This window comes from Manis javanica, chromosome 4 (assembly GCF_040802235.1).
Source record: "Manis javanica isolate MJ-LG chromosome 4, MJ_LKY, whole genome shotgun sequence".
Lineage (NCBI taxonomy): Eukaryota > Metazoa > Chordata > Mammalia > Pholidota > Manidae > Manis > Manis javanica.
Window position 1 is genome coordinate 105372354 of NC_133159.1, and position 288358 is coordinate 105660711.

The 288358-nt window shown below is 42.2% G+C and overlaps 3 protein-coding genes and 2 long non-coding RNA genes across 11 annotated transcripts; 2 read left to right on the forward strand and 3 right to left on the reverse strand.

The window, feature by feature from the left end:
* Positions 1-41817: 41817 nt before the first annotated feature.
* On the reverse strand, positions 41818-62387 carry LOC108390888 (uncharacterized). Its single transcript, XR_001851628.3, has 3 exons — positions 62144-62387; positions 61114-61250; positions 41818-41907 (listed from the first exon to the last, which is right to left on the reverse strand). It is a non-coding gene; the product is annotated as an uncharacterized lncRNA (long non-coding RNA).
* Positions 62388-62497: 110 nt separating this feature from the next.
* On the forward strand, positions 62498-135449 carry LOC140848960 (uncharacterized). 5 transcript variants are annotated; one of them, XM_073234524.1, is made up of 5 exons: positions 62498-62788; positions 102987-103021; positions 128677-128811; positions 130694-130785; positions 135231-135449. In XM_073234524.1, the coding sequence occupies exon 5, from the start codon at positions 135243-135245 to the stop codon at positions 135447-135449; it is 207 nt and encodes a 68-aa protein (XP_073090625.1). In that variant the 5' UTR covers positions 62498-62788; positions 102987-103021; positions 128677-128811; positions 130694-130785; positions 135231-135242. The 5 variants fall into 5 exon arrangements, with proteins under 5 accessions (XP_073090625.1, XP_073090623.1, XP_073090624.1 ...); XM_073234525.1 differs by lacking the exons at positions 62498-62788; positions 102987-103021 and adding exons at positions 124919-125138; positions 128932-129063; XM_073234522.1 differs by lacking the exon at positions 102987-103021.
* BCL9 (BCL9 transcription coactivator) lies at positions 135353-149498 on the forward strand. Of its 3 annotated transcripts, none has more exons than XM_037021528.2 (7): positions 135353-135543; positions 136552-136868; positions 138012-138201; positions 139230-139329; positions 141919-144160; positions 145545-145805; positions 147129-149498. In XM_037021528.2, exons 1-7 carry the CDS (start codon positions 135491-135493, stop codon positions 148244-148246), a joined length of 4281 nt encoding a protein of 1426 aa, XP_036877423.2. In that variant the 5' UTR covers positions 135353-135490; the 3' UTR covers positions 148247-149498. The 3 variants fall into 3 exon arrangements, with proteins under 3 accessions (XP_036877423.2, XP_036877430.2, XP_036877435.1); XM_037021535.2 differs by having other exon boundaries at positions 147165-149498; XM_037021540.2 differs by having other exon boundaries at positions 136552-136646.
* A 26489-nt stretch (positions 149499-175987) lies between these two features.
* On the reverse strand, positions 175988-210215 carry ACP6 (acid phosphatase 6, lysophosphatidic). The gene is given in 8 exon segments (XM_017645498.2): positions 175988-176131; positions 176787-176907; positions 176909-176950; positions 178427-178534; positions 180691-180791; positions 181798-181930; positions 182753-182922; positions 209997-210215. Coding segments are annotated over 8 exon segments (1038 nt in total).
* A 42511-nt stretch (positions 210216-252726) lies between these two features.
* On the reverse strand, positions 252727-263791 carry LOC140848726 (uncharacterized). The gene is made up of 3 exons (XR_012129837.1): positions 263670-263791; positions 253073-253144; positions 252727-252874 (listed from the first exon to the last, which is right to left on the reverse strand). It is a non-coding gene; the product is annotated as an uncharacterized lncRNA (long non-coding RNA).
* Positions 263792-288358: the final 24567 nt, after the last annotated feature.

The following is a 288358-nucleotide window of genomic DNA, read 5'->3' on the forward strand; positions in this document are numbered from 1 at the left end:
CCATCCTTCTGATGTGCCAACTAAGACCCGGATGTCAGCCTCCTCCCTCTTGGAAGGAAAAAGGTTTCTAGTTGTCTATTATGTCACCTTTAGCCAATCATACCTCTCCACGCCCCCTAAGATATCTTGCCCACTCCTCCCCCTCCTAACCCCTTATAAGCCCCTAACTCCCTGATGGGGTGTGACTTCCCTGGCCTGTTTTCAGACCAAGGAACATCACCTGGGAATTGTGCTCAAATAAACTGCCTGGCCCTTTGTTGCCTCTCGTCACCTGCTTATTTCAGTCGAAATTTATCTTACATTGAAATTTATCTTACAATAGGAAATTACTTCACTCTAATACAGAGACTCATGCACGTTTGAACCAAGTTTACATTAATTCTTAACCTCTGCCAGCCACAGAAGTCCACATGGAAAGTGCCTGGGCTTGAGTTGACAAGGTCTGTCTCATGAAGAGAGGTGATGGTCTCTCTGAAGGCAGCCTCACACACTCCATTCCACAGTCCAGGTTTGGCACAACCTGTGAGTTTCCAAACCCATCTGGGCTGCTCTCTGGGTATTTTCATTAGGGTTTATTTTTCCTCATTGCCTTGTAGCTGTTACACCATTTGCAATGATAAATCAAATTGACACTAGTGAATTCATCCTCCTGGGATTTTCCAACTAGTCAAACTACAGGTCTTACTCTCCCTGGTCTTCTTGGTCATTTACCTGGAAACTCTCCTTCAGAACACACTCACAGTAATAGGCAGCCACCAGGTCAGGCCTGCTCTCAACACCCTAATAGATTATTTCCTCAGCAACTTGAACTTGTTGGACATCTGCTACATATCCAGTACCAACTGAGTCTGCATTGAACATTCTACATACATAAGGCCAATATCTGCTTTTCTTACTCTCATCTTCCAGAGTTGGATATTTACAAATAAAACTCAGACATGCCCTACCTGAGAGGATGTCAAGTTTTAGTACTTCAACCACCTAGCCCCTTTGGATTGCTTTATCCATCCCCATAGTGTTAAAACCCATGTCTACAACTCTCAGATTTATATCTCCAGTCTGTACATCATTGCTCCTGAACTTGACACTCGTAGATTTGACTACCTATTGACATCTCCTTTAAGATGGCTAGCAGGTATCACAAATATACTATGTTTAAAATACAGTTCTTGGTGCCCCTTGCTTTTTGTCTGATCCTCTATTCATCTTTCACCAGCTCCTCGACTCCCAAACTACATCAAATAGTGAAGCTATGACTAAATTCTGTATTTCTGAAAACTACCTCATCTACCTTACCATAAACCTGAGCCTAGCCACTAAAAGACCTTAGTCAGATTCTAGCAATATTCTTTCATTGACTTTTCTAATTCCACTCTGGTGTCACTACAATTCATTTTCTACAAGGCAACCAAAATGATATTTTGAAAATATGAACCAGAAATCACATCACACTTCTGCCTCCTCCTCAGAAATATACCTTCTATCACTTTCTATTTCTCATAGAATAAGACATATACTCCTGGAAGTCCTCTTCCAGTCACACATGAGTAAGGGATATGTAATTATAAATACCAAAAAAAAAACCTTGCAAAAGTATGGGAAATGGAGGATTAAAGACTGCTGCATGAGAGGTGAGACAGAGGCTTCCTCCTAAAACTGCATATAATATGAAAATATAATTAATACAACTAATCCTGAGAGAACAACAGGAAAGAGGACTGTGCCAGACTGCATATACCTGGAGAAAAGAGCAGACATCACAGAACGGGATAACATACCAACCCTGTGGCCCAGCAGGACCCAAGCCCTTCCCCCACTCCAGCTCACTGGAGGGAGGAAGAGAAACTGAGCAGGGAGGGAGTGGAGGCCTGGGACTGCTGAATACCTAATTCCAGAGATCTGCTCTGGGAGAACAAACCTACATTTCATGGTGCTTTTATGATACTCTCGTGATTATGGGGTTGGAAAGCTAATACAGGTAGATTTCCTGGAGAGACTGAGATTCCAGTCGCTTGTGGAAAGCAGGGATCCATATCTGGCTGCTCTGGGACAAAAGCTTATACCTGTGTGATCACTGGTTCAGGCAGTGGAGACAGGGATAGCAGCTGGGAGGCAGGAAACAGCTCTTTCCTCCCCCCAGGCACCGATACCGCTCCCCTGTGACCTCTGACATTGCTCCAAGGACTGAGCAGCTCCAGAGAGTAGAGCTTGTGGACACTAGAAGGCGCCATATACAAATATGAAATGCCAAAGGAATAAAATTAATATAACCCCTGAGAAAGATGACATGGACCTCCTGACTCTTCCTGAAAGGGAGTTCAAAGGAAAAATCATTAACATGCTAATGGAGGTAAGGAAAGATATTCAAGAACACAGGAATGAATTCCAGTCAGAAATCCAATTATTGAAGATCACAATGGAGGGTATTAAAAGCAGAATGGATATGGTAGAGGAGATGATAAATGAAATAGAAACTAGAGAAGAGGAATACAAAGAAACTGAGGAATAGAGAGAAAAAAGGATCTCTAAAAGTGAAAGAATATTGAGAGAACTGTGTGACCAATCCAAACAGAACAACATTTGCATTGTAGGGATATAAAAGGAAGAAGAAGAGAGAAAAAGGGATAGAAAGAGTCTTTGAGGAGGTAATTGCTGAAAACTTCCCCAGTCTAGGGAAGGAGATAGTCCCTCAGGCCATGGAGGTTCACAGATCTCCAACACAAGGAAGACAACACCAAGACATAAATAATTAAAATGGCAAAGATCAAGGATAAGGACAGACCATTAAAAGCAGCCAGAGAGAGAAATAAGATCACATACAAAGGAAAGCCCATCAGGCTAACATCAGACTTCTCAGCAGAAACCTTACAGGCCAGAAGGGAGTGGCATGATGTATTTCATGCATTGAAGCAGAAGGGCCTCAAATCAAGATTATGTTATCCAGCAAGATTGTCACTTAAATTTGAAGGAGGGATTAAACAATTTCCAGATAAGCCAAAACTAAGAGAATTTACCTCCCACAAAAAAAAAAAATACATCTCTACAGTGTATTTTGGAGGGACTGCTATAGATGGAAGTGTTCCTAACATATAATAGCTATCACCAGAGGTAATAAAACTACAATAAAGAAAGTAGAACAGTTAATTACTAAGCAAATGCAAAATTAAATTAACTATCCCCTAAGTCAATCAAGGTATAGACAAAAAGTACAGAATATGATACCTAATATATAAAGAATGGAGGAGGAAGTAAAAAGAGGAGAAAAAGAAGAGAACCTTTAGATTGTGTTTGTGACAGCATGTTATGTGAGTTTAGTTAGACTCTTAGATAGCAAGGAATTTAATTTTGAACCTTTGGTAACTATGAATCTAAAATCTGCAATGGCAATAAGTATATAACTATTGATAATCACCCTAAATGTAAATGGACTGAATGCACCAATCAAAAGACATAGAGTCACTGAATGGATAAAAAAACAAGACCCATCTATATGCTGCCTACAAGAGACTCACTTCAAACCCAAAGACATACACAGACCAAAAGTGAAGAGATGGAAAAAGATATTTCATGCAACTAATAGAGAGAAAAAAGCAGGTGTTGCAGTACTTGTATCAGACAAAATACACTTCAAAACAAAGGAAGTCACAAGAGACAAAGAAGAACATTACATAATGATAAAGGGGTCAATCCAACAAGAGGATATAACCATTATAAATATCTATGCTCCCAACACAGGAGCAGCTACATATGTAAAACAAATACTAACAAAATTAAAAGAGGAAATACAATGCAATGCGTTCATTCTAGGAGACTTCAACACTCCACTCACTCTGAAGGACAAATCAACCAGACAGAAAATAAGTAAGGACACAGAGGCACCGAACAACACATTAGAAGAGATGGACCTAACAGACATCTACAGAACTCTACACTCAAAAGCAGCAGAATACACATTTTTCTCAAGTGCACATGGAACATTTTCAAGAACAGATCATATACTAGGCCACAAGAAGAGCCTCAGTAAATTCAAAAAGATTGAAATTGTACCAACCATTTTCTCAGACCACAAAGGTATGAAACTAGAAATAAACTACGCAAAGAACATGAAAAATACCACAAACACATGGATGCTTCACAACATGCTCCTAAATAATCAATGGATCAATGAACAAATAAAAAGAGAGACAAAGCAATATATGGAGACAAGTTACAACAATAATTCAACACCACAAAATCTGTGGGACACAGCCAAAGCCGTGTTAAGAGGAAAGTATACTATAATATAGGCCTACCTCAGGAAAGAAGAACAATCCCATATAAGCAGTCTAAACTCACAATTAACAAAACTAGAAAAAGAAGAACAAATGAGGCCCAAAGTCAGTAGAAAGAGGAACATAATAAAGATTAGAGCAGAAATAAATAAAATCAAGAAGAATAAAACAATAGAAAGAATAAATGAAAGCAAGAGCTGGTTCTTTGAGAAAATAAACAAAATAGATAAACCCCTAGCCAGACCTATCAAGAAAAAAGAGAGTCTAAACACATAAACAGAATCAGGAATGAGAAAGAAAAAATCACTATGGACACCACAGAAATACATAGAATTATTAGAGAATACTATGAGAAATTATATGGTAACAAACTGTATAAACTAAAAGAAATGGACAACTTTCTAGGAAAATACAACCTTCCAAGGCTGACCAAGGAAGAAACAGAAAATCTGAACAGACCAATTACCAGCAAAGAAATCAAACTGGTAATCAAAAAACAACCTAAGAACAAAACTCCCAGACCAGATGGATTCACCAATGAATTTTATCAAACATTTAGTGAAGACCTAATACCCATCCTCCTTAAAGTTTTCCAAAAAGTAGAAGAGGAGGGAATACTCCCAAACTCATTCTATGAGGCCAGCATCACTCTAATACCAAAACCAGGCAAAGACACCTCAAAAAAAGAAAATTACAGACCAATATCCCTGATGAACATAGATGCAAAAATACTCAACAAAATATTAACAAACTGAATTAAAAAATACATCAAAAATATGATCCATCATGATCAAGTAGGATTTATTCCAGGGATGCAAGGATGGTACAACATTCGAAAATCCATCTGCATCATCCACCACATTAACAAAAAGAAGTACACAAACCACATGATCACCTCCATAGATGCTGAAAAAACATTTGACAAAATTTAACATCCATTCATGATAAAAACTATGAACAAAATGGGTATAGAGGGCAAGTACCTTAACATAATAAAGGCCGTATATGACAAACCCACAGCCAACATCATACTGAACTGCGAGAAGCTGAAAGCTTTTCCTTTAAGATCGGGAACAAGACAAGGATGCCCACTTTCCTTACTTCTATTCAACATAGTACTGGAGGTCCCAGCCATGGCAATCAGACGACGCAAAGAAATAAAAAGCATCCAGATTGGCAAGGAAGAAGTTAAACTGTCCCTGTTTGCAATGATATGATATTGTACATAAAAAACCCTAAAGAATTCACTACAAAACTATTAGATCTAATATCTGAATTCAGCAAAGTTGCAGGATACAAAATTAATACACAGAAATCTGTGGCATTCCTGTAGAGTAACAATGAACTAGCACAGAGAGAAATCAGGAAAACAATTCCATTCACAGTTGCATCAAAAAGAATAAAATACCTAGGAATAAACCTAACCAAGGAAGTGAAAGACCTATACCCTGAAAACTACAAGACACTCTTAACAGAAATTAAAGAAGATATCAATAAATGTAAACTCATCCCATGCTCATGGATAGGAAGAATTAATATTGTCAAAATGGCCATCCTGCCTAAAGCAATCTATAGATTCAATTCAATTCCTATCAAAATACCAACAGCATTCTTCAATGAACTAGAGAAAGTCATTCTAAAATTTATATGGAACCACAAAAGACCTCGAGTAGCCAAAGCAATCCTGAGAAGGAAAAATAAAGCTGGGGCCATTATGCTCCCCAACTTCAAGCTCTACTACAAAGCCACAGTAATCAAGACAATTTGGTACTGGCACAAGAACAGACCCATTGACCAATGGAACAGAGTAGAGAGCCCTGATATAAACCCAACCATATATGGCCAATTAATATACAATAAGGGAGCCATGGATATACAATGGGGAAATGACAGCCTCTTCAACAGCTGGTGTTGGCAAAACTGGACAGCTACATGCAAGAGAATGAAACTGGATTATTGTTTAACCCAATACACAAAAGTAAACTCAAAATGGATTAAAGACCTGAATGTAAGTCATGAAACCATAAAACTCTTAGAAGAAAACATAGGCAAACATCTCCTGAATATAAGCATGAGCAACTTCTTCCTGAACGCATCTCCTTGAGAAAGGGAAACAAAAGCAAAAATGAACACATGGGACTGCATCAAACTAAAAAGTTTCTGTTTGGCAAAGGACACCATCAACAGAACAAAAAGGCATCCTACAGTATGGGAGAATATATTTGTAAATGACATATCTGACAAGGGCTTAACATCCAAAATATATAAAGAACTTACATGCCTCAACACCCAAAAAGCAAATAACCCAATTAACAAATGGGCAGGGGATATGAAGAGACATTTCTCCAAAGAAGAAATTCAGATGGCCAACAGACACATGAAAAGATGTTCTATATCACTAATCATCAGGGAAATGCAAATTAAAACCACAACAAGACATCACCTCACATGAGTAAGGATGGCCAGCATCGAAAAGTCTAAGAACAACAAATGCTGGTGAGGATGTGGAGAAAGGGGAGCTCTCCTACACTGCTGGTGGGAATGTAAGCTAGTTCAACCATTGTGGAAAGCAATATGGAGGTTCCTCAAAAAAACTAAAAATAGAAATACCATTTGGCCCGGAATCCCACTCCTTGGAATTTACCCAAAGAATACAACTTTTCAGATTCAAAAAGACATATGCACCCCTATGTTTATCACAGCACTTTTTACAATAGCCAAGAAATGGAAGCAACCTAAGTGTCCATCAGTAGATGAATGGATAAAGAAGATGTGGTACATATACACAATGGAATACTATTCAGCCATAAGAAAGAAAGAAATCCTACCATTTGCAACAACATGGATAGAGCTGGAGGACATTATGCTCAGTGAATAAAGCCAGGCTGAGAAAGACAAATTCCAAGTGATTTCCCTCATTTGAGGAGTATAACAATGAAGCAAAATTGAAGGAACAAAACAGCAGCAGACTCAGAGACTCCAAGAATGAACTAGTCATTACCAAAGGGAAGGGGTGTGGGAGAGTGGGTGGGGAGGGAGGGAGAAGGGGACTGAGGGGTATTATGTTTAGTACACATGGTATGGGGGACCACGGGGAGAACCGTGTAGCACAGAGAAGGGACATAGTGGATCTGTGGCATCTTACTGCACTGATGGACAGTGACTGCACTGGGGTATGGGTGGGGACTTGATAATATGGTTAAATGTAGTAACCACATTGTTTTTTCATGTGAAACCTTCATAGGAGTGTATATCAATCATACCTTAATAAAAAAAATTTTTAAATATGGGAAACAACCACTTTCAGACGTTGGACAAGAGGTTGTACAGGACTCGATCACTGGAAAAGGGGAACAAACAAAGTAGGACCTACCATTCCAAGGCTTCCTGCCAGGATGTCACTTCCCAACTGCAGGGCAGGAAGGAAGAATCCAGACAAAGCCCAGTTGTCACACTCAATTGAGGAGACATGGGAGTACAGGAAGGTTAAGAAAACTGGAATCTGTGGGACAAGATATTCAAGAGGAGGAAGTTGTGCAGAGAAAGAATCCCAGGAATTTAGATGAGCATCCCCTTGGGTCTTTGGTGCATGCATAGGGTGAAACCCCATGAAGCTAGGCAAGAGTAACTTCAGGGGAAGGTCAATTACCAGGAAGACATATAAAGAACTGTAAGCCAATAATTCCCAGGGCTAGAAATCATCTAATTTCTACCATCTGAAGTGTAGAGTCATCACTGGATACACAGGGAAGTCAGTAGAGATACCAGAATAGCCATATCTTAGAAGTATAGCTAAATTAACCCCAAAGTCTCCTGTAGACTTCTCTTAAGATAACTTAACAAGAGGCCTTGATGGGATCAAACTGAGCTTCAACTAAACTGATGGACAGAAATAAGTAGAACATTCTTTAAAGAAATATAACAAAATGTAGAACTCAAGAATATTAAGTTCATTATTTGCAGCATTTAATTAAAAATTTACTGTATGTAAGAAGTAAGAGAAAAATGCAATTTCAGGGCAAAAAACAATGTAAACAGATCCAAAAATAATACAGATGACATTTTAGCAAATAAAGACATTACAACAGTTATTATAAATATTCTCCATATGTTCAACAATGTAAAAGAAAACATGAAGTGGGTGAGGGGGATGAAGGGGTACAAAAATTCTCAATCATAATGTAAGTTGGTCAGAGGAATTGTAGTACAGCATTGAGAATATAGTCAATGATTTTGTGACATCTTTCTATGTTAACAGTAACTGTACTAGTGGGGGTGAGGATTTAATAATATGGGTAACCACTGTGTTGAACCACTGTGTTGTATATTTGAAACCAATATAAGATTGTATACCAACGATACTTCGATTTTAAAAAATTCTACTTTGCAATAATTGTAAAAACTATTTGCTTTTTCTGACTAATGAAATATTAAAAGCCCATTTAATGCATATGTGTGATCATATACCTTTATTAGAAGCCCACAATGTATAGAGCATTATATGAAGTTATATAATTAAATTATTGGTAATTAAAAAAAATAAAGGCAGACAGACAAAGAACAACTAGGAGGATTTATCATCAGCCAATCTGAATAAGAAACATTAAAGGAAATTCTTCAAGCATAAGAAAAAGGACACCAGGTGATTTATACATGAAGTGAAAATGCTGGAAATGGTGTATATGTGGGTAAATACAAAAGAAATTTCCTTTGCCATCTTTTTATTTCTTTCAAAGAGAATTGACGGTTAACAGAAAAACAGTAACAATGTATTGTGAGTCTATAACATGTATGAAGATAAAACTCATGATAACAATAGCACGAAGAATAGCAGGAAAACATTATTTGTAAAGTAGTATAATAGCACCTTATGGTAGATTATGATATAATAAAAGATGTGTTTTGTAATCCTTGGAGAACCCACTAAAAAGAAAACAAAACAGAAACAAAAACATAGCTAATAAACAAATAGTAGAGATAAAATGGAATTAAATTTCTAGGCAAATGGTAAGTGTATGTTTATCTTTATAAGATTGCCAAACTGTTTTCCAGAATAGTTGGATTATTCTACACTGCCACCAGCAACATATAAGCATTCCACATTGGGTGAATATTGATATCTCATGGTTCCAATTTTCTGTTTTCTAGTGTCTCAAGACACAGAACTTCTTTTCATGTGTTTGCTGGCCATTCATATATTTTCTTTTGTCAAGGGTCTGTTCAAATCATTTGCCCATTTTTATTAAACATTTTGTCTTATTATTGAGTTGTAAGAATTTTTTGATTTTATACATGCTTTGTCAGGTATACATATTGTGAATGTTTTCTCCCAGACTGTGGCTTGCCTTTTTATTTTATTAATGGTATTGCATGAAGAAAAAACATTTTAGAGGTTTTAAATTTTGATGAAGTCCAATTTTATCATTTTAAATGTTATCTGTCTTTTTAGTGTCCTAACTAGGAAAAATTTTTGTCTACTTCTGAGTTGCAAAGGTTATCTATGTATACCTCTAGAAGTTTTATAGCTTTACTATGCTTAGGTCTATAATTAAATTTGAATTAAGTCTTGAGAATGGTGCAAGGTAAGTGTGAGGCTTATTTTTCTCCATATGGATATAAATTGTTCCAGCACTATTTGTTGAAAAGATGATTTCTTTCTAACTGAACTGTACTGACATCTTTTGCTCAGTAAAATAAGCCTATACACAAAAGTACCTTCTGTACGATTGATTCCCTTTATATGAAATTCTAGAACAGGCAAAACCATCTGATGTTAATAGAAATAAGAAAGTGATTGTCTGGGACTGAGGATGGAGGAGATTGATTAGAAAGAGGAAGGAGGGAACATTTTGAGAAATATAAATGTTCTTTAGAAATTTTTATCTTGATTGTGTTATAGTTACTCAAGGTAACTATATTTGACATTGTTAAACTCATTGAACTGTACATGTATATTAATATGAGTGTATTTTATTATAAATACAATATATATTACATCTCTATACCCTAATATATAATGTACCCCAATAATAATAAATTATACACCAATACATAATATATAAATTATAGATAATAAATATACATAACATACATATTATATCTTAATATAATAAATTTATAAGTAAATTATGTAATTTATATACAATTATTATAGTTAATCTATTAATATATTCTATATGTTATACATCTTTATTGATACAATATATATTATACCCCACTAACGTTGATTTTTAAAGTATGCTCCTTACCGTTGGTTGAGCGTCCTGCTTCTGTTTCCAACCCTATCTCACACTACCCTCCATCTAGCTCCTAATTTTCTCTGGGACCTTCTGCTTCAGATACAGGGGGTCTCTCTTCTTCAACAAAGCAAGGCCCTTCCTGCCTAAGGGCCTTTGAGCTTGCAGTTCCTTTAGCATAGAGTACTTACCCCTAACTCTGCTTACATCCCGCTCATTCTCATTCTTAACGTCTTATGTCAAATGTTCCTTTCTCAAAGAGACTGTCCTTACTATTTTAATATAACCATGCCTTATGCCTTACCCCAGACTACACCCCTTTCACCTTGTTTGGCCATCAACAATCTAGCGAAGGTGGACACGTAAACAAGGACCTTCCAAATATGAACAAATGTTTTTGAGATTCTGTGCATCAATAATTTGTTACTTTTTAATATTAATTGATATTCCATTATATATATTAGTGTTTTAATCCATTCATTTTGTTGAATTTGGGTCATTATGGTTGATCTACTACAAATAAAACAGACATAAACATTTGTATAAGAATTTTGTGGACATATTTTTCACTTCTCTTAAAACACTCTCACTCAGAAAAGAAGGATATTTGTAAAGTCTCTCATGTTACAAGACATTCTTAATTATTTTATTCTGAACTATCAAGTACTTTTGGTAGGAAAAGGCAAATTAGCCCTAAATGACACCAAACAAATAATAATATTTGGATATACAGAAATATACTGATGGTGAGAGAGAGAAATTTATAGATTTAGTAATTTTTCCTGAAAGAATGACCTCACAATTTTATCTGTTGTATGCCAGTACAAAAAATTATTTTAAATACCCATTTGAAATGCAACAAAATTCTATATGGATATCTCCAGAAAAATGGATAAAGTATGGTATATTCATATAATGCAGTCTTGAATAGGATGTGAACTAGTGCTATATGCAATAACATGGATAATCTTATAAACATAAAGAAGTTCATCTTGTATTTCAGGCTCATTTTATATTTGGTCGTCAATGGTATATATATGTTCTCTACTTTTCATTAATGGAGTGGCCCATCCATATTGCCTTAACCAAGGAATGGCCCTGGACCATCAAGTTATACCACATCATCCCACCCAGTCTATAGACTTTGGACAACAGTTGTATGTCTGACTTAAGAGCAACCAATTCATAATAAAAATTAGTACATGATATCCATGTTCAATGAAATTAAAACAAACACATGCAATCTGTGCTCAGTGGATTCCATGCTCAGTATGAATGTCAGAGGTAATAAATTCTGTCTTCAGAAGCTTCACAGAGAAGTATATCTAAATGGGGGCCTGAACAAAGAAGGAAAAAAGAAACATATGCAAATATGACTGAGACAAGAAATAAAACTTATTGACTCACATCATTAAACTAGCCAAGGGGAACGAAGCTTACTTCAAAATAAGATATATAACCAGGATTAAAGAAGTATATTTATATATCATGATAGAAGGGCTAACTCTCAATAAGATATAACAAGCCTAATGTGTATGTAATTAACAGAACATCAAAAACTGATAAAAGTGGAGAAAAGAAAAATCCATAATTATAATAGAGGTTATCAACACTCCTCTCAATTATTGACAGAACAATTGATGATGACAATTTTGAAAAGCACTACAGAGTACCAGGGTCTATGAGTACCTCACCCACTACCAGTGATGAAGCTTTCATTCCCAAACAATGGGTTGACAATCTCGTTCCCAAATCCTTTTTTAGATTCTGTTCCCAAGGACCATAATCAGTATTTACTATCTTAGGCAGATTCCCCAGGAAACAGATCTGAGACAGTGTTCCCAGAGAGTGCTCTCCAAAATACCACCTGTTATAGGAATGGGAGTAGTGTTGGGAAGACAGAGAAGTTGGACTGTGATCCAATTTTGACAGAGTCCTCAGGTGATCCCATTTGGAGCTGGGATGACTTTTAAGAATTGTCTCAAATTGAGGCAAGGGACTAGGCCTTCATATCTCCTACGTCAACTAGCCATTGGAAGGCAGATGCCTCCAGTGAGGATGTTACCTTAGGTAAGACAGTTCCTTTCAGCTGAGAGCAATTCTTAGGGACTTTGCCATGAGGTAGCAGGATGAATGCCTGAAGGGGGATGTGGGCAGTGTGGCATATCATTCACTACATAAAATCTGAAGCTTAGTTTTGATATGTTTGAGTTGCCTATTAGACATCCAAGTGGAGATGTTAAGTAGCCAGTTGGGTATAAGAGCTTGGACCTCAAGAGGAACTTCTGGGCTAGAGATATATTTGGAGTCAACTGCTTTAGGTGACATTTTAAAGCCATAAGAGTAGGTGAGATCACTAGAGGAATTAGAAAAAAACCAGTTCAAAACGTGGACCTTGGAGCATTTCAAATTAAGAGTTCTGGAGGAAGTATAGAAACCAGCCCAAGTAACTGAGAAGTAGCCGGTGTGGCAGGAAGAAAGCTGACAGAGTGGTGGCCGGGAAGCCACATGCAGAGAGGGTTCCAGAAGGAAGACATGGTCAGTGCTTCCTGACTGACCATAAGTGTTAACTATTATTATCCTGTAGGATATATTATCGTGTTTGCATATCTCTAGTTTGATCACAAAGAAGTTGAGTCTTAGAACCTCAGGGTTAAGTTTGATCACAAATAAGTTGAGTCTTAGAACCTCAGGGTTAAAAATCATTCAGTCCAACCACTTAATTGATACTTGAATTTCATCACCATTCAACCTTTGTCTGAACTGCTCAGGGACAGGGTCTACACTATGTTCTGAGCAACCACTTCATCTTTGGACAGCTCTGATGGCTGGATGGTCTTTATCTTATAGAAAAATCTGCTCTGTAGTAACTTTCACCAAAATCTACTCACTGGACCACACTGAAGAAATCAGTTGTGTGTGTGTCTACCTCTTCTACTACAAGTGGTCCTCTTGAGGTTTGACTGTAGACCGGACAGCAGCCTGTGCAATCACTCTGGACACTTTCAGTATGCTCCCCACCTTCCTCCTCTGAGGAATCATTAGCATTTTCAAAAGACAATTTTCTGTTTTTTTAGTACTTCTCACACTCTGGAGGCACATCTTGTTAAAGCCTATGACTGGTTATCTTGCTTATCTCCTCAGTGAAAAGCATGTAATCTGCTTTCTTTTAGTCTAGAATAATTTTCCTTCACTGTGTCCTGGAAAACTTTGTAAGATCTTAATGATTATTCTATGAAAAGTGGTTTTATACTGTCACATAATTTTGGAAAACTGTAGGCAAAATCGAACAGTTTCTCATGTAGGAAAATACTAGCAGGTATTATAAATTCTGAAAAGGGAGCTGTAGAGCATTTCCTGAACTTGTTGGTTAACAAATGCATTTTCTTGTTGTTGCTTGTTTCCTGGGACTAGCAGTCCACAGAACAATCTTTTGGAAGTGCTAGTCCACAGAGCGTTTCTCAGACTTAACTAATATATGACATATAAAACAATGACTTAAGTTACTTCTTTTATAACATTAAATAAAAATGTATAATCATAAAACTAGATGTAAACTCCACTCCTTATGCATATAGCTCTTATATAAGCAACTATAAAACCAAATCAACTTACAAATCAAATATAAGCAAAGCCAATAAAATTCAAATTGACCACATTAAGTTAATGTGACATGTAATATTGTTTTGTTTAAGCAAAATTGCCAATGCAGGGTTTATTGTAAAAATATAACACCTTACTATTAACTTGATACTTTTGATTTTATGTACAATGGACTTGCTTCTGAGTCATTATTATAATAGTACTGATAATTTTCTTTTTAAAATAGGAGCTCATTTAATTACAGATTTATTTTTGGATGGGTCAGTTAATTTATGGGTGGACCATCCCAAATAAATACTATAATTTTTAAAAATTCTTTTAAGCAAAAAATTATTTATTGCATATGGTTTTATTTTCTCTTATTGAACTGTTATTTTCTGGTATGAACAAACAATACAAGTGAACACTTAAAATAGTAATACTATACCAATGTTGTACTCATGATATGCACAGATTCTTTCAAATTTTACATGTTTACCCTTCTCTGTCACACAGAGTGATGACAATTCTCTCAGGACGTTTACTTTCATGAGCCAGCACAAAACTTTCATCTATAGATGATTTGGGGATAGTATTTGCCCTTTAGTTCACAGGAATATGATCACAGACATAAATCTGGCACCAAACCTAGGAGGCTGTATTCAGTTTTTCAAATAATTATCTATAACTCAGTAAATGTTTATATGATTTTTTAGAGATCATTATAAAAGTGAAATAGGTCATGGGGAAACAGAGATTAGAAGCTGCTGATATGCCTGTATTGATCTTTGGCAGTCGGTCTGGCAGCCTTCTCTGCACAGGGATGAAAGAAAACAGCTCCGCCGAAGTCTCCAGCTCCCCTTTCTCTTCTGTGGTTCTCCCCTTGACTCAAACAAAATGACAAAGGAGCTATCAGGTATATGTGATATTCCTTCACACCAAAATACTCTATTTGCAGTTTTAAGACTTCTATCTATTATTGTGGAAAGAAAGGCATTCTCATCAAAGGAAATTTAAATTCAGACTCCTTGGACTGAAGAATACTGGGTTTGATGATGGAGAAGAATATATAGGAGTGATTTTCTCCTTAGAATTTAAGTTATACTTAGAGATGAAATCTAACAATCTTAATCTAATCTGCATTCACAATTTAGGCAGTGTGACCTAGAGAAAGCCATTCCTGCATTAACCTGTCTCAGGACTCCCCGAAGTCCCTTCTTCACAGTGTCCTCTGCTGTCCCTTCCCTGTACTGCAGATGGCTCTGTCCCAGGATTCTCTTCCTATCTGTGTTTCCTCTTCTTAAGGTCTATTAATTCTCTCTTTCCCACGCTGCCATCTGTCCACCCTAGGAGGGAGAATTCGCTCTGGGCCTCCTCTGCAGTGGGGCTAGGCGGAGGTGGGCTGAGTGGAAAAGAAATGTAGGGAGCCTCATCCCAAGAGAAGCTGAAGGGCTGAATAATGAGATGGATGGCCTTTGTGTTTCATTACATGGGTGATATTAAAGACACTAGGATGTTGACGATTGTAAAACACAGAGCATGGTCTGCAGGTCCACACTGATGCTCTTCAGCTATCAAAGTGGTGGACAGTGCTGACCAGCTAAGTGGGAATATGCCTGAAGCATTTTCTCTGGATGGCAATCTCACTCATTTAATTGGATTTCCTAATCTGAAAAACTATAACTAACCAAATTTCAACTGAAGTCAGGCACGACAGGATTCTTGCCTTTCCTTGAAGATGGAAAAAGGGAGGAAAGATGAAGGTGACTGTAACCTGGGATGAAGAGCAGACGACTCAGATGTTTCATATAAGGCATGATTCTATTTCTTCCTCTACAGTAATGTTCTTTTTTTTCCTTCTCATTTTTATTTTTTACTTTTTTTCAACAAACATTTACTAAGCCCCTTTTTATATGACAGGTTCTCTGCTAATTATTTTAGGGTTGAAAGATGAAAGACTGACCCCTGCCTCTAGGGGACTTTCAGTCTTAGAGAAAGAAACAAACAGTAAACTGTAAATAGCAAGAAAACAAATATTTGCAACACATGATCATCCCTTAACTTGTTCAGAGCTCATGCAGCCATCTATTCTGCAGTCTCCTCAGAGCAAAGCCCAGCCTGGTCTGCTAAGATTTAGCTGTCCTTGCCTAACATCTTGCAGAAAGAATCATACAGCATGTAAGTAAGGTTGTGATAATGAAAATACAGACCTTTATATAAGGATAAGCCATCCATCGATAGCTTGCAAGCTTTTTGTGCAGGGGCTGTGTCTAATTGTCCATCTTGTAGTGCCGTAAGTGCGAAGAAAGTGTAGCAATATTCCCCTGCTGCCACCTGGTGCCTTATTTGCACTAAGTTAGGCTCAGAATGGTAGATAACGTGACTGAAATCACTTACCATGCTTCACTATAAAATGAAATCCCAGCACCCCCCCAATACACATGCAGCACACACTCGCCACACAGACATACACCCTCTCCCTCACTGCCTCCATCTCTGCTGGCCCAGAGCAAACATTTTTTCATGTTTTGTTTCTTTTTGCCCCACCCAATACTACTATAAGAGCCAGAATTAAATCATACCTACAGGTTATCTGGAGAAGTGTGTGCAATTAAGATTAGAGAATAGGGCAAATGTGCCATGAATGGAAAAACTTTCCTCTGGATAACAAAAGTATGTGCTACAATGATGAACTGTGCAGAGTTAAGAGTTGATGAAACAGGCAATGCCCATCGATTTGTTAGTTAATTCATCATCAAATATTTTGAAGTGCCTATAATGTGACAAGCACAACTCAAGCCTCTGGGGAATCACTGGTGAACAAGAAATACATTCTCTGCCCTGCAGAAAGTTATAGCCTAGTGTGTTAACTCCAGAATAAACAAATAAAATCATATGAGGCACGAGTAAGGATTAGAAAGTACATAAAATATGGGGCTGTGACTGAGGTGCTGCTTCCATTAGGGCGGCCAGGGATGGCTGTTCAGAGGAGGTCACCTTTGAGATGAGGCAACATTGAAAATGAGGAAGAGGTGACCACACCACAATCTAGGGGAAGCCTTTTAAGGCAAAAAAAGGCAGTACAGGCCCTGAGAGGAGAAGGAGTGTGGTATCTTCAGGGGCAGAGGGAAGGTCAGGGTGGCCAGAGCAGTATGAGGTGAGAGGGAGGCACGTGGAGCAAGCCAGGGCTGCAGAGAGGGGCTGGGCCACACCGGTGGGGCATCTGGATTTGATTCTGTGTGCAAAGGCAGACCTGTTAGATGGATTTAAGCAAGGGGGTGACACGATCTGCTCTACTCATCTGAGTGGTCACTGTGGAGGATGGATTATGGGAGGCAGAGAGGAAGTCAAAGGCCAGTTAAGAGGCTGTGGCTGTGACCTCAGTGTAGAGGATGATGTGTTCTAGCAGACAGGGAGATGGAAGAAGTGTCAGCTTTGAGATATATTTTGTAGGCAGAGCCAAAGAGTTTATTGAAGACCTAGATGCAGGGATATGAATGAGTAAAGGAATCAAATGGAGCTCTCAGAGTAAGTGGGTGGGTGGTGGTTCCATCTGCTAAGGGAGGAAGGCTGGGATTGGGGAACATATTTAGGTGTGGGGAATCAATAGCTCTATTTGGCCATTTGGTTTGAAATGCCTGTTAGATTTCAAAGGTAGACAGGTGGGTACTAAGGTCAGGTGGGTACGCTGCCTGGATCTCAGGGAAGAGGCCTAGTTGGAGATGTGAGAGTCCTCAGCGTGTGGATGGTACACAAGGCCATGTTTGTTCACCTTACTCTGCTTCATAGTTTCAGATATCTTTACCTAACACCCTGTATCTCAGCTCTCAGAAAAGCATATTTCCATTGGCAATAATAGTATAGCAAAAGGTTGGAATGGAATGGTAAAAATCTCCCTTTCTAAGAAGCAGCAACTACAGGCACATGCGTAAGATGTCAGAGTCTGCAAAAGCTCTACCACCAACCCCCTCATTTTATTGGTGAAGAATTTCATGTGCAGAGAAGGGAAGTGAGCAGCGATGTCACCTAGCTGGTGCATACACTGCAGAGCCAGAGCTTGGACCTGTGTGTGCTGGCCCCCAGCACAGTGTCCTCTCAGCACTCCCTGCACATGTCCAGATGGCCTAATGAGTCATGGGATGTGATCATGGTCAGGTGTGTGTACATTCCAAAAATGAATTTTATATTAAAATTTTAATCTACATTGGGGGTTTCCATACCTTATCACTCAAGAGTGAGTGAGAGTTCTAGGTAGAGCGCAGAACAAGCAGGACCAAAATTTTTAAAAGTAATAATGCCTTTTGGGAACCTGTCTGTTCATCTGCATATGTAAGGCTCCTCTGAGAACCCTCTGTCTTGGTCGTCAGTGAAAGTCGAAAGGACACCTAGCTCCCAGGTGCCCCGGAGTCTGCATCAGCCCTTTGTGAATACGGCAATCCAAGGTAAAGGACGGCTCCGAGTCCTGCAGAGCGCCACTAGGGGGCTGCAGAGACTAGCAACGAAGGTGCAGGCAGCAAGTGAGACCTACGCGCCACAGCGGTCACCTACTGGCCCAATCTTCCCTTTAGGCCAAGGAAATTGGAGCTTCAGAAAGATTAAGTGGTGCTCTCAAGGCCACCTCTCTGGTTAGTGGCAAAGTCACAATTTCATCACAGGTCCTGATTCCAAATTCGGTGTGATATAATGGCAAGTACATGGCTTTTAGAGCCAAGAATCTCATTTTGCTGTGTCCCATTTTGTGTAGTTAAACTTCCCGATTTGTCTGAACCTCAGTGTCCTGGTCTGCTTTATGTGTGATAGTGCTTCTGCCATGCCACGTACCATGTTATGCCGGTGAGTGAGCCCAGGCCTGGCACTTAGTACACACTCATCAAAGGCCCAGACCTTCCCTTCTTTCTGCGGAGACGTCGGCTCCTCTCTGAGCTAGCTCACCCTCACCAAGTGATTGCCAGTAATGAGCCCAGATGATCTCATCTGGCTACAATACCCTACTGCGTGCGTAAATACATAAAGGGCACATCATATAACTTTTAAAAACATAAACCAAGAAAACCATGGAAGGTGTATGTATCTTTAAGTTAACAAGGAGGTGGGGGAAAGAAAGAGGGTTCCGTATCACGGTCCTAGGGTATGGATCCCCACAATCTTTCATCCGCTCCCCATCAGAGCATGTTGGTTGAATAGCTTAATGGGCAAAAGAGTATGCAGCATAGGAATCTCACCCTCAGCAACAACCACCACTCTGCACCAGGCATCATCATTGTCACCTTATTTATCTTATCTATGTATTCTTCACTTAGCCTTCATTAGCTTGATTTTAGAGATGAGGCAACTGAGGCCCAGAGAAATCAGATAACTTGTTCGAATTCTTCCAGCAAATAGATGGCAGTGCTGGAGTACAAGTTCAGCTCTACCTATGCTTTCATGGTACCATTGCCTCCCTTTCCTTTGAGATGCTTCTAATGTAAAATATTAAGAGGAAGAATGTGGGAAGTGCCATAAAAGGCAGGCAACTGGGTGTTCTGAGGGGAGTGGCTGCTCCTGAAGGGAACTGAAAGGAATTCTGGAGGAAGCTCAAAGTGCCCTGGAGAGGAGGTGGGGAAAAAAAGGAATCCCTGACACATCTATGTGTGGTAAGTCTGAGGTACTGAAATCTGGTGTATTTGGTGTATAACAGAAAGACAGAACACGCATGCACTCACACACTTAGGCCTCTGATTGAATTCTATAGTTTAAAAAAATCTTCCTGGAAGGACCAAAGATGTCTTGCCTGAGGGTTTCAGCCCCAGGCAAATTCACTACGGAGACTGAGAAATGCAACAGAACATTCCTGGGGCAAAAGGACTTATACCTGGCTTTATTCTCACAGCGGTAGGGGTAGGCCATGCACTAGAATCACCTCTGCATCTAGCAGTCTATAGCTTGTCTCTGCCTCCACCCAGAGCACTGGGAAGAGCTCTTTATATAGTGACTCGGTCCATAATAGCTTATTGCCTAGGGTGTGGAAGCAGTAGCTTAGCAGTAGGCCAATTACATCATCAAGTAGTTTAGGGTCAGGTGAGGATCCTGGCCATAAGAACTGCCATTTTCCCCACCTAAGGTCAAAAGCTGAAATGAAAGAATCTAAAGTTGGAGTTGAAACCCCAGCATGCCTTACTACCAGCTGTCTGGCCAATGGGTTTCAGCCCTGGGCAAGCTCACTATGTATTCAATGTGACCACAGAAATAACAGCAGAACATTCTTGGGGTGAAAGGGTTATACCCAATTTTATTTCCATGGTGACAGGTCAATCACTAAAATCTCTTTCATTCAGAGCGAGTCTGCATGCAACAAGCTGGTCTCTGCCTCTGGGCCCCTCTGTCTGCACAGCCGTCCTCTGGGACTCTCTGTCCATACAGCTGTCCTCTGGGCCTCTCTTCTGCCTGCACAATCGTCCTGCACAGCCATCCTCTGGGCCTCTGTCCTGGGTGCTGCCACCACTCCAGCCTCTGCTCTGCTTTCCTGCAGCCTTACAGTCGTGCCACCATGTCCCCCAGAGCACTGGGCAGAGCTCTTTATATAGAGTCAATAGCAATGTATTGCCCACATGTGTGTAATGAGCTAGCCAACCAGGGCCAGGTGAGAATCCTGGCCATAGGAACTTTCATTTTATCCACACCAGCTCACCCAGGAAATTAATTTCATGTTGAATTGTTCTATTAAAAAGCCCTGACTGAAGTGTCTCCACAAGGAAAACAAGGGAAAACCTTCAGGAATGTCCTAAAGCATTTATCACAGCCAAAGGCTGACCTGACCTAATTGGCTGCAGTAGATCGAGGCCAGGGAATCCCTCTCACCTACCCTTAGTATGACCAGCTGCCACTTAAAGATGCTAGCATGGTGGCCATGTGCAGCAGCTGCAAGGCTGCCCCCACCCTGGCCTTCAGAGGTGCTGCCCACCAGCATGTTAGTCATTGTGAGCATCTTCTGAATATGAATGTCCAGATGCTCTTTCAGAGCAGTTCTAGAAATAGCCAGGCACCTGAGTGTAATCTGACACAGGAAACATGCTTCTGTCCAGTACAAAACACTCTTCCAGGGGCAGAGGAAGTCATAATTAGGATCATTCACTCATCTAACAGAACTGAGCCTCCAGCTATGAGCCAAATGTAATGCTCAACCCTGGCCACACATTAGAACCACCTGGGAACTTTTAAAAATACCAATGTCAGGGCTCCACCCAAAACCAATTAAATAAAAAGATCTGGGAGTGGAGCCCAGGCCTTGGTATTCTTTAAAAGCTCTCTGGATGATTCGTATGTGGTTGAGAACCACTGCATCAGATATTATATACAACAAAAAACAGAATCACTGACAGGCCTCCAGGAGCTCACAGTTCCACAGAGCCCTATAAGCCTGCAACGTGCTGTCCCTGCTGGTGACCTTGATTGAGCTTCCTGACCACCTGGGAGGGCGTGGTTAATGGTATTTTGCAGATGTGGCAGCTGAGGCTCAGAGGTAGTACATGGCTGCTCAGTGTAACAGTGTACAAATAGCAGAGTGGGCACAGCAGCCAGGTTTTCTGACTCTAGGACACTCTCTTGTCACAGAGCAACACAGAGGAATGGGACTTGAGAAGCAGCTCTGTGCACATCATAAGCACTATGGCAGGGGTCAAGAGCTGAAGGAGCAAATGGAGGTGAATCCTAAACGGACCTACTCATCATAACGAACATCTACCAACCAGCTGATGTTCATCAACATTCCTAAAATGATGCATATGTTCATCAACTGCTTGTTTAACTGTTTTTATTAAGGACTCTTCTAGGCAACAGAGCCTTGTGGCCAGAATAGTAAGTAGATACTTAAAAGATCACCTTACCAGGCTCAACAATTGGTCTTGGAATATGCTAACAATCCCTAAGAAGAATACAATTTATTGCACAAATTCTTAGGCTGTAAATAGTACAAGCAGGTTGGCTGATTTGCTAGCTATGAATTAATGGCCAGTAAGTGTTTGAGGGGCAGCCTTGGATAATAGAAAGAGAGGAAAGAGACAGATACTGCACGTGGCCGAGCAGTGGGCCAAGCTCAGAGGCTTTGAAATCTAATTCCCTCTCTGGGTGACTGTTTAGCTTTATAAAACCTTTGCCTCTTTAGGTTTCACATAGTTTTGCCTACTCGGGAGTGGGCTGTAACATTCCCAAGGTGGTCCCAGAGATACTGAGTCTAGTTTTCCAAGTGCTACTCCTTTGGGAAGCAGAAATTACACTTCATAACTAGATTTACTAGCCCTGTGCTTCTCCCTTTAGCAAATTTGGCCTGGACTGATCTCAGTTCAACCTTCCAACCTGCTCACCAATAAAATGCAACCCACTCATTTTACAAAAGAGACTGAAGTCCAAAGAGACGTGCTGTGGAAAAAGTGAAGGTTCCTATGGCCATGATTCTCACCTGGCCCTTGTCCATTTGCTCAGTACACATGTGTGGGCAATACATTGTTATTGACTCTATAAAGAGCTCTGCCCAGTGCTCTGGGCTGCTGCAGGGCTGCAGGAGAGCAGAGACTGGAGTGGTGGCAGCAGCGAGGACAAAGACTTAGCTGCAGCTGTGGGGATGGAGAAGTACAGAGGCAGAGACCGGCTTGCTGCACGCAGACTTGCTCTAAATAGACAAGATTCTAGTGATCGACCTGCCACAGTGGGAATAAAGTTGGGTATAAACCCTTTTATCCAAGAAAGTTCCATTGTCATTTTTTTTCAGTCTCATTGAATCCATAGTGAACTTGTCCGGGGTTGAAACCCAGTGGCAAAAGCTAGGAGAAAGTGACAGAGCCAAGACTGGCCAGCTGCCTGGTCCCACCGCAGTGCTCTGTCAGGACAGAAACAACCAGGACTGTAAGGCATTTGCACAAGTAGATCCCACTCCAAAGACTAACTAGAGTGACTCACAGTTACCAGATTCATTTTCTAAAAATACAATATTATATTGTATTATATTGACTCATTTTGTGGCCCTGGGGCATGGATCCAACCTCAGCAAAATGATGATGTAAGCACAGCTGGCCTTATAACTTTCACCACTTTCAGATCAAGAAGAAATAACTTAAATGTGATGAATATGCATTACTAACACCTCACTATATGCAAAACCCATGTCCCTTTTTCTAAAGAGGACCCATGTCTTGCCAATGGGTTTCGGCCCCGGGCAAGTTCACTGTGGATTCAATATGACCAAAGAAATGACAGTAGAACGTTCCTGGGGTGAAAGGGTTATGCCCAACTTTATTCCCACGGTGGCAGGTCAGTCACTAAGATCCCATTCACTCAGAGCGAGTCTGCACGCAGCAAGCCAGTCTCTGCCTCTGGGCCCCTCTGTCTGCACAGCTGTCCTCTGGGACTCCATCTTCGATGCCGCCACCACTCCAGCCTTTGCTCTGCTCTCCTGCAGCCTTGCAGCCGGGCCACCATGTTGCCCAGAGCACTGGGCAGAGTTCTTTATATAGAGTCAATAACAATGCATTGCCCACATGTGTGTAGTGAGCTAGCCAACCAGGGCCAGGTGAGAATCCTGGCCACAGGAACCTGCATTTTATCCACAACCCACCAGGAAATGAACACAAAAAGTATAAATCTGTGACAACAGCACTTTTGGTCAGTGGTATGTGTATTCAGCTGACCTTCTTGGCTCCTCAGTAAGAGTGGTAATAATAACAATCACCCTTCCATTTACTGAGCACCCAGTATGTTTCAGGTGGTATACAACATGCTTTTACATATCACTTCATGCCCAAATGAAGCAGGTCTTATTTTCTCTGTAAACAGATGAGGAACCTCAAACTCAGGGTGGGTAATAATTTGCATAAGTTCACACAATAAGTGCCCGAGTCAAGGTCAAGTGTGCGCCTGCTCTAAAGGCTGGGTATTTGTAGCACATACATAAACCACATGTTCTCCTCCTCCTGGACAGGCCCTGATATGAGCAAACGTCCAGGAACTATGGACATGGCAGGGTCTGCACACAGATCCAAGGATGTGTGGGGAGAGCATTACTGGCCCCTCTGGGCTGAGCATCTTGCAGTTTCCTTCTAACTGGCCCCCACCCTCATCCCACTCCACTGACACTGGACCATTTGTCTCCTCATTAGTCATAAACCCTGAAGGCTGTGAGGGAGACAGTAAGTTTGAGCTCTGCCTGGCCCAACGCTGGAATGAGCCTGATGCCAGTGATATTCATCAACTGGTTAATTTCAGAAAGGCATCCATTTGCACCAGCTGCTTAAAAACCTCTCGGCCCTCAGGAGACATCCAGCTAATCACTGGGTAAAGGCAGGGAGTTTTTCTGGTAACCATATTCAACCAGGTATCAGTCTGCTGCTTATTTGGTTGTATAATTTCAGTGAAGCTTAGGAGAGTCGAGAGTAGAGTTAAAATGAATGACCTTATTTCCTTTAAATTAGTATGTTTATGGCTCACATTTGTCCGTACTTAATGCACATGTGCCCTATTAACCTATGGTGATGATGATGGTGACGATGAAAATGACTGCTTGTTGCTCTTCTTATGGTTAGAAATGCCTGGCCATTTCTGACAGACTCTCTCCAGGTGGCTGTGTCTCATACATGTGTTTGGAAGGAGGGGAGAGGGAAAGTCACCACAGGTCCATGGTCTGTGTCTGGACTCTGTCAATTCAGGTTTAAGCTCAAATGAGAAATGTCTTTTTTGAAATAATTGATAAACCAGGATGCAAACACATTCAGATAAAGGAGAGATCCCTCACCAATCCCAAGAATTAGCTGTTAGTTACCCTCAGGAGACCAAACACTTTGTGACCACAGATTTGGAATAAAGGGCATGGCATGTGTCAAGGGACCATTCCACAGGCAAGGGAAGGAGCAGGGACTGTTGCCTTTGTGGATAAAATGAGAGTTCCTGTGACCAGGATTCTCACCTGGCCGTGGTTGACTATCTCACTGCACACCTGTGGGCAATACATGGTTGTTGACTCTATATGAAGAACTCTGCCCAGTGCTCTGGGCCCAACACAGTGGCAGGGCTGCGTGGCTGCAAGGCTGCAGGAGAGCAGAGTAGAGCAGAGCCTGGAGTGGTGGCAGCGCCGAGGACAGAGGCCTAGAGGACGGCTGTGCAGGATGACTGTGCAGAGAGGCCCAGAGGATGGCTGTGCAGACAGAGGGGCCCAGAGGCCAGCTAGCTGCATGCAGACTCACTCCAAGTAAATGGGATTCTAGTGACTGACCTGCCAACTGTATAAGTTGGGTAAAACCCTTTCACCCCAATGAATGTTTTACTGTCATTTTCTTTGGTCACATTGAATCCATAGTGAACTTGCCCAGGGCTGAAACCCATTGGTAAGACACCTTCTACAGCCAATACTTAGCAAGGCCTCTCTGTGTGCCAGGCACTAGACAGAAATGATCTCTTTTCAGAGCCCCAGCAGAAGGGTTCCAGTTATCATCCCCACTTTACAGGTAGTAAAGCAGAAGCTTAGAGAGGTCAGAGCACTCATTCAAGACCAGGTGCATCCAAGTCCAAAGCTGACCGTACTCAACCACCCATTCTGTCCTGGCTCTCGAGGTTTAGGGCTACTTAAAGAGCTGATGCCTGTCCACACTTAGACCACCTTTCCCCTTCTCTAATACTTCTTATTGATTGGAGTTTGCTTACATGGGCTCTATGCAAGCTACCTACCAGGCTGCATTTAACAGTTTATATTTTTGTTTTAAAGTCAATGGTAAATTAGAAAGAACTAAGTCAGGCCAGAAAAAAAAATACATGTAGTAAAAACAAGCTGGGATGATGGTAGAAGGTGGGCGGGGGAGGAGAAGACACAAATATGCAGATGCTGCCTTCAACCATTCATTCCACAACAAATCTGTGCTGTATTACCTACTGTGTGCTGGCTACTGAGTGCAGAGAGCCGACAATAAAAGGATGAACAAGACTAGGCTCTGACCTCAATCTTCCAATGGTGTAGTAGGGGTAGGAGTGGGAAACAGTAATGAATGATCCAGTATTCAGGGTATTTGCAAGCAAAGGAAAACGAATGAGTTCACCTTGCCAAAGTCTCTGGGTAGGAGAAAGGGGTGGCGAAGACTTCATAGTGTTTTTTAAATTCTATTAGCTCACTGATAGCAGCATAGGATCAATTAAAGAAGTTCACTTTATAAGTCCATGTTTAGTGCAAAAACATCTTACTAACAGGTATTTAGAAATACTGGCTTATGAATGAATAATAAAATCTGCTGAAATGGAATTAAAAATAATAAACTAACCTTTGTTAATTCAGGCACTAATCTAAGCTGTTTTCATATATTAACTCCTTTAGTCCTCACTAGAACTCTAAGTAGATGTTAATACTATTGCCATTTTGCAGACTAAAAGTTGAGTCACAGAGCAATACAGGTGGCCAAGTTAAACTTATCATCTGTGATGCAAGTGGTACTAAGTTCAGAGCAAGGAGTAGAAGGAAAAGAGTGAGTTTTAAATAGAACAAGACCCTGCCACATGTTAGCTCTGTGGACTCGGATCTTCATGGGGTTACGTGAAAGGGTTGATAGACAATTGCTGAGATCCTTTTGATGTCAAACCCTGAAAATCCTCCTTAACTTCATTTCCTGTGGATTAAATGAAGAAAGGGCAAGAGATAAGATAAGCAAGAAAGCAGACTAAGGCTACCACGTCTTTAGAAGATGCCCCTGGAACTCCAACAGGACCTGCGCCCAGTAGTACCAAGAAATGTTTATTGAAAATGAGTGTGTGAAGGGAAAAACCTGTAGAGGAAAACTAGAATGCTCACTCAGAGATGGAAAAAGGCTGATGCAACACAGCACAGCAGAAAAGAAAGTAAAAGCACAGTTCATGCTGGCTTGCCCGTGGGTGCATTGAGGAGGGCGCGGGACATGCTGGCGCCTGTACTGAGGGTTCAGGGTAAGGTTGTCCGCAGTGCCAGCTCTGGCATCAGACCAAGGTCGAAGCCAGGCTCTGCCACTCTCTAGTGTGACCTCAGACAAGTCCCCTAACCTCTGTGTGCCTCGTTTTCCTTGTCTGCAATTTGGGGATGTTTTTAACACTTCCCCGTAGGGGTGGTGAAAGATAAAGTGAGATGATGCACATGTAGCCCGGCCACGTGGTGAAATACCCTATATTGTTATGAATCCTAAATTAGTGTGAGACAGACAAGCAACATTTAAGGTGTCTCATTGTATCCGGCTTGATTATTCCTCCACAGAAGCAGTGCTGACAGGGAGCCTGATGTAAACATTTGGTTCCTAAGACCTCTTAACAAACACTAAAGAACAGAGACAAGCCCTGTGGAGAAGGAAAGGCTGCCACCTGGGTCATTAGCAGTGTATGTGCATAAGGGAACTCCTGAAAAATGCCGACAGATTGGACCTCTCCATCTCATCTGAGGGCAGATCCAGAGGAAATGGGCTTGCTTCACGTAAGAGGGAAGAATTGCCTGATGAGGGATTAGGTGTAGTTCTCAGGGAGAAGGAGTGCCTGCTTCCTACTTTTTGGAGCTTTAAAATGTAAATAGATAAATTCTTATCCTACTTACATGGGGGTTTAGCCAAGGCCCACAGGTGACTACAAGATGATTCACTCCAAGCCTCAGGCCTAAAAACCTAGCATTTTGAAGGGTCCCCACCAGTAAGATGGCAAACTTCCGGCTTCTCTTGGGGGGGGGGGGGGTCCTTAGTTCCCGCCGGCGCCACCTGAAGCCCAATCACCTCTCACCCCCCTCCCAATCCCAGCACCTAGCCAACAGCCACCAGCCCGGTAGAAGTAACACCACAATCACCCTATGCCCCTTCCTATATAACCCAGCACCTTTCCCTAATAAAGCGGAATTCTCCGGTGAATTGCTGCTGTGTGTCACTCCTTTCCTTTCACATTTGACCCATTCTTGTGGTTGCTTTGGTTTCATTTTTTCACATCAACCACTACTTGCTGAATACATACTGTGCGCCAAGCACCCTTCCAGGTCCCACACTCTGGTTATATTCTAGGCCTCCTTCTCTCCCGGCCTTTCTGACGCACCACAGTTGTAAATGTATGCGTGCAATTCCCATTCATCCTCACTTCAGGCATTCTGCGGTATCTTATTTCTGACACGATGGTGCGCTTCCCCCGGGTGCGCGGGCTACGCTGGCTGTCTCAGACGCTGAGAGCCTCCTCAGAGCCTGGGTCTCCACACACCCACCTAGCAACGAGCGCCCAGAAATCATCAGCACCATGCACTGATTTCAGATTTCTCAGGTGCTGAGTAATGGCGGTAAATTAAAGAGAAGAATTGTATAAATAGGCCACTTTAACAAGTGATCATACTCACATAGGAACCACAATAGCAAATCAAAACAAGAGAGAAACACAGCTCGCTAATGAGACCGGAAGGTTGTTTTTGTTCTGGGCTCCGCTCACTCCTGTTTTGAAAGGGGAAGCAACTCAGTTGTAGGAATGTCCTGGGGGAGAAAATTCCACCAGGAGGGACTATTATCAGGCTATCATGGAGGAGGTGGGAAAAGGCTGCCAAAGAGACTCTGAATCACAGACTGCTCCCAGAGGGAGCCACGGCTGAGTCTATCAGGGCTCATCCTCTTTATGCTGCCCCATTTTTTAAGAAATAAAAGTTGAGGGTTACATTGCATCTGTGCAAACTCCCCACGGCCAGTCAGCCCCAGTCAGGGCCAGCGGTTAGGCAGGGAAAGGAGTGAAATCTGACCCCACCACCTGCTGGCTGGCTGGAGGGCTGGAGGGAGGGCAGGAGGGAAGGAAGGCGGGTGTTCCAGGATCTTTGTTGGGGCTTTGCTCCCTCCCCCTCCCACAGAATTGCTTACTGCTCCAGTCAAACCCTAGTTCTCAGCGCCAAGATTCTACATGCATAAAAAAGGAATAACAACGTTTGTTACCCACATCTCCGGGGTCTTACAAGGCTTCATATCCTAATATTTATAAAACATCTCGAACCACATCAGCAAAGGGTGACCATCTGTAGGCACCTTGAACCTCTTTGACAACTGATACTTGAGCATGGACTTTGTGTGCTGGATATTAGAGATATATCATCTCATTCAGGTCCTACAGTAGCGTGGTAAAGAAGATATTGCTGTCCCTGTCTTTTCTGGCAAAGAAAAAGGAAGCCAAAAAGAGTTAAGCAAATTTGCCTAAATTTATACAGATAAAAAGAGTCTGACTTGGAAATTTTCCCAATATGTGACTCAGTGTTTCCCACATACTTTGGGTTGTGTCTCCTTGGATTTCCATGCATTTATTCAATGAGTACCCCACTATGTGCTGGGTATATTTCATTCTTTTTCTTTTTTTTGTCTACTCTGTTTTTCTGTCTTTTGGTCTCACTCTGATACACACACACACATACTCCCACACCTTCAACCAGGTGGAGAACAGCTCCCTCATCCTACAGCCTGGTTAGGGGGCAGCCAGTAGCTAGAGGCCTTGTTGCATGAAGATTGCTTCTCAGCACCCAGTTTCCAGAGACCTCAGTACCCATCTGCTGCATATGGGGCCAGTTCATCTACATGAAACCAAGAGTCTGGAATTCTACCTCCACTTGAGCCTTCCTTGGCAGGTTCTGAAGAAGTTTGTCCTTTCACTGCATGCTACAATTCATTTGACAATAAATCAAACATTGAATGAACAGATACTTCTCCAAAGAAGAAATTCAGATGGCCAACAGGCATATGAAAAGATGCTCCACATCACTAATCATCAGAGAAATGCAAATTAAAACCACAATGAAATACCACCTCACACCAGTTAGGATGGCCAACATAGAAAAGACTAGGAACAACAAATGCTGGTGAGGATGCAGAGAAAGGGGAACCCTCCTACACTCCTGGTGGCAATGTAAACTACTTCAACCATTGTGGAGCAGTATGAAGGGTCCTCAAAAAACTAAAAATAGAAATACCATTTGACCCAGGAATTCCACTCCTGGGAATTTACCCTAAGAACGCAGGAGCCCAGTTTCAAAAAGACATATGTACCCCTATGTTTATTGCAGCACTATTTACAATAGCCAAGAAATGGAAGCAACCTAAGTGTCCATCAGTAGATGAATGGATAAAGAAGATGTGGCACTTATACACAATGGAATACTATTCAGCCGTAAGAAGAAAACAAATCCTACCATTTGCAACAACATGGATGGAGTTAGAGGGTATTATGCTCAGTGAAATAAGCCAGACGGAGAAAGACAAGTTTCAAATGATTTCACTCATCTGTGGAGTATAAGAACAAAGAAAAACTGAAGAAACAAAACAGCAGCAGACTATAGAAACCAAGAATGGACTAATAGTTACCAAAGGGAAAGGGCCTGGGGAGGATCTGTGGGAAGGGAGGGGTAAGGGGAATAAGAGGCATTACGACTAGCACACATAATGTGGTGGGTGGGTGGGGCACAGGGAAGGCAGTATAGCACAGAGAAGACAAGTAGTAATTCTATAGCATCTTACTATGCTGCTGGACAGTGACCGTAATGGAGTATGTGGTGGGGACTAGATAATAGGGAAATCTAGTAACCACAATGTTGCTTATGTGATTGTATATTAATGATACCAAAATAAAAAATAAATAAATCAAACATGGCTTAATGACAGCTTTTCTATTGCTGCCTTTAGCAACTATTTAGTGCTTAAATCTTTCACATGTGTATGTCTTGCTCCTATAACAGGAATCATGTCTTATGTCTCTGTTTCATTAACAGTCCCCATGTGCTTGACACATGACAGGCATTCAATAAATATTTGTTGATTTTATATCCAATTTTCTCCCGATAGTGGGAATGGGTCTGCTTAATTGGCCCTCTTCACATGTGTTGTCTTTCGCTGAACACACCCATCTCTTCCCTCCCCTATCCTTTATATTTTCATTACTTCCCCTCCTCAGTTTACTCTGCACAGGTCATGGAGTCATGTTTATTTGCTAAATCACCTTCTCTGGTTCCTACAGGTGGAAAGCAAAAGGCTGATCACAGTGAGGTAAACAATGTCAGGGGATGGCCTAGAAGAAATGAGGCTGGAGAGAGGGAGGAACCGAGTCTGGAAGGGCCTAGGAAGCCATGTAAAGGAGGCTAGACCCTTCCTACTGGGCTCCCCCTTAGTCAGAACACATGGCTACCCACCAGCTGCCCAAGGCAGAAAACTCAGTGCCATCTTTTTACTGCTCATTCATCCTCCTTAACACAGCTTCTGAGACCCTTCCCGACTCGGTTCCTCCTTCTCTCCAGCCTCATTTCTTCTTTGTCATCCTCTGACAATGTTTACCTCCCTGTGATCAGCCCATGGCAGTTCCTAGAATGAGCCAAGCCTACTTGCTCTCTCTTTCTTGTTTCTGGATCTTCCATCAATTGTACTTCTAACTGTAACATTTCCCATCCCTTGCCCCTCACCTAGCTCAACCTCACTTACCTGCCATTCAGCTCTCTTCTTAAATGGCACATCTTTTGAATATATTGCCCTAGACCAGATTAAATCTTCCTGCTCACACCCTTATTTCCCCAAACATAGTCTATCATACTTTATTGCAATTACTTTTCAACTATTGATGTAGTCTTATCTGTTGTAGTATCTTGAGCATCTAGCATAGCATCTTGTACATAAAAGGCTCTTGAAATATACTGAATCAATGAATGAACTGCAAAATGGAGTTAATTATAACTACTTCTCAGTTATACTGGGTAACTGTGGAAATTACATGAGATGATATTTGTGATTGTGCTTTGTAAGCTATAAAATTGTAGAACACTGCACAACAATAAAAAATTATGCATGATTGATTTCCCTTACTTTTCCAGATTCCTTATCCTCTTTCTGGACCCACCAGTCAAGAGATCATGATGCACCAAAGCTCCATGAGAAGCTCCATCTCCCCAGCTGAGACCTGTCCCACCTCTCTCACTGGGAGGCGCCCTTTTGCTCCAGGAGCTGCTCAGGTTGTCATCCATATCATCTGTCAGTTCCACCCCAACTTGGCTTAATTAGCAGCTGCAGCCAAAGCCTTATACTCACCCCTCCATACCTACAGTTAGACTCTGGCCCAATCCAATTCAGTTGTTTAGGGTGATCCCCCCCACACTAAGAAGTCTCAGTGACTGTCTTTGCACTAAGGATTAGCTTCTCTATTTCCAAATAGCCTCTTGTTTTTACCCACTCCAGAAACTTTGGGAGAAATGATATCTTGACCAGAGGTTCTCCAGGCCACAGAGAAGTTGATTTGGATAGGAAGAGAATGCTGAAAGAGTTTTAAAGCAAACTCTCAATCACTGGATTACAGAAGAGAGAGGGTGAAATGGATATGAGAAAAGGGAGAAAGAGAGAAACAAAGAATATATGGGAGTTGTCAGGTGAGCGGGGGAGTGATCAATCCTCTTAGGTCATCCTCTGTTCCCTTGACAACAGCCCATCCCACCAAAACAGGATGTCATCTCTGGACAGCTCCGAACAGAGCTGGGTGTCCCATTCTCATCCAGTGTTACTTACTCAAGACATATATTTGATCTTTTATGGTTTAATCTGGAAATAGGATTGCTTATTCAGAACCATTACTGAGCTTAGAGGCCAAAATCAGGGATAGTCTCAAGGGATTTAAAAAAAATGTTTTAAATCACCTCTAGGGGTATGTTGTGGGAAAGTCAATCACTATTTCAGCTGGTGGTTTCAAATTATAAAACAACCACACTCAGAACAGTAAAAACCTCACTGGTTCCTTCATGTAAGGAAAGGGTATAGAAATGCCCTCTTCTCCACTTCAACACCCCTTCTTTAGACTAACATCCTTTAGTACTTCTTGAAAAGGTCCCTGGATGTTCAAGAACCTGAAGTTACCCGTATAATCAGAAGGGGAAAGCACTTAATGTGATCTATGCTGAGCCCTCCATACCAGGAATGGACTAGCTTTTATGCTATAGAGAATTGCTTATCCAGAAGGTAAAACCCTGGAAGCATCCAAACAGTATGCTTCCAAACACTGTGCATATACTAAGTTTTATTTTCTTTTAATTGTTCCGTTCATCTGGATTTAACATATGTAACCTTCGAACTAAGTGCTGGTTGGATGCTCCCGGTGAACGTTCCTCCCTTACATTCACCTGAATGCAGGCACCTTCCCCTCCTCTCCGTATGGCTCTCTTTCTCTACTCTGCTCTCCCTCCCTCTGGCCTCCCTGTGCAGAGCCTCTTTCCACCAGGCAATCCCCATCCTAGGCCCAGAAGCAGCATTGCTTGTATGATACTCAGGGTGCTAATCTTACCTGCACTTTGTCTCTGTTTTTACTGTGCAATTTGAGGAAGTGACAGAACTGTCATAATGTGTATGTTTAAGTCTCCGAGTTTTAAATTCAACAGAGAGGAAAAGGAAGAAGCTCAAAAAGATGAGAAGGGTAACAGACAGACACATTTTATAATTTTTCAAGATATTAGTCCTACAAGCTCATTTATTTCAACCCCCAAAAATCCTTGCATGACAACTAGATCAAATGATGAGCAGTGACACCTTGGAAGGCAGCCAGTCTAACAGTATTAGAGAGATAATACAATTTTAGAACTGAAGAGGGCCTCAGACCTGATTTAGTCCAGCCTCTCATGTTAAGATAAGGGCATGGGGCCCACGGAGGTGTTGTGACTTGCTCAAGGTCACATAGGGAGTTTGGTCTAGAACCAGCCCTCTGGACATCCAAGGCTACAGTATCCAGACTCTGACAGGGCTTGAGTAGCAACAGGAGGGGGAAAACGGTAAAGAAAGTAAGGGTGCAGGGTGCTGGGGAGAAAAAAAGCCAAGAAAAGTCACAGAATAAGATGCTTAGAAGCACAATTCCAAACTGAATGGTCAAGCTGGAGACATCTGGGCATGAGAGGTACCAGATGGGCCTGAAATGGACAGCAAGCAGGCACTAGGAAACTCACTGGGAGTCAAGGCAACCGGAAGGCGCTGAGTCCAAGGGGCTGTTTGCAAACAGCACAGGGCTCTGCATACAAAAGCCACAGCTGCAAACTCATTTAGCACAGCATTTAGGTTTGTGGAATGTGGATAGGACTCTTGGTCAGCAGTCACCTCAGCCAGGCCTGGGAATCACAGCCAGATCTAGATGAGCTGTATTCTTGACCATGATAATGGGAGGGTGAATGGTGGCTATGATTGCCTATACCACACTCAACCTTTCACACAGCGAGAGATTTTGATCTGGCTAGCCTTTGGGCCAGATGATGATGACCCAGACACATAGTGATCACTGTGAACAGAAGCAGCTTCAAAGACAACGGCCATGCTGCACAGCCCTGTGATTGAGGCACTCTGTTTGTCAGGGGTCAGAGCCCAGGGTGACACAGACTTTAGTGGGCAGGGGTAGGGAGCAGAGCAGAGAGCTGGAGAATGGAGATAACGAAGTAGACTATTTTCATCTCATTGATTCAGAAGGTATCAGTGGGCCAGTAGCAAAACATTGATGCCACTGATACTCAAATGGCAAACCTCTAAACAATTTCCCTGCCAGTATATTCAGAAGATTTTGGCACAAATCTTGAGTAAGTCATGTCACTTTGCTATGTGCCACACTAAATCAACACAATGCAAAAAACACATTTGGTTGAAAACGAAATGCCTCTTGTCAGTTGTCTGGGTGTTTTGTCTACCTGGCATCAAACAGCTGGTCTCTTGTAAACATTTGGAAGATGCACTGAATTTTTCATTTCTCATTCAGATCACAAAATCGTAAACTCCAGCTTGGCAGTAACTTAAAGGTCATCTAATCCGTGATATTTGGCATAGCCTCAAATGACCTATTTTGTATTATTGTGCAAATCAAACACTAAGATATGGGTATGTGTTATGTCTAATTATACATATTGTATCTTATTTAAATACATGTTTACTTTAACATTTTGTTCTCTTTGGCTGTTTAATTGAATTGTAAATGAATCATTTACAGGGTAAACTAAGATTATTATGTGAATGAAAACACAATGAAATTCCATAATTAGCCTAGACATGATTTAGAAAAAAAAAAATCTGCAGGTGCATAAATGTGCGTGAACCTTGGTGCTCTCAGCACAGAGCCAAGAGGCTGCATGAGTTCCCTTCACTCCTAGAGCTACCTGTTTAGCTCCATAAGGAGAGCAGTTTGCAGAGAAGTTTGCTTCACCCCTTTTTCTCTTGCATACTTATGTCTGCCCTTTAATGAGCTCATACCAGGTAGCTTTTGGCAAACAGAGACTGAAGCAAAGTACGGTCAAAGGACTGTGAAATTCATTAACTCCAGGATCTGTTTCAGCATTTAAATCCTTCTCATCCAGATGGCCAAGGCTTTAAGCCACCCCAAACCCCCTCTGTATTCAGAGAATTCCTTTCAAAACATTCAACCCAAATACAGCTTCACAGAGAAGATGAGCTAAGGAAACTTCTGGTCTAAAGTATGTGTTTCATTTCTCTGACAGTCTGCATGGAGCTTTTCGTTTTTTACAAGTGGTTCTTTGAGCCATTGCCTCATTTACACTGGTAAGCTCCATAGAAATGGGTACAGCCAAATTAAGATATAAGAGCAAATGGGAAACATTTTCCAAAACTAAATAACGTGTGCCGAGTTAAAATGATAGTCTGGAGAGAAAACGAAGTTAGAAGGTCCAGGAAAAAGAAGAAAGGGTGAAATGAGATGGTGAGTCAGTGAGGCAGGGAGATCTAGGAAGACTGTTCTGGATGTCAGGAGATGTAGATCTGGAGGTTCTTATAGTTGCAGTGATGAAACCTTATAATAAGATGGATGGGAAGTGGTAGTAAACCAGTCAGTCAGTCACAGCAGCATTTGCTGGGTACCCACCATGCACAGAAGCATTCTCAGCACTAATAATGGCCAGGAGTTAGCCAGGCTCTAAAAGACATTCCAAGATGAGCTTGAAAACTGGTGGAAGAGACCACCACAGAAAAACAGCACTTCTGCAAACTTATAAGCAAATAGAATCATACTGAATCATGAAGATAGCTGTAACCTAAGCAGGCAGCAATACAACCCCATACACGACACAATAGCTCAAGCAATCTAGATAGTATAGATTCAGTACATATGTATGCCAGAGTTAACATTTAATGAGTGCTTACTATGCAGCAGAAATTGTATTAAGCACTTTATACACATTTCATCTTATATATGGGAAGTGTGGACAAGGCTAGGAAATCTAAACATCAATCATTCATTTTAGTATGAAATTAAATAAATGAAAGGATACGCAGTTGAGGTGTAGGAACAGGCTTCAGCATGCAAGGATTTGATATAACTAGTCGTGACTATTCATAGGCATCCCTAAAAGTGTAGGACATAGATTAATTTGTCATTTTTCTCAAATATGAGGATGACTTATCATGGGCAATGATTCTCTTAGCTTTTGGGAGAAAATTGTTCACTGCCCACTGTCTACACCTCTGCTCTCTCTGTTTCAGTGAGTTTGTCATCATTCTTTTGAAATGATGCTTTAGTGTACTTTATGAGGCATAGAATAAACTATTGTTTTAACTGAGAGTTTGAAGACTTGCAAAGATCTTAAGAAGTATACTTCACAAAGGAAAAGGTTCTCCTGACTTAGAGAATTGTAGAAATAGCCCACTGCATGTGGGTAAATTCTCCATTGTCTCCCTGTTACCTAGTTCTAGGGTAGGGTGGTAGTGGAGTCAGAAGGGTCTGGATCTGCAAGTAAGTTAAGAGTTGTTGCACAGGCAGCTATGTCCTTCTTAAATCTCCTGGGGGGTGACATCTCAGTGTTACTCAGGGTTGTGGAATGGAGAATATAAGATGTGTTTTGGATAGGCCAATCTTCTCTTGGTTTCCTCCTCCCATCTCCTGCTGTGCTGAGGGGAAAAAGTCCTGGGCTGTTCCTTGAATGAGGACAGCCATGTTTTCTGCCACAGAGCTTGTTCTCTGCCCTCTGATCAGATGCACAGTCAACTCCTTGTATAAAGGCAGCTAATCCGTTTTGTCAAGTAGACCCAGTAGTGTGCAAAGTTCTGCAGCAACAGAAGTGATGATTAAACAGGGCAATAAGATTCTTTCAGGAATTTAAACAGGGAAACCCCAAAAAAGAATCAATCAGTACCATGAGAAGCATCCAGAAGATGAACACAGATGAGTAGCTTGAGAATAGCCTGGTCATGCTTGTGAGGAACAATACAGAGCTGAAGGCCCACCTCTGGGGGCAGATACTCCCAGTGCTCTGATGACACTTCATTCACTGTGTGTCCTCTATTGTCAGATGCTCTGTGATGTGTCCCTCTTCACAAGTATGCTCTGGAAACCCCATTGACTGAGGTAGGCAGAGGGAGGGTGGGTTTCTGGAAAACAAAAAATCCCAGACCTGTCAGAGCTGGTCAGGGATCATCTAGACCACGCTTCTCAAAGCGTGGCCCAAGGACCTGTGGACCCATCACTGCTGCTCCAGAGCAGAGGAACTAAAACAGAAACTGAAAGTAAGCACTGAAAACTTTAAGTGGAATTTGACCTTGCTCCAACATCCAGTCGTATGTCTGTTAAATTCATAATGAAAGATTTGAGCTTGCATGTTTATAAATCTGTGGGTTTATTTTCACTTCCTTTTTCTAGTAATTTATTTTTACTGTGTTTTACAAGATTATCAGTATATGAAGGACTGGAAATTGTAAAAGGACTTAAAATTGATCCTTCACAACAGATAGTTTGAGGAGCAGTGACCTAGTCCCCTGTTTGCAAACTGTGAATCCTTAGTCTATGAGTGGTGGCAACCCATTAATGGGTAGTGAAATCCATCTATGCAGATACTAGCATGAACAACAGAATAGAAGAGAAAATATCAGAGTACAATGCATATACTCAGCATAAGTACTGTTTTACAAAACTTTTATTTTTGTAAGTGTATGTACACACACACACCAGGGAGAGGAAGCACACTCGCGTGTTTGTGAAGAGTGCCTCTGCTTGGTTTAGGAAAAATTTTGAAGATCGCTGAAAAACTATGTGTTGTCTATAGCACAACGTTTTGTGTCTTCTGATTTCGATTTTATGAGAGCTACTTTATAACTCTGCAAATTGTAGATAACTGATAGCATGGCAAAGGAATTCTTGTCTATAGACGTGCCATCTTGCCAGTGGGTTTCAGCCCCGGGCAAGTTTGCTATGGATTCAATGTGACCACAGAAATGATAGTAGAACATTCTTGGGGTGAAAGGGTTTATTGCCCGGCTTGTTCTCCCTGTGATAGGTTGAGCACTAGAGTTACGTCTGCACCCAACAGTCTGCAGGTCTGTGATCCTCCATTGTCTCTGTCTCCACCCAAAGCAATGGGCTGAGCTCTCTATATAGTGACTCTGTCAATAATAGCTTATTGCCTACAGGTATGAAAGCAATGACCTAGGAACAGGCCCGTTACATCATCAGGTGGTTTAGGTTTAGTGAGGATCCTAGCCATAGGAACCCCAACTTCCCCATACATGCAAATTCTGTCCCTTCTGGTAAAGGTTCAAGTGACTCCCAAGCCCCTGTGGAAGAAGCCAATTGGCCTCTTTTTGCACATTCATTGCAATATTCCTGATCTAGAAATGGGCCTATTTGTTCACTTTTAGGTTCTCTTTTGAACAAGCTGTAACAACACCTGCCTAGTTCCTTATACATTGAATTAGAATTTCTAAGGCGTGTTCATTTTAAATCTGAGAGTCATGATTCTACCCTTTCTTGAGAATGATCTTTTAACAGATGTCCTAGGAGAGCCTTTATGTGACCACCAGGTTGTGGTGTTCACTCAAACTTAGGTCAGTTCTGATGAGATGGGATCTCTAGACAGGAAGCAGGCTTGGTCCCCAGTGAGACAGAGGGGCCTCCTCCTGGGTTAACTTACTGCAGCTGCCATAACAGCAAGCAAAAGGCATCTCAGTTGTGAAGGATCTTTCATTGTGAAAGACCACAAGCTGTGAATAATTTTGATTGCAGCTCTATAATCTCTCTCCTACACCTTATTCCCATATTTTAAAGTCCAGGACTCTTCCACTGAAGTTCAGAAAAGTCTGAAGATACAGTTTAATACAGACTAGGCAAATTAGAAGTATAAGGTCTCAGATACAGCAAGAAGGAACACTGGGCTGAAACATCAAAAATCTAGATTCTTGGCCCAGCTTGATCCCTAATTAGCTGATGATCTTAAACTCTCTGGGCCTCAGATTCCTTACATGTACATTGACCTAATAGCTTATATTTGTTTGTTTTGGTACAAGTCTTTTAAAAAGAAAGTTTGTACATAGTCCCAGTTCGCAAAACAGCAACATTGTTTATTTAGTGGGTCTCTGCTTGGTTCCGGCTTCCCACATTATGGCAGCCTCTGACTGTGGGGGCCTTCCAGAACTCTGAGGATTCCATAATAGCACAGTCTGAGAGGCATGGAGCTCCAGAGCACTAAAGCTCTTCCTAATGCTACAGTGTTATATCAATTATTTTGTCTCTGTGTTAAGAGTATTAAAAATCTTTTCCAAGGTGTTCCACCCTTTCCTTCCTTGCCCCACCCCCTTGACTACCTCCGATTTTAGTTCTGACCTTTGGAGCCATCACCCACCCTCAGTTCCTGCAGCCCCTGGGACCCACCCCATAGCTTCAGTTCAAAACATATCCATGGTGTTTTAAGAATCTGTTTAATTATCTGCCTCCCCCACCAGACTGCAAGTTCCCTGAGAGCGCAAGTCCCATCTTCTCACTTTCGTTCCTGAGCCCAGCACAGTGCCTGACCCTCTTCTCCATTCCCAGCGAACACCCCTGGCTTCTCTCCTCCAGCCCCCGCTCTCCCCCAGCATGTCTCATGCTCAGATCTCTCTCCTGAACTTCAGGCTCACATATACAACTACATGCCAGACAATTCCATGGTAATTTTCTCATAGGTTCTTCAAAAGCAACATACGTGGAAGCGGAAATAGCTTCCATCCAGTCCTCACCTCCTCCTCAGTTCCCATTTCATCAAATGCTGCTGCACCCCACCTGCCACCCAAACCAGACATTCTTGACAACTCTCTACTTTCTGACATCCAACCAGTCAGCATGTGCCTTCAATTCCACTCTTCAATTCCCACTACCATTGCCCTACTTCAGACACATGTATTAAAATAGATAGTTTTGAGGGTGCCAGGTGTTGTAAAATAAATATCAAAATCCTCTTCATATATCAGCTCCTTTGCTGTTCATGCCTGCTCTGGGAGGTGAGTACTGCTAGTTGTCCTATTTTACAGTTCAGGAAACTGAAGCTTAGACTAAATAAACTTGCCCAATCTGGGAAGTGTTGCAGCTGGAACTTAAACTTCTATCTTTCTCACGCTAATACTCTAACCCTTAACCATTATTTCAAAACAAATATTGACTGGCATGTGTCCCTACCATCAGCCTTGCTCTTTGAAGTCCTTTCTCCATTCCACAACCCAGGAATTGCTTATTAAAAATAAGTCTTATTATGTTGTCTGGCCGGTGGGTTTCAGCCCCGGGTAAGTTCACTACGGATTCAATGACTGAAAAATGAGAATGAAACGTTCTTGAGGTGAAAGCGTTTATACCCATCTTTATTCCCATGGTGGCAGATCAGTCACTAGAATCCCGTCCACTCAGAGAGAGTCTGCGTGCAGCAATCCAGTCTGTGCCTCTGGGCCCCACCACCCCGCAGCCATCTCAGCCTCTGTCCTCGGCGCTACCACTCCAGCCTCTGCTCTTCTGCAGCCCAGAGCACTAGGTGGAGCTCTCTATATAGAGTCAGTAGCAAGGTATTGCGCACATGTGTATAGTGCGCGAGTGGACCAGGGCCAGGTGAGAATCCTGGCCACAGGAACCTTCACTTTATCACACCACTTAAAACTGTTTTTCCTTTGCCCTGAATGTATGTATTCACCACTTAAAACTGTTTTTCCTTTGCCCTGAATGCAATACAAACTTGTATTTGCTCATGAGGCCCTTCATAATCTGGACCACATTAACCTCTCTCGTCTCTCTTCTTGCCACTCTCCTGCCTGGCTTCAGTCACACTGAATCATTTGCTATTTTGAAGATGTACCCTGCAGTGTCTCCCATTTGCACCTCTATGCCTCCTTCCTCCTCTGCCTGGCAAATTCTCCCCCAGTCTCTACCCAGCCAGCTGCTAGTCAGACTCCAGTTCTTAGGTCAGAGACTTTCAACCCTAGGAGGCATTCTGTGACCAGTCCTATTGTCAGGGCACCAAGTATTTTCCAGTGATACCACCATCACTCTCCACGGAAGTACCTGTTCATTTGTAGGTAACTGTCTTGCCAACGGGTTTCAGCCCCAGGCAAGTTTGCTATGGATTCAATGTGACCAAAGAAATGACAGTAAAACGTTCTTGGGGTGAAAAGGTTATATCCAATTTTATTTATTTCCACGGTGGCAGGTCAGTCACTAGAACCTCATTCACTCAGAGCGAGTCTGCGTGCAGCAAGCTGGTCTCTGCCTCTGGGCCTCTCTGCCCACACAGCCACCGTCTGGGCCTCTGTCCTCGGTGCTGCCGCCATTCCAGCCTCTGCTCTCCTGCAGCCTTGCAACCGTGCCACCATATTGTGCAGAGCACTGGGTGGAGCTCTTTATATAGAGTCAATAGCAACATATTGCCCACACGTGTGTAATGAGCTAGACGACCACGGCCACTTTGATTTTATCCACAGTAACCCCCACCAAAACAAGCTCCCAGACGGTGGCCACATCTTCTTTATTCAGCATTGGTCTTTGCCATAGTTGGGTTCCTCAGAAGCAGAGGCTGAGGTGAAGATTCTCCTGCCAGTGATTTATTCAGGGAGTACTTTCAGGTGAAGTATCTAAGAAGGAGGGAAACAGTAGGGTAAGGGGAAGTCAGCAGTGGGGCAGCTGAAGTAAAGCTTCATGCTGGGATCTTGACGCTACCACAGAGTTGTCCCACCGTGGGGCAAGGGGGCTAAGCTTTTATATCCACCCCAACAACTGCTTGTTGGCTGCTGGCTGCCCCCAGGAGTATGTGTGGGGTGGGGTGGGGCTGAACCTCGCAAGCATCACTGGAGGGTGTGCTTCCCACCTGCAGGTCTCCAGGAAGGGGTGTGTGAGTCCTAGTGGCTGGCAGATGGAGAGACCCTCCTGTTAACAGGGCTTTACTATATACCCCAGCAGTTGCAACCTATCCTGTCACCTCACATTCAGTAAATGTCTAGGGAATAAATGGCAACTTTTTTCTTCATCTATTTCTCATTTATTCCTGGCTTAAAATTTTTTCTAGTGAATTAAATCCCCTAATTTTTTTTAAAGCTTTCCAATTTGTTTCAACCTTTCCTGAACTCAAACCACTATACAGTGTTCCCAAACTTGGGTAACTCTAGTTTCTCACTTAATGTGTTTTGTTAAGTACTAAGCAAACAAGTGCATGAGTGTTAATATTTCTATGAGTTAATTAGCTGTCAAAGGCCTGACTGGTCTCCAGCTGGAATGTACCATCTTCTCAAATCAAGTAGGATTTGTGGGGAGCTTTCTTCATACAAGCAATTGTGGGTAAATTTGATTTTTAAATCATTTGTCTAGAACAAGTCATTCCAGAATATTTACATAAATCTTAGTTGGGGTTCTATCTAAATACGTCTGACAATTCTCCATAATTTGTATATGCATCATCCAGGCTTGGGGGCCCTTACCTAGTAGTGAGCTGTTGCCCAATCAGATAGCTCGACATTAGCAGCCCCTCCTGGGGGGCTAGGGAAACACCCGTGCAGGGAAGGAGAGTTATTCCCACAGGAAGGTTCCCTTTTGCCCAGGTGGGCTACAGCCCTGACTTTGTTCCTAAAGGCATTTTTTGTCTGGGAGAAGTTTCAGAAGTCTGTCTGAGACTTTTGGCCCAACCTTAAAGACAGAAACTAGGTCTTATTTATCTTTACATAAAAACTAATAATATTTCACACTCTGCTGTTTAAAAATACTTCTATATATAGTATCTCACTGACTCCTCAGTGAGCCAAGAATTATTATTCCCATTTTACATATGAAGAAAAACTTAGACATCTGGAGGTCAAATGACTCACCTAAGGTCACAGAGCTATTAAGTGGCAGAACTGCAGTTCAAACTTAGAATTGCTGATGGCAAATACGATGATCTTTTCAGAGCCTCCTGCATAACATGAAGCCTGGCGTGCCATATGCCCTCACTCGCTGTTTGTTGTGTTGAATTACCTATTTCTATTATTATTATTCATGTCCAATGCTCCCCTTCTTTTTTTTTATTGAAGTAACATTGATGTACAATCTTATATTGGTTTCAAGTATACAACACAGTGTTTCAGCAGTTACCCATATTATTAAACCCTCCCCCCTGCCCAGTGCAGTTACTATCTGTCAACATAGGAAGATGTTACAGAATCATTGGCTGTATTCTCCATGCTGTTCAACTATCCAGTGACCAATTTATATTATGGTTGAGAATTCTTGTGCCCCTTTATCCCCCCAACCCTTTCACAACACCCCCTCCCCCATAGTAACCACTTCAATTCCCGGTGTCTAGGCAGTGCTCCTCTTCTTTTGTGTAGATAACAAGCGGAGCATCATGGGCCAGTCTGTGTCAGCTATAGAATTGTGCTAATGAGGGTCAAGGTCATTGGTTCAGTTCTCAAAAGACCAGTTACCTTTATTGAAAAAAAGTAGCAATCTTAGTACCAGCAATACAGGCCACACTCCTAATCAGCCATTTTGCCTATGAGTGCTGTGCTCAACAGCAAGGAGGGGGCAAAGGAATTCTTAAAGAGCAGGACAAATCCATCTGATTCCACAGAGCATGGAAAAAAAGATCTTATTTTCATCTTTTCCCAGGAGAAAGGATAGAGAATCACTGGAGTAACCCATAGAAGGCTCTGCATCAGTATTCAGTGACTTAAGTGGATAGAGCCCCAAAAGGCTCTATGGAGGAGGGGATGAGCCAGGCACAAGAGGTACAAGGGCACAAGAGGAGATGACCAGCTTGGACATCCAGTCCAGTATATGTCAAGCCTTCAAAGAGAAAGTGACAGGGACATTTTTTGTTAGAGATACACTTGAAGACTTCGAAGAGTAGGAAAGTATGATGGTTTAAAATCTGGAACTCCAAACAAAACCTTCACCCAAGTTCACTGTTTCTATCCTTACAACTTAGCCTGTGGTGCCAACAAAGCACAAACGCTGTCAAACAAATGCTTGAAAACTGCAGAGCTCTTATTGCTAATAATGTTTCTACCATTCAGTTCAGTGAACATCGGCTGACAGGCCTGTTTTACGTCCACTACTCCATAAGGCCCTAAGAGTGGGATGCATGAAGTCTTTGCCCTTAAGTTATCGTCTAAGGAGTGACAGCTTTATAGTATACAACACAAATCAAGCAAAAGCTAGGTGCTAATTAGTGATGTGCTCTAGGAGATGACAGGGAAAGCTGACTGTGACCCGACTCCTTCGGGAAATCATCATGGGGGAGGACTGGACAAAACTTTGCAGGGTTGTTGGGATCTGAATCTGAAGGCAGAGGGGAGCAGAAAGACAATCCATCTTCTGAATCCAATGTGCCACAACGTTCTCTGGGCCCACTGTACTATGTCAGCCATTTCTGCAGCGAACAGCTTCAAGCAAGGGGAATCTGGTGGCGCGGGCAGCTTCATGCGCACTGAGCAGCACTTGCTTTCTGCTCCTGGCTTCCCTGCCCAGCAGGAGCCTGCTGAGCTGTTCCAATACACGTGCACGTGTGTGGAAGGTAACCCCCAACCAACAACCCTGATCAACAGGATGCAGAAGCGGACACACTAGTACTGCCCTCTTCCAGCCTTTAGGCTGCCAAGTCTGAAATGCATTGGACAAGGGCTCTTCAGAGGGTCCTCAGCAGGACTGAACTCTGTTGGGTGGGCCCCTGTGATGATCAGATCGACAAAATCATCATGGTTTTTCTTTCTTTCTGGTTTCATTGTTCATAGACCCCCAAATTCCCCAATACTATTCCTTAGCATCATTTCCCAAAATTAACCACCTGCATGCAAGCCCCTGTCTTGGAAAGAATCTGGACTACGGTTAAGAACGAGTTTGTTGCTTCTTCTCCACATCTCTGAGAAGCAGCCCTTCCAGGCAGGAGCAGTGTGATGCAATAGCATACAGGGTGTGCTGGTTCTCTCTACCGCACCTCCCAGGCCTCTGACCGGCTCTCCTTTTCTGGGTTAGTCCCACAGGGACTTCGCTTAGAGCCACCAGAGGTCCTCAGAGAGCTCCCTGGGGCCTGAGTGATGGGGACTCCCACCTCTGAGTGCTTCAGGACACTTCCCTGAGGGGAAAGCAGCCAAGCCCCATGTCCTCCCTTCCCCTCAGACAACTGTGAAAGCTGAAAGGGGTTCTTGTATTTCTGGGCCCAGGATCACGAGGAGAGAAGAAAGCTGAACCTCAGCCTGCCTACCATACCCTTTGTGAGACTCCTGGACATACCTCCATCTCCAAGTCCCCAGCTCTCCAGACTTGGGAAGAAAGACTGAGAACTTCCCAGGACCTCCAGCCCATCCCCAGACTGGCTCTTGCTCAGGCTGCAGTCAGGGTCGCCAGACCACTCAGCCCCATTGTCCCCAGGAGAAAGCGTGCTCAGAAGGGCCATCAGGCAGCTCACTCTTATCTTGGCAATAGGCCCATTTCTTTCTGAATGTAGACCATGTTGAGTTTTGTGCCCCACAAGTGAAGTGTGATAATAAGAACTTGGAGAGGATCTTACAGGGATATGAGTTTGAGAAACAGATCCAGGCTGAATTCCTAGAGGAGCAGGGATGATTTAACTTAGTGAAAAGGAAAGGTGTGCAGGGCTGCCGGCTGCCCCCGGGTCTCAGGCAGACTGACGCAGACCAGAGAAGAGGGGCATTGTACAAGAGACTGAGGTCAGGCAGAAAGTCCCCTTTGTAGGGACTGTGACTGTGAAGATCTTGAATTTGATGAGAAGATTGTCAAGGAGACTGAAGAGATGATAGTCATGAAACAGTGTTTCTGGTAACATTAAAGAGTTGAGCCGTTTCAGGATGAGGAAAGCCACACCCAGAGTCACTGGTGGTGGTGGGCTTCTTCCTCTCAGCAGTCTGTCTGGCCCTGAGCGCAGCCATTAGGTCTAAATTTGACCATGTGCACTTAAAGTTGCAAGAAAGTGCTCAGGAAAGGTGGGAGGGAGAGAGGATGGTGGGAAAGGAAAAGTGAAGGAAAGGCATCAATAGTTGCTGATGGGTCCACAGGTGGCCCACGGCCAGCAATCCTTACAAGGTCTGCTGGGGGCTTTAAGATGGAATCTGTCCAGGAAAGCAGTGCAGCGTGGGGTTAAGAACACTGGCCCTGGAGTCAGACCAAGGGTCCCAGCACTGTTTTGTACACACAGGCTGAGCCACCCTCACTCGACAGTTTCTCTCCAGCCTCAGCTTCATCTAGCACGGAAAACCCATGGGGACAGGGCCTTTGCCTTATTCACTGTAATATCCCTAGAGCCTCATAGTGCACCCAGTAATACATATTTGCTGAATTAATAATAAATCTATAAACTGGGAATAATGTTAACACTACTCCATAGACAACAAAACAGTAATAAAGGACACGGAAAGTAGAGTCAGACTCCCTTCACCTGAATTCAGACCCAGACACTTCTACCCCTTCCAGCACTGCGACTTTAGCAAGTTAATGAATTTCTCTATGTTCTCTGTACCTCAGTCTCCTCATCTGTTAAATGAGGATAATACTAGTATATCTTCCTCAACAGGTCATGATGCAGCTTAAAACAAGTTAATATATGTGAAATGTATAACAGTGCCTGGCTATATATTTGTTAGCTGTTATTATTGCTCTGAGGATTCATTAGTAAAATCCAGAAAAATGCCCACCATTTAGTGTTTTTTTTCTATCTGTTCCTGAATGACTCAACTCTCTTATGATGAAATGTGGTCAGATACTGTTAGTACATTTTTTTAAATATAAAAGTAGTTTTAAGCAGTTAGCTCATCATCTACCACACTGCAGTCTCTCACTAAATGTTGGGTGTGTTGCTGATGTTCTTGCTGTTAGTGTTACAAGAAAGTCATTCTGATCTTACCAGATCTGCAGGCTGATGATTAAGGCCAAAGGTTTATCCTCAGGGCCAACTTGGAACGGGAGCAGCAATAGCTCTGAAGAAAGATCCCCAGGAAACCTGATATTGGCACAGAATAGGATGCGAGCAGTGGGAGCTGGGAATGGAGCTAGCTGGTTGTAATGTTTAGCCGTGGGCTAGAATAAAAGACTTGAACAAGAGCAGAGCAGGAGAAAACAGTGACGTGAAGAAGCACAGACACTGGGTAGAACTTGTAACACTCAGGCCAATTTCTTCTTCTGTACAGTTTGTTACTCCCATTACTAGTCAGAAAGCCTGGTTCAATTCCTCAAGAAGTATTTACAAAATCTATACTATTTTTTTCAGCACTGTGTTTGGGCTTGGAAAATAGAAGAGCTGCATAAGGCAGACTTTACTCTTGGGTTTAAAATCTCTCACAGAGCAAATACATTAGACCAAAAACAAGATCATATAGGAATACATCCCAAAGTGGACAAAACAGGTAACTGCTACAGTAAGTTAAGACCAGGGAGACATGGATTCATTTGTTCATTCCTGCATACATTCACTGACTCATTATTTGGTAGACACTTACTGAGCCTCCACAGTGCTGAAGGCTGTAAGGGATAGGGAGCTTAGGAAGCTCTTGCCTGCCCTCAGGGAATCTGTATTTTAATGAGGAATTGGAGGTGATCTGTTTGAGAACAGCTCTAATAAGAGGGCAGAACATGATCATGCTTAAGAGGCTTGCTTGTTGTTAGCATTATCAGAGGCATTTAGTAGAGTAGTCTCATGGGGCTTTCTGAGGATGGTGAGACTTGATTTGATTTGAAGGCTTGGTGTGATCTAAACATATGGAAGCAGGGGATGGCATGCCAAGCAGAAATACACTAGTAGGAAACTCACTGAGAAGCAGAGATGAATATGGCTTTTATTTTATTGATTCATTAATGCACTGAACAAACATTTTTGGAAATATCTGTTATGTGCATGAAAGATAAATAACACATGCTTTCTTCAAACAGTTTGTAGTCTAATGGGAGAGGCCGACACAAAAAGAAAAGAGGTATATAGTATATGTATGTAACAATTGAGGTACATGTATGTAAAGCAGCATGCAGAAGGGTGTCATTCTCCTAGTTAATGGGGGGTATTCAATGGGTGACAAAGGAGCCAGGACATTGGGACAGGGATAACATGTGCAAAGGCTCTTTGGAAAGCACATTGGGTGACAGTGTATAAGGGCCAGAGGAGAGTGATGGGAACCAAGGTAGGCAGGTAGCGATCAGACCATCAAGGCACTTAGAGGACAGTCTATGGAATTTGGGATTTGGAGGACTGGGCAATCAGTGAAAGTCTTCAGGGGAAAGGATGCACCACACTCACATTTTGAAAAAATAATGATTAACAATGTCTACATTATTTAGGGCCAACTGTGGTTTATAAACCCCAACCTCACAATAACCTTTATCATCCCAGAGAGATGTGCAAACTTGCCCAAGGTCACTAAGTGGTAAGGAGCACAGAGGATTTCCTGTTTCTCAAGGCCAAACTCTTAACCCCCACACCGGTCTACCTCTCCGACTGCAGTGTGGGTGGATGGGGCGAGATGGGGAAGGGCTGGCATGGGAAGAGGCAGAGCTGAGTGAGACAGAATAAGACCAGAATTAAAGCAGTGGGGTGGCCGTATAGAGAAAGAGCCAGAGTCTAAAAATATTTAGGAAGGAAGCTCTGCTGGCCATTGTGATGGAGGAGATGCGGGGAGAGGAGGGGAGGAGGAACCGGCATGACTCCCAAGTTCCTGCCCCTGTGACGCGCACACATCTCACCTGCAGGGAGAGGGGCCACGGGAAGTGAGGCAGGCGGGCGCAGGGACAGCGGGTGCGGTAGCTGCGTGGGGGACAGGCCCAGCAGGAGCTCAGGAGCCCTGGCTGGGCCGGAGGAAGAGACTGGGAGGTCTGACAGGCTGCCTAGGATGAGTGGGGCTCATGCCATCCAGAGTGCCAAGCTGACAGGATGACCTATGGCCTTGAGTTTGAAGACAGTAAGGAGATGCTGAGGCCCTTTGACCAGGGAAGCAACACGGTCAGTAACAGTGTCTTAAATGTAAACCCTCACCCCAAATATCTAAGAACTAAGACAAAACTTTATCTCTAGCCCCCATTCCATTCTGTGGAGAAAACAGCATTCAATAAGGATAGATCAGCACCTCCATGCTCAGGGTCGAGACCAAGTTCTGTGGGGCTGAGCAAGCACTGGGGAAGGGACCTGGTCCCCGGCCATTGTCACCCTCCCTGCCAACACCCCTGAGACATGCTCGGTCCCGAGGTCTGCAGGCCTGTTCCATGAGGGTCCCAGCGATGTGCTCCTTGTCAGGACAGCAAGGGCTCTCCTGTGTGGGGTGGCGAACAGCCTCAGGAGTCCTAGCATGCCTCTCGTTTCTCTTGTCCCTCATACCACCCGGTGACTGAAAAGTAAAGGATGTAAAGAAAGGTTGGGAGATGAAATATTATCCTGCCACATAATAAGACTCATATTTGGGGAAAAGCAGTTTATAACATTGGGCAGGGTTTAATAAGGTGAGCAGAGGGGAGGAACAGGGAGACCAGTTAAGAAGCCACTGTGGGAGCAGGTGTTGTATGACTGTACAATCTGTGGTGGACTTTTACCTCCCCTTTGATTCTCACAGTGAAGGTCAGTTGCTCTTATTATTCCCATTTTACAGTTAAGACAACTGCGAGAAGTTAAACAAATTAGACAAAATACCTGACTAGCAAAGAGAAGAACTCAGGCTTAAAACCTTGGTTTTCTGATGAAAATCTTTGAGAAAAAAAGAATCCCTAGTGTGTTCATCACCCATACACATCCTGAAACCAGCTGCCCCTCCGGGAATAAAGTGCTCTAAACATCAGAATGTAAAGGGGCGCGTGGAGACTCTGTCTTGAGAGATGATCCCGCTGGGACAGAGGCGGAGCCGCCTTGGCTGTGGAGCCTTCCTGCGGCCTCAGAGGGGCCGTCCCACAGAGCTGTCCCAGCACTCAGCCCTCCGCGGGCTTGACGCTGGCTCTGGCAGCCACCCTCTGATCCATGCCCAACGGAACCCTGGTGCACGCTGTCAGAATCTGAGAGGCAGGTGCGGCTCCTCCTGACGCTTCCAGTAGGAACTTGTTCAGATGGCATATCCTCTCTAGGAACAGGTTTTCAAAGGAGGTGTTTATAATTTCTTGTCTGTAGTGGGAGCAAAGGGCTGGACTCGGGGGGTGGGAAGAGGAGGTACTGTTAGGGGAGGCAGAGAAAGAGACACCACCCTGGGCCGGAGCAGCACAGGTCAAAGGAGAGGGCGATCCTGGCTTCTGAAGATGAGAGGCTGGGGAAAGCGCCTGTGAAGGTAAAGGAAAGAAGGAAATGGGATGTGGTAGGTGGAGCCCCTTCTACAGCCAGCACCAGAAGACACTTCTATTTCCCCACAGGATGGCTGGTATTCAAGGCTCGCTGGCCCCACCTTCATCCTCTGCCAAGACCTGGACTTGAGCCAGGCCGCTGCTCCCGGTCCCCACCCCCGCCTCTCCCACAGCACCTTCTCTCTCTGCCCTTTCCTACCCCTTCACATCCCCTCACCGGGTGGCCCTTCCTGGATCACCCTCTCCCCTTTGCTCTAATCTCACTGATCAGCATCAAATTTAAATACCAAATGCCTCAGGAGTTTGACCTGAATCTCCAGCCCCAGTGGTTCCCACTGCCTGCACCAATGGTTCTCAGACTCTGGCCTGCATGAGAATTACCTGGAAGACGTTTACCTGGCTGGGACCCCCAGTTTCTGACTCAGAAGGCCGGGTTGGGCCTGAGAATTTACACTGCTAACAAATTCCTCAGTGGTGCTGATGCTGTGGTCTGAGAACCTGATCCGTATCCTTCATTTGACTTTCATCACGCACTGTCCTGTTTTGATACTGAATCGAGTGTGTGTATCCTGGTTCCCAGGTCAAAACTGAACACTTCAAAGGCAGTGATGTGGTAAGTACTTGACTGCATCCCCCACAGAACCTGGATGGCCTGTGCAGAGCAGGGACCCAAACTCAGTGTAATTTATTCATTGGTGTGAAGGGTTAGTATTGCTTTTAGTTAAAATTATGAAATAGGCAGTTTGCCCACAGGAAGCTCCCGCTTTCCTCTCCTCTCCTCTACCAATTCTGGTGCCACTTACTCTTCTTCTTCCAAGCTGCTGACTGGCCCCTGCTAAAAACATACGCCCACCCTAACAACCTGGAGTTCTCTTGTCCACCCCTCAGACTTTTATAGGCAATTCTTATAAGAAGCTTGGTTGAGAAGGAAAGAAGTGAGGTGAGGCAATAGCTTGAGGGGGTTACAGGCCCAGGAGGTGTTTTGTTTTATTTTTTTAAAATGAGGGAAACTTGAGCTTATTTGAACACTGATGGAAAGAGCCCACAGAGCAGGAGGGGTGGTAGCCTGGAAAGAGGCGCAGTGATAGAGGGAGGGCTTTGAGAAGCAGGGTGGGTTGGATCCAGAGATAGGCCGGGGGAGGGTTAGTTTAGACAGGAGCAGGACACCTCTCCCATTGCACGAGGAAAAAGGAAAGAATGCTTTCAGATGCAGGAACAATGAGGCTTTAGACTCTAGGTGAGTTCCAGCTCTGACATCTTTTGATTCCATGAAATTAAATCACTATGGTGTCAATGGCTTAATGTGTCACCTCTACTTGGCAAAGCTTTAACCCAAAGAAATGAATCCTCCATGAGAGACGAGCCCATAGCCACGAGTGGGGCAGTGCGGCCTTCATAGTGGCCTCAAATACCCACCATCCTGCTACACAAAGTAGAATTTCAAAAACAGGATGGACACAGCCAACTATGACAATGTAAGGTCTACAGTAAGGTCACAGTGCCAATAAGGAAGGGCCAGAACCAGATTTACAGCTCTTCACCTGACCCCAGCAGCCATCTAGTCCACCCATCCATACTCATTCTTTCTCCAACCACCTAAAATTGCAAGAAAGTTGGGGAAGTGTTAAGGACAGCTTCTCTCTAGCCCTTGCAATGTAGACTTGAGATGCCATGTTCCATCCCAGGTCCCCACAGCTCCAGTCCATCTGTGGGACTTCGAGAAACACCTGAGGGGATAGGAATAATAGCAGCAATAATGACAAGTTATCAAATGCCTCCTCAATTAAATTAGCATGCAAAGTGCCTGCTACATTGTACCAACACCTGGATCATCAGAAGAGGTCAATAAATATAAGTTGTTATCATTACCTACCTCCTCCTACTACTTAGCATCATCCTGTCACTGTGTGCTCAGGTACCATGTTATGTATTTACATATTTTTTAAGTATATGTTTTTCCTAATTATAAAAGTAATACCCAGTGTTCAAAAGTTCTAATGAGAAATGCACAACCTAAGAAGTGGAAAGCACTGGATTCAGACTGCCTGTATTTACATTATGGCTCTACTGATACTGTGGGATTATGGACATGTTATTTAACTCTTCTGTGGCCCAGTTTCCTCATTTGTTAAATAAGGGCAGTAATACTTCTTCTTTCATAGGGTTCTTGGGAAATTTAAATAAGGTGGTACATACATAAAGCACTGAGCACAGTGCTTGACACATAGTAAACAGTCAGTATAAGGTGGTTATTATTGATATTATAAATATTGCTGTTTTATAAAAAAGGTTCCCCACAATTCATATCTCATAAGCAATCAATAGTGAGAGCTCTTTGCATGTTTTTTCAGGTTTTTTTCTATCTATATCTATGTCTCTCTATCTTTCAATATAAGATAGGATCCAGAATATGTATACTATTTCACATTTCTTTGTTCACTTGATAAGTATCACGAATGATTCTCAAAACAACCCTACACAGTACATATTGACACAGCATTTTCTATATAAATGGATATTTGATGTATCCTCTCTGAAGGTGGTATCTTCACATCCCAAAGATTCAAAGGAAACCTCTGTAGGCTGAAGTATAAAGCATTGGTCAGCAACCTTTTTCTGCAAAGGGCCAGACAAAAATAGTTCAGGCATTGCAGACTGTATGGTTTCTGCTGCAACTACTCAACTGAGTGGCTATAGTGTGAAAGCAACTGTAGACAATACATGAGGAAATGAGGGTGGCTGTTCCAATAACACTTTATTTATGGAGACCAAATTTGAATTTCATATAATTTTCACATGTCATGAAATATTAATCTTCTTTTTGTCTTTTTCCAGCCATTATTTAAAGATGTAAAACCCATTCTTAGACTGCAGGGAGGTCTGTACAAAAATGCAGCAGGTCAGATTCGGCTCCCAGGCCATAGGGAACAAGCTAGCCTGCCATTCTGGAGCCTGCCTGAGAATTAGAGAGGCAGCGAAGTGCACAAGTAATATCTTAATAGAATCTCCTGGCCTTCTCAGCAGGAAGTACCTTTTCCTCTGCTTGAAATGTGTTATTTTACCAAATCTGCTAAAATTATGCTCAAGGTTTAGATCACATGCCACGTCCTCTGTGAAACCTTCCCCAAATTTCCCTGAAGAAATAAATGTTGTTCTTACCTCAGGTTCTCTTAGCACTTCTTTTACAGTATGCATACTATACTTCCTTCCCCTACCAGAATCCCTATAAGGCCTCAAACTCCCTGTGAATCCAATTTGTTTGGTGTACATGCAGAACTGTGAAGGTGCTTTGCCCCTGACAAAAGTTAACTGTTACTGAGCTTTGCTCTCACTCTGGTGGGTACAAGAAAAAGACACCATTAGGACTAGCCTACGGGGTGGGTGGAGAAAAAGGGGGTTACTGAGGATCAGGAACATTAAGGAACCTATATTCAGGCAGCCTCCACCAAGCTAGAGCCATGATGTCCAAAGCTGACAGCCAAGGAGCTCTCTTTCTCCCTCTCTCTCCCTCTCCCCATCTCTCTCTCTCAAGCCACATGGACTCTCATCTCTACCTCTCTGAATAGGTTGATTTCATTACTTTTTTTTTTTCTTAATCTCAGCAGTCTCTCAATTCAAGAGCTAATAGAAATCAACTACCTTCTATGAGTCCTAATTTTAAATTTCTGGGAGAGAGAATCTTGCTGGCCAAGAGAACTGGTTGCATGGTATGAATGTAAGAGCCAAAGCTTATTTGGGTGGTAGTCTGGGGGTTATTCTCCAAGAACCGAGGGAATGTGTTGAGCTCACACCTCAAAATGCCTGTAATCCTTGCTGGCTTCATTTGTCTCATGATGGCTTGTGTTGTGGTAACTTGCATGCATATCTCTCTAGATGGTGTGTGCCTTTAGAACAGGGACAGAGTCTACTCATTTTGGTGTCTCCAAAAGGTCCTACACAGAGCTTTGTACACAACAGATAATAGGAAATGCTTATTAAATTACATTGAAAACACCACCTCCTATTCAGTCTTTAATGCATCTTTCATCGTTATGAAAGATACACATTCCATTGCTGGGCAAAAGATACGCAGCATAAATAAATTTATTTTTCCTGGCTTCAGTATTTTATTTTCTTAAATTGTCTTTAGCTCAAATCATTGCATTATCTCCACTGCAAGCTTCCAGAGGTCAAATAACCTCAGGTCCAGATGTACTATGAATGTAACTATAATAGTTTCAGAGCAATTATCCCCTTCCTGCTCTGCAGGGCAGAACAACTCGAACCCTGGAGGAGAGCTAGTAAGAAATCCTTTTACATGTACCCCTCTCCGAGTCAGCCCAAAGTGAACTCAAGGCCACTTCGAGCAGAGAATTATTTAGCTGTGGAGAGCGGTGTAGGGAGCTGCTGCCTATGCTAGCTTCTAGGCCAGCCTGGGAATGGCTGAGTGCCCCAGATCACACCTGAATGCCTCTGCCCATTAACCAAAGCCGAGAAGGCTCAGCCTCTGCAGCTGCCAAGGTCAGTCAGGAGACGCAGTCCTTTCCTGGCTTCCTCTGTGCCTGCTGGAGACTTTCTCTCCACCGTTTATTACATCTTCTCTGATCCGCTCCCTTGGGGGAGAAGTTGGCTCATTGTTTACCAAAACCAGTTGTTCCCACTGGTAACTCGGTGCCTCTTTCTGCTCTGATGAGCTGCGAGCTTAATGGCTTCACGCGGAAGCAGGTATCGGGAGGGGCCTTACAGACAGTGCCCAGGACAAGTTTGTGCCTTCCTTGTCTTGGCCGACAGGACTCCTGAGGCTTTTCTCCAGGTCTCTAAGCTCCCTTCCACATCCTGATTAGAAGACGGGGAGATAGGACAAAGTGGCAAATATAACAGTTGCATTATTGCACACAGGCTTTGTTCATAATAGACAGTCTATGAACAGTGTCTTTCACAACAATTAGAGCTTTTTCAGAAAGTTACTTGGGAAAAAAAATCTAAGTAACTGTGCTTAAAAAATTGTTGTGTTAAGGCCTTGGAGTATTTAATCTGTTGGCCACTTCCAGAATGGTTTTTCTCTCAACCAGCTCACATAGGAGCCCATTCTTCTGACTTACTATAGTTTAAAAGAATAAACAAGCTGTATTATTTTATACTGATGGTGAGGGGAATTTCTATTTCTCACTACAGTGATGGTCTCTTTTCACCTGCCATCTCTCACTGGAGTTCAATAATTCAAATCTCCTGTTAATACATACTTTTAAACTTAGCTGTGTTCCCTTAAAACATTATCTTGTCTGTAAAACTTGGAGTTCTGTATTTTTCCCCATCTCTTGAAGTTTAGGGGAAAGCATATTACAGCTTGTAGATTACCTGGACACCTTGTTCTTCCTTCTTCAGGGTTAGTAGCCTTTGCCCACTTAATGCTCTTTATTGACCTGAAGCTTGGTTGAGAAAATAAGATGAAATTTAAACCAATAATATTTTAGTTCTAAAACCAGTGCTTTTCTCAGATGCTTGACCTCTACCTTGGATTACTTTGAGGGATCTTTTCAAGTAGTGTTTTCCAGTGATAACGTCATTTTTCTAAGATGGTCTGTATGTAAAATATTTTCTTTGAGTGTTTATATTTCCAGACTAACAGTTCTAGTGGGAAGCTAATAAAGGTTGTCCTTTCAATTACCTGTGGTTCAGAAAAATCAATGGCAAGATAGGCAATATAAAAGAGCGGTAAAACAGCTGGTGTTGGCAAAACTGGACAGCTACATGTAAGAGAATGAAACTGGATCATTGTCTAACCTCATAAACAAAAGTAAATTTGAAATGGATCAAAGACCTGAATATAAGTCATGAAACCATAAAACTCTTAGAAAAAAACAGGCAAAAATATCTTGGATATAAACATGAGCAACTTCTTCATGAACATATCTCCCTAGGCAAGGGAAACAAAAGAAAAAATGAACAAGTGGGACTATATCAAGCTGAAAAGCTTCTGTACAGCAAAGGACACCACCAATGGAATAAAAAGGCATCCTACAGTATGGGAGACTATATTCATAAACGACAGATCCGATAAAGGGTTGACATCCAAAATATATAAAGAGCTCATGCATCTCAACAAACAAAAAGCAAATAATCCAATAAAAAAATGGGCAGAGAGGCTGAACAGACAGTTCTCCAAAGAAGAAATTCAGATGGCCAATAGACACATGAAAAGATGCTCCACATCGCTAATCATCAGAGAAATGCAAATTAAAACCACAATGAGATATCACCTCACACCAGTTAGGATGGCCACCATTCAAAAGACAAACAACAACAAATGTTGGTGAGGTTGTGGAGAAAAGGGAACCATCCTACACTGCTGGTGGGAATGTAAATTAGTTCAACCATTGTGGAAAGCAGTATGGAGGTTCCTCAAAAAACTCAAAATAGAAATACTATTTGACCCAGGAATTCCACTTCTAGAATTTGCCCTAAGAATGCAGCAGCCCAGTTTGAAAAAGACATATACATCCCTATGTTTATTGCAGCACTGTTTACAATAGCCAAGAAATGGAAGCAACCTAAGTGTCCATCAGTAGATGAATGGATAAAGAAGATGTGGTACATATACACAATGGAATATTATTCAGCCACAAGAAGAAAACAAATCCTACCATTTGCAACAACACGGATGGAGCTAGAGGGTATTATGCTCAGTGAAATAAGCCAGGTGGAGAAAGACAAGTATCAAATGATTTCATTAATCTGTTGAGTATAAGAACAAAGAAAAAACTGAAGGAGCAAAACAGCAGCAGACTCACAGAACCCAAGAATGGACTAACAGTTACCAAAGGGAAAGGAACTGGGGAGGATGGGTGGGAAGCGGGGGATAAGGGAGGGAAAAAAGAAAGGGGGCCTTATGATTAGAATGTATAATGTGGGGGGGGTACATGGGGAGGGCTGTGCAATACAGAGAAGACAAGTAGTGATTCTACAGCATCTTACTACGCTGATGGACAGTGACTGTAATGGGGTTTGTGGAGGGGACTTGGTGATGGGGGGAGCCTAGTAAACATAATGTCTTTCATATAATTGTAGATTAATGGTACCAAAATAAAGAAAAAAAAGGGAGACCTACACATAAAGAAAAGACTGAAAGTAAATCTATATAATGTATTTTGCAGTTTTATGCTGAGATTATTGGTTGATTTTCCTCTGTTTACTTTTTGGTGGTATCATATTTTATCAATGGGAATATTTTACTTTAATGATGGAAATAAAAGTTTTTGAAAGAAAGAAAAAAAAGGAGCAGTAAATAGCAGGGGCTTTGGTTCAAATAGAACCAGATTTGGGTCCCTTATATTTATGAGCTGTGTGACCTTGGGCAAAGCACTTAATCTTACCAAGTCTGTAAAATGAGAACAAATTTAACATCTAACATTTGTTGACAACCTTTTATGTGCTGGGCACTATGCTAATTATGTCACATGCATTCATTATCTGATTTCACACTCAAAATAATCCCCTGAGGAAGGTACTATTACTATCCTCATTTTATAAATGAAGAAACTGAAACTCAGAAAGGTTGAGTAATTCGTCCAAAATCACAAAGGGGCAGAGCCTGTGACCCAATACCATGTCTGTCTTGCTCAAGAGCCACAAACCTAAACACCACATTATGTAGTGTCTCTGTAGCAGCACTCTTCTTGTAGGGCAAGTCGTGAAAATTAAATGAGCCAAGACATGTAAAGACCATGCCTAGCACTTAGTACTCTTTTTCTTATTACATGTTATTACATATTACCAGCGAAACTTTGTATAGCACTTCATTGTTTAAAAAGTCCATTAACATAGTAACATAAAAGTATCATGAAATTGTAGCTCTGAAAGGTTAAAAGACATGGCCAAAGTCATTTAGCTTTGGGTGCACTGATTTCAGAACTCAGATCTTTTAATTTCAGAACCCAGTAACTTCACCCTGCCTTTTAATCATTGAGGGGTGGCTGTATTTTTATATAATTTATTGAATTTATTATTAGAAAAGGTAGCTATTTTCAGATCAGGTAAGTTCACTCTTGTCTGCCTTTAAATTTCTGCTTTATCTTGGTAAATCTTGAAACTTGTTTCTCGATTTTCTGCTTGACTCTCTCCTTTGTGTCAGCCAACTCATCTTCCAGATATGTGGAGGAAAAAGAAGCCCCTTTTGTCTGACTCCCACATTTTTCCCCACGGTTACATATATACAGGTAGAGAGACACCAACTTGTGAATGGGCTGGGTTTTTTAACATTAATTTGTAAGTTGGTTGATTGGGAAGCTGAGCGTTTTCTCTCATAAAAACCATATTTAAATGGAACCTAAGCCCCATAATAACTCCATATCAAAGCATGTGCCAGATTCAGAGAAATAAGGAGAGAGAGTGTGGAGGGAGATGAAGTAAGGACCCTTCTTTAATTCCAGGCTTGCTCAGGTAATGCTTCAAGCTCTTTGCCTTTAGTATTTCTTCACCTTCTCACAGTTTATGTCATCTCTTAATGCCTCTGATCTTCTCTTGCTCTGTGCAACTCCTAAAATAGGCCTGCCTTACACCAAGTGTCTTTTAGATTTCAAAGCTATATACCTGCTCCCCCTAGTCTTTCCACCTTTCCCTCTAATCAAATGGCTATTTGAAATGAAGTGGTGCTTGGGGGGAAGTACCCTAGTGAAATAATTCACACTAAAGTATGAGAGGCTGATTCTCCTTATCTCATCTAGAAGTGTTTGCTTTTTAAAAAGATTATGAATTTTGCAAGTGGATTTGTTACTAAATTCTAGCAGTGAAACAAAATAGAGAGAAAAATAGCTATTATGTAGGAGGTATTTTGGAAGAGGTATGTCATAAAAATATGGGTTGACCAGCCCACCAGGAGTCTTTCTTGATCTAGCCCTTTGTGCCACCACCTTCTCTGGTACTCATATGCACACAGGTACCCAAACACACATCTCATTGGCTACCTTAGCTTCTAAATCCTTTCCTCATCAACTGGATAATTACTCAAATAATAGCATTTCAGAACTGGGGAGGTTCTGCCATTAGCTAATGTCATTAGCTCATTTTATAATTGAGGAAACAAAGCTCAGACAGAAGGGCCTAAGTCACCCAGGCAAGCAGGAGAACCAGTGCTGGAATCTAAGTCTTCTGCCCATGAATCTAGGGCATTTTCTTTTACACTCCATGCTTGGCATTCAGAAGTCTGGTAAGATAAACTTAGAAACACTCATGCATTGACCTTGTTCCCTTACGCATGTGGATCTTCTCTCTCTTTGAAGATGGCAAGTGGAAGCCATTAGTACCAGAGGTAAGATAGTCCAACCAGGTGTTCCTACCAACATGTCCTGACCCAGAAGCTGGGGATTTTCTGTCCTTGGCTAGGTAGGACTGTGGAGGAATTGGAAAACTGGGGCTGTTTGAGGGCCCTGGCACATGCTTTATTTGTTAGTTACTCATGGAGATGCCCTGCGAAGCTGTTAGGATTGTTATTGCTTCTCTCCTCTTATTGCTTCTTTTGTTGAACATTTAGATTGTCACTCTAATAATTGGAACCGCTCTTCACTCCCTTGTCAGTAGAGCACAGGAGTGGTATCATGCTGTCTGGAGAGGCAGGCTGCCTGGGGCCTTATCCAGCCAGCACTTTCTGGCTTAGCGAATTTAGCATGTACTGAATCTCTGTACCTCAGCTTCTTCACCTAGAAAATGGGAGCAGGAATAGTTTATACCTTATGGGGCTGTTTAATGTATATACATGCTTAATAAATGTTAGATGTTGTCATCATTATCAACACCTTGTAGGTGTTTTTCCTTTGCTTTTCTAATTTTTTTCGGGAAGGGAAGGCTTCCTGGTCTTAGCTACCTTCCTGCCTTGCTAGGCAATCTATAAATTGTGCAGTCATTAAAGGTTAAGTTGACCCTTTATGCAATTCTTGTCTGGGAGGCCTCATTGTGTATAGTGAGTCACCACCACTTAGAAGTCGACAGTGAGTCAGTAACCACTAAGGGGAGGTCAGAAGGTCTCCTGGCTCCAAGTGAGAGGATCCAAATTCAGCCCTTGAGGTGCAGAAAGCAGCAGTGCCCTTGTATGGCTGAGTGAATTTGAGGTACTATGGAGAACGTGGGCTATTCTGGTCAGAGGGCATAAAGAGGTGGGTAAATACTGTGGCTTCAGAATCACACAGACCTGAGTCTGATTTCAGCTGGGCCTCTATTTGCTGTGTGACCTCCAGCAAGTTAATTAACTTCTCTGTGCCTCTTTTTTTTTTTTATCATCTGTAAATGCAGATGATCATAATAGAAATGACTTCATGGCATAAATGCTTGGGAAAATGCTGAGAATCAAGTAAACACTCAATCAAAAGTAATTCTTAAAGTCATTATCATCATGAATAGAAATCAGGACAGACAGCTCCAGAGATCAGCTATAATAGAGAAGCAAACTAAGGGGAAAAGGTAGCAGGAACAAGGATGTGTGAGTTTAGGTAGTGACAAGCTATTCAGCTAGTATTAAATGTAAGAAGTCGTAATTTATTCCTTACTGTACCCCTACGAAGGAATGAATGATGTGTACTCACATAATTTGCATTTTGTAAAGGAAGATTCTGAGGCATTGAGTATAAGCAACCTTCTTACAAAAACGAGATGTGGTCTAGCTCCTCTTCGAGCTGAGCTTCCATTCAGATCCTGATGGTAGAGGGCTAGCCACCCTGACCTAGGCAGAGAAGAGCTTGTCAGGTCTGTGACTCTACAGTGCACTGACATATGAACGTCACATAACCACCTATGGTTCTTCGTGATCTCAGGCAGCCCTCCTGATTTCATGCCATCTGCAAAAGGGCACCTTCCTGCTCACGCTTTATGCCCCCTCTGCTGCCTCATTCACTCTGCGTGCCCGCTATCTGGGCTTCCATTTTTATTCTTCCTTTTTAATGCAGTGTTTTGTTTCTCTCTTTCTCTTTCTTCCTTTACACCCCCATCTCCCTCCTCCCTCCACACCTATCAAATTCCAGCTTGCTTCTTGCCGTATTCATTATTATCCTACCTCATTCCCCCTCATTCCTAGAAAACAGCTCACAGAGGCTCACCCTCCCCCTTCCAACTCACAGTGCCCACCCTCCATGAATTCCAGCAGCCTGGCAATCAGTAACTTTAGCATCACACGGCACAGCTCTCAGAGTTTACGCTACTTGTTACTACGCTCCTTGCTACTGCTCTCCAGGGTTTCTGCTTTAAAAAAATCCACTTCAAAAATATCGTTGGTACAAGTTGAACCCACAGTTAAGTTTACTGACACATTAACACATTTCATGGTTTTATTTAATTAGTAGGTCTATGCTCAATTATGCAGTGAAGAAAGACTAGATCCCTAAGAGACACATTTATTTTCTACCATAAAGAAGAAAACCACCTAAACATTCAACAGAAACCCCAGCCCTGAGTCCACCCACTCCCTTATCTCCCCACTCCTCCCACCCCAAGCTGATGGGACACTGCGTTTTCCTTTGTGGAGTCATTTACTTCACTCTTCCTGGAGCTCAGACCGCTTCCCAGTGTGTGCGTGCATGCACACGTGTGTGGCCACTGCTGTTTTTGCAAAGGGCTTACCTCTCTTCTGCCATTTTACCAGGACACAGGAGGCAGCTCTCCCTCTCTCCCTCTCTTTCTCTCCCTGCCCCCAACTCAGCCTGGGCTTTTTCCTGTCTCTTAACTCCACCAGTGCAGCAGCAACTAGCTGAGCTGCTTGCGTGCGTGCGTGCTTGCGCGTGTGTGTGTGTGTGTGTGTGTGTGTGTGTGTGTGTGTGTGTGCATGTGCAGCTAGGCCAAGCCTTCAAGTCTGCCTGTCATTGGAGAGTTTTAGTTCGCATTCAGAAGAAAGGAGGGGAGACAAGAGGGGAGGAGGAAAAGTGGAGGGGGGCGGAGTGGGGGGGCACGGAGAAGGGAGGGAGAATGTCTTGTTTGTGGCTTGTCAGCAATTGCTTGAGACAAGCTTCCATGTGTGAAAGCTACTTGGCATGAATGCCTGGGCCGTACCAAGTGTCACCGCAGCAAGAGGGGGAGTCAGAAGAAAAACAGATCAGACCAGAGCAGACAATAGGCCCCTAAAGTGTTCCCCCTAAGTTGCTTTGATGTTGTCCTAGTGTCTTGATACAAGGAGGCCAGGGATTGCAGGAAAAGGGTCTTTTTTGTCTTCATTCACTTTCCCCCCTCAGTTTCTGAAATGATTCTCCAGAATTTCTCCTCATAAAAAAGGTAAGAGCCCTAACGATTCCTTCTCCTGGGGCAGGCTTGTTCGCCCGTGCCGGGAAGTGGGGTTCTCGTTCCTACGCCGCCCGGGAGGAGCGCTGGGGTCCTGCGATTGGAACTCCGCCTGGTCCCTGGAAGTCTTTCCCGGCGCTCGGCGCTGGGGATGGCCCCTGTTTCTCGGGAACCCCAGTAACACGATCTGTGCCTCTGGGTTGGTGGGGGAGAAGGGGTGGATGGAGATGGGCGGGAAGAAGGTGTGAGGGCGGAGGGTGTGAGGGGAAGAAGAGAGAGAGAGAGAGAGAGAGAGAGAGAGAGAGAGAGAGAGAGAGAGAGGAGCCTGAAAGAGGGGGCGAGAAGGGCAGAGCCCTGGTGTTGAGCAGCCCCAGCCCGGAGCCCGAGGAGGCCTTGCAAGCTTGGAGCCGAGCGCGTCGGGCTGAGCGAGGGCTGCCTGGGGCTCTGCTGAGCGCCTGCAGAGATTGCGTCGCGCTTTGTGTGTGCGTGTGCCCCTGGGTCTGTGCGTGTGTGTGAGTGAGTGAGTGAGTGTGTGTGTGTGTGTGTGTGTGTGTGTGGACTTCCCATACACTGCCCTGGAATACCTCGTGTACAGGAGAGGTACCCCGATCCTCGTCACCCGGGCCCAGACTCTCCGCGGGAGAGCGGCGTGGCGGACAGGAAGGGAGAGCAGAACTCTGCCGCCACACAAGCCAGAAAACTTTTCCAGTCTCAGGGATTTCTCTGGTGGCAGATACTGTAAAGGAGTTGTGGGGCACCTTGTGCCTCAGTCTCCCCATCTGCGAAATCCAGAGAGCTGGTCGGGAAGGCTGCACGCCTTCCAGGGATTTGGTGAAGCAGAATAGATCATTACATCTAAGAGGCGTGGAGAAATCTTCAAGATAGAAATGCTGTGGAATCACAAAGTAGAAGGGTTATCATTATTCTTGATTATCATCGTCATGATAATAAAAACCATCATCAAAGACACCCCTAGACAAATAGACCCGGGAACGCAGATCAAATATCCGAGTATTTCTAAGGAAACAAAAAGCCTTTTTCCACCTGTTGGCTTCTGTCCTTTTCTCTTGTGTCTTTTTGTTAGATTTATTGGGCTATTTGTACAGAGAACGGGGTGGGAGGCGCTGGGCTTTTCCCTTCCCTCCTCCCTTGTACATATTTTTTATTCTTAAAGACAGTCAATGTAAGATGTTTGAAGAGAAAATATGCCTGCTGTCGTTCATTTAAGATCTGTGTTTTCTGGTTGCTGGCAGGGTACGCAGACACATCGGTAAACCCTACCTTGGAGGTTAAAGATTTTTACTGTGTCTTTTAGAGACTAAATGAGATTTATTTGCAGTTTATCAGAGAATAAATTTCACTGAGTTTGTGAGACTAAGGATGTGAAGGCTGTTTACTGATGGTTTTGTGGATAAAACCTTTGGCTTTTTGAAGTGACATTTGGAGAGATGGGAGTAAAAGGCTAAAATCAGTGCCTAATATTCATCTTTAAATTTCTTTAAAGAAAAACTGCATCTGCTTGTTTTCTTCAATTGTGGATATCCTTTCTTCTCTTCTTATCTGGTGATGGTTTGAAAGCTCTCAGTTGTGGCTCTCTTTGAATTCTCTGGGGGAAATTTCACTCTCTTACCTAATCCTAAGCTTTCTGTGACTCTGCTACTTGTCCAGAAAAATCTGTGAAAGTCTGGGAGGCTCTGCCTCCTTTCATTCTCACTGCAAATGTTTATCAGACTGACTCCCTGTGATAGCTAGAGATGTAAGCAAAGGGCCAGTCCTGGTTGAGAATATTTATGTTCTTACTATAGAGGCCTGGAGAACCTGACTTCTGGTGCAGGAAAGTATGAGGGAGAGATATTAATTGGCCTAGACCTGGCAAGAAGCACCCTCCCATATAATGTTTCCCTGTAATAGAACTGAACATATGTGAAAGCTTGTTTTCTACTTTGTTAAGCAGAAGGTCTTACCATGGTTTGTCTCTTGCAAGGTTTCAGGGGTCAATATCTTCCTAAAGTGTTAGAATTTCAGATGTGCATGGGAAAAGAGAGGTTATTCATCAAGTTTTAAATGAGGACACTTGAAGCCCAGGAAAGATCAGCAATAATCTGAGGGGGCTTGATGAAGTTCTGGTAGCATCCGGACTGCACCCTGTGTCCTGAGGGTCATCATGCCAGCCACTCTAATATGTCCTTCATATTTGATTTTGTATGGTCTGCACTTGGGCCAGCCAAAGAGAGGCACCTTTTGGGATTCTGCTGGCTGTGCTGGATTATAGCAGCACACTCAGGCCTGCTCATGGTGCATGGCACAAACATGGCAAATGCGTCACAACATGAGTTTGCATAAATTCATTCATCTATTCATTTGTATATTCGACTCGTATTTTAGGGGTGTTTGCCTTGCTCAGGCACCTTGCTAGGCACTGAGGACATAGGAAAGAACAAGGCATATGTGCCCTTGTTCTCAGGGAACTTGTGGTCTTGATGTGTTATAATCAACATTAACCACCTCATCAAACAAATTAGTGATTATGATATTGATAATCTATATTGAACGGCATGCAGATACTATAATGCAGGGCATAAAATTGTATAAGTAATCAACCTGAAGTTTGTAAATAGACACTTTTCTCTTTGTGGCTGAGTTCTTGTCCCAGACAACTCCCATTCCACTGGTGGCATTCCTACTCACACAGAGTTCAGCATTTCCTCTCTTTTTTCTTCTCTCCCCACACAATGCAACACAGATACAAATAATACTTGCTAATGCTTTACAGGTGTGCTATTAAAACTTCACACTCACTGTACACCAGCCTACCTAACAGTCATTATCTGGGTGATTCACATCAGCCTCTGCATGCTGTTAAAACCCTAATGGGCACTGGAGAAGACATGTTAGTGAGGCTCTTGTCTCACTTTATTTATTCCATAGTTTTTCCAGCTGATACTAAAAACTTAGCTGCAGGAAACTCCGCCATTATCACTGACATCTTGGAATTCCAAAAACAATAGTATAATGAAGGGGCTTTTCCCATCCCTCCCAAAAAGGACACATATCTATGAAAGGGGAAAATGTTTAAAAACCTCTTTAATGGGTCCCATTTGGGTTGGGTTATTAAAATTTTACTGGTTTGATGAGGTCAAAGGTAGGAGCATCACCCACCCTCCATTTATGGTCTTACTTGGAGAGAATATATAGTTGAAATGACAGTCATTTCCATGAAGGCAGATCTGTGTTGATGCTTATATCCCCATTTTCTACATTGTGTCTTTCTGTGTCTTTTCACTCAAAGGAGTACTGTGTTCAGTGTTGTCAATCCAACATTTTAGATTAATGTAGTAGTTTTAAAGGAAGACAGACATGCCCACCCACACATAAATCATAGGTTTATGTGCCTATACTTTGGGAACCCACACTGGTTGTGTGATTAAATCGAGCGATGAGCAAAATAATAGTCATTTCTATGCATTCAAGGTTGTTAGGCAGTGAACGCAGCAAAATACCCAGCCCACCTTGTAGTGACAGCCTGCCCAGAGCTTGCCATCCTCATCTGCGTTTGGCACCCGGGGTGGGTGCCTTCTCTGGTGAGCTGTACTGCTTCATTGGCAAGTCTATGATCACTTCCAACACTCCCCCCACTCAGTTTGTCACTCACTGGGGAGCTGCCTCTGGAGGAGGCAGCAACTGAATGGGCCTTGGAAGAGCGATCTAGGGCGGAGGAGCCTGTGTGCAGAGCTAAGATGAGGAAAAAACATGGATCTGGTTGGGGGAAGGATTTAACAGAACTGGGGAGACAGACAGCAGTGATTCAGGTCATCCTTGACTCCAGGGGAATAAAAATGAAGACCTGATGACATTTAAAAAGATGCAATGTGTGGGGACTGTGTATAAATAGAAGTTCCAGACCTTTTAGTCCTACTGCAGGTAAAACTCACACAACATGCAGGACATTCCCCAAACTCCTTGGTTAAAAATACTGCTTGTGCATGTAATTTTACTGAAGGGACTTTTGTGGATTTTCTCCCTGCATGAGACATAAATATAAGATGGAAAATGGAAAAAAATCCCCATTTCTTTTAAGCCTTGACATTTTAATGTACTTTAAAATGATATCTGCTTAGTCCTTTCTTATAATAGCCCTATGAATTAAGTAATATTGTTATATTTGTGTAAGGTTATGTGACTCACCCAAGGACTCACCAAAAAGAAGGCGTGAGATGGCTAGCTGATTAAATCTCCCCATTAGGTCAAATCTCTTCAAGAGATGAGAAGCAAAGAAGTGAATCAAGCACCATAATATTCTGGTCAAAGGTACTGCGTTGATGTGGTAAAGTAATTGCCATAGTTTTGGCATCTTTTTTTAAACACTAAGATTTAGAGTGTTGATCAAAAAAGAGGAACCCCATTCTAATCTAGTAATTATGTATTTTTTTATAAAGTACATTGGACCAGTTTCTGGCTTGGGTTTTGCCAGTCTATGATCTAGGCCTCCCCATTCTATTTCTCTGGACCTGGACCTGTTTTAGAAAGGGGATTAGACTAAGTCATAAACAAGGTTCTTCCCAGTTCTGTTATTTAGTATTTGTCTGATTCCATGAATAGGACCTTCCATGAATCTAGTCTTTTTGGTCACCTTATATATAAGGTACAGTTCAAGAACTATGGTAACCAAAGGGAAAATATGAGTTTTGTGGATGTATGAGATTCATTCCTGTATGTCCAAACTATGCTGACATTTGGAAGAGAAAAGCAAATAAGAAAAAGTGGGATTTTAACTTCTGGATTTTAAGAGAATTTGCCAGTCAGCATGCCAGGCACATGTGCAAGGAGACTAAAGAACCATTTTCAAAAGAATAGGCTATTTTGAATGCATGTCTTTGTGTTAATAAGAATGAATTTAAAATGGATGGGCACTGGGAATATCTCTTAGCTTCACCATCCTCACTGCTTTTTCATAGAAATTGTGTTGTTCCTTTTTGTATTATGATTACATATTGTTTTGAGGATGCAAAGGACTAGTTTAAGCAATAATAGCGCTGAGGATTCATGCTGTGCTTAACACTATGCATTTGGGGGTGACAGAACTATTGACAATCCTTATGACATACATCTCCTAAAGGATACTGCTGAAGACATGCTGATATGGTGTCATATATAATATAAATATACACACATATATTACATACCTTTATAATATTTTAAATATATATATTATATACCTTTAGGATGTGAGTAATAAATTGCTTCTGAAATGCGGCCAAGAGTGGGCCAGACATGGTAGAGAGTGAATGATCTTTTCATTAATCATGTTTTCTATAAGCAATTCCAAACACTAGTCATTTAAAATTTGTTAAATCTTTGAAAAGACACAACTTAAAAATTGTACATGGTAACTCTTGATGCAATTTTTAGAACCCCAGAGTAAGTTCTACCATGTTTTAGGAATATCATCTTAGGCAAAGGAGACCAGTTCAAGACTGATTTGATGATTCGTAAACCACACACTCTGAACTGGTCTTTTTTTTCAAGAGTTAAGGAGCAAAGAAGTGTCTTAAAAAAGAAAACACTATGTAAAATATCATTACTTTCTAACTGGGGAAGGGAATTTTGAAGATCACATATAATAATTTTTTTTTACTTTTATGTCCCTTATTCTTGCTTGCTTAAAATTCCTAATATTAGATATTTTGCTGAACTTCATAAAAATCCTAAGTAAACACATGACAGAAATGTATTACTGACTTAAAGATAGGAAAACAGGAATAGGTTTGTGAAATGTTATACCAGCAAACTTTTTAGAATGTAGAATATAGTCTGCAGAAATATGTGAAACCTTTTGTTATTGATAAATGCTGAACTATAAAGGAAAATAAAAACATATTCCATATATTATTGTTGCCAATCTAATTTTTAATGATCTAAGTAATTATCAAAAGTATTTTTATGTTATTCACTTAAAGATTCAAAATGCCTCCAATCTAAAGCTTTGAAGAGCTTTATGATTTCCATGTAAACCATAGTCTCTCTTTATCTTGAAAAATAAGCTCAAAATTAATAGTTATTACAGTTGAAAGAAGCCAAGCCATCATTTGCTCAGAAGAGAAGATTGTGGAGGTAATTTTTTCTTACCTAATACTAGATCTACTCGACTTTTTATCAACCTTGGGGCTTATTTAATTAGTATATGTTTGAGGAGAAAATTTTTGCTGAAGGTCTGTGAACAAGGACCTTTCTGAACGTGGGTCAAAGGCATACTTGCTCTAAGGATGTCTGGATTCGCAATTTATTGTATAAAAGTCCATGATGTACTGGGATGTTTAAGGCAACCACAGTCTGAAGAATGAAGGATTTTAGCTCCCGTGCCAATGCCCAGGCTGCTCCCTCTCTCTGGAACATCCTTCTGCCTTGTCTTTTCCAAGCTTACTCCCCACTGCCCCTTCAAGTCTCATCCTGGACATTTCTTCTGGGAAGCTTCTTAGACCCATACCACCCTATCTCAGCTCCACTGCCTCCTGGGCTGGGTGCACCATTCTGTGTGGCCCTGGAATCATCTGCATCCTGTTCTGGGTTGTAGCCCCCTTGAGGGCTGGAACTGTCTTTAGTTTTTGTATCCCTAATGCCTAGCACAGGGTGAAACAGAGCAGGTGGTCAATAAAGGCTGTTGAATGAACAAACAGTTCACATTGAAACATAGCTTATTTTATTGAAACATTGAAATATAGCTTATTAAGAATATGGCTTATTAACATGGCTTATTAATAAGTTTAAATACAAAAGAATAACAGGTAAAAATCTTAGACCATTCAACCTTATGTTCCACATATAAAAGGACAGTTCTTATATTAGGGTATTCATCCTTCTTCCCCTTTGCAAAGAATCAAGTGTATACTATTCATAACTATTTTGTGTATCCCTGAATCCTCCCTTTTCTTATGCCCAGCATTTCTCTCCTAAAGCTTGTTTGTGATGTTTCCCATTCTTGGGTTTTGTGGTTTGCTTACCTGAGAGTTTATTTTTTATGTCAAATAATCAGAGGATAAATGAGTTGGTAAAGTTTGCCTTGATATTTAGGTAATAGTAGAGAGGTTTCTTCTATTTCAGAAACAGAGAACACAGAGAGATCTTTGAGGATGTCTGGACAATAGAGGATAGTAAGGTGAATGCCTGGCTCCCGGGAATCTGCAGTTTTGACCCATCTGGACAAAGAGGGAGACAATACAATTTAACTTCCACCTTCTAAGAAAGGTTGTAAGTGTCAAACCCTCTAAATAAGTTGTAGTTGCCAGGAACTGACTCCCTGAAGTTTCACAAGAAAAGGGGGATTCACTGTGAGGGTGTGCACAGATGGAACCTGAAATCAGAACCGGAACTCCTTCAGCTACTGAGGCAGCTCTAGGGGCCACCTTGTCTCCTCTATCCATCTTCTTCTCCCACTGCATTCACTTTCCTTGGGCTCCTTTTGGTACCTGCTTTTGGTCTTCTGGCTGTAATTCTGAGTAACCACTCTCAATCTCATAGCTTTTGCTTACACCTAACTGTTGCTTCTTTGATTTACCAAGACACCCACGTCCAAAACTCTACCCTCTCTACTCTGCCCCCTTTATGGCTTCTTCCTCATGGCTTCTTTCCTTATATTCTTTCATTTGTAGTTTCCCTTAACAGTTGCTTCATTCTCTCAGCATTCCCTAATTCCAATTCCTTGAAAGAATCCAACTAACCTAACTCACCTTTTCATTGCCCTGTCTAATAGGTCCTTAACCAGCATTGCCCAAGGGTGATAAGTGCACCTCTTTGTCCAGGATGCTGTGGTAAAGGGAGGTGGATAGGGGCAGAGGGGTTGTCACTTGGTATAAAACTAGATTGCCTTTTAGTAGGAACTACGGAAGGATTATCATTCCTCCTATGTTGCTGGCAACACATGTATTTGACATAGCCAATATAAATCCATTATAGAAGTCTAAGAAATTAAGGATAACCAGGTTATTAAAAATTAAAATGTTTCATGATGACAGTTAGTATAACTGAGATAAGAAGACCATTGCAACAAATAGCAAATTTATAACCAGAGAAGAAATTAGGAGAAGGAAGTATATTAGAGTTAGTTCTTTTTTAAAAATTTATTATTATTATTATTATTATTTTATTTTGGTATCATTAATCTACAATTACATGAAAGACATTATGTTTACTAGGCTCCCCCCTTCACCAAGTCCCTCCTACATACCCCTTCACAGTCACTGTCCATCAACATAGTAAGATGTTGTAAAATCACTACTTGTCTTCTCTGTATTACACAGCCCTCCCCGTGCCCCCCCCCCACTATACATGCTAATCATAATGCCCCCTTTCTTTTTCCCCACCCTTATCCCTCCCTTCCCACCCAAAAGACAAACAACAACAAATGTTGGCAAGGTTGTGGAGAAAGGGGAACCCTCCTACACTACTGGTGGGAATGTAAATTAGTTCAACCATTGTGGAAAGCAGTATGGAGGTTCCTCAAAAAGCTCAAAATAGAAATACCATTTGACCCAGGAATTCCACTTCTAGGAATTTACCCTAAGAATGCAGCACTCCAGTTTGAAAAAGACAGATGCACCCCTATGTTTATCGCTGCACTATTTATAATAGCCAAGATATGGAAGCAACCTAAGTGTCCATCAGTAGATGAATGGATAAAGAAGATGTGGTACATACACACAATGGAATATTACTCAGCTGTAAGAAAAAAACAGATCCTACCATTTGCAACATGGATGGAGCTAGAGGGTATTATGCTCAGTGAAATAAGCCAGGCGGAGAAAGACTAGCACCAAATGATTTCACTCATATGTGGAGTATAAGAAAAAAATAGAGTTAGTTCTTAGATGAGTGATATCATTTCATACATTTATTAAAAAGCAAGAGTGGGTGAATAATGAAAATGAGAATATATTGATATGGATCCAGAGGTCAGTTTGAAAAGCAAACAAACTTAGAATTGGGGACCGGGCTGAGGAGGACAAATAGGAATACTAAACTTTCTAGGGAGTTTCTGCGTATACCTTCTTCCTGTGTTTCCTTTCTCTATTTCCCCATTCTGTACTTGATCCCTCTTACATTAATTTCTGGAACAATCTGTCACTAACCAGTGATATAACCTTGGCCTGATTTTTATTATCTCTGAAATTTAATTTACTCATCTGTAAAACAAGGAAAATTGTTATTTCAATAGTTTGTTATAAGAATTAAATTAGATGGCATATATTTAAAGAGATTGATTCATATTACCTAGGATGTAGTAGGTGCTCAGTCAATCTTAGGAATTATTCTGGCACACAGGAGGGAAAGAAGCATTGATGAAACAATGTCCTGGGTAAAATTTTGCTTGTATCATTTATTCCTTATAACAATCCTGAGGGGCATATATTATTATTTCTACCTTATGAATGAGGATATAATGACAATAATTGAGTATTTGCTATGTGCAAAGCACTAAGCTGAACCCTTTTATGTGTTGCCTTATTTAAACTAAGGTAGGTGCTATTAATGGCTCCCTTCTCATATTTGGGGAAAAACTGAAGTCTAGAGAGTTTAACTTCCCCAAAGTTGTACACTAGTAAGTGACCAGCAGAGCTTGTGTGTAAGTCTGTCTGAACTAAGGTTAGTCTAATTCCAGCGTTTTCCAAAGTCACATAGTTGATGAATGTGAGTGTGACTGAGTCCAGATTCAGGTCCTATTTAGGGCAGTACTTCTGCATTTATCTACCAGAGATACATGCTGGCTGAATGGAGGTAATGGTTGGCGCACACACACTTATGCTACACCTGAATCCAAGTGTGATGGCAAACTTTAGAAAGCCTACAAAGGAAAAAAATTTTTTAAATTATCAAACTATGGTCTCTTAGACCTGAAGAAATGATTTAACAAACATACGTTGAATGTCTATTGTGTGTCAGGCAATGAAAGATGAGCTTGTCATTGTGGGGATGCAAAATGAGTATGGCTGAATATCTTTAAGGTGCTTTTATTCTGGTTGGCAGAGTTAGATCTCACACAACTAATTGTAAAGCATATAGCAATGGATCGAAGAACTGTAGTAGTCAAGGGAGAGAACAGTTACTTTGGTGGTAAAGAGAGCAGCAGCAGAAGCAGCTGGGGAGGCTTCATGCAGGAGATGGCATTTGCAATGGTCTTTGAGAGGATGGATACAGAAGTACTAGAAACCTGTTAAAGTTTCCAATTTCTTAGCATCATTGATTTTTAAAATGGGTAGTATAAGGTAGCTAACTACTGTGGTAATATATTGACAGACAGTAGTGTTTTCAAAGATTAGGTTCTCTGACTAAAAGTGGGGAGTCTGTACTCATTAATCATAAGAATATATTGGTATTTTCCTATTCTGTACTTACACATATTTCTAATGAAAGAGTAAAAAAATGGACTCCTGTGTTCTAATCATTCTAGGTTGGGGATCCATAGCTGTCCAGCAATCCCACAAAGACTACACATCCCTCAAGTGTCTAGATGGTACAGCAGTATCGGCTCTTAGTTATGTTGTGTGGTGTTAAGTAGTACTAAGGTATTGGCAGGTGGGTCATTTATCCATCTACACTTGGATTGGAGACTTTAGTCTGTAGTTCGGAGTCCCCAGTTTTCACTACACAGAATACCAGGCTTTCTGAATGTTTATTTTGGACACAGTTCTAATTTAAATATTCTATATTTTCCCACAAGTACATTCATGATTGGTAGCCTGTGTGTTCTGATTGTTATTTCAGGTTGTTAATTAAGTTGAGTTTCCACACCCTAATCCTGTTAAAAGAGGGCCAAGCAGACATCTTCTACACATAGACTTTATCCACATGCAGGGAGAATGCACACACTTGTCTTTATGCTATAAGGCAGAAACCCAGCTAAGAGCTCTTGTTGATTTGGTTCTTTACTCAAGTTCCCTTTTCCCAAACTCTGTCAATGGACATTATACTCATCCTTTCTTAAAGGCCTGGTTCAAATGTCACTTTCTTCATAAAGTCTTTCTCAGTTTCTAGAGACTCAGGAATCTCTCCAGCCCCACAGTGTCCATGTTATCTTGTACTTTTCTTGGAACAATCATAATAGTTGTATGTGTTCACTATTATAAACCCCTTAGCAGACAATAAACAGAGGCAGGGCTTTAGGCTCTACTCACTTATATATCCCTCAAAACACCCAACAGTGTCCCTGCCTTTCAAGTGGTTGGTGCTCAGAGATGTTTATTGAACTCAATTGAATTGAATTCTTGGCTTTGGGTATGATAATATTGATGTCTGAGCCCCAGTTCTCTTTTGAAAAAGAAACATTGCTTTAGAAAAAAGCATTTTAACTGACTTTAGAATGAAAGAAACTGCATAATACAAACAGAAATTGTAATTATTATTAATAAGCTTCATTAAAATAGCAGGAACTGATAGAATTATTTCCTTTGCTTGCTTTTGCAGGTAGAGTGGGCAAGCTCGATAAACTAACTGGTCTTTTCCATCTCTAATGTCTATGATTCTTTGAAATTTTATGCAGATAAGTGCAAGCTAATGTACACTGGAAGGAACAATTCAAACAGCTCATACTCACTGATGGGCTCTGAATTACTCTACTTATAAGTGCTCAGGAAAACGATCTCAGATTCATTGTGGATTGCTCAATGGAGACATCTGCTTGCTGTGCAGCGGCAGTCAGAAGAATGAATGAGATATAATAGGCTATATTAACTTTGAGAATGGGATAAAGAATAATGCAGAAAATAATATAGTGCACATAATTTGTCATTGACTATTTCTGTAATTACAATAAAACATTTTAATGATATACATTGATGTTATGACTTCACCTTAAAATCAGAATTCAGCATTGGGTCCTTTCATTGCAAAGAAAACAAAGCAGAAATAGAAAGGATCTAGAGAAAAACAACAGATTGCCTCCAAGATATATAAAGGATTTGCCTCTAATGAGAAACTGAAAAGACAAGAACATTTTAATCTGGCTAAAGGGAAACAAGTGATATTGTACAAATTTATTTAAAATTAATGAAAGTTTCAGAAAATTGCTAAAGCTATCTTCGGATTATCCTTGGTAATGGAAGTCAGAGATAGGCAGGATAATTGAAATCCCCAATAATCTCCAACCCTCATTTTAGCTTTTAGTTGCAACATCCTGTCCCTATGAACAGTTTTCACAAAATAACAAATTCAGGAAGACGTTGCAGGCCAGGGTTTGTGAACTGAATGGCCCATTAGAAAGGCAGCCTGGGGTGTTGGGAAGCACCCAGAATTTGGAAACAGCTAACAAGGATTCTAGGCCCTACGCTGTTTATCATCTTTACAACCTTGAGTGATATGCTGAACTTCTATGAGACCCAGTTCCCTCACTGTAAAGTGGAGATAACAGTAGTAGTGATTTTAATGGATTTATTGAACTAAATTAAGTAATTGAAAGTTTTTGGTGAGCTGACATATTATGTTGAGTGCTGGTTGTTAACAGTGCCTGCCTACTCATTTGGCTTGCTGGTCTCAAGAGCAGACATAGCTCCAGGTACCAGGGGACTTACACCACACCTTCCCTTCTGTTGAATATTCTACTGCTGATGTTCATGGCAGGAGATTTTAGAAAGACCCATGCAACGTTTCTTTCACATCCACAGTGATTCACAGCATGCCTACTCCCTTGCTCCCAGAAAGCCTTAAGATATGTTGCATATGTTTTTATTAATGCATGATTATTTAAAGGTCATCTCCCATAATTTTTACAATAACCCTTTGAGGTACACACTCCAATTATCCTCATCTTCCAGATGCAGAAACTGAGGCACAGACAGCTTGCTTAACGACACACAGTAATGGCTGAATGAAGTCAAATCTGTGCTCTCTTGCCTCTTGGTTGATTTACAAAGTTTAGAAAACTGACTTAGGTGACTCTACTGATCCCTCCCCTGAGGACTGACTGGCTTTCCTTATTCCCCAGGAACTCCTACTCTATCCTTTGGCTCACATGTCAGGACTCACCTCCTCCATGAAGCTGATTCTAAGCCCTCTCTTCCTCTGGAAGAAGTCATCTTGTCTGCCTTAGGACCCGGCATTGTAGCTGTTAACATGTTATTATGCTAACAATAATAGAAACCCTTACTCTCTATTCAATTAATAGTTGGTGATTTTGTCAAACAGGTTAGTTAAAGCAGGAATCATACACAATGATGGAATCATTCCTTAAGCCATTTGTCCAACCTAAAGCATCCCTCAAGTTTTGATGTGGGGTCAAGTCCTCACCTTTTGAGTTTAGGGCCTCCCATTAGAGCTCTGTGTCCTATTTCTTGCATAAGACACACCTCTGAGGCTTTTTGTTTGTTTAGCCTGCGAAATCTTTTTTTTTTTTTGGTATCATAAATATAAAATCACATGAGCAACATTGTGGTTAATAGATTCCCCCCATTATCAAGTCCCTACCACATACCCCATTACAGTCACTGTACATCAGCGTAGTAAGATGCTACAGAGTCACTACTTGTCTTCTCTGTGCTATACTGCCTTCCCTGTGCCCCCACCCCACATTATGTGGCTAATCGTAACGCCCCTTATTCCCCTTCTCCCTCCCTTACCACCCATCCTCCCCAGTCCCTTTCCACTTGGTAACTGTTAGTCCATTCTTGGGTTCTGTGGGTCTGCTGCTGTTTTGTTCCTTCAGTTTTTGCTTTGTTCTTATGCTCCACAGATGAGCAAAATCATTTGGTACTTGTCTTTCTCCTCCTGGCTTATTTCACTGAGCATAATACCCTCTAGCTCCATCCATGTTGTTGCAAATGGTAAGATTTATTTTCTTCTTACGGCTGAATAATATTCCATTGTGCATATGTACCACATCTTTATCCATACATCTACTGATGGACACTTAGGTTGCTTCCATTTCTTGGCTATTGTAAATAGTTCTGTGATAAACATAGGGGTGCAAATGTCTTTCTGAAACTGGGATCCTACATTCTTAGGGTAAATTCCTAGGAGTGGAATTCCTGGGTAAAATTTTACTTCCATTTGTAGTTTTTTGAGGAACTTCCATACTCCTTCCCACAATGGTTTAACTAGTTTACATTCCCACCAGGAGTGTAGGAGGGTTCCCCTTTCTCTGCATCCTTGCCAGCATTTGTTGTTCCTAGTCTTTTCTATGTCGGCCATCCTAACTGGTGTGAGGTGATATCTCATTGTGGTTTTAATTTGCATTTGTCTGATGATTAGTGATGTGGAGCATCTTTTCATGTGCCTGTTGGCCATCTGAATTTCTTCTTAGGAGAAGTGTCTGTTCATATCCTCTGCCCATTTTTTAATAGGGTTATTTGCTTTTTGGGTATTGAGGTGTATGAGTTCTTTATATATTTTGGATACATCATTTATGAATATATTCTCCCATAGTGCTCTTTGCTGTACAGAAGCTTTTTAGCATGATGTAGTCCCATTTGTTCATTTTTTATTTTGTTTCCCTTGCCCAAGGAGATGTGTCCAGAAAAAAAGTTGCTCATGTTTACATTCAAGAGGTTTTTGCCTATGTTTTCTTCTAAGAGTTTTATGATTTCATGACTTACATTCAGGTCTTTGATCCATGGTGAGCTTCCTTTCATGTATGGGGTTAGACAATAATCCAGTTTCATTCTCTTGCATGTAGCTGTCCAGTTTTGCCAACACCAGTTGTTGAAGAGGCTGTCATTTCTCCATTGTATGTCCATGGTTCCTTTATCATATGTTAATTGACCATATATAGTTGGGTTTATATCAGGGCTCTCTAGTCTCTTCCATTGGTCTATGGGTCTGTTCTTGTGCCAGTACCAAATTGTCTTGATTACTGTGGCTTTGTAGTAGAGCTTGAAGTTGGGGAGCATAATCCCCCCAGCTTTCTCAGGACTGCTTTGGCTATTTGGGGTCTTTCGTGATTTCATATGAATTTTAGAACTATTTGCTCTAGTTCGTTGAAGAATGTTGTTGGTATTTTGATAGGGATTGCATTGAATCTGTAGATTGCTTTGGGCAGGATGGCCATTTTGACAATATTAATTCTTCCTATCCATGAGCACAGGATGTGTTTCCATTTATTGGTATCTTCTTACCTCTTAGGCTTTTGCAATCATTTTGTCTTGGTTTCTTTAGAGTGGAGCAACATCTTAAAAACATTTTGTGAGTCAATAGATTTTTCTGGACTTAATGATGTTTTACAGTTGGCTCTCCTACACCTAAGTTGACAGCACATTTTTTTTTAGTAACTCACCTTTAATGTACCTTTCTGAAACATTCAACTTAGATCTTGTAGGAACAACTTAGCTCTTTTACTTGCATATTTCATTACTTTAAGTAAGTTTAATCAAATTGTGTAATTACAATGATAGAAAGAACCAGCATAAATAGGTTTGGGAACAAATATGCTGACTTCTGGTAAGCAGACAACTCCACTGGTGGGAATGGCAGTGTGCAGGCATCCTAGGGTAGCCCATGCCTTGCTGCAATCACTCAGTGTGTCATGGGCCTTATGTTTTACATCATGAATGGAGACCACAGATTAATCAGCTCAGGTCAGGCATTTAAGAGAGCCCCTGTTCAGTATGGTTTCTGTTCCGTGTCTGGTCTAGAAGATGAATGTCTTGAAGGTCTAGCATTTATCTTTCTAGTTAGTTAGTCCCAGAATCTAGCACAGTGATGGGTATATATAGTGGGCCTTCAATAAACATTGACTAACTAGCTACTTGAGCATACCAGCGAAAACCAAACAGCTTTGCCACTGCACATCTTCTGGTGGGGATACTATGCAACAATTCATCATCTAGAAGTTGGATTAGGTATAGACAGAAAATGCTAGAAAATGAATTTCTGGCATTACTGTAAGGTAAGATGATATATACCATTAAATAGACAGATGTAAGGCAGGTATAAAGAAGTGGGTTTTGTGTAATATGTAATTAACCTAGATAACTGAATAACACAAAATAACAGTGAGACAACACATGATAACATTTTACAGAAGATTAGATATGTTCTTACATGAGGAAAAATCCACATTTACAACCATAGTATCTGACTACAAAAAGCTGCTCTGGGCCAGCCAGGTCATGAAAAAATTTCCCTTACTGATATGTCCTTGAAGCCTTGAGTTTATTGTATGTTTCTTGTGACAAAGTAAAGCATCTTGAGTTGAGCACTAGGAGAGGAAAGAAGTCAGATCTGAAGAATATTGAACTTGACAAAGACATTCTGTGGTAGGAGATTGGTTTGGGAATTGGGGGTAGGGTGTTGGTGAAGGCAGGGATAGCCTCTTTCTTATGATAAAGCAGGCAAAATATGTTTAGCTTTGTACTCAATAAATGTTTGAAACAAAATATATTAACCAAGCAAAGTTGGAAAATTACAGAAAGTTTACATAACCACAGGCAATAGGATGAGAATGAATATATATATAATATTAAAAATACATATTATATATTCTCTGTCTATATATGTATATATATTATATTATATATATATGTAATATGCATGTGTGCACATGTGTATAGAAATAATTTTCCATAGGCTCTAGCATGGACACTCTCATTAATTTTCTATATCGAAATATGCAGTTCCAATTATTGATTCTTGAAGACTTCCCTGTTCCTCAAAAGGCTGTGGAGTTGCTGTCTGAAAAAGGAAGAATGAAATTAGCATTGTATTGTGCATTCATTGTGTTCCAGTCTTTTTGCTCACGTTTAATGTTATGTTAGATATCCCTTAAATATAAACTGCCATTGATTTTTCAAAGACCCACATTACTTATGTGCCCCTAAGAAGAACATCCTCCCACCATTAAACTGTGGCACACCATTAGTGTTAAAATGCATGATTTGAGAGCTCTTAAACTGTGAAAAAATATGCATCTTAAAAATCAGTGGGATAGATTAAGGCCAAGATGTTGGCATGAGTAGGGCAGTGGAAATCTCCTCCCAAAATCATATATATTTTTGAAAATACAACAAATACAACTATGCCTAACAGAGGCACGAGAGGATACAGTACACCAGCCAGGCTACATCTACATCTGCAAGAACTCAGCACCTCATGAAGGGGGTAAGATACAAGCAGCAATCCAGTGGGACCCAAGTGCTCCCCTGACCTGAGCTCACCAGCAGGAGGAAAGGAGTTGGAGTGGGGAGGGAGTGGAAGCACAGGACTGCTAAATACCCAGCCCTAGTAATCTGCACTGAGAGTGCAGACACACACTGCTAGACGTTAGGGAAAGGGAAAAGCAAAATCTGTGAGCAGGTCATGGGTCCCCACAGCTGGCTCCTCTGAAACAAAAGAAAAGCGAGTGCTTTTTGAAAGTCTTAAAGGGACAGGGAGCCCACAGCTGGATGGAATCATCCTGGCACACTCAGCCCAGCATTGGGGAACCCCAGGGAACCTCAGGCGCCCTGACCCCCTGGGTGGTAATGCAGCTCTGAAGCCCCTCATTGCAATAAATACCCTGCTGTTCATTCCCACCCTGGCACAACCCCTGACATAACAGCAGAGCAGCAGAGCCCATAGCAGCCACCCAGAGACCCCTCCCAGTGCACAGCAGCCTGGACCAGACCAAGGGGCCACTGCCAGTGCGCGGCTGCTTGGTGCAGGCAGAGGAGGCCGGGGCAAGGCGTGGAGGGGCACTGTTCTCACAAGAGAGCACACCCGGCATGCCTGCCACTCCCTGCAGGGCTCTGGGCTGCCCTGATGCTTTCTCCCAGTGTGCGGGTAACTGACATAGGCAGTGGAGAGGAGCAGGGTGACCAGCAAGCAGGAAAGGACTTTGTTCTCCCAGCTAACACACATGCTACCTGCCTACAACTACATATATCACCATGAAAAGGCAGAAGAATTTGGTCCAGTCCAGAATCACCCAGACAACCCCTGAGAGAGGGCCTGGGGAGACAGATATAACCAATATTCCTGAAAAATAATTCAAAATAAAGGTCATAACCATGCTGATGGACCTGCAGAGAAATATGCAAGAGCTAAAGGATCAAGTTGGGAGGGAAAATACAGAAATAAAACAATCTCTGGAAGGACTTAAGAGCAGACTGGATGAGGCACGAGAGGCCATTAATGGAATAGAAATCAGAGAACAGGAATACAGAGAAGCTGAGGCAGAGAGAGAGAAAAGAATCTCCAGGAATGAAAGAATATTAAATGAACTGTGCGACCAATCCAAATGGAACAATATTTGCATTATAGGCATACCAGAAGAAGAAAAGAGAGAGAAAGGGATAGAAAGTGTCTTTGAAGAAATAATTGCTGAAAACTTCCCCAAACTGGGGAAGGAAACAGTCACTCAGACCATGGAATCCCACAGATCTCCCAACACAAGGGACCCAAGGAGGACAACACCAAGACATATAATAAATGAGTGGCAAAGATCAAAGACAAGGACAGAGTATTAAAGGCAGCCAGAGAGAGAAAAAAGGTCACCTACAAAGGAAAACCCATCAGGCTATCATAAGACTTCTCAACAAAAACCTTACAGGCCAGAAAAGAATGGCATGATACATTTAATGCAATGAAACAGAGGGCCTTGAACCAAGAATACTTTATCCAGCACAATTATCATTTAGATATGAAGGAGGGATTAAACAATTCCCAGACAAGCAAAAGTTGAGGGAATTTGCCTCCCACAAACCAGCTCTACAGGGTATTGTAAAGAGACTGCTCTAGATGGCAGCACTCCTAAAGCTAAATAGATGTCACCAGAGAAAATAAAATCACAGAAAGAAAGCACACCAACCAAACACTAACTAAAGGCAAAAAATAAAACCAACTATGCACAAAAGCAGTCAAAGGAAACACAAAAGAGTACAGATTAAAACACCTAACATATAAAGAACAGAGGAGGAGGAATAAGAAGGGAGAGAAATAAAGAATCATCAGACTGTGTTTATAATGGTTAATAAGTGAGTTAAATTAGAAGATAGTAAAGAACCTACCCTTGAGCCTTTGGTAACCACGAATCTAAAGCCTGAAATGGCAATAAGTACATATCTTTAAATAATCACCCTAAATGTAAATGGACTGAATGCACCAATCAAAAGACACAGAGTAATAGAATGGATAAAAAAGCAAGACCCATCTATGCACTGCTTACAAGAGACTCATCTCAAGCCCAAAGACACACACAGACTAAAAGTCAAGGGATGGAAAAAGATATTTCATGCAAACAATATGGAGAAAAAAGCAGGTGTTGCAGTACTTATATCTGGCAAAATAGACTTCAAAACAAAGAAAGTAACAAGAGATAAAGAAGGACATTACATAATGAGAAAGAGGTCAGCCCAACAAGAGGATATAACCATCATAAATATATATGCACCCAATACAGGAGCACCAACATATGTGAAACAAATACTAACAGAATTAAAGGAGAAAATAGAATGCAATGCATTCATTCTAGGAGACTTCAACACACCACTCACTCCAAAGGACAGATCAACCAGACAGAAAATATGTAAGGAGACAGAGGCACTGAACAACACAGTAGAACAGAGGGACCTAACAGACATCTACAGAACTCTACACCCAAAATAAGCAGAATACACATTTTTCTAAAGTGAACATGGAACATTTTCCAGAATAGACCATATACTAGGCCACAAAAAGAGCCTCACTAAATTCCAAAAGATTGAAATTCTACCAACCAACTTCTCCAACTACTAAGGTATAAAACTAGAAATAAATTATACAAAGAAAACAAAAAGGCTCACCAACACATGGAGGCTTAACAACATGCTCCTAAATAATCAATGGATCAATGACCAAATTAAAATAGAGATCAAGCAATACATGGAGACAAATTACATCAACAGCACAAAGCCCCAACTTCTGTGGGATGCAGCGAAGGCATTTCTAAGAGGTAAGTATGTAGCAATCCAGGCCTATTTAAAGAAGAAAGACCAATCCCAAATGAATAGTCTGAAGTCACAATTATTGAGATTGGAAAAAGAAGAACAAATGAGGTGCAAAGTCAGCAGAAGGAGGGATAATAAAGATCAGAGAAGAAATAAATAAAATTGAGAAAAATGAAACAACAGAAAAAAATCAATGAAACCAAGAGCTGGTTCTTTGAGAAAATAAATGAAATAGATAAGCCCCTAACCAGACTTATTAAGATAAAAAGAGAATCTACACACATAAACAGAATCAGAAATGAGAAAGGAAAAATCACAATGCACCCCACAGAAATACAAAGAATTATTAGAGAATACTATGAAAATCTATATGCTAACAAACAGGAAAACCTAGCAGAAATGGACAACTTTCTAGAAAAATACAACCTTCCAAGACTGACCAAGGAAGAAACAGAAAATTTAAACAGACCAATTACCAGCAAAAAAATTGAATCGGTAATCAAAAAACTACCCAAGAACAAACGTCCGGGCAAGATGGACTTACTGATACGGAGTTTTATCAGACATATAGAAAAGACATAATACCCATTCTCCTTAAAGTTTTCCATGTAATAGAAGAGGAGGGAATACTTCCAAACTCATTCTATGAAGCCAGCATCACTCTAATACCAAAACTGGGCAGAGAACCCACCAAAAAAGAATATTACAGACCAATATCCCTGATGAACATAGATGCAAAAATAGTCAACAAAATATTAGCAAACTGAATTAAAAAATTCGTGAAGAGGACCATCTCCCATGATCAAGTGGGATTCATCTCAGGGATGCAAGGATGGTACAACATTAACATCATCCACCACATCAACAAAAAGGACAAAAACCACATGATCATCTGTTGTCCATATTGTCCATAGATGCTGAAAAAGCATTCAACAAAATTCAACATCCATTCATGATAAAAACTCTCAACAAAATGGGTATCGAGGGCAAGTAACTCAACACAATAAAGGCCATATATAACAAACCCACAGCGAACATCATACTGAACAGCGAGAAGCTGAAAGTTTTTCCTCTGAGATCAGGAACAAGACTGGGATCCCCACCCTCCCCACTGTTACTCAACAAAATACTGGAAGTCCTAGCCACAGCAATCAAACAAAAAAAAAGAAATACAAGGCATCCAGATTGGTAAAGAAGAAATAAAACTGTCACTATTTGCAGATGACATGACATTGTACATAAAAAACCCTAAAGACTCCATTCCAATACTACTAAAACAAATACCTGAATTCAGCAAAGTTGCAGGATACAAAATTAATACACAGAAATCTGTTGCTTTCCTATACACTAACAATTAACTAGCAGAAAGAAAAATCAGGGAAAAAATTCCATTCACAATTGAATCAAAATGAATAAAATACCTAGGAATAAACCTAACCAAGGAAGTGAAAGACCTATACCCTGAAAACTACAAGACACTCTTAAGAGAAATTAAAGAGGACACTAACAAATGGAAACTCATCCTATGCTCATGGCTAGGAAGAATTAATAATGTTAAAATGGCCAGCCCACTTAAAGCAATTTACAGATTCAATGCAATCCCTATCAAAATACCGACAGCATTCTTCAACAAACTGGAACAAATAGTTTTAAAATTCATATGGAACCACAAAAGACCCCAAATAGCCAAAGCAATCCTGAGATGGAAGAATAAAATAGGGGGGATCTCACTTCCCAACTTCAAATTCTACTACAAAGCCACAGTAATCAAGACAATTTGGTACTGGCACAAGAACAGACCCACAGACGAGTGGAACAGAATACAGAGTCCAGATATTAACCCAAACATATATGGTCAATTAATATACGAGAAAAGAGCCATGGACACACAATGGGGAAATGACAGCCTCTTCAACAGCTGGTGTTGACAAAATTGGACAGCTACACATAAGAGAATGAAACTAGATCATTGTCTAACCCCATACACAAAAGTAAATTTGAAATGGATCAAAGACCTGAATGTAAGTCATGAAACCATAAAAAACCATAAAACTCTTAGAAAAAAACATAGGCAAAAATCTCTTGGACATAAACATGAGCAACTTCTTCATGAACGCATTTTCCCAGGCAAGGGAAAAAAAAGCAAAAATGAACATTTTTTAAACCTAGCTATGTAGGCAACCCGGACTTTTGTACTTTACATATTGGACTTAATTGTTTCTGCTTTGATCAATTTTAAAATTCATTTTGTTAGAATTTCATCTATATCAAGCTGAAAACTTCTGTACAGAAAAGTACATCATCATTACAACAGAAAGGCATCCTACAATATGGGAGAATATATTCATAAATGACAGGTCCGATAAAGGGTTGACATCCAAAATATATAAAGAGCTCATGCACCTCAACAAACAAAAAGCAAATAATCCAATAAAAAAATGGTCAGAGGAGCTGAACAGACAGTTCTCCAAAGAAGAAATTCAGATGGCCAACAGGCACATGAAAAGATGATCCACTTCACTAGTCATCAGAGATATGCAAATTAAAACCACAATGAGATATCACCTCACACCAGTAAGGATTGCCACCATCCAAAAGACAAACAACAAATGTTGGCAAGGTTGTGGAGAAAGGGGAACCCTCCTACACTGCTGGTAGGAATGTAATTTAGTTCATCCATTGTAGAAAGCAGTATGGAGGTTCCTCAAAAAGCTCAAAATAGAAATACCATTTGACCCAGGAATTCCACTCCTAGGAATTTACCCTAAGAATTCAGCAGCCCAGTTTGAAAAAGACACATGCATCCCTATGTTTATCGCCGCACTATTTACAATAGCCAAGAAATGGACGCAGCCTAAATGTCCATCAGTAGATGAATGGATAAAGAAGATGTGGTACATATACACAGTGGAATATTATTCAGCCATAAGAAGAAGATCCTACCATTTGCAACAACAGGGATGGAGCTAGAGGGTATTATGCTCAGTGAAATAAGCCAGGTGGAGAAAGACAAGTATCAAATGATTTCGCTCATCTGTGGAGTATAAGAACAAAAAAAAAACTGAAGGAGCAAAACAGCAGCCAACTCATAGAACCCAAGAATGGACTAACAGTTACCAAAGGGAAAGGGACTGGGGAGGATGGGTGGGAAGTGAGGGATAAGGGGGACGGGAAGAAAGGGGGCATGTATAATGTGGGGGGTGCAAGGTGAGGGCTGTACAACACAGAGAAGACAGGTAGTGACTCCATAGCATCTTACTATGCTGATGGACAGAGACTGTAGTGGGCTATGTGGAGGGGGGGGAGTTGGTGATGGGGTAGTCTAGTAAATATAATGTTCCTCATGTAATTGTAGATTAATGATACCAAAAAAAATCAATGCTATATGTATGGTATCTCATTTAATTCTCCTAACAACCTTTAAACTAAGCATCAATAATACCAGATTTTAGAAAGCACGGCTCAGAGAAATCAAGTAATTTGTTCAAAGTCAAAAAGCTGGTGTCACCTAATGTAGGGGGGGCCATGGAGAAGGCAGTAATAGCACAGAGTAAGCAGTGACTGTGTAGCATCTTACTATGCCGATGTAGAGTGACTGTAATGGGGTATATGGTGGGGACTTGATAATAGGGAGAATGTAATAACCACAATGTTGCTCATGTGAAACCTTCATAAGATTGTATATCAATGATACCTTAAAAAAAAAAAAAACAAAGTTGGTGTCAGAGCTAGAGTTTGACCCAAATTAGTGTCTCCAAATCCAGTGCTCTTTCCATAGTACTATACTGTTGATTGAAATCAGTGTTTGTCCAGAACACAGAGATTTTTAAAAATAAAAAATGAAAACATTGTGTTCTACTGAAAGCATTTACTTTTGTATCTATCTCCCAAAGACATTTACTCAAAGGAAAACTGTAAGTGGCCCTGGGGTCAACGAGAGCCATGGATTTCTAAAGGTGAAAGGAAAATGTGAGTTCAGACAAATGGTTCCAGTCTCCCATCTGGTGCCTGAATCCCCGGTAACACTCCTCTGAGGAGCCATGTGGCCTCTGGGAAGCACCAGCAGAACAGAGCCTCTCAGGCAGCATGGTACATGTGTTTTGAGCTTTGCTTTCATCTACTTGCTAGTCCTGGTTCTATCTGGGCTTAGAGTTGGCCTCACTGTCTTAACACCATGTAGTCCTTCCCATATTTGAAGCAGCTATGAGTGTCCATTCTAAGGCTTCTTTTCTCCAAGTTGAGCATTCTTTTTTTTATAGCACACAGTATAGAACTCTATATCTGGATGTTATAAAGAATGCACTTCAGTTTGTATTCCTTTTAAAAAGAGGCATTGGAAACTGATAATTTTGCTCCACACAGAATGGAGAACTATTACCTCCCTCGTTTCAGGTACCATACTTCTCTTATGAGCACATTTGATTTTTCCAGCATCTCGCCACAGAAGTGTGAACTCCTCCTTCTCCCTCTCCTTTTCCTTCTTTACTCTTTCTCTCCTTTTTTTTTTTTTAAACACATTTTTTAAACCTAGCTATGTAGGCAACCTGGACTTTTGTACTTTACATATTGGACTTAATTGTTTCTCTTTGATCACTTTTAAAATTCATTTTGTTGGAATTGACATTTTGAGGACTTTTTACTTTGGATTTTTATTTTTTTGCATTTGATTGTCATCTCTCCCAATTTTGTAACATCCATAAATGAGATTTTAAAAATTGTTTTCTATAGTTTTAACTAAATCTTTGCTATACAAATTAAGCAGGACAGGGCCAAATACAGAGACCCTTGGGAGGTCATAGAAAATCTTTTAGTTATTCAGTTACCAATTCCCCAGTTCTTCTGTCATACCCCCATATTTCTCTATCTTGTCTGTAAGAATATCAGATGCTTCACATATGCCATCCCGTTTTACCTGGGCAAATCTCTGTATACCAGATTTTATTGTTCCTGTTTTATAGTTTAGAAAACTGAGCTTCTGTCAAGTGAAATGGCTTGTCCAGGATTACCTGTTTATTAGAATCAGAATTTGCTCCCAAGTTTCGCATCCCCTCTAATCTGCCATAGCTGTACCATTGTGAATTACTTTGCTGGACCCCAGAAATGGTGTTTTCATATCATTTTCCTGACCTACAGGAGAATACTTCTGGCTCCAAGGAGCCAAATATCTTACATGAAATGCACTCCCTTTCTCCTTCCCTCAGAGAGGCAGGGCCGAGGGGCCTCATTCCTCTCTGAGGAGAGGACTCACCCCTCACCTTCCCACAAACCTCTCTGAGAAACAAATACAAAAACAGTGTTTGAAAGGGAAGATTTCCTGGATCCCCTGAGCAACTGAACAGTAGTTGTATCCTGAAGGCCAAGAACTAGGTCCAGAAAAAACAGAGATTTTAAAAAGCTAATAAAGAGCTGGTTACCTAAACTCTTGGAAGTAAATTATCTCTCTCTCACACTCACACACACACACACACACACACACATTCATACTGTTACGCACACACTCTAGAAACCAGAATTAGAAAGCCTCCCTCAGGACATGCTATGAGGACTTCATATTTCAGAATAAATTGCCAATATAGAGTTCAAAGAGAAAAAAAACCCCAGCATAAATGACGCAGGGAACCATCCTGCTGCTTGAATCGCAACTGGTGTCCAGCTTGTTGGTGGGCAAGGAGGTGTGTCGGCATGGATGGGACTCATGGGGGACGTCAGTCAAGGGCAAGGTAAGCCACACCAAGAAAGCCTGCACTGCTGCGTTTCACGCTCGCTGAGGGACTGATTTAGTGGATCCCTAATCTTCCAGGAGTCCTTTTAACTAGTACGAAGTGATACTCCCATTACTTCATGGGAGCTTCATAATCCTCGAACATAAATAATAACAGATGGTTTGTAGCGAAGTGATGTGCTAACAATATGTATAATTTAAATAACAACAGGGACACCTAGTTATCCTCCTTCATAAAGAGAGGCAAGGTCAGTGTATGAAGCAAGACAGCAGTGAGGAAAGGGTGCTGTTGCTCTTTCCCAAGCAAATGCTGTGAACATTTCTATGTGAATAGCGGCCTTTGCTCCATGAGGGCCTTCATTCAGTACCTTTCTACCAAAGCCGAGTCACTCAAGATAAATGAGCCACCAACACAATTGATTGAGGAAAACCCCAACACACTAATTTGGTCTTTCTGGAATGCTAATATAGCACAGTGAAGAATTAGGGAATTAACTGAAACTTTTATCTTCTTATTCTGAAAAGGAACTGCTCAACTCAAAATTAACTGCTGAGGGAAATGGTTCTACATTATTTCCCATAAACCTACCTTAGGGATTGAAGGACTGTGGGCAGTGGGGAGCCCCAGACATGGAATCTGTGTCCTAAGGCATTGTTAACACAGTGCATAATTTTCAGCAACTCCCAAGTTATTTTTTCTGACATCCATTCCATGTAAAACAATGGAAACCTATTTCCATGCTTATTTGTGTTTTCCGGGAGCCCTTAAATGCCATGGTGAAGTTTAAAGGGCTAGACCCTTCTTATTCCCTCTTATTATTATTCATAATTTTCTAAAATCATCCTAATGAGCAATGCTGCCTAAAGATGAAGTTTAGGTCTGTCTATTTATTCATTTGTTCACTCATTTACTTAATAAATATTTATGAAGCACTTCTCTGCCAGGGACTAACAAGCATGAAAAGTGACTTTGATTCAGTCATCATCCTCAAGGAGCTAATAATTTAGTAGAGGAGTTAAGACATGTACACAGATAACCATAATATGAAGAACAATACAATAAATGCCTCTAAAAGGTTCAGACAAAATCCTGGGGGAGGTTCACCTTTAGTCAAAAAGAGCAGAAAAAACATTATGGAGATTATATCATTTGACTTCAGGATTAAGCAGTATAGGATCTCAACAGTTGTAACTGGAGGAAGCATTGATATAGACCCAGGAAGCAGCATAAGTAAAAGCAGGCCACATTCTGAGAAGTCCAAGTGGGCTGGTTTGGCCAAAGCAAAGGATGTATGTAGGCAAGTATGGAGAGAACAGCATTTCAGAACACATGGTGGGGATCTTAAACACTGGGATAGAGAATTACTATTTAGTTTCTTGGGCAGTGGGGAGCCATTGAAAATTCTCTAGCAGAAAAGTGACATAGTCAGATGTTTACTTTTGCAAGATTTATCTGGCAGTGGCATGTGGGGCGGATTGCAGAAGGGTGAGACAAGAGTCTGGAAGAGCAGTTGGAGAGCTACAAAGTAACTGGTAAGAAGCGGTGAGCACTTAAATTAGGGTGATAGCAGTGGAAATGCAAAGGAGGGGTTGAGCTTCAGAAACACTTGAGGCAGGCTTCATAAGATTTGGCAACAGATTGAGTGGGAGTGAGGAGAAACTCAAACATGACAGACAACTGACAAAATGATGCTCAAGAGAAACTGGGTATGTGTCCTTGTGCACTTACACTTATATGTTTGGGCGAAGGGGTGGCAGGATTAGAAGTAATCTTTCTAAAAGGCAAATCAGATCTCATTGCTTCTCTGCTTAATAATATCCAAATGGCCTTCCACTGCATTTAGAATGAAACCTCAACTCCTTCCCACGGCCTAGCTTAAGTGCTACATGATCTGGCCCCTGGTCTGCTCTGACCGCATCTCTTAGCACTCTCCTCTGCTTCAGTTTCAGCCACAGTCTTACCTATCAGTCCCTCAAATGCAGCAAACTCATTTCTGCCTCAGGGCCTTTGCATTTACTGTATCCTCTGCTCACAACCTCTGCCCTCAAATCCTTAAATGACTGGCCTGTTCTTATCATTCAGGTCTCAGCTTAAATGCTCATCCTCAGAGAGGCCTTTCCTAACCAGTCCAGTACTAACCCTTTGTCCACAGCCACTCTTTATCACATCATCCTGTTTTTTATTTTTCACAGAACTAACCATAATCTGAAATGATCTTGTTTAGTTTATTCCCCTCTACCAAAAGTGAGCTCTAAGAATGTGTCTTGTTCACAGCTGTACCCCGATTATTAGAAACAATCCTAGCACACACAACATGCTTCATAAATGGTCACAGAATTAATTAATTAATTAATGAGTTCTATTTAGGGGAATGTTGGTTTTCTATATAGGTGTCACCTTCAGGCAGAAATGGGCAAAAAAGGATTTTGATATGTGGGATTAGAGCTCAAGAAAAGGCAGGTTTGACATCTGTCTTATAGGAGACGAAAAGTCAGAAGTATTATAGCTCCTGGGCTTTTTGACCAAAGGTGTCAGTTTTCTTTTGCCTCAAATCACTGAGCCTAAATTTACAGTCTCTAACTTAACCTATTGTGTCCAAGTGAGTGTCTTTTGTCCTCCAGAGATTGTCCCCTTGGTAGACTTTAGCAAAATGCTGCCTTGTCCGACATAGGTTTTGGAATTCCTGATTTAGAATTGCCTGCATAATCTGCAGTGCCTTAATAATTCTGTAAAATATTAGTAACAAGTGTTCACCAAGCACTTGTGTCCGGCACTGTACTAAGTGTTTTCACGTATTATCTCATTGAATCCACCTCCAAACCTTGTAAAGTAGGTTAGAAGATCCCTCAACTTTGTGGTTGAGGAAACTGAGACTCAGAAACATTAAATCCCATGGCCAGTGTCCGATCTGAGGCTCAAATTCAGTGTGAGTGCTGCTGGCGCACATGATGGCTTTGCAGCGCCCTCTGTGATGAGGTGAGTGTGTGGGGAGAGGCTTGTGGGGAGGGGGTGGGAAAGCCTCTCTTCCTCTGAAAGTGAATGTGACTTTTGGAAACAGTAGTTGCTGTAGAACAGTGTCCTATTTGTGCCACTTGATATGTGTGTGATCTCAGTCTAGTAACTTTCTCAAAAATAAAATGCTGCTGAGATTGCTCCTCACAGAATTATTCTATCAACTATAATCTGTGAAACACCTGGCATGTGGTGGGACTTAATTGTTCACTTCTTCCCTTTTCTCATAAGAGACACAACTAAAATCTTGATTCTTTCAGGGTTTGATGATCTACTTGGTGGATTATTGAGTCCCTTGCTTTTCCCTGTCCTGCCTATTCTTAATCATATTCAGGATTCTATTTCTTGTTTCCTCTCCCATAATGAAGTTAGGCAGGAAGAAGGATTGGAGGTGGTACTGCCTGTGAAAGGAATGGGAGAAGTGAAGTCTGAAGGGCTTGTTCAGATTACTGGCTCATCACTGTTTGAAGTCTGTGACCTCGGGCAGGCATTGAGTCTCAATTTCCTCATCTGTAACATGAGATAGTATTACTTCTTGTACATCACAGGGTTGTGAATATAGCCATGGTAGAACTTTGGAGAGCGTAAACTTATAAATAAATTGCAAGGTACTATTATTATTACACAATGAGTCCATCCTTCTTTTCAGAAGGTGTAAAACAATAATAGCGCTGGTTGTAAATTGCCTAAATTAAGCTCACGCCTTCCTTTATTCTCCAATTGAAACAATTCTCAAACCACTCCCTTTTTCTTTTATCTTTATATTCAGGTCTGGCTTAAATGAAGTTGATATCTGCTCTGTCCAATATAGTAGCCAGTATTCACATGAGACCATTTACATTTAAGTTAATAAAAATCAAATTTAAAAAATTCAGTTCTTTAGTCACGCTAGCTTCACTTCAAGAACTCAGTAGCCACATATAGCTAACGGCCACCTTATTGGACAGTGCAGACAGAGAACGTTTCTGTCTTTGCAGAAAGTTCTATTGCACAGCACTTCCTGCATTTTGTTTACCATGCCTTCTCATATCCCTGGAGCCACGATAAAACCAAGCTAGTTGTCCTTCAGAGGAGGAAGTTGAGACCCAATATACTTGCCAAGGACTGAATGATAGAATATCAAGAATCCAAAAAATATTACCCATTGCCTATTCCAACTTCCTAATTTTACACATGAGAAAATTTGAGCTCAAAGAGGTGATATCACTTGCTTGAGCCCACACAACTCTTCAATGGATTTCCACTGCTCTTTTTACAGTGTAATGGAGAACACATGAGTAATAGAGTAGGCCTATACTCCTCTTGCAGGGCTGCTAACCCCATCCATCTCAGTAGACAGTATGCCTAAAACAGAATTTATAAGTTGCTTGCTATTGTCATTCGGCATCCTTCTCCTGCCTGGCCAAGTGGTGCTGCCTAGCCCTCACTATGTCACAGTGAGGATATGCTGGAAGCTGGAGAGCATACCATATCACGGCTGCCTCTGGTAAGTTACAGATGCCCCAGAAGGCTGGCTGCCTGGAGAGCCACAGTACTCCACCATTCAGAATTTGAATAAATTCCCCAGACCAGCTCAGATTCCCTAAGATTGGCCTTACTTCCTCTTTACATTCATTTAAATCATGAGATATTGGGTCTTTAAGCAAACTGCTAGGGGATTTAAATAGGGTTGTTGTTCCCCGGAGTTATATGCAATATGCTTGTAAAACACAAAACAGCTCTTGGTACGTAGTAGATGCCTAGCAGATGTTTAATTCCCTTCTCTACAGCTCTGCCCACTTCCGCTCACCAGGTGCCAGCCCTTTCCTAGATAACCAGCACACTGGCAATCCTCAAGTTACTAGAACCCAGCACTACTGTTTTTTAAAATTCTTACCTGTTTGATTAATCTTCACTGATAGCCTACAGTCAAGGGCCCAGTATATTAACAGTTTGTGGAGGTATGCATGGAGGGGGCACATATTTTTCAAACTTATCATCAAGGCAAAGGATCTGGTTGGTATAAACAGGATACATTTGAAGTAGGAAGGATGCCAGAAAGTTTGCACTGTGTGGTTGCTCTATCTTTCCATGCATATGTGTGGACTGAGCAAATGTGTGGTCCATTCTTCAGGTGAAATGGCTATTAGGGTTTTACTTGGAAAGGAGTTAGTTGGGTACTTGAGAACAAAGTATATGTATAGGCAAAGGTGTGTCCTGGTTTTGTGGAGCCTGAAGCTTATTCACTTTGGGGGGCCCCCTGAAGAAGAGAATATTCAAAATTACTTAGGTATAAGACCTTGGAAGGAGGCTGTGAAAGTGAGGGGCCCTGAAGCTAAAGCTTCACTGGCTTTTCTCTTGGTGTGTAGGTTGTGGCCTAACTGGGGGTGTTTCTTTATGCTTAAGACAACAAACATGGGAGATATAGGGGGTGTGCTAAGTGGGAGCTAACCATAGGAAGATTTTGGATATGTGAGCTAATTGCATTGAGCAACTTTTATTAACTAATCTTTTATGAAAGCTAGTAAAAAAGGTTGAATCAGACCCTGTGGGAAACAGAGTCATGGTTAGGAAGCCTAAGGGGGAGACTGGAACCTCTTCCAACAGGGAAAGGGAGTTCCACTCCAGTACTAACATTGTCTGCAGTTTTACATGACTCAATGAAGTGATATTGTGTACTTTTTGTCCTCTCTCGTTTTCTCAAAAAAGCAGCCTCTTCCCAACCTTCCCTCTCTTGACATATACACATGCACAATTCCAAAAAGCAGATTTTACAAACCTATTGGCTTTGACAGTGATTTCTTAAATTCATAGACTGTAGAGAAGGTGGGAAATCAAGCTAAGTTTTTCAGAAGAGATTTTTTTAACTCCTTAACCTGATACTCTTAGAATAGCAATATCATCAGGAAGTTTAGGAAAAGAATTCTACTCTAGCCTGCTTTTCAAGTCATAGATAACTTATTTTCAAAATATTCAAATTGAGCTGATGTTGCACATATACTTAGAGTATGTCTAAGGGAAATTTAGGCGGGAAAAACAAAATGGAATCTAGTCATTTATTTTATTTTATTTTTAGTGGTTTATTTTTACTGAAGTATGGTTGATATGCAATACTATATTAATTTCAAGTATACAATATAGTGATTCAATCATTATGTACATTATTAAATCCTCACCCCAACTAGTGTAGTCAGTATCTGTCAACATAGAAAGATGTTACAGAACTATTGACTATAGTCTCAATGCTGTACTTTCATCCCCATCCAGTTATTTATTTTTGAATCAAATAAAAGCAAGGAGAGAATATTTCATTTTAAAAAACCAGATATGCTCAACAATTAATGGTACAAAAATCAACTTTTTAAAGCACCAAACTTGGCATGTAACTGCCCCTTAGTAGGGAATAATGCCTAAATCTCTTGAATTAAAATATTCAAGGAAATAATGAGACTATAACAAGTGAAAGCAAGTAGTGTTTCTGCATAATGAAGCCTAAATCCGCCCTTGGTCTAAGACCTCCACCCCCACTCCACTCTCAGGAGCCAATTCTCCTTTCTCCTAATGCAAAAATCCCCTTATCTACTTTGAGGGTAGCACTGCTAGTGACCCAGCAGGTCTGACTGCCTTTGTGTTCAACTGCTGGCTATCTATTTCAAATTTTATGTTCCATTTCAGCTCTAATAATCACACTTTCAAATGGCTTACATACTGCTCTGCAACTCACTTGCACACAAAAAACACTAGCAAACCCCTTATACTCTCCCTGACAAAGTCTGCAGTCTCCTTTCTCAGGGAAGCCCTTGCTTACCAAGCTTTAGATATGCTAATGATTCTACCTACCTTTGTAGCCAATGCCTTATCTTTTTTGATGTCTGGGCTGCCTTCTCATCCCAGGAAAGTTCTAATCATGTTTCTTCTCCCAGTAGAGCTCTGTCGTAGGGTTGAAGTGCTTTAGGGCAAAACTGGTCAAATGATCTCATAAGAGATGTAGTTCCACAGCCTTGCGAGGTTTTAAAAACTCAGAGAGCAAATTCTTCCTAACAAATGCCTGGTTGACTAATACAACCTAGAAGGCTGAACTTCATGGCATCACAAAGTTTCAGAGTTGTAAGAAATCAGTGTGTACCATACAGTCCAACTTGTAACTTAATGCTTAAATCTCTTCTCTCATTAAATTTCATACCTGAGCAATGCTGACCCAGAGAGATTGTTGGGGGAAAAAAAAGTAAAAACAAACCAGTTTCTTAGTCATTTCTCTTGGATCCAAACAGAACAAAATGAATAGTTTGTGATTTCTATTACCATCTGAACCTTTTACTTTTTTTCCAAATATAGAAAGGGATCAGATGAAATCAGAGGGCAAATTGAAGAGCACTATTAACAATCTTCTCCTACTTCCCTCTTTCCTACAGATCTTCCTAAAATCATAGTGTCTGAAATAATTAGACCTGAGGATATTTTTTAAGAAATGTCACCTTCTGCCTAGGCACAGAGCAGAGGCATTCCAAGAGTAGGTGCATTTCTTTGTGTGTATTGTTATATGTGCTTACATTTTCCCTGTGGCTTTTTTGTATGTTGTCCTGTTTCTCCCACCATTCTCATTCATTCATTTATTTATTCAGTCATTCCTTGAGTATCTACCACTGTATCAGGTGCTAAGAATCCCTAGAAATCATAAAATTAATGTCTTCCCTTCAGGGAGTATACTGTGCCATGTTGTGATGAATAAACAGTCCAATATAAAGTGGCAAAAATTATTAAAAGAAGCTTAGAGGACCACCAGGCACCTGGGGGAATAAAAGGAAGGAAAAAACCCTTAGACTGAACTTCACAGGTCTAGAGGAGCCTGCTGGGTGAACAAATGGGGAAGGGAGGCAAGTGGAAGAAGGGCACCCAGTAAGAGTGAACAGAATGTGCAAGGTCATGAAGCCATTCAAGAACCAAGTCTTCTTAGTTAATAATTATTTTCTTGAAAAGGACTTTTTTTTTTCTTTGACAGAGTAGGACATGAGTCAGGAGCCAGAAGAGGAATGATCTTGTCTCATGATGAGGATTTGAACTTTACCCTGTAAGATCATTCTGACAGTACTTTGGAATAGGGCAAGAATACAGCTAGGTATTAACTAGCAGGCTATTACAGCGAAACAAAAAGGTGGTGAGGGCCATTGGCAGTGAGAAAGTGGAGGAAGGGGTGTTATTTAAAACATTTTGGAGGTAGAATCTACAAGACAATACGAGGGTCAAGTAGAAAACACCTAGGATGACTCTGGGTCATCTTAGACTCCTAGGTATTAGTGGTACCACTTTCTGAATGGAAAAAAGAAAAGGTTAAAAAGGAGAATCGTCCATAGTGGATCAATGCTGTTCATGGTGCATCTGAAGACTCTGTGGGACATCCAGATGGTGATGCCCAATGACTGAAAAAACTAGAACTCAGTTCATTTCAGCTGTCTAATGTTTATTGTATACTTTCATACGCCAATTATTGTATTCAATAGGTTGCTAGGCTAGGTATATTGGTTTGAGAGTCATCTGTTTATCAGTGGCAGTTGAAGCTATGGAAAATCACCCAGGAAGAGCATATCAGATGAGAAGAGGAGTCTTGGGATGGAACTCCGGGGATCCCCAATACTTAATGAAAAGGCAGAAGAAAGCTGAGAAGTGAGAGTCACGAGAAGTAGAAAGGTGGTGCCACAGAAGCCATGTCGGGGAGAGAGCTGTTAGAGGCATCTAGGAGCCAACAGTGAAAATCCCACAAAGAGCTAAGCAGGATGTAGGCTGCCAAGTGCCATCTGCATTTGACAATTTGAAGCCATTTGTGACAGAGGCAAAAGCAATTTCTTTGAGTGGAGCAGGTGGGGGCTCTGCATGGTCTCCTTAGGGGTGGGGATCATGTTTTCAAGTTCTTTTATATTTAAGCTCTACCTTTTGCTCCTCTTCCTCATTCTCTCCCTTTGCCCAACCCTCCCTGCTCTCCCTAATACAGCATTGGTGACTGATTGGTCTCCTGAATTCCAGACATATTTTCAACTATCCATGAACACTTCAACCTGGATCTTCCATGGGTACCTTGAGCAAAACGAAACATACTCACTTTCATCTAAAAAGCCTGAATCTCCTCCTATATTCCCTTTCCTGCTTAAATAATACTACCTTTCATCCAGTCCCCTAAGCTAGAAACCTGGGCTCACTGAGTTATTTCTCTCCCTTACCTTCTACATCCAAATAGTCATAAGGCACTATTGCCTCTACCTTAAAAAGTTCTCCCAATTCAGCACTTTCTTTCTCCATCTAGCATTGTGTACATACTTTTAGGATTTATTTCATCTCATAATTTTGTGAATATGTATGTCTCCTCCTCTAAATCCTCAGATCCTTGAGAATAAGGTTGTTCCTTTACTGAAATTTCATTACCCCACCCCAGTGCCTGGTACCTGGCTGATGCCCAGCATATATTTGTTGAATGAATGAATGAACAAGAAAGATCTTTTCGTATTTGACATATGCTTTACCACCAAGAAGCTAGGCATATGGCCTGTGGTTTCTGCCCTTTCTGCTCTCTGATCTGCCCACCAATCTATCTCCTTCATTTTAGCTCTAGTTCGGTGACATGTGACCTTTGCCTGAAGATCAGATGCATTAAACCAACAGTGATGAATTTGCCCCTCTCTACCCCTCCAATGAAGGAAAATATTTCTCAGATAAGACAAGTGGTGGATAATCTAGTCTTCAGTGGTTAGAAAGATGTGGGCAATTACTAGAAAGTCATTACTCCTTCATGGTAGGGATACTGTCTTCCCAAAGCTACCTAATATGCGGCCTAGAATAGGAACCCAGTAAGTGCCAGTTGAACAAATGAATAAATGAATGAGCAAAAGCTTGAATTCAGAGAAATGTCAATCAGACTCCCAAGTTTTCTACCATCAGAGAAGATTAGCTTTAAAGACTTTATAGGAAAACCCATTTTTAAAGTTGGGCCTCATGGGGAGGTTCTTACTAGGGAGGTTCTAGCCCTTCAGCCCCCAAATGCTATCATATTCTTCTTAAAAGGTACTTGACATAACAGCAGATAGCACTCTCAAGGCAGGCACAGTCCTTAAAGGGGCTGCTGGATGGACTTAAACAGTTGTGAAGAAATTGGCTCCATTTGGGGCTTATCCTGGCCAAATGGAGTAAAAGAACAGAGAGAACGCAGACTCCCTGGCATCTCTGCCTCAGGCAACTTCCTGTTCCTCTGTCCTTGCAGGAGTCAGTCCTGGGTGCTCAGAGTCCCATACTCACTGGGTCATTTCTCTGATGCCTTTAAATGGGAGGCCTTGATTTTTGGCAACTTCATTGACTTTTTGCCTCGACAGCAACAAATGTAAAATGTTTGCTTTTCTTTTGCCTCAAATGAGGAAAACTGGCATATTTTCTCAGGCAAATATCCCAATGTGCTATCTTCAGAGGGGTGCAGCTGTGTGAACATGGGCGCACATCATATCAGCATTCTGGGCCACAATTTTCTCATTGTCAAATGAAGGGGTTGATTGACTTACCCAAACGCTCCCTCAGACCTGCTGTGACCTGGAGGTTTGGGATATTTCCGCCCCCACTCTAGCTACAGAGACCCTCATCTCTCTGTTTGGCATGCCCTAGTAGCCCAAGAAGCTGAGTCATCTCATCTGTATGAAGGAAACAAAAATGGCACATTGAAACTCTGTATTCACACAAAAGACAAAATGAGAATTAGGAGAATGGCACAACGATTCCTCTTATAAAATGTCCCTTCATTTGCCAAAACATTTATTTATTCATTAATATGTTTCTTCATTTTTCATCCTCTTAAATCAGTCACCTGTTATGTTTTTAAGGCTCGTGCTAAGAGGCAGGTTCCTGCTTTCTTTCAGGATTCCTTTAAAGTGTATTCTTCTAATATGCCAAACTGGGGTTCCCTGTGACCAAGTGCCTTTCCCTGAGTAACCTCATTGCTAGGGATGCCCGTGCTCTCTGCAATGGAAAGGAACCAATCCTTGTGACCAGTGCAAAATGAGGAAGGAATCATTAGGTCCCATAGGTCTTCATCCATATAAGTCCACTCGCAGCAAAGTGAGAGAAGGAGGCCAGGAATACCATATGTGCATTATCTACGGTTAAGGCGGAAAGCTCTTGAGCCGTCCTGCCAGACAAGCAGCCAGAACCGATCTCCAGTAAGGACCAGGCAGGTACTTGGTCTCAGACCACATGCCTGTGCCTCTCCCTTCCACCAGGTTGTACACCCCTGAGGACGCAGTGGGTCCCAAACATTCCTAGGCATGTCCCATGATGATTAGAGACAATCTGTGGGCAGGAGGTAATAACTATTAGATGGTGTTTGCAGTTGTGGCCTTCCTTATCTTCTGTGGTCCTCCCAACTCTGAGGTGGGTAGGATTGCTCTTATTATCCCCATTGTACATTGGAAGAAAGTGAGGCTGCTCACTTTGAGACCTGAGGTTTCCAATTCCAAATCTACTGTTCCTTCTTTCTTGTGCTTTCTGATCAACCATCAATGATGCTCCTACGCTACAGACAAGGGACCAACTTGGCACCACCCCTGGGCAGTATATTTCAGGCAGAGGCAAGAGTGGTTTAGTGTTTTTCAAACTCCAAAGGATTTGCTGCAGAGGAGAGCCTCTTTTCCATTAAAGCCAAGCCCCTGTTGGGAGGAGCTCACTGAGCTGAGCATTTGGGCCGGTACCACCAGCCCCTCCCCAGGGTGATGTTGAGGTGTCTGGGTTCTTCCTCAACAGGTGAAAAACCACCCTCTTTCCTGCCTTCTGCTCTGATTTTCCTCCAAAGAGAGGTCCTGAGGTGATGGGAATTAGGCCCAGGGACTGCTTTCACCACAGGGCAAGGCTGTGGGCAGCCTTCTGGACAGAGGAGTCAAAGAGCAGCTGAGGGCCACTTCCTGAGGACATGCCCCAGGAGCACACACCAAAGGGGAGGGAAGATGCATTTTCTCCAACCCCCACATGCCTGAAGAGGTGCATGAGCCACCCTGGCTTTGCACCAGACTACTGCACTGGAACCCAGCACTCTGTTCATTTGCTCCACATACATTTATGGGACATCTGCTATATGCTAGGCCCTGTTCTGGGTACTTGAGATGAAAAATCATACAAAACAATTCCATCCTCCTGGAACTTACATGCTAGTGAGGTATAGACTGAGGCCAGGTTTAGCACAGGCTTTTCTGCAGAGGCTCCTAAGAGTCTGGTGACCAATGTGTTTCCATTCCAACCTCTTCCGGCATCAGTAGAAATCACTCTGGGATAGACTGCAGCTCAGGTAGCTGTCTGGACCTGAGCTAACCACAGGTGACCAGCCAATATTGCATTTTGATCCCCTCAACACCTCTTTAGAAGAAAAGATCCATGAGTTGAAGGTTTCAATCTTCTGTAATATGTAAGAACACAGGTTTGGGCTTTGTTTATTGGTTTTTGTTTCCTCTTGATAGAATGGGATAATCTAGCAGAAAATATTGGTGTGTATATGTGTGCCCACATATTTGTGGAGTATTCTAGTAGACTCTGAGGATAGATAGAACAAGAGAGTCCCCAGAACTTTTTTCTTAGGGAAAAATGAGGCCTAAGTGCTAGAGCCCAGAGAATATGGTGTAAGTGAGGATTTTCCCCAAACTGGAAGTTAGTTTCATTGTTGTGAAAAGAGTTTAAAGATGTAATTCTGATCAGGACAAATGTTTGTCATAATGTAGGAATTCTAAGGCAGTTAGTCTAATGGATATAAGTTGGTTGCAGTATTTGTGTTATGGGGGAAGGAGCATCTTATCTCCTAGACCAGAGCATATATTAGACATTCAATAAAGACTTCTTAATTGATGAGGATTGCTGGCTAAGAAAAAGGTGAGAGGTTCACTCTGTAAGACAACCATAGACCCTCAGAGCCAAAAGGGACCTTGGAGATGTCTTCCCAGTTCCTTCAGTCACAGATAGAATGGGGGAAAGATATTCAGTGTGACAGTGGTTAAGCAGACAGGCTCTGGAGTGAGACCTGTGTTCAGTTACTGACCTTGTCATTTAATAGTAGTGAGGGATTTGGGTGTTTTTGGGGTTTCTTTGAAAATTACTTATTTACTTAGGTCTCAGTTTCTTCAGCTCTAAAATGGGGAGTATTGCTATAAAGGTTAGGTCAGAAAATTTCTGTAAGACAGTCCACACAGTGCCTGGCTCAGTGCATGCAGTGAATGCCGTTATTTTCCAGGAAAAAGAAGTGACTTGCTCAAGTCACACAGCTAGTTAGAGAGAAATCTGAAAAGAACTGGGTTTCCTAATTCCCTACCATGTGCTTTTTCCACTACCACTGCACTATGCCAGACAAGAGGAGCAAGACAAGGAAGTGAGTGTGGTGTCTTGAAATTTAAAAAATTCCTATTACTTATTGAGGACTATTATGTGCCAAGCACTGTCCTGCATTCCACATATGCTATCTTTTTAATCCTCACAGAAACACTACATGGCATTATTAGTATCCCCATGCTAAAGATGGAAAACCAAAGCTTAGGTGGAATAAATAACTAAAACCCGAATCTGTCTAACCAACCGTCAAACCCAGGCCTATCTCTGTGCCCTGAAGACTATGGCAAGAATACAGAGATCTAGTAAATGTAAGTGCAAGGCCAAAGGACCTCTGAACACGGCTGTTGGTGGATCACTCTTCACTGTTGTCGCTGCTCCCAGTGGCTTGCCCCTTCCCGAGACTGAGCTTGTCATTTGTAGAAGGACACAGTATGACTTGAGTGGACAGTGTTTTTCTAGTATTACTTTCACTGCATAGGAGGACCTGTGTAGACAAATGAAGATCCTACGGCCATCTGGGACCAGAATTCCAGAGGAACAATCTATCTGTGCACCCTGATGGCAGGGGATGGTGTTTTATTTTCAGAGTGAAGTGCCAAATAGTCCAGGAATGATAAAATCACCCTAGTTTTCCTTATGAACTCCTAGAAGTCATCTTTGTTGGTATAAATGAGATCATTTAGCCTAATTAGTTCCAAGCTTAATTAGCAGTAATTATCCCAACATGGGAGTAATATCCAAGCAGGAAGTGCCGAGTCCTCTATTAGATAGATCTCTAATTGGTGTTACAATATTGTAATTAAAGCGTGTTTGTACGCCTCTGCTGCAGCACACGATTTGTTTCATGTCTGATTAAACAGGGAGACCCAGCAGACTTTGAGGGGGCCAGGGCCTTAGATATGACTCATAGGACATGTTAACCCTGTGGCAAAAAGGATCTGGGGACCTGTCTCTGTGGTCATAATGAGCATGCAGCCCTGAACCACGGGCATTCCTGCTGAGAGGGTGTGTACTTGGTCTACTCATCCCTTGCACTCTTGTGTAGCATGTGCAACAGAACATACCTATTTGGCTGAAGGTCATTTTTTTAAGTGTTCTGCTTTTGAGGGATGCCTCCCAGAGGAGACTATACAAAAGAACAAATAATAGCTACCATTTTGAGCATTTACTATGGGTCAGATGCTACACTAAATGCTTTAAAAGTCAAAATTCATTATATCTTCAGAGACAACCTCTGAGATAGCTATTATCCCTGTTTTACAGACAAGGACCTGAAGATGAGGGACTTGCTTCACCAGGTCAGTTCCAAGGTCATCCCTTCAGGTTTCACTGAATGTCACTCCTCCAGAAGTCCGCCTCTGGCCCTTATGCCAGGTTAGCTCCCCCTGCCATTTTCCCCTCACACACTGTATTATAATTTTATTGTCCATCTTCTCTGCCAAATGATAAACTCTTTGCTGCCTTGTTCACTGCTCTATGCTCAAGCCCCAGCACTTAGTAAAGTGCCCCAGTGTGGCAGGTGTTTAGCAAATAAGAGCTAAATGAATTGTAAGAAGTCACCCAACTAATACATTGGTTGATTTAAGCCCGGGTCTGTGTGTGTCTGTAGTCTGTGTGTTTTCCATTGTGTCATGCCTCTTTTTGTAGTTTTTAAAATTCTGAAGTTAAGTTTTTAGGTAGTACAAGTACAATGAATATGTATTTTGGGGAGGGATTGGGGAACAGATTTTCTTCCCTCTCATTTCAAAATGCTGTATTGGAATTTTGCAATAGATCCCTTAACCATTTACCATATTTCTCTATTTACTGCTTTAATCTTATGTTACTGTTTAGAGATTTTTGCTCATACTCATATAATCTGATTGAATAAGCCCGAGAAAATTAGATTAAGCCAGATAGAATTGATGTGCTTTTATATATCATTGGTTTCTGCAAATTCTTAAAAAATTGTAACTAGCCACTCTCAGAATCCATTTCAGTGATTCCCAGCTATGGTTTTGGCACACCCCAATAATATCTAGTTATTCTGAACAGTGACACAAAATTCTTAGGAATTTATTTTTCAAATTAACTTTCATGGAGGTTTAAAAGAAAATGGAACGTGATACTTGGTGGAAGACAAGAAGGCAGGCTAGATCAGAATGGAGTCAATGTCTTTAAAACTTGGGAAATCAACTGCTATTTAATCTTGGTCACTGATGAAACATATTTAGGGATTAAGAAGCTTAACAAAAATATTTGTGGAATAATGAATAAATATTAAAAAGTTTTAACATTTTTAAAATGAGATGACACATAAAAAATAAACTTCACAGAAAGGTATAAATGAAAAGGTCTTCTCCTACTTGGTCTTGTCCCTCAGCCACTTAAGAGATAACTAGTTTTGCATATATCTTTATGGATATACTCTATGCATATGCAAATATACATTTTAGAAGATACTATATCTTGCTAAAACACCAGAATAACCCTGAATCATAAAGGTGAATTAGCTCACTTCTTTGTCTAGGCAAAGACAGGAAGTAAGAACAAGAAATTTAATACATAGAAACTAAAAGCACAAAGGTCTGTAAATCTATTTCCTTACAAAACTATTACTAAATGCTTTGTCTTATACTGAAATTCAAAATATGGTTCTAATGAATGAGAAGTGCTGCTTGACTTACGACAATAATGACATCATCAAGTGTGAGTTCTGATCTTCCCAGGTCTTTCTGTTCTGACTAACTCTTAGGATGATGTTTCTGTACAACTGTATGTTTATTTAATACTAGCATAATGAGGCAGCGGTGATAGGTTCCCATCACTGTCAGCAACTTACCTTCCTGCTGGTCTCTGTCACTGGAGGAGTTAGGAGAGAAAGGGAGGATGAATTCATGCAAATCTAGTACCATCAAAAAGACAAAAGTCTATTTATATAAAGGACATAAAGGACATCATCATTACATTATTTTGTGTAGACAGGGCTTGATGCAGTGCATATCTTGGATGACTATTTTAGTGCAATAGTAATCCACAAAGCTTCCTGCAGTTATTACACTAACATTTGAGGATTTGGGGGGCTTTTTAATAGGCAGAAATGATCTAACCATGACATTAAAATAATTGGATTTGCACTTATACAAGTAACAGATAAACCAGGTTAAAATGTTGCAGTATGAGCATCTTATGATACCCAAGAAACTCACTAGCCAAGGTCATTATTAACTTACTATGTATTTAGAATTTATTGAGGCCTGTACATGTTGGGCCATGTAGACAACCTAGTTCTCTGGGAACTGAAAGTCTTTTAAGTTATATGTCATTTCATTTTGTTAATAAAAGATTCACCTATAGTCCCTATGGCTTTTCTTTTCACCAAGGGCTCACCTTGGATGGAGATAGACTCTGATGCTTCTTTAATAAGTGGAAAGTTCTCGTAACTCTGAGCAGTGTGATTCTCTTCTGAAACATGCCTTTAGCAAACAAAAAGACTGATGCAGTGGAATGTGCTGGAAACATCATCTTGTACCACAGTAAACTTTTGTCTTTAATTTAAATATTCTGTTCCATTATGTCTATAAAAGCACTTGTACTTTATGTCCCAATTTTTAATTTGGGGCTCAACCTTTTTTGCTTCCTTAGTGAAAGGGTAAGTTTTTACTTTGTTTCTCTCCACCTTGATCTTTCTTTTTTGTAATGAGCTGTTGGGCCAGTTGACCTCTAAGGTCCCTTTTGTCTTGGGCATTTTACCTATATGACATTGGGAACAATGCTTCCAAAGGTTTTCTACCAACTGTCTTTTTTTTTTGTTGGGTTTTAAAAAAATATCTTCATGATATCAAGCTCTGAATGAATATGACAATCAATATGACAAATCAAGATATTGTGTTTGTAAGAACAAACTTCAAATATTTTGGAAATATAAGTTGTTTCTCTTTTACCCAGCTTAAATTTAGAGAGCCTTCCCCCTCTGTGAAACCTCAATACAATTTGAGTTCTCCCTTTAAAGGTATATCCGAGCGTGGTTCCTGGCCAGCTTTTCTTTGCTATCACAATATTCCCAGGGATCTGCCTTTCTCTTCCTGATTGCTAATAACTGTGTGATTTACTTTGGTTCTTCCCCTTTTGCCATTAATAAATTTAGCTAGTACTGCTATCTTTTAAGGCAGGGACCATGTGATATTAATCTTATTGAGCCTCCTCTCTATGCCAAGTACTTTGTACATATTAGGCACTCAGAAAATGGTGGTGAATTAAACTGAATTTCTGACAATTCCTACCCATCACATATTTCAGACCTTACTCCAAGAAACGTCTCAACTGTGTTTGATGGTAAAACTTGCTTTACCCTGCTTCTTCTTAAAATCTGGTTTTAGAAGTATTTCAGCCACAGATGCCACAAACCTGGAAGTAAGATTTTAAACCTGGCTCTGCTGCTTGTTACCAGATGACCCTGGACAAATTTTTTGACCCTTCTATGCCTTATATGGCACATCTTGACTGGTATGACAATTGCTTAGAGAATGTTGGGGAAAGTCTCCTTTTTGGCTTATTAGAATTAGATGAAGTTCAGACTTTGCATTCCCCTAATTTGCATTCCATAATACTTCTGTACACATGGTTTGTATCAATATTAACTTGTGTAGTTATTTGTTCTAGTTACTCCTTTTGAAGTATAAGAGAAGGGTACCCAGATTTGGAGTTAGGAAACTTGGCTTTTGTCTCTGCTAATTTACTAGTTGAGTGACCAAGGACAGGCATTCAACCTCCCTAGGTTTTAAAATTCTTTAAGCTAAAAGATGGAGGAAGGGAAATAGAAAGGATGAATCAAATGATTCTAGCCTCAGATTTCTGACTTTTGGCATATTAGTTCCCTAACAAGATTATAAACTTCACAAAGGTGAAGAATTTCATCTTTCTACAATATGTAATAGAGAAAGTGCTTGACACAGATGGTGCTTAACAAATTCTTCCTTAGAAAATGAGTGCTATTCTACCCCTTCTGGCAAGAAAGTTAAACCCAAGAGTGCCCCTCTCATATCATAGCCCATGATCTGAAGGGGCCAATGGATTCACTCTGGGAAGTGCTATTCTGGACTCAGACATGAGTAGCTAAGACCAGCACACAGTGTTAGTCATGAAGTTAAGGGGTACACCTACCAGCTTTGTCTTTTTAAGCAAATGTGTTTATGGTTTGTGCTGCTTTCCTCAGTAAGATCATTTCCTTACAAGTAATGAGAGCTGTGTCTGATATGGTTGAAATCCCGTCCCTCGGCCGGGATGTAGAACTCACGTGATGCTGAGTGGGGCCCATTATCCCAACAGCACTCACAGGAATGCTAAGTTTGGCAAATATTAACTTGGGAACCACAGCAGCAGTTAGGAGACAGCAGTCTGCCCACCTTCCTGAACCTACCATTTTTGGAGTATTTTCTGATTTTCTTTTCCTTGGCTTGAGCACTGCATTTATTTCCCCTTTTATTCATTCTTCTTTCCCCTTTCTTAAAAACAAAAGACATTCTATTACTTCCATTTGTTTCCAGCTGGAAACCCTGATGTTCTCATTCATTTCAGAGCAGAAAGCTTTTCCTCTTTTGCCTAAGTGATAATATACAGTACGTTTATTCATCCTCTCTGCCTCAAGCCACAGGCCTGGGCATTGGAAGAACTGTGGATCTTTGAGAGGTCTCTGGGAACAGACTTTTAGGCAGGCAGTTATGGATAGAATAGATGGGTTGTGAGAGCAGCTCCAAATCATTCCTGTGTGCTGGAGAAGCTTTCCTTGGAGGAAGAGAAGCATGTGATATTTTTCCATATGGCAGAGAAGGGAGTGACATATTAGGTGGGAGAGGCTAACACACATCTGAATGTATGTAAAGAAAAGACATCACTGAAAGGGAGGAGTTGTGGTTTAGGTTAAAACCACAAAGGAAATGAAGAACGTTACCACCTTCCTCTTTGTGGGCAGATGATTCTCCTTTGGCTCATCTCATGGGCTCAGTGAGCCTGGATCTTCCTATAGAAATATGTTTATTGCTCCTACCCTTGTAAAAATGCACCACACCCAGTGGTTTGTGGTCTTAAAGAATTTAGACTTGATTTTTAAAGCATAAATATGCCACAAAGTACCCCTATTTCCAGACCTGTTGTCCAAACATGCTTCCTTTATCTTAAATAGAAAAGCAAGGAATTAAAGCTGTCTGGGAAATGAAGGAAAGGAAAACTTTTCCTAAGTTACCTAAGCAATTTCCTGGCTTTAATTCTCCTGTTTTCTTGGAAGAGACCTTCTGACTCGACTCAACTGTGACTTAGCAAAGAAAATTATTAGTAGTTGTGTTCTCCTATTAACAACCATTTTATTTAGGACTTACTCTGCACCAGGTACTTTCCTTATATTACTTCTGAACTTCCAAAAGTTCTGAGAGATGAGGTTTTGTATTCGAATCTTTATAGGTAAGAAAACTGAAGCTAAGAAAAATCAACTCATACTATGATCCTGAACCTTGAACTCAAGTGTGCTTGATGGAACTCAAGTGTGTTTGATGGTAAAGCTTGCTTTACCCTGCTTCTCCTTAAAATCTGGTTTTAGAAGTATTTCAGCCATGGATGCCACAAACCTGGAAGTAAGATTTTAAAACTGGCTCTGCCCCATGTTATCCAGATGACCCTGGACAGTTTGACCCTTCTATGCCTTATATGGCACATATGATAATTCCTCAAAGAATGTTGGGAAAAGTCCCCTTATTGGCTTCTTATTAGAATTAGATGAAGTAACCAGTATAAAGGCATAGCCTATCAGGCAACATACTGTAAACTCCCCACAGGATGGTCATACACTAATTGTGTATAGTTCAGATTCTAGAACACACTGTGAAATGTTGAAATTTGTTTGAGGGAACCTTCCATTTCCTTAAACTGCCCTAACTCCTTTCACTTTCTCTTTCTGGCAAAAGATGCATCCAGGTGTAAATGTCTTTATTAACATTTGGAGGAGAGAAGCTATACCTCTCTTCAACAATAAAACAAAAGAAGCAAGCCCTAGTTTTAAATTTCTGTCCTTTTAATACTTGAGACAACTGTTGTTTTCTCATTTATTGTTTTGGGAAGGTGGAGGTGTTGGGAAGGCAGGAGAAAGAAGCCACCGGAGTGTCCCCGAAGCCACACTATGCACACAGACCTAAGGCAGTCCTTTAATCTCATGCGTCTTTTTCTGTATATACTCAGTGTAGGGTCAGTCATAGATTCCAGGTCTCAGCTGCTTTTGATCATTTTTTTTCCTCCTATGTTGATTTTGCATGAATTTTAAACCCTGGCGACTTTCAGTTGCTTGGATCTGTTTTTCATTGCAGATTTTGTCAAGATTTTACATTGAGGTTGCACTGGAAAGGCTTTTCTTTTTCTTTATTTGTGTTCTGTATGAACTTCAGATTCTGGATTTTCTTTCTGGTTTATTTTATTTTAAATATAATATTAGTATATTTTCCTAATTGCAAAAGTAGTAACTTTTCATTATAGAGAATTAGAACAAAAGAATAAAGAAAAATAATCACCCATAAAGCCAGCATCCAGGGCACTATTCACATTTTAATGAGTTTCCTTCAGTCTCTCCTCTAAGTATATGTTTCTGTCTATAGGAGTTGTATGTACATATGCTTTGCAAAATTAGAATATACACATTTTGTAACCTGCTTTTTTCACATGATTTTATATCATAAGCATTTTTTGCATGTCCTATATTTTTGTGAAAGATTCATGGCTGCATAATATTTCACCATATAAATGTACCAGGGTGGATTTAACCATTCCTATTCTGCTAGATATTTGGATGTTTTTTTTGTATAAATTCTTGAGTTTCCGCAGTTCCTTCTTCCTTACAAATAATTCCTAGACAGGGAATTAGTAGGACCATTAAGGACAAGAGTACTTTTTAATTTAAAAATGTATTTGTACCTGATTATTTTAATACTGACAAGCCTGTGTTTGGCCTTTTTAAAGGTATATTGATACACAGTGCCAAACTGATTTCTGGAAATATTGCTCTGGACAGGGCAAACTATGACCCAAAAGGGCCATATCTGTTCCATGGCTTGTTTTTGTATAGCCCGTGTGTTAAGAGTGGGTTTTACATGTTTAAATGGTTGGGAAGAAAATCAAAAGAATTTATGACACATTAAAATTATATGGAATTTGTATTTCAGTTTCCATAAATAATGTATCTTTGGAACGGTCATATTCTTTCATTTACATATTGTCTATGGCTGCTTTCACCCTACAATGGCAGAGCTGAGTAGCTGCAACAGAAATTGTATGGCTCACAAACTCAAAAATATTTACTGTCTGCCCTTTACAGAATAGTTTGCTGACCTCTTTTACTACGTAATCCTACAAGGTGCATATGAGAGTGCTCATTTGGCCACATACCGAACGTTGGAATTTTCTATTGAACAAGTCAATAAATATTTGCAAGTGTTTACTATGTATCAAGCCTTCACAGAAAATGTAATTTACTTATGATTTCTTTGATTACTAGTTAGAATGAATGTTTTTATAAGTTCAAGTAATTTTCTTCTCTTTTTTGTGTGCCTGTGCAGTCTTAAATTTCAACTCAGGCATTTATGTTTTTCATATTGCTTTGTATGAGCTCATTACATACTACGAATACTAACTTCTTTTCAGTCACATTTGTTGAAGTCCTGTTTTTTGGAAATATTTTGTTTCCATTAGCTTGTTAGCTTTTTAGTTTTTTTTTTTTTTTACATACAGCATTTTACATTTTTATGTAGTCAAATCTATCAAATTACTTTTTTTCCTCTGATTTTATTCTAAGAATATCTTTCCGTCTCCAAGGTTAAATATTCATCTATATTTTCTTCTAGTTTTTTTGCTTTTTCTAAACTGCTTCACTTTTATATTAACTCTCTAATCCTCTGGAATTTTTTATTATATGAGAGGAGGATCTTAATTTTTTTCCAAAAAGAAGAACAATTATTCCAACATTATTTCTTGAATAATCTTTCCTTTCCTTACTTATCTGGGATGTCACCCTTACTAAACTCTTACATATCCTGGGATATGTTCGTGGCCCACCTTTCAGTTCTCTTTAATGGCATGTGTGTGCTTGAGGGTGTGTTTCATTGTTGATTCCTTGTGGATGTCCGCTTTGTCGTTCAGGATTAGGCCTGTACAGTATATAGATCCTGGCTGTATTTTCACATATATTTTTTTTTCTTCCTTCAGTGTACTTCACAATTGTACATTTCAGTAACATCACCCCTTCTCATGGTCAGTTTGTTAGGAATACAGTATAAGCTTATCTCCTAAAAGTACACAAATGGTAAGGAGCCTTCCTACCAAACAGGAGATAAAGCCAGGGCCAGGTCTAACACATATGTGACCTGTGAACCGCAGTACTCATTCATAACCACTCCAGGTGACAAAGGCTTCAGCATTTGTAAGCTAGGAGGTTGGAGGATTTCTGGCTGAATAGTATCAACTGGCATAAAAAGAGCAAATCTCTGGAAGGAGTCCCCAGAAGAGCTGTTATCTGATGCACAGCCCCTAACCTTCTGTTAACAGCTCACCCAACCAACCTTGGTTCACAGTGGAGTTATTTCATTTACCAGGTGTGAAAATTGGATTTTACCACAGAGGAGGGGAGTTATTACCTATCAGGCCTGCTCTTTAGAGGGGCAGAGATTGTGCTGGGATTTATTAAGAGATTTGCTATGCATGGAACATATAATTAGAGATGGGTTCCTTTAAAGCAGATTTGCTATTTTTTTCTTTCAATTATTCTGACAGCCTTCTTTCCCATGTAGGTTGCACACAACTTACCTAGGATCTGAATGTTTTATATGGCACCATTCTTCCAAGAGAGGGACCTCAGGAGTTTGACAAAGGGTACAGCTTAGGGGATGGTGGGAATGCCATGCTGATACTAGTCACACACTGATACTAAGAATGGGAGAGGGGATGATAAAATAATTTTCATGTTGATTAAGTGCTGTCTGATCCAGGCCGTGGTCTGATGGAGGTATTGGAGTCCCTCAGACTCTCTAATGAAGGATTTCTTTAGAGGAGCAGAGATTGTGCTGGGATTTATTAAGAGATTTGCTATGAATGGAACATATAATTCTTGAAAGTCAAGAATTTAGATTTAATTATCTGTTGTAGAGGCTATATAGACAGCCTCAAAGTTAATATCTAGTTAACCACATCTGTTTTAAAAAGACACCTTGTTTAGTATCATGGCAAAGGAGGTGGCTGAATTTATTATTGTTTAGCATTTCTAGCACACTTTGTTCTTGATGGGTGCCTTAGAAGTTATTTATGTATGTATATTGGTTGCTCTTCACTGCACTTCCATGAGATGAGTGGGTGATAAGTTTTATTATCATCTGCTTTTCCAACGAGGAAACGGGAAATCCTGAGAAGAGAAGGCACTCACTTGGGTTTACAGCTCAGAGTTTCCATCACCTTGTTAGGGGATCCTCAACAAAACCGTGACAATGGCAGCTGGTGCAGGCTGCCTCTGCCCCCTCCCAGGCCTGTGTGCCACCTGGGCCTCATCCTGTATTCTACAAGCTGTGTAGGTGCTCCTTCACGATAAAAAGCATCACCCTTCTCCGCCTTTGACTGTGTGTGGACACAAGATGCAAACACGTGGCCTCCTCACAAAGACCGCTTACCCCCCACTGCTTTATCTTTAAGGCTCTGCTATTTTCTTCTTTGCCCAGCTCAAATCCCTGGAGTCAACATTTGTGACGCAGCCCCTCCACCCACTTCAGTTGCCCAGTGAGCCATGTAGATTGTCACCCAAATATCTTTACATCTGTCCCTTCCTTCCTGTTCCCCCTGCCACTGCCATAATTCAGTACCGCATTTCTCCCTACCTGGACTACCGTCCTAGTCCTTACCTGGGTCCCCATACTGCCCATCCTAAACTCTTCTGTCCTGCAAATCTTCCTTAATGCATGGCCCCGAAAAATACCGCTCTTCCTGTGGGGCCCATTCGCAGAATCTCCCCATGGTCTTCCGATCGAACTGCAGGGTTTTAACAGCACGCAAAGCCTACCTCCCTTTTTAGCCTTCTCTCCTCCTCAGCCACACTTCATCGCGCACCAAGATCACCTGCGGAGCGTGGTCTGCCGCGCCACCCAGGAGAGCCTCGGCCCTGGCGGTACCTAGGCGCTCCGCCCGCACGCCGCCCCCCGGGTGCGCCTCGCGCCGCGCTCTCGGGACCACGCACCACCCCAGCTAGGTTCTGACCAAACTGTGCGCTCTCCGCCCCGGTGCTTGGCTGTGCTGTTCCTTTGGCCTGAAACACTCCCTCTCCCAGAACCATCTCCACCTGTTGAAATTTTTCTCATGCTTTAAGGCCCAACTCAAATATCTCCTCCTTCATGAAGCGTTTTCCGATTGTTCCAAAAGTATAAGATGCAAACTCCAAAGCATTAAATCTAAGATCCGTCCACAGTACAGCCTCGTTTCACAATTCCAGTCCCATCTCCTGCCTGGCTCCTCCACTATCCCTAAATTCCCACTTAAACGTATTCTCAAAGCAGGCCCTTTACACATACCTCTGCCAGGAATGCGGCGCCCCTCCCCCCACCCCTCCCCCATCTCTTTTTAAAAAAACTTATCCTACTAGACCCAGCTCATATGTCACTTCCTCCATGCCACATTCATCACAACCAACAGCCTTTCTAGACTCTCCCCGCCCCCACCGGGGCCCTAAAGTCTCTTGCTCCTCTGCTTCCCCAGCCCTCTTCTACCTAATGGAGAACTCAACTACTGTAGTTTACTTCGTAGTTTACCTGTCTAAGTCAGCCCTAGGTAGTGAACTTGGCTGAAGCTGTATTCTGTGGCCCCAGCACAGGGCTGGCAGAATCGACAATCGGTCCTGGAATGCATACAATGAAGGAGTCTCTCTCCACCGAGGAAACAATCCCCCCGTTCGAATGGGCTTGGCTCCCTGCCTGTTTCTGTACCATTTCTCTAACCCTGTCTTTTCTGCACTTGTTTTATTACTCCTACTAGACTGCTAGCACCTTGGAGGAGAGAAACCTTGGGGGATTTCCCTCTCTATCCCCCAGCCTAGTTCCTTACCCATGGCAGGAGCTCAATAAATGTTTGTTTAATTGAATTGTAGGGTATTGTGCTCAGCTAGCTGCTAAAAACCCCATTTAAGGGGTTAACAAATAACACTCGGCGCAGTTCTTCTCCTTTGGGGGCATTTGCATTTTAATGGGAATCTTAAAAACCCGAAGGAAATGTTCTCTAATGGTTGGATTGCAGGCATTGTAGGGAGACTCAGTTTGGTGGTGCCAGATGGGGACTGTGCAGTTTTTCCAGCCCGTAAGTCCTTCAACTGTTTGTGTCGTGGACCCTCTTGGGCAGTTTGGTGAAGCCTAGGGACAGAATAATGATTTTATGTACATAAGTACATAGTGTTACAAAAATAGTTACAGTGAAAGATAATATTAAAAGCATCAAATTTAATACAATATTGTGCTTCTTCATTAGAACATCAATAAAAAGGTCTACTGACAGATCTAATAACTACTGTAATTTTGTTGTGATGAGTGTAAGCAATATATGGGATATCTGCCACAACTGTAATAAGGTGATACGAAAATATCTAATTCTATTGGTGAAAAAGTCAGGGGTTGCTCATACTAACTTGATTTATTGCCTATGCTCATATTTGAAGGAAATGTTAAATTTCAATTAGAATTTAGTGAAAGTAAAGGTATATTTTTTCCTTCATCCAAATGCTAGCCTTAGACTCCATGTGGCCCCAGCATTAAGAGACCCAGCTTAGCTGACCCCCCTGTTTTGATGTGGGTGGTGGGTGGACCTAAAGCCAGTGTTGTTTTGACCCTGGGCTTCCTTTTCTATACTCCACTACCTCTGTCTTAGGCAACCCGATTCTTCTTTTTTTTTTTTTTAGGTGTTCTTACCCTTTATTTCACAACCAAGGACAGTTTCCTTTACGCCAGAAATGCGAAAGGAGAAGCAAAAAGCATTGTCAGGACTTCCGGGAGGGAGGGGACTTTTAATCCCTAGGCTGGGAAGGTCCCCTCCCTGAAATTCTAAGCATGGGGAGGGGCAGGAGGAGGAGGGGTCTCCTCATTCTGAGGTGCGAAAGCAGTTACAGAGTTTATGTGAATCTCTGCTGGCTCCTTCTAAGTTCAAAAGTCAATATTGGGGCCAAAAAGCCGATTCCAGGGGTGGTCCAGAATAATACCCATCCTCCTTGGTGGTGAGTGACTGAGTGAAATACTAGTGCTCTTACACCACACTCCCTAACGCCGAAGTTATTTCTAACTTGGGTTAAAGTGTTGGAGCAGTTTCCTTTTTAGCATCAAAATACAGGGAACAGAGGCCATTTCGAGTTATCTTTGTGTAATTTAGTCACTTAGAGGCAATTTTACCCCCAGAGGTATTTACTATACTGTTGGCCATGCCTTGGGGCACAGTCCTCTGCTCTAAGGGCCTGAGAGCTTAGAATACAAGTCAATTTTAATGTGAGTAGGACAAATTGCTACCGGGTTGAACATCGCATTAGCCCAGACAAACCATCATCCCTGCCCTAATGGCAGTGACACCAAAGGTCTTACCTTTGACAAAGTCCTTTTCTCTTTCTCTCGTGTGTCTTTTCCTTTCATGAGCTCATTCATTGTTGCTTCATCTCTCACCTAAGCACCTTCAGCCTGCCCTCTCACCTGGTGATACATCACTTCAGTGTCCAGTGGTCACCTGTAATTCTAAAACTTAACTTTCTTGCTTCAAAAACCAGCTTCAGTTTTCTAAAAAAAAAAAAAAAAAAAAAGCTTTATTGGGAGATAATTTACATACTATAAATTATAGCAATACTTCCTTTTTGTTGCTGGATAACTCCATTGTATGGATGTACCACCTTTTATTTATCCATTCATCAATTGATAGACATTTGGATTATTTCTGCTTTTTGCTGTTAAGAATAATGCTGCTATAGAATATTCGCATGCAAGTCTTTGTGTGGAAATGTTTTTATTTCTCTTAGGTAGGCATGTAGGAGTGGAATTGCTGGGTCACATGGTAAACTTACGCGTTTAACATTTTAGGAAACTACAAAACTGTTCTCAAAGGTGGCTACACCATTTTACGTTCCCACCAGCAATATATGAGAGCTACCAGTGTCATTTCTGTACTACTCCTATTTCTGAGCAAAGTGCTCCCTTTTCACCCATTTTATGGCTAGAAACCAAACTTCAGCTGTTCTTCCTTCCTTTTACATTTACATGTTGCAGAAGTAAGCTGCCCCACCCTTCCTCAGAAAGCGCCTGGACTTGCCACCTCTTCATTCCCACTCACACTACCCTCCCTGGGGCTGCATCATCTCACACCTGAATTCTGCCATCTTCCAGCTGCTCGCCTTGCCTGTTTTAGTTCTTTCTTCAACTCTTCCTTTCCATAGCTGCAGATAATTGTTAGAACATGATATTAAAAGAGCATGATTGGATGTGGTACCAGGAGATCTGTGCTTCAGTCCTGCAATCACATTTATTGTCACATGCCTTGAATTAGTTCTGTAACTCAGTCTGAGTCCAGCCCCCTTCATTAAGTTATTTAACTTTTCTGAACCCCAGCTTCCTCATGCACAAGGTAAGGATAATAAAAGAGCCTATCTTGTAGAGTTGTTATAAGCCAACTATACAATCCCTGTACGGCCGTTAGGACAGTGCCAGGTGTAGGGGGAACACTCAATCATGTTGCCTGATATTATTATTTTAATGATGATCATGATGATTCATTATGATGGAGGTATCTTCTAAACCTATCACGTAGTTACCACAAGGATCAGATGCTGGCTGTGAATGTGAAATGCTTTGAAGACCACATGTAAATTGCAGCAAGGTTATTCTTACCTGTTTTCCCCTTGCTCAAAGAGAGAGGCAGTGCAGGATAACAGCAAGAAGACAGACCTTGCCTCCAGTCTAGCATTCAAATCCGGACTGTGCTGTTTAACTATTGTGAGGTTTGAACAAGTCATTTAACCTCTCCATCTTGATTTTCTCATCTGTAAAATGGGTATAATTATAAGTCTCATTCAGGGTGATACTGTAAGGAAGGTGCCTGTTCCATAAGCAGTGTTTGGTAACTTCACAGTGTATCAGTTTCGTATGCTATCTCTAAATTATATTCTGTGTAATGAATTTCCACCTCATTTATCTAACTACATTTGCCACTGCATCCCAACACCCCCACTGATTAGAGGCTCTAGTGTGGAAGGATAAGAACTTTCACCACAGACTGACTTGGGTGTTAATCTCAGCTCCCACTTAGCTGCATGATTTTAGGACTGTTATTTACCTAGACACTCAACTGTAAAACTGGAACAACAGTTCACACCTCATGCAGTTATTGTGTGTATTAAATGACACAATATAAATACAGTACTAAGAATAGTGCTTGGCACATGCACATACTAAATACTTAATAACCATCAGCTGTCATTATGATTGTTTGTAATCACTGTTACTATAATTTCCTGGCCACACGTATGCTGCTCTGCTTTCAGTCTCTGGCTTGTCTCCTTCTCTCTCCCTCCTGGGTCATCCTCCTGGAATTTCCCAAATCCTATTCCTCAAGGCCCAGTTCAACTTCCAGTCCTTCAAATGATTACTCACTACTCCAGACTCTTCTCATTGCTCTTTTTTCCTTGAAGTCAGAGTTTGTGCCATGTCTGTCCTGTCTATAATAAAATTTAGAAATTAACTGTTATTAAATGTTTCTTGTTGGTTTCCTCAAGTGATTGTAAAATTCCTAACAAGAACTATTTTGTCAGCTTCTAATGAAATTATCACTCTAATATGGCACTAGATACATATTAGTTGCTTCTTAATTTTTGATTGATAAACAATCAGTAAGAAAACAAACTTGTAGAAGTCAGATGAAAATTTAAATCTAGGGGTTTCTTGATCACCTTCAAGAAACTGTATAGTCTCCTTCATAAATATCATTCAAGACTGACCCTGAACAAAATTATTTATTTCCAAAACACAGCACAGACTAGAGAAAGGGGCAGTGGAAGCATCCCCAGATTAAGGTCAGTGCTGCTAAAGTTAGTAAAGCTTATCTTTTCTGACACAAACGACCTTGTTTTTGTTTTCCTCATCACTTCTTGGCATCTCTCTCCAATCTTAACCCTTCCTCCAATCCCAGAGGATCTGCTGCCCTCAGAAAGCCCTCTGAGAATCTGCTTCTAAGCTTGAATTTCTGAGGAAGGTTCTCTAAACTTCAGAATTAGCCTTTTCTCTCTTCTCCACGATATTCCCTTAACGTTGTTAGCATTTAAGGAGGGTAGAGGTCTGGCTAGATAAATTATTAAAATTAAAAAAAGGCTAACCCTTTATTGTGTTACCCTTCCCAAGAGTCTGTGAAAGTGACATCTTAAATCTGAAGGTATGAATTTCTAATGGCAGAATTTAAAGTTGTGTAGTAGGAGAGTTGAAGAAATACAAGTGAGAGAGATTTGGTGTGAGAATAAGTGAAGTATTGAGGTGGTAGGCTTTTCAGTGCTCCTAAAATCTCCCCTAAGGCCAATCCCATTGTAGATAATCCAGAAACAACCAAATGTAATAATAATAATAACCAACATTTATTGGGCACTTACTATGTGCCAGGCACATTTCTACATGTCCAAATGGAGTCACTCATTTATTCCTCACCCTACCCTGTGAAGAAATTATTATCATTTCCCCTCTTCGTGGAAGAAAAACTGAACTCTAGCAAGGTTAGATAATTCTCCTAAGGTCACACAGCCCTCCCATGGCAGAGCTGGGATTCAAAGCTAAGCACTCTGCTTGAGAGCCCCTCTACCAGAAAATGGCTCTGTTGAATTGTGAGTCTTCCCTTGTAAGCATTCTGGGAAAATGGACAAGCAAACTTCATGAGAAAAACCTAGGTATCATCACCATCATCACCACAGCAGACTAGCTGATGTGCTATTGTGTGCAGGGCACTATGAAGACACAGAGGCATCTGACCCCTGACCTTTCAGATTGCCTCAAATACCTCTACTTCCATGAAGCAGTTTCTGCTTACCTAACCCAGCCCCCCAAAATGTATCTCCCCTGATTGCCATTTTACTTTTGCCTCTGCTCTGTCACTTATTTATTACTTTCTATGTTGTATTATGGTTATTTATATACATTGTCACATGGCTGAGCCTTTGCACATTGCTGAGTCCTTTGCCTAGCTGACTCCTATGCATTTGCTAAGATTCTACTCAGGTCTTACTGCATTCCCTGACTCTCTTGTCTGGATTGGATACCTCTCTTCTGTGTGCCCCAAACACCTGGTGTTTATCTACAGCATAGCATTTACAGTAATTGATTATAAATGTTTACTTATCAGTATTCTTAACGACATAGATCCTGGATCCCAACATCAGGGAAATATGTCTTATACTTATTTGAATTGTCAGTAGTTTGCACAATACCTGGCACAAATGAGGCACTTACTAACCTCTTTTTTTTAGTGAATTTGCCATATAAGTCTGATTATACATGGAGGACAAAATTGGATGTCTAATTCATATTTTGTACCTCCCAAAATGCCATGTACTTAATACTCAATAGATGCTCAATAAATATAGCAATGACTACATGACTACAAAACACAGAGATGTAAGGTTCTGCCCTCAGGATATGGAGGAAGACTGGGAACTATAATAAAAGATAGATGATATTAAAAGTTTGTATATATAGGCTATGTTATAAAACCAGGGGACATAAACATCTACTACTGAAATGAATGAGAAAGAAAATAACATTGTTTTCCTTTCTTCTGAAGTTATTTGGCTTGTAAAATGCAGTTCAATATTCAAACCCAGGTCTAGGTGACTCTAAAGCCCACATTGCTCCTGTAATACTACACTGTTGAGATCTTAGGGTAGAGAGACCCTAGCGGACCCAGAAGAACCAGTAAGGCTTAAGTAGTTAGAGAGGAATGGGCAGTGTATGAACTAGTATGTACACACACACATAAAGACACATCTTTTAGGATAATCTATCTGGAAAGAGCTTGGAGAACTCTCTGCTGAGGAGAGAGGCTGGAGGCAGCAATATCTATTTGCAGACTATTATAGCAGTTCCAACTTGGAAATGGAAAACAAGAAATTGATTTAAAGAGGAATTGTGGACACTGGTAACTGAGAAGATATATAGACAGATGGAGTTTTTGAATCAGGATTATTCCAAAGTTTTGAGCCTAAGTAAAAGGCAGTGAATTCAGAGGTGAAACGATTTGAGAAATGTTGAGCTTGGTTTTTGATATGTTAAGTTGATTTCTAGGTGGTCAAGCTGAGTAGACAGAAATGCAGGATTTAAGTTCAAAAGAGGCCTATAGATATATTGGTTATCTGTAAAGAGACAATGACTCAAGTATTTTATATGTTTATGTATATATACATATATGTACACATATATACATACATATACATATACATATGTTAGAATATTAATTCAACCATAATAGGAGGGAATCCTGTCATTTTCAATAACATGGATGAAACTTGAGGACACTATATTAAGTGAAATAAGTGAAATAGTAAAAGACAATACTATGTCATCTCACTTACATGGAATCTGAAAAAACCAAACTCACAGAAGCAGAGAACAGATTGGGGATTACTAAAGGGTAGAGGGTAGAGGGAAATGGGTGAAGACATTCAAAGGTTCAAACGTCCAGTTATAAGATAAATAGTTTCTGGGGATGTAATGTGCAGCATGGGGACTGTAGTCAACAGTACTCAATTATATATTTGAAAGTTGCTAAGAGAATAGATCTTAAAAGTTCTCATCACACACACAAAATTGTAATTGTGTAAGGTGATGGATGTTAACTAAACTTAGTGTGGTAATCATTTATAATATATACATATATCAAGTTATTATGTTGTATACCTAAAAGTGTACAGTGTTATCTGTCAATTATATCTCAATAAAATTATGCAGGGTGGAGGGAGAAGACAGAACCAGAATATCATCGTACTTAGAAATCAAACTGTAAGAGATTCAAAGGAAAATATATTCATTGGATGGATTTCACAGTTAGGTCTGGCCATATTTGAGAGAGAATTTTGCTAGAATGGCTGGGTTAATTACAGAGGAGGGAAAGGAACTGTGATGACAAAGAATGTAGGTTACTTTTGGATAAATAGTGAGTAAAAGAAAGAGGAAAAAGGGTATTGGGATAAGAAAGATTTTACTGAAGATACTATTTTACTGAGATAACTAAGCAAAACCCTTCAGAGGTGGAATGAGATGACAAGGTTGGTCTTGCAATATAGAAGTAGTAGACAAAATTTGGAATAATTTCTGTGGGAAATGATCTAAGAGGCAATGGGGATTAATAAAAGGATTGAAAAGTAAAAAGCAGTAACATAGTTGAGCTTTTATTGCTTGAATTTTGGTTGGGATCCATTTTCTTGACTTCATATTCTTTTTTTCCTAGTAGTGTCTAGCAGCCAAGAGTGGAAACAAAAATGTGGGTACATTTCATCCCTAAGAACTTATATTGCTAGAATGATGGATGGTCAAAGATTGCCAAAAAGGCAATGTGGTTAGTGAGCACAACCTGGATGGAAACCATGGAGGTTAGGTCAAAGGTACAGTGGTTGGGTAGCAGTACCAGAGGAGCTGAGAAGAGGTTGATTGTGGGAATTGGAAGAGTCCAGCAGTGAAGGAAGAATCCAGAAAAAACAAGAGGCTTATCTGAAGGGCACAATTCCTAGAGAAGTATCAAAAGAAGAAAATAAAATGTAGTAGAAATACATAGAATTATTGGTGGGAAAGAGGTTAAGAAATTAGTAAATTTGATAATTAGTAGGAATTGAAGAGGATAACGGGTGTGGGACTACAAGGACATGTGAAGAACTGGCATGAAGATCAAGAAACTTAGTGGCAAATGGTTAGTGTAAATGGAGCATGTAGGCTGTTCCTTGGCAAGCCGTGATGGATAGGGTGACCCTGGAACACTGGGGAAGGGGGATCAACATACATACAGCAATCATTTAGGGCTCAGGAAATGGCAGGCTGAAAGTCACAAAGCTTGATTTTTAGAAGGCAGACAAGGAGGGTAGGGGACACAACTATATAGATTTGAGTGTGAAAATAAAGGGGAAATATTGGTGGAAACTTCTCAAGGGATCTGAGTAGCACAGCACAGATCTGTCAGAGCTTTCACAGTTTTAGTTCCTAAAAATGGGCACAATCTGAAATACCTATGTCTTAGACTTCTCATCTGTCAAGTAGGAGGGGGCTCCTTCCAACCCTAAAATTTAAGTATAAGTTTATCAAGAGTTGAGGGGAAAAAAAGCATTTTGAAAGTGGAGTTTACAGGTACAGAAGATGGAGGCAAACTTAAATAGCAGATGCTGTAATTAATTCAAGAACTAAGCCAAACTTACATTATCCATATTTGCATCACAGAGCATGATTTTCATCATGATATGAAAAGCAAATTTCAGAAAATAAAAAATCAAACCCAGATCTCTTTAGTGTCAAAAGGCTGTATTTTTTACAGTTGTACCTTTTGAATTAAAAACGCGACTTATCTTAGGATATATAGGGTAGCAGGATGCTTTCAAAAATGATTTCATCATTATCTGTTAGTATTTATGGAGTGCCTGTATATATACAATGTGCTCGATCCCTATATCGCCAAATAGAATTCTTTCTTAAGTGAGATGAAAATGAATGGAAGCTAGAAAATTCTGGGTACAAAAATTCTAGTGAAATAGATGAACTATTTCACTAAACTAAACTAAATAAATAATGTTTTAAAAATGCATTTTAAATCCCATGTGCAATGTTGCTAAATTAGCATCACTATGGAGACTCTATTAGACTTCTTGACTTTTAGCATGCTTAAATTCTCAATATTATTGCTTATTTGCCCTAGTATTGCACATTTATTATTGATTTACATTTTTCTCCTAGTTCAGTAAATAATTTTGAACTTTAAACATATCATTGAGAGATGGTGTAATGCCTCCTAAAACGGTTAAGACATCTTTGCATATGTATTATTATTATTATAGTGAGCTTGTTTTTGAGCTTTTTGAATAGAGGTGATCCGGTCTGTAACACCCCAGCTCAGAGCTTATTTTAATAGCGGTTTTCTTGTAGAGATACAGTCTGTGAATCCCTTCTTTCCACCTACATTAGCAATCCCAAATGTTGCTTGCTTATTCCAGGGTTTGGTTGTCTTTTCTGAGTTCATACTTATTTCCTCCTGCCCTTTACAGAGGTTTTTTTTTTACCTATGTTACATCAAATATTCTATTGCTAAAACTTGACAGAAGAGTATTTTAATTATTTTCCATTTGTAAAGCTTCAATTGATCTTAGACTTACATTGTTTATACTTAATATTGTCCTTTTCTTTGTTTATAATCTCAGTCATAATGGAAGACAAAGAGAAAACATCTTGCTATGGAAAAACAGGTTCTTATAGGATCTAAGCGGGGAGACATGGTATAGAAACTTAAATGACCAGGCGTTTTAAATGATTTGAAAGGTTTATCATTTAGGGTTCTCCTGTACCATTCTTTACAACAAGCACCATTCCTTAAAAGGTTGCCCCAAGGAAGGTTGCCTATTTTATAGACAGAGAAACTAACACAGAAATAAGTGTCCTGGTTATAACACCAGTGATAGCAGCAAAAGCAGAAAAAAATTTATCTACTTCTCTTGGCCATATTGCTTCCATCTATCTTCGGGGAGAATATGCAGTATGTTATAACATAGGCAGGCTCCACTTAACTGATTCAGAGAAGCTGTGGAGTCAGTGCACATAGTTGCAGAAACATTTTAGCTCAGGACTCCAAAGCACCAACACACAGATATAACAACAGTGCGTTCTGGGAGGATTGTGGGGCAGACAGGTCAGGGCAGCCACAGGGGCCACAAAGATAAAACAGGAGGAGCCTGAATCTGAGTTTTACTCAGCAACAAGCGCTCACCATGATGCCGTCACTTTTCCTTTTGAGAAAAAGTGCAATCTAATGGATTACCCTCTCACTTCAGAGGGCATGGTGCCTGGATCCCAAGGTTTTGAGCTCTCCAAAGCAGAGGCCTACGGAAAATCAGGGGAGCTATACTGCGATTAAAAAGCGGTTGTGAAACGATTCAAGGATCTGGGCAGAACGTCCTCTTTGGGGATGCGTGGGCAGGACTGTGCTGCGCCTGAGATGGAAGGAGAGACCCTGCACCAGCCGCCCGGTCTGCAGGACCTTGGCGAGAAGCTGTTTGGGAGAGAGTGGAGGACACTGCAACCCGGAAAGGGGCCAGCTCCCTTGGGAGGGGAGAAATTGGGCAACAGCAGAGACTGTGCAGACTGAGGGACGAAGACAAGGGGGTTGGTAGGGTGGTTGCACCCTAGAGGTGTGTGGGGGCAGCTTTGAAGATTGAGCTTTAGGCCAGGACCAGGGCAGCAGGGAAGTGTGAGAAAAAGACCCTTTCCTTCGGCAGCTCCCAATTCGTTTCTGTCAAAGATGGCCAAACTCCACGATGCCCTTCCCCCTCCACTCTTTTTCTAGTCCCCTTGGATTGCTCCCCAGTGCTGCGGGAGGCGGTGGGGAGGTCCGGGTATGTGCGTGGGGAGGAAGGTGCGGGGAAGAAGAGCCCCTCCCTGGCTGCACCTTCCACCCCGCCGGCCCTCCGGGAGGTTCCATTAGTTCAGAAAGAGGGCTCTGCCGCTTTAAGGTGGGGAGTAGGCGTCACCTCTGGCCGGGTGACTAACGGGGAGGGGACCTGGTGGGCGTGTCCATGCAAAGCAGGAGGTGGGACCGGAGGTAGGCGGACCCATAGTAAAATAGTGGAGGGGCGGGGCCCAGGAGGCGGGCTACTCGGTGGGCAGGGCACGGGGGGCGGTGCCTCCGGGAAGGCGGGGGAGTGGGAGGAGGAAGCTGCGGGGTTAGCACCACTGCGCGCTTTCCGGGAGGGGGAAGATTGACATTCCCTTGGAGGGGGCGGGTCCTTCCCGGCGGCGGGCCCGGAGCTAAGGCGGGAGGGGCAGTCCCCACGCCCCCTCCTGGTGGGACGTCGGGCCTGGGGGAGGGGACGCTTCGCAGCTCGCGTCCGAGGCGGGGCCGGCGGTACCTTTCGTGGCGTGGTGCGGCTGGGGGAGGGCTGAGAGGAGGGGGAAGGGGCGGTCCCGGGAGGGGGGAGCCGGAAAGGGGGAGGTGCCCGCGGACAATGGAGCCTATGTGTGCCTGCGGGAGTGGGACGGCGTCGCCGCCGCTGCTGCCGCCGGGGGGAGACGCTGCGCCGCCGCTGCCGCTGGCCCGAGCCCCGGCCCCCCGGGGCTGAGAGCCGCCCCGACCCGAAGCTCCCTCCCCTACTCCACTCCTCCTCTCCCTCCCCCGACGCCTGCCTCAGGGGTAAGTGGCACCTGGGGGGGAGGGGAAACACCAGAGCGGGGGTTGGGGGGGCCGGGTCCGCGTCCGCGTGTTTTGAGCCGGTCTGGGGGCAGGAGCAGCCAGAGCCGTGGAGAGCCGAAGCGAGGGTGGGAAGGAGGGAAGAAAAGGCGGGGGGGAGGGCGCCGAGGTTGCGGATACAGTGAATTGAGTCTGGAGAAACCTGCGGGGGGAGGTGGTGGTGGTGGGGTCGTCCTCTGCTTACCGCTCACAGAGCGGTGGGGAGAGACCAAAGCATCTCAGTTCTTTGGAAGGTTGTGTCCCATGCAGTGCTTGGAAAGGCTAAATGAGGAGACGGGACGGTCCCAGGGTCCCAGTGGAAGGGCGAGATGGAGATCTAAAGGGAATTCGGGTGGAGTTTGATGGGGTCTGTAAGACCCTGGAGGTGGATAGAGAGGTAATAGGGACTTTGCAGGCCAATGACTTGTTGAAGGGTGTGGGGAAGTGAAAGCTAAGGAGGGCGTGTGAGTAGTAAAGGGCTCCAGCAGGTGAGGTGATGATGGCTAGGTCACTGAGTCATTGTGGGGGTCGTAGACACCAGTGATTTCCAAAGTGGAGCCTTAGTCACTGACCTTAAAAAGTTGCAGACTATTAATATGTCACTGGTTAGTGTTGGGTGAGCTGGGTGAAATGGGGGATATCCTAAGGAAAACAACAGCAGGACTGGTTATTATGTTCAGAGGAAAGGGCCGAAGGCCTGTAACGGTGTTGCTGGGGACCTTCTATGAGGGCTCTCAAGGCTGAAGAAGGCCTGAAATCTCTCCTCCAAGAGCCCTGGTCTGTGGTAGAGAGGAGTGACTTTGAGCCTAAATTTTAGCCCTGTTGGGAACTAATAAAGTTATTCGACAAGATAAAGAGATGGACTTAACTATCACTTGGCGGAGAGAGAATCTAAAGTAGGATAGAATTGGTGCAAAGTTAGACTTTGGTTAAGGCAAACGTGAATAAATCCCTTGCAGTGGGGAAATGATTGAGTGGCTATGTAAAGAGTTACATTTTGATGAATGGTGTGTGATGTAGTATTTGTTAGCTTTTGAAATACTCAAGAATTAAGTGTACATTCTTAGACCAGAGATCTGGACTCTTGTGCACTGAGCACGAAGTGATTGATGAGCATTACCAGGTGGAAGAATATAAGCAGTGAAACAGTTGAGAAATGGAAGTGAGGAGGCAGAAGGATATTGGTGGGTAAGACTCCTGTGGGTTAAGAACCTTTGGCTCTTTCTGGAGATTGTGCAACATGGTTGTCCTGTTGATTTTTTTTTTTGCCTGGATACTAGTGATTTGGGAAGTTTTGCCAAGGAATTAGTGCTGGTGTGAATGATGTTATGGTCCTGAAGACAGATTTAAGAAAGTCCTCCTAACTCTTGAAAAAGACCCAAGTTATTAAAGACAGAGATGAGTTAATAAAAGGAGAAGTTAGTTAAATGGCATAAAAATGTTTTGAGGAATGAGAATTTCACTGACTGGTGATTTGGATAAGAAGAGAAAATTTAATGCAAAGTTGAGATGGGGTGACATTTTATTGTTTTAGGACCTGGGGTCTAAGAGTATTGAACCATTAGAGTATTACTTTGTACTAACAGGTTGAATGTAAGATGGTAGTAGTTCCAGAGGATATTGTAGGTAGATAAGGAGGTCATTGACTAAAAAATGAAGAAACAATTTGCATACTGTTCTCCTCCTATAAAGCGAGTTGTATGTAACTTGGCTTTTGAGCAAAGGATTCTTGACCTGGATGGATTCTTAGATGACTAATAAGTGAAAAAGTACTTATGTACATTGGAATATATTCTATGGGATATTTTCCCCATAGCCTTCCAAAGTGTCTGTTCCTGTGAATCAAAAGAAATGCTCTTTGGCTGGTAGGTAAAAATATAAGTCCAGAAGTTCCACAAGCATAATCATAAATATTTGATCATGGCAACTTGTATAGTGGTCAGAGCCTTGAACTTGGAATCAGAAAGCTGGCTCTCCCATTGACTAATGTGTGATTAAACAAATCTTTCATACTTATTCTCCAGGTTTGCCATTTATGTAGTGGTGATACCACTGCCCTGACCACTCATAACACATTGCAGCACTGAACAAGTTAATGTCTATCTGCAAAGTGCTTTGGACAGTTCTGAAAATGAAGCCCAACTTTTTTCTCACTTCTGAAAAACTAGTGTCTCAGGAACAGACCAATTTCAGCTTTTAACAATTATAGCAGCATACTTGATCAAGGAACAAAAAGGAGTACCTTATATATCTGTCTTGTTCCATTGACTGGGCTTTGGTTTTATATTAGTTTAGAAAGGTTGTTGCCTCTTCCCCATTTGGTGGCAAGACAGTACTAGTGATAGTTGTAGAAATGTAAGCAAAGGCCCCCATGGGAGAGTGGCAATGTAAATGTTGTGAGTCCTCACCAAGGTTGGTGCCAACTCCAAATTTGTTTGACCTTGGATGTGTTACTTGGCTTCCTGGTGGCTTAACTTTCTTCAACTGTGAAATATCAGTGGAATAACTTACTTGTCTGCCTTGGTGACTGTGATATTCAGAAACTTTGTTCTAGATCAGGGGTTCTTGACCTTCTATGTCCCTTGTATTCCTTGTACTTGGCAATCTAATGAAGCGTGTTTTTTAAGTGCATAAAATAAAATATGTAGAATTACAGATGACATGAAAAGAGTTATCAAAAGCTAAACAGCTGAAATACAGTAATTTATATACTTCTTTACCACACATTAAATAACAAAATGTAGCTGCAGGTCTAACCGTACTGTAATTTTGAAGTAGTAATGAATGTAAATGATATGTTGAAATGTGTACAACCATAACGTGATGTGAAGGTGTCTTTTGGTTTCTCTTGGTGACTTAGTCACAGGATTGTTATACTACCATGGGTTGTTACCTACAGTCACAATTGAAGGCATTGTTAACTTGTACTTTAAGAGGTTTTAGTGAGGCTGAAATGAAGTTGTAAGTTTTCCTCAGCAAGTTCACAGCTGTGCCTCCCCCACCACCGTAAGTCTCTTCACAGACCCTCTGGGAGGCAGTGGATCCCAGGTTAAAAACTGCTGTAGACCAAATGATTTTTTGAAAGTTAAGTTATCTTATGGCCACTGCATTTTTGAGTTTGCAATATTTTCTCAATATCTCTACCATGCTAAGAGCAAGGGCATAAAGAAGATTTGAAGTAAAAATTCATTTTGCAACCTATGATAACTCTTCTTGGTTGTGGAGAAAGTTAAAAACAACCATTAGAATGAGGCTTTTGGATCTGGTGGATTTTGCTTCGGTCCCCAGTCTTCAGTGGGATGGATTGGGGCTGCAGTGTTCCGACTTCTTGCATTTTTAAGTTTTAGTGGTTTTGCCTTTCCCATTTTTGACCTAATTATTTTCTTCCTATTCCTTCTAAATATTGTGTTGGCCACAGAGCACTGGGGAAGGGAATGGGTAGTTTTCTTTGCGATTGGTATGAATTGGGGTATGAACTTTTCCATTTTTCTCATCCCTGTAGGACTGAATGTGGGAGTAGCTGGTGTCACTCCACTTTGACCTAAAAAGTCCCTTCTGTTTGAGAGGCAGAAATCACTCTTGAAATGTTCCACTGTGTCCCGATGTAGAAGAGAAAGCAAATTGGACATCTTGAAAGGTAAAGAACCTGATAATGGGCACATAACTTAAGTGATTCAATCTGAGCAGTTTGGATTTTGTTTCTGTTCCCGTGGAATCTCTTATAAGTTAAAACTCCATTTGTTCATTATTGTAACAGTTCCCAACGCAAAGGTCATCAAGGTAAATGCCAGTGAAGACTGTAAGTGCTGTTTCCTTATACTTTTCTGGGGATGTAGACTTCTGCAATAACTCACCTTATAGGACAAGCAGGTGGTGAGAAGTTAAACAGGTATTTATCATGTCTTCATTGGTCTGTGTGAATGTGAGGCAAGGGTAGCAAAACACAAGCCCAAGATCATTGTAATCCACAGATCGCCCTCCTTTACTGAGCTGTTCTTGGGTGTTGGGTGCTCCGATGACAACCCTTTCCTCAAGGAGTTCCCCGTCTACACGTAACAGGCATACAGTTTTACTAGTGTTATAGTAGTGTTGTGAAGATAATGCCATGGGGCCATGGAGAGCTTTCTCAGGGATAGCTGGTAGTCAAGGAGAATTTCATGAAGAAAGGATATTTGTGCTGAAATTTTACTTTGGGTAGCAATTATTCTAAATAATAGTTGAAATTCATTTGTGAATGCTGAAATTTTGTCAGAACTCTCTAGCTTGAAAGAAGTTTTTATTTGCTTAAAGTTGGTTAGCTTGAAGGACAGTAGATGCATTTTTACTCTTTAAGATGAAAGCATGTATTTATATTTTGTTTGGACCGAGATTTTCTGGACATGTCTATTGTATCATTTTTCGTTCCCACGTGTTGGGGAAAGATTGGTTCTTCCTATTGTGTATACTTTTTCCAAGAGGAAACTTTTTAGTAGTTGGCATGCCAGAAATTAAGAATAAGCTAGGAATGGAATCCTGGGGCCTTTTAGTTCCACATTCTAAGTTTGATACTATGCCTTTTATGGACTAGTGGTCATAGCATAGAAATGAAATTTGTTAAACATGACATGGTTATAATAAACTTGACTTCTTAGAGCAGGAAAGTGGAAAAGGATCATTGGAAGAGTTGAAATTGGAATTGTAGAGGTGATTCTGAGCTTGGTCAGATTCATCTGTGAATTTATTGACAACTTAGGGGCAATTTTATAGTCTTCTTTTAAAGATTCCTAAATGATTTGGCCTTGTGACAATCTGGAACTCAGTTCTTCCTTGCAATTTCAAAACTATAAATTCTGGGCAAAGGGGAAGGCTCAATGTGATAATTCTGTTTTATAAGGACCAATGTTAGAAATGGTTCTGCTTGACTTTCATTGACTTATCTAACTCAATTCAATATAGTGTTTTATATGTAGTAGACAATCAAAGGAAATCATCTGGGCAGGTTGTTCAGTCTCAGGTTTCCTCAAAAATATGTAAAAATTAGTTTTCTGCTGAATGCTTGCCCTGTGGGGTTACAGTTGAGAGTTGAGAGGGATGGTGAAAGATCTTCACTTTGAGGATTCAAAAGCATATCTAGAATTGTGTCTCTTTCACCTGTACAGTCAGTTCTCAATTCAGTATACTAATAAGGAATGGGCAGAAGCAAAAATGTTGAGGGTTTTTTTTCCCTACTAAATGACCAGAAATTTAAAAAGTAGAAAAATTTATTTTATTTGCTTTTAGTATTTCTCATCTCTGAAAATAAAATGTGCAGCTGGGAAGGAGGAAAATTCACAAGGGCCTTGAAATATCTACAGATTGAATAATATACCCTTTAATAATTAGAAGTTGATTTTGTTCACATGTGAGATGACAACTGCCTCTTAAATTAATATTCTAGAATAAATAGGAAATTTGTTCTTAAGATACTCAGTAAAGAAATGATGATGTTGCTCTTTTAAGTTCACTTAGGAAACTGTCTTCTTTACTTTATCCTCATCCAGGTGAGGGTCGCCTTTGAGAAAGGGGCTCCTGGGCTCCTTGAGCTCCTCCCTTCCAGAATGAGCACTGCAGTACCGTGACCCTTGGGGTTCTGGTGAGTAGCCTGATGGGTGAGAGCACTAGAGAGCATGCCTGCTTAGAAAGATGACCTTGGGGTAAAGCCTCAACTTTGATTCAGCAAATATTTTTTAAGCAAGTACCATAATGTGCCAGGCGCTATAGTAAGCTCTAGGAATATGGGGCTAAACAAATCAGTCTTGGTCCCTGCCTTCTGTGAGCCTAGTGAGAGAGATGAATGCTACACAAATACATATAATTATAAACATAGCACAAAACATGAAAAGTGCTGTGAAGGAAAAACATAGGATGTTATGAAGAGCACAATGGAGAATGTCATGTAGTAGATTGGTAGCATTAAGGTATCCTTCCTCTGAAGAAGAAACACTGAACCTGAGATTTCATTTATTCAGTGAAGATATTCAAACTAAATGTTGGAGGGTTGGGATGAGGGAGATGATGTCAAGAATGACCCCCAAATTTCCAGCATGAACAGCTGGGTATATGGAGGTGCCATTTACTAAAATGTGCAAGACTGAAGGAAAAGTACTTTGGAGAGGGAGGCTATATAGAGATGAAGAATTCAACTTTGATCTTATTAAGTTTGAGACATCTAGGAAAATGTCAAGTTGGCAGTTGTGTATAAGGTCTGCAGAGCAGAATCTGAGCTGGCGATGTGGAATCGGGAGTTGTTGGCATGGAGACCACTTACAGAATGAGGTGGGAAGGGTGGAGTCCTGAGGAACTCTAAATTGTAGAGTTGAGTAGAGAAGGGGCCAGCAGAGGAAGCAGATAAAGAATGACTGGGGAGGTAGGAGGAAAACTAGGAAAGTGTGGTGTTATGGAAACCCAAGAGAGGAGAGATTTAAGAAGGAAATGATCAACTGGCCAAATCTAAGAGAAGGGGTAAGATGAAGTTAGAAAGTGGCCAGTGGTGACCTTAGGCAATACAGTGAATTCTTTGATCTGGGGGTGGAAGTTGGTTTAAAATGGCTTAAGGGTGCATGGCAAACAAGGAGGTGAAGACTGTGTGTCTTGTCAACTCTGTGGAGAAACTAGGCTCTGAAGGGGAACGAATGCTAGAGCTGGGCTTCTTTTGTTTTAATATTAAATATATTTTTAAGCTGAAAGATACCACAGCATGTCCAAATGCTGATTGGAAATATCCAGGAGATGCAGAGCTTGAGGCAGTGGCCAAAGGAGAGAGTGGGAGTGCTCAGCTGGAAGGGTTGGGGCCTGACCACCAGCAGTGGGGCTGACCTTTGGGGAAAAGTGGGCTTCTTTTCTCTATTTCAGTAATAGAGGAGAAAGAGGGGAGAGGTACTAATGAAATTAAATTTGCAGAGTTGGTGGTGAGGGCATTCTGCCTGGTGACTTCTTGTCTCCCTGTTAAGTCCTGGGCAAGACCAGGCACTCTGAGAGATGGGAGGGAGAAAAGGAAAGTGATAGTTGGGGGTGGAGAAGGTATGAAACGACATCAGCAGGATAGGCGAGTGCTTCCCTACAGAACGGTAGTAGTCCGTAGTAGTCGTAGTACTGTTAACTGAATGCTCACCCTGGGCCGCTAAGCACTGTAGGCACACCAGCTCCCTGTGCAGCCCGGCCGATTTCCCAGGCACTGTAATGACGGAGCACAGCCAGTGGGCCTGGCTGAGTTCCCACTGTGCCACTTCCCAGGGAATGGCTGGCTAGGGTACCAGCCAGCTTACTTGGGCAAATTATTTAGCACTTCAGAGCCTGTTTCCTTGTCTCTAAAATAGATCTAGTAGTAGTACAGTACCTTCGGGGGTTGTGAGTGAGTTAATATGTGTGGACAGTGCTCAGAAGAATGCTGGACAGCTAGTTAGTAACAATATTAAGATTATTTAAGAAGAAAAGAGAAAAACATTGTGTAAGTAGATCTTAGAGTTGGGAAATTTAGTTATACTTGGGGAAAGAAAATCTTTCTCTGGCTGGAATTAACCATTCTGTGGAGGTTCTTTTCCAGTCCTTAAAGGTGAACAGTTGAGCTCAGACCCACAGATGTAGGAGCTGAAGAGCCTGATTTTATTCTTTGGAACTATATGATTAAATGCTTGGCAGATTTTTTGTTTGCTTATTTTTAGTGTTAGAAAGGCTAAAGTGAGGGTGACTTATTTTAACAACTCCCATGGATCAGTGGTTGAAAAACCTTGATTTTGTTCCACATCATTAGGTGAGTCCACATGCTTATTTCAGTGTCCTGTGCTTTCTCCCCACCCATAAAGTAATGGTAATGAGATGGCTTAGAGGAAGGAGTTTGGTCAGAGAGCACGGACTGGAAACCTGGGAGAAGCCACGCCCGTGCACATGCTCCGCCCATTCATCTGTAAAATGCCTATTGATCAAAGTTGGGTGAATCAGCAGGGGCCTGCTGTGGGCGGCGGCCAGGTCTCCTGACCTCAGCACCTGTCTCCTAAGGGACCCGCCTCCCTCCCTTGAATGTCCATACTTGTGGGGAGGGAGTCCGTGAAAAATTAGAAACTTTTTTAGAGCAACTTTAAAAGTAAAAGTGTTCAATGCTCCCAGAAGTAGTATTAGAAATAATCTTTGCTACCAGCTCATCAGAAATGCCTGGCAGATTGAGGTGATTTAGTATTCATAATATGTTCTGAGTTTTTTGGAAGAAGAGTACAACACAAATGCCAGGTGTTTCTGCTCTGAGGGCAGCTGAATAAGTCACTGAGGGTCCAACCATAGTCTTAATATATCAAGCTTTAGTGTCAGAGAAAAACCAAAGAACTTTAGAATAAAGTGCTTGTCTTCAAAGAACATAGTCTTATAGGGAAATAAAATATACACAGGATTATTCAATACAACATATGATTGAGGCTAGAATGTGTGATGCAGACAGAAAGTACCAGAAGTTACAGAAGGGGACTATATAGGTGGTAACTTCTCTTCCTTTCCTGGGGTAAATGTTTTCTGATGGCTTTGTCCAGGCAAGATTCATTTGCTACTTCTTCACCAGTGAATCCTGATGGTTAGTGAGAGGTCACAAAATGGTTTATGATTGTGTGTGGTGAACTTGACAACCACAATCAATTTTATAGTCTAAACTGAAAGAAAAAAAAAGCTGAAGGTGGTGGGGTATAAAAATACAACCTTAAATATAATCTAGACTAAAATGCTTTCTTAGGCTGCTTTCTCCTAAGGTCGACATAGAAGCATTCTGTAAGGTTTATTCTAGTTCTTTTTCCTGACTCCTTCATTTAATAAGAAAAGAATGTAATCGCCTGTACTCACAACTTCCATAAAGTCCTTTCACGTCTCAGGTAAAGTAGCTGGGACTACTGCAGATATCTAAATGAAGAAATAGACGTTTAACACTTGACAATGATCATACTCAGTGCGAATACCTAGAATACAATGATACTCCTCATTTTAGTCCAGCTCTTAAGTCTCTCAAAGTTTATGAAAGCTGTGACACCTGAGCTACTTCTAATTTCCTTTCACTCTTTAATCACTAGTTGTGCATGTGATAGCCTCCTCTTCAGTCCTATAACCCATTGGTAAGATACAGGAAGGTAAGGAGGGAGGTGAGGGTTAAGGGGTTAGAATACAACCCCTTGGTGCCGCCCTGGAAGGAGCAGTGACTGGAAGTGTATCTTGGTTTTCTCTGAGCTCCTCTAGACTTCTCTCAATAAAGGCCTTCCTCATTTGTTCTCTGACTAGGTTTGGGAGTATTGTCTTGACTGTTATGCTTCAAATTAGCCTTGCAAATTGGCTCAAAAAGTATCTTAGCCTTCAGAGATGTTTTTTTACCTTCAACATTATGGATCATTCCCATGCTTACCCATGCCTAAGGTCCACTGTCATTAAGTCGTGAGAACACAAGATACATACTCAGCATAATTTAATAGAAAGGTCATAGAAGTCAGGGGACAGAACTGATTGTATCTGGCATTGGCTTAATAGCTGATTTCAGAAGTACCTCCTTTAATGTCTCCCCACCCTGAGGCCCTGAGAATATAAACACAGATTAATTTGCTTCACAGTTTGAAATTGGGAAGGGCTTGCTCCATCTCAGTGCCATTGTTTGCCACCAGAGGGGAAACACCAGATTGTTGCTATGGACTTGGAGTACCCAGTGGTTTCAAAGCATTGTTTTGTGAAAAGGAAAACCCAGGTTTTCAAGGGTTTTGTATTCTGAAATAGAGAAATGTAAGGGAGACTATATGGCTAAAGATAAAAGTGTTTTTCTCATCTGCTTATGAACGCCTAGTATGTGATACTTGGGTGGGAGGCTTGGCAGAAAGTCTTAGTCAGTCTTCAGCTGCTTTAGCACCAGAGCCTTTTGGCCAGAATGTGAGCATCGCCCTTCCCTTTAACCCTGGTGGAAGCTGGGAATGATCAGCCGCTGCGTAGCCGTGCTGGCTAGTGCTTTCACGTTGATCCTGTTGTAAGGGTGTTTTATGTCTTTGTTTTTGCTCCCAACTTCTTTTGGGTGGCCTTTTCCCATAGAGTGCCCTGGAGATGCGAGATTTTCCTTTGGCAGCAGGAGGCACACACCCGGAGGATGCTGGACCTGCAAGGGGAAAGGACCTACTTCCACAGCAGAGAAAAACAAAGAGGAAAAAGGCATACAGGTGGCCAGCACTAAGGGGCGCACCCAGCAAGCAGTGGCCCACTGCTGCTGCCCTCAGCAGCAATTTCTGCTGCAGCCCGAGAAGAACTCGGTGAGCCTGTCCCTGTTTGTGACTGCAAGCTCAGGATTTCGATCAATGCATTCCAGTAATCCTAAAGTGAGGAACTCTCCATCAGGAAACACACAGAGGTAACTAATAGGGCTGGTGCCTACCCCATCTGCCCCGTGGGGATGTCACAGGTAGACCACAAACTCCCCTTGGAGAATGATATTTTGAATTAGAAGCTGATGAGACCCAGATGGGGAAAGGAAGAGACCACAGACAAGTAAATAGTGATAATGCAGCAAACAAGCCACAGTGCAGAATTTCTGTTAAGAGTTTTCCTTTGTGGTTTTTTTGTCCATCATTCTCCCGACTGCTCCTCTTTACCACCCCTGCCCCTCACCAAAGCACAAAGAAAAGGGCCTTAAAGACCACCCAGTACAATGTGCTAAATTTGGCAAAGAGGAAGTGGAGGTTCGGAGGTTCGGAGTGGTGAGGACACCTAAGGCCTTATAACTAAAACACTAACCCCCAGACTCCTACTGTGAACCTTTTTCCTCTGTTCCACAGTACTTAACTCTGTACTTTAAAAGAATTTCTTCCTCACCCCTGGGGGCACTGGTTCATGTACCTGCTGTGGTGTGATACTGCTTGATGGGGGCTTTTTATCCAGGAGGGTTTCCCTAACCTGCCAATCATCAACTGGCTTCCTCACTCTCCTGGACCTGCTAGTATTTTCCAGCAGGGAAGCTAGGCTCTCATCACAGCTGTTCCTTGTCATCAGCCAGGGGGTGGGCAGTATTTTGATCTTAACGATGCCTGTTTGTTTATTCTGAGCTAGTCTTAGTGTGAGAGTCACTTCTCTATGTACATAGAAACCATTGTCCTTTATTGACAGAAGCCCTAGAGATGGGCCCCCTGTGACTCTGGGGATCCTGAGAGCCAGCAGGCTGCTCTGCTTGGTCAGCCTGTCTGTGGATAGTTCCGAGATGAGAGCAGGGGTGGAGGGAACAAGCAAGTAGCTGAGGTGAAAGGTGGGGTACTTACTTAGTCCTTCATGTCTGCTTAACCCAGGGTAGAAACTGCTTCTCCCTGACGTGTGCTGACCAGCTGTATTCAGTGTCTGATTTCCCACTGTTCTTTATCTCTTCTAGTAGCCCTAAGTCAAAGCAGGAGGTGATGGTCCGTCCCCCTACAGTGATGTCCCCATCTGGAAACCCCCAGCTGGATTCCAAATTCTCCAATCAGGGTAAACAGGGGGGCTCAGCCAGCCAGTCCCAGCCATCCCCCTGTGACTCCAAGAGTGGGGGCCATACCCCTAAAGCACTCCCTGGCCCAGGTGGGAGCATGGGGCTGAAGAATGGGGCTGGAAATGGTGCCAAGGGCAAGGGGAAAAGGGAGAGAAGTATTTCCACCGACTCCTTTGATCAGAGGGATCCTGGGACTCCAAACGATGACTCTGACATTAAAGGTATGTCTATAAGATCTTTGAGACTCAGGGAAGTAGGTATTCTGAGGGAAGGCCTCCGACTTTCGTGGGTGTCGGAGAACCTAAGAGCAGCAAGTGGTGGCAGTAGGCATCAGGTTTAAGATCTGTGTAGTTCAAGATGGAACTCTTCTCCCGTGAAGGGTAGTTTGGGAACACCTTGCTGAGGTATACTTGCTCTTGAGGAGGCAGGAGTTCCAGGGGTGACGGTGGGGGGTTCCATGGCCCTCCCCATGCTCTGAGAGAGATTGTTGCTGGCCTCTACACTGTGTGTGCCTCAGTATTGAGCCCATAGCTCCAGCTGGTTCATGCCAGTGGCCCCTCCAGGGTGGTGGTTCTGGCATCTCCTCCTCTTCTCCACCAGATTAACTCTCCAAGACTTGGTTTTATGCCAGAGTTGTAGATACAAGATGTGGCACTAGGCTTGTGAGAGCCAATTCCAGTGTGGCAGGAATGAGTGGCTACAGGTGATAAGAGACTGGGTAGGTGCTAAAATGGAGCAAGCCAGGGAGTATGGGACCAACCGTTGGGCTTTTAGGCTTTTTTCTTCCTAGTCTAAAAACTATGGGCCAGAACCTGAAGTTGGTACTCAAAGAGTGGAAGCATGATTCACCAACCCAAATTAGAAATGAAAACTTGGGTGATCATTCCCTGTCTATCCTTCCTTCCCACAGGTGTTTGTGGGAGGTCCATAATGGGTGCTGGGGGTGCCAGGGTCAGCGAGACAGATAGAGTTGCTGTCCTCATGGATTTGAGTGCACCCAGGCAGCAGATCATTAAACAGTTAACAATAAAATGTGATGAATGCTGAAATATGAGAAATGAGGAGCTATGGGTTGAACAGCAAGGCCATCCAGTCCAGTCTATGAGGCTCCAAAAAGGTTTCCAGGAAGGAGGGACATGTCTGAGAGATGGGTACTAGAGACATAAGGAGTTGGGGGAAGAGTGGTTTATAATTAGTTATTTAGGGAGAAGCATATTTGTATTTTTATGAGTAGAAGCTTCCTCTTATCAAGGTACTTCCTCCTTGAACTTCTCAAGGTGGGTTTGTGTTAACAATGCTGTAAATGCTGGCAGAAGAAAGAGAGTTTTTTTCTTTCTATGACATGAGTCTTTTCATTCTTTCAGAATGTAATTCTGCTGACCACATAAAGTCCCAGGATTCCCAGCACACACCGCACTCGATGACCCCATCAAATGCTACAGCCCCCAGGTCTTCCACCCCCTCCCATGGCCAGACTACTGCCCCTGAGCCCACACCTGCTCAGAAGACTCCTGCCAAAGTGGTGTATGTGTTTTCTACTGACATGGCCAATAAGTAAGTTGACAGCTGTATCTTGTCGTTAGCATGGCTTTGGTGTTTGGGCACCCAAGTTCTTACTCCCTTTGAAGATTAATCCTTTTTTTACTGGCTTATGTTATTAGCACTTAAAGTTAGTACAAAAGAGGTAAAATTAAATATAAAAAAACTCATCCCCACTTCCAAGGAGCAACCATCGATGATGCTTCTTTGGCTTTCCTTCCAGAAAATGTTTGTGCTTATACAAATAAATATACATTTTGTTAAAACATAAGAGGGATTGATTGCACAATATATACTTTTCTGCAACTTAGTATTCCTTTTTAAATGATAAAAGTAACATGTCTATTTTGAATAATTGGAAAACGTAGATATAAAAAGACAAAAATCTCTGGAATTCACTGACATAACTATTATGAACAAATTGGCACATATGTTTCTGGTGGATGGATGGATCATTGTATTTTAGGAAGAGTTGTCTCTGTTGTATTTCCAAAATATATATGGTTTTGGGAGGAGATTTCCACTGCTCTACTCACGCGCCATCTTGGCTCCGCCCCCTGGATCATTGTTTTTTTATTTAATATAAAAAATAGGAATATGCCCTACTTAACAGTTTTATGACATTTCTTTTTCACTTAAGATTTTTAAATTAAGATACAAAGTGAATTTTGACAGCCTTGGATTATCATTAGGTGTTGTAAGATTTCATGTTCTCCCTTCTCAGGTTGGTATTTTGGGCCGGTATTCTCTATAAAACACATACTACAGTGGATTGGTTTGGGGGAGAATATCTCAGTTTTATTTTAATGCCTCTTTTGAGATTTGCTAATTGCTATCTTTTCATTTCAGAAGTTTGATGGTAAAGATAGGCATAAATCATGAAAACCTGTTGCTCTTGATTTCCTCTCCTTCAACATTTCTTATAGTTTTTTAAACTTTCCCTTCCATTCTCTTACATTTTAGTCTGGGGTTAAAGTGTCTTGGCATTACAGTTAGTGAAAAAGAAACAAGTTCGAATGTGTGCATCTCTCTTGTCTTTGCAGAGCTGCAGAAGCTGTGTTGAAGGGCCAGGTTGAAACTATTGTCTCTTTCCACATCCAGAACATCTCTAACAGCAAGACAGAGAGAAGCACAGCCCCCCTGGTATGTCATTTTGGAAATGGTATAATGGTTAAAAGGTTTTACAGTGCCAGTAGAGGTGGGATTGCATGGTGAATTTCATTGATATGGGCATTTTACCTGATTGTGGTGGTGCGTGGTTTTTAGATATATACTGCACTTGCTTTTTCTACTTACATGTTGGTGTATGATGAATTACTAGGAGGGAGAAGGTGCAAAATATAAAGGGAGTTTGTATAGATGCAAGGTTTTAGGATTTCCTTCATGCAGACATCTCTGGGAGAATCTGAATTCAAGCCCTGTGAACAGAGCAGGTTTTTAAAAAATAAATACTTAAGTTTGTTGAAGAACAGAAAAATACAACATCTAAAACCACAATACTGGAGTATATGCTGGTAATACTATAGATTCTTGGTGACTTCAACATGATTCATATTTATTTCAAAGTGAAAGGACCACTGAATGCCTCTAATTGCTTAATATTTCCAAAATTATAGTAAACATTAGTCTGTTCCCTGTCTGGAACTTAAGTGTCTATAACTTGCATTATAGACCAAAAGATAATGGTCTATATCTTGGTCCAGAGTGAACCAAAAGATATTTCTTGTGTCCAGGATTATCAGGCATTACTCCGAATGCTATGGGGACACCAAGAGTTTCAATATACAGGCCCTGTATATTGAAGGGAGGCATAAAATCTAATGCTGGGAGGAGTCTTAAACATGGGGGAAGTTAGATGACAGTAAGTGACTCAAGTGGCAATTCAAGATGAATAGATGATGTTTTGTCTATGTTAAATATCAACCAAGTCTCTCTCTGTTGACATAGCAGAGCTTGGGTTGTCCTACACCTAGAAGAGGAATTTCACATTCCAAAGGCATCTCCACTACTCAAGGGTAGATGATAGATACATATATAAATATTTGAAATGTATGTGTATTTTAATTTATACTTTAAAAAATATATATATATTTAAAATTTATATTGTCCTGGAATGCACAGGTTACATTGCAGTTCAAACCAACATTTTCTTGAGTTAATGACAGATCTTGCTACACTTTCACCTCCACTTTCTCCACTACTAAAATGAAACCAGAAAGGAGCTAAGGAAGGTATTGGAAATAGTCAAATCACCATTGCTCCAAATATAAAATGAAAAGGGTGCCTCTAAACTGTTTCTTCCATTATGGTCACCTTATGTAATGTAAGTCAGTGCTCTCCCCCAACAAACAAACCAAACCTGGCCAACAAAAACTAACCTAAAGTGGCACTGGAAGGAAAAGTAAGGTGACTGTCCCACGCCAGTTAAGGAGCCAGGGACGTGGAAGACACTTTGATTATGCATACCCTCAGACATATGTGCATGGATACCTACAAGTGAAACATTGTATACACACTCCCAGAATGTGGACACTCACAGATACCTCTCTGTGTTTATGGAACACAAACTGTTCATATGCAGAAATATACATAATGATTTGTGTACGAATTTACGCACAGGGAACATTCCCGAGAACAGGTGGGGAGGTAAGTAAGAGCCTTAGGGGTTTGCAAATACAGACTGGATTAAGTGAAACATGTAGGAGCAAACGAAAATCCAAAAGGATCATGTGGCTCCCTGGAGGCTGGTGAAGGATCCCTGAGATAATCATAGGCTGGGCCCTTCTCTTCTTCAGTACCCTCCCTTCTTCAGTACTTTCAGCAGGGCCAAGGCTTAGACTGAGAACATAAACACATGCCTCTTCTAAACACTTAACTGCATCTGTGCCACCTATTGCAGGTGAGTGTGCTTCACCCAGGACTCAGTATAGCATTGGTCCTTAATAAATAATAATACTGCAGTCAGCCTGTGAAAAGGGCAATCTGCTATCTTTTGGAAAGAACAGATCAAGAGACACCATGAGCTAGATAGCCTCAGATTTCTCCATGGTCGCTTCCTGCCTACAGATTGTCTTACTCCAGTTAATGTACAAATTCTTATCGAATACGGAATCAGTGATCACCAACTGCAAATAGAAACCAGAGATGTCAGAGTCACAGGAAACTCAAGGAGAAGAGTACTTTGGTGGTCACCATGCCAGAGGAGACACTGAAATGGAGCAGCCTCCCTGCCTTCCTCTGGCTGGTCGAGTGTGGAGCTGGAAGTGACAGGTGCTTTCTCTTTCACTTCAAAGCATCAGACCTTTTGACTGGCAATGAGAAGTCTACATACCCAGTTGTACTTTCGGGGAAAAGAAAAAAGGTGTTAGGTACCGCCTCCCACATACCAAGAAACTAATCTCCCCTTGAATCAGAGACACACAGTAGACATGTGATGTCAAACCTGTTCCTTGAAGTAGATACTCAGATGTATTCACTTGGGCAAAGTGGCTCTCCCCTGGCATGCTTATAAAGTTTTTGCAACCTAATCTTCAGCAAGGGGAAGAAGATGCCATTTGACTGTAAAATGGAAGAAAAACATCAGAATGTCTCCATGTCCAAAGTGGGATTGTACTTGAGTAGTTTCTACAGCAAGTGTCTGTAGATTTTTGTGACTGGTACAACATATCTTGCTCTTTTAATTGCCCTTCTGTTCAATTTACCAATTATTTTTAAAATCTCGTTTATCTTCAGAACACACAGGTATCTTCCCTTCGGAGTGACCCAAAACCTCTCCCACCACAGCCCCCAGCTCCAGCCAACCAGGACCAGAATTCTTCCCAGAATACGAGACTGCAGCCGACTCCACCCATTCCAGCACCAGCACCCAAGCCTGCTGTGCCCCCGCGTCCCCTGGACCGGGAGAGTCCTGTAGTAGAAAATAAACTGATTCCTTCTGTAGGCAGTCCTGCCAGCTCCACTCCACTGCCCCCAGATGGGACGGGGCCAAACTTGACGCCCAATAACCGAGCAGTGACCCCTGTCTCCCAGGGGAGCAATAGCTCTTCAGCAGATCCCAAAGCCCCCCCACCTCCACCAGTGTCCAGCGGAGAACCCCCCACACTGGGGGAGAACCCTGATGGACTGTCTCAGGAGCAGCTGGAACACCGTGAGCGCTCCTTACAGACGCTCAGAGACATCCAACGTATGCTTTTCCCTGATGAGAAAGAATTCACAGGAGGACAAAGTGGGGGATCCCAGCAGAATACTGGGGTATTAGATGGACCTCAGAAAAAACCAGAAGGGCCCATACAGGCCATGCTGGCTCAATCCCAAAGCCTCACTAAGGGACCTGGGCCCCGGACAGACGTGGGCGCTCCATTTGGCCCTCAAGGACATAGAGATGTGCCCTTTTCTCCAGATGAAATGGTTCCACCTTCCATGAACTCCCAGTCTGGGCCCATAGGACCCGAACACCTGGATCATATGACCCCTGAGCAGATAGCTTGGCTGAAACTGCAGCAGGAGTTTTATGAGGAGAAGAGGAGGAAGCAGGAACAAGTGGTGGTGCAACAGTGCTCCCTCCAGGACGTGATGGTGCATCAGCATGGGCCTCGGGGGGTGGTCCGAGGGCCTCCCCCTCCCTACCAAATGACCCCCAGTGAAGGCTGGGGACCTGGGGGTGCAGAGCCATTTGCTGATGGGATCAACATGCCGCATTCGCTGCCCCCAAGGGGCATGGCTCCCCACCCTAACATACCAGGGAGCCAGCTGCGCCTCCCTGGATTTGCAGGAATGATAAACTCTGAAATGGAGGGGCCAAATGTCCCCAACCCAGCATCTAGACCCGGGCTTTCTGGAGTCAGTTGGCCAGACGATGTGCCAAAAATCCCAGATGGTAGAAACTTCCCGCCTGGCCAGGGTGTCTTTAGTGGTCCTGGCCGAGGGGAACGCTTCCCAAACCCCCAGGGACTGTCTGAAGAGATGTTCCAACAGCAGCTGGCAGAGAAACAGCTGGGCCTCCCCCCAGGGATGAGCCTGGAAGGCATCCGGCCCAGGGTGGAGATGAGTAGGTTGGTCCCTGGCTCCCAGCGGCACATGGAGCCTGGGACTGATCCCATTTTCCCTCGAATACCAGTTGAGGGTCCTCTGAGTCCTTCCAGGGGTGACTTCCCAAAGGGAATGCCCCCACCCATGGGCCCCAGTCGGGAACTGGAGTTTGGGATGGTTCCTGCTGGGATGAAGGGAGACATCAGTCTAAACGTCAGCATGGGAGCCAGCTCTCAGATGATACCTCAGAAGATGAGAGAGGCCGGGGTGGGCCCCGGGGAAATGATGAAATTACGTCCAGGTGGTGCAGACATGCTGCCTGCTCAGCAGAAGATGGTGCCCCTGCCATTTGGTGAGCACCCTCAGCAAGAGTACAGCATGGGCCCTAGGCCATTCCTTCCCATGTCTCAGGGTCCAGGCAGCAACAGTGGCTTGCGGAATCTCAGAGAACCAATTGGGCCCGACCAAAGGACTAACAGCCGGCTCAGTCATATGCCACCACTACCTCTCAACCCTTCCAGTAACCCTGCCAGCCTCAGCACGGCTCCTCCAGTTCAGCGCGGCCTGGGGCGGAAGCCCTTGGATATGTCTGTGGCAGGCAGCCAGGTACATTCCCCAGGCATTAACCCTCTGAAATCTCCCACGATGCGCCAAGTCCAGTCACCAATGCTGGGCTCGCCCTCGGGGAACCTCAAGTCCCCCCAGACTCCATCGCAGCTGGCAGGCATGCTGGCGGGCCCAGCTGCGGCCGCTTCCATTAAGTCCCCCCCTGTCTTGGGGTCCGCTGCTGCTTCGCCTGTTCACCTCAAGTCTCCATCACTTCCTGCCCCGTCACCTGGATGGACCTCCTCTCCAAAACCTCCCCTTCAGAGTCCCGGGATCCCTCCAAATCATAAAGCACCCCTCACCATGGCCTCCCCAGCCATGATGGGAAGTGTAGAGTCAGGTCAGTATGTTTGCACCTTCACTGTTGCACCTTGTAGCCAGAGATTACAAAAGCCTGATTTATTTATTTTAAGAAAACTGGTGTCCTAACTTGATTATGCAACCAGAGGAAGGAGGCAGTTCCAAAATCTTGATAGACGCTGTTCTCACAAATCAGCTACAATTCATTAGTATTTTCTTCCTAGGAGGAGTTCTCACTGATGACAGTGGTTTTATGACTAAGACCAGAGTGGTCAGTGGAAGGTGAACACTGTTGTGTGAATACTAGGTCCTTTGCCAAGATGGACAGTGATTATTTGTGGCATAATCAGTGCTCCCATGGGATTACGCACAAGTGTCTGATCCTAGCAAAGATACATGGGCTGTTAGTACAGAATCTGTCAGATAGGACTGTTCAGAGGAGGAGGGAAAATGGGAAATACTTCATAGAATAATTGGCATTTGCACAGTGAGCACATGTTGGTGACATAAAATGTCTTAACAGTGGATAAATGTGGCTCCTTTAAATACTAGACTCACCCACTTCAAGGTGCTGCCCTTGCGCCCAAAGAGAGTCTGCGTGTAATCCTTAGCAAAGAAGAGGCTGCAGAGTGGCCTAAGTGGTTCTCATAAATACACGTTGACCGCAGAAGGTTCCAAAATCTTCTCCTTGGTAGACGCTGTTCTCACAGATCAGCTACAGTTTGTTAGTATTTTCTTCCAGGAAGAGTTCTCCTTGATGATGGTGGTTTTATGAATGAGACCAGAGTGGTCAGTGGAAGATGAGCCCTGAGGTGTAAATACTAGGTCCATTTTGTCTCCACTTGAGAAAGACTAGAATCAGAATAAGATAGGAGATTTATCCTAATGAGCTAATGTGTCTCTCCGTTGGGTAGCAGTTCACAAAAGCAGTGTACTGGGACAGCCCTCTCAGACTTTCTTTAGTTCAGACATCTTGGTTGTGGAAATTAATCAAGAGCATGTGTAGGGTGATGCGGTGAATACCTGGGGTTGGATCGCTAGTCTGGCTTCATAACATATAATACCTGAGTCAATTCTGCCAATTATGATTGGCAACAGGAAGATCCACTTATTCCACATTCTTTTGAGTGAAATCGTCTGTAAACCATGTTTTTCCCAAGCTTGGACTAATATTTCTAATGCATCCTTGGTGTGTTTGTCCTCCCATCTGCTGATCCGTCACTTTCGCGTCATACCGCAGTCACCCTCTGCACACACACAGAGCCTGACTGGAAGATTGATGATTCATGTCCTGGGTCTAATAACACTCTCCTGTTCACCTGTCTCATTCCTGGCCTTGCTAGTTCATAATCATAGGCCCAGTAGCCTTCAAGAGGAATCTAATTCCCTGCCCATTTTTGTTTTATTTTGCTTTCTTCTCCTAGGTGGCCCCCCACCTCCTCCAGCCAGCCAGTCTGCCTCTGTGAATATCCCTGGAAATCTTCCCTCTAGTACACCTTATACCATGCCTCCAGAGCCAACCCTTTCCCAGAACCCACTGTCTATTATGATGTCTCGAATGTCCAAGTTTGCAATGCCCAGTTCTACCCCATTATACCATGATGCCATCAAGACTGTGGCCAGCTCAGATGACGACTCCCCTCCAGCTCGTTCTCCCAACTTGCCATCAATGAATAATATGCCAGGTAAGAAATCCAGAAGACAGGCTATGGAGAGAGTGGTAGACAAGAGAAACTTCCTGCATGTTTTCTCCATGACTGTAGGTCTCAGTTGATGGAAGTTCAACAAATTGAAAAGCTGTACCATCTAAGTTCATTTCAGTAGGATTAGTGTCTTGACTAGAGGAAGATTGTAATAATTTTTATTAGTTTGATCCAGTATCTGTTTATAAGAAAGCAGGTTTCTTTATAGTTCTTACAGTTTCCTTATAGAAGTTCTGATGGTTCTGCATACCTGGGTGGTTTTTTGGTTTTGTTTTTTGGTGCATTGGATGGGATGGGGCTGGGTGTCCTCTTGGAGCAATACTAAAAGCAGTTTCTCTTTAACATGCTGATTGGAATGTCTTTCATTCTTAAGTATTTTCCTGAAAGGGCAGCCTCAAACCACAAGTAGCCACAGGATTTCAGACAGTGGAAAGCCCCAGTTTCCTAGAGAAGCACTTCCTTTAGGACTAAAGCCTAATAGTTTCTCCCTTCCTTATTCATTCTTTACTCCTTTACTTTACACCCCTTGGCCCCCAGAAATCACTTACTAGGAAATAACCTGGGATGGTGAAGGTGATCAGTAAAGAGTTCATGACTTTTTAGCCATGGGTTTCTGGTTCCAATCCCTTTCTGATTGTTAGGAATGCTCTTTATTTATCAGCAATAATAATCAGGTTAGGATCGGCACCATCCTTACCGTACCCAGTGATAATTCCAGAGAGACAAAATATTTAAATGTCCATAAACTAGTAGAAACTTGTGTTTTCCTTTTCTGTTAAAAGCTATTTAACATTTCACATAACCTAGAGTTTGAAATGCACTCTCTGTAGGCCAATATAAAAGAATAATGCCAAGTGTTGATTGCTAAAGACCTGTTTGGTTTCCTTCTTGTCATTATTTCTGATTTTTGGACTGATTAACCCTTTTTCTCCAAAAAGAGCTATGATGCATAAGTCATTCAAACAAATTGTTTTCTTCTATATCAAATATCCCCAATGAAGAAGACTGTACTCATTTGCATACTAATTTGCAACTTTTCACATAGGAGACTTCTTCGTAGCTGTCTCCTACATACTCGATGTCACACAATTTCAGACTCAATATATTTTCTTGTGGAGCTGTTGGTTTGTGTGCCCCAAAATGTATTGTAATCTTATGAAGGGCAGGGGTTATGTGTTGCATGTTTTCCTAGCAGTGTACCATGCACATTTGATGCACAATAATTGTTTTGTTAATTTGGTTTATTATAGTTTTTCTGAGTTGCTTTCAGTTAAGTTGATTGCTTTGGTATCTTTATTTTTCTAGGAATGGGCATTAATACACAGAATCCTCGAATTTCAGGTCCAAACCCCGTGGTTCCGATGCCAACCCTCAGCCCAATGGGAATGACCCAGCCACTTTCTCACTCCAATCAGATGTCCTCTCCGAATGCCATGGGACCCAACATACCTCCTCATGGGGTTCCAATGGGGCCTGGCTTGATGTCACATAATCCTATCATGGGGCATGGGTCCCAGGAGCCTCCAATGGTACCTCAAGGACGGATGGGTTTCCCCCAGGGCTTCCCTCCAGTACAGTCTCCTCCACAGCAGGTTCCATTCCCTCACAATGGCCCCAGTGGGGGGCAGGGCAACTTCCCAGGAGGTGTGGGTTTCCCAGGAGAAAGTCCCCTTGGCCGCCCCAGCAACCTGCCCCAAAGCTCAGCAGATGCAGCACTTTGCAAGCCTGGAGGCCCAGGGGGTCCTGACTCCTTTGCTGTCCTGGGGAACAGCATGCCTTCAGTGTTTACAGACCCAGATCTGCAGGAGGTCATCCGACCTGGAGCCACTGGAATACCCGAGTTTGATCTGTCTCGCATTATTCCATCTGAGAAGCCTAGCCAGACACTGCAGTATTTCCCTCGAGGGGAAGTTCCAGGTCGTAAACAGCCCCAGGGTCCTGGACCTGGGTTTTCACACATGCAGGCGATGATGGGCGAACAAGCCCCCAGAATGGGACTAGCATTACCTGGCATGGGAGGTCCAGGGCCAGTGGGAACTCCAGACATCCCTATTGGTACAGCTCCATCCATGCCAGGCCACAGCCCAATGAGACCACCAGCCTTTCTCCAGCAAGGCATGATGGGACCTCACCATCGGATGATGTCACCAGCACAATCTACAATGCCCGGCCAGCCCACCCTGATGAGCAATCCAGCTGCTGCCGTGGGCATGATTCCTGGCAAGGATCGGGGGCCTGCCGGGCTCTACACCCACCCTGGGCCTGTGGGCTCTCCGGGCATGATGATGTCCATGCAGGGCATGATGGGACCCCAACAGAACATCATGATCCCCCCACAGATGAGGCCCAGGGGCATGGCTGCTGATGTGGCCATGGGTGGGTTTAGCCAAGGACCTGGCAACCCAGGAAACATGATGTTTTAAGCTGCTAAGACTGGATGAGCCCATCCTTGTCAAGATGAGATTCCAGGTCCTGAGAGCTGCTTTGAGGGAGTTCCAGGAGGACTGTTGGTCCTACAATAGGCGAACAGAGACGAGAGGGCCGCTGTGGGGGAGGGGGGAACTTGAGAATGTAAGAATTTACCTGAAAACAAATTATTCATTTAATCAACAGGTGTGTTTTTTTTAAGATTTATTTTTTAAAAATTATTTTTGTGGACTTGGGTATCCCGTGATGGCACCTACTTTTGGGACTGTAACCGTGCTTTGAGAATTGCCATCAGCCATGTGTTGCACCGTTCTCTGTATGTTTACGTCCTTTGGACTGGTTTCTCCCAGGATTCTTTTCTGGTTTTGTTTTTTGCTTTGGGCTTTATTTTTTTGTGTACTGTACTATATTGTAAAAGGGATTTTAGCAGAGACTTTAGTCTTTGGGACAAGAGGAGAACAGGAATGCTGGGCTGTTTACTTTAGGTGGAGAATCCATCTTCAGACCTTTGGACTATTTTCTTTCAACTCCAGTGTATAGAAAAACCAAACTACGACCTCAGAGCAGAGTATTAATGAAAAGCACAAAAAAAGGAACTAAGTTCAGCAAGGGGTGGGGGAGGGGGGAATTTTTCTTTTTAAAAGTAATGAAGCTTAGGACATCGGTTTTCCAGTTGAAGTGCTCTTCAGCACTGTCTCCCCCAATCTGCAAACCCACCTTCACATTTTTCTCTTGTTTTTCCTCCCAGCTCCTTCCCCATCTTCTCGGTTAAGTGTGTTGCCTCCCCTTGTGCCTGCCCCCCACTGTGACCCCTGCTTCCCCCACCTCTCTTCTTCCCTTTGGCAGCTGCAATACAACATGTTAATTTGGGGAAATAAATCTAATGAAGCCTTGCCTTCCATGCAGGGCGTCCTCTAGGCTCCTGGAGGGAGAGGCCTGTCCTTGGGATGCTCCATGGTCTTCTTTTCCCCTCGTCTTTTCTTCCCCAACATGGCCTTCCCTGCCCACCTTGTTTTCTGTTCTCCTTTTCTTAGGAATTCCCAAGTGAATTTTATTAATGTGGGAGTGGAACAGATGCTAAAAGCTATTCAGGATTTTGTTTTTGTTCTTAATTTTGTGGTTCCTTCCTTTTCCTCCCCCTCCCATGCGTAAAACGTTCTGTGTAACCTCCATTAAATTTGGTACAAAACCACTCACCAGAGCTGTGGTGTCAGAAAAATAAAATATATTGTTTCTTACAAAATTGAACTGCCTTTTTTTGCTCATTTGATTCCTGTTTGTTTAGTCTTGGGTATAGTAATTGCCATGTAACCTTAGAAGCACAGCATCATCCTATTGGAGTGATTCAGTGGGGTGAAGGTTGCAGGAAGTGTATAAAAGTGCCTCTTAGATGAAGCATCTTCCTTGCTAATGAGGAGTAACTACTCTAGATTTATCCTATACTGTTCCTATCTCAGTCATGAAATCCTAGCTGTACACAGAAGAGCAACCTTGGTCCCTTGCTGGACTTGACCCCTGGAGACAATTAATAGCCTTTACTGGGAATTTTTGTGAGAGCCAATTTAATGGTGTGAAGTAATTAAGAAGGACAAGGTATATTTTTAGTCATTTGAACAAGCTATGAAATGTCCCTGGATCTTGTTAAAATATTATTACCACATCTTCAAGTCACAGGTTTGCCCAGTCGGTGGCTTTCTGTGGTCTGCTCCGTCTCTCCACCTTGCTGGTTGCCCAGCATCCCCTCTGCCACCCCATTCAGTCTGTACAGTTCACTTCCCACCACACACACAAACGTGCATCCTGCAAGGTTCATGTCTAAGAGGCTAGCTATCTGTGTTTCTGTGCAGTTAGATTTGTTCTGATCTGTGTATTTGAGTTGTAGGTGTTTTTAGCTGAGTGAGTATGCATGTTTGTTCACAGTGAGAGAATCTTGAGTGAGGAGTGGCAGGTGCAGAGTCAGCTGCAGACAATCTTGTACAAATTGGGCTCTGCTGGTGTCCCAGTCTGAGTTGTACCTGTGAATGTTTCTCTCCAAGAAGTGTTTTTGAGAGTTGTTTCGCTTCTACCTCCAGCAGCCCTGTCTTGTCATAACACAGGAGCCTCAAGACAACAAAACCAAGATGACCACTTGGAATACCTTTTATCAGTCACTACGTGTATTCTCTTGCTAATTTTTGAGGGTCCTTATGAAGTAGGTGGTAATTACCTCGTTTGCAGATGAGAAAACTGAGCCCACTAGTTCAAGAATTCTGACACAGACCTATTCAGGTAGTCCTGGGTGGTGAAACTTTTATGCTGTGGGGAGTAACATGATTATTTGTTTCATGAATTTAGCTGTATTCCTAAATTCTCTGGCTTTCAAGTATATGGAGAACAGGGAAATAGCTACACACAGGGAGCAGGAGATGAGAACCCTAATTTAGGAAGGTTAGGACCTGGTATTTGTCCACTGGTCTTGATTGGGCAGGCTCACTCCCTGTGGCCCTGGAAAGTGTTGTCACTAATGGTCAGGCAGGTTGGTGGGCCAGGCCCCTGGGGACAGAGGCTGGGGATGCGGCAGGCCTGGAGCCCCGCCCCCTGCTGGAGAACTTGCAGTCATGCAGGTCAGCTTACCCATTTAAACGTGGTTGAGTTTTGAAAGACCACTTTATAAATCTTCGTTCATTTACAGTGTCAACATATACCAACAACATTTCATCACCGTGGTATCTGGTGAACAGAGTTCACTTGGGGTTTAAATATAACAATTTCTAATTTACTAAGATTGCTATGAAATAAAATCACATTTGAGAGACTGGATACAATTTCATGGAGAACTGATGATACAAGATACTAGGTGATAAAGATGTTTCATGTTGATATAATCCTGCAAAAGGTGAGCCAGCCTCTCCCCACTGCCACTCTTCCCCAAATACTGGAATTGAATGGAGAAAATGCAATAATGATGTGTTACTTCATTTCAGGGGTAAGTGGTGGGGTGTGGATCATAGCATTACTTCTTAAAGACTAATGAGGAGTATGTGGTATTTTCCCTAAAACAATGTAAAATAACTTTTTTAAAGAATCTGTACTTAAAAATTAAACACAGAGGGGCGGAGCCAAGATGGCGGCGTGAGTAGAGCAGTGGAAATCTCCTCCCAAAAACACATAGAGCTATGAAAATATAATAAAGAAAAATCTTCCTAAAATAGAGACCACAGGACACAGGACAACATCCAGACCACATCCACACCTGCAAGAACCCAGCGCCTTGTGAAGGGGGAATTTACCCTAAGAACGCAGCAATCAAGTTTGAGAAAGACAGATGCACTCCTATGTTTATTGCAGCACTATTTACAATAGCCAAGAATTGGAAGCAACCTAAATGTCCATCTGTAGATGAATGGATAAAGAAGATGTGGTACATATACACAATGGAATACTACTCAGCCATAAGAAGTGGAAAAATCCAACCATTTGCAGCAACATGGATGGAGCTGGAGAGTATTATGCTCAGTGAAATAAGCCAAGCGGAGAAAGAGAAATACCAAATGATTTCACTCATCTGAGGAGTATAGGAACAAAGGAAAAACTGAAGGAACAAAACAGCAGCAGAATTACAGAACCCAAAAATGGACTAACAGGTACCAAAGGGAAAGGAACTGGGGAGGATGGGTGGGCAGGGAGGGATAAGGGGGGAGAAGAAGAAGGGGGGTATTAAGATTAGCATGCATGGGGGGGAGGGAGAAAGGGGAGGGTGGGCTGCACAACACAGAGAGGACAAGTAGTGACTCTACCACATTTTGCTAAGCTGATGGACAGTAACCGTAATGGGGTTGTTAGGGGGGACCTGATATAGTGGAGAGCATAGTAAACATAGTATTCTTCATGTAAGGGTAGATTAAAAATTTAAAAAAAAAAAAAAGAAAGAAAGAAAGAAAGAAAAGGGGATTACTCGTTAACAGGATAAAACTATTGGTAAATCAAAGATCAACGCATGCTTTAAATATCCTTAATGTTGATCACTTAAAGGGTGTCAGATGATCAGCTATGGAGGTACTCTTTTCTGATAATATTCCTTTCTCTTAATTAAAAAAAAAAAAAAAAAAGCAGTTACTGTGTGCTGACCTCCAATGAGTTCTGCACAGTGGTATAGAGGGCATGTCAAAGTGTGGGCAAAGGGTCTGTTTGTTTCTACGCAGAAGATCAAGGCCTAGCTTGGATACCCAGAAAATGAAATAAGATACGATATGAGGAGGAGCTTCCGGCATCAGCACTCTCTGGAGGACTCGTGCCGGGGGATGATCATCAAAAAGCCTCCACAGGGATCCGGACGATGCTGCGGTTGTGGCTGCATCCAGCCCACCGTCTCCTGGACTTGCCATAAGAAGGAGGAGGGAGATGTCTAGGCTGGCATGTGCATACAGTGAGACAACGAATTTGACTGGATCTGTACTGTTGGAACTCAACCAGGAGTTGGGAGGGGTGCAAGTTGTAGCACCCCAAAATCTCATGACTATAGACTATCTATGGTTAAAAGAACATATGGGATGTGAACAGATCCCAGAAATGGGCTGCTTTAATTTGTCTGATGGTTCAAGTACAGTTGGAAAATATCCATCATATTATAGATAAATTTTCACAAATGCCTAGGGTGCCTAAATGGTTTTCTTGGCTTCACTGGAGATGGCTGGTAATTATAGATTTGCTTTGTTTATGTCACCGTATTCCTATTATGTTAATATGTGTGTGCAAATTAGTTAGTAGTTTAAAACCTATACATACTTAAGGTACTATACAAGAAGATATGTCAAAGAAATAATCAATCCTCCCAAGTTTCCTTCATATGCTACATCTATAGCTTTTCTTCTTCCTTCCTAATTACAAACCTTAAATAGAATTCGTGCCTCATATCGAATTTACCGAGTATCATAATTCCTCCAGGTGGTAAAGATACCTCGAGACAAGTGCTGGGCATAGAAGCCACAGGGCATAAATCTGCAAAGAAGTAAAAAGCTAACCTTTGCAAACAATATGGCTTCTCTCTCACTTACCAACTTTACATTTCCCTGTATGGCCCCGGAAGATGACTGGTTAGCCAGAGACGGGTAAGATTCCTCAAGGGAGGAACAACCTAAGACAGGCACAGTCGCAGGGGGGCCATCAGGTGAGAATTTGGGGATCAACAGAGGTGAGGCTCAGAACCTCACCCCCCCTGCTTTGAGAGAAATCTTCTGCATCCGTGGATGTCTTGCTGCCCTTGTCTAGCCTGGATTAATACTTAGTCCATAGGCACACACCTGATCATCTGATCATCTACATTTGCCTTCTTACAGCACTAAACTATGTTTTCTACCTTTATCTTGCATCTACCTACCACTTCAGCATTTTATTAAAAATAAAAATAATAATAATAATAGGAGAAATGTGGGATCAACATATAAATCAAGTACAAAAATCAAATGAATATTCATATTTGACCTGATGGTTTATAGGTCATATTGCATGATCAAAACCGAAAGTTTCTGTGATGAATGCCCTTGTACTGTTCACCATGTAAGAATTTATTCACTCTGTAAGAATTCGTTCACCATGTAAGAACTTGTTCGTTATGCTTCAGAAGATTGGAGACTGACGAGAATTAGGCTTGAGATGGATTAATGATTGTACATTGAGCATTGACCCCCCTATACTGAATTTTATTGTTGTTAACAACCATTTGATCAATAAATATGAGAGATGCCCTCTCAAAAAAAAATTAAACACAAATTACAATTGTAGGGGTCTTATGAAGAGTGGTGTGTGAAAAAACAAATCTTAAAATAACAAATCTACATATTTTAAAGCTACTCTTTAAAAAAACGGATCCAAAATTTCTCCCAGCCTCCCTCTCTCCTACTGACACTCAGGCTGGCTTCGTGGGTGTGTGACCAATGCACTTGCACAGGGCCCTGGCTTGCTTTAATGCTCGCTGCCACCTTTTGAAATCCTTAATCTTTGAATAAGCGACCCCACATTTCCATTTTGTACTGGGCCCCACAAATTACGTGGCGGGTCCCTGTGAACAAGAGAAATAAAGCAGCTCTACTGTGGTGCTGGGATCCTGGTCACTATTTTTACTTTGTCCTTCTCAGTGGCTGGGTTGGGGGTGGGGGAGTGCCCAGGCAGAGGGAAAGATGTGTTTAAACTGTACACTTTAGTCATTTCCTTTTCCTTTTCTGAGTACTTTCAAAGTGCTGAGAGGACCAGGAAGCTGTATTTAACACAAGGACTCATTTCTTCAGCAACTATTTAGGGAGCACCTACTATGTATCAACAGCGCTAAGGCCGGCACCAGGAAATAGGTGCTTAAATCGATCGTTACAATTCCCTATGATTATTATTACTATGGTGAAAGGGCGGACAGAGTGCCACAGACCCGAGAGGAAGTACGCTGAGGTCTCAACAAGAAGGTGATTTTTTAGTTCACTCTTAAACGGGAGAGCATTTTCCAGGTGGAGGCGGTGGTGGGCATTTTGACAGAGGAAGTAGGTGTAGCAAAGGCCTGTCTGGTGAGAGTGGATGGGTTCTGTAAGGGAGGCGGAGGTAAGAAGTGAGCTGGGAGAGAGGGCCGGTCACAGACTACCCGACATAGCCTGCTACATAGTTTGAACTTTAAAGTTTTAAGCAAGGGAATCAGGTGATACGCTTGGCTCTTCAGGAAGATGAGCGCCCCAGGATGTGGAAGACCGGCTGGGGCGGGATTAGGGAACACAGGAAGGTCACGTGCACCAATCTGCTTGTTCTACAAAATCCGCTCACAGACTCATCATCAAATTGAATTGTATTTCTCATCTCTTGTGCCTTAAAAAACATCAAACTGAATCATACTGAGACTTTTCTCAAACCCAGACCACTGAATTTTTTTTCAAAGTCACAAATCCTTATATTTAAGACAAGTCATGGAATCTTAATTTGGCAATATAAAAATTCAATGACACATTTAAGGCAAACAGTTTATAAAACAAAACACCAGTTTGTGGCCAAACATTTTGTATAGGAGGCAGTTAAAAAAAAAAAGCCTAGGTTAAAAAGAAGGTACGCTGTGAGGATAGTATAAATAAAAATTGTCTCTTTAGCGTGGCTCCTTATCTGGATTACTGTAACAAGATTCCATCTGTTTTCTGTCTGTAGGTGACCACATTTCAACTGTTAACTTTCTGGCTCAGTGCTTACTTGTGCTTGGCAACCAGCCTTGCCAGAGGAAGAAGGTAAGTATGCGATCATGGAGAAGATAAAAAGAAGATTCAGAAATAATTTCCTCACACTTACTGAAAGCATGGAAAAATTCAGTTACTTCACCAAACACACAAGATCTCAGTCTTCCCTTGCAAAATGCTCCCTCAGAGCCCAAAGCAATTATGAGGAACTCTTGGGTCCCAAAGATCAGGTTAGAAAAAGCCCAGCCCTAGGGGAATGCAGGTCTTTGATGTGGCAGGAAGTGGGGAACAGGACTGGGTTGATGTGTGGCTGGGGAGTTGTGGTTCTTTGTACTGTGTAACCTGCCCACAGCTCTGTGCTAGCCACCCTCTTCCTTTCTCCACTGTCTGGACCTAGGGTCAAGGGCAGAAAGTACTTAACAAATCTCAACGGTATATGGAGTCTAATTAATTAGTGTTGGGGGTGGATTTCGTTTTCAAGATTTTTTTCCCCACAACCTGTTCTTTCTGTTACAGTCTCCCGAGAGCCTGTGTTTATTTCTCATCCTTACCAAGCTTCAGGACCTTTCATTTTCACTGCTTCCCACATAGAAAGCCTACAGTACCTCTGAGAGCTGCTTTCCCCAGGAGCCCTGCGCACCCCCCGCCTGGTCTGATGTGAGCACTCAGCTCCTGCTGTGTCTGGAGCGCTCGGAGTGCTGGCCTCTCGGTGCTCTCCTCTCAGTGTTAGGCTGGGCCCAGCACCACACTGGAGGCTGAGCTATCACCATTGCATCTGGTCAAAATGTATTTGTTTACAGAGGATAAGAGATTAACTGTGGTTTATTTTGTTCTCTAAACTGCAAAATGTCTCTTTGGCTTTGGTGAAGTTCTCTATTCTAGCTGTCAGTAGTTGAGCTATTAAAAAATTTTCTACACACACACAAATTTATTTATACAAGTGTATATGTACCTTTAATATACCAAGGTATGTAAATAATTAAATACCAGTTTTGAAATGTCAACACACTGCTGTGAAGATTGGCTTGTGAAGCTGAAGAACCCTAGAATTGTCTGCATTCCTATTGTTCTTAGTGCCTGCAAGTCCTTTAAAATATAATTATTGTTATTCAAAAGTAAAATAATGCCAACTCACAATTAATGAAACTAGAAAAAGAAGAACAAATGAGGCCCACAGTCAGTAGAAGGAGGGACATAATAAAGATTAAAGCAGAAAGAAATAAAATTGAGAAGAATAAAACAATAGAAAGAATCAATGAAAGCAGAAGCTGGTTCTTCGAGAAAATAAACAAAATAGATAAACCCCCAGCCAGACTAATCAAGAAAAGAAGAGTCTACACACATAAACAGAATCAGAAATGAGAAAGGAAAAAATCACCATGGACATCACAGAAATACAAATAATTATGAGTGAATACTATGAAAAATCATATGGTAACAAACTGGATAACCTAGAAGAAATGGACAACTTTCTAGAAAAATACAACCCTCCAAAGCTGACCCAGGAGGAAACAGAAAATCTGAATAGACCAATTACCAGCAAAGAAATTGAATTGGTAATCAAAAACCTACCTAAGAACAAAACTCCTGGAACCCATGGTTTCACTGCTGAATTTGATCAAACATTTAGTGAAGACCTAATACCCATCCTCCTTAAAGTTTTCCAAAAAGTAGAAGAGGAGGAAATACTCCCAAACTCATTCTACGAGGCTAGTATCACTCTAATACCAAAACCAGACAAAGACACCACAAAAAAAGAAAATTACAGACCAATAATATCCCTGATGACCATAGATGCAAAAATACTCCAGAAAATATTAGCAAACTGAATTCAAAAATACATCAAAAAGATCATCCATCATGATCAAGTGGGATTCATCCCAGGGATGCAAAGATGGTACAACATTTGAAAATCCATCAACATCATCCACTACATCAACAAAAAGAAGGACAAAAACCACATGATCATCTCCATAGATGCTGAAAAAGCATTTGACAAAATTCAACATCCATTCATGATAAAAACTCTCAGCAAAATGGGTATAGAGGGCAAGTACCTCAACATAATAAAGGCCATATATATATGATAAACCCACAGCCAAAATTATAGTTAACAGCGAGAAGCTGAAAGGTTTTCCTTTAAGATTGGGAACAAGACAAGGATGCCCACTCTCCCCACTTTTATTCAACATAGTTCTGGAGGTCCTAGCCATGGCAATCAGACAAAACAAAGAAATAAAAGGCATCCAGATTGGGAAAGAAGAAGTCAAACTTTCCCTGTTTGCAGATGACATGATATTGTACATAAAAAACCCTAAAAACTCCACTCCAAAACTAGATCTAATATCTGAATTCAGCAAAGTTGCAGGATACAAAATTAACACACATAAGTCTGTTGCATTCCTATACACTAATGATGAACTAGCAGAAAGAGAAATCAGGAAAACAATTCCATTCACAATTGCATCAAAAAGAATAAAATACCTAGGAATAAACCTAACCAAGGAAGTGAAAGACCTATATACCCCGAAAACTACAGAACACTTTTAAAAGAAATTAAAGAGGACACTAATAAATGGGAATTCATCCCATGCTCTTGGCTAGGAAGAATTAATATTGTCAAAATGGCCATCCTGCCTAAAGCAATCTACAGATTCAATGCAATCCCTATCAAAATACCTACAGGATTCTTCAATGAACTAGAGCAAATAGTTCTAAAATTCATATGGAACCACAAAAGACCCCGAATAGCCAAAGCAATCCTGAGAAGGAAGAATAAAGCAGGGGGAATTACGCTCCCTGACTTCAAGCTCTACTAAAAGCCATAGTAATCAAGACAATTTGGTACTGGCACAAGAACAGACCCATAGACCAATGGAACAGAATAGAGAGCCCAGATATAAACCCAAGCATATATGGTCAATTACTATATGATAAAGGAGCCATGGATATACAGTGGGAAGATGACAGCCTCTTCAACAGCTGGTGTTGGCAAAACTGGACAGCTACACATAAGTGAATGAAACCTGGTTATTGTCTAACCCTGTATATAAAAGTAAACTCAAAATGGATTAAAGACCTGAATGTAAGTCATGAAACCATAAAACTCTTGGAAAAAAATATAGGCAAAAATCTCTTGGACATAAACATGAGCAACTTCTTCATGAACATATCTCCCTGGGCAAGGGAAACAAAAGAAAAAATGAACAAGTGGGACTATATCAAACTAAAAAGCTTCTGTACAGCAAAGGACACCACCAAGAGAACAAAAAGACATCCTACATTATGGAAGAATATATTCATAAATGACAGATCTGATAAAGAGTTGACATCCAAAATATATAAAGAGCTCACACACCTCAACAAACAAAAAGCAAATAATCCAATAAAAAATGGGCACAGGATCTGAACAGACAGTTCTCCAAAGAAGAAATTCAGATGGCCAACAGACACATGAAAGATGCTCCACATCGCTAGTCATCAGGGAAATGAAAATTAAAACCACAATGAGATATCACCTTATACCCATTAGGATGGCCACCATCCAAAAGACAAACAACAAATGTTGGCGAGGATGTGGAGTAAGGGGACCCCTCCTACACTGCTGGTGGGAATGTAAACTAGTTCAATCATTGTGGAAAGCAGTATGGAGGTGGCTCTAAAAACTAAAAAGAGAAATACCATTTGACCCAGGAATTCCACTCTTAGGAATTTACCCTAAGAATGCAGCAGCCCAGTTTGAAAAAGACATATGCACCCCTATGTTTACTGCTGCACTATTTACAATAGCCAATAATGGGAGCAACCTAAGTGTCCATCAGTAGATGAATGGATAAAGAAGATGTGGTACATATACACAATGGAATATTATTCAGCCATAAGAAGAAAACAGATCCTACCATTTGAACAACAGGAATGGAGCTAGAGGGTATTATGCTCAGTAAAATAAGCTAGGCAGAGAAAGACAAGTATCAAATGATTTCACTCATGTGTGGAGTATAAGAACAAAGAAAAAACTGAAGGAACAAAACAGCAGCAGACTCACAGAACCCAAGAATAGACTAACAGTTACCAAAAGGAAAGGGACTGGGGAGGATAGGTGGGAAGGGACGGATAAGGGGGTAAATGGGGCATTACAATTAGCACACATAATGTAGAGGGGTGGGGACATGGGGAAGGCAGTATATACAGAGAAGACAAGTAGTGATTCTATAACATCTTACTATGCTGATGGACAGTGACTGTAGTGGGGTATGGGGTGGGGACTTGATAACAGGGGGAGTCTAGTAACCATAATGTTGTTTAAGTAATTGTACATTAATGATATAAAGAAAAAAGTATAATAATGCCAATAAGGAAATACAAGGATCACATCCAGACAAAGTATGAACCAGACGTCACTTGGCCCAGGAAAGGAACGCTCTTTAGTACTGTGCAACAGAATCCGTGGTTTTTCCAAGAGCCCATATAAGGTCTTACCATCACTTAATAAAGAAACTTTGAGCATCTGCTTTATATTATTCCTACACTGTGCTAGGCACAGTGGAGCATAAGGAAAGTTTAATAGCTTTCTATAAGGAACCTACATCTAACTGAAGAGATATGTACTAGCATTGACTGTGGAATATGACTACATTCTATTCTCAGCATTAGCTCATTCCATGTTCATATTCTATACTGAAAACACTACTGAATTAGCCAGTGAAGACTGATAAGTGCCATAAAGAATGAAGTTATAGTTCTTGTGATCATACTTCCGACCCCCTTCCTGCATTATTAATCCCTCCCCTTCCTTTTAGGTCATTCATATCAGCATGCCCTCGTCTTGGTCCTAGGCCTTCTGTTTACTCTTCCAATTCAGCCAGTCACCAATCCCTAAACGTTATCTGTATGCTGATAGTTTTAGAACTGCTGTCTCCCTCTCAGCCTATTCATGGGAATGCTAGATTCACATAAACAACTGGCACCTTGACACTGCCTTCTGAGTGTCAGGCAGGCATCTCAAATTTAACAAGTCCTAAACTTAACTCTGAATTCACCCGTCTAATTTCCTTACCCCACTTCCCAAACACAGTAGATAATATATGTCCATTCACCCAGTTTTCATGTCAGACACACAGGAGTCATTAGTAACTCTCTACTTCTCACATAAAACCATCAGCAAATCCTTTAAAGTCTATCTCCAAAACATATATCTGTCTGTCTACTTTTCTCCACCACTCTACTTCAAGTTACCATCCTTCACCTGGTCTATTACTTTAATTTCTTAACTTCTACTTCCATTCTTGCTCTCCTTCAGTCTGTTCTCTACATAACAGCCAGGCTGATCTTAAAAAGAATAACCCACATATATCAATTCCTTTTTTAAAACTCTTTAATGGTTTCTCACTGTAATTCATATAAAATCTATGATCTTCAACATGACCTGTGAGGCCCCAGGCACCTCTTGTTTCACTTTCCACCTGTTTGCTCTCCCTTGCTAGGCTCCAGCCAAACCATTTTCATTACAGTATCTCCATTAAGCCAAGCACTTCTTGCCCTGGGGCTCTTACACACACTGGTTCCTTGAACTAGCATACTCTTGACCCCAGCCCTTCCCATGGCTGACTCCTTCACACCCTTTAGGGCTCAGCTTATTTGTTAACACCTCAGAAAGGCCTTTTCTGATCATCCTTTCAATGCCTATCCATATCCAACACATACACACACATCATCATTTTTTATCACAACATCCTTTTGTGTCCCTTAGAGCGATTGTTTGTAGCAATTGTTTATTCCATCTCACCCATTCCATGAAGCCAGGAACCGAAGTTTTCTTGCTCATCACATGCTTACCAGCATCTAGCATAGTGCCTTCATTCTAAGAGGGATCAGTAAATATTTGTTTAGTGAATGAGATAAAGGAAGGAAAAGTGTGAGTCCTTCCTATAATAAAACTGGGGCTGGCGGACCCACAGAGCAACAACACAAATGAGGGAATGGAAGTGGGAATGGTCAAGTGAAGACAGTCAGGCCAGTTGACATTGAAGGGAGCAGCTTAACCAACGTGGCTGATGGAGCAACAGAAGGTGAAACTGAAAACAGGGGGAAAGAAGAGTGACCCCAAAAGCCAAAAACAGAAACTCCATCCTGACCCAGGAGCAGTGGGAAGCCACTCTTTTGTCTTGATCAGGGGAATTACATGGTAAGCATTTCCTAAAATGAGTGCGACAAGGGCCTGCAGAATGGATCAAACAAGCCCAGCCCAAAAGCTAGAGGAGCTGACTGGCAGCATCCAGGGCTGAGGAGGTGAGGCTGCTGGCAGTGACGGGGGAGCCAAGGAGGCTGTGAAGGAGGCACCCCAAGGACCCCAGTAGATACAGGGGGGAAAGAAGTGGGCAGGCATCATGCCGAGGGTTTCAAAATGAGAGACAGAAAGACAGACAGAATCACGGCGTTGGAAAGGTCCAAGCGGATTGCTCTACACCATTCCTGACAGGGGGCCAGCTAGGAATGGGAGGCCATTCTGCTGAATGTCCAGTTCTAATTTTTCAAAAATTCTGCCACAGAATGACTCAGTCTTCTTTTAGCTTTTTGGTCTAATCCCATTCCTGCCCTTAGGAGTAAATACATAATAGGGCCATCCCCATGTCACATACTAGACTTTCAGATATTGAAGACTGTTATTATGTCCCAACTAATTTTCTTTTTTCCCAGACTAAAACCCCTAGTTCTCAATCAAGACCCAGGAAAGCTGGCTGTGAGCTCTCTAACAGCTCCCATAGTTTTACCCTGTGTTGTCACAGCTCGTAAACTCCTGGAAAGTACACTACCAAGAACTGAAGGCAGTGTTAAGGCTCCTAGTATTGTCTGATCAGTACAGAGCACAGGGAGACTGTTACCTCCTTTTAGCTGAATGCAGTTCTAATAGGTGAAAGTTTATTTTTTTCCTGCTATGGGGTTACTCTGGAATTTTAGGAAATGAAAACCCCAAGATCTTTTTCATGCAAAAATAAGTCATTGCTCCTAATCCTATATATTTTTGCCTTATTTTTCTTTAATTAAGGTTTCATTGATATACAATCTAATGAAGGTTTCACATGAGCAACATTGTGGTTCAACATTTACCCATATTATCAAATCCCCCTCCAACCCACTGTAGTCACTGTCCATTAGCATAAGATGCTATAGAGTCATTATTTGTCTTCTCCATGCTATACTGCCTTCCCCGTGACCTACCTATATTACGAGTGCTAAATATAATGTTCCTTAACCCCCTTCTCCCTCCCTCCCCACCCATCCTCCCCAGTCCCTTCCCTTTGGTAAGCGCTAGTCGCTTCCTGGAGTCTGTGAGTCTGCTACTGTTTTGTTTCTTCAGTTACGCTTTGTTGTTATACTCCACAAATGAGTTAAATTATTTGGTACTTGTCTTTCTCTGCCTGGCTTATTTCACTAAGCAAAACACCCTCTAGTTCCATCCATGTTGTTGCAAAGGGTAGGATTTTTTTTATGGCTGAATAATATTCCATTGTGTATATGTACCACCTCCTCTTTATCCATTCATCCACTAATGGACACCTAGGTAGCTTCCATATCTTGGCTATTGTAAATAGTGCTGAGGTAAAAATAGGGGTGCATATTTCTTTTTGAATCTGGGATCTTGTTTTCTTCAGGCAAATTCCTAGGAGTAGAATTCCTGGGTCAAATGGTATTCCTATTTTTAGTTTTCTGAGGAACCTCCATATTGCTTTCCACAATGGTTGAACTAATTTACATTGCCACCAAGAGTGTACAAGGGTTCCCCTTTCTCCACATCCTTGCCAGCATTTGTTGTTTCTTGTCTTTTGGATGTTGGCAACCCTAACTGATGTGAGGTGAAATCTCACTGTGGTTTTAATTTGTATTTCCCTGATAATTAGCAACTGGAGCATCTTTTCATGTACCTATTGGCTATCTAAATTTCTTCTTTGGAGTAGTGTTTGTTCATATTCTCTGCCCATTTTTTAATCAGGTATTTGTTTTTTGAGTGTTGAGGCATGTGAGCTCTTTATATATTTTGGATGTTAACCCCTTATCAGATAAGTCATTTATAAATATATTCTCCCATACTGTAGGATGCCTGTTTGTTATGCTGATGGTGCCCTTTGCTGTACAGAAACTTTTTAGTTTGAAGTAGCATTTTTGGCTTATTTTTATCCTGAATTCAGAATTTTACCATTATTCTCCTCTAATTTCAATATTGGTTGTGATCTATTATTCTGGAATCTTAAAGTCCTTAGAAACTTGTCCTAACATTCTTTGTATTGGTTCTAATTTTTGTATCAAAAGCAAAACTATTAAGGTTTTCACCCAAGTGATGAAAGGGGCCAGAGTCAAATCCTGAAGCTCACAATTAGAACTACTCTTTTTTTAAAAATACATTTCTTTGTACTGTGGTAAATAAAAAAACACATAAAATTTACATTTTAATCATTTTTAAGTATATAGTCCTGTGGCATTAAGTACCATCACTGCCATCCATCTTCAGGACTCTTCATCTTATAAAACTAAAACTCTGTGCCCAATAAACAATAACTCCCCATGCCCCACTGCCCCTAGGCCCTGGCAACCACTATTCTGATCTCTGTCTCTAAGAATTTGACTACTGGAGTTACCTCATGTAAGAAGAATTAAGTATTTGTCCTTCAGTGACTGGTTTCATTTAGCATAATGTCCTCAAGGCCCATCCATGTTCTAGCATGGATCAGAATTTCCTTCCTTTTTAAGGCTATATGATAGTCCTTTTCATGTATATATTCTATTTTGTTTCTTCAATCCTCTGTCTATGAACACTTGGGTTACTTTTACCGTTTGGCTCTTGTGAATAATGCTGTTATGAACATATAATACAAATATCTGAGTCCCTGCTTTAACTTCTTTTCTTTTTAATCTTTTGTGTGTGTGTGTGCTTTAATTTCTTCGAGCCTGTTTAATTTTTTTCTCTTTTAATGTTTTTAACAGTATAAGGAATTGCTGGATATCAGTTCTGTGGTAATTATTCTAAGCTTAAGTTTTTGAGAAATTGCCATGCATTTTCCTCAGTGGCTATACTGTTTGACATTTCTACCAGGAATGTACAAAGGTTTCATTTTCTCCACATCCTTGACAATACTTGTTATTTTCTGGGATTTTAAAAGTAATAGTCATCATAATGGGTATGAAGTGGTATCTCACTGTGGTTTTGATTTTTACTTCCCTGATGACTAGTTTTGTTGGGTATTGTTTCACGTGTTTATGGGCCATTTGTATAACTTCTTTAGAGAAATGTCTATTCAAGCCCTTTGTCACTTTTTGGATTGGGTTATTTTCTGTGTGTGTGTTGAGTATAAGAGTTCTTTACATAGTCTGGATATCAATACCTTATTAGATACATGATTTGTAAATATTTTCTCTCATTCTGTGGACTGCCTTTTTTCTTTGTTGATAGTCTCCTTCAAAGCACAAAAGTATTAAAAATTTAATGAAGTCCAACTTATCTCTTTTCTTGTCTGTGCTTTTGGTGTCATATCCAAGAAATTGCTAAATCCAATGTTATGAATCTTTTCTCCTATGTTTTCTTCTAAGAGTTTTATAGTTAGTGCTAATCGTTAGAGTGACATCCGTCCAGCCATTTAATTTTTAAATGTGCTTTTGCAATCACTTATAAATCTATTACCATCTAGCTTACTTTTTCCATTTACCCTTAGTGGTAATTAATTCTTTTATTCTTTTAATCAGTAACTACAAAGCTAGGAACTACAGCGGTGACCTGGGCAGGGATGGCCCCACTCTGCCCTCACCGAGCTCACAGGCTGCGGAAGAAGTCAGACACTGAGTGAGCACAAACACAGTTGTGATGTAAAAGAAGAAGGGAAGCTGCCAATATGTAAGACTGAGAAACATGAACTAACCAGAAAGATTTTATTAAACTTCTTGGGAATCTTTGATCTATTGGACTATTAACCCAAACAGAAAGGAAATAGTTCGGCTAACTACTAATTCCTAAAGGTTATTAGTGCTTTCTTTCCAAAATGTTCATTCTAGACTCTACGGGGGACCAAGGAGCTCTTGGTTTTCAGATCCTGGAGTCTACTATTTTCTGGGCTTACAAAAACTAAGACCACATTCCCCTTTCTATTTTGGCTCTCTGAGATGGAAAGTCTGAGAATAGCTTGCCTTCTCACAGATTACTTTCTGAAATAACATCTATAACTCCTTATATACCTGAAGGTATTATTCATCTGCACATGAAGATCTGAACTCATTAAAAGCAACTACATTCTGTGTACTCACCTTTCTAAGGCTTGATCTCTCCTAACAATGTTTAGCTTTTTTTTTTTTTGACTTGAAGATTTGGTTCCCTTGTTATAAAAGACTTATTAGGAAAAATAGGAAGATTTGGAATTAAATGGCTTCATTTTGTCCCTCTCTTCTATTAAATGCTTTTCACCAGATACTGGGCCTATTTTGTACTTCTTCATTATTTTCTCAGAATACAGCTTAAAAGCCCTTAGCTTTCCCCTCCCCACTCCACCTCACCCAAGCGTCTGGTGGTATCATGGGTGAAAACTGGGGAAGTCGGGTTGAGTGCTTGTCAGGGGCTGAGGAAATGCTGAGCATGCCGCAGTGATGTGGCGTGCGTGTGGGCAATTGGAGGTAAGGGCAGGGGGATGAGCGGTTTGGACTAGCGATGGAGATGAGTATGGATTATTTTTCTGCGTAAGTGAGAGAACAGCCAGCCAAGTGGAGGGCCAAGAAGTCATGAAGGACTGGCACAGTCAGAAGTGGGGAAGAGGTTCTAGCAAAAGAAGTGAAATTCATAGACTAGGAAGAAAGCTTAGAAATGATCTAGCCTACCTCTCTCATGTACCATGATGAAATGGTAGTCCAGATAAAAAGAATTGGTCATCGGGGTAGCTACAAAAGCACAGAGCTGCATAAATCCTGAGGGTATAGAAGAGTGGCTTTCAAGAACTAGGAGGTGGTCCACAGGGTGAAATGCTACCGAGGAACCAAGGAAGGTGAGGAGGACACTAAGAATGGTTCTCAAAATTGACTGATTCCATCTCCCAGAGCACAGATTTGGTAAAGTAGAAGAAATGGAAGCCAGATTGCAAGGGCAAGTATCAGGGGAAAGTGTTTGGATATGAAAGAGACAAAGAGATTCTGGATTATACACACTCAGTAAGTTTGGCAGTACTGGGCAAGAGAAATAGGACATGTAGAAGGAAAGCAGTAATTAAGCTTAAGAGAATGGAAGTATTACTATTTTAAGAAAGGAAGGAACCAATTGAGTGGGAGGGATTGAGGATATGAGAAAACTCCTGCCATACTTAGCAGGAAGAACACAGGAAGCAGCCAGGGAACCAGAGCACAGGTGAAAGTAAGCTTTGGAAGAAAGGAAGGTAGAAGAGTGAAAGGGAAAAGGTACTGTATGTGATGAAGAAGACAAAGCAAAGGGAAAGCCACATCCCAAAAGATAGATGTGGGGATATGGGGAGAAATCCACTCTGACCCCAAGGTCAAAGGTGGGAATCTGAGTCCGGGCTCTGCCTCTCCCTGGATTATTGACTTTGGTCTCTCTGAGTCAGCTGCTTTACAGTTGATGTCACAGTTTTTGAGACTGATATCAGGTAATATGTGCACACACCTAGTACAAGCTGAGTTATCAGAGCATTTTTGAGATTCACCCCAGTGCAAGATCTGAAATGGCTGCTCCAGTGAGTAAATTTGAAAGTCCACAGATATGCTGGTGGGGCTATAAGAAGGTTCTAGCTGGAGCTGGAAATTGTGTTTCTTCTTTCAAAGGGAGACCCAGGGAGCCCTCTTGCTGCTCTCCTAGGCACTGGATGGTAGCACAGAAAAGCCTTTGAGGAAGGTGCACCAGGATGGAATTCCCAGTGTGGGATAGTGTAACAGCAGCAAGCTGTTTTCAAAAGCTACTATTCCCTGGAGTCGCAAAACCCAACTGGCCCAAGGTAGCGGTGGTAACACTTTTAACAGGGTTAAACTGAGGTCACTAGATTCTCAAGCATTTTCTGTTTACTTCTTTGAAGTTCAGAAACATCAAATTAGAGGACCAGACTCTACCACTGACCACATGAAAAGCAAAATGAGGCCTGCCTCTGACTCAAGTTTATCACAGGGAATGAAGGATGCTGTGGATCACAGAACCACGGATTGTCAGGGTGGGTAGAGACTCTAAAAGCCATTTATTCTAACTATCTGGCTGGTGTGTGACCCTTTACAATATTCTGACTAAATGCCAGTGTAAGCTCAAACTCTGCCAGGGATAGGACCCCGCCAAGGCAGCCCGATGCAACCAGGGCCGGCTCTGATTATTTCAAAGATTTTCCTTATACTGAACTAAAGTCTGTATGCCCCTGTGGCTTACATACTGGTCTGAGTGTGGTCCTTCAGGGTCCACATAAATAAAATATTTAATTGCCTCAGACCCTCCCCCAGATGGTGCTTCTCCAGCTGACATGTCTGTCTATCTCTGCTACGAAGTCTGGCTTCCAGACCTCGGCCTGGCTCTCTCCATGAGCCCTGAGCTGTGCAGGGTGGAACAGGACCATCATCTCCTTCACGAATGTCAGTACGCGTGCAGTCACAGCACATTTAGAATTCTGAGGAGCACATCATACTATTAATTTACACTGAACAAATTGCTCACTTCAACCCTTATTCTATTGTGTGCAATTGATTTTGAGGTTGAGAACTCTGTATTATCTAAGGTAGGTTGTATCTGGTAATATTTGGCCCAGGATCCAAAAAAAGATATTAGTGTGGCCATATCTAACACATCTATCATTTATCCCCTCATTCAGTCATTCAATAATCTATTCCTTTTTTCCTTTATGTCTTTGGTAAATGTGACCAGCCTGTCTGTATGTTTATTCCACTGTATTTTTATGCAAACCATTAAAAATCATGTCCAAAAGGGCAGAGGCCTACCATACAACATGAAACAACTCCCTGAAGGATGACGGACTGCTGAATTACTTTATTAATTCAGCAAATCCATTTAGTAAATATGTGATGAGGCCCTATTATGTGCCAGGTCATGATCTACATGCTAGAAAGAGATGAAATTTCTGCTGACTACAGAGGGGGAGACAGAAGATAATAATTAAAAATAAACAGCAACAATAATGGCTAACATTTATTCAGCCAGGCATTGTTCTGTGTACCGAGCAACCTTCATATATTCTATGTTTATTCTTCACAAAATCATTCTATAGATTATGTTTTCTGAGGCACAGAGGAGTTAAGTTACTTGCTTAAGGCCATACAGGTCCTAAAGGATGGAACATCAACCTACACTGTCTGGCTCCAGGGCCTGTGTGCTTAACTACTGGAGTTCCACAGTGGCTCTTCAAAAATAAACACTAAATTAAAAATACACATCCCATAAAAATACACATAAAGAAATATTCCCATATGAGAGAGAGTAACATTCAAGCTGAGGTCTGAATGACATGAAAAGCCAACATCTCAGTCTGAGGGGAGAGCAGGAGGTGGGGGATGAGGTTGGAGAGGTGGGCAGGGGCCGATCACGTGGGGGGCCTCGTGGACTCAGTGACACTAGGGGTTTGGGCTATCCAAATTCAACCACTTATGAATACACCTGATTGCCTCAAGATCAGCCTACACATACCCATCTTGTCCACATATGCACTGTGAATAATTTCCTTTCCTAATTTCTACACTTGATCAAAGCATATTCCCTTTACAGTCTAAGCAATTTCCTCTCCATTGTGACCATCAGTATTGTAATGGCAAGACACACCCTGGATGCTTAATCAGGACTCAGAACCCATTGCTTCTCCATCATGCTATGTGATCTTGGTCAAGTCACAGCCTCTCTGATCTTCAGTTTTGGGGGATTTTCCCCATTGCTCCATATTGTTACCTCACTCCTAGAACTAAACCACTAAAGTATTAAGCATTTGGGGATACTTTGGTTTAGGGAGCAATCACTCTTTCAACCTTTCCCCTTCCTGATCTCTTTCATCATTCTCTCTACCACGCCCAGGTAAGCTGTGTCTAACTTTATGCATCTGGCTTCAGTTACTAATAGCTCCTGGGACTGCACTCTCATTTCCCAGAAGCCCTGCTTGTTTGACCCCATCAAATTCTACTTACCCAAGTGTTATACAACCCTCCCCTTAATTACACACTCAATCAGTTCCTCCTGAGCTCAGCGATTCGGGCATCCACCTGCTGTTTTTCTGAATGTAGTCCTCAGGCTGGCCTTGGCAAGCCTCAGAAGCACTGACCAGGCTTCTAAGGCCACAGAGCCCAGAGCAGAGAGCCGTGCTGCTATCTCACACTCTGTTTCCTTCTAAGTTAATTCTCTGAGGAATACTGTCCTTTGCAATGATTCAGTGCAGACCATTTCCTTACATCTTTCCTTTACTTTTGAGATTTTTTCATCTCTCTCAAATCCAGATTTTCATCTGTGGAAAGCTTGCCTCAGAGAATAATGCCCTGCTTTCCAACCAATAAAACAGCCCTCCCATCAGTGACCCCAGCCTCCTGGCACACTTTCCTCACTGGTTCTAGCCATACCTTTGCTTTCAAAGCATACACTTGGCTTTCTCTAAAGATCTCTGCACAGGGAGTGACTCAAATTTCTGGGCATATAATAAGCCACTCTCAGTTCTCATGTCTTGAAGCCCCAAATATATGAAGATGCAGATTCAAAGTTTGTACCTGAGCAGCTACCATTTCTAGACTCTTTCACATAGTTATTTGGTTTTATACTTTCTACCCCCACCCCCTCCTATACACAAATAGCATCACCAGCTTCTAAATATACAGATAGAGAGTCTGAAGTGTTAAGTGCATTGCCCAAGGTCACAGGGCCCAGGAAAGTGGTAAAGCTGGAATTCAAATCCCTGGCTCTTTATTTAAAGGTAGGTGCTCCTTTCATCACCACATAAGTGGCTTAAGCACCCCTAAAATCACTAAGGTCTTATCACCACTGGCACATCATCCAGAACTGAGTGCCCCCTGCCCCCTGCCTGAGCTGACTGAAGAACACTCAGAAGGAGCCACACAGAGGTTTTCCTGGCAATAATGCACGCAATGCCTTGTTTATGTAATGCTTTTCATATTGTGAAGTGCTTTACATACATAATCTATGTGATCTTGGGATAATTCAGTGAGGGAGGCGCTGTATTAGAGTCTCATTTTACAAACAAGGTTATACAGGCTTTTTAACTAACTTGCGCTTGCTCAGAGTCACCAGATAGCACTCAGAGGTGGCACTTGAACTCACAGCTCCTGACGCTAAGACCAGGGCACTCTCAAGTTCTCAGACACCAGTTTGGATCTTTGCTTTAGAAATGGAGATTGTGGGCCATTCTACCCCACCCCTAGCTCATCTGCCACTTTCAGGGAAGTGTATACTTCAAAAGCCAGGTAAAGAGAAAGGAGTCCTGGAAAGACCAGTTTTTCATCGTTTTTGTTTTGTTTTGTTTTTCAGCTCTCTTTCCACCTACCTTCACACAGGAACCAGGTTCCTACAGGCTGGCAGGGTGGACTGGGAGTGTCGGGAATGCAAGGCCGGTCTCCTCGGCCACTAGAGGGCGCAGTCTGACTAGCGCACATAGCCCTCTCCCGGGAGAATCCCCCAGCCAGCCAAGGGAACTCATACTTTCCCTCTCAGCCCCAGGGTGCACAAGGAACGGCAGCCCTAGCCCCAAAGCCGAAGAATGATATTTCCCTGGCATACAGTAAGCAAAGTAGTTACTCTTAATCCCTTCCAGCCTCTGCAAGTAGATGGACAGGGCGCCAGAGGACTGCAGCTGAGAAGGGGTGCCAGGTCACACTTGCAAAGACCTGAGGTACTTACAATAAACACAAACAGGTTAGCATCCCAGGTCTCGGTGCTCCGAGGACTGGAGGTGGGGTGAGATGGGAACCCTCTCTTCTTCCCTCTCTCCGGGTGGGCCCTTCAGAGTTTTGATTCCCTTGCTGTCCTTTTAAACAGTCTACATGGAACTATTAAAGGAGAGTTGGCCTTGTCTACTAAGTTGCTCCATTCCAGCGCTGCCAAGCCAAGAGCTCTGTGAATGAGGCAGCCCCGAGGCCCTCCGGAGATCCAGTCAGGGGCTTCCTGATGAACTCTATCTACCCAAACAAGCCCGGCTGTGTGGGGGCAGAGGAGTGGCCACTTCACCTGGAAGGCCCTTTACTCTGCCATCCAAGGGTAAGACCCCCTCTGGAAATTATTTTAACCTTAACAGCAGTCATTTTAAAAGCATTAAGAGAAAGGAGTCAAGGCCAGTGGCAGGTAGGACTTTATGAAGTGCTTTTCATATCCATCCCCAGGACAGACTGTCATACAGGCAAACATTAACATCCTTGTTTTATAGTTGGGCAGACATAAGCTCAAAGCAGTTAAGTGACTTGCCCACAGTCACACAACCGGTACGCAAGGGGGCCGGGTTCCCCTGTGCACACAAGCACCTCCCCTTGGGAAGGGCAGGCAGAGACGCAGCACCGCCCGCAGAGAGGGCGGCTAGAAAGCACATTTCCGAAGTTCCCCTACCAGTTGAAGAAACCTGTCAGTTAAGAATCTAGTGGGAGAAATAGCAGAAAAGTGAAAAAGAACTTTTGCAGGCCCTTATACATTTACTCAATTAATTCTCACAACAGTCCTAATTAGTAGGTAAATTAACGCCATTTTACATGAGAGGAAAACAGTCTAAGAAACCTCTGTCCAAGAACACAAATACTAGGGTCAGAATTTGAACCCCGCAGAAGCCTGAGTGTTTTCCTTTACTTCGTGCTTGCCCCTGGTGGTGAGTGGGGGAGAAAGCACAGACGCCACCTTCGCGCCTGGCAAAAACAAGGAGAGGGAGAGTTTGGAATCCATTCAATAAATGTTGCTGAAGTAACACAGTATAGTAACACAATATAGACAAAACAGATAGCCCCCTATTGAGGGACAAACAGAAACATGGGAGGCATCATGATGAGCAGGGATTAGGTGGACAAAGGGAGTATGTGTCAGGGGTCAGGGGATGGAACAATGCGTTCCAAGGGTCAGAGAAGCAGGACTTCCTTCCCTTAAAACAATTCAGTCTGGCCAGGGGGTACTTAAGAAGGGAGTTATGAGGAATAACAATGGAGAGGTAAGCAGGGACCAGGTCTCAAAGGTTAACAGAAGACAAGAAAGGGTGTGACCCGTTAGGAAGCTACTAAGTAACCTCGGAAGATGTTAGGGGCCTAGGAGAGTAGTGACAGAGGGGATGTGTTCACTCACTCAACAGACATTTGAGCAATAGCAGGCATGAGGTACTATTCTTAGTGTTGAGGACACATCGGCAAACAAGATGAATTCTGTCTTTGTGGAGCTTACATTCTAGTCAGGGAGATAAATACATGGGTAATCTCAAGCATTGATAAATACACTGGAGGGAATAGACAGGACAGGATGTATTGGTTTGAAAGGGATACCATAACAAAATACTGCATATTGGTGGCTTAAACAACAGAAATGTATTCTAGAGGCTAGAAGTCCAAGTTCATGGTGTCAGTAGGGTTGGCTTCTTCTGAGATCTCTTTCCTTGGTTTATAGATGGACACTTCCTCCCTGTGACTTCACCAGGTCTTCCCTCTGCCGGTGTCCTCATCTCCTTTCTTTAAAGGACCCCAGTCACACTGGATTAGGGCCCATCCTTAAAAGGCTTACCTTTTTTTTACCTTAATTACCTCTTTAAAGGCCCTATCTCCAAATACAGTCACATCTGAGGTACTTCAACATATAAAGTTTGAGAGGATATAATTCAGCCATAACACAAGGTGACAGCATATAACTAAGGCTAGAGGTAGAGGGAGGGTAAGGGCCTCTCTGAGGTAACACTGAGCTGACGTCTGAATGAGGAGAGGGAGCTAACCATGCAAGGAGAGGCAGGGGCCTGTGCAAAGACCCTGAGGTGACAACATGACTCAGGGCTACTTGGCACAGAAGAACAGTAAGGCTAAAGCAGCTGGCGTACAGTGAGAAGAGATAGGTAGAAAAGGCTGTCATAAAGTAGGAGGCCAGGGGAGAATTTTGAACAGAAGAGTGATATGATCTGACTTATGTTTTATAAGCAACATGTGTATTGAGAATAAATTAGGGGAAGGGGAGAAATTGGCAGAAACAGGGAGACTTTGCAATAATCCAGGTAAGAGATGATGTTGGAACTGAGCCTGCTCCAATGGAAGTCTTGAGAAGTGGTCAATTCTGGATATAGTTTGAAGAAAGATTCAAAAGGGCTTACTGATGGATTAGACGCAGGACATAAGAAAAGAGAGGAGTCAGTATAATTCCAAAGTTCTTGGCCCAAGCAACTGGACAAATGGTTTACCTAGATGGGGAAGCCTCCAGTAGAAATAGGTTTGAAGAGGCATGACAGTTGAGAGTTTACTGTGGACAATGGGAAGCTTAATATATATCAAATGTCTTAAATATCCATGTAGAGATGTTGTTGAGTAGACAGTTGGAAGTGAGACTAGAAAGATCCAGACTGAAGGTATAAATTTGAGAGACGCTGTGTTAATAGTATTTTAAACTATGGAACTGCTTGAGCTCACCTAGGGAGTGCAAGAGAAAAGGTCCAAGGACTAAACCCTGAGACACTCTGACATGTAGAGATTAGAAAGAGGTAGATCCAGCAAAAACTGAGAATTTGAGAAGCTGGAGGAAAAACAAGAGAATATTTGTCATGGAAGCCAAATGAAGAAAACATCACAAGACTGCTGATGAGAAGCTGAGTAAGAAGACTGAAAACTGGCTACTGGATTTAGCACTCCGAGGTCATTGATGATTTTGAGGAGGGTTGTTTCCATGGAGTGGTAAGAGCGAATACCTAATCACAGCTGGCTCGAAGGAGAATGTGAAACAAAGAATGAGAAATGGCAAGTGTAAACAACTCTTCTGAGAGATTTTTCTGTAAAGGGTAAAGAAAAATAGCATAGTAGTTCAACAATGTGAAGAAAAGAATTTAAGATTGGAGATTTTACAGAAAATTTGTATGATAATGGGAATAATTGGTAGGAACAGAAATTAACAATGCAGAAAAAAGATTATTGTAGGAGTCAGTGCAAAGCCAGGGATTGGCCTTGGATGGGAGTAAGGATGGTTCATTCTTAGTATAACAGGAAGGTGGGCCTATGGCATCAATTCAACTGGGTTAGCAGATTTTGGGGCGGTAGCTGGTGGGGGTGGATATGAAAGTTTTCTTCTGATTGCTTTTACTTTCTTAGTGAAATAAGAAATATAGTAATCAGCAGAGTGAGGGAGGGGAGGGGATATTGAAGATCGAGGATGTAAAGATGTAATAGAGTCAAGAAATAAGCAAGCGGGATTGATAGGACTTGACTGATTGGACATACGAAAATGTGAGAGTACAGAAACAAGGATAGATCTCTGGTTTAGCAACCCAGTGGATGGTGACAGTGCCTTTCTGTCATACAGGGAAACCTGTGGGAGGAACAGGTCTGGGAGGAGAAAGGTTTGATTTTGACATGGAAATTTTGACATGGATGTCTATGGGACATCCAAGTGGACATGAGTGTCTGAGCTCAGAATAAAAAACCTGAGCTAAAGAAATAAATCTGAGAGTTGTCAATATAAAGATGTCAGGAAGTTGAGAGGTTTCTGTGAAAGCTGTTTTCTCTGAGAGGCAAAGAAATTGGTGTTTGAGATTGGAACAAGTTTGAAATAGCTTCTGGGGAAGAATGAGAAAATGGATGAGGAAATAGAGGGTCATCAGGTACGCTGGGGCACCCAGTTAATGGCAGAGCTCTTATGGTGGCAGTGGTTTCCTGCACCAGCTTTGCTCCTGGAGCCGCAGCCACCAGAAGTTTCCTGCATTCTCCAGCTGGGTCTCCACAGCAACGGTCCTTCTCACCACCCAGCAGTGTCCCTTTACCTGTTACCTACATAAGACACTCTTTCCTCCTTGCTTATCTGGTTAAGCCCTACTCACCTGTCTCTACTCAGATCAGGACAGAATCTCCATAGAAACCTTTCTTAACTGCTCCCCCAAGCCCCTGCCAGCTGGAGCTACAGGTTTTTACTCTGCATCCCAATGTCCCCTAATATACTTTATTGAAGAACATACTGCATGTAGTCACTGATTTATTGATCTGCCTCTCCCACTGGTCTGAAACAATTTGAGGGCAGAACCTCTTCACCTTTATAAAGCCCACTACTTAGTAGATGCTCAATAAATGTTTATGAAATGAAGGTAAGGTAGGAAAAAAGCACTGAAGTACAAAACGAATACATGGACCCTGCAGGATGTCCCCAGCCTGTCACAGGCAAATGCTTCTGGGCATGGAAATCAAGCCACAAAATCAGAAATATCCCATTGGTCTCAACATTACAGCCCCTGTACTTTTAAGGAAAGACCTTAACATACATACAGGAAGGAAATGCCCTTGTCTTACATTAAAAAATATTAACCCTCGTTCTTGCCTTCCCCAAATAAAATAACCAAAGGCATTGTGTAAAGGCATTTTACTTAAAAACCAACACATCCTGCTTGTATGAATCAGTCACTCTCCATTTCCAAGTTCCATCATCTGCGCTTGAGAGCAGAGGGTGTGGTATTTTTCTGGGTTTAAGGTATAAGCTGACATGGCATTCAAGAACTTGTCCAGTGGACAGAGTGGGTCAGGGCAACCTCTCAGCACTTGCTCCTGCAGAAGAGACATAACTCAGCAGGGCCACTGAGGATCCCGCCCTGCTGCTTCCACTGGTGCCCAGGGGTCAGAGAGGCTTTGACCCAGTGGGATGTGCATGCACACATACAATGGCCAGCAAGGCCCGTTACCTGGTCAATTCCCAGAATAAGAGCATTATGCCCTGCTTTTAAGTCTCTCAAGAACTGTCTGCTGAATTGACGGGAGAGACAGTTACATGCCACCTCTGAGCTGGTAGGGCTAAAGGCCTAAGCCCTGGGGAGCACTCTGGCCTCTGCCCTGGGCAGCAGCCTGCAAAAGCAGCCAAGGCACCACTAGGGTGGTGGCACATGTCACCTCCCAAAGATACCGTCATTGATTTTCAAGACAGGCCTCAGTCAGGATGTGACAGCCTAGGCAGGACATACAAGAGAAGAGAGGGGTCCTGCTCCCAGAAAGACTCCCCAACAGAATCGGGAAAAGGCTCAAGTGCCAGCCTGTCATTCCATGCCAAGTTCTGCTTACCCCTTGGCCACAGCTGTGAGCCACCCTATGGGATTCAGGGAGCTGACTGTACCAGCAGAGACCCCCCAGGCCCAAGGAGGGAGCCCAGGTGGGTGGGGTTGAAGGGAGGGTGCCGAGATACCACCCAGTCCCACCACAGAGGCCTTACCTCCCCGTGGTAATAGAGCTGCACAAACCACTCCTTAGATTCCTGGTGCTGGTAGAGTTCCAGGGTCAGGTCAGCAGCAAACGGGGACCATTTGTGATCAAAAATCCCGAGAACCATTAAGAGGCATGAGGGTCACATCATGAGCAGCACAGAGATATAGCTTTCTGCAAGGAAGAAACAGTTCCCCACAATTCTTTCCCTCAGGATCTGGAGGCCAGGACACTGCCTGCCTCCTCTGAGTAAGGAATAACTCTTGTGTCAGAAACCAGATGACCTGTAGGCATAAATTGAGCCTGGTATAAAACTCCTCTGAAGTAGGTGGTGGAGAAGACCCTTACTCCCATTCCCCATGCTTTCATGAGGAGGGATAGCTCCAGTGGGGTAGCTCTCCTGGCCTCTTCCTGCCCACCCACTTGCCCACCCACCCACTCACTCCTACCTTGCTGAATTTTGAAGAAGAAACTGAGTGTGTGGCTCAGCCCTACCTCTCTTCTTTCTTTGGGGCCTGCCTGCCTATGGCAAATGTTTTCCCTACTCTCAGTCATGTGATGAGTTTAGTAGAACAAGCCCTCCTCCCTGTTGGGGGAGCTTGCAGTTTAGGGGAATTAAGTTCATTTCAAAGGAACATTAATAAGCCTGTTTGGCCCTGAACACATTCTCCAAAAGGCTTTAATCAGTAAAAAAAAGATGCCATTTTAATCTATATCTGCCTGACCCCTGTATCTATCTCTTGGGAAAGATCAAGGATTTTATTTGTTGACTCCCCAACTAGAAGACTAACACTGGCTCCTGCAGTATTCTAACAGATACAAGGCCAAGGGAGGCAGGACGGCAAAGGCCAGTGAGAAACGCATTGTGATTGCATCGTGAAGGACAGAGAAGGGCACTGGCATGACTTGCTGTTATAAATCTGGCTCAGAGTTCCTGAACGTTCCCATTTCAACTCACTGTGCTCTACCTTTCCCACACTCATAAGGAGTTTCTAGCTGTGTACAAGCTCTGTCTTTTAAGAAGGCAGCCTACCACAGTGCTTCTCCAGTAGCAGGGCTCTTGTGAAAAAGCAGATTCTGATTTAGTACATCAGGCAGGAGCCTGAGAATCTAACAAGCTTCCAGATGATTGTGAAGCAGTTCACCTGCAAACCATACTTTGCTTAGCAAGTACCTAGGGCTCATAACATGTCAATTCACGGTCCCTAACCTGGGTTTTGAGGCACTGCAAAAGTAGCAGTGGAGTTTCATGAGCTACTTCCAACTTTTAAAAATGCCTTGTGGATATTATAGTGGATACACTGTGAAGGTGTTCAAACTAAACCACCTATTAAACAATTTTCTTAGTTTGGGGTTGTTATCTAATCAGTGTGATATCATTAATTAGCTACTCTGTTTGACACAGTTTGGATCAGTAAAAATATGGAAAAGTAAATTTAGGGTTATTTTTCACTAAATAAAAATTTCAAAACATGGTAGGATGGGTATAGCAGGAAGAAAGGTAAAAATGTGAATGTCTGTGGGACCCGTGGCCTCTTAGACATCTGTCTTCAGTCACTCTACAGTCTGATCCTTGACCCTCTAAAACCTGAATTCCCACCCCACAGCCAGCAGCCCCCAATTGCCCTCAGTTTCACAGAGCCAAAAGGCCATGCCAGGTCCCTGGTCTTGCTGGGTGGGATGGCAGGGTCCACGACTTTCAGCGGGTTGTCCTCCAGGATGTGGAGGAAGGGGCCCACTGCCATCTGAAGACTTTCTCTATGGCAAGCAAATAACATTAAAGTACCCAGCAGGCACTCAGCACACGGGATGCATGCTGGTTCTGCCCCCCAGGACCTCATGAGCCCAATCAGACAGAGCTGAGAAAAATAGATAAGGAACACATGAGGGACAGCAACAGGCAGAAAGGAGAGAAAGTCTGCGGGCTCTCCGTGCACAGAAGTTTCCAACAACACAAGTACCAGGATACAGACATGGCATGAACACAGCTGAGATGGTAGGGGCTTAGGGAGTAGTATCCAGCCTAAGTCATGAAGAATTAGGCCCTTAGGAATAAAAGAACAAAGCTGGAAAGGACAGGGGATAATGATTTCCAGAATTCAGAAGGCCCTTAGAAAGGTGATCTGAAGGAATAGCATCCTAAAAACTATGCTTCCCAGGTGCCAGCCCTCCTTCTTTGGAGTTTAGACCATAAGGACATTTCTTATATGTTTGATTTAACAAGCAGTTTGGCAGTGCTGCTCGCAGGGTTGGTGCTGAGGCTCCACCACTTCTATTCTCAGGCTCATCACCTCATGGTCAAGAGGCGCCTCTCCAACTCAGAGTGGGTCATCTCGCGGTAGTGAACGAAGCAGGAAGAGGGGGGCCAGTAGGAGCAAAAAAAGCTCGGTTTTGGTGCCTCACACTTGTTACCAAATAGAAAAAACACCTCTCCCAGAATTCCCAGAACCCAATCTCTGACAAAAGGGAATGTGGTTGCCATGATTGGTTTGAATCAGTCCTTACTCATGGTGACTGGGTAAATGACCACCTTTACAAATCAAGAATGTTGAAGCATGAGGAATAGGCAACCAATACCATATGCAACATACACTTTCCACAAGAATGTGTGCAGGCCAAGCCAAGTTGGAGGGCACTGTGAGGTTGTAACATCTGTCCTTGAACATCAGTTTTATGAAACCAGGGCTAATTGGAATGGAAAGGTGAATGGATTAAATCTTGTTTAAAATGCTTTACACCAGGAGAAAACAAACTATGGCCATTGGCTAAATCCAACCCAGCTGCCTGTTTTTATAAATAAAGTTTTAGTGGAACACAGCTGTGCTCATTTGTTGTCATGTTATATGGGCAGAGATGAGTAGTTCCAACAGATAATGCATGAGCTGCAAAGCCTAAAATATTTACTGTTTGTGTGTGTGTGTGTGTGTGTGTGTGTAGGGGATGGCAGTGTGTGATTATTCAGTTCTAGGGGGATCACTTCAGGAACAGAGGAGGGAAAGTGGCAGGTCACAGAGAGTGGCAGCAAGCTGAGCAGCATGGCTGGAGCCTTCCGGAAGTCCTAGGCAGGTGCACAGGTGGACACATGGACTCCAAGTGGGAGAAAAGCAGTCAGAGGCTCTTATTTTTATGCAACAGACCATGCAAATTCTTGGAATGTCAGCTGCTTTCTCCTCCCACTCACCTTCCCCAGGACTGTTCCTCTATTTTGCATCTCCTCCTCTTCCAGGTCACCTATTTGAGTCCAAGCAAAATGTTCTTAACCAATTAGAAAAAGGTATTTTTTGAAATTTGGTAAGAGAGAACCTCTCCAACTTGGCAGTCAGGAAACAGGCCTTCTAAAAACAGAGCCCAAAGTACCAGTAATAGAGGAAATAATATGAAATTGGTTGTCAAAAGATCTGGGTTTAAGTCCTGGCTCTGCCACCTGCTCGCTGAGCCTCAGCAATGTAGCCCACATCTCCCAGGCCCAGTTTCTTCATCTATAAAGCCAAGATTTGGAGCCTGTCAGGGATAATAATACCCACCTCGTAGCAAGAACGGGAAAATGACTTATGAATTGTAATGCGATAAATAAAGTGAGCATAACTCTTCTTCCTTTAGCTCCCCCTACCCAAATCCTTTGAAACTTAAAGGAAAAGGAAAAAGTCAGTGATTAGCAGAAGCCCGGTTGACTGGTAACTCCTGGTTTCATGTAGCAGTGAACAGAAGCACTAGGTCACCAGTCTCAGCTCCAGGAGTATAAGGACCCAGGGCCGAGTCCACACAGCAGGCCAGCAGAATGGGGTGACTTCAGCCTCTGCACACATACAGATGCCAGCTGTCCGCTGTGAGGGGGCCTGAGGAGCCCACTTCCCCGCACACTGGGAGGCCTGCCCAAGCATGACTTTATGCCAGCTGCCAAAGAGGCCCCTCACCTGCCTTCCTTTGGCTGGATGTACAAGGCTGTGTCCACAGCTCTCTGTTCAATCACCCGTGCAAATCTGTTCAGTGCCGGGCAGCTCAGGAGGCTGTGCACCTAAAAGGGCCACAGGTACTGTCACAGAAGGAAATGCTCCTCATTCAATGAGACTGGCAGCTGCTCGGCTTCCATGGAGCCTTCAGAAGCCCATCTTTTTCTGGGGAGGGCCTTAACATCTCAAAGAGCTACATCCATAAGGCCCTTTTAAAGCTATTCCTAAAGATGTGAAGGCCCAGAAAAAAAACTGTGTTTTCCCCTTTCTCATGGCTCCCCATCCACTCCCAAAAGATAACATTTGTATTTTTTTTAACTGTTTAAAAAAGATGAATAAAATACAAGTTAAGGAATTCATACATTTATACTTGGCCTCCATTTTCCCCAAAATGATTTCCAAAAAGTATGCCATATGAATATAAATTCTTGTCCTATTTTACACATAGCATAAGGGTTACCCTGTCATCATCACAAGAGAAGGAAGGGGAATCCAGGCTATACTGTACCTTTTGAATCTCACTGTTGTCAGTGTCTGACTTTTGAATCTAGAGAGGCATTTCCCACGGTGGGGTCTTCAGTATTTATTAGATAAAAAAGATTCCATGGCTAAATAAGTTTGAGGAAAACAGATTTAAAGATTAACCAGCTTTCTCTAATGTAGGCTTCTCAGATTCTTTAGTATGTTGCTGTGCATACAGACTATCTGAAAAGTGATACAATTAACAGGGGTTACAAAATTTTAGGGGTTACAAAACAACCCCTCCCTACCCATTATCCACTCCACCTCTCCCAGTCCATATTGCACACACTCACATCACGGGTATTCTGGGGAACAAGCTTCAAGAAACTCTGATCTAGAGTTCAGTGTCTGGCTCCTGAATGAGGAGACCTCTTTGATGGTTTCCTACCCCTCAGTTCCCACATCCATTCCAGTGCAAGGCCTCCCACAGCAGCCTCCAACCAGGAGGCCACACCCAGTTGTCTCCACCCTGTGCTAACTCAGGAGCCAGCACAGCAGATGTCTCCCCCAAGAGCCCCTACCCCCAGGGCCCGAGTATAGCCATCCCACCTGCTCAGCAGCCACACTGTCAAAGAGGATAAGGAAGTCTACTTCATCATTACCGGCAATACCTATCCCTTCCTTCACCTTTTTCAAATCCTCTGAGATTCTTGGCTGCAAAGAGGCAGCCTTCCTCTGGTGTCTGCCAAAAAAGGAAAGCAATCCCTTATAGTGGATAGCAATTACCAGTTTGCTAAGTATATCTCATTCATCACTTGGGGTCTCACTTAATCCTCAAAAACTCATTGGGGTTAACTGGTATCATACCCATTTTACAGATAAGTAAATGAAGGTGCTATGAAGTCAAATGACTTGTAAAAGTAAGTTAACAAGTACCAAGGCTGCAATAAAAGCCTGGATTTTCCAAATCCTAGTCTGGCATTTTCTTCTATTATACTAAAACCAATGCAAGCATACCCCAGGTCTGCTTGAAAATACTATTCTCTTTCTTCTGTGGAACACTGACTATCATGTCTTAGCATAGCCCAGAAATACTACCCTCAGCCCAAACCAATCCCCCCTATAGGACAGCACATAGGTAAAAGAAGGAAATACTATGTCTAGAATCTTCTGCTTGCCCATATGGATTTGCAGTTTAATCACAGGCTTAATCATCTTTAACTTGTCAGTTTGTTCATCTGACCCATCTGCAAGGCCAAGATTGTTGAAAGTACACTTTGTAAATGACAATGCCCCACCCGTGTCTGTATAGACCATCTCTCCATCCCTGCATGTGGCTTTTCCCTGACTTCCTGCATCTTCACTTTGAACCTGCCACTGTGAGCAAGAGCTTCTTCACTTCCTGGGCAGCAATGTCAGACCTGAGTGTACTGCAAACTCTCACATCCTTTATCCACCAGCATGGTAAGCTTGCTCAGGCCCTGAGTTCAGGCAGAGCCCTGCCAGCGAAAGTGGTAAAAGGCTCTCTGTCCCTTGCTGGTGAGCAAGAACACAAGGCAGTCACCTGGTTCTTTTCCACAGGTTCTGGCAGTTTTGGTAGTTGGGGTATAAGACTTCAGGGCTTGCTTCATCAGTATGGATGACAATGGATCCTGGAAGGAAGACGGGAGCAGAGGTGGGAAGAGGCATCAGCTTGTTTTTCCCAGCATCTCCAACCCTTCCTCTTCTCTTTATCTGCTCCAAAGGCAGATCATTGGGGTCAAATTAAGGACAGTGAATGCCTTCCACATTCCCTGGCATTGCCAAGAGGAGCTCTCTTATGGTCTGACAGATGGAGGAAGCAGGCAGCAGCCTTGTTCTGTCACAAGCACAACCCCTTCTACTGGGCCACATATAGACTAGAATAGGTGTAGACCTAGATCAGACTGGCACTTCCCTGACTGATTCCAATATGTCCCTGCCTCAAGGGACTACTGGCACTTGGGAGTTCCAAAAGAAGGGCCCATCCCTGACTTTACCAGAAGCAGATGATTTTCTTACTTCCTGAAGTCCAATCCTATAGACCAATATGGTGACTCATCCCTTGCCAGTCTAAGCAAGATAACCACAAGGCCACGCATCCTCAGACCCCACAGCCGTACCCAAAATGAAAGGCAGACTTCCAGATGAGCTGTCAGGAACCAAAGATTAGACTACAAACAATGTTTATTATGTATCTCACAGAAGTTTGTGACTGCTCACAATCCATAGTAACTTTGTCCTCTTCCATCAATACTCAAAGAAGGCTCTATAAGAACTTCACATGCTTTGCTCTGTGACAGAGATGGCAAGGGCCTGTGGCAGCTTCCCTTTCTGCATAGTTCAAGCCTAACCTTTTCTTATGGTAAGAGAAATAGCTCCTATTAGCAGCTCTTTGGAATTCGCTGAGGTCAGTCTGTGGACTGATTAGGTGAATCTAAGTCCCAAAGAGCTATATTACTCTCAAATAAATTATTGATAGTCAAAAGTCCAGTAGCATATGGTAACTTTTCTAGAATATCAGAATTCTGACACATTTCATTGGTCAAATGATCAGAGGTTCCTTCTCCTCCAGATACATATGTTCTCTGAGAAGTTGTACAGCATAAAGGTAAAGAGTATGGATTCTGAAATCAGACTGTGAGGGTTTGAATTCCATCATTTGCCAGCTTTGTGCCCCTGGGGAAGTTATTTAGCTTCTGTGCCTCAGTTCTCTTACCTGTAAGTTGGGGATAATGTTACCTACCTCACAGAGTTATCATGAGAATTAAACAAGTTAATATATGCAAATATATTTTGGTCCTTGGTAAGTCCTTTAAATGTTAGAACAATAATAACTATGATTTAAACCTTTAATATAACACATAACTCCTATCTGGTGTCTGATACTGGTGTCTGGATATTGGCCCTACAGTTCATGATAAATAAACCACGTGTGAGTTGTCACTCAAATATATGTTGAAAGACTGACCAAATGGTACAGACCAACAACTTCCTGCCCCATCCCCACCCCCGGCCAGCCTGATTCTCTGTAGCTCACACATAACCCTCTGTTACTTCTCTAGGATTTTACTCCTAAAACAACATCCCAAGTTGTGTCACTCCCATGAATGGCAGCACCTTTGGTGGTTATTTGGTCTATTCCAGTTCCCCTGATACTGGGCAAGGTATGGAAGTGGTTCTTTCTGACCACTAGGCACTGGAGTCCTATTATGTCTGGGTCCTGTGCAGGCAGATGTTAGCCAGGCAGCCAGCCAAGGGCTGGTCATGATACCACTTCCTTCTGGCTGGAAATCTGGGGCAGCCTCAGTCTGAGACCTGCCTGCAGATCAGGCTGCCATCAAGAAACAGCTTTCATACTTCAGTTGTACTATTAGTATTCTGAGAAGAGGATATTTGCCTTTCAGAAACTGAGCAAGTGAAGAACTTTCAGAATGTCAGGCATTGTGGATTACTGCTAAATGCAGGGACTCCCAAGAAGTGAAGCACAACCCATCCTGTGTGCTATGTGTAATATAAACACACACTGTTTATGCTCAGCACCTGGCTTTAGCCAGAATTAGCAGCATTATCCAAGATGGTGGCATAAGTAGGGCAGTGGAAATTTCCTCCCAAAACCATATATATTTTTGAAAATACAACAAATACAACTACACCTAAAAGAGAGACCAGAGGATACAGTACAACAGCCAGGCTACATCTACATCTGCAAGAACTCAGCATCTAATAAAGGGCGTAAGATATGAGCTATGATCCAGCAGGACCCGAGTGCTCCCCGCACCCCAGCTCTCCGGTGGGAGGAAAGGAGTCAGAGCGGGTAGGGAGTGGAAGCACAGGACCGCTAAATAACCAGCCGTAGCAATCCTCACTGGGAGTGCAGACATTCATTGCATGGTGTGCTGGATATTAGGGAAAAGGAAAAGGAAAATCTGTGAGAGGGTCCCCACAGTCAGCTCCTCTGGGACAAAAGAAAAGCAACTGCTTTTTGAAAGTCTTAAAGGGGCAGGGGCTTCACAGCTGGATGGAATCGTCCCAGCACACTCAGCCCAGCAGGCTGGGAATTCTGATGAGCTTCGGGCATCCCAGCCCCCTGGGAGGCAGCACAGCTCTGAAGACCCTCATGGCAATAAGCAGCCTGCTGCCAGTCCCCTGGGATGGCCAAAGCAGCTGCCCAGAGTCTCTTCCCAGCACGCAGCTGCTCAGGCCAGACCCAGGGACTGCCACTGGAGCACAGCTGCCCAGCACAGGTGGAGGAAGCCTGGACAAGGTGTGAAGAAGTGCTGTTCTTGCAGGAGAGCACACCCGGCATCCCTGCAACTCCCCACAGGGCTCTGGGCTACCCTGAGGACTGCTCCTGGTGTGCAGGTAACCAACACAGGCAGCAGAGAGGGGCAGGGTGACCAGCAAGGATAAGGGACTTTGTTTTTCCAGCTGACACATGTGCCACCTGCCTACAACTACCTCTATTGCCATGAAAGGGCAGAAGAATTGGTTCAGTCCAGAATTACCCAGACAACCCCAGAGAGAGGGCTTGAGGAGACAGATATAACCAATATTCCTGAAAAAGAATTCAAAATAAAGGTCATAACCATGCTGATGGACCTGCAGAGAAATATGAAAGAGCTAAAGGATCAAGTTAGGAGGGAGAACACAGAATAAAACAATCTCTGGAAGGACTTAAGAGTGGACTGGATGAGGTGCAAGAGACCGTTAATGAAAAAGGAATCAGAGAAAAGGAACACAGAGAAGCTGATGCAGAAAGAGACAAAAGGATCTCCAGGAATGAAAGAATATGAAGAGAAATGTGTGACCAATCCAAATGGAACAATATCTGCATTATAGGGGTACCAGAAGAAGAGAGAGAAAAAGGGATAGAAAGTGTTTTTGAAGAAATAATTGCTGAAAACTTCCCCAAACTGTGGGAGGAAATAGTCACTCAGACCATGGAAGCCCACAGATCTCCCAACACAAGGGACCAAAGGAGGACAACACCAAGACATATAATAATTAAAATGGCAAAGATCAAAGACAAGGACAGAGTATTAAAGGCAGCCAGAGAGAGAAAAAAGTTCACCTACAAAGGAAAACCCTTCATCACACTTCTCAACAGAAACCTTACAGGTCAGAAGAGAATGGTATGATATATTTAATGTAATGAAACAAAAGGGCCTTGAACCAAGAATACTGTATCCAGCATGATTATTATTTAAATATGAAGGACGGATTAAACAATCCCCAGACAAGCAAAAGTTGGGGGAATTTGCCTCCCACAAACCACCTCTACAGGATGTTTTAAAAGGACTTCTCTAGATGGAAGCACTCTTAAGGCTAAATAGATGTCAACAGAGAAAATAAAATCACACCAAAGAAAACAGACCAACCAAATACAACCAAAGGCAAAAAATAAAATCAACTATCCACAGAAGCAGTCAAAGGAAACACAAAAGAGTACAGAATAAAATACCTCACATATAAAGAATGGAGGAGGAGGAATAAGAAGGGAGAGAAACAAAGAATCAGCAGGTTGTGTTTATAATAGCTTAATAAGTGAGTTAAGTTAGATGGTTAGATAGTAAAGAAGCTACCATGAACCTTTGGTAACCATGAATCTAAAGCCTGCAATGGCAATAAGTACATATCTTTCAATAATGACCATAAATGTAAATGGACTGAATGCACCAATCAAAAGACACAGAGTAATAGAATGGAAAAAAAGCAAGACCCATCTATATGCTGCTCACAAGAGACTAACCTCAAACCCAAAGACATACAGAGACTAAAAGTGAAGGGATGGAAAAAGATATTTCATGCAAACAATAGGGAGAAAAAAGCAGGTGATGCAGTACTAGTATCAGACAAAATAGTCTTCAAAACAAAGAAAATAAAAAGAGACAAAGAAGGACATTACATAATGATAAAGGGATCAGTCCAACAAGAGGATATACCCATTATAAATATATATGCAATACAGGAGCACCAACATACGTGACACAAATACTAACAGAATTAAAGGAGGAAATAGAACACAATGCATTCATTCTAGGAGACTTCAACACACCACTCACTCCAAAGGACAGATCCACCATACAGAAAATAAGTAAGGACACAGAGGCACTGAACAACAAACTAGAACAGAGGGATGTAACAGACGTCTACAGAACTCTACAGCCAAAAGCAGCAGAATATAGATTCTTCTCAATTGCACATGGAACATTTTCCAGAATAGACCATATACTAGGCCACAAAAAGAGCCTCACTAAATTCCAAAAGATTGAAATTCTACCAACCAACTTCTCAGACTACAAAGGTATAACACTAGAAATAAATCATACAAAGAACCAAAAAGGCTCACAAACATATGGAGGCTTAACAACATGCTTCTAAATAATCAATGTATCAATGAACAAATTAAAATAGAGATCAAGCAATATATGGAGACAAATGACAACAACAGCACAAAGCCCCAACTTCTGTGGGATGCAGTGAAGGCAGTTCTAAGAGGAAAGTATATAGCAATCCAGGCATATTTAAAGAAGGAAGAACAATCCCAAATGAATAGTCTAAACTCACAATTATTGAGATTGGAAAAAGAAGAACAAATGAGGCCCAACGTCAGCAGAAGGAGGGACATAATAAAAATCAGAGAAGAAATAAAAAAAAATTGAGAAGAATAAAACAATAGAAAAAAAATCAATGAAACCAAGAACTGGTTCCTTGAGAAAATAAACGAAATAGATAAGATCCTAGCTAGACTTATTAAGAGAAAAAGAGAATTTACATACATCAACAGAATCAGAAATGAGGAAGGAAAAATCACAACAGACCCCACAGAAATACAAAGAATATTAGAGAAAACTATGAGAATCTATATGCTAAGAAACTGGAAAACCTAGAAGAAATGGACAACTTCCTAGAAAAATACAACCTTCCAAGACTGACTAAGGAATAAAAAGAAAATCTAAACAGACCAATTACCAGCAATGAAATTGAATCAGTAATCAAAAAACTACCCAAGAACAAAACCCCCAGGCCAAATGGATATAGCGCTGAATTTTATCAGACATATAGAGAAGACATAATACCCATTCTCCTTAAAGTTTTCCAAAAAATAGCAGAGGAGGGAATACTTACAAACTCATTCTATGAAGCCAGCATCACTCTCATACCAAAACCAGGCAAAGACCTCACCAAGAAAGAAAATTACAGACCAAAATCCCTGATGAACATAGATGCAAAAGTACTCAACAAAATATTAGCAAACCAAATTCAAAAATACGTGAAGAGGATCATACACCATGATCAAGTGGGATTCATCTCAGGGATGCAAGGATGGCACAACATCTAATAAATCCATCAACATCATCCACCACATAAACAAAAAGAGGGACAAAAACCACATGATCATCTCCATAGATGCTGAAAAAGCATTCAACAAAATTCAACATCCATTCATGCTAAAAACTATCAACAAAATGGGTACAGAGGGCAAGTGCCTCACATAATAAACGCCATATATGATAAACCCACAGCCAACATCATACTGAACAGCGAGAAGCTGAAAGCTTTTCCTCTAAAATTGGGAACAAGACAGGGATGCCCACTCTCCCCACTGTTATTCAACATAATACTGGAAGTCCTAGCCATGGCAATCAGAAAAAACAAAGAAATACAAGGCATCCAGATTGGTAAAGAAGAAGTCAAACTGTCCCCATTTGCAGATGACATGATATTGTACATAAAAAACCCTAAAGAGTCCATTCCAATACAACTAAAACAAATATCTGAATTCAGCAAAGTTGCAGGATACAAAATTAACACACAGAAATCTGTTGCTTTCTTATACACTAATGATGATCTAGCAAAAAGAGAAATCAGGAAAAAAATTTTATTCAGAATTGCCTCAAAAAGAATAAAATACCTAGGAATAAACTTAACCAAGGAAGTGAAAGAACTATAACCTGAAAACTACAAGACACTCTTAGAGAAATTAAAGAGGATACTAACAAATGGAAACTCATCCATGCTCTTGGCTAGGAAGAATTAATATTGGCAAAATGGTCATGCCGCCTAAAGCAATTTACATATTCAATGCAATCCCTATCAGAATAGCAACAGCAATTTTCAATGAACTGGAACAAATAGTTTTAAAATTCATATGGCACAACAAAAGACCCCGAATAGCCAAAGCAATCCAGAGAAGGAAGAATAAAGTAGGGGGGATCTCGCTTCCCAACTTTAAGCTCTACTACAAAGCCACAGTAAAGAGGACAACTTGGTACTGGCACAAGAACAGACCCACAGACCAGTGGAACAGAATACAGAGTCCAGATATTAACCCAAACATATATGGTCAATTAATATACGACAGAGGAGCCACGGACATACAATGGGGGAAATGACAGCCTCTTCAACAGCTGGTGTTGGCAAAACTGGACAGCTACATGTCAGAGAACGAAACAGGATCATTGTCTAACCCCATACACAAAAGTAAATTCGAAATGGATCAAAGACCTGAATGTAAGTCATGAAACCATAAAACTCTTGGAAAAAACATAGGCAAAAATCTCTTGGACATAAACACGAGCAACTTCTTCATGAACATATCTCCCTGGGTAAGGGAAACAAAAGCAAAAATGAACAAGTGGGACTATATCAAGCTGAAAAGCTTCTGTACAGCAAAGGACACCATCAGTAGAACAAAAAGACATCCTACAATATGGGAGAATATATTCATAAATGACAGATATGATAAGGGGTTGACATCCAAAATATATAAAGAGCTCACCCACCTCAACAAACAAAAATCAAATAATCCAATCAAAAAATGGTCAGAGGAGCTGAAGAGACAGTTCTCCAAAGAAGAAATTCAGATGGCCAACAGACACATGAAAAGATGCTCCACATCGCTAGTCATCAGAGAAATGCAAATTAAAACCACAATGACATATCACCTCACACCAGTAAGGATTGCCACCATCCAAAAGACAAACAACAACAAATGTTGGCGAGTTTGTGGAGAAAAGGGAACCCTCCTCCACTGCTGGTGGGAATGTAAATTAGTTCAAGCATTGTGGACAGCAATGCGGAGGTTCCTCAGAAAACTAAAAATAGAAATACGGTTTGACCCAGGAATTCCATTCTTAGGAATTTATGCTAAGAATGCAGCAGCCCAGTTTGAAAAAGACATATGCACCTCTATCTTTATTGCAGCCAAAAAATGGAAGCAACCTAAGTGTCCATCAGTAGATGAATGGATAAAGAAGATGTGGTACACATACACAATGGAATATTATTCAGCCATAAGAAGAAAACAAATCCTACCATTTGCAACAACATGGATGGAGATAGAGGGTATCATGCTCAGTGAAATAATGCAGGTGGAGAAGACAAGTACCACATGGTTTCATTCATGTGTAGAGTATAAGAAAAAAGAAAAAACTGAAGGAGGAAAACAACAGAAGACTCACAGAACCCAAGAATGGACTAACAGTTACCAAAGGGAAAGGGACTGTGGATGATGTGTGGGAAGGGAGGGATAAGGGGGTGGGTGAAGAAAGAGGGCATTATTATTAGCATATATAATGTGTGGGGGGGCACAGGGAAGGCTGTATAACACAGAGAAGATAAGTAGTATTTCTACAGCACCTTTCTATTCTGATGGACAGTGACTGTAATGGAGTATGTGGGGGGGGACTTGGTGATGGGGGGCATCTAGTAAACATAATGTTCCTCATGTAATTGTTGATTAATGATACCAAAATTAAAAAATTAAAAAAGAAGGGAATGAGTCAAGCAAGGGAGAAGGTGGGAAAGTGGGAGGAAGGAAGAAAAGAAAAGAAGTTCCAGTGCCAGACAGAGAATGGTATAGCATTATAGAAAGGCTAATTGGTAACAGAATTAGGTGCAGGCCAAAAAATTTATATATGTGGGAAGTGATTTAAAGGTTTGATTTCAGGTGTGGGCAGCTTTAAAAACTGGGTTTTCAGTAATGCAATGTGATAAAATAAAGGTAAAGGTTTCTGGAAAGCAAGTATGATCAAGAAGAATATGGACATCCTCTTGAACATGCTCCAGCATCAACCTGGAGAACCAACAATGCAGAAGCACTCCACAGGTAAGTGTGAGGTCAGAGGGCCTGAGTTTTCAGGTTGCCTATTGATTTTAACTAGAAAACCACTCCTTCAATCATAGGCTTGCCTGCTATGAAAGGTCAGAGACCTTCACTGGCTCTCCTCTGAAAATCAAAATCCATGCAGGGTATTCATTTTTAAAAAAGGCAATTCTTTGTGCTTTAATTATAATTACCCAGACCAAGCCAGGTAGATTTTAAGACATAATATCTAGCAGACTAATCAATTAAATAGCAAAGAGAGCCCCAAGATAGGCACTTGTCTAAAAAAAAAAAAAAAGATTGCAGAGCAAGAAGGCAGAGCTGAGACCTTCTCCCACAATAGAACACAAAAATATAGCAAATACCACTAAACCTGAAAATGACCCAAAGACTGCAGAATTGACTACTTACATGTGGGGAAGAACAGAAGACCACACAGAAAAGGGTAAAGTGGCAAAGCTCTCTTTGGGCAGGACCCAAGCTCTCCCCCACTCCAGCCCACAGGCAGGAGGAAGAGGAACACAGTGTGTAGGGAGTAGTAGCCCAGGACTGCTGAACACCTGGCCCTGGAGATCTGCTCTGGGAACATGAACCCAGATCACCTGGTACACTGATGATTAGTGGCACTGAACAACAAAGACAGGCAGAACACTCAGTGAGGCTGAGATTCCAGCCACTTGTGGAGAAGACGTACACTCTACCAGTCCCCTGTAACAAAAGAAAAACAGGCAGTTTGAAAGACTTCCCAGAAGCAAGAGGAGCACAAGAGAGGCAAGGGTTACACAGAGCTCTCTGCTTAGGAGAAAGGGCAGGTGGACAATACCTTCCCAGCCTGCCCTGGACCCAAGATGTTAAAACTCTCAGGAGCCCCAGATGCTCCATCCCACTCACTGGCAACACAGCCCCAAGGCTCCTCCTTGCAGCATGGGGCCTGTGGACAGCCATAAGTGGAGTCAGACTTTGGTGCTGGATAGGCATAGGGAGACCCTCCCAGGTTTCTAGGCTCTGTTTCAAGACACCCATGGAATTGCCTGCAGATGCTGGCCCCTGGAGCTCCTTCCTCCCAGCAGACACCAGTCCCACTCGCCTGTAGTTCCTGCCATTGCTGCAGGCAAGGCAGAGTGTGGCTCCAGCCACAGCAACTCCAGTGGCACAGCCCCAAGTTTTCTCCCTGCCCATGCAATCAGCTAATGGCCCACACAGCCCACCAGAAATAAGATCACTAGAAGCCAGAGAGAAATGCATCCCACCCACTGAAAACCAACAGCTGGGATGCCCACACAGGAAAGTGAAGTATCTTGAGATTCTGGGCAGTAGAGAGTACCTCCTCCATAAAGCTATTATTCCATAGGAAACACTAAAAAAAATGAGGAGGCAGAGGAATTTAGTCCAAACAAACCTGCAGAGGAATTTGGTCCAAACAAACCTACAAAACAAAATGTCAGAAAGAGAGCTGACTGAAACTGAAATCACCATTCTTGATAAGACTTCAAAGTAAGTCATAAACATGTTTATGGATCTACAGAAAAATATTCAAGATCTCAGGGAGGAGCTCAACAAAAAGACAACCTGCAAAAGAGTCACTGAAGAATAAAGAATCTGAAATGAAAAATACAATGGAGGAATTTAATAGCAGGCTTTCACAGGTTGAAGAAGTTGTAAATGACCTGGAAATTAGGAAGCAGGAAAACATGAAGCCGAAAAAAAAGAAAAAAATGATCTCTAGGTTTGAAAGAATAGTAAGAGAGCTGTGTGACCAATCCAAATGGAAAAATATTCACATAATAGGGTTACCAGAAGGAGAAGAGAGAGACAAAGGGATAGAAAGTATCTTTAAGAAAATAACTGTTGAAAACTTCCCCAAACTGGGGAAGGAAATAGACACTCAAATCATGAAAGTGCAGAGAGCACCCAACAAAACAAGCCCTAGAAAGACAACACCAAGACATATAATAATTAAAATGGCAAAGATCAAGGACAAGAAGAGAGTATGGAAAGGAGCCAGAGAGAAAAGAATTATTTATAAAGGAAACCCCATCAGGTTACCAGCAGACTTTTCAGCAGAAGCTTTACAGGCCAGAAGAGACTGATATATTTAATATAATATAATAACTTCCAACCAAGAATACTCTACCTGGTAAGAATATCATGTAAATTTCAAGCAGGGATTAAACAATTTTCAGATAAATGAAAGTTGAAGTAATTCATCACCACTAAGCCAGCCCTATAGGATATGTTAAGGAGACTGCTCTAGATGGAAATGTTCCTAAGGCTAAATAGTTGTCACCAGTAAAAAATAAACCCATATTAAAGGTAGTATACCAATTAATTACCAAGTAAGTGTGAAATTTAATCAACTACTCACAAAATCAGTCAAAGTATACACAGAACGTTCAGAATATGACAACTAATATATAAAGTGTGGAGGAGGAGGAAGAAGAAAGGCACGTACTTCTAGATGGTGTTTGAAATAGAGTTATCAGTGATTTAAGATAGACTATTAGATAGTAAGGAAGCTATCCTTGAACCTTTGGTAATGATAAATCTAAGGCCTACAATGACACTAAGTACATACCTGTCAATAATCACCTGAAATGTAAATGGTCTGAATGCACCAGTCAAAAAACATAAAGTGGCAGAATGGTTTAAAAAACAAGACCCATCTATATACTCCCTACAACAGACTCATCTCAGACTCAAGGACATACACAGACTAAAAGTGATGGGATGGAATAAGATATTGAATGCAAACAATAGGAAGAAAAAAGCAGGAGTAGCAGTACTTATGTCAGACAAAATAGACTTCAAAACAAAAAAAGTACTAAGAGATAAAGAAGGACATTACATAATGATAAAGTCGATTATATAATGTTCAGTCCAACAAGAGGATATAACCATTAAAAATATCTATGCACCCAATATAGGAGCACATTAATATGTAAAACAAAGACTAACAGAATTAAAGGGGGAAACAGAATGCAACACATTTATTTTAGGAGACTTAACACAGCACTCACACCAATAGAACAGATCAACCAGACAGAAAATAAGTAAGGAGACAGAGGCACTGAACAATACATTAGAATGAATGGACCTAACAGACATATACAGAACATTCTACCCAAAAGCAGCAGGATGCACATTCTTCTCAAGTGCACATGGAATATTTTCCAGGATAGATCACATACTAGGCCACAAAAAGAGCCTCAATAAATTCAAAAAGGTTGAAATTGCATCAGGCAGCTTCTCAGACCAAAATGGCATGAAACTAGAAATAAATTACACAAAGAAAACAAAAAAGCCTACAAACACATGGAAGCTAAGCAACATGCTTCTAAATAATCAATGGATCAATGATCAAATTAAAAAAGAGACCAAGCAATATAAGGAGACAAATGAAAACAATTCAACAGCCCAAAACCTGTGGGATGCAGCAAAGGCAGTTCTAAGAGGAATGTACATAGCAATACAGACTTACCTCAAAACACAAGAACAATAACAAATAAATAGTCTAAACTGACAATTAAAGAAACTAGAAAAAGAAGAACAAACGAAGCCCTAAGTCAGTAAAAGGAGGGACATAATAAAGCTGTAGAAATACATACAATTGAGAAGAATAAAACAATAGGAAGAATCAGTGAAATCAGGATTCTTCTTTAAGAAAGAAACCAGGAGCTAATTCTTTAAGAAAATAAACAAAATAGATAAACCCCTAACCACACTTATCAAGAAAAAAAGAGTGTACACACATAAACAGAATTAGAAACAAAAGAGAGATAATCAAAATGGACAACACAGAAATACAAAGAAGTATTAGAGAATACTATGAAAAATTAATGTCAATAAATTGGATAACCTAGAAGAATGGAGAACTTTCTAGAAAAATACAACCATCCAAGATTGACCCAGGAAGAAATAGAAAATCTGAACAGACCAATTACCAGCAACGAAATTGAATTGGTAATCAAAAAACTACCTAAAAACCAAATGCCTGACCCATATGGCTCCATGGCTGAATTTTACAAACATTTAAAGAAGAGCTAGTACTCATCCCTTGTAAAGTATTCCAGGGAGTAGAAGAGGAGGGAGTACTTCCAAACTCATTCTACAAGGCCAGCATCATTCTAACACAAAAACTAGACAAAGACACCACAAAAAAGGAAAGAGACCAATAACCCTGATGAACAGATACAAAAATCCTCAACAAAATATTAACAAACTGAATTAAAAAATACATCAAAAAGATCATCTATCATGACTAAGTGGAATTTATTCCAGTGATGCAATGATGGTACAATATTCAAAAATTAATCAATAACATACACCACATTAACCAAAAAAAAAAAAAGAGGGGGGATAAAACCCATGATCATCCCAAAAGATGCAGAAAAACCATTTGTCAAAACTCAACATCAATTCATGATAAAAACTCTTAACAAAATGGGTTTAGAGGGCATGTACCTCAACATAATAAAGGCCACATATGACAAACCCTTAATAAATACTTAATAGCAAAAAGTAGAAAGCTGTTCCTCTAAGATTGGGAACAAGACAATGATGCCCACTCTTACCACTTTTATTCAACATAGTACTTAAGGTCCTAGCCATGAAATTCAGACAATACAAAGGGATAAAAGGCAGGAGGGAAAAAGATGGTGGCATGAGTAGTGTGGTGGAAACCTCCTCCCAAAACCACATATATTTTGAATATATAGCAAATACAACTATTCCTAAAAGAGTAACCAGAAATAACAGTACGCCAGCCAGTCTCAGTCTGGGAGAAGTCAACATTTCGCACAAGAGTAAAGTAAAAAGCCATGACCCAGCAGGATCTGAGCATTTCCCCCACATCAGCTCACCAGTGGGGGGAAAAGAATCAGAGCGGGTAGGGAGTGGAAGCACAGGAGTGCTAAATATCCAACCATAGAAATCAACCCCAGGAGCACAGACCCACATCGCATGGTGCTCTGGAGATTGGAGGGCTGAGAAGCAAAGTCTGAGACTAAGACTGTGAACAGGTTCCCACAACCAGCTGCCCTGGGACAAAAGAAAATCAGGTGCTTTAAAAGTCTTAAAGGGGCAAGGGTTTAGGAGAAGGAACAGGTGAACAGGATCGTCCTGGCACACTCAGCCCAGCAGGCTTAGAACTTTCAGGAGCATCAGGCGCCCTATCCCCCTAGCTGACAATGCAACCCTGAGGCCCCTCACTGTGATAAGCAGCCTGCTGCTCCTTCCTCCACACCAGCACCTGCAAGCAAACTGGCTGTCCCCACCATTGCTGCAGAACAACTGGAGAGGAGCCCCCCTACAGAACTACACAGATTAAAGCAGAGGCTTCTCCCTGCATGGGGCTAACTGGCCCAGACCCAGAGGCTAATCCATGCATGCAGTTAATAGGCACAGATAGTAGAGACAGGTGCTGAGACTGGGAGACAAGAAAGCACATTGTTCTCACAGCAGAACCTGCACCACTCACCTGTGACACCTGCCAGCACCCTGGGCCATCCTGCAGGCCACCCTGCCCATGGCAGCTTGAAGGATCAACCCAGAGGCTGCTCCATGCATGTGGTTGAGCAGCACAGACAGCAGAGACAGGTGTTGAGTCCAGGAGGTATGAAAGGGCTTTTTCCTCCTGGCAGGCACCAGAGCCACTTTCTGTGACCACCACAATCACTCCAGGTGCTGGGCAGCTCCAGAGAGAAGAGCTTCTGGGCACTAGAAGGCACTGCCTACACAAAGCACACTATTATTCCACACTATTCTGTACACTTATGAAAAGGCAGAAGAACTTTGTTCAGTACAAAAATCCCTCAAACACCAGAAAGATGGTTCAGTGAAACTGAAATCACCAATCTTCCTGACAAAGATTTTTAAAAAATCATAAACATGCTAATGGAGATACAGAAAAATATTTAAGATCTCAGGGACAAATTCAAGAAAGAGATAGAAAATTTGAAAAATAGAGTTTAAGAAATGAAAGACACAATGGAGAGATTTAAAAGCAGACTAGAAGAGGTGGAGGAGACAGTAAATGAAATAAAAATTAGGGAACAGGAACATAAAGAAGCTGAGGCAGAGAGAGAGAAAAAAATCTGTAGGAATGAAAGAATAATAATACAACTCTCTGACCAATCCAAAAGGAACAATATTCACATTATACGGGTACCAGAAAAAGAAGAGAGACAAACAGAGATAGAAAGTGTCTTTGAAGAAATAATTGCTGAAAACTTCCCCAATCTGGGGAAGGAAACAGTCTCTTGGGCCATGAAAGTGCAAAGATCTCCCAACACAAGGGATCCAAAGAAGACAAAACCAAGACATATAATAATTAAAATGACAAAGATCAAGGACAAGGACAGAGTATTAAAAGCAGCTAGAGGGGGAAAAAATATCATCTACAAAGGAAAACCCATCAGGCTATCATAAACTTCTCAGCAGAAACCTTACAGGCCAGAAAGGAGTGGCATGATGTGTTTAATGCAATAAAACAGAATGGCCTTGTACCAAGGATACTCTACCCAACAAGATCATCATTTAGATTTGAAGCAGGTATTTAAAAATGCCCAGATAAGCAAAAGTTGAGGGAATTTACCTCCCACAAGCCATCTCTACAGTGTATTTTATAAGGACTGCTCTAGACAGGATTAAAGATAGCGGTGTGAGAGATGAGAAAGAGGCTTCCTCCTAAAACTGCATATAATACGAAAATATAATTAATACAACTAATCTTGAAAGAGCAACAGGAAAGAGGACTGTGCCAAATTGCAAACATCTGGAGAAAAGAGCAGACCTCACAGAACAGCATAAAGTACCAAAGCTGTGGTATGGCGGGATCCAAGCCTTTCCCCCACCCTAGCTCACCAGAGCAAGGAAGAGAAGGAGAGCAGGAAGGGACTGGAGGTCTGGGATTGCTGACTACCTAACTCTGGAGATCTGCTCTGGGAGCACAAACCTACATTTCATGGTGCTTGCATGATACTCTCACGATTAGGGGATTGGAAAGCTAAGACAGGCAGAATTCCTGGAGAGATTGTGATTCCAGCCACTTGTGGAAAGCAGGGACCCATATCTGGCTGCTCTGGGACAAAAGAAAGGCAGACAGTCTGAGAGACTTCCTAACAGCAAGAGGGCTGCTAAAGGGGCAAGGATTGCACAGACCTTACTGCTCAGGAGAAAGAACAGGTAGACAAAATTGTCCAGGTGCACTCTTCCCAGCAGGTTGGTGACTGTCACAATTTTCAGGTGCTCCAGCTCCCTGGCTATCTACACAGCTCCAAGGACCCCCTCTGTGATGCACAGCCTACTACACCTTTCTCCTGGCCAGCTCCACCTGGCTTGAAAACCAGTAAATCCTACCCTGGTGTTAGGCCAGCCAGAGGGAAGATCTGTCTAATGCAACTATAAACAAAAAGCATAGAGGCTTATACCTATGTGCTCGTCCCACTGGTTCAGGCAGTGGAGACAGGCATAGCAGCCGGGAAGCAAGAATAAGCTTTTCCTGACCCCAGGCACCAATACCACACCCCTGTGACCCCTGACATTGCTCCAGGGGCTGAGCAGCTCCAGAGAGTAGAGCTTCTGGACATTAGAGGGCAACATATACAAATATGAAATGCCAAAGGAACCTGGTTCAGAGTAAAATTATTAACACAACTCCTGAGAAAGATGACATCGACCTCACGAATCTTCCTGAAAGGGATTTCAAAATAAAAATCATTAACATGCTCATGAAGGTATGGGAAGATATTCAAGAACTCAGGAATGAATTCTGCTTGGAGATCCAATCATTGAAGAGCACAGTGGAGGGTATTAAAAGCAGATTAAATACAGTGGAAGGAAAAAAGAAAGAGAGAAGGAAACCACAGCAGGCTCTGTATCCACTTGCACACAGAAAAGAGGTCATGTGAGCACACATCCATATGACAGCCATTTGCAAGACCTCACCAAGAGCCCAATCTGGGGATCCTGGACCTTGGACTTCCCAACCTCTGGAACTCTGAGAAATAAATGTCTACTGCATTAAAAAAAAAAGAAGAAGATGTGGTACATACACACAATGGAATATTATTCAGCCATAAGAAAGAAAGAAATCCTTCCATTTGTGACATGAATGGAGCCAGAGGGTATTATGCTAAGTGAATATAAACCAGGCAGAGAAAGACAAACATCATGTGATTTCACTTACTTGTGGATCTAAAAACAAATAAAACAGCAGAAGACTCCGAAAAAAAAATATGGTGGAAGAGATGATAAATGAAATAGAAACTAGAGAAGAGGAATACAAAGAAGCTGAGGCACAGACAGAATAAAGGATCTCTAAGAATGAAAGAATATTGAGAGAACTGTGTGACCAATACAAATGAAACAACATTCACATTATAGGGGTGCCAAAAGAAGAAGAGAGAGAAAAAGGGATACTGTTGTGCCCTGTTTCCTTGAGTCCCCCACACGGAGCCGCAGTCACCAAGTCCAGTCACGATATGCAAAAACAGAACAGGTCTTTATTGCTAGTTCGAACTAGGGTCCCAGCAGCCTGTCAGAACACAGGACTCAATCTGAGGCCCTGAACAAAGTTCCCTTTTTGCTTCTATACTTTTGGAATACAGCAGATGCAGCAAAAACAGTTTAGCAGATGTAGCAAAACAGTCTAGGGGCTTTCCCAAGTCTATTATTACTTTTGGGCTCATTGGTGATTATTTCTAGCTTGTTATTTAACCAGGAGCAGGGTACTTTCCCTTTCCTATTTTGCTTAGAACTAGGGTTTTAATACAAAATGGAATTACTTAGGCTAAGCATTACAAAATGGAGTGAGTTAGGTCAAGTTGACTTTCTGGGGGTCTCACAATACAAAGGGTGTTTGAGGAGGTAATTGCTGAAAAATTTCCCAATCTGGGAAAGGAGATAAGTCTCTCAGGCCATGGAGATTCACAGATCTCCCAACACAAGGGACCTAAGGAAGATAACATCAAGACATATAGAAATTAAAATGGCAAAAATTAAGGATAAGGACAGACTACTAAAGTCAGCCAGAGAGAGAAATAAGATCACATACAAAGGAAAGCCCAGCAGGCTAACATCAGACTTCTCAGAAGAAACCTTACAGGCCAGAAGGGAGTGGCACAATGTATTTAATGCAATGAAGCAAAACGGCCTCAAACCAAGATTACTTTATCTGGCAAGATTATCATTTAAATTTAAAGGAGGAATTAAACAATTTCCAGATAAGCAAAAGCTGAGAGAATTTACCCCCCACAAACCATCTCTACAGTATATTTTGGAGGGACTGCTATAGATGTAAGTGACCCCAAGGTTTAATAGCTGTTACCAGAGGTAATAAAACCACAGTAAAGAAAGTAGAACAGCTAATTACTAAGCAAATGCAAAATTAAATTGACTATCCCCAAAGTCAATTAAGGGATAGACAGAGTACAGAATATGTTACCTAATATATAAAGAATGGAGGAGGAAGAAAAAGGAGGAGGAAAAAAAAGAACCTTTAGATTGTGTTTGTAATAGCATATTAAGTGAGTTAAGTTAGACTCTTAGAAAGGAAGTTAACCTTGAACCTTTGGTAACCACTAATCTAAAGCCTGCAATGGCAATAAGTACATATGTATCGATAATCACCCTAAATGTAAAAGGAATGAATGCACCAATCAAAAGACATTAAGTCACCAAATGGACAAAAAAACAAGACCCATCTATATGCTGCCTACAAGAGACTCACTTCAAACCTAAAGACATACACAGACTAAAAATGAAGGGATGGAAAAAGATTTTTCATGCAACTAATAGAAAAAAGCAGGAGTTGCAGGACTTGTATCAGACAAAATGGACTTCAAAACAAAGAAAGTCACAAGAGACAAAGAAGGACATTATATAATGATAAAAGGCTCAATCCAACAAGAAGATATTACCTTTATAAATATCTATGTGCCCACCACAGGACCACCTCCATATGTGAAACAAATACTAACAGAATTAAAAGGGGGAAATAGAGTGCAATGCATTCATTCTAGGAGACTTCAACACTCCACTCACTCTGAAGGACAGATCAACCAGACATAAAATAATTAAGGAGACTGAGGCACTGAACAACACATTAGAACAGATGGACCTAACAGACATCTACAGAACTCTATACTCAAAGCAGCAGAATACACATTCTTCTCAAGTGCACGTGGAACATTTTCAAGAATAGATCATATACAAGGCCACAAAAAGAGCCTCAGTAAATTAAAAAAGATTGAAATTGTACCAACCAGTTTCTCAGACCACAAAGGTATGAAACTAGAAATAAATTATGGAATGAAAATGAAAAATCCCACAAATACATGGAGGCTTCACAACATGCTCCTAAATAACCAATGGATCAATGACCAAATAAAAACAGAGATAAAGCAATATATGGAGACAAATGACAACAATAATTCAACACCACAAAATCTGTGGGATGCAGTGAAGGCCATGCTGAGAGGAAAGTATATTGCAATACAGGACTACCTCAGGAAGGAACAATCCCATATGAGCAATCTAAACTCACAATTAATGAAACTAGAAAAAAAGAACAAAGGAGGCCCAAGTCAGTAGAAGGGTGGATATAACAAAGATTAAAGCAGAAATAAATAAAATTGAGAAGAACAAACCAATAGAAAGAATCAATGAAAGCAAGAGCTGGTTCTTTGAGAAAATAAACAAAAGAGATAAACCCTTAGCCAGACTTAGCAAGAAGAAAAGAGAGTCTACTCACATAAACAGAATCAGAAATGAGAAAGAAAAAAACCACTATGGGCAACACAGAAATACAAAGAATTATTAGAGAATACTATGAAAAATTGTATGCTAACAAACTGAATAACCTAGAAGAAATGGACAACTTTCTAGAAAAATAGAACCTTTGAAGGCTGACCCAGAAAGAAACAGAAAATCTGAACAGACCAATTACCAGCAAGGAAATTGAACTGTAAGTCAAAAACCTACCTAAGAACAAAATCCCTAGAAGAGATGGCTTCAACGCTGAATTTTATCAAACATTTAGTGAAGACCTAATACACATCCTCCTTAAACTTTTCCAAAATATAGAAGAGGAGTGAATACTTCCAAACTCATTCTATGAGGCCAGCATCACCCTAATACCAAAACCAGGAAAACTCACCACAAAAAAAGAAAATTACAGACCAATACCCCTGATGAAGATAGATGCAAAAATACTCAACAAAATATTAGCAAACCAAATTCAAAAATACATCAAAAAGATCACCCATCATGATCAAGTAGGATTTATTCCAGGGATGCAAGGATGGTACAACATTCGAAAATCCATCAACATCATCCACCACATCAACAAAAAGAAGGACAAAATCCACAAGATGATCTCCATAGAAGCTGAAAAAGCATTTGACAAAATTCAACATCCATTCATGATAAAAACTCTCAACAAAATGGGTATAGAGGGCAAGTACCTCAACATAATAAAGGCCATATATGACAAACCCACAGTCAACATTATACTTAACAGCAAGAAGCTGAAAGCTTTTCCTTTAAGATCAGGAACAAGACAAGGATGCCCACTCTCTCCACTTCTTTTCAACATAGTACTGGAGGTCCTAGCCATGTCAATCAGACAACACAAAGAAATAAAATGCATCCAGATTTGCAAGAAAGAAGTTGAACTGTCCCTGTTTGCAGATGACATGATATTGTACATAAAAATCCCTAAAGAATCCACTTCAAAACTATTAGACCTATATCTGAATTCAGCAAAGTTGTAGGATGCAAAATTAATACACACAAATCTGTGGCATTCCTATACACCAACAATGAACTAGCAGAGAGAGAAGTCAGAAAACAATTCCATTCACAATTGCATCAAAAAGAATAAAATACCTAGGAATAAACCTAACCAAGGAAGTGAAAGACCTATACTCTGAAAACTACAAGACACTCATGAGAGAAATTAAAGAAAATACCAATAAATGGAAACACATCCTGTGCTCATGGATAGGAAGAATTAATATTGTCAAAATGGCCATCCTGTCTAAAGTAATCTACAGATTCAATGAAATTCTTATCAATATACCATCAGCTGTCTTCAACAAACTAGAGAAAATCATTCTAAAATTTATATGAAAACCCAAAAGACCACAAATAGCCAAAGCAATCCTGAGAAGGAAGAATAAAGCTGCAGGGATTATGCTCCCCAACTTCAAGCTCTACTACAAAGCCACAGTAATCAAGAAAATTTGGTACTGGCACAAGAACAGACCCATAGACCAATGGAATAGACTATAGAGCCATGATATAAACCAACAGCTGGTGTTGGCAAAACTGGACAGCTACATGCAACAGACTGAACCTGGATCATTGTATAACCCCACACACAAAAGTAAACTCAAAATGGATCAAAGACCTGAATGTGAGTCAGGAAACCACTAAACTCTTAGAAGATAACATAGTCAAAAATTTCCTGAATATAAGCATGAGCAACTTCTTCCTGAACCTATCTCCTTGAGAAAGGGAAACAAAAGCAAAAATGAACTCATGGGACTACATCAAACTACAAAGTTTCTGTACAGCAAAGGATACCATCAACAAATCAAAAAGGCATCCTACAGTGTGGGAGAATATATTTGTAAATGACATATCTGAGAAGGGATTAAAATCCAAAATATATAAAGAGCATACATGCCTCAACACCCAAAGAGCTAATAAGCCAATTAACAAATGGGCAGAGCATATGAAGAGACAGTTCTCCAAAGAAGAAACTCAGATGGTCAACAGACACATGAAAAGATGCTCCACATCACTAATCATCAGAGACATGCAAATTAAAACCACAAAGAGATATCACCTCACACCAGTAAGAACCGCCAGCATTGAAAAGACTAAGAACAACAAATGCTGGTGAGGATGTGGAGAAAGGGGAACCCTCCTGCACTGCTGGTGGGAATGTAAATTAGTTCAACCATTGTGGAAATCAGTATGGAGGTTCCTCAAAAAACTAAAAATAGTAATACTATTTGACCCAGTAATTCCATTCCTTAGAATTTACCCAAAAAATACAACTTCTCAGATTCAAAAGGACATATGCACCCCTATGTTTATTGCAGCACTTTTTACAATAGCCAAGATATGGAAGCAACCACGTGTCCATCAGTAGATGAATGGATGAAGAAGATGTGGTACATATACACAATGGAATACTATTCAGCTATAAGAAAGAAACAAATCCTACCATTTGCAACAACACTGATGGAGCTAGAGGGTATCATGCACAGTGAAATAAGACAGGTGGAGAAAGACAAGTGCAAAATGATTTCCCTCATTTGTGGCATATAACAATGAAGGAAAACTGAAGGTACAAAACAGCAGCAGACTCAGAGACTCCAAGAAGGAATTAGTGGTTACCAAAGGGGAGAGGTGTTGGAGGTGGGTGGGGAGGGATGGAGAAGGGGATTGAGGGGTATTATGTTTAGTACACATGGTGTGGGGGTCATGGGGAGAACAGTGTAGCACAGAGAAGGCACATAGTGGATCTGTAACATATTGCTGCACTGATGGACAGTGACTGCATTGGGGTATGGGTGGGGACTTGATAATATGGGTAAATGTAGGAACCACATTGTTTTTTCATGTGAAAACTTCATAAGAGTGTATATCAATAATACCTAAATAAAAAATTTAAAAAAAAAGGACTGCTCTAGATGAAAGTGCTCCTAAGGCTAAATAGCTGTCACCAGAGGTAATAAAACCACAGTAAAGGAAGCAAACCAATTAATTTCTAAGCAAATGCAAATTAAATCAGGTACCCATAAAATCAGTCAAGGGATAAATAAAGAGTAGAGAATATGACACCTAACATATAAAAAGTGGAGGAGGAAGAAAAAGAAAAGAGAAAAAAAATCTTTACATTGTGTTTGTAATAGTGCAATAAGTGAGTTAACTTAGACTATTAGATAATAAAGAAGCTGCCCTTGAACATTTGGTAACCACAAATACAAAACCTGCAATGCCAATAATTGTATATCTATCAGTAATCACCCTAAATGTAAATGGACTGAATGAACCAATCAAAAGAGATAGAGTCACTGAATGGATAAAAAAAACAACACCCATTTATATGCTGCCTACAAGAGACTCACTTCAAACCCAAGGACATACACAGAGTAAAACTGAAGGGATGGAATAAGATATTGCATGCAAACAATAGGGAGAAAAAAAGCATGTATTGCAGTATTGTATCAGATAAAATAGACCTCAAAACAAGGAAAGTAACAAGAGGCAAAGAGGACATCATATAAGGATAAAGAAGTCAGTCCAACAAGAGGATATAACCATTATAAATATCTATGTATCCAACATATGAGTACCCAAATATGTGTGAAAAAATACTAACAGAATTAAAGGGGGAAATAGAATGCAATGCATTTATTTTAGGAGGCTTCAACACACCACTCACTCGAAAGGACAGATCAACCAGTCAGAAAATAAGTAGGAGTGAGAGGCACTGAACAACACACTAGAACAGATGGACCTAATAGACATCTACAGAACACTCCATCCAAAAGCAACAGGATACACATTCTTCTCAAGTGCACATGGAACATTTTCAAGAATAGATCACATACTAGGCCACAAAAAGAGCCTCCGTAAATTCAAACAGATTTAAATTGTAGCAACCAACTCCACAGACCACAAAGGTATGAAACTAGAAAAAAAATTGTGCAAGGAAAACAAAAAAAGCCCACAAACACATGGAGGCTTAACAATATACACCTAATAATCAGTGGATCAATGATCAAGTTCAAAGAGAGATCAAGCAATATATGGAGACAAATGAAAACAACAGTTCAACTTCCCAACTTTTGTGGGAGGCAGTGAAGGCAGTTCTAAGACTAAAGCATATAGCAATATACAGGCCTATCTCAAGAAAGAAGAACAATTCCCAATGAACAGTCTAAACTCACAATTAGTGAAACTAGGAAAAGAACAAATCAGGTGCAAGTCAATGGAAGGAAGGACATACTAAAGATCAGAGAAGAAATAAATGGAATTGAGAAGAATAAAACAATAGAAAGAACTAATGGAACCAAGAGGTGGTTCTTTGAGAAAACAAACAAAATAGATATACCTCTACCAGACTTATTAAGAAAAAGAGAGTCTACACACATAAACAGAATCAGAAATGAGAAAGGAAAAATCACTATGGACACCACAGAAATACAAAGAATTATTAGAGAATATTATGAAAAATTGTATGCTAACAAATTGGATAATCTAGAAGAAATGGACAACTTTCTAGAAAAATACAACCTTCCAAGACTGACCCAGGATGAAACAAAATCTGAGTAGACCAATTACCAGCAACGAAATTGAATCACTAATCAAAAAACTACCTGAGAACAAAACCCCTGGCCAGATGGTTTCACCACTAAAATTTATCAGACATTTAGAGACCTAATACCGTCCTCCTTAAAGTTTTCTAAAAAGTAGGAGGGAATACTTCCAAATTCACTCTATGAAGCCAGCATCACTTTAATACCAAAACCAGCCAAAGACACCACAAAAAAAGAAAATTAAGGACCAATATCTTTGATGAGCATAGATGCAAAAATACTCAGCAAAATATTAGCAGACCAAATTCAAATAAACATAAAAATGATCATACATCATGACCAAGTGGGATTCATTCCAGGGATGCAAGGATGGTTCAGCTTTCAAAAATCCATCAACATCATCCACCACATCAACAAAAAGAAGGACAAAAACCACATAATCATCTCCAAAGATGCTGAAAAAGCATTTGACAAAATTCAACATACATTCATGATAAAAACTCTCAACAAAACGGGTATAGAGGGCAATTACCTCAACATAATAAAGGCCATATATGACAAACCCACAGTCAACATTGTACTTAACAGTGAAAAGGTAAAAGCTTTTCCTCTAAGATTGGGAACAAGACAAGGATGCCCACTCTCCTCACTTTTATGTAATATAGTACTGGAGGTCCTAGCCATGGCAATCAGACAACACAAAGAAATAAAATGCATCCAGATTGGTAAGAAAGAAGATTAACTGTCACTATTTGCAGATGACATGATACTGTACATGAGAAACCCTAAAGAATTCACTCCAAAACTATTAGAACTAATAACTGAATTCAGCAAAGTTGCAGGATACAAAATTAATACACAGAGATCTGTGGCATTCGTATATACTAACAATTAACTAGCAGAAAGAGAAATCAGGAAAACAATTCCATTTACAATTGCACTTAAAAGAATAAAATATCTAGGAATAAACCTAACCAAGGAGGTGAAAGACCTATATTCTGAAAACTAAAAGACACTCATGAGAGTAATTAAAGAAGACACCAATAAACCAAAACATCCTGTGCTCATGGATAGGAAGAATTAATATTGTCAAATGGCCATCCTGCCAAAGCAATCTACAGATTCAATGCAATCCCTATCATAATAGCAACAGTATCTTTAGGAGCTTTAGGAGCCTCCTAAAATTTTTAGGAGTGCCAGCCTCCTAAAATTCATATGAACCACAAAAGACACCAAATAGCCAAGGCAATATTGAGAAAGAACAAAGCTGGGTGGATTACAACTCCCTCACTTCAAGCTCTTCTACAAAGCTACAGTAATCAAAACAATTTGGTATTGGCACAAGAACAGATCCATTGATCAATGGAACAGAACAGAGAGCCCAGATATAAACCCTTACATAAATGGTCAACTAATATATGATAAAGGAGTCATTAGTATACAGTGGGAAAAAGGCAGCCTCTTCAGCAACTGGTGTTGGGAAAACTGGACAGCTACATGTAAGAGAATGAAACTGAATTGTTGTCTAACTCCCTACACAAAAGTAAAAATGAAATGGATCAAAGATCTGAATAAGTTATGAAACCATAAAACTCTTAGAAGAAAACAAGGCAGAAATCTCTTGAATGTAAAAGTAAGCAACTTTTTCCTGAACACATCTCCTCAGGCAAGGGAAACAAAGTAAAAAATGAACAAATGGGACTACATCACACAGTAATGAAGAATATATTCATAAATGATTTATCTGATAAGGGATTAACATCCAAAATATATAAAGAGCTCATCCACACCTCAACACCCAAAAAACAAATAACCTGATTAAAAAATGGGCAGAGGATATGAAGAGACAGTTCTCCAAAGAAGAAATTCAGATGACCAACAGAGACATGAAAAGATGCTCCACATCGTTAATCATGGGAAATGCAAATTAAAACCACAATGAGATATCACCTCACACCAGTTAGGGTGACCAACATCCAAAAGATAAGGAATAACAAATGCTGGTGAGGATGCAGAGGAAGGGGAACCCTCCTACACTGCTGGTGGGAATATAAGGTAGTTGAATCATTGTGGAAAGCAATATGGAGGTTCCTCAAAAAACCAAAAACAGAAATACTATCTGATCCAGTAATTCCATTCCTAGGAATTTACCTGAAGAAAACAAGATCCCTGATTCAAAAAGACACACGCACCCCTATGTTTATTGCAGCATTATGTACAACAGCCAAGATATGGAAGTGAACTAAGTGTCTATCAATAGGTGAATGTATAAAGAAGATGTGGTATATATACACAGTGGAATATTATTCAGCCATAAAAGAAAGAAATGCTACCATTTGCAACAACTTGGATGGAGCTAGAGGGTATTATGCTCAGTGAAATAGGCCAGGTGCAGAAAGACAAAGCACAACAGAAGGACAAAACTGCAGTAGACTCATAGACATAGAGAAGGGACTAGTGGTTACCAAAAGGGAAGGGTTGGGTAGCGTGGTGGGAGGGAGAAAGGGATTAAGGGGCACAATAATTAGCAATCACAATAGAAGTAGGTTACAGGGACCTTAGTACAGCATGGAGAATACAATTAATGACTCTATAACATCTTACTTTGTTGATAGACAGTGACCTCACCAGAGGGTGTGAGGACTTGATAATATGGGTGAATGTTGAACCACTGTGTTGTGTATTTGAAACCATCATAAGATTTATATCAATAATACTTAAAAAAAGAAAAAAAAAAAAGCCTTCACGGGACCTCAGATGGTCTCCTTGAGCAAACCCTGAGGGCAAGTTGTAAAATCTGTTCCCACAGGTATTGACCTCTGTTATCCACTGTGATCCCAGTTGGGATGATTCCTGTCACAAAGGTCACTGCAACTCTTTGAAAACCTTCAAAACGGTCACACAGAAATGCACTACATCCTAGTACGCAAGTTCACCTAAATATTTGATAGAAATGAAGAAACTCAGGTCCTGTCCCATGCCTGCTGAATCAGAATTTGCATTTCAAAAAGATCCCTAGGCAATTTATATGCACTGTGAGTAGCGCAACACCACAAGCAGCACCACAGACATCAGAGCCTGGGAGTGCAACAAAAAGTTTCCTCTGCCGGACACCCCGCGGTTCCGAGGCGGCTGGGTTGGGGGGACGCCAGGCCAGCACTTTTGCTCAAGAGCAGGCGGAGTAACTGGCTCCCGCTGTTTTCCCTTCTTCGGGGACCCTGCTCAAACCCGCTCCTGAGCGTAAAATTTCAGACCTGTGTGTTTGGGGAGAGGCGCCCGGCCCTCCACGGTCTGCCACACGGTCCTCGCCCCCTGCAGCCCCGGCACAGGCCGACCTCTCTCACCTGCTCCTCCTGCGGGAGCGGCTTAAGAGGACTCCGCGCCCCGTGTCGAAACACGACCCGCACCATTTCCAACTCCAGCAGGCTCCGGTCGACGGGACGTCGGCCATCGGCCCTCCGAAGCTCGGCCAGGACCTCTAGCCGCTGGTGGAGGCGGTACGCCAGCGAGGTCAGGACGCCCACCGGGGCCCACATAAGCATGCTGAAGACACGGATGATCATGGTTGAAGCCCCTTGGCTGCAAGAGGCGCAACACAAGCTTTCTCCAGCGCCGGGCACAGCGCCCGCCTCCAGCGTCCCCAGAACGGTCACCCACGCACACCAGTACCCCCACAAGTTGGGACCACCGCGACTCCAGGCCCTGAGGGGTACCCCGAGTGGGAGCGTAGGGGAAGAAGCGGAGATGGGAGCAGCGAAGACTCCCTGGGAGTTTTAAGCCGGGTCGGGGCTGAGGGAAGCTCAGCTCTGTATCTTTTGCCCTTTAGGGAATTTGAAATTTATAATCCAAGTTTAGCCCACAGAACTCCTGAAGGGACTGGAAGCAGCCCCTAAATTCCTCGGCAGCAGTGATTCCACTAGCACTGACAACTGGATTCCATTCTTCTATAAGCAAGTTCCTACCCACGCTCTCAGTTCCCGCAAGTGTTCCTACCCACCTTCGCTCCCTAACCAAGACCTGCCCCAGTGGGATCCGCTCAGAGGAGCACGGAAAAACGAGTCCTGCGGTAACGCCTGTCTGGGGTCTGTCCCGAGGCTCTGAGTTGTAAGAACTACGATTCCCACAGGGCTGCGCGCGGCGGGGGCGGGGGCGGGAGGCATTTAACCTCCCACGGCAATGTACCTTGTCCCTTTAGGCCCAGCCGGTGGGAGTGTCCAGTACTGGGAAGCGTGTGTAGTGGTAGTGAATTAACGAGTTCGCCAGGCCCCAAGGAGAGGAAACGTGGGGACCTGGTTAAAACTGGCTGGTGAAAGGGAGTATTTTGAGTCTAGGAAGTATAGCAGACTTCCTGGAAGTCCTGAGACAGGGATTGCTGAAGCTACGAGCCTGGATACCTGATAACTATTCACCCAATGCTTACCGTTTGTGAAGGGCGGCACCAGGTGCATTATATTTAATCTTCACTTACTATCCCCCTTCTATGTTGAAAGACACTTAAATTGCTGCAGACATGCAGAAGTTTAAGCTCACTGATGTGTTTACTTATATCCAGAATATTTCTTGTGGAAAGATTCAGGCCTTGACTATGGGTGGCCCAGTGACCAAGTATCTTAATTTTAAAAGAAAAATGCCAGCCTTAACCACCTGCTGGTCTGGTTTCTCTTGTTTATACAGCTACTTGAAGCCTGTGCTCCAGATATTTGCAACAGGACATAATCTTGAATCATCTGTGTCCATCTTAAGGCAGAAATCAAGTTGAGAGAAGAGAAAGTTGTGAGGAAAGTCTGAATATATGTCATCTAAGCAGTTCTTTCATCATTCTAAATTTTATTGCTGGATCGAACTGGTTCAGATGTGAAGGCAATATACTTACTAAGTATGATTCCCGACCTTGGTACAAACTTGTTCACCAAGCTAGAAGGTTCTAAATGTCCTACAGTGGGGGAAAGGTCACTTTGGAACACTGCATTATCAGTTTTTCCCCTGGCCTAGCCCATGGATTCACTTTTCAGAGTCTTATTGCGTGTCCTGATAGAATTTAAAACAAAGCTTTTTTTCTATAGCCTAAGTAAGGATATGGGGAATGCCAGACAACCCTGCTTCAGAACCTGTGTAATGAAATATAACCCCAGTGGTATTGGAGAGAGCTGTTCTCAACAGTTCAGCAAAAATGTGGTACAGTTTCAGTGCAGAAGCTGGTAGTTGAGCAGCTTCAGTGGCCCTGGTAGCTTTAGCACATCAGAGCAGCTTAAGGCAATGTCAGGTTGGCATCTGGGTGGGAAAACTTTTGGCAGTAATGGACAAGCCACCATAGTCCACATCCTGCACTCCTGCAGCATCAGCACAAAGCTGTCAGGCATCATGAGCAGCACCTTTGACCTGTGTGAACAATAGCAACTTATCTTGCCAGGGCACACGTGTGTGACTGGGAGGGGCCAGGATGAGGGGGATGGGGACAGTGGCAGTCTTGGGGATATCTAAGCAGCAGCTCTCTACAGGAAGCCAGAGCAGGTGAGGATGGAAAATGACAGATTGCATGTGGTAGTTGAAAGTACTGTTTGTCAGCATATGTGAGACAACCCTTGGGGAGTCCTATAAATATTTGGTGTGTGTTGTATGGAGGTGCTGGCAGTGGCAGTAAGCTGCAGTTTAAAAGAAAGTGTAGAAATTCTGAAATCATCTTTGGGATGGCCCAGGAGGGTAAGGAAAAGAGGCAGGGAACTGAACAAGTTACTGGTTACTGTGACCCTGGTTTTATCATCAGACAGGGATGGCTTGACAAACGAGCCCTCCTGCCACCCAGTTGTCTTCAGAGAGTTGCATTTAATATTATACTAAAACTTGGTTTTAATCATGAGACTAGATAAGAAACAACCACATTCACTGTTTTATCTCCTGTAATGAGTATAGTGCCTGGCTCACATAGTAAAGTACTCCATAAATACTTCCTGAATGAAATTATAGGATATATTATCAGAATATGGTTGAGAACATCATCTATTACATCACTTCTTGCTCCCCATATAAATCTCCTCCTGAGAAATTTATTTTAGAGCAAACTTAGCATTAGAACAAAAAGCATGAAGATTACTTCAGTTTCATTTTTGTCTTGATTGACAGGAAGTTTGAGCCTAATTTTAAACTTCACTACAGCAACTTTTTAGAACCTATCTACTGGCCAGTATAACTGTGACCTACCTCTGTATTATCACCCTGGATGAAAGGGAACAAAAAAGGTCAGTTAAGAGGCTATTGCAGCATTTGGGTGAGAAACAGGAGACAGAATTAACAATAGAGAGAGAGGGGGAGAAAGGAGTCAAGGATGCCACTGACCTGGAAGGAGGTTGAGCAGAAGTTAGCAAGTTAACTTTGAATATGTACAAGGTTCCTGTGTGATGTCTAAGTAGAAATGCCCTCTAGACCATTGATTATGTGGGTCTGGAGCTCAGAATAAATTTGGACTAAGAATGCATACTTAGGGTGCTTCTGCACATAGTTACTAAATGAAACAATAGGGGTGGATAAGATTCCCAGGCAGAGTGGGCAGGGTGGGAAGAGGAAAAATGGGGGCAGACAGGACTCTGAGGACCGCTCCCCCTTTCCCACCCTTGCTCATTTAAGGGAAAGGCAGGGGAAGAGGAGCATTAAGGAGTGACAGAGATAGCAAGAAAAGACTTAGAGGATCAGGAAGCCAAGAGAAGAAAGGTTCTAAGAAGAGAATGAACAATAGTGTCAAATGGAACTGAGAGGTCAAGTAATGTACAGACCTAGTGTCTACTGGATTAAACAATAAAGTAATTTTTGGTCACTTTAGTGAGAACAGTTTCAGTGAAATAGTGGAATGGAAACTAAATAGAAGTGGGCAGTGAGTGGGAAGAAAGTGGGCAGTGAGTGGGAAGAAAGTGGAGATAATTTCAAAAAGTTTAGCTGAGAAGAGGAGGTGAACAAGCACACTAACTGGAAGTGTTTGGCTCATGAAGTTAAGAGAGAATTCTCTTTTGAAAATGAGATGTTTTAAAAATATGTTTAAATGTTTATAGAAAGCTGCAGTAAGAGAGAGGTTGAAAATGTAAGAGACAAGATAATAGATGGAGTGACATGCTTAGGAGGGCAGGAAAAGATGAGAAATGAACTTAAATGTCGTAATTACCCTCAGAAGGAGAGAGTACATGTTTTCATGTTGACAGGAGGAAAAGAAGAATAAAGAGGCATAAGTGGAGTTACATTTATACTGCAGGAATTAGAAGGTTTTTTTTTTCTTAAATGGTTTCTTTTTTGTGCAAAGTCATTGGCGGGGGTGGGTGCGGGGCTTGGTGCTTTTGAAGATTTGAGGAACATAGCAGAGTGATATATACACATTCACAAGACAGAAGTGATGAGCAGGTAACAAAACACTTCTCTCCAACATTATGGTGATCAGAATAACCTGAGCTGTTTGTCACAATGCAGGCTGCAGAGCCCCAAGATGTCTTACTAGATCTGTGTGGAGCCTGGGAGCTCAACATTTTGAACAAGCGCACCAGGTTCAGATATAGGAGCCCTTCAGATCACACTTTGAGAACTACTGATAGAGTCAAGGAAGGGATATTTTAGTATGGGAAAATTTTTTTCTAAAATGGGACAAAATTGCCATTGTTAAAATGGGAGAGGAAACAAGGAAGACTAAAAGGAGTAATTGATAGGGTGGTGTGGATAGTGAAGGTTCTTATGGCCAGGATTCTCACCTGGCCCTGGTTGGCTGGCTCACTACACACATCTGGGCAATATGTTGCTATTGACTCTATATAGAGCTCCGCCCAGTGCTCTGGGTGACATGGTGGCACGGCTGCATGGCTGCAGGGCTTCAAGGCTGGCTACAGGAGAGCAGAGACTGGAGTCGTGGCAGTGCCGAGGACAGAGTCTGAGATGGCTGAGAGGGTAGAGAGGCCCAGAAGCAGAGACTGGCTTGCTGCCTGCGGCCTCGCTCCGAGTGGACAGGATTCTAGTGATGTGATTGACCTGCCACTATGAGCATAAAGTTGGGAAGAAACCCTTTCACCCCAAGAATGTTCCATTGTCATTTTTCAGTCGCATTTAATCCATAGTGAACTTGCCTGGTGCTGAAACCCATTGGTAAGATAGGCAGAATCCTAAGGAGGTGGGAGAAGAAAAAGTGTGATAAAGGAGAGGAGGAAGGGTTAGCCTTGGACAAGAGAAGTGTCACCTCTCCAATGAAGATCAGCCTTAGAGAGAAGGGTTATGTCTTTCATTAAGCATCTACTCTTCCATTAAGATGGGAAAGAAGGAGGTAAGATTTATGTTGAGGCAGGTGATATTGGTAGTTTTACCTCCAATGAATCATTTCTCCCCCCATCCCATGATATATCCAACAAGCTTGGAAAAGAGAAAAACCATAACAGCAACAATCAAATTATTATTTAATTTTGAGTGCTTCCCATATACCTGGCAGTATGCTAAACCTTTGTGCAATGTGCCATTTAATCCTCACAGTAACTCAAGTGGTAGTTCTCTCTTGCCAAGGGTTTCAGCCCTGGGCATGTTCACTATGGATTTGGTGAGACAAAGACATGACAACGGAATGTTCTTGAGGTAAAAGGGTTTATACCTGGCTTTATTCTCCCCGTGGGATGTTGAGCACTAGAATGGTGTCTGCATCCAGTAGTCTGCAGGTCCCTAATCCACCTCTGTCTCTGCCTCCACCCAGAGCACTGGGCAGAGTTCCTTATGTAGTGACTCAGTCAATAATAGTTCATTGCTAATGGGTGTGTAAACAGTAGTTTAGCAGTAGGTCAGTTACATGATCAAGTAGTTTAGAGTCAGTTGAGGATCCTGCCATAGGAACTTGATTTTCCCCACACCCGACCCCTCCAGGATTCTTGCCTCACAATCCATATGCCCTCAATCTTCTGTGATGGTCCCTGTGCAAGAAAGCTGGAGCACTGTAACCAGATTCCACAACAGCCACAGAGGATAACAACAACATACAGATAAGAACAAAAATTATGATACAGGTAACAAAAATTATAATAATCCTCAAACCTGAGGAGTCCAGTTGCCACCGTGGTGATTACAGCTGTATTCCAACCAGTTCTATTCAGATGAGTCATGACTCACACTTTCTACAGCATAAATCAGTCTTCTGCAATGGTCCCTGTGCGAGAAAGCTGGAACATTGTAACAACAAAAATTATAATAATAATAGTCATCTTCAAGCCCAAGGAGATCGATGGCCACCAAGTGGTCATCCCAGCTGTATTCAAACAAGTCCCAGTTTATGATTTGCACTTTCCGTGGGAGGTTAGTAGCAGTACTGATAGGGAGCTCCATGCACAGCTGGTGAGTAACAGTTTTGCTAGTGTGTGTGCCCAATCCACAAAGACACTACAGGAGATTTACTTTAAGGGTAGTAAGATACATGTTTTAATGACACTAATGTAGGCAAGTCTTGTCCATCAGCTAGGATGCATGCAAAAGAGTGGTCATGTGATAGGACTGTAGCAGGAAGAGGGTCCCATCCAGGTCTGGTATACCATACCTTTACCCCTCTCACTGTGGGGGTTACTGAGGGGTCTACATACAGTGCTACTGAAGGTGCATGCACTGGCCATAATGATAAAACAAAACACCCTGGTAAAATACTCTTACCTTCTGGCCATTTAGGATATACTACTGTGATCTTTGGGGGCCACTCTACCTTTACTCCAGGAATACACAGGAGACCAGCTTCCAGGCTTTGTCCCCAAGGTGCCAGGAAGGCCAGCCATCACTGGTCCATTTTGTCGAAAGGTCCAAAACCATGTCCACTGAATGGAGTCTCCAGGATTTATTGCAGTTGGTGCTGGCAGCAAGATGTTATTCTGGTGGCCAAACCTCAGCTTCAACAATTCCTCCTTGGTTTGTACTTACAGTTGTATAGGGGAGGGAACAATGTGTGTTAGCATGTCTATGGGGCTGAATGCCTCTTCCAGGGCTTCTCATTCAAATACTTTAACACCATCCATAAGTGGACAGACCATCCCCATAGGCTATTGATGTCTGAATGCAGGCCAGATTTTAACCATTGTACCTCTCTATCATGTCTGCCTCAGTAGGATTACATGGTAGGTGAAACTTCCATTTTATTCCTAGTTTTTGCACCCATTCTTGTAACGTGTGTCCAGCAAAGTGGGTGCCTTTGATCACTCTCAATCACCGGTGGCTGGCCGTAGGCTGCAAAGAGATGCTCCAGGCCTCTTTTGGTCATCTGCTGGTCTGCACAACATGCAGGAAATACAAGCAGAAATCCAGTAGCTGTGTCTATACAAGTCATGGCACATCAATACCCTTCTTAAATAGGCAGAGGCCCAATATAGTTCATCTGTCCCCTGACAAGGGGTATTAGCCCCTTAGCTATGTTGTTGTGGGACTCGGTGCAAGTCCCTTTTAGAGCATACAATGCGCACTCCTGCTGGGCTCTGCTGACTTCTTCAAAGGTCAAAGGCAGGCCCCACTGGCAGGCTACAGCCCACATTGTCTTCTGCCCCATATGCAGCAGATGTTGATATAACCATTGGGCCACATCAGAGGCAGGCTCTCCTTCCAGCCAGTGTACCTGGGCCAATTCATGTTACATCATCCCCTGGAGTTGCCAGTGGCAAATGGCCAGTCATATGGTATACTGTAACTGGTTTACTCTGACCATAATTCTTGCCACAAGTCTTTCCCCCAAAGGGGTTGGTGACTAACTAACCAGTTGGCATGGTACCATGTCTGTAGTCACAGAGTTAAGCCATGATAGACAGCACAGCTGTCAGTAAAGATAACTACTGGGGAGGGCTCCTGGCTGATCACAAGCCACACTGCCCACAACTCTGTGCATTGACTGCTCTTCCCTTCTCCCTCCTCCACCCATATTGTCTCAGTCTTAGGATGGAAAACTACAGCCTCCATTTCAGGGCTGCCCATGGCTGGAGCCATCTTTGTATCATGCATCTTCAGGTATAGGGGCTTTTTCCTCCTGAAAAGGACTTTCTGCTAATGGCTTTAAAGCAAATTCTTCCTGCCACTCACTGGTAAGTCACTGGTCCCAATAAGCATTGAAGTTCTTCATTCAAAGGGCTAGTAGATAGGGTGCTACATTGCTGTAGGTATGTTCCCAGCTTGGCAAGTGTAGGCATATGTGCCATTTCATTCTATGACTTTTGGGTCCAGTCTTGTACCCACCTCACGATGGGATAGGTGGTTATTACTTTTATCGGGGCCATTCTGGTGATGGGCCAGCAAGGTATGATACATGGCAGCCCATTGTTACTTTATTAAGGTATACCATACCTCCGCTCCTTTTCAGAGTTGTGACCAGAATACAATAGGTTGGTGAGTTCATTCAAGCCACTGCCAGAGACCCCAGCCATAACTGTCTTTGATTACATTAAGATCCAGCTCACAGGGCCTTGATGGGTCTGTCACACTCAAGGCCTGCATGGCCTTGACCACCTGTTCTGCAGCAATAAAAGCAGATGCACATGTCTCATCTCAGTTCCACCTGACACCCTTTCATACCAAATGGTAAAAGGGCTTCAAAATTTGTTCCAAGTGCAAGATGAACACTGTCCAGTAGCCTACAAGACTGTAAAACTCCTATAACAATGCCATAGTTGTAGGGATAGGGAAGGCCTGGACTTTATCTATGACTGCTTCTGGGATAACTTTAGTCTTACCTGACCAGATGACCCCCAAGAACTTGACTGACAAACCAAGTCCCTGAACCTTGGTGCTGTTCACAGCCCACCCTTTCTCTTGTAGATGTTGGAGCAGTCTAGGAACTGCCCCAGGTCTAGACCTAGGAACTAGACCTGTAAGAGAATCAGACATGAGCATGATAACATCAATATAATGGCACAGCCGCACCGTTGGTAGTTTCTCCCATGTAGCCAAGTCCTGGGCTACAAGGCCATGACAGATGGTGGGACTGTGGAGGTATCCCTGTGGAAGGACTGTGAAAGTCCTTTGCCATCATTTCTACATGAAGGCAAATAGTTCCTGACTTTCCTGCTCTATGTCAATGGAAAGAAGGCATTAGCAAGATCTACCACATAATGGTATGTTCCTAGTTTGTGACTGAGGGTATCCATCAGGTCTGCAATGGGGATGGGATCATTCAGAGGGGAGGAGGACATCACTTTATTCAGTTACTCTAATCCATGGTTATATGCCAGGAGCCATCTGGCTTTTTTACTGGCCACACCAAGGAATTAAAAGGACTATGGGTGGGCTTTATAATACCCACCTTTTCCAGCTCCTGGAGAGTTTCTCCAATCTCTTTATGCCCTCCAGGCAGTTTGTATTGTTTGGTATTAGTCACCCACTGAGGCACAGGCAAAGCTATGGGTGGGTTCCTAGCATGTCCCCTCAGAACTGCCTTCACCACACATACTCTCAGTCTGAACTCACCTGCAGTGGTCTGTAACCATAGACCCTGCAGGGTATCTACCCCCAAAATATATTCAGGGATGGGAGAAATATACACAGTATACTCCTTTGGGGATAGACACCCTTTGGTGTTAGAATTCCCAGAAGGAATTATTTCACTCTGATAGCCTTACCCCCATATCCATCTATAACATGGGGGTCCCAGGAAACTTTTCAGGGTTGCAATAAACCAGTGAACATTCAGCTCTTGTGTCTACCAGAGCCAGGACACGTTGTACATTCACTGGGGACCAATGAATTGATAATTCAACATGTGACCTCCACCCTGCCCCTCTACCCCTAGGTACCTCATCCCTCCCCTCAGTCAAACCATATCCCCCAGTCATCTTTCTGTGTGGGCTCAGGTGAGATCGGCTCACTCTCCAGCGGGAAGTCTTGCAAACATACAAGCCAGGTTTGTGGCTCTGTCTCCAGCCTCTGCTTCTTGGTCCTCAGCAGCTAAAACCACTGCTCTGGTTTCAGTTGCTGCCACAGGTCCAGTAATATTCTATTTGACTTCTCATCCAATTTCTCTCTGTCTGTTTCTGCCCTTATTAAATCAACCCACATCTGGTCCTTGTGACCTTCAAGGGCCTTTTAAATTCTTCCTCTGAATATCAGACTGTATTTCCCCCTGTGCTTTCATTGCTTCAGCTTCTCCCAAGTCTGCTACCATATGGGTAACCTCACTTATGGGCTGCCCTACATGAGAGGCAAGAATGGTCACTAGAGGCCCAAAGAGGGACAAGGAAGCCATTTAAGCACCACATTTCTCATCCCCATAGTAAAAGGCTCCACATCTGGGCCATAGTTCTCTAGACTATAAATAGCATTTTTCATGCCTAATCGCCCACTACCTGTTGGAGCTCAGCATACCTCTGCCATCTAGTGGGAGAAGATGGCAAATCACCCTTAAGGGGCCATACAGAGAGCAGCACAGCCATAAGCCAATCAAGGAGTGGGTGATTTTCTAGGGTCTGATGTGCATTTTCTAATTGCTGCCTGAAGGCAGGATGAATTCTCAGGGAAGCCAGCTTTCCCATCTTTGATGCAGACAGAATGATGCGATCCACTCTCTACATCACAAAGATGCAAGAGCCAAGCTGATATTGACTTGGAGGGCTTCTGACAAAACTGGGAGCCCAAATCCACTAGCTCAGCCTGAATACAGAGGCAGAGCACAGAGTGCTCCATGACCTGGGGAGGGCGCTGCACCTCACCCGAAGGAACTCACGGTTGCTGCGTCTTTATTCTTTTTTTTACTACAGTCGGGCATGCTTTCAGTAAAGAAGGGGTCAGTGCATCCAGCACCACCCCTTGGCCCCTCCCTGCCTCCTCTTCCATTTCTGGGGCTAATGGCACCTTTCTTGCCACCTCCCTGAGTGCATCCTCTGCTACACCCTCTCCTTTTTTACAGTGCCTCGCAGCAATGCGAGCTCAGCCTTCAACAGTTCTCTTCATCTCAATACCTTGCATCTGGCATTCTCATGCTGCCTCCTCTTGTGCTTTTTGAAGGAGTACATCCTTCTCCTTCATGGCCTTTACCTCTTCCACAGTGCCTCTCAGCAATGCTATTTCTTTTTTTAAAAAATCATTTTCTTCCTTCACAGCACCTCACAGCTCACATTCTTGTGCTGCCTCCTCTAATACCACTGTCACTTCATTCTTCAACAAATCCACAACACTTTGCAGCTTGCTTTCTCGTGCTGCCATTTCTCATGTCTCCCACAGGAGTATGTTCTTCTCATCTGTAGCCTTTTTTAATACTGTGACAAACAGCCAACCAATGGTTCCTACCACCTCACAGGCACTCTGTTTCTCAAAGGACCTCCTTATCATGGTGAGGGCCACCTCTACTGCCTCAGGCATCACATTTACCTGCCCCCCATCCTGGGGTGGGGCCCAGTCCTCTAGAGGCAAGCCATCTCAGACCACATGCCCACTGGGGGGCACTTGAATGTCTCCCCGTCTATATGGGAAGCCCACTGAAGCACCCCTTCCATGAGGGCAGCCTGTTCTGTTCTTCGGAAGAGGATTCTACATCCTACCAATGTCACCAGTTGTTTTGCCTGAGAGTTTCAGCCTCACACAAATTCACTAGTATTCAGTGAGACTGAGAAATGACAGTGGAGCTTTCTTCGGGTAAAAGATTTTATACCCAGCTTTATTCTTGAAAGGAAGGAGCGACACACAGCAGCAATTCACCAGAGAATTCCGCTTTATTAGGGAAAGGTGCTGGGTTATATAAGAAGGGGCATGGGGTGATTGCGGTGTTACTTCTACGGGGCTGGTGGCTATTGGCTAGGTGCTGGGATTGGGAGCGGGGCGAGAGGTGATTGGGCTTCAGGTGGCCCTGGCGGGAACCAAGGACCCAGAAGAGAAGCAGGAAGTTCGCCATCTTATGGGTGGGGGCCCTTCATTCCCCCCTTTCTCCTCTATGGGGTTGTGGACGTTGCTTTCTCTCTGACTGCTTCCTGCTGAATGGGGCGGAGAAGGGAGTGAAGGATTGAGGATTGGGAGGAAAGGGTTGATAGGACTCCCCACAGTAAGGATGAGTAGATGTGGACTTCTCCAGGTTGGAAATCAATGAAGGTTCCCTGTAACCATAGGTCGAGGACTTGTTGATTCCAATGGTGCCAAGAGGATATGGGTGTCAGGAGCCAGGTGTCTGTGGCCAGTGTTTCTAGGAACAGTTTCCAGTGGAGAGAGGGGCCCATCTCAGCGTGTGGTGAGGAGGTTACGTGAGGGTGAGGGATCTTCTGTGGCCAGAAGCTGATAGTTCCTGAGTAAAAGCTGGTTGAAAGTTTGATTAGAGATTTTTCCGACTTGGGATTTGATGAACTTTATTATACAGGGTAAGAAGAGACAGGCGAGAAGAATGATTATTATGGGGCCTGCAATGGGCCAGAGCCAGGTGAGGAGGGGGTTTGTTAGTATTGAAGAGAATGGGTTGGAATTGGAAGCAGAGTGGAGGCTGGAGGCAAGGTCGGTGAGTTTGGTAATGTCAGTTTCTACAATGCCAGATTTGTTGATGTAATAGCAGTACTCTTCCCGAAGGAAGACGCAGGTGCCGCCCTTCTCAACTGTAAGTAGATCTAAGGCCTGCTGGTTTTGAAGGGTGACCTTAGCTAGCGAAGTGACCTGTCTTTGGAGAGAGGCTAGGGAATCGGCAGTGGATGTCAGGGCTCCCTCAAGTTTGGCGTTGAGATCTCTAATTGCCCATAGAGAGTGACCCAAGGCTCCTCCCGAAAACCCTGCCCCAATGGCTGAGGTGGTCAAAGAGATACCAACCATGATGGGAAGGAAAGCAGCCCTTTTTGTGTGCGAAGGCAAGGGAGGTTCGAGCTCAAGAAATTCTGCCATGCTGTAAAGTGTAAGCTGTGGGATTAGGGTGACGAGAATGCAGGGTATATTGGAGTTGAGAGGCAGTGAGTTGAAAAGACTGCCATTACACCAAAAGAAGTGTCCCAGTTGTGTAAAAGTCTTAGAGCTGGAGGTAGGGGTGTAGATAGAGAGGGAGTGAAGTGCACTGGAGGTGGGTGGAGTTGGGCCTACACAGTGGTGGATGGTGAGATTATTATCTGCATATTCTGGTTCCCAGAGGGGTATGTCTGCCAGTGGGTGGAGGGGTTGTCCTTCTGCATGGAAGGAGTAGTTGGAAATATTAAGGGGCACGGCGGCCAGCAGTGGGCGCTGTAGTGTTGCGCACAAGAAACAATTGGCGGTGTTGAGGGTGTGGTTGAGAAAGATGGTGGTGTCTTGAATGAGCTGTAACCAACAGTAGGAGGAATAAGAAGATGAAGAGGCGTCATCAAGAGTTTGGATAATGACTTTTTCGGAATGTCTGATATCTGATGCAACTTGAGAGATCTGGGAGTGAGAGGGAACATACTTTCGAGAGATATGAAGGGTACCGTGGGGGGTCAAGGACCCCCCATAGTAAACTGAGGCTGTGACCCCGGCAGCCCATTGAGTGTCCCAGGAATCTGGGATTGATAAGGAGAATGAGCTGTTGGGATATTTTATGAAACGGTTGGAGGAGTAATACTGTGGGTACCAGGAGTTACCCATGTAGTGAATGGCGCAAGACCAGTAGGGACATCCCCCATAGGTGTCTGGCCATCCCCTGCAATAAGCTTGTTTTTGGTCATAGAGGAAGCAGAGGTAGGGAGAATAAGGGTAGCTGCTAGTGAACACTTTGGTGGAGGGAGGAAAGTGGAGGTATAAAGGCTCAGAGCAGCCTTTCAGAGGGCAGTCTGATGTGGCAATGAGGGCAGTAACTTTTGTTTGATGCTATGTGTAAGTCTGCCTGACTTTGAATCGCCATACAAAGGAGGGTGGGGTGGCGGGGAAGACAATAGGAATGAGGAAAAAGAGGAAGAGAGCAGTAAAGGAAGAAAAAGTCATGATTCGGGTATGGATGGCAAAGGGGGTGAACGGGAGATGCGGAGTTTCAAGGGATCAGAGGGATGAGGCGTGGTAGAGTAGACAGCATCTTGGGCTGTATCCGAAGGACTCTGGATTGTGACTGATGGGTCTTGGGTGTCCAAAGAAGGTGGGTCCTGGGTGTTTGGTATCAACCTGGAGATATGAACCCAAGGGGTGACAGAATTATCAGGCAGTAAGAGCTTGGCGGCCGAGGGGGGTGCAGAGAATAACTGGGTGTGGACCTTCCCATTTTGGGGTGAGAGAGGGCCGATCCTCTGGTGGCTTATAAAACACTAGTTGGAGGGAGGCGGAGCCAGGATGGTGGCGTGAGTAGAGCAGTGGAAATCTCCTCCCCAAAACACATAGATCTATGAAAATATAACAAAGAAAACTCTTCCTAAAATAGAGACCAGAGGACACAGGACAACATCCAAACCACATCTACACCTGCAAGAGCCCAGCACCTTGTGAGGGGGGTAAGATACAAGCCCCAGCCCAGTGGGACCCGAGCGCCCCTCCCCCCCGGCTCCCAGCAGGTGGAAAGAAACTGGAGCGGTTTGTTTTTTGATGAGTGCTTTTTGGAAGCCTTAAAGGGACAGGGATCCCAGTGCTAGGAAGGCAGGGCAGCAGGACCGGTGAGCGGGTGCCTGGGACCGGCGCCTGAGGACAAGGAATGTCGGGTGTTTTTTCCTTTTTTTTTTTTTGGCGAGTGCTTTTTGGAAGCCTTAAAGGGACGGGGACCCGGATGCCAGGGAGGCAGGGCGGCAGGACCGGTGGGCGGGTGCCTGAGACCGGCACCTGAGGACGTAGAAAATCACGCGTTTTTCCCCTTCCTTTTTTTTTTTCTTTTTGGCGAGTGCTTTTTGGAAGCCTTAAAGGGACAGGGACCCCAGTACCAGCGAAGCAGGGCAGCAAGGCTGGTGAACGGGTGCCTGAGACCGGCGCTTGGGGACAAAGAAAATCGCGCATTTTTCCCAATACTAGGGAGGAAGGGTGGCGGGACTGGTGGGCGGGGGCCTGGGGTCGGCACCTGAGGACAAAGAAAATCGCACGTTTTTCCCTTTTTTTTTGGCAAGTGCTTTTTGGAAGCCTTGGAGGGACGGGGACCCCAGTGCTGGGGAGGCAGGGTGGCAGGACCGGTGGGCAGGTGCCTGGGACCGGTGCCTGAGGAAAAACAATATAACGCATTTCTCACTTTTTTTTTTTTTTTTGGCAGGTGCTTTTTGGTAGCTTTGAAGGGACAGGGACCCCAGTGCTAGGGAGTCAGGGCAGCAGGACCGATGAGTGGGTGCCTGGGACTGGCACCTGAGGACAAAGAAAATCACGCATTGTTTCCTTTTTTTTTTTCTTTTTCCTCTTTCATTGTTGCTGTTGTTGTTTTGGTTTGGAGAGTGCTTTTTGGAAGTCTTAAAGGGGCAGGACAGGACACTTAGACCAGAGGCAGGGAATCTGGGGATCTCTGGGCACTCTAACCCCCTGGGCAACAGGGAGCACAGAGGACCCTTATGGAGATAAATAGCCTCCTGGCCACTACACCCCCAACGGGGCTCCACCATTTTGGAGGAGCAGCCCCAGCCAGGCCACGCCCACAGCAACAGCGGAACAGCGGAGATAAACTCCATAGCAAACAGGCAGGTAGCAGAAGCCCTGTCTGTGCATAGCTGACAAGAATAAGCCACTAGAGGTCGCTATTCTCCCAGGAGAGGAAGGCCACAAACCAACAAGAAGGGAAGCTCTTCCAGCGGTCACTCGTACCAGCTCTGCAAACTATCTCTATCACCATGAAAAGGAAAACCTACAGGCAGACAAAGATCACAGAGACAACACCTGAGAAGGAGACAGACCTCACCAGTCTTCCTGAAAAAGAATTCAAAATAAAAATCATGAACATGCTGACAGAGATGCAGAGAAACATGCAAGAGCAATGGGATGAAGTCTGGAGGGAGATCACAGATGTCAGGAAGGAGATAACAGAAGTGAAACAATGCCTGGAAGGATTTATAAGCAGAATGGATAAGATGCAAGAGGCCATTGAAGGAACAGAAACCAGAGAACAGGAACGTATAGAAGCTGACATAGAGAGAGATAAAAGGATCTCCAGGAATGAAACAACACTAAGAGAACTATGTGACCAAGCCAAAAGGAATGATATTTGTATTATGGGGTACCAGAAGAAGAAGAAAGAGGAAAAGGGATAGAAAGTCTGTTTGAAGAAATAATTGCTGAAAACTTCCCCAAACTGGGGGAGGAAATAATCGAACAGACCACGGAATTACACAGAACCCCCAACAGAAAGGATCCAAGGAGGACAACACCAAGACACATAATAATTAAAATGGCAAGGATCAAGGACAAGGAAAGAGTTTTAAAGGCAGCTAGAGAGAAAAAGGTCACCTATAAAGGAAAACCCATCAGGTTAACATCAGACTTCTCAACAGAAACCCTAAAGGCCAGAAGAGAATGGCATGACATATTTAATGCAATGAAACAGAAGGGCCTTGAACCAAGGATACTGTATCCAGCACGACTATCATTTAAATATGATGGCAGGATTAAACAATTCCCAGACAAGCAAAAGCTGAGGGAATTTGCTTCCCACAAACCACCTCTACAGGGCATCCTACAGGGACTGCTCTAGATGGGAGCACCCCTAAAAAGAGCACAGAACAAAACACACAACATATGAAGAATGGAGGAGGAGGAATAAGAAGGGAGAGAAGAAAAGAATCTCTAGACAGTGTATATAACAGCTCAATAAGCAAGCTAAGTTAGGCAGTAAGATACTAAAGAAGCTAACTTTGAACATTTGGTAACCACGAATCTAAAGCCTGCAATGGCAATAAGTACATATCTCTCAATAGTCACCCTAAATGTAAATGGACTTAATGCACCAATCAAAAGACACGGAGTAATAGAATGGATAAAAAAGCAAGACCCATCTACATGCTGCTTACAAGAAACTCACCTTAAACCCATAGACAAGCACAGACTAAAAGTCAAGGGATGGAAAAACATATTTCAGGCAAACAACAGTGAGAAGAAAGCAGGGGTTTCAGTACTAATATCAGACAAAATAGGCTTCAAAACAAAGAAAGTAACAAGAGATAAAGAAGGACACTACATAATGATAAAGGGCTCAGTCCAACAAGAGGATATAACCATTCTAAATATATATGCACCCAATACAGGAGCACCAGCATATGTGAAACAAATACTAACAGATCTAAAGAGGGAAATAGACTGCAATGCATTCATTTTAGGAGACTTCAACACACCACTCACCCCAAAGGATAGATCCACCGGGCAGAAAATAAGTAAGGACACACAGGCACTGAACAACACACTAGAACAGATGGAACTAATAGACATCTATAGAACTCTACATCCAAAAGCAACAGGATATACATTCTTCTCAAGTGCACATGGAACATTCTCCAGAGTAGACCACATACTAACTCACAAAAAGAGCCTCAGTAAATTCCAAAATATTGAAATTCTACCAACCAATTTTTCAGACCACAAAGGTATAAAGGTAGAAATAAATTCTACAAAGAAAAAAAAAAGGCTCACAAACACATGGAGGCTTAACAACATGCTACTAAATAATCAATGGATCAATGAACAAATCAAAATAGAGATCAAGGGATATATAGAAACAAATGACAACAACAACACAAAGCCCCAACTTCTGTGGGATGCAGCGAAAGCAGTCTTAAGAGGAAAGTATATAGCAATCCAGGCACACTTGAAGAAGGAAGAACAATCCCAAATGAATAGTCTAACATCACAATTATCGAAACTGGAAAAAGAAGAACAAATGAGGCCTAAAGTCAGCAGAAGGAGGGACATAATAAAGATCAGAGAAGAAAAAACAAAATTGAGAAGAATAAAACAATAGCAAAAATCAACGAAACCAAGAGCTGGTTCTTTGAGAAAATAAACAAAATAGATAAGCCTCTAGCCCAACTTATTAAGAGAAAAAGAGAATCAACACAAATCAACATAATCAGAAATGAGAATGGAAAAATCACGACAGACTCCACAGAAATACAAAGAATTATTAAAGACTACTATGAAAACCTATATGCCAACAAGCTGGAAAACCTAGAAGAAATGGACAACTTCCTAGAAAAATACAACCTCCCAAGACTGACCAAGGAAGAAACACAAAAGTTAAACAAACCAATTACCAGCAAAGAAATTGAAACGGTAATCAAAAAACTACCCAAGAACAAAACCCTGGGGCCGGACGGATTTACCTCAGAATTTTATCAGACACACAGAGAAGACATAATACCCATTCTCCTTAAAGTGTTCCACAAAATAGAAGAGGAGGAAATACTCCCAAACTCATTCTATGAAGCCAATATCACCCTATACCAAAACCAGGCAAAGACCCCACCAAAAAAGAAAATTACAGACCAATATCCCTGATGAATGTAGATGCAAAAATACTCTATAAAATATTAGCAAACAGAATTCAACAGTATATTAAAAGGATCATACACCATGACCAAGTGGGATTCATCCCAGGGATGCAAGGATGGTACAACATTCGAAAATCCATCAACATCATCCACCACATCAACAAAAAGAAAGACAAAAACCACATGATCATCTCCATAGATGCTGAAAAGGCATTTGACAAAATTCAACATCCAGTCATGATAAAAACTCTCAGCAAAATGGGAATAGAGGGCAAGTAACTCAACATAATAAAGGCCATACATGATAAACCCACAGCCAGCATTATACTGAACAGCGAGAAGCTGAAAGCATTTCCTCTGAGATCGGGAACAAGACAGGGATGCCCACCCTCCCCACTGTTATTCAACATAGTACTGGAGATCCTAGCCACAGCAATTAGACAAAACAAAGAAATACAAGGAATCCACATTGGTAAAGAAGAAAAACTGTCACTATTTGCAGATGATATGATACTGTACATAAAAAACCCTAAAGACTCCACTCCAAAACTACTAGAACTGATATCGGAATACAGCAAAGTTGCAGGATACAAAATTAACACACAGAAATCTGTAGCTTTCCTATACACTAACAATGAACCAATAGAAAGAGAAATCAGGAAAACAATTCCATTCACCATTGCATCAAAAAGAATAAAATACCTAGGAATAAACCTAACCAAAGAAGTGAAAGACTTATACTCTGAAAACTACAAGTCACTCTTAAGAGAAATTAAAGGGGACACTAATAAATGGAAACTCATCCCATGCTCATGGCTAGGAAGAATTAATATCGTCAAAATGGCCATCCTGCCCAAAGCAATATACAGATTTGATGCAATCCCTCTCAAATTACCAGCAACATTCGTCAATGAATTGGAACAAATAATTCAAAAATTCATATGGAAACACCAAAGACCCCGAATAGCCAAAGCAATCCTGAAAAAGAAGAATAAAGTAGGGGGAATCTTACTCTCCAACTTTAAGCTCTACTACAAAGCCATAGTAATCAAGACAATTTGGTACTGGCACAAGAACAGAGCCACAGACCAGTGGAACAGATTAGAGACTCCAGAAATTAACCCAAACATATATAGTCAATTAATATTTGATAAAGGAGCCATGGACATACAATGGCAAAATGACAGTCTCTTCAACAGATGGTGCTGGAAAAACTGGACAGCTACATGTAGGAGAATGAAACTGGGCCATTGTCTCACCCCATATACAAAAGTAAACTCAAAATGGATCAAAGACCTGAATATAAGTCATGAAACCATTAAACTCTTGGAAAAAAACATAGGCAAAAACCTCTTAGACATAAACATGAGTGACCTCTTCTGACCATATCTCCCCGGGCAAGGAAAACAACAGCAAAAATGAGCAAGTGGGACTACATTAAGCTGAAAAGCTTCTGTACAGTGAAAGACACCATCAATAGAACAAAAAGGATCCCTACAGTATGGGAGAATATATTTGAAAATGACAGATCCGATAAAGGCTTGACGTCCAGAATATATAAAGAGTTCACATGCCTCAACAAACAAAAAACAAATAACCCAATTAAAAAATGGGCAGAGGAACTGAACAGACAGTTCTCCAAAAAAGAAATACAGATGGCCAACAGACACATGAAAAGATGCTCCACATTGCTAATTATCAGAGAAATGCAAATTAAAACTACAATGAGGTATCACCTCACACCAGTAAGGATAGCTGCCATCCAAAAGACAAACAACAACAAATGTTGATGAGGCTGTGGAGAAAGGGGAACCCTCCTACACTGCTGGTGGGAATATAAATTAGTTCAACCATTGTGGAAAGCAGTATGGAGGTTCATCAAAATGCTCAAAACAGACCTACCATTTGACCCAGGAATTCCACTCCTAGGAATTTACCCTAAGAACGCAGCAATCAAGTTTGAGAAAGACAGATGCACCCCTATGTTTATCGCAGCACTATTTACAATAGCCAAGAATTGGAAGCAACTGAAATGTTCATCGGTAGATGAATGGATAAAGAAGATGTGGTACATATACACAATGGAATACTACTCAGCCATAAGAAGTGGAAAAATCCAACCATTTGCAGCAACATGGATGGAGCTGGAGAGTATTATGCTCAGTGAAATAAGCCAAGCGGAGAAAGAGAAATACCAAATGATTTCACTCATCTGAGGAGTATAAGAACAAAGGAAAAACTGAAGGAACAAAACAGCAGTGGAATTACAGAACCCAAAAATGGACTAACAGGTACCAAAGGGAAAGGAACTGGGGGGATGGGTGGGCAGGGAGGTATAAGAGGGGGGGGAAGAAGAAGGGGGGTATTAAGATTAGCATGCATGGGGGGAGGTAGAAAAGGGAGGGTGGGCTGTACAACACAGAGAGGACAAGTAGTGATTCTACAATATTTTGCTAAGCTGATGAACAGTAACCGTAATGTGGTTTTTAGGGGGGACCTGATATAGGGGAGAGCATAGTAAATATAGTATTTTTCATGTAAGTGTAGATTAAAGATTTAAAAAAAAGGAAAGAAAGAAAGAAAGAAAAGGGGGATTACTCCTTGATAGCATAAAACTATTGGTAAATCAAAGATCAATGCATGCTTTAAACATCCTTAATGTTGATCATTTAAAGGGTGTCAGATGATCAGCTATGGAGGTACTCTTTTCTGATAATATTCCTTTCTCTTAAAAAAAAAAAAAGCAGTTCCTGTGTGCTGACCTCCAATGAGTTCTACACAGTAGTATAGAGAGCATGTCAAAGTGTGGGCAAAGGGTCTGTTTGTTTCTATGCAGAAGATCAAGGCCTAGCTTGGCTACCCAGAAAATGAAATAAGATACGATATGAGGAGGAGCTTCCAGCATCAGCACTCTCTGGAGGACTTGTGACGGGGGACGATCATCAAAAAGCCTCCACAGGGATCCGGATGATGCTGCGGTTGTGGCTGCATCCACCCCACCGTTTCCTGGACTTGCCATTGGAATGAGGAGGGAAATGTCTAGGCTGGCATGTGCATACAGTGAGACAATGAATTTGACCAGATCTGTACTGTTGGAACTCAACCAGGAGTTGGGAGGGGTGCAAGTTGTAGCACTCCAAAATCTTATGACTATAGACTATCTATGGTTAAAAGAACATATGGGATGTGAACAGATCCCAGAAATGGGTTGCTTTAATTTGTCTGATTTCTCTCAGACTGTTCAAGTACAGTAGGACAATATCCATCATATCATAGACAAATTTTCACAAATGCCTAGGGTACCTAAATGGTTTTCTTGGCTTCACTGGAGATGGATGGTAATTATAGATTTGCTTTGTTTATGTCACTGTAATCTTATTATGTTAATATGTGAGCGCAAGTTAGTAGTTTAAAACCTATACATGCTTAAGGTACTCTACAAGAAGATATGTCAAAGAAATAATCAATCCTCCCATGTTTTCTTCCATATGCTACCTCTATAGCTTTTCTTCTTTCTTCCTAATTACAACCCTTAAATAGAATTTGTGCCTCATATCGAATTTACCGAGTATCATAATTCCTCCAGGTGGTAAAGATACCTCGAGACAAGTGTTGGGCATAGAAGCCACAGGGCATAAATCTGCAAAGAAGTAAAAAGCTAACCTTTCAAACAATATGGCTTCTCTCTCACTTACCAACTTTACATTTCCCTGTATGGCCCCGGAAGATGACTGGTTAGCCAGAGATGGGTAAGATTCCTCAAGGGAGGAACAACCTAAGACAGGCACAGTCACAGGGGGGCCAACAGGTGAGAAATTGGGGATCAACAGAGGTGAGGCTCAGAACCTCACCCCCCCCTGTTTTGAGAGAAGTCTTCTGCATTCGTGGATGTTTTGCTGCCCTTGTCTAGCTTGGATTAATACTTAGTCCATAGACACACACCTGATCATCTACATTTGCCCTCTTACAGCACTAAACTATGTTTTCTACCTTTATCTTGCATCTACCTACCACTTCAGCATTTTATTAAAAAAAATAATAATAATAATAATAAAGGGAGAAATGTGGGATCCACATATAAATCAAGTATAAAAATGAAACGAATATTCATAGCTGACCTGATTGTATGTAGTTCATAATGCGTGATCAAAACCGAAAGTTTCTGTGATGAATGCCCTTGTTCTGTTAACCATGTAAGAATTTATTCACTATGTAAGAATTTGTTCACCATGTAAGAACTTTTTTGTTATGCTTCAGAAGATTGGAAACTGACGAGAATTAGGCTTGAGATGGATTAATGATTGTGCATTAAGCATTGACCCCCCTATACAGAATTTTATTGTTGTTAACAACCATTTGATCAATAAATATGAGAGATGCCCTCTCAAAAAAAACCAAAAGAAACCAAAACACTAGTTGGCCGGGCTGCAAGATAGGATTTTGGGAGGCGGATGGATCAGGAAGGAGCTAATCCTGCTATTTCCACAATTAGGTGCGGAGGAGAGAGAGTAGCGGAAGGGCCATATTGGGAGGAATTGGTCCTTTGTGGGAAAGGAGCCCCGGCGGTAGAATCGGGCGGCTGTACATGATCTCAAAGGGCGACAAGAAGGAAGGTTTCTTTGGGAGGGCCCGAATGTGGAGTAGAGCTAAGGGAAGTAAGCGAACCCAGTCAAGGTGTAGTTCTAGAGAGAGTTTGGTCAGGATGTCCTGAAGAGTCCTATTGGTTCTTTCTACTTTTCCCGAAGCCTGTGGTCAATAAGGACAATGTAAATGCCAGGGGAGCGAGAGCGACTTGGAGAGGTTCTGGATAATTTGGGCAGTGAACTCAGGGCTGTTATCTGATTGGAGGGAAGTGGGCATCCCGAACCTAGGAAAGATCTGGGTGAGGAGGATAGAGGCAATCGCGGACGCTCATTTGTTAGTGGTGGGGAAAGCTTCGACCCATCCTAAAAATGTATCTACTAACACGAGTAGGTATCTGGTATGCCATACAGGGGGCATGTTAGTGAAGTCTATTTGCCAATCTGTGGTGGGGACATTACCCCTTGCTTGATGAGCCGGGAAGGGTCGGGCCTTGAGGGGGGTATTAGGGTTAGTGCATTGGCAGATGGTGCACCTACTGGTGATTTGGTTAAGTAGGGTTTTGTCTTCAGGAGAGAGAGAAGAAAAGGATTGTAAAAAATGGATCAAGAATTGGGAGCTAGGATGGAACAGATTGTGTAAGAAGTGGAAGAGGGACTCTTTGTCCTGGGAACAGAGGGTGTCTTGTGATAAGGCTAAAATCACAAGGGCAGACAGATTGTTGTCTGGTGTGTCTTCTGATTGGGCAACTGACCAGGCTACTCTGTCAGCTTTGTTTTTACCTCTTGCAATGGGGGAGTCATCCCTTTGATGTGATTTGCAGTGGACTATGCCTAGTCGGTGTGGGAGTTGTGAAGCCTCTAGAAGTTTAGTAATTAAGGCTGAATTAGTGATGGAATTTCCTTTTGTGGTGAGGAGGCCTCGTTCTTTCCATACTGCTGCATGAGACAAGAGAATGTGGAATACGTATTTGGAGTCAGTGTACAGTGTGAGAGGTGTGTCCAGGGCCAGAGTGCAAGCTCTGGTGGCTACAATGAGTTCGGCCTGTTGATTGGTTGTACCGGGGGGTAGGGCTCGTGCCTCAGTGACGTCTTCGAGGGAGACTACTGCGTATTCTGCATAGTGGGTGCCCTCATGTTTAAAGGAGGACCCATCAGTAAACCAGATGAGGTCAGAGTGTGAGAGGGCTCCTTTGGAGATAGTGGAGTGGCATGGAAAGAAGTTGTGAAGGGCTTCCAGGCAACCATGCGAGGGAGTATGAGGATAGTAGGGTAGAGGAAGAAGAGTGGCTGGATTCAGGGGCTGGCAGGGGAGGAAAGAAATGTCTGTATTTTGGAGGAAAAAGGACAGTAAAGTCAGGAGTCTGGAGGGAGGGAGAGTCTGTAAACTTTTGTAGGTTAAGAGATCTTTTAGGTGATGTGGGGACAGAATGGTAAGGGGCACCCTGAATGTTAGTTTATGAGCTTCTTTCTGCAAGAGCTGCCCATTGGCTAATGCCTGTAGGCAGGGGGCCCATCCCCGAACTGTGGGGTCCAATTGCTTGGAGAGATAAGCTACTGGGGCAAAGGATTGCCCATAATATTGGCCTAGGACTCCTAGAGCTTGACAGGACCTCTCATGAATGTATAATGAGAAGGGCTTCGACAAATCAGGAAGATGGAGAGCTGGGGTTTCCACAAGGGCTTGACGGAGCTTAATGAAGGAGTGTCGGGTGAGGAGGATAATGGTTCTTCAGGGGGGCCCTTGCTGAGGTCGTATAGGGGTCTTGCCAACAGGGAGAAGTTAGGGATCCACGCTCTAAAATACCCAGCCAGGCCTAGAAAGGAAAGGATTTCTGTCTTGGTTTTGGGAACGGGCAGGTCAGAGAGGAGTCGCTTTCTGTCTAAGGTAATGGACTTTCTTTGTTGAGACAGAAGGAATCCGAGGTAAATGACAGAAGGGGAAGAGATTTGAGCTTTGATGGGGGATACCCGGTAACCTCTGGAAGCTAGAAGGTTAAGTAGGGAGGCAGTGTCAAGTTGAGACTGTTCCCACGAGGGACTGCAGAGTAGAAGATCGTCTACGTATTGTAATAAGGTGGACTTGGAGTGATCATGATGAAACTGTTTGAGGTCCTGAGCTAGGACCTGTCCAAACATATGGGGACTATCTCGGAAGCCTTGTGGCAAAACTGTCCAAGTGAGTTGTTCAGAATGTCTTGTGTATGGGTCTGTCCAGGTGAAGGCAAAAAAGTCTTGGGAGGAGGGATCCAGAGGGATAGAAAAAAATGCAACCTTGAGATCTAGGACTAAGAAGTGGAATTCCGAGGCAGGGATCCGCGATAAAAGGGTGTATGGATTTGGAACTATGGGATGTATAGAGACGATGGCCATGTTAATCAGGCGGAGATCTTGGACTAGGCGGAAAAATCCGTTGGTTTTTTTAACAGCTAATATGGGGGTATTAAACAGGGAGTGACTGGGTCTGAGGTAATTTTTGTTTAAGAGATCTTGAATGATGGGTTGGAGGCCTATGAGGGCTGTAGTGGTTAGGGTGTATTGGGCCTGACAGATATACTGAGAGGGGTCACTTAATTTGATAGAGGCAGGAAGACATAGAGCCACGAAGGGGCTTGTAATGTCCCAAACTTTGGGATTTACAGGGTGTATGAGGGCGGAACTGGAGCTTTCATTGGGTAGAGGGGGGTTGTCGGCTATGAGGGCCATCAGAAAGGGAGTACTGGGGGCTGTGGGAGTGGATATAGTTATGGAAACGTGGAGGAGAGAAAGGATGTCCCATTCTAGTAAAGGGATGGGACACTGGGGCATAACCAGGAAGGAGTGGGAGAAAGGTATGGGATTGTCTTGGATTGTGCATAAAAGGGGGGGGGGGAGGTTTTAATGGGAAAATGTGTTTACCTCCTACCCCGACTATAGGAGTAATAGCAGGTGTGGTAGGGCCCTGGTATTCTCGCAAGACTGTATCTAGGAGGAAGGAGATGGGACGACCGTCTACTATTAAAGTAACCCTGGGCTCCTGTTTGGTGATGGAAATGGTCGAGCAAGAAGCCCCCGGGCCCCGTCAATCTTCTTCTGCCAGCCCCACTACAGAGGGCTTAGGTTGGGGGTTGTTCATCCAGCCTCCCCTTTGGGTAGTTGGACAATCAGACCCCCAGTGGCCCTTTTGGTGGCATCTTGGGCATGGGGTGGTAGGAGATCTGGGGGAGGGGCACGCCCTTGACCAATGTCTTTCTTTTCCGCACTTGAAACAAGCTCCGTGGTTGGGGGGCTTGTTTGCAGAGAGGCTCCCAGGTTGTGGTTTTATCAGCTGGGCCAACATTTGGAAGTTGGTCTGATCAGCCTTTTGTTTACGGCGTTCTTTCTCCTCCTCCCTTTTATGGAAGACTTTAAAGGCCACTGTTAGGATCTCAGTCTGTGGGGTAGTGGGGCCGTGTTCTAACTTTTTGAGTTTAGCTTTAATGTCGGGTAGCTTTGAACTAGGAAGTATGTCATAAGGACATGTCTTCTGTCAGGCGTTTCTGGGTCCAGGCTGGTATATTGTAATAGGGATTGAGTGAGTCTGTCTAAGAACTCGGAGGGAGTTTCCTCCCTCCTTTGAATTATGTCTTGGAGCTTTTGAAAATTGACTACTTTACGAGTTGCCTTTTTCAAACCTGCTTTTAAGCAGGAGGCGAAAATATCTTGAGAGCGGAGACCCACGGCAGTGTTATAATCCCAGTGTGGGTCTTGTTCGGGGACAGCGGTGGGGCCAGGGGGATAGGTGGGGTCAGTCCTGTGGGTTTTGGTAGCATGCATTTGGGCGAAGTCCCAAACTCGTCTGCACTCTTCAGGGAGGAGGGTATTGGCCAGGAGCATGAAAATGTCATGATGTGTGAGGCTGTAAGACTGGAGCGTCCATTGAAAATCCTTGATGTATGTCATGGGATCAGTGGAAAAGGAACCTAGGTGTTTCTCAAGTTGGGCTAAATCTCCTAAAGAGAAAGGGACGTGACAGTGCATGATGCCTTTGGATTCTGCTATCTCCCGGAGGGGGGGCGATAATTTTGGGAGGCCCTCGGGACTGAGTCTGAGGGGGACTGAAAGGTTCTGGCTCAGTCTGTGTGGGGGAAACAAGTGATGGGAGCAAAGACACGATAATTTTGGGAGGCCCTCGGGACCGAGTCTGAGGGGGCAAAGATGGAGCTCCTGGGACTTAGTTAGAGGGGGGCTGAAAGGCTCATGCTTGATCTGCGGGAGGGAGGAATGTGAGGGGGATAGAGGTGGAGGGGTGAGGTGGAGGAGGAGATGGTGGTGGAGGAAGGAGCGGAGGGGAAGGGAGAGGACTGGAGGCTTCTGCAGGGGAGGAGGTGGAGGAGGCGGCGACGGCGGTAGAGGTTGGAGGGGTTGTAGGATGGAGGGGCCGAAGGGGGAAGCCTGTATGGCGGAGGCTCGTCTGCTGGGTGAAAGGTAATCGAAGAGGGACTGGGAGTGTGTGGAGGGGAGGGAGATGGCTTGCAGGCTAGGAAAACTTGGGGGGGGGGGAACAGGTGGTGCAGAGGCTGGGATTTTGAGCTAGGAGGCGAAAAGCTTCGATATAGGGAGTCTCCTTCCATTTTTTCAGGTGCTGGCAGTATTTAAAAAGATCGCGAGTGATGTTAGGATCAAGAGTTCCCCCTGTGGGCCATTGGTTGTTATTGTCTAGGGGGTATGTTGGCCAATCTTGGGAGCAGTATTTATGGAGAAGTTTTGGTTTTATATCAGGTGTCAGGGAGAGGGTAGTTAGATGCTTGAGCAGGCATTCAAGAGGTGAACTTTCAGGGAGGGATGAGGAGGCTCTCATGGCTAAAGGACAGAGAAGGAGACAAACAGGGGAAGACAAACAGAGATCCTCGGACTGGGAGCAGACCACAAGGAGACAAAGAGTGTCCCTGATGATCCTTGGTGGTCTGCAGAAACTCATATATGAGTCGGAATTTCTTAGGAAGTGTGGGTCATCACCCAGACTTCTCTACGAAGGCAGAGTGCCGGAGTCATGAAGAACCTAGTACTAGGAATTTTTAGCAGATGGAACAGAAGGAGGAGGGGGGAAAAAAGGGAGTGTTCTCATCCACAAAGGAGTCACCTCGTTTATGGCTGTTGGAGGAGGGGCCTGAGGGTCCGCCGCAGCCTTGAAGGCCTGAGGCAGGGAGAGTTCCCTCCTCAACCCCAAGCGTCAGGGCCTTGCCAGATGATCACGGTCAATGGCACTGCAATAGCTCAGGGGGGAGTGGCCCACCCCGGGGAAATTTTGCTTAAAAAGTTTTGGCACTAATGGAAGGAGCGGTAAGTGAGTTTATGACTGTTGGAGGAGGGGCCTGAGGGTCCGCCGCAGCCATGAAGACCTGAGGCGGGGAGAGTTCCCTCCTCGTCCCTGAGCATCAGGGCCTTGCCGGACGATCACGGTCAATGGCACTGCGACAGCTCGGGGAAGAGTGGCCCACTCCGGGGGAAAACTAACCTAAAGGCCAGAGAGCAGTGGTGAGTGTGATGAGCCAGCACCGGAAAAAGAGGACGAGGGCAAGCTGATGCTGGTGTCAGTGGGAAGATGGGGCCCAGTTGGGGTGTCCCATCTCCCAGGTTTTGGCACCAATGAAAGGAAGGAGCAACACACAGCAGCAATTCACCAGAGAATTACGCTTTATTAGGGAAAGGTGCTGGGTTATATAGGAAGGGGCATGGGGTGATTGTGGTGTTACTTCTACGGGGCTGGTGGCTATTGGCTAGGTGCTGGGATTGGGAGGGGTGGGAGAGGTGATTGGGCTTCAGGTGGTGCCGTCGGGAACCGAGGACCCGGAAGAGAAGCCAGAAGTTCGCCATCTTATGGGTGGGGGCCCTTCAATTCTCCCAGTGGTAGGTCAAACATTAGAATCACATATGCACCCAGCAGCCTGCAGGTCTATAATCCACCTCCAACTCTGCCTCCACCCAGAGCACTGGGTGGGTCTCTTTATATATTGACTCAGTCAATAACATCTCATTGCCAATGGATATGGAAGCATTAGCCTAGCAGTAGGCCAATTACATCATCAGGTTGTTTAGGGTCAGGTGAGGATCCTGGCCATAGGAACTTCCATTTTCCGCACAAGGCCCTGTCACCTTTACTAGAGAAAGAAACCGAGTTAGAGAACAGAGAGGTAACTTGCCCAAGAATGTGCAGATCTTAAGTGGCAGAACCTGGGAAGCTGAATTGGAACCCATGTCTGTCTAGTATCTGAGCCTACAGTAGGAAGCACACAAACTGCTAAATTTATAGTGGAGGGGGTATTAGTAATTTGTGTGCTATTTAGCATGTATGATACCCCTCTAACATGTGAGATTGAAACTGTTTTTCCTTCCTGACTTCTCACCAGTAAGTCTCTTTCTTCCTACCATCACCTCAGTCCTAATTGATGGCTTCATAGCTGTTTTTTCCTTGAATACCATTTGGAACTCTCTCTGTTTCAAGTGGAAGAAAACCTGACTCATGCTGTTTTAACAAGAAATAGGAAAAAAAGAATTTATCAGCTCACATTATTGAAAATTTCAGAACTGCCTCAGACTTAGCTCACTTAGAAGCTCTGGGTAGAAGCTCAGATAATAGTGGTTTCTGGTTTCTTTTGAAGATTTCAATTCCATCCCCCACTCTATTGCCTTCATTCTCAGACTTTATCTGGGCACTCCTAAGCTGCCCCTGGATAGAACTATGGCTGTAACAGTTTTACTCTCTGCCACTGAAGCTAACTGGAAAGGAAGAGCTTTTTTCCCCATACACACAGAAATCCTGGGTGACAGAATCATTTGCCATATTTGGGACACATGCTTAATTCTTGAACAAATCATTTCCAGCCATGCTGAAAGTTGAAAGGGGAGTCAAACCCACCCAAGTCACATGAACTATTAGGGGTACAGGCAGTTCTTCAAGGGAGATTCAGAGAACTGTTTTTACTAAAAAAGGGTTAAATGGATGATGAGAGGAAAGCAACAGATTTGTTCCTTGCCTTTCTCCCATCTTAGCTCCCTGTAAGGCTGGAGGCACTGGAGGGAGGAAAGTGAGGACAGTGCAAGCAGAACAAAATCAGCACCAAATAACTCTGTGCCATATAAGGAAGGAACAGACAGCTCTTCCTGGATTCCAGTCCTGTGACGTGCCGAAAAACCCCGGATGCAGACCCCCTCCATCCAGAAGGAGGAGACCTCTGGCTGTCCATCACCTGACCCTGAGCCAATAAAAATTCCCCACCTACCCCTGGCATGGCCCACTTCCCCATCCCTTCCCTGTGCTTATAAAAACTCCCCACCTGTCTGGCTGGGCATGACTTCTCCAGCCTGTGTTTGTGCAGACTGGTGAACTTCGCCTGGGATTGCGCTCAAATAAACTGCCTGGCCTTTTGTTGCTTCTTGTCGCCTGCTCATTTCTGTTAGAATTTATCTTACACTCCCCTCATTAATCAACTTCCTGTGTGCATTGTCAGTGACTCACACTGAAGTTCCTGAGCATTGGGCAGAGAAAGGAGGGCTTACCACTCTGTACAACAATTTTATCTACCTGTCCTTTCTCCTGAGCAGTAAGCTCTGTGCAATCCTTGCCTCTTTAGCAGCCCTCTAGCTGTTAGGAAGTCTCTCAGACTTCCCACCTTTCTTTTGTCCCAGAGCAGCTGGATATGGATCCCTGTTTTCCACAAGCAGCTGGAATCTCAGTCTCACCAGGAATTCTGCCTGTCCCAGCTTTCCAACCCCCTAATCACAAGAGTGCCATGCAAGCACCATGAAATGTAGGTTTGTGCTCCCAGAGCAGATCTCTGAAGTTAGATATTCAGCAGTCCCAGGCCTCCACTCCCTCCCTGCTCCGTTTCTCTTCCTCCCTGCTGGTGAGCTGGGGTGGGGGAAGGGCTTGGGTCCTGCCAGCCATGGCTTTGGTATATTACCCTGTTCAGCAAGGTTTATTCTTTTCTCCAGGTGTATGCAGTTTGGTGCAGTCCTCTTTCCTGTTGCTCTTTCAGGATTAGTTGTATTAATTATATTTTCATATTATATGCGGTTTTAGGAGGAAGCCTCTGTCTCACCTCTCATGCCGCCATCTTTAATCCTCCTATCATCTCCCATTGTCTCTTTAAATCTGCACCAAGAGGCTAGTTCTCCTTTCCCTTATTAAAAGATGAAGGTTGTCCCTCAGAGGCAATTAAGAATACTCAGTTACTTTTTAGGTCACAAAATAAAGTGGCAATCAGGAATTAAAATGTGGGTCCCAGATAGAATTGTAACCTCAGCTTCAATTTAAAACTGAAGTTTCTCCTGACATCCAGCTGGGCCGGTTGCAGGCTAGAAGTCTGAAACACGAAGATGGGGGAAGGTTTCTTGGCTTCCCTCTTTCCTCCTTCTCTTGCATCTTACAAATCTGTCTCTAACACCTTCATGGGCTGGAGCTTGGGGAGGGAGATTAACAAAGGGGAACTGGCAAAATTCTTAGTTGATAGGTACTGTGAAGTGGTCAAGGTGGTGCTTTCTGGACTTTGCAGGTGTTTAAAGCCAATTGCTCTCTTGAGGGACTTGCATGGGTTCCTCAGAGACCTGCCTTTTCCCCATGCCTGTGCAGCCTTAGGTATCCACTGGCAGTTTATCTCCAGCTCTCTTCTGTTGAGGCCCCTCACCCCTGTAGGAGGTCACGTGGAACAGAGACTAAGCAACAACACACCAAACCCTTTCCCTCATTGACTTTATATGGTCCACAGGAAACATCATTTGCTCAGGCAACCCTGGGAATGCAGTTACTTCCCCATACCTCAGCCCTCTAAGATGTAGATTTCTCAAGGATGACCCAGTTAGCAGTCCTGTGCCGCTTAACCATAGGAAACACACCATAAGCTCTGCAGATGGTTCCCAAAGTCCTGTCCTTAGACTTGAGCCAAGCAGCATGTATCCCTCTTCCTCCTACTCCTTCACCCATAGTGAGAAGGGTGAAACTCTCCACACCCAATCATTCTCCCCAAAGAATCTTTTCAAAAACCTTCCTCTATGCCCTCAATGTGGGTGACAATTTAATAGTTACCTGCTTCTTGTCCCTCACCCTTTTACCAAATCACTTTTGAAAGCAATAGCAATTTGGTCCAATGCATAGCTCTGGAGTGTGCCTCAACTGAAGCTTTCTTTTTAACATCTTGTTACATCCCTAAAGCACATTTTTAAGCCTCTATCTCCACAAAATCTTCTCCATCACTCTCATGGTGTAACTTTTACTTCACTCAACCGTTAGGTGTGTATCATTATGCCATTCACATGGCACTTATATTCTACCTTGTATTTGTATTGTAGTTGTTTACATATACTTATTTCTACCAAAAATTTGTAACTTCCTCAAAGGTAAAGGCCATGTGCCTTTTGTTTGTGTATCACCAAAGTCTTACCCATACTATGTACATAATATTTATTTTATCCAAAAAATGGATTGTTCGGTATTGCTGTGTATTGTAGTCTTGGAAAGTAGATATCTCTGTGGAGAAGCAACCCTCCTCCCCTCTCCCTACTGTTCTGTAAGGACAGCTGTCTGCTGCTTCACCCTAGATGTCTGGCCCTGAGAACCCTGGAAAACACAGTGTTTTGTACCCATGAGTAAGAAGCTGGATAAGGGCCTTGAAGGCCAGACACCTGGCCATGAAGGTCACACACATGTGCGTCTTCAATACTTATGTAACAATGAATTAGCACTGTAGCAATATAAAAAGCACAGCTGTATGCCAAATGAAGTTGCTTCTTTTGAGCACCCTCCATGATGACTCCTGCCTCCTTCTTTGTTCTTCGCTTTGCCCCAAGACCTCAACGGCAACCCCTGGACCCCAACCCTCTTCAACCTATGTCTACTGAAAATATGCTGAGTTTCAAGCACAGTGCTCAACTGAGGATACAGGTATAAACAAGCCATAGTCCTGTCTAGGAGAAGCTCAAAGTCATCACAAGAGGTTGGTGTATTATAAAACTTTACATAAGTTCACAACAGTGTGATCTAAAAGGCCATACACAGGAAGGAGTGGTTAACTAAACAGGAGGCTCAGAGAAGTCCTCATAAAGTTGGGACTGTATGAAATTTTTAGAAATTGAGCTATGATTTACATATTAGAAAATGTACTCTCTTAAAGTGTGACTTTAAAGTGTAGTTAAAGTGTAATTAAATGAATTCCTGAACATGCTTTTTGCCCCCAAAAGAAACCTCATGCTCCTTCACAGTCATTCTCCATTCCTCCCTCCCCCAAGTCCCTGCAACCACCAATCTTCTTTCTGTCTCTGTGGATTTGCAAATTCTAGATATTTCATATCAGTGGAATCATACAATATGTGACCTTTTGTGTCTGGCTTATTTCATCTACCATAATGTCCTCAAAGTTGATTCACATTGTAACACAATCAGAATTTCCTTCCTTTTTAAGGCTGAATGATACTCCATTGTATGTATAGACCACTTCATCCACTGACAGACATTTGGGTCATTTCCATCTTGGGGCCATTGTGAACAATACTGCTATAAACACGGGTATAAAAAAATCTGTTCAAGTCCCTTCTTCTGGTTCTTCTGGGTAGATACCCAGAAGGAGAATTGCTAAATCATATGATAATTCTGTCTAACTTTTTGAGGAATTTCCATAAGACTTTCCATAGCAGATGTACCATTTTACATTCCTACCAGCAATGTACAGGGTTCCAACTCCTCCACATCCTCACCAATACTTATTTTTGGCTTTGTTTTTGTTTTTAAATAATAGCCATCTTAATGAATTTGAAGTCATATCTCATTGTGGTTTTGATTTGCATTTCCCCAGTGACTAGTGATATTGAACATCTTTCCATGTGCTTATTGGTTATTTGCATATCTTCTTTGAAGAAATCTCTAAGTCAAAAAGCTCACTTTTAAATTGGGTTTTTTTGTTGTCGAATTGTAAGATTTTTTGTATATTCTGAATATCAGTGTCTTATCAGATTATAATTTGCAAATATTTTCTCCCATTCTGTGGATTATTTTTACACCCTGTTGGTAATGTCCTTTGATATGCAAGTCTTTAATTTTTATAAAGTCCAATTAATTTATTTTCTTTTGTTGCCTGTGCTACCAGGATCATTTTGGAAATGCAAGTATATTTGGAAGAACAGTGCATTATAATTAGTCATTAGAACATGTGTGCATAAGTGTATTGGCCATTTTTCCAGTTTTGGCCAGTTGAAATTTTAGTTGTGGAAAAGAGCGAAAGCTCCCTAAAGGAGAGGCTGAGGTAGGATGTTACAATGAGTGAAGGGATTTTTGCCAATGTTAGAGCAGTAGCTGTCAGATGTGGAAAAAGAAAGAGTGCCAACAGGGGCAGAAGAGGGAGTGTTAACATTACCTATTCCACAATTTTGACCGCACTTAGATGAAATGGCCTTACTGGCACTCTTGCCAATGGGTTTCAGCCCCAGCAAGTTCACTATGGATTCAATGTGACCAAAGAAACTGACAGCAAAACATTCTTGGGGTGAAAAGGTTACACCCAACTTTATTTCCAGGTGGCAGGTCAGTCACTAGAATCCCGTTCACTCAGAGCGAGTCTGCATGCAGCAAGCTGGTCTCTGCCTCTAGGCCCCTCTGTCCACACAGCTGTCCTCTGGGCCTCTGTCCTCAGCGCTGCCACCACTCTAGCCTCTGCTCTGCTCTCCTGCAGCCTTGCAGCCCTGCCACCGTGTTGTGTCCAGAACACTGGGCGGAGCTCTTCTTATAGAGTCAACAGCCATGTATTGCCCACAGGTGTGCAGTTAGCTAGTCAGCCAGGGCCAGGTGAGAATCCTGGCCACAGGAACTCTCATTTTATCCACACTGGTGTGGTGACATCATGGAAAAGCTGTGCAGTGCTTTAAAAAATATTCTTCAAAATCTTCTCTTTGGTTCCATATGTGAATTAGAGAATCCTGCCATATGTGAAAGCATTATAAAAGTGCCATATAAGAGTGTATTATTGTTATTAATATGTTTGTTCAATAAATAAGCATATAAAGTTGGAGCATAAGAAATAGTAGGCATGGAAATGCACCACCTAGATCTCCCTTCCAAGAAAGACTTCTGCCCAAGCAGTGAGGAGTGTAATCAATGGAGAGCCTCCAGCTGTCAGGTCCTTCTGATTCTGCTTCAGCTACAGAAGGCCTCTTTACCTGGGGTCATGCCCTTCTTCGTGCGGCCTGCACTTGGTGACTGAGAAAGATGAGAGCGTAAAGGTCAGGCCCTTTTGACCCAGTGTGGGACCCTGTTAGGGGTACTACTTACTCTAAAGCTCCCTAGTGAAGTGGCTAAGATGTCTTCAGGTCTTCACTGCAGTTTAACTTCTTCCTCTGCTTAATCCTCCTTCCTCTCCCTTCTCTTCCCAAGTGTTGATCCTAAGAAACATCTTATACTTAAAGTCCAATTCCACATCTGTTTTTGAAGAACCCAACCTCTGACAATTGACCTTATAGATCATCTAATCTGAACTCTAACATTTTTAATTAATAATTTTTTTCCTAAATTCAAAATTATTCTCACTTCTTATAGAGTGAGGTGCTGTGGAGAAAGCGGAGGTTCCTATGGCCAAGATTCACCTGGCCCTTCCTGGTCTGCTAGCTCACTACACATGCGTGGGCAATACGGTGCTCTTGACCGTATGTAAAGAGCTTGGCCCAGTGATGAAGCCATGAGAAAGGAGAGAGGACCCAGGCAGGGACTGTGTTCAGAGAGGAGTATAGGGCGAAATCAGAATATCAGGACACACCCAGAAGCAGGAGAAGAGTCACGGGAGACTGACAAGACATGATCTTGGTGGCACAGTAGCAGGAGAAGCTGGGGGCTTAGAAGGAGGTGAGAACATCTAGAAAGGAGTTGATAAGAAAAATTCTGAAATGTCCTAAAATTAAGTGGCAGAAGGGCCATAGAATGAGGGAGAGAGACAAGGGAAGGTAATCAGTCAATTGTCATGGTCCATAGCTAACCAGCAACTCCACATTTCTGTATGAAGTGATTTCAGCAATTATCTAGAAGGTCCCCAGAACCACTGCAACCCCTTGTGCATGACCAGTGTCTGACCATCAGCAAGCAATCCACAAGCCTTCTTTATGGACTAACTACCTATCCCCTGACTTTCCTACTTCATGTTAGCCCACCTTCCTTATCTATAACCAATGTGAATTTAAAGAACTTTCTTTCTTTGAGATCTCTTGTCAGTGACCCCTGGTTCTCAAATTTGGCGAACAAGTTGTTTCTGTTATCAAGCCTTGCTGCTAAAGAAGCAAATAGATACTTCCTGTTCCAGGATTCAGTCCTTTATCTGGCTAGCATCTGTAAAGTCTCAATAAACCCTTTTATTTCAGAGATCTTTTGGTCTCTAGAGTTTCTGATTTGTCAGAGTGATTAGAGAGTCACATAAAATGAGTTCTGAAAAAAGAATCTATTTGGGAATTTGGAAGGAGGTAGTTGTTTTGTTTTCAGAGTGCAGTGGGCAGAAGGATGAAGGCAGAAGCCTTATGCCAGTGAATTGACACGTAAGTGGGAAAACTTGACACATAAATGAGAAGTTGAGTTAAGAAGGAAAGAAGATAAGAAATAGAGGAGTTGCAGAATTGGAAAGGGTGTTTTCTTTCTCTCCCGATGGAGGAGGTGTGGGCATTCGACTTGTTGCAGAGCACAGCGGAGGAGAGGCTGACTTTAAAGGAGAGGGTCTATGTGTGGAGTGGAGCCCAGAAGGGCAGTGCAGGTGGGACGATAAGCACATAGCCCGCGCTGAGATCAGGAAGAGACCCTTCACACTCTGGGTCTGGAGAAAGGAAGAAAAGGAGGTTACAAGTAAAAAAATGAGAAGATGGAATTTATGGAGAATGTTCTTCTAGTGCTTTTCTGAGCCCCAGAGGTAGTAGCTGCTCCTTAGATTTGCTTTTCCGGGTTCTTTAAAAGTTACATTATCATTTAAATTGTGCAATTCAATAATTTTTAGTACATTTACAGGGTTTTACAACCATCATCACAATATAATTTTATTTCCATAAAAATCCCTCATGCCTATTTTCTGTCAACCCCAATTCTCACCATCAGCCCCAGGCAACCACTAATCTACTTTCTGTTTCTATGGTTCTGTTTATTCAGGACATATCATATAAATGGAATCATATAATATGTGATCTTTTGTCTCTTGCTTCTTTCACTTAACATGTTTTCAAAGCTCATCCATGTTGAGCATGTTTCAGTACTTCATTCCTTTTATGGCTGAATAATAGTCTACTGTATGATATAACCCATTTATTTATTCACTCACAATTCATTTGAGTTGTTTCAAGTTTTTGACTGTTATGAGTAATGCTACTCTGAACATTTATGTTCATGTCTTTGTATGGACATATGGTTTCATTTCTCTTGTGTAGATACCTAGGAGTGAAATGTTGAGCTATATAGTGAGTTTCTGTTTCACTATTTAAGAAATTGCTAGACTGTTTTCCAAGGTAGCAGAACCCTTCCCACCAGCAATGTATAAGGCTTTTGGTTTCTCCACATCCTTGGTAACACTTGATATTGTCTGTCTTTTTTATTATAAACATTCTAGTGGTATTAAGCAGTATCTCATTGTGGCTTTTAATTGACATTTGCCTAATGACTAATGATGTTGAGCATGTTTTCATGTGCTTATTAGCCATTCATATGTCTTCTTTGTTGAAATATCTGTTCAAATCCTTTGACCATTTAAAGAAAATAAGTTGTAAGAGTGCTTCTTAGACAATTCCTCTATTCCAGTTCCCTGTTATAGTTAATAATTCTTTATATTAAACTTCCATTTTCCAGACTACTGTGTGGTATCTCTCTTTATTTCATTTTGACTTACACAGATGACTACTAATATATACTCTCTGATAAGCTAGCAGGAAATACCCAGAACAGAAATAAAAAGAGAAAGCTCTGGAGCTAGACAGATTTGCCCTTGGATTCCAGTTTTGCCATTTAATTCTATGTGGCCTTAGACAAGGCATTGAAACTCTATGAACTTGTAAAATAGGTTTTGTAAAATATCTGTAAAATAGGAAAATAATGCCCCTTAAAGGATTTTCTTAAAGATCTTCTTAAAGAGATAAGACATTTAAATAGCTTATCACAGAGATCGGCACTTAGTAACAACTCAATAAGTGAGTCACCAAAAACAGCAGCAAATAAAAATAAATCTCAGGGTGTTCTGTAGATGAGAGCACTGTTCAGTCAAACCATAGTTGATGATAACATCCCTGTTGTTATTTAGTGAAAAGTGTCCTTAACTGGCACCTGAGTGCTGCTATTGTTAAAGAGATGACAGAGAGGCTGGGTGATGGGTCAGGAAGGTCCTTGTACCATGGCTGCACTTTGAGAGCTCATTGTGAATACTGAGTATGGTCTTCACTTCAGAAGGCTCATTTTATCAGTACCCCAGGAGTGTCCAAGCTTTAGAAGGATAACTCATGTCAACTCAACTCATATAATTATCTTAGCCTTTAGGAAAACGCATTCCTAAATGAGTTGACTCATTCTTTCAGAGATTGATCCATTAGTCACTAACTGTTATGAAGGTTAGAAAACAATTGCTTATTTTCACTTTCAACTGACTATACATGGAGACACGGCCTTAAACTAAAATAATCAAGTTTACACTGAAAAAGCATAAATTACAATATATCACAAACACCACTGTACTGCTTTTGACAGTTATTTAGTTCATCTGTAGGTTTGAACATTTTCATATATTCATGCTTTGTGTGTAAGATGTTTTGCTGTCTTGAAGAATGATAGAACCTTAATCAGAAATAGATGTAATGAAGGACTCATAAAGGTGTAATAGGTTGCCAGATAAAGATGGATCTTAACACTGATGGGGCCAGAAACTGTCAACTGGGGACTTGTATTAGACATTTTCTTTTACACTTACATTTAAGCTATGCTATTCTGAAAATAACGTGTGCATGGAAAGCATGGATGGAGTTTTTGTTCAAGCATTCGCACTCAAAGACCAGGTGTAGCTCTGGGAGGAGGTGGTTCCCTGTTTGGGACAAGTTCTCAATGAATTTGGTGAGACTAAACAAAGGAAAGGTCAAGAAATTGGGGTAAAAAGAGTTATCATATTTATTCTCAAGTCAGTCACAGACAGCTGGGTACACATGCCTGGCTCAAATGTGCTCCCAGAGCCTGCTACAGTTCTGCTTCCCAGCACAAGCTTAATTCTCCAGGAGCACAGAGCTCCACAGCTCCCATCCAGCTTCCCGAGCAGCCACCAGCTCCCTGCTCCCACACGCGGGGAGCAACTCTGTGGGTGGGTGTCTGGTGACTGGCAGACGCCTGGCCAATTACATACCAGGAACTGAGGGGAGGAGAGAATGGTGTTTCCTCTTCACCCCTCCCTTGGGCCAGTGCTCCTGTGACCAAGCAGCTCTGCCACTGGTAAACATCCTGTAAATGTGCAAACAAGCTCTTATTATATACACAGTAGGCCCTATTAAAACCAGGTGGGATTCCTGGTCAGGAAGTTCCATTTTCCCCACACCAGACTGGATTAAGGCAGGTGTGACTCATAGGACTGACTGTATCTTTGCTACACACTAGAAAATGAACTGGAGAGGACATGGACTGGGTGGTTGGTATGTCACATGGTTTTATTTGTACCAAACAGACCATTTTGTCACAAATAGGAGTCACAATGTACCCTAGAAGAGGATGGAAGATAGTGGATGTTCCGTCCACAGAGACAAGGAAATAAGGTGGGCTCTGAATTAAAGAAGGGACAGACTCTGGGTCTTATGGAAGTGGAGCTTAGATTCTGGACATGGAGACGTAATTTATCAGCTGCTCTTCCTGTTGTATATTCCTTGTTCTATGGACATTTATTTACATATTCATCCCAGAGTTAGACATGTTTGGGGAATTAGGGAATATGGTGTGCCCACAATTAAGACACAGTAGAGTGGGCTGTTCTTACTGGAGAATCAAGTTACAAGATGACAAGAGGTGAAAGCAGAGGCTCAGCTCCCAATGTTCTGGAGCAAAGGTTCTGGCTGAGATGACATGTGGATTATATAAAACAGGACTTATAGAACAAGTAAGCTTTACTCAGCTTTACCCTGGAGGTACTTGAGGTACTTGAGGTAAAGTAAGCTTTACCCTGGAGGTACTTGAGGTGAACCTGATCAATGTACCTGCATTTCCTGTAGCCATAGAAGACTGGGGCTCAAGTTATTGTTATTTGGGTATTAAAAGACCAGAGAATTTAAACTTCCTGTAATATAAATGTAAATATTCCAATACCATGGGCCTAACAAAACTATCAGAACCACAAGCTTAATCCAAGAATAATATTAATGATCTGGCATTTCCAAGTCATTGCTAATAATGAGCAATACAAAAATGATGTTTCATCTCCTCTATTTTTCCCCTCTTATCTTGCTACATTTGTAAATCTGGGTGGAGTGAAGCAGTCCTTGCTAATGGTTCATACCAGACCTTATGTTCTCTGGAGCACCTTCTAAATAACCCATCTTCCTTCATGACTCCTGCAATTGACTCACTCTGATGCTTTGCCCTGAATTCAGTTTCTATTCTTGACTTTTGTTCTACGTCATTCATCACCCTGTAATAAGAATTGGCAGCCCTTTCTAACTCAGGCTTGCATTGTATCCTCAGACTTTTAGCAGACTCTGAACTTCTTTACCTCCTCCTTTCTTTCTTCTTTCTTCCTTCTCTTTCCTGTTTGAGAAAAGGATTGAAGGTACTTATAGAGATACAGTTGATTAAAATAAAATAGCAAATGAATTAAAAATGTTTAATTAATATTAAATTAAAAGAAGATGAATAAAAGAAAATAAAAATAAGGATGGGTAATAAAAATATATATGTATAAATCTCTCAGAATCCCACTTGTGGCTGCTGGGGGGCCTTCAGTTGGTCCAAGTTTGCTGGAGGTCAATCAGAAAGAGGGGAGGTAATTAACTGCCCAAGTCACAGGGGTCATGATTTAAAACAAGCCAGGGTAACCTATTCCTGATGCTAAAACTAGAAAGAAAAATCTTCTCAAAGAACTTCATAAAGAAGATCTTGTGTAATGTGATGGCAAAGGCCCTCAACAACAATTCCTATGTTAGGCACGGGGGTGGAATTTGTTAGGGTGACCACTCCGAAGCTCAGTTCAATAAAGGCAGTTCTTCCTGTAGCCAGTACAGTAAAAGCCACTGGTCTAGATTTTAATAGATTTGGATGGATGGTGGTGCATTTGAGACTCTTCTCCCTCACAGGTCCGGGATCTAGTTTTCTGTGTTTCCCAGTGAGCGCAGGACTCTACCCACAATGGGTGAGAGAAGACTCTCACCTTTGTTCCCTGAGCCTTGCTGGCCCAGCCTTCCTCTGCCTACGGCCTGGATCCAGAATTTCTAGCTTCAGCCTGGTTGCTCTCCCCTCCCCTTTCTGTCAGTCCTTAACATGCTGGCATATTCCTCTATTCTCAGTGCCAGTGATCCCTCATCTTCTTCAAACCTTATTCTTCCCAACTATTGAAGGGGGCTGTATCTATGTCATAGTTTTGATGTAAAGAGTGAATGAGAAATTATACACAAACCCTCTAGCACAGTGCCAAGCAAGTAGGAGGCAAGTGGCAAATCTTGGTTCTCCTCTTCTTCATCATGATATAATGTTTTTTATTTGCACTTTTAAATCTAATGCTTTACATATTTCATATATAATTTTTCCTTCTAAGGAGACTGTCTTTCAGTTTTTTAAGCCACCCTTCTCCCCGAATTATAGACCATCATGCTTTGAACATGGTAGGGGCTCCATACATACGGATTGAATAATTCCAGTTAGAATGATATGAAAAGTTGGAGTAGAGCAGGACAAAGAACAAAGCCTACTCTCCATCCAAGGCTCCGTATGGCGATCAGTTAGAGCTGTGGCAAGACTGTTCCCAAAGTACCCTCCTATCATTCTCCAAAGCCATTTCTCCTGTCAAAGTGTGGTTGAGAGAGAGACAGACAAACAGCAAGACAGAAAGAAAGGGGCTGGGGACAAGCGGGTATTGGGTAGAACGTAGGAGGAAGCTGGAACGGTCACTTTTTCTCCTCACTCAACTTCAGTAAATAATTCAAATAGTTTAAATAACTCAAAACAGCCCTATTTTCCCAATTCTCTTGCAATTTAATTTGAGGGCTTTGGTAATGCACAATTGTCGGCACAATAAGGATTTTTTTTCTTAAAGAGAAGCTCTCTGTTCTAGTGAAAGTCACATATAGAAGGAATCTGATTATTTTTTTTAATGTCTTTATTGTAGAACAATTCTCAAACGTGAGTCGAACACTCCCCTCACCCCTTTTTCCACCAACTTTCCCCAGTGCCACCTAAGGAGATATGAAAATAACTCATGGTATTTCAGGGAAAATCAGTAGGCTATTTTAGCTTATCCTAGATGGATCTTGATTAAAAAAAAGAATTATCCCTCTTTCAGTTTATGGAAAAAGGGGGTGGAGGACGACCCAAGGTGAAAGAGCTGTGCTGGTCTGTTTGTTCAGGGAACTCAAGCGTATCAAAGCATGTCAGAGCATTTAGGGTAGCTGGCCATTGGTTTTATTTGAATGGAGCCTTAATAAGCCTCAAGGGAGAGAGAAAAAGGACCAGTTGGAATTGATGATTGGTCTCCAATTTAATAATTGCAGTAAATTATTAGTCAATAATAACAAAAGGTAAAAGGGATACTTTTAAATGTCATAAAATGAAACAATTTACCTGGAGCACGAACAGACAAGTTTACCAACTTGATTCGAGGACACTGTTTTGGGCATGTGGAGGGGTGACTATGAGTATGACACTGTATGATGATATCGAATGTGGTACCCCCTCAGGGAGTGCTCTGTCTTTGCCTGGTGCCAGCTGCACTGGACACCTGATAACTGACTGTGAAAGTCATCTAGTCCAGGTATTCTCTATAACAAGACCTAAACAAGTCTTTTCACCTTGATAGTTTATGAAGATGGAAAAATTAAGAACGACTAAGCTCACATTCTGGAAAGAACTGTATACATTTTACCATATGTCTAATTCACACATAAATGCATATACAAACTATAAAGGATACAAGGTAGATTTGCTACAGTACTGGTACAAGTCTTTAGGTCTGGCTGAGAGAAGTACCTATGCTCTAATTGAATTAATAGTTTCCTTATTCTAGTTCTGTAGATTCTCTTCTAGGCACCATGCCATTTTTCTAAATAACAGGCTGTACTGAGATGTGTCTTTCTTCTACTGGGGTCTTTATTACATACTGGCTCATTACATGCGTGGGTTTCATCAGCATATTCCAGAAAATCTTCAACTTCCTCCAAAGAGCAAAGAGAAATAATTAGACAATAAATGCCCAGCCCACACCACTACCACATCTGCCCTCCTGCCACACCCTGCCTTTCTGACTTTGGTGGAGATGAAGTCTCCCCTCTTAGTTCAAGTCTCCTACCTGTGCTTTCGATCCCATCCCCTTTCACCTACTCAAGCATATCGCTCCAGGCAATTCTCCTTACCTTTGTCTCCTTATCATCTATTGTCCCTGGATCATTCTTATCAGCATGCTGACCTGCTGTTATTTCTCCCATCTAAAAAATAAATCCTTTCTTGGCACCACTTTCTCCCACAACTACATCCCATTTCTCTCGTACCCTTTACAGCAAAGTTCCTTGAAAAAGTTGCTGCCTCCAATTCCTTTCTCCCATTGTCTCATAACCCACTTCCATCAGGCGTTCATCTCCATTAGGTCACTGAAATTACTTTTATCCAGGGCAACAATGACTTCTATGGCGGTAAATCCGACAGTTGATTCTCACTTCTGATCAGTGGCTCCTCCTCTCCCCACTACCCCTCCAGCCTTCCGTCTGACTGTTCTCTTCTTTCTCTCCACTCCAGCCACACTGTCCTTACTGGTCCACAAATCAAACCCTCTCTCCCCAGGCCTTTGTTCTGGCAGTTTCCTCTGCCCTGGATGCTCTTCACCCAGGTATCTGCAGGTGTATCTCTCAGATCTCTTTTAAATCTTTGTTCAAGTTTAACCTTTTAAGGGAGGCTTACCCTGACCATCCCATTTAAAATTGTACCTCCACCCACCTTGCTGTCACTCTTGGTTCTTTTCTATATTAGTTAATTATTGCTGTGTGACAAATTACCCCCAAACTTAGTAGTTTAGCACAGCAATAGGTATTTCTTGTCTCTCACAGTTTCTATGGGTCAGGAATTAGGTGGTTCCTGTGAGGCTGTAGTCACATGCCATCCCAGATTCAGCAGCCATAGAATGCTGATGGAGGCTGGAGGGTTTGTTTCCAAGAGGAGTTATTCAAATGGCTCTTGAGAGGAGGCCTTAGTTTCCCCTCACATGGATGTGTCCCCGGGCTCCCTGAGTATGCCATGCAACATGGCTGCTGGCTTCCCCCAGATAAAGTGCCCCAAGAGACAGTGATCAAAGCTGTAGCATCATTTATAGCCTCGCCTTGGAAGTCACACATCACTTCTGCTGTGTCTTATTGGTCTCATACGTCAGACCTATTTAATGTGGGAGGAAACAGAAGATGTGTTTCTAGGAGGTGGGATCGCTGAGGGCCATCTTGAAAGCTGGCTACCACATCGTCACTATTTTTTTAATAGGGAGCGTCACCCCCTAACATTTTGTATCATTTACCTATTTCAAATGTTTCTTTGGAAAGCATGGAAGCTCCTTGAGGGTGGTAATTTTAATCTGTTTTTTTATATCTCTAGTGTCTAGCACAGTGTCTGGTAGAAGCATTCAAATACTTGTTAAATGAATAATTGACTATAAAGCTCTGAGATTCTGTCTGCGTTCCCTGATTGTTATTCTGGAGCAGCTTCTTTCTATCAGTTTGCAAGGAGCTGCAGCTCCAGCTAGCCCTTCACACTTCTCTGAGCATTCAGTGACCCATCTTGGTTTTCTGACCACCCAATCTATTTAGTGCCTTTGCTGGAGTGAATAACTTCTTAATTGGACCTGATCTAAAAACAAGTTCTCCCTCATTGGAACCTCTCCCATATGCACACAGTAAGTAAGAGATTTTCTTTGACCATTTTATGCCTAGTATATATATAAAAGTAATAGGGTCTCACCCCCAATGTCTTCAGAGTCAGTCAGGCCTAAGAGCCAAGCAGGGAATAATTCAATAAGCAAAAGGAGCTAGTCAAAGGAAGGAGCTCTGGCCTAGAGTGGCTGTGAGGGGAGCAAGGGCACATGCTGCCTCTGTTCTGTGGCCTAAGGAAGGAATTACTGGCATCGGGGTGGTGAGCCTGATGCCAGCAGAGCTCAGGAATTACCAAGAGGAGAAGTGGCTCTGTTCCTTCTCAGCTGTGTGTTGGCAGTGCCGGTGGCCCATGTGGTAGTGGACGTGCTGGTTGCTGAGGAGCTGGGAATCCCAGTGGAAGGGGAGGGAAAAGAGCAGGTGGCATCTGTGAAGGGCACAGCCAGACTGGTGAGAAGGGCCCTGGCTTCTCCTCTGTCCACAGCCACCCATGCCCCTGCACCCATCCTGAATTTCCTCGCAGGCTCTTGCTTTAGCTATTTCCCCATACCCATTTCTTACTTATTTCTTTACCACAGGCTTTTCCATTCAGTCTACAAACAAGATTAGCTCTCCCCTTTCCTGAAAACCTCTCCTCAGTCCTGGGGCCACTTCTCAGGTTGTAGCCATCCCCGAAATAAAATGAACACATGCACAAACCATATTCTTCTACCATTTGCTCTTGTTTCCAACCACCACTTGTTTTTCCTGAGCAAACATATTAAATGAGCTACTCCTATGCCTGCCTTCATCATCAATGTATTCAATTGTCAATTCTTTCAATGAAGAATGTATTGAGGACCTACTAGGTATGATATATTGTGCATAAAGAGATGGATTATGGTTTTGACCCTCAAGGAGCTGTCTGCCAAGTAGGGGACACAAACAGTTAGGCAAATGATAATATAATGAGAGGGGGTAGAGCCAAGATGGCAGAGTGAGTAGAGCAGAGGAAATCTCCTCCCCAAACCACATATATTTATGAAAATATAACAAAGACAACTCTTCCTAGAAGAGAGACCAGAAGACACAGGACAACATCCAGACCACATCCACATCTGCGAGAACCCAACGCCTCGTGAAGGGGGTAAGATACAAGCCCCAGCCCGGCGGGACCTGAGCACCCCACATCCAAGCTCTGGGTGGGAGGAGAGGAGTCGGAGCAGGGAGGGAAAGGGAGCCCAGGACTGCTATACACCCAGCCCTAGCCATCCTCACCAGAGCGCAGACACAGTGCATGCGTAGGATCCTGGATACTAGGGAAACATGACAGTAAGACCTGTGAGTGGGTACCTGAGGCTGGTGCTCTGGGGACAAAGCGAGTGCTTTTTGGAAGTCTTAAAGGGACAGGGACCCCACTGCTGGATGGAAGCATTCTGGGACACTTAGTCTAGCAGCAGAGAATCTGGGGAACTCTGGGCACTCTAGCCCCCTGGGCAGCAGGGAGCACGGAGGCCCCTCACAGAGATAAATAGCCTCCCGGCCGCTCCCCCTCCAATGTGGCTCCACCATATCAGAGCAGCAGCCCGAGGCAGGCCATGCCCACAGCAACAGCGGAGATAAACTCCATGGTGGCTGGGCAAGAATCAGAAGCCCTGTCTGCGTGCAGCTGCCCAGCACAAGCCACTAGAGGTCGCTGTTATCCCAGGAGAGGAAGGCCACAAACCAACAAGAAGGAAAGTTCTTCCAGCTGTCACTCATGCCAGCTCTGCAAACTATCTCTATCGCCATGAAAAGGCAAAATTTCAGGCAGGCCAAAATAACAGAGTCAACACCTGAGAAGGAGACAGACCTAACCAGTCTTCCTGAAAAAGAATTCAAAATAAAAATCATAAGCATGCTGATGGAGATGCAGAGAAATATACAAGAGCTAAGGGATGAAGTCCAGAAGGAGATTACAGACAACCGGAGGGAGATTACAGACATCCGGAAGGAGATTACAGAAGTGAAACAAACTCTGGAAGGATTTATAAGGAGAATGGATAAGATGCAAGAGACCATTGATGGAATAGAAACCAGAGAACAGCAATGCATAGAAGCTGACACAGAGAGAGATAAAAGGATCTCCAGGAATGAAACAATATTAAAGAATTGCATGACCAATTCAAAAGGAACAATATCTGCATTATAGGGGTACCAGAAGAAGAAGAGAGAAAAAGGGATAGAAAGTGTCTTTGAAGAAATAATTGCTGAAAACTTCTCCAAACTAGGGGAGGAAATGGCCTCTCAGACCACAGAGGTACACAGAACTCCCATGACAAGGGACCCAAGGAGGGCAACACCAAGACAAATAATAATTAAAATGGCAAAGATCAAAGACAAGGACAAAGTATTAAAGGCAGCCACAGAGAAAAAAGAGGTCACCTACAAAGGAAAATCCATCAGGCTATCATCGGACTTCTCAACAGAAAACCTACAGGCCAGAAGAGAATGGCACGATATACTTAATGCAATGAAACAGAAGGGCCTCAAAACAAGAATACTGTATCCAGCACGATTATCATTTAAATATGAAGGAAAGATTAAACAATTCCCAGACGAGCAAAAAGTTGAGGGAATTTGCCTCCCACAAACCACCTCTACAGGGCATCTTACATGGACTGCTCTAGATGGGAGCACTCCTAAAAAGAGCACAGAACAAAACACCCAACATCTGAAGAAGGGAGGAGAAGGAATAAGAAGGGAGAGAAATAAATAATCATCAGACCGTGTTTATAAGCTCAATAAGCGAGTTAAGTTAGACAGTAAGATAGTAAAGAAGCTAACCCTGAACCTTTGGTAACCACAAACTTAAAGCCTGCAATGGCAATAAGTACATACCTTTCAATAATCACCCTAAATGTAAATGGACTGCATGCACCAATCAAAAGACACAGAGTAATAGATGGACAAAAAAGCAAGACCCATCCATATGCTGCTTACAAGAGACTCACCTCAAACCCAAAGACATGCACAGACTTAAAGTCAAGGGATGGAAAAACATATTTCAGGCAAACAACAGAGAGAAAAAAACAGGTGTTGCAATACTAGTATCAGACAAAATAGACTTCAAAATAAAGAAAATAACAAAAGATAAAGAAGAACATTACATAACGATAAAGGGCTCAGTCCAAAAAGAGGATATAACCATTATAAATATATATGAACCCAATACAGGAGCACCAACATATGTGAAACAAATACTAACAGAATTAAAGGAGGAAATAGAATGCAATGCATTCATTCTGGGAGACTTCAACACACCACTCACTCCAAAGGACAGATCCACCAGACAGAAAATAAGTAAGGACACAGAGGCACTGAACAACACACTAGTACAGATGGACCTAATAGACATCTACAGAACTCTACATCCAAAAGCAACAGGATACACATTCTTCTCAAATGCACATGGAACATTCTCCAGAATAGACCACATACTAGGCCACAAAAAGAGCCTCAGTAAATTCCAAAAGATTGAAATCCTACCAACCAACTTTTCAGACCACAAAGGCATAAAACTGGAAATAAATTGTACAAAGAAAGCAAAAAGGCTCACAAACACATGGAGGCTTAACAACACGCTCCTAAATAATCAATGGATCAATGACCAAATCAAAATGGAGATCCAGCAATATATGGAAACAAATGACAACAACAACACAAAGCCCCAACTACTGTGGGATACAGCAAAAGCAGTCTTAAGAGGAAAGTATATACCAATCCAGGCATATTTAAAGAAGAAAGAACAATCCCAAATGAATGGTCTAATGTCACAATTATCAAAATTAGAAAAAGAAGAACAAATGAGGCCTAAGGTCAGCAGAAGGAGGGAAGTAATAAATATCAGAGAAGAAATAAATAAAATTGAGAAGAATAAAACAATAGCAAAAATCAATGAAACCAAAAGCTGGTAATTTGAGAAAATAAACAAAATAGATAAGCCTCTAGCCAAACTTATTAAGAGAAAAAGAGAATCAACACACATCAACAGAATCAGAAACGAGAGAGGAAAAATCACTACGGACCCCACAGAAATACAAAGAATTATTAGAGAGTACTATGAAAACCTATATGCTAACAAGCTGGGAAACCTAGGAGAAATGGACAACTTCCTAGAAAAATACAACCTTCCAAGACTGACCCAGAAAGAAACAGAAAATCTAAACAGACCAATTACCAGCAACGAAATTGAAGTGGTAATCAAAAAACTACCAAAGAACAAAACCCCCGGGCCAGATGGATTTACCTCAGAATTTTATCAGACATACAGAGAAGACATAATACCCATTCTCCTTAAAGTGTTCCAAAAAATAGAAGAGGAGGAAATACTCCCAAACTCATTCTATGAAGCCAACATCACCCTAATACCAAAACCAGGCAAAGACCCCACCAAAAAAGAAAATTACAGACCAATATCCATGATGAATGTAGATGCAAAAATACTCAATAAATACTAGCAAACCGAATTCAAAAATATATCAAAAGGATCGTACACCATGACCAAGTGGGATTCATCCCAGGGATGCAAGGATGGTACAACATTCGAAAATCCATCAACATCATGCACCACATCAACAAAGAGAAAGACAAAAACCATATGATCATCTCCATAGATGCTGAAAAAGCATTTGATAAAATTCAACATCCATTCATGATAAAAACTCTCAACAAAATGGGTATAGAGGGCAAATACCTCAACATAATAAAGGCCATATATGCTAAATACACAGCCAACATCATACTGAACAGTGAGAATCTGAAAGCTTTTCCTCTGTGATCCAGGACAAGACAGGGATGATCACTATTCCCACTTTTATTCAACATAGTACTGGAGGTCCCAGCCAGGGCAATTAGACAAAACAAAGAAATACAAGGAATCCAGATTGGTAAAGAAGAAGATAAACTGTCACTCTTTGCAGATGACATGATATTGTACTTAAAAAACCCTAAAGACTCCACTCCAAAAATACTAGAACTGATATCGGAATACAGCAAAGTTGCAGGATACAAAATTAACACACAGAAATCTATAGCTTTCCTATACACTAACAATGAACCAATAGAAACAGAAATCAAGAAGACAATTCCATTCACAATAGCATCAAAAAGAATAAAATACCTAGGAATAAACCTAAACAAGGAAGTGAAAGACCTATACCCTGAAAACTATAAGACACTCTTAAAAGAAATTAAAGAGGTCACTAACAAATGGAAACTCATCCCATGCTCCTGCCTAGGAAGTATTAATATCAAAGTGGCCCTACCCAAAGCAATATACAGATTCGGTGCAATCCCTATCAAATTATCCCTTCAATGAACTGGAACAATTAGTTCAAAAATTCATATGGAAACTACAAAGACCCCGAATAGCTAAAGCAATCCTGAGAAGGAAGAATAAAGTGGGGGGGGATCTCACTCCCCAACTTCAAGGTCTACTACAAAGCCACAGTAATCAAGACAATTTGGTACTGGCACAAGAACAGAGCCACAGACCAATGGAACAGAAGAGAGACTCCAAACATTAACCCAAACATATATAGTCAACTAATATTCGATAAAGAGGCCATGGACATACAATGGGGAAATGACAGTCTCTTCAACAGATGGTGCTGGCAAAACTGTACAGCTACATGTAAGAGAATGAAACTGGATCACTGTCTAACCCCATACACAAAAGTAAATTCGAAATTGATCAAAGACTTGAATGTAAGTCATGAAACCATAAAACTCTTAGGAAAAAACATAGGCAAAAATCTCTAGACATAAACATGACTGACCTCTTCTTGAACATATCTCCCCGGGCAAGGGAAACAAACGCAACAATGAACAAATGGGATTATATCAAGCTGGAAAGCTTCTGTACAGCAAACACCATCAATAGAACAAAAAGGTACCCTACAGTATGGGAGAATATATTCGTAAATGACAGATCCGATAAAGGGTTGACATCCAAAATATATAAAGAGCTCACCCACCTCAACAAACAAAAAGTAAATAACCCAATTAAAAAATGGGCAGAGGAACTGGACAGTTCTCCAAAAAAGAAATTCAGATGACCAACAGACACATGAAAAGATGCTCCACATCGTTAATTATCAGAGAAATGCAAATTAAAACCACAATGAGGTATCACCTCACACCAGTAAGGATGGCTACCATCCAAAAGACAAACAACAACAAATGTTGGCAAGGTTGTGGAGAAAGGGAAACCCTCCTACACTGCTGGTGGTAATGTAAATTAGTTCAACCATTGTGGAAAGCAGTATGGAGGTTCCTCAAAATGCTCAAAATAGACTTACCATTTGACCCAGGAATTCCACTCCTAGGAACTTACCCTAAGAATGCAGCACTCCAGTTTGAAAAAGACAGATGCACCCCTATGTTTACTGCAGCACTATTTACAATAGCCAAGAATTGGAAGCAACCTAAGTGTCCATCAGTAGATGAATGGATAAAGAAGATGTGGTACATACACACAATGGAATATTATTCAGCCATTAGAAGAAAACAAATCCTACCATTTGCAACAACATGGATGGAGCTAGAGGGTATTATGCTCAGTGAAATAAGCCAAGCAGAGAAAGAGAAATACCAAATGATTTCACTCATCTGTGGAGTATAAGAACAGAGGAAAAACTGAAGGAACAAAACAGCAGCAGAATCACAGAACCCAAGAATGGTCTAACAGGTACCAAAGGGAAAGGGACTGGGGAGGATGGGTGGGTAGGGAGGGATAAGGGTGGGGCAGAGGAAAGGGGGTGTTATGATTAGCATGCATAATGGGGGGGGAGAAAAGGGAGGGCTGTACAACACAGAGAAGACAAGTAGTGATTCTACAACATTTGCTATGCTGTTGGACAGTGACTGTAATGGGGTTTGTAGGGGGAACTTGGGGTAGGGGAGAGCCTAGTAAACATAGGCTTTGTCCTCTAAACCCTTCCCTCTTTTTATAGTCCATTCTTCCAGTCGCCCACACTCAAATCACTAGGTTCATTTTGTCTTACTTCCTTTAATCTCTGCTAGTCACCACATCTTGTAAATTCTTCCTGTGCAATAATATTTTTACCCACCCCACCCCCTTTAAATTTCTACTTCCAGTACGTGAGGACAGAACATTATTAAATTATACCTAATTACAAGATTCTCCATTTATTGTAATTGCTCAGTCTCTTTCTCTCTCTCTTTTATTTTCTCTAATTCATTCTGTGGAATGCCGCCAAACTGCAAATACTCAAAACCTTAAACCCCAACTCAAATGCTCAAAAGCCTTCAACGGCTTCAGATTTTCTTAAAAATATCTTGTGTTTGTAGAGCACATCTCATATCATTTCTATTTCTGATAATAAAGTATGATAACATACAGGAACATACATATATCATTAAAAGAGACCTACGTGTATCTATAATCCAGAGATATCAAGCTCAATGCTTAGCCCAATAGTTGACAATGGGAGCTACTCAGCAGATATGAATGGATGAATAAATGAATGAATGAAGTGCATTCTATTTCCAGTGACTTCATCATAAAACAGGAGTCATGTCTTCTCTGGGTTAAAATTTAAAAGTTAACTAGTAAGCACGCTTGAAAATTTCAGCCAGAAGATTGGCCTGCATGGTGGGCAGACATGAGGCACTGTGCTAAGAATGTTGGTAGAGGAAAGTTTCTACCACATTTTTTTAGAGTTCTGCAGTAATGCTCTACAGCATATTCAAAACCTTGGTGCTTCTGGTACTCTCCACTTTCCCTAGCTTCTCTTCCTCAGATGACTGGAGTACCTGTCATAAGCAACTTGGAAGAAAAGGGAAAATATTCTTTTTTGGATCTAATGAATGTGAATGATGCTGAGAGAGGAAAGGAAATCTCCAGTTCAGTGAGGGTGCCTCACAGGTGAGAAAATCGATGAGTCCTATCAGTGCAGCACAGTGCTGAGCCTTGGAATGAGAGTACCTTAGGTTTGTCACTATCCTTCTCTGAGCCTGTCTCCTTATCTATAAAATAGAGATCTACCTATCATGTATGGTTGTAGAGAGAGTTACTTGCAGTTAGGATGTGTTTGTGTTTAGCACATAGTCAATGCAATGAATAACTATTACTACTGTATCAGTCGAGGTTCTCCAGAGAAACAGAATCAATAGGATATATAAGATTTATGAGCCAAGGAATTGGCTCAAGTAACCATGAGGCCAGCAAGTCCAAAATCTGCAGAGTCAATGTCCCAGTTCAGGTCCCAAAGCTGACAGGGGCTGTAGAACCAGGAAGAGCTAATGTCCCAATTTAAAGGCCACCAGGCAGGAGAATTCTCCCCTACCCAAGGGGAGGTCAATTTATTTTCTATTCAACTGATTGGATGAAACCCACTTACATTGTAGAGGGTAACCTGCTCTACTCAGTCTACTGATTTAAGTGTTAATCTCATCCAGAAAAACCCTCGCAGAAACACCTAAAATAAAGTTTGACCAGATATATGGACACCATGGCCCAGTCAAGTTGAAACATAAAATTAACCATCACAACTATTATCAGTAATAATAAACTGTAGGCAGAGTGCTGTGAGAGCGTATCTTGGGATACCGATCAGTCTGGTGGTGGTGGGTATAGAGTAGGCCTCAGAGGAAAGGACTGATGAAGGCTTCCTAAAAGTGATAGAGTCTAATAGACTGTGGGTCATCCAGGTGAAGATGTCCAGAAGGCATTCACTATAGAAATCTGGGGCTCAGGGCAGAGAACTGCCAGTAGATAAGGATTTGAGGGTCAGGTTAGAAGCTGAAGCCATGAGAATGGATGAGATCAGTCAGGAAAAAAGTAGAAGTGAAAACAGGGGAATGGAGCCGTGAAGAATAGCATTTTACAGACAGCCAACAGAGAGGCCTAGATGAAAGAAAAGTGTACTGAACTGGAATGTTCTCAAAAACCTAAGACTTGAAACAAACAAAAAAAGCCTTCTTCTTGATCTGTCCTGTCAATTCAAAGATCCTAAAATTAGTTTGCAGAAAATTGGTGCTACTTGTACTGAAACTATAAGCATACATGAGTTGAAGCCCTTGTGATTTTTGGCTCTGGCTGTTATCACAGCTTACTTACCTTTTGCAGGCTCCCCACCTCTGGCCCAGATTGCTAGAACCACCATTAGGCATGCAAGGCAGGGAACCCCAAGGAGGTGGCTACCTACATGAAATGATTTGGGAAGGTCTTTCCACCCCAACACCACCCCTGCTGGTGGTACCTGCCGCAATTCTTCCATCACAAACGTCTTGAAAGGAAGGGCCATTTCCCATCCACCCATAAAGGCTTGAGAGAGCTGGCTCTGCTTCTGACTGGCTGTGTGATCAAGGACTGGAGACCTGCTGTTCAGGACTCAGGTTCTTCCTTTGTAGAATGAGGAGATTTAACTTGATGGTCTTTAAAGTCCTGTCTTCCCCTAACCACCCACAAATCAAACTGTAAAGAATTGTTTGAATTGTTGAATTCATGAACTTGTGTTTTCCAATTGGGTTGAAAAATCCCACCAAGAGAAGCAACATATTATAAGCTATTAATGTTAACATAAATTAATATTTCTGATTGCTGAGTGCAGGATCTTGTCAAATGGGAGTCCCCATAGGAGTCCAGGGGGTGGGGAAAGAGAAGTAAATATTCTGAGCAGATTGCTCATGAGAACAAGCTTGCTGGGTGAGTAGGGCTTAGGGCAGAGATGGTAGGAAGAAATCTGTGCCAGCTAAGGGGGTTTCTGGAATCTAAGAAATTCTGGAGGATTTGAGGACAAAGAAAGGATTTTTGGTTTGATTTAACAAACATTTGTTGAGAATATACCATGTGCCAGGCACTTAGCTAAGCAGAGTGGCTACAACAATAAGTAAAACAAAATTCCTGACCTTCAGGAATTCACAAAGACTGAGAAGGGGAAAAGAATACTTCAACAGAGGGTGTTACATGTTATATGTTACAACATGTGGTTAAAAGTGTGCATTCTGGGCCAGCCTGCTTGGATCTGAATCCCAGTGCTGTCACTTACTAGTTGTGAGATGTTGGCAAATTTCTTAACCTGTTTATATTTCCATTTCTCCATCAATAAAATGGGAATAATAATAGTACCCAGTTTTAGGGCTGTTGTGAGGATAAAGCACATTGCCTGGAAGAGAGTAAAGACCCTATCTACGTGTTTGTTGTTACTCAGTGAGTCTTGGAGGCAGCCATTAGTTACCATGGGAGAGGAGGCCAGGAAATCTCAAGAGGCAAGTATACCCCCTGTACAACTGGTGGCCATTCTACATCTTTTGTCCTTATTTCCTTTTGTCTTTCTTGGGTCCCTACCAAGCCACATGCTTACTCGCCCACCCCACATTGTCAGTGATTAGCCATGGCAGCCAGCAGAGTGCCTCCCATTCTTGATGCCATTTGATAAGGCCTTGCCTCTGGGAAACAGAGGCCATCTTTATCTTTTATTTTTGTCCAGTGTACTTTCCTTCAGCCACCTCTGTCAGTCATCCTCACTGTCCCCTTGAGCACCTGTCCTGAGGTCAGTTGCCTAGACACTGGCACTCCTCAGTCTGAGCAGTGGGAGTCACAGGTCTCCACCTTTCTTGTGCTTCTCTTTTCCTCTGGGTGCAGTGTGCTCCTGTCTCTCTGCACCATCCAATGGCATTAGGAACATCAGGGAGCAAAGACAGGTTCAGGAAGGGAAATGACAATGACACAATGTGGGAGCCCTAAAAGCATTGGTCCAGGAAATAGAGGTTTGGTTCACCCTGACTCTGCCCCTGGCTTGCCCTGTGACCCAGAAGTCTCTCTCTCATGGCTCCCTTTCCTGGGTTGTCAAATGACTGCTGCATGAAGCAAGTAGTGTGCAAACTTTTTACCACCACAGACCTTTTCCTATTTCTCTCTGCATGGACTTCATGTTTTGAAAGATTTGATTTGCCTCCCACCAAAACGTCTGCATTTTAAAGAATTAATTTTTTTCTATTTGTAAACAGAAAGTTAAGAGAGAGTTTTATGACACAGAACAGACAAAAGCCTAGCATAACGCAAACATAAATAAGCTGCACAGAGAAACACAGAGGAGAAATGAGCAGAAAAGAGAGAATGAAAGAGAAGATTGTGGCAGATAGAGGCTGCTCTCTGTTGCAAAGGAAGCAGATGTAACAAAGGAGGGAAGGCAACTGGCTTCTGCTGCTTGAGGTTGGGGTCATCTTTGACCACACCTGCTAGGCATCACTTGTTAGTAGAGGTATAAAGAGAGGTGCTGAATGCAGACCAGAAATGCTTCAGTAAGTCTATTCAACAAACAGTTATTGCCTCTCTGCCACATGCCAAACACTGTGTGGGGAAATAATGTAATGCCAGTAAGACCCGGTCCTTGTCTTCAAGGAATTCTGAAGCCAAAGGATAAGTCATATAAAGGAAATATACATCTGTGGCTGAAGAGTGCCACAGGAGTACCAAGCAGCACAGAGAAGAGAATGATTAATTCTGTCGTGGGTATTGAGGCCACCTTACAGAGGAAGTGACATTGAGGCCGGACCTGGAAATAAGTTTTAGCCTCATCACTAAGGGCACTCCAGGCTCAGGGAGCCACATGGACAAAGCTGTGAACATTCCTAGTCAGAGGTGGCTGGACTTAAAGGAGGCGGAGCTGAGAATTGAAGATGGGACTAGCATTGGGCCAGATTGAGACACCCCAGATGGAGAAAAATATAGTATTGCTGTAAGGCACGGCTTTACCTAAAATATGTAGGTACATTTCCCCCAGGACTCAGTGGGATGTGGCTTTCAAGTGACTATCCAAGCCAATGAACAGTCTGTAATCACGAAAACCATATTTTAGATATTGACAGATAACAAGAAGTTCTACTTAGAGGCATTTTTTACTTTGTCTTTTTGAAAATAATAGTCATTTTACAGAAAGAATTTATGCTTCAAAAACATATTTATTAGTGTTAATACCTTATTAATAATGTTAATAATTTATTAATTTATAAGTATATGTTGCTCTCTTAAGACTTTTATCTGTGGGCTTGTTAAGCATATGGGAGGAACAACACTGTATTTACAATGAAATATGTGAATAAGTAAAATATTGTTAATGTTTTATGGATAACTATTAAATTCTGATAAAAAACTGTACGCTGAGCTGGGTATAGGAAGTTAAATAAAGGTTACTGAATTGTGATATACATTGTGTGAGTGCATGTGTGTGTGTGCGTGTGTGTTTAGGAGAGAGGAAGAAAGGGAGGAAGCAGGACAGAGGTACACTGACAAGAAAGGTCTCAGAAACAAGTTTCTTGAGGTTATTTTGTGAACGCAAATGCCAATTAAAAAACTAAAGCAAGAAAGTTTAGAAGATTTTGTGAGTCATAAAATGTAGAAAGGAAAGGAACTTTTAGCAGTTTAAGAAAAACATAAGCCAATCTACAGAAAGCATGCACAAGACTGTATGTGGGTAGTACATACAATATACAAAACAGGCAGTGCCAAATTTGTATACAACGCAATAAATAAATATTAAGCATTCACTATACACCAGGCATGCAGTTATTTCTTCCTTTCTTGGAACTTTTACTATATCTCTGTGCATTTGACAGTAGTTGTAAGCTTTTCTACACTGATTTGCACTTTTCTGCAATTGCAATTGCAAAGGGTATTTTTTAAAATATTTTTAAATATGTAAAATAGAGCCAAGGTTTAACTATGAGTGAGTTTTCACAAAATAGTCAATGGTTGTCTGTTTTGTGAATGAGTGGTGCCATCTTTGTGACTCAATCCAGTGCACTCTCTCAGAATTTAACCACTTTATTTATGTACTCATTTCTTTTCTATTGGACCTCAAGCATAGTGAATTGAATTGGTCACATGCCTCAGTTCATGCCTCCTCATCACTATTGATTTATTCAAGCACCTTTTCAATGTTATTCTGTTTTTTTCCCTTTTTTCCTCTCTGTTTTTCTGCCCTGCTCCTGTGTCTTTAATGTATGTCCTTTCATTTTCCACATATTTATTACATAGGACAGGTCTCGGATGGAGGACTGCAAAGAATGGTGGTGTACCCTGAGCTGAAGTTACTTTGACTTTGTTTTGCTGACATCAGGAAGTGAGCAGAGCAGAAATATAGAAGGTATCCGCCAGAGGAAGGAAATGTGGGGTCTGGTGACCTGAGGTGGTCGCGGCAGCTCCTGGAGAGTGAGGAGGTCTCCAGCTCACGGGCGGGCAGAACTGTGGGGTCTCTGTCTTTTGTCCCTTTTTGGCCTGGAGGATCACTATCAAAATTAAAGGTAAAGTAGCTTTAAATCTTCTCAGCCCTATCTACGGATTCCACCACCAACTGTAAGAGGGCTGGGGTGGGGTCGGCCGTGGGGGAGAGAGGGAGACGTAGCTCCACCTTGAAGTGAACAGTTTCTGTAATTGGCAATAGTCTTCTTTCCAGATGTCTGCCAGATTTTTATCATGTTAGCCCCTGTTGAAGGAGGGGAAATGGGCTTTTGTGGATTAACATTTAGTGAGTCTCAAAGCTTGGCAGAAACCATGTGGTCACCCATGATCTGTGTGACATGAATCGGGGGCCTCCTGGGCTTCCGGGTGAGTTTGCAGCATGTGTTCACCAAATCCTCTCCAAAGAAGTTCTAAAGGACCATAGCACCATTATCACTGACACAGGCAGTATCCTCCCTCTGCGTGTAACAGACAGCTTGAACACCTGCTGGATAAGGGACAGAAACAGAAGCAGAATGGGGGTGGGGCCTGGGGCCGGGAAAGGCATTGTTCTAGAGCTCTGATTCTGTTTCTTTTCTATTGAGTCACTTTTCAGTCTGAATTTTCAGCTCCATCACCACCTCAGGGTCACTGGGGACAGCCACTTGGACTCCTGGACACTGAGCTGAGGGTGTGGTTGCTGTGGCAGCTGGTGTGAGAGTGTGACTGGATGGGGCCCTGTCTCAGCTGTGCTTGTGGTGACATGGAGACTGCCACGGCCTCTCCCACTTCCTATCCAGACTATTCTGACTCCCTGAGTACGTCAACAAAACATCCCACGCAGTAGCCTACTAAAGGAGGCAAGGGACATGGGAGAGGCGGCGGGAGGAGAGGCGAGGGTGGAGGGTGGAGGGGTTGCCCCAGCCTCGTCATGTGTGTTGGCTTGGGCACCATGCACAAGAGCACACGCAGCCCATGCCTGGAGACTGGATAGGCACCCATAAGTATAAATGCAGGGGTGACCTGGGCAGGGTGGCATGGCTTGGAAAGCTCTCCAGAGAAGGTGGGCCCTGGTGCTGGCTGACTGGCGCCTGGGGTATTTCCGGTGTTGTCCCTTATAAGCACATGTCTTCTCTGAAGCTTAGAAACCTTCTCCAGGGAAGTAGGCCTCCCTTACTTAGAAGAGTAAGCACATTTCCTGCTGCTTGTCCAAAGGAAACATCAGCGTTGAGGGCAGAAGGAGGCACAAACAGGAGATAGGTGTTGACACAGCTTCTCAGGCTGGTCGGCCAGCATGCTACGAGGGCTGCTCCGGAGTATCCTGCCACCACACGTCCTGACTCCTGTATCATATTATTGTACCACTAAGCTGGGGAGGAAAAGGGACAGTTGGGAGTAGAGGAAATAAAAGCTGCCGTTTGCGTGGCAGTTTGCAATTCGTAAAGATTTCTTCAGCAGAACCTTATGTGAACCTCCCAGCAACAGTGCGAGTTGATCGTCAGTTCACTTAGCAGAGGAAGAAACAACTGAACTCGAGTGAAATGACTTGCTCCGCGGAAGGTTTGGTTTCTCAGCCTGTGCGCTAATCATGTTATGTAATCACAGGCGAGTCATTTGACTTATTTTAGCATCAGTTTCCTCCTCTATAAAATGTGGGGTTGGATTAGCTGACCTTAAATGATCTTTTCAGTTCTAACATTCTCCAATTTATCTAATTAAGAATATAGGCTCTTGGCTTACAAATCATACTCAGTGGACATCCATTCTGTACAAACGGCCAGGCCAGCCAAGGACTCCCATCCCTAAAGGGACGAACTGAACACCCATCTCCTCCTTGCTGCTGGGGACACCTGGGTACCCACTTGCAAATACTAGAAGCTTCAGAGACTTTCCTCTCTGTCCTTTATGCTGGCAGAGGGCACAGGGAACTCACACTTCTGCCAGTGTGGTGGCCCTGTGAAGCAGACAGGACCTCCAAGCCTATGCTGGGAAGAGAGAGCATTTCCTATTAGAATGCAGAATGACTTTTTCTTTTGGAATCAAATTTTAAAGGCTGCTTGAGCTCTGTAGTGATAAGGTGCTATAGTTAGTTACATGACAAGTTTAATAGGCTCCTGTAGGATAACCTGGAAGGCTCACTCTCCTGTTCATAGGTTTCTCTGAAGCAAGCATATTAAGTTTTAACAAATGTGTTTCAAGAAATACAACCCATCATACTGCAGACGGTCCTGACTTGTACTTAAACCATCATTCTTTCTTTTTTTTTAAAGCAGAGTAAGTTTTATTTATTTATTTATTTATTTATTTTTGAGAGGGCATCTCTCATATTTATTGATCAAATGGTTGTTAACAACAATAAAATTCTGTATAGGGGACTCAATGCACAGTCATTAATCAACCCCAAGCCTATATCTCAACAGTCTCCAATCTTCTGAAGGATAACAAACAAGTTCTTACATGGTGAACAAGGTCTTACATAGTGAATAAGTTCTTACATGGTGAAAAGTGCAAGGGCAGTCATATCACAGAAACTTTCAGTTTTGATCACGCATCATGAACTATAAACAATCAAGTCAGATATGATTATTCATTTGATTTTATACATGATTTATATGTGAATCCCACATTTCTCCCTTATTATTATTATTATTTTTTAATAAAATGCTGAAGTGGTAGGTAGATGCAAGATAAAGGTAGAAAACATAATTTAGTGCTGTAAGAGGGCAAATGTAGATGATCAGGTCTGTGCCTATAGACTAAGTATTAATCCAAGCTAGACAAGGGCAACAAGACATCCACGGATGCAGAAGATTTCTCTCAAAACATGGGGGGTGAGGTTCTAAGCCTCCCCTCTGTAGATCCCCAGTTTCTCTCCTGATGGCCCCCCTGCGACTGTGCCTGTCTTAGTTAAACCATCATTCTTACAAACCTTTCAGGATTGTGTCTCCTGTACTCTCTGGTCCAGAGCCCAGCATACAGACATGCCCCATAAATTTTCTCAGATGGCTGCTGTTTCTCTTAAATAACCATTTTTCTCATTGTTAAGTACCCATGTTCCTCCAAAGTCTTCATAGACTAAGCAGCTTGTCGACATTAGAAGACAGATCCAGGGTGGGAGCTAATGTCCGGTATGATGTTGATGCCATGCCTGTCCACTGTTAGACACCACTCCAGGCTGGGAGGAGCACAGGAGATTCTTGGCCTACTCAGTGGTGGTTCTTATCAGTGCCGACCTCACCTACCATAGAACAAGGGCTAGGGAGTGTCCTGGGAGTGTCAGGAGAGCTGCTCAGGAGGATTTTTAAATACCTATAGAACTACTCCATAAAAGGTTTATAAACTCTGCTAGCTAATGCAAGAAATTCAAGTATTTATTCTGTTACCTCTATTTTTGCTTTCTAAGAGTGCACAATGTAATAGGAGAAACAGACATTTATAAATAACTCTGATACTGGGCAGAGAGATAAGTGCCAGACTAGATACACCAGCTATACAAATGCAGTGGCTTGAGAGACTGTTCTGACCAGGGGATCTTAAAATGTTTTCTAGAGACATGAGATTAGAAGCGGGCCTTAAAGAATGACAGATCTTCAACAGAAGACTCTGAGAGAAGGTAAGGGAAGCTGAAGAGGGCGAGGAGAGTAGGTGGAGGGTGCAGCCTCAGTTGGCCAGAATCATGGGGACAGCGTGGGGAGCCGTAGAAGGGCAGGTGTGGGGAGGTGTGGGGAGGGGAAAGCTGGAAAGGGAGGCTATAGTGTTACTGTGGAGGACTTTGGAAGCCAGGCTTGGGAGCTTGGGCTTTATTCAGTGAGGAGCCACTGACGGATCTGAGGAGGGAGCACCATGTCCTGCCGCGCTGGTGTTTCAGAAAGATCACTACAGCATCAGGGAGATGGAAGGTGGGCACCAATAAGAGGGCTGAGCAAAAGTCTAGGTGGAATGATTGGGCATCTAAACATATGGGGCAGAGATGACAGAAGGTGAGGGGATTCAAGAGACACTATGAAGTGCTTTTGGAAGGTTTTATAGTCCAGAGCTGTTTTTTTTTTTTTTTTTTTTTTTGAGAGGGCATCTCTCATATTTATTGATCAAATGGTTGTTAACAACAATAAAATTCAGTATAGGGGGGTCAATGCTCAATGTACAATCATTAATCCATCTCAAGCCTAATTCTCGTCAGTCTCCAATCTTCTGAAGCCTAACGAACAAGTTCTTACATGGTGAACGAATTCTTACAGAGTGAATAAATTCTTACATGGTGAACAGTACAAGGGCATTCATCACAGAAACTTTCGGTTTTGATCATGCAATATGACCTATAAACCATCAGGTCAAATATGAATATTCATTTGATTTTTGTACTTGATTTATATGTTGATCCCACATTTCTCCTATTATTATTATTATTATTTTTATTTTTGATAAAATGCTGAAGTGGTAGGTAGATGCAAGATAAAGGTAGAAAACATAGTTTAGTGCTGTAAGAAGGCAAATGTAGATGATCAGATGATCAGGTGTGTGCCTATGGACTAAGTATTAATCCAGGCTAGACAAAGGCAGCAAGACATCCACGGATGCAGAAGATTTCTCTCAAAGCAGGGGGGGTGAGGTTCTGAGCCTCACCTCTGTTGATCCCCAAATTCTCACCTGATGGCCCCCCTGCGACTGTGCCTGTCTTAGGTTGTTCCTCCCTTGAGGAATCTTACCCGTCTCTGACTAACCAGTCATCTTCCGGGGCCATACAGGGAAATGTAAAGTTGGTAAGTGAGAGAGAAGCCATATTGTTTGCAAAGGTTAGCTTTTTACTTCTTTGCAGATTTATGCCCTGTGGCTTCTATGCCCAGCACTTGTCTCGAGGTATCTTTACCACCTGGAGGAATTATGATACTCGGTAAATTCGATATGAGGCACGAATTCTATTTAAGGTTTGTAATTAGGAAGGAAGAAGAAAAGCTATAGATGTAGCATATGAAGGAAACTTGGGAGGATTGATTATTTCTTTGACATATCTTCTTGTATAGTACCTTAAGTATGTATAGGTTTTAAACTACTAACTAATTTGCACACACATATTAACATAATAGGAATACGGTGACATAAACAAAGCAAATCTATAATTACCAGCCATCTCCAGTGAAGCCAAGAAAACCATTTAGGCACCCTAGGCATTTGTGAAAATTTATCTATGATATGATGGATATTTTCCAACTGTACTTGAACCATCAGACAAATTAAAGCAGCCCATTTCTGGGATCTGTTCACATCCCATATGTTCTTTTAACCATAGATAGTCTATAGTCATGAGATTTTGGGGTGCTACAACTTGCACCCCTCCCAACTCCTGGTTGAGTTCCAACAGTACAGATCCAGTCAAATTCGTTGTCTCACTGTATGCACATGCCAGCCTAGACATGTCCCTCCTCCTTCTTATGGCAAGTCCAGGAGATGGTGGGCTGGATGCAGCCACAACCGCAGCATCGTCCGGATCCCTGTGGAGGCTTTTTGATGATCATCCCCCGGCACGAGTCCTCCAGAGAGTGCTGATGCCGGAAGCTCCTCCTCATATCGTATCTTAGTTCATTTTCTGGGTATCCAAGCTAGGCCTTGATCTTCTGCGTAGAAACAAACAGACCTTTTGCCCACACTTTGACATGCCCTCTATACCACTGTGCAGAACTCATTGGAGGTCAGCACACAGTAACTGCTTTTTTTTTTTTTTTTTTTTTAATTAAGAGAAAGGAATATTATCAGAAAAGAGTACCTCCATAGCTGATCATCTGACACCCTTTAAGTGATCAACATTAAGGATATTTAAAGCATGCGTTGATCTTTGATTTACCAATAGTTTTATCCTGTTAAGGAGTAATCCCCCTTTTCTTTCTTTCTTTCTTTTTTTTTTTAAATTTTTAATCTACACTTACCTGAAGAATACTATGTTTACTATGCTCTCCCCTATATCAGGTCCCCCCTAACAACCACATTACGGTTACTGTCCATCAGCTTAGCAAAATGTGGTAGAGTCACTACTTGTCCTCTCTGTGTTGTGCAGCCCACCCTCCCCTTTCTCCCTCCCCCCCATGCATGCTAATCTTAATACCCCCCTTCTTCTTCCCCCCCCTTATCCCTCCCTGCCCACCCATCCTCCCCAGTTCCTTTCCCTTTGGTACCTGTTAGTCCATTTTTGGGTTCTGTAATTCTGCTGCTGTTTTGTTCCTTCAGTTTTTCCTTTGTTCCTATACTCCTCAGATGAGTGAAATCATTTGGTATTTCTCTTTCTCCGCTTGGCTTATTTCACTGAGCATAATACTCTCCAGCTCCATCCATGTTGCTACAAATGGTTGGATTTTTCCACTTCTTATGGCTGAGTAGTATTCCATTGTGTATATGTACCACATCTTCTTTATCCATTCATCTACAGATGGACATTTAGGTTGCTTCCAATTCTTGGCTATTGTAAATAGTGCTGTGATAAACATAGGGGTGCATCTGTCTTTCTCAAACTTGATTGCTGCGTTCTTAGGGTAAATTCCTAGGAGTGGAATTCCTGGGTCAAATGGTAGGTCTGTTTTGAGCATTTTGATGCACCTCCATACTGCTTTCCACAATGGTTGAACTAATTTACATTCCCACCAGCAGTGTAGGAGGGTTCCCCTTTCTCCACAGCCTCATCAACATTTGTTGTTGTTTGTCTTTTGGATGGCAGCTATCCTTACTGGTGTGAGGTGATACCTCATTGTAGTTTTAATTTGCATTTCTCTGATAATTAGCGATGTGGAGCATCTTTTCATGTGTCTCTTGGCCATCTGTATTTCTTTTTTGGAGAACTGTCTGTTCAGTTCCTCTGCCCATTTTTTAATTGGGTTATTTGTTTTTTGTTTGTTGAGGCGTGTGAGCTCTTTATATATTCTGGACGTCAAGCCTTTATCAGATCTGTCATTTTCAAATATATTCTCCCATACTGTAGGGTTCCTTTTTGTTCTATTGATGGTGTCTTTCGCTGTACAGAAGCTTTTCAGCTTAATGTAGTCCCACTTGCTCATTTTTGCTGTTGTTTTCCTTGCCCGGGGAGATATGTTCAAGAAGAGATCACTCATGTTTATGTCTAAGAGGTTTTTGCCTATGTTTTTTTCCAAGAGTTTAATGGTTTCGTGACTTACATTCAGGTCTTTGATCCATTTTGAGTTTACCTTTGTATATGGGGTTAGACAATGGTCCAGTTTCATTCTCCTACATGTAGCTGTCCAGTTTTGCCAGCACCATCTGTTGAAGAGACTGTCATTTTGCCATTGTATGTCCATGGCTCCTTTATCAAATATTAATTGACCATATATGTTTGGGTTAATTTCTGGGGTCTCTAATCTGTTCCACTGGTCTGTGGCTCTGTTCTTGTGCCAGTACCAAATTGTCTTGATTACTATGGCTTTGTAGTAGAGCTTGAAGTTGGGGAGTGAGATCCCCCCTACTTTATTCTTCTTTTTCAGGATTGCTTTGGCTATTCGGGGTCTTTGGTGTTTCCATATGAATTTTTGAATTATTTGTTCCAATTCATTGAAGAATGTTGCTGGTAATTTGAGAGGGATTGCATCAAATTTGTATATTGCTTTCGGCAGGATGGCCATTTTGACAATATTAATTCTTCCTAGCCATGAGCATGGGATGAGTTTCCATTTATTAGTGTCCCCTTTAATTTCTCTTAAGAGTGACTTGTAGTTTTCAGAGTATAAGTCTTTCACTTCCTTGGTTAGGTTTATTCCTAGGTATTTTATTCTTTTTGATGCAATGGTGAATGGAATTGTTTTCCTGATTTCTCTTTCTATTGATTTGTTGTTAGTGTATAGGAAAGCTACAGATTTCTGTGTGTTGATTTTGTATCCTGCAACTTTGCTGTATTCCGATATCAGTTCTAGTAGTTTTGGAGTGGAGTCTTTAGGGTTTTTTATGTACAGTATCATATCATCTGCAAATAGTGACAGTTTAACTTCTTCTTTACCAATCTGGATTCCTTGTATTTCTTTGTTTTGTCTGATTGCCGTGGCTAGGACCTCCAGTACTATGTTAAATAACAGTGGGGAGAGTGGGCATCCCTGTCTGGTTCCCGATCTCAGTGGAAATGCTTTCAGCTTCTCGCTGTTCAGTATAATGCTGGCTGTGGGTTTATCATATATGGCCTTTATTATGTTGAGGTACTTGCCCTCTATTCCCATTTTGCTGAGAGTTTTTATCATGAATGGATGTTGAATTTTGTCAAATGCTTTTTCAGCATCTATGGAGATGATCATGTGGTTTTTGTCTTTCTTTTTGTTGATGTGGTGGATGATGTTGATGGATTTTCGAATGTTGTACCATCCTTGCATCCCTGGGATGAACCCCACTTGGTCATGGTGTATGATCCTTTTGATATACTGTTGAATTCTGTTTGCTAATATTTTATTGAGTATTTTTGCATCTACATTCATCAGGGATATTGGTCTGTAATTTTCTTTTTTGGTGGGGTCTTTTCCTGGTTTTGGTATTAGGGTGATGTTGGCTTCATAGAATGAGTTTGGGAGTATTCCCTCTTCTTCTATTTTGTGGAACACTTTAAGGAGAATGGGTATTATGTCTTCTCTGTGTGTCTGATAAAATTCCGTGGTAAATCCGTCCGGCCCCGGGGTTTTGTTCTTGGGTAGTTTTTTGATTACTGTTTCAATTTCTTTGCTTGTAATTGGTTTGTTTAACTTTTGTGTTTCTTCCTTGGTCAGTCTTGGGAGGTTGTATTTTTCTAGGAAGTTGTCCATTTCTTCTAGGTTTTCCAGCTTGTTGGCATATAGGTTTTCATAGTAGTCTTTAATAATTCTTTGTATTTCTGTGGAGTCTGTCGTGATTTTTCCATTCTCATTTCTGATTATGTTGATTTGTGTTGACTCTCTTTTTCTCTTAATAAGTTGGGCTAGAGGCTTATCTATTTTGTTTATTTTCTCAAAGAACCAGCTCTTGGTTTCGTTGATTTTTGCTATTGTTTTATTCTTCTCAATTTTGTTTATTTCTTCTCTGATCTTTATTATGTCCCTCCTTCTGCTGACTTTAGGCCTCATTTGTTCTTCTTTTTCCAGTTTTAATAATTGTGATGTTAGACTATTCATTTGGGATTGTTCTTCCTTCTTCAAGTGTGCCTGGATTGCTATATACTTTCCTCTTAAGACTGCTTTCGCTGCATCCCACAGAAGTTGGGGCTTAGTGTTGTTGTTGTCATTTGTTTCTATATATTCCTTGATCTCTATTTTGATTTGTTCATTGATCCATTGATTATTTAGTAGCATGTTGTTAAGCCTCCATGTGTTTGTGAGCCTTTTTGTTTTCTTTGTAGAATTTATTTCTACTTTCATACCTTTGTGGTCTGAAAAATTGGTTGGTAGAATTTCAATATTGTGGAATTTACTGAGGCTCTTTTTGTGAGCTAGTATGTGGTCTATTCTGGAGAATGTTCCATGTGCACTTGAGAAGAATGTATATCCTGTTGCTTTTGGATGTAAAGTTCTATAGATGTCTATTAGGTCCATCTGTTCTAGTGTGTTGTTCAGTGCCTGTGTGTCTTTACTTATTTTCTGCCCGGTGGATCTATCCTTTGGGGTGAGTGGTGTGTTGAAGTCTCCTACAATGAATGCATTGCAGTCTATTTCCCTCTTTAGTTCTGTTAGTATTTGCTTCACATATGCTGGTGCTCCTGTATTGGGTGCATATATATTTAGAATGGTTATATCCTCTTGTTGGACTAAGCCCTTTATCATTATGTAGTGGCCTTCTTTATCTCTTGTTACTTTCTTTGTTTTGAAGTCTATTTTGTCTGATATTAGTACTGCAACCCCTGCTTTCTTCTCACTGTTGTTTGCCTGAAATATGTTTTTCCATCCCTTGACTTTTAGTCTATGCTTATCTTTGGGTTTAAGGTGAGTTTCTTGTAAGCAGCATATAGATGGGTCTTGCTTTTTTATCCATTCTATTACTCTATGTCTTTTGATTGGTGCATTAAGTCCATTTACATTTAGGGTGACTATTGAAAGATATGTACTTATTGCCATTGCAGGCTTTAGATTCGTGGTTACCAAAGGTTCAAGGTTAGCTTCTTTAGTATCTTACTGCCTAACTTAGCTCGCTTATTGAGCTGTTATATACACTGTCTGGAGATTCTTTTCTTCTCTCCCTTCTTATTCCTCCTCCTCCATTCTTCATATGTTGTGTGTTTTGTTCTGTGCTCTTTTTAGGGGTGCTCCCATCTAGAGCAGTCCCTGTAGGATGCCCTGTAGAGGTGGTTTGTGGGAAGCAAATTCCCTCAGCTTTTGCTTGTCTGGGAATTGTTTGATCCCACCATCATATTTAAATGATAGTCGTGCTGGATACAGTATCCTTGGTTCAAGGCCCTTCTGTTTCATTGCATTAAGTATATCATGCCATTCTCTTCTGGCCTGTAGGGTTTCTGTTGAGAAGTCTGATGTTAGCCTGATTGGTTTTCCTTTATAGGTGACCTTTTTCTCTCTAGCTGCCTTTAAAACTCTTTCCTTGTCCTTGATCCTTGCCATTTTAATTATTATGTGTCTTGGTGTTGTCCTCCTTGGATCCTTTCTGTTGGGGGTTCTGTATAATTCCATGGTCTGTTCGATTATTTCCTCCCCCAGTTTGGGGAAGTTTTCAGCAATTATTTCTTCAAAGACACTTTCTATCCCTTTTCCTCTTTCTTCCTCTTCTGGTATCCCTATAATACGAATGTTTTTCCTTTTGTATTGGTCACATATTTCTCTTAGTGTTGTTTCATTCCTGGAGATCCTTTTATCTCTCTCTCTGTCAGCTTCTATACGTTCCTGTTCTCTGGCTTCTATTCCTTCAATGGCCTCTTGCATCTTATCCATTCTGCTTATAAATCCTTCCAGGGATTGTTTCACTTCTGTGATCTCTTTCCTGACCTCTGTGATCTCCTTCCGGACTTCATCCCACTGCTCTTGCATTTTTCTCTGCATCTCATCCCACTGCTCTTGCATTTTTCTCTGCACCTCATCCCATTGCTCTTGCATTTTTTTCTGCATCTCTGTCAGCATGTTCATGATTTTTATTTTGAATTCTTTTTCAGGAGGACTAGTTAGGTCTGTCTCCTTCTCAGGTGTTGTCTCTGTGATCTTTGTCTGCCTGTAGTTTTGCCTTTTCATGGTGATAGAGATAGTTTGCAGAGCTGGTACAAGTGACCGCTGGAAGAGCTTCCCTTCTTGTTGGTTTGTAGCCTTTTCCTGGGAGAATAGCGACCTCTAGTGGCTTGTGCTGGGCAGCTGTGCGCAGACAGGGCTTCTGCTTCCTGCCCAGTTGCTTTGGGGTTTATCTCCGCTGTTGCTGTGGGCTTGGCCTGGCTGGGGCTGTTCCTCCAAAATGGTGGAGCCCCGTTGGAGGGGGAGCAGCCAGGAGACTATTTATCTCCATAAGGGGCCTCTGTGCTCCCTGCTGCCCAGGGGGTTAGAGTGCCCAGAGATCCCCAGATTCCCTGCTTCTGGTCTAAGTGACCTGTCCTGCCCCTTTAAGATTTCCAAAAAGCACTCTCCAAACCAAAACAACAACAGCAACAATGAGAGAGGGAACAGAAAGAAAGAGAAAAAAAAAAAGGAAAAAAAAGGAAAAAACAAGCGATTTTTTTTTTTTTTTTTTTTTTTGTCCTCAGGTGCCGGTCCCAGGCACCCGCTCACTGGTCCTGCTGCCCTGTCTCCCTAGCACCAGGGTCCCTGTCCTTTCAAGGCTTCCAAAAAGCACCCACCCACCGGTCCCGCAGGGAAGGAACGCTCAATATTCTTTGTCCTCAGGCACTGGTCCCACGCACCCGCTCACCAGTCCCGCCGCCCTGCCTCCCTAGCACCGGGGTCCCTGTCCCTTCAAGGCTTCCAAAAAGCACTCGGCAAAAAGAGAGAAAAAAAAGGGGAAAAACGCGCGATTTCTTCCGTCCTCAGGTGCTGGTCTCAGGCACCCACCCACCGGTCCCACAGGGAAAAATGCGGGATATTCTTTGTCCTCAGGTGCCGGTCCCAGGCACCCGCTCACCAGTCCCGCCGCCCTGCCTCCCTAGCACCGGGGTCCCTGTCCCTTCTAGGCTTCCAAAAAGCACTCGCAGAAAAGAGAAAAAAAAAAGGGGAAAAACGCGCGATTTCCTCTGTCCTCAAGTGCCGGTCTCAGGCACCCGCCCACCGGTCCCACAGGGAAAAACGGGGGATATTCTTTGTCCTCAGGCGCCGGTCCCAGCCACCCGCTCACCAGTCCCGCCACCGTGCCTCCCTAGCACTGGGGTCCCCGTCCCTTCAAGGCTTCCAAAAAGCGCTCGCCAAAAAGAGAAAAAAAAAAAAAAAAAGGGGAAAAACGCGCGACCTCCTCCGTTCTCAGGCACCAGTCTCAGGCACCCGCCCCCAGGTCTCGCAGGGAGAAACGCGGGATATTCTTTGTCCTCCGGCGCCGTTCCCAGGCACCTCCTCACCGGTCCCGCCACCCTGCCTCCCCAGCAACGGGGGCCCGTCCCTCTAAGGCTTCCAAAAAGCGCTCGCCAAAAAAAAAAAAAAAAAAAAAACCGCTCCGGTTTCTCTCCACCCGCCGGGAGCCGGGGGGAGGGGCGCTCGGGTCCCGCCGGGCTGGGGCTTGTATCTTACCCCCTTCACAAGGCGCTGGGTTCTTGCAGGTGTGGATGTGGTCTGGATGTTGTCCTGTGTCCTGTGGTCTCTATTTTAGGAAGATTTTTCTTTGTTATATTTTCATAGCTCTATGTGTTTTTGGGAGGAGATTTCCACTGCTCTACTCACGCCGCCATCTTGGCTCCGCCCCTCGTCCAGAGCTGTTTTTAAGTGAGCACAGCCAGCTTTTCTGGGGGCTCTTTCACAAGATATTCTTCTGCCCAGAATGTTACAGCAGTTCTGTATTCCTTATTGGATCAAATACAGTCTTCCCATACTGACCTCAGTTGTCCATTAACTGGATCCTTCATAATTTCCTCTCCATTGTCATCTGCAAATGTCAACACTGTAGGTCTGTTTGGACCAGTACAATCTACTCACAGTCTCTGGCCCTGCCTGGATTCCTGGCCCTTAAAGACCCCCTCCTTTCAGCTGAGGCCACCTGACACCCCACAGAAACAGGCTTCAAGGCTCAGTTCAGCCCAGCTCCTTTGGTGCAATACTGACAAAAGGTAGAAAGACTGGCCCATGCATAATTTGGTTCCAGGTCCTGGCTCTGTTTGGTGTGTCCTTCCTGCCAGGGCTCTCTAGGTGTCATACTGTTCTTTCCTGAGCTGACAGAGGGTTATTATAGCTTGTCCAGGTCCACAGGTGGGGGAGAGAGTGAGCAAAGAGGCTGGCACTCAGCCATATGTGTCTTTTTGCTTCACACTTCAGTCAGGGCTGCTTTGTTTGGCCAGTTCTATGTATGAACTTATAAGACATTGTATTTGAAGAGTTTCATGATACAAAAGAGCTTTTAAACACACAGACCTAGACCTGACCCGCCTGTTTTTGATGTAATGGTGGAGTATAGCATTGGAAAGAATCACTCTATTTGCTTTCTCATCTAGAGTCTACAGGGGCTCAGGGGCAGTGGCTTAAGTGTTAGGGAGTAGGAACCCTGTCCCCAGGCCTTGGAATTTCCACTCAGTCTGTTTCTGGGTACAGCAGTTGTTCAGCACAACTTATTTTCAGAAGCTTTATAATCCTTGAGTCAGAAGGTGGTGACTTTGTGAATCTATATTGGGCAGAAGGTGGTGAAGCCACAGGGGAGAGCTGTGGTGAGGGTGTGGTATGTGGTGGCATTAGGGGTGGGGGTGTGTTAGAAAACTTGGGGAGCTGGGACAGCAAAACAAACTTCATTGCCATCACTCGGTGTCCAGACTCCTCTTGCACAGGCCTGTGAGGTGCTCATTTTTAGAAGTCAAATTACTTCCCCAAAGCTCCTGCTCCTGACAGACAATGTCTGTTTCAGGGTTTATTTTTAGCCAATGGTAAATGCACCCAACCCTGTTCCACTGTCTGCAGAGTTCTAAAGAAGTTATGGATTAAAGTGGGATCAGGCATAAGGCCTTAGAGTTTATCTTATCAGAGGGAAACACCTAGAACTGCCATAGTCACTTCTCTACCACAACCCTACGAGGAAAGACTGCTTTTTCCTTGCTTGGCCAATAGGAAGTATGGCTACGTGTATATAGGGCGGTTGGCAGAGTTCCTGCTCCATGCTGATTGCCAGTGGTTCAGCTGTCCCATCTTGACTGCACCTAGTAGGCAAGCCCTGATTTACCTCATTTCCCCCATTGTGTGTTCCCTGCTCTTCCTTGTCCTAGGCACACACCATATTCATTCATTCCATGAGAGCTGGGCATGGGCCAACCAGGCACATTTCCAAAGTGCCAATCTATGAGATGCTAAAACATTTCTGGACTTTAAAACATTACTGAGTGTAATGAAATGAAAGAAAATATGTTTATCAAAACATCTTTCAAGGAGAATACTAAATTTGTTTCATTAATTTGCTAAACAAATGTTTAGTTGTGCCTATTCCATTCATTTAATCAAAAGATTTTATTTAGCACCTTAAATTACATGCCAGACATTGGCCTAAGCCCTGGGATACAGCCATAAGCAAGACAAAGTCTTCACCATGATGGAATTTACACCCTAAAAGGGAGATAGACACATACAAGGATCTTATGTCAAGTTCCTCACAAGCAGAAGAGATGATTTGGGTTTAGTGATTTGTTAATGAAATGGAAATTAAAGGTGATAGAGATAGTAAAGAGAGAGAGGATCTCATGAGAGTGGAAAAGTTAAATCATTCGGGCATCAAACAATGGGAATTAAGATGCAGAATATATTTATGCAACAAAGGTCCATTAAGATTCCACATTACATAAAGGGATTCAGTCTATGAAAAAGACCAACTTCAAGTTACCACCTCCTTATTCAAGCCCATGCTTCAGGGGGCCTCAGGGTAGCCTCCAGTGAGTGGAGAGGGACACAAGGATGAGGAAGCAAAGAAATAAGGAGTATGGAGATGTATGTCTAGGAAAGACTTCTGGATATGGCTATTGCCACACAAATTGACTGGAAACTAATAGATTAGAAGAAACCTACTGTTTTTGAAAGAATTGTGTTGTCAGAGAAATCACGATCCTGACTTGAAAACAAAAATAAAACATAAAAACAAAAAACCCCACCTTGTAATATAAAACAGCTCTCAGGCTTCCAAATTTGCACAGAATGAAAGCAGGCTAGAAGGCCGCTGGAAGCTGGAAGCAATGCTGCATGGTTCTAAGGATGGCAGCTCAGCAGTGCTCACTGCAGACGAGGCCATGGAGGAAAATGGACTTGGACAGGCCTTCCAAAGGTGAAGTCAGTGCCAGGGAGAAAAATGGATGAGGAAACTCCTCCAGAGATCAGGATTAAGTTCTAATCAAGGAATTTCATCCTCACATTGGAGCCGATAGTCTTTAATGTATCTACCTAACAAGATTTTGTCATTGCTCTGGACAAGTGACTGCCCTGTAGCTTTCATTCCTCTCTGTTCTGGAAGGGAACTTTATTGTGGCTGTCCTGTTCCTGCCTCTGCATTGCACTTTAAGTGGTGGTCAGTAGCAGGAAAATATCTGGTATTTGGGTTTGTAGATCTCTGGACCACAAGGAGATATATCCAAACTTGCTAGAAAGAGCTGTACATCACCCAGAGATTCTGGACTTTGAACTGAATATAGTGATTGGATGGGATTTTGGATTGTGTGTGTGTGTGTGTGTGTGTGTGTGTGTGTGTGTGTGCATGCATGCATGTGCTAAGTTTGTAAGTATTGAAAGAAAGGTGTGCACTGATATTTGATGACCAGTCTACCTACCTGGCAGACTGATGACATTAGACCTAGGTGGCAAGCTGTCTACCCAATGTTCGTATAGTATGGAATTGACATTAGGGTAGATTACATTTCCCAGCATCCTTTGTATCCATGTAACTAGCTTTCACCAATGGAATATGAGTAGAAATGATGTGTGTCATTTCTGGGCTGGGACTTTTAAGAAGCTGATGGGGAATACCCACATTTTTTCCTCCTGTCTGCCATCTGAATGTTGAATACTCTGAGTTTCTAGGGAATATTGGAGCCACAAGATGGTTCCTAAAGACTACATGAAGGAATGCTGCAATACACCAATAGGAAACATGTGCAATATAAACATTCAATAGGAAATATGAGTGCATTTCTACTCATATTCCACTACTCACATGATCAATAAATAAATATCTTCTGTGTCAAGCCATTTTTTTGGTTATAGAAACTAGCATTACCATAATGCTAGAAACAACTATGTAAGATTCTATAACACTGAGTCAGATATTCATTAAACCTGTAAGTGATGTTCCTGACAGAATCATGGAGGACAGAAACAGCAAATGCATATCCAGAAAAATATCTATTCCAGTGAGAAGCAAATTGCTGCCCCCTCCATAATAAAAGTATCTAATGTAGTCAGCCTTCCAGGCAACTGGTAGACTGGTACATCCAGGTTGTGGTACTATACTGAGGGTTCAAAGTTCGTCACTGCTTCTGAGAAGTTGGATACTCAGCAGTGATGGTGGCCAGGTCAGCCTCAGCAAAGGAAAGTGCATATTGTAGCTTATCTATAATCTTAACCCTGCCACCATGGTGATGTTCATAATCTCACTGGTCAAATACTAAAGTGACTGGGAAAGAAGTTGATTTACAGGGCAAGATATCTTATATACAGTTTGAGAGCCTCCTGCACTGTGGACACCTGTGACTGAATATTCTCATGGAACAAATGTTCACATCCTGAACCTCTTATGACTGGACCATTACATCTTTCCCAAAATGCTTTTTCACAAATCCCTCAATCTTATTCCTTCCAAGGCACCATCTTTTTCCATCCATTAGCTATTGTCCATGAATTGGCTTAGGTCCAAATCTTAGGTCATTTCTCCCTCCACACAAAGTGTACCATGACAAGTACCACTCAGATCTCTGCACAACAGAAGGATTTCTCTCCTCTACAGTTCTTTAGGGCTGCCCTTAAATAAATCTTTAACACTACAGCAGTCCTCTTAATGCTGGCAGTACCAGCATATTGTGCAGATCCATCTGTAAACCAGGTTCTTTTAGGCTGGTACTGAAGGTGGGAAACGTTACAATTGAAATGTGCTCCCCAATTTCACAGGAGATGATGGGATCCCAACGTAGAAAAGTCAAAGTAGCAGTGCTTAGCCTTCAGGAGCAGGATGGACATGGCTGTCATAGAGCATATCAAGGCCAGAGTGGTGATCAGCAAGCTTGATCCATAGGCGTCACTGTACGTGTTAAGGTGATGATGGGTTCCTAGGAGCAACATAGCAAAGCAGCACAATAAAATTCCTTCCTGGTCTGTAAAACCGAAGGAACTCTAGGTCTGGCAAATACAAGCATTAAAAGAGAATTTAGGTCAGTGTCAGTTCAAAGGCTGAGAGCTTATTGAGTGAGAGGAAGGCTGTGAACCCTTGTGAAAGGACCCTGTGATACTGACACAAGTATGCTCTATAAATCTTTTCCCAGCCTTCCCCAAGTGGACCTTCCTATAGGCATTTCCTAGGTAAGTGTGCACTAGGGGGAAAGGAAATACCCAGGCTTTTTCAGAGATAACTGAGCACTGGCTCTGAGACAAACCCTGAGGACCCAGAACACCACTCTAACACACCAGCCAGGGTGGAGGCTTTGGTTGAGAGTCTCACATCATGGAGACCTTTTTAAAAATCAAGGATATCAGCATAAGTAGCTTTACCTCTGGCTTCTGCCTGATGAATATAGTAAGGAGGAAATAGATGGAATTTGGGGCTAAGTCAATATCACAGTAGTACCAGTAGGTCTACAGATACATTCTATGTTTTTTCCCAAAGTTCCTGAGTCTATATTGGGAATAAAGAGACTCAAAAACTGAAAAATCTTCGTTTCTCCCTGACCTATAGAGTCTGGGGCTATCATGATAGGAAGAAAATGGAATCCTCAGAGGAACCCTACTTAAATGGTGGACCAAAGAAATGCCCCACTTATGGTGGAATCGCAAAGAGTAGAACTACCAAGAGAAACTTAAAAGAGGCAAGGAGGATGATCCCATTATATTCCCATTTACTTTACTTTTTGGCTTATGTAGAAGACAGACCCTGGAGCAAGGTGGTAGACTATCATAAACCAAATCAGATGGAGGCTACATTTGAAGCTTCTGTTACAAACACGGTCTTTTCAACAGAGTACATCAATACATATCTGACACTGAGTATGCAACTATTCATCTGGAAAATAATTTTTTTCTGTAACAATAAGAAAACACCATAATCAAGTAACTCTCACATGGAAAAGACAGTTTTTTCCCTCTTGCTGCAGAATTATATCAGTTCTCCGGTGCCATGATATTTTTTACTCCAAAAGGCATGCATTTCTCAATATTGTGGCAAAGAGAATGTCTTTGACCTCTCTTGGGAGACAAAGTGAGGGATTGAATGAGTGGGGTTCCTTATGATATGTATACTCTAACATTCATATCTCCCTAAAGCTTTGGATTCTTCCCTCTACATCATACCAAAGAATTTCTGTTGCTGCTCATGAGATGTCTGCTGTTGTTCTTTTGTAGTTAATCTCTTTCATAAATTTTAGGATTTTTTTAGTTTATCTGTAATATGGACTTGGAAGATTTGATGAGCTTTATAAAGCTGAATACTCATTTTGTTTTTTCAGTTCTAGAAATATATCCTCTATTTTATCTTCAATGTTGTGTCTTTCTCATGCCTTTTATTCTCTCCTGAAATTCTTATTAGACCATATTGGAATGATTTCAGGTCTTAATTTCCTTTTTAGATTTTCTATCTTTCAATTCTTTGTGCTGAAATTCTAAGAAATTTCATCAGTTCTACTTCTCAATTCACTAATACTCTCTTCAGCCCTGTCCAATCTATAATTTGGACTATTTAATTTTAATGCTGTATTTTTCATTTGTAAGATATGTGCTTGTGGGTTTTCATATTTACATGTTCTTGCTTCATACTTCCTGTTTTTCTCTTACAGATGCTACTCCATCCTTTATTCCTTTGAGGATTTTAAACTTGCATAGGCTTTTTCAGATTACTCTGTTATTTCTTTACTCAGGTATAATTCTTCTAATTTGTTAGCTGTGATGACTATATCATGGTGTTGCCTTTCCTCAAATACTTTACTGAATTGTCAGCTAATCTTCCATGACATTTTAAACATTTTTACTGTTAAATAAAAATACATACAATTCACCCATTTAAAGTGTGTAATTCAATTTTAGAGTATTTGCATGGCTGTACATCCAGTACCACAATCAATTTTTCATTAACTATTCCATGATATTTTTGTCCCATATACACCCCTCAGCTATGATGACCTTCCTGTGGTACAGTTTTGTGATTCCAATGCACAGCTCAAAAGCAGGTCTTTGTTTGAGGCTTGATTACAGATTCAGGCTCTGAGAAAATAAAATAATACTAAGTCCTAAACTCATAAAGGTGTATGCCAGAGATTTATACTGGTGCGTTTTCTCCCTTGACAACTGGTAGGTACCTTGCTTTTGCATACAGTTCCAGGAGGGGAAGTAGAGTTATGCCTACCTCCATTTTTAGGTATCAGCTTACTTAAGGATTCTGATTCAGGCCCTTTGCCACTAATGGAGCTCCCAACAAGAACATTGGCCTGTGTCTTTGCTTAGGCATTGAAACTGTGGCTTTAATGATGTTCATGTATTTCCTCTCCCACGGATCATGACACTTGGCCCTTGCCTTTGACTGTGGGTTGTCTTTGCATATTCTTTTTTTTTTTAGGGTGACAACTTAATTTCTTGTCCTTGAAGGCTTCTCTTTCTAGTTATTTATGTAAGAATAGATTTTAGTATTCTATTTATCATATCTGATATGGAATGAAAGTGTGATATTCAGCTTGTGCTCAATCTACTCTATTGCCATAGAATTGGTAAATGCCTTTCCAAACAATTTTCCAGAAGCCCTCTCAGATGCTCAGGATACTTGACTCTCCAGGATGCTCCCACTGGGGCCATCGTGCCTACAGAATAGGCTCTCTGGAAGCAGAATGTGTTTATGTTGTTCATGCAAGATTGCCTATAGAACTGAAAGACTAATCTTGTCTCTCCAATATACTTGCAGGGCAGAACTAGTACTGTCCTTTAACCAACTCCTTAGCATGAGAAAGTGTGTGCAGAGGAGGTGGGTAGGATCTCATAGCAAGCTGCTATCTATATGCATCTACAAATGCATCCCTCTCTGATCTGCTAAGATGGAAGGGGCCGAGAGGACCTCATTAACGCTGCACCTGTGGGACAGAGCACGAGGCTAGAGAGAAGACATGTGATTGTTACTGGTTCTATCACTAACTAGCTCTGAGGCTAGTGAAAATCACTTCGTCTCAGTTTCTAAAATATAAATTATAAGATGATAAAAATGATAAAAGCAGTTTATTATGGCAGATTGCTTTCTTTTTCACTCATGAAGCAAGTATTTCAGAGACAGCCTGGCCTGTGGGGAGATCTGGGTTCTGGTCCCAGCTG

Bases quoted from the DNA above. Each gene is read 5' to 3' on its own strand.
- LOC140848960 (XM_073234524.1), top strand. From the start codon at position 135,243: ATGCGAGATTTTCCTTTGGCAGCAGGAGGCACACACCCGGAGGATGCT.
- BCL9 (XM_037021528.2), top strand. From the start codon at position 135,491: ATGCATTCCAGTAATCCTAAAGTGAGGAACTCTCCATCAGGAAACACA. The intron at 135,544-136,551 runs GTAACTAATAGG...TATCTCTTCTAG, and splicing joins CCATCAGGAAACACACAGAG to TAGCCCTAAGTCAAAGCAGG. The intron at 144,161-145,544 runs GTCAGTATGTTT...TTCTTCTCCTAG, and splicing joins GATGGGAAGTGTAGAGTCAG to GTGGCCCCCCACCTCCTCCA.